Genomic DNA, 204,807 nt, shown 5'->3' with positions numbered 1-204,807 from the left:
TTATTCTTAAACGCTTAAACCGAGTCTTTGTGAGTGTATATTACATACAGATTTAATAACATAATATTCAGATTCTCACACCTGTAAATTTGCCTAAAAGCCTTTCGACCGTTTTAAATAAAAGGGAGGTTCAGTTGATGAACCTGCTAAAATATGTTTGCCTTGTTAAGCTTGATTTATGCTGATTAGAATTAATTAATATTTTTAATACTTAAGCCTAAGAATGCATTTATATGCACTTCCATTTTTTTTATTTAAATAAAATCTCAATAGAATAGTCATGACAACTTTATAAAGTAGCTTAAATGTTGACTTGTGAATGGTTATTTAATGTATATATTGAGACAGGTTTCAATTTGTAGAACATACAACTTTAAAATGTTTTTATTTAAATAAAAATAAATATTAAATAATATAAATAAATAAATAAACCATGACAAGCAGACAGTCTGATATTAATTCTAGACTTCACATATGACGTTCGATGTATCTTCTTATATGTCAAATAAATATTACCTTTCAAGAAACGAGTATTGAGTCATTATCGGAAGCGTGTATTTACAACTTTCCTATCAGGAAAAACGATTGTGAAAATTCAATGAAAAAACGTGAGAACTATTATAGCTTTTCTATCATAATGAGCTTATGTAAATCGTTTAGAAACCGGTTCACGTTTCGATACTCGGCGATTAAATTCTGTTCAATCATCTGTTATTTGTATTGTGTAATAGCTAATCATTTTTTCATAATGTAAAACTTGATAATACAAGAAGAATTAATGTCACTTTTTTGATAAAATGAGCTTTAACATAAATATTATATACTCGGCAAATATAAATAAAGTTCATGTATATTTTTTTATATTTTATTTAGTTGCTCTCATAATGTATATTAATATACTATATTCAATACCCGTTATAAAATGAACAAAGCATTTCATTAACACTTTTATTTTTAAAAGACAGAAAAATAATCACCGAAGGATGTATCTTCTTCAGTGAAAATTTGATCAACTGAAATCTGACTCAAATTTCTTTTATTAAAAAACAATATTCATTTTCTAATTGAACAAATCTATTCATTTATAAATAATAATGTGTGATAATGATAATCAGCGATGGGTAATGATACGTAATTGGCATTGGGGTGACCTATGACCGATTTATGATTGCTAAGAATGCGCGTGTTTCATCAGATTGTGTCTGTATATAAATGTCAATGCGTTTTATTTTATGAAGCTCTCTTAATTGGTTAAACGGTGTGGTTGTAAAGTCGCAAGAGGTGGTATTATACATTGGCCAGATTGCTTTGACCCTGAAATTGGCGACCCCGACCTATTCGACAAGCAAATACAGTGCGAAGATAACCTCTATGCAAACAGCAATTTTGTATTATGGTTGTTAAAATATATGTTAAGTAATACAAAATTAGCATATACGTTTATATAAGGTTTACACAAAATAGGTGTAAATTTAAATCATTACATTTTCCCTTAAAAATCAAAAATAAAAAATCATTATTTTTTCCATACATTTTTGTATTATCAAAATATTTGTCAATTAAATTTTAATGATTGTTTATAGTATATTATGATATATTACACATTTTTAATTAATTATATATTTAGAGACTGTAAAATATCGTTGCGATAAAAAGCTTGCTAGCAAGTTTTCGTTTTAGTTGATTTTATGTATTATTTCGCATGGATTACAGTTTTTTTTGCTACAAAGATTTTTTCATGTTATTTATATGTGAGTTATACACTGATTTCACATATGTGATTAGTTTTTTGTAGCACTCGTTTAAATGTTTCCTACGAATTTATTAGATTCAGCGATATAAATAATAAAATACACACTAAAGAAAAAAATATGGTTTGAAATCAGTGCATAATTTTACATATAAATTTTATTGCAAAAAATATAAAATCAACTGTGATCTAAGCAAAATAATATATATTGCAACTTAGATGTAAAAAAATATAGAAAATAGCAACTAGAATAAAAAATTGTGTAATTAACATTTATTTATTTTTTACTTGAAAAAAATATTTAAAACATCATTGTGTAGTAAAATAATCATAAATATCTCGGTATTTTAATTTTTTTTTAATATTCAGAAAAATATGTAAATTACTTATAATTTTTTTTAATATTAAATTATAACCAGCGTCTTTTAGCATTTTTTCCAATACAAAAATACCTGTATTGTTTCATTGAAAATACTATTATTTCGTAATTAATAACTTTCAATGTAGTACAAAAATATTACGATAAATTTGCTATATTAATTTTACAACTGTGCTGTAAATAAGTACGACAAAGTGTCATAAAAACATACACTAAGTAAACGGCTACGTGAAACATTTTTAAGATTAGGATTCTATCGTCAATCAAGGAAAAATATATGTTTTGTAGAAAATGTGTTGTGTATTGTTTCATAATGTAAGTAGCAAATGCGATTTATTAACTCTTATATCCGTTCTGTTATTAAGAACAATAATGTGTCATACAAACATACAATAAGTAAACAGCTGCGTAAAATATTTATAGGATTATAAATTAATCGTCCATTGAGGAGTATTGTGTATTGTTTTATGTAAGTAGCAAATGCAAAATTATGTTTATTTTATTTTTATTATCAGCGCTTAGTAACAATTAGTTCAAAAAACAGTATTACAGACATTTTTTAAATATGAAAATACCGACATTATTTAAATAAAAATACCGGTACATAGCTAATAATAATTTACCTGATCTACTTTCAATGTAGTACAAAAATAGAACGAGCAATATGCTGTAATAATTCTTAAAACTGTACTGTTATTTAGTACAAAAAAGTTTCATGCAAACATTTAATAAGTAAACAGCTGCGTGAAACATTTATAGGATTAAGATTTTACCATAAATTGTAAAAAAAATGTTTTTAGGTAATGCGTTGTTTTTTAATGTGAGTAGCAAATGAAATATTAGGTGTTTATATTGCAGTGTTACACTTAAAAAACAGTATTAAAAACATTTTATAAATATAAAAATTTTGTTAATAAAAACTAATCTAATATACGTTCAATGTAGTACGTAAATATAACGAGCAATTATAACCGCTGTGTTATTAAGAACGACAGAATCTCATACAAACACATAATAAGTAAACAGCTGCTTAGAACATTTTAAGGATTAGAATTTCATCGACAATTGCTTAAAAATATATCTTTTGTAGACAATATGGTGTGTGTTGTTTTATAATATGACTAAGAAATGCGATAATAAATGTTTATATTGTAGTGATAATTTATTATTATTATTATTAGAAATAATATTTCAATGATTTTTTTTAATACAAAATAATAATATTGTTGTTTTGAATGAACAATATTTTGTTAATAATAACTTAGCTGATCTACTTACAATGTATAATAGTACAAAAATCATACAAGAAATGTGTTTTATCAACTCTTATAGTTGTGCTGTCATTAAGTAGGACAGTCTCATAAAAATATCTAATAAGAAAACAGCTGCTCTAAACATGTCTAGGATTAGGATTTTATCGTCATTTGATGATAAACGTATGTTTTGTTAATAATGCATTGTATGTTGTTTTATAGTGTAAATAGCAAATAAAAAACCGATATGGTTTCAGTGAAAATACCGGTATTTCGTTATTAATAACTTATCTAATCTACTTTCAATGTGGTACTTTTTTTAAAATTAATTTTATAATTGTGCTGCTATTAAGTATAACTATGTATTATAATAAAAATCTAATAGGTAAACAGCTGTGTGAATATATCGTCAACTAATAAGTACCTATATATATTGTTCCAAGCAGCTGTTTACTTATTACACGTTTATATGAGATTCTATCGTTCTTAAAAAAACAACAGTTATAATTGATCGTAATATTTACGTACTACATTGAACGTATATTAAGTTAGTTTTATTAACAAAATTTTGATATTTGAAAATGTCTTTAATACTGTTTTTAAACGTATCCTTATAAACCACTGCAATATAAACACCTAATATTTCATTTGTTACTCACATTAAAAAAGCCGCATTGCCTAAAATCATTTTAAATTTATCTTAATCCTATAAATGTTTCACGCACCTGTTTACTTATTAAATGTTTGCATGAAACTTTTTTGTACTAAATAGTACAGTTTTAAGAATTTATAAAGCATATTGCTCGTTCTATTATTGTACTACATTGAAAGTAGATCAGGTAAATTATTATTATCAATATACCGGTATTTTTATTAAAATAATATCGGTATTTTCATATATAAAAAATGACTGTAATACTGTTTTTTAAACTTATTGTTACTAAGCGCTGATAATAAAAATAAAATAAACATATAATTTTGCATTTGCTACTTACATAAAACAATACACAATACTCCTCAATTGACGATTAATTTCTAATCCTAGAAATATTTTACGCAGCTGTTTACTTATTGTATGTTTGTATGACACATTATTGTCCTTAATAACAGAACGGGTATAAGAGTTATTAAATTGCATTTGCTACTTACATTATGCAACAATACACAACATATTTTCTACAAAACATATACTTCTCCTTGATTGACGATAGAATCCTAATCTTAAAAGTGTTTCACGCACGTCATTAATAATATACCTTATTTATTTTCAATAAATATTATGATCAATTTTAATTATTAACTCCTATAACTATGCTGTAATTAAGTACGACAAAGTTTTATACAAACATGTAATAGGTAAACAGCTGCGTGAAATATTTTTAGGATTAAGATTCTATTTTCAGTTGAGAATAAATATATGTTTTGTAGATAATGAGTTGCGTGTTGTCTTATAATGTAGAAAATACGATATTACGTGATTATATTATAGTGATATTATATTATTATCAGCGCTTAATAATTATAGTTTTAAAAACCGATATTCCAGCAATTCAAGCCATATTTTAATATAAATATACCGATATTATTACGATAGACAAAGTGGTATTTTTTTATTAATAGTTTAGCTAATCTACTGCATTTCCCCTTCGACACTCATCCAGAAAAGATGATAAACATTTGTTCTTTAAAATATTTGTTTTATCAGGGATGTTACAAATAAATCAGAACAGAGCAGTTATGCATTTTTGGGTTGATAACCGTTAATAATACCGAAGCAGTTTGTACTAAACCGTTGGATCTTACTTTAACAAATTTTATGTGAAAATTTATGATATTGTTACATGAGCCTATGTTTGGCCGTGCTTACTGCCGATCTGCGCAGGAGTTCCGATGAAGGCGCGAGAGCCCGCGCATGCGCATCTCAATATTCACCCCTCAGATTGCAACAATATCTTGAAGTAATTTACATTAAGTAATTTTATAAATATAAAAGTATTGTAATAGTTTCAAAATATTTTTTTAAATTTCAGACGAGCAATGAACTAGTTAAAGTGGTGGATCAAAAAGAAATTGTTCAAGTCGTGCAAGTTGATGGATTATTTGGTGTGAAAGCAGCTAATTGCCAGATATGTGCAATTTAATGTGTAGTACGTCTGTTTGGACGTGTTATTAAAAAGCAGTCATGTAGAGAGCTCCTGGAAGGAAATTGGTGTACGCCATATTGCTTGGCTTGTCGCTCACGGGCCTGCATGAGATGATTTATGGAAACACTACATAAGTGTATACCTCTAGTTCAAATTGTTCAAATGGCTTATTATACAACTGTGCGTATTACATGCAACATGTAAAATTAACAATTAAATCAATTATTGAAAAATATAAATCAAGATGGATGGTTTGGTTATCTTGGGTTATCTTTCTAATCATTTATTTTTTTTAGTATCAAAGGTCAATCTGACGTGAAACACTTATGTTTTGATATATGTTCTCGCGAGTATTGTATGTAATTGAGGTGTTATCGGGTTGTTCGCGTGAAGATAGCTGGTGTGAGTTTATGTAATACGTTTTTATTAAATTTATCCATTTATATTATAATAATTATGGCACCATTACCAGTCTTAAATATTTCTAATAGATACAGAACTGTTTTTAGTGTTTTTGTTTCAATTAAATTTGCCGAGGAATGTGCACTTTTTAAGTCGAGCGACGTTGTTGATGCTTATATACAAATATTCGATATTCTCGGTGACTTTGTCAAAACATTTTAGGATTCAATCCTAACTTTCATGCACTGTTGACCGCGCACACGCGCATGAAAGTATGCACATTGGAAATTTAGTCGCAATGGATCACTTCCCGGGGGAACACTGTGCATTCTGCGTTAAACAGTTTTACAAATACAATGAATTTTAGGTGATTGTTCGGCACGTGTTTCGTGCTCACTACTGATTGCACAATGTGAATCAATTTCCTAGTGGTAATTTTATTAAATCGTGGTTTAGGAAGTTTGAAGAGACCTGTTTAACGCAAAATAAGAAGAAAATCACAGAAGAAAGAATATAAAGTCTGTACGAGAAGATCCGAGCCTGTCGACTCGCAAGCGTTCTGCTGCTATAGTGATACCAAGTTTAAGTTTGCTTTGAATTTTGAAACTGGACTTGAAATTACACCCATGTAAGATTCAATTGCTGCAAGATTAAGCAATCTGCCATACATTCAATGTGACTATACCGATGGTGAAGGAAATGTTTTCTAACAAAATGCCATCACATGTTTATCTCGCAGCCCAGATACATTGACAACTCTTGATTTTTTTATGAAGTGATCTGAAAAGTCGTGTTTGCTTGAATAAATTATCCACAATAATCCAAACAGATAGCCAACGTTCCACACAATTTGTGTTTTAAAAACCGTGTTTCAAAATTCAAGGAATGCCAGTGGCAGGATGTTGGACATTTAGATGACATTATTTTAAAGACACGTTTATCCCATTTGTGCTCTTTCAGAGAAATAAACATTCATTATCATACGACGTGTAGTTTTTTTTATTGAATTTTCAAAGTGCAAAAACTACTAATCCTAAAAAATGTATACAAATTATGTAAACTAATTATTTATTATAAACATTTTAATAATAGACGCGTTTCTCAAATTAATCATTACAACAAATCGTTGCAATCTATTTAGAACGTTCATATTAAAATTCGACATTTTAACTCAATGTCGTTTTTCTTTACACAACGTTAATTTAATTACTTGCAACTCTATTGAAAATTAGATTTCATTGTTTGTTTTTAAGTACATTGCCATTAAATCACCTGATACTTAATCTAGACCAATTAAAACGTGACTTCAGGAACTTGCAATTTCCGAAAGTTGTAAATTTAAAAACGTCATAAAACTGGCGACTTTCCCTCAACGCAGCTCAATTATAATCGCATTTGAAATTATTAAAATCCATCAAAGAACAAACATATTAATTGGACATAATAATGTAAAAGTCGACTTTATAATTTGGAGCTATTTAACATACACAAAAGTGCATCAACGATGTACATACACATATACATAACACATACATATATACTCGTAAAAGGCAATTTGTGTACGAACAAGCGTTTTATTAGATTGCGCAAACTAGCAGCGCATTGTGGCAAGTGACTTTATCGAGAATACTGGATTCTACTACCATTTGGAAAAATATCGGACGAACGTCTTGTTTTGTGAAATGTTTTAAGTTATTAGAATATGTGGACAAAATATAAAAATTTATACACTTTAAAGCAGTTGTAGTATTTTAGATGCGACTACAAAAAAAATCTGTACGTGGTAGAATTTAGTAGAATTCAATTTGAAACGCAACATCTATTTATTAATTTATTGCTATTTTTCAATAATTCTTTCGGTTGAGAAAATAGACATATTATCTGCAAATCGAGGAAGTTCTTCTTGAGGGACCTGACTCTTAAAAAAATCATAGCAAGAATATATTCATAAAAAAATAAAAACCGACCTCAAATAATAAATCTGAACTAAGCTACAGTCGTTTGAGATGTATGTACTGATGTATTTCAGGTTCCTTCAGCCTTTTTTTATATAAACAATAAATAAAAGGAGCAGAACATTGCCTTCAAAAGCACACTTTCTAGGTAGTACTTTCACAATAAACATTATTATTCAAAGGGACGTGGCTCCGTTTGTGTTAATATTTGTTTGCAGATTTGCTTTTAGAACCCTTCAAAAATATTAGACATGAGACGAAATATTCAATGAACGTAAATTAGTAGAAGTAAATTTAGGTATTTATTAATACTTAATGAAGAAAAATCAATAAAGAAATAACGAAAACTCAACAACAATAACAGCTAAATTAAATAAATATAATGATTTTATAGATTGTATTATCAGTAATTTGACAACTGCAGCAAAAAATATTATATTCAGTTTCATGTGATTATTCCTAAAAGAAAATCTATAAATTTAATGATTTTGTAGACTGTATTATCAGTAATTTGATAACTAGATTTAATGCAGCAAAAAATCATAATACATTCAGTTTAATGTATAATTATTTCGTGTTATCCGAAAAATGCAAATATTGAAATTAAAATTATTTTACCCATACATTTGCTAAATAAAATAAAACAATTTATTCTTAAAGCAAAATTTCCCAATGTTGTTATTGGCTTAAGATTATTTTGTACAATACAATACCAGCAGAGACGTCATTTGAGGGTTAAGTGGAGACATTTGCCCTCTCCTTAAATTTAGCCAGAAAAATGCATAACATTTAATTAAATAGTATGTATCTTATTGAAATAAAAATAATAAAAATAGTTAAGGTAACGTCTCTGATTCTAAACCATAAAATATAAAAAAACAGTCTCGAATCTATTCAGAAAATATTTTTTAAATATGTCATTTCAATATAATCATATCAAAATACATTTTCACCAGTAAATATAATTTATCTGGCATATGCTAGTAAAATTATATGATTTTTAATATTCAATACGTAGTAATATAATATATACGTACATTTAAACACTCATCATTATTTATTTACATTGGATATAAAAATGTCACATTGAATGTGTATTTTTCAGTAAAGTTATATTTTTACTAGTGAAGTCTAAATACATTTTCACCCGTAGATAAATATTTATATTAGCCAAAATTTAATTTATATATTAGGCAGTAGTGAAATTATACGCTGCTCTAAAATGTCAGTTGCGAAACGTACATTTGCTGTTTAAACCCAAACCTAACCTAATGAAAGCTCTAATTCTTCTTTAGGCTAAGTTCAAAATATTTCTCTCAGTGGAAAATAAGCTGAAGAAAAAGCACAGACAGACGTCACAACTCGCATATCGCTCCATAGTTTGTCTGCACTTCGATATTACACTATTTTAAAAAATGTTAATTATCCTTACCAATATTACTACAAATGATATAAGAGTTTTAGTCAAAATATATTCAAACCAAATTTTGGTCAATATGAGGGCGCAAAAACAATTATCACTTCTCAGAAGTCAAAAATTCACGTCAAAAGCAATAAAATCGTGTCGGCGCCGTTGCAGTGGGAACGCTCGGTAACGAGCGTTCCCACTGCGACGGTGACGGCACGATTTTATTGCTTTTGACGTGGATTTTTGACTTCTGAGAAGTGATAATTGTTTTTTGCGCTCTCCTATTGGTCAAAATTCGGTTTAGATATGCAACTTAATGTTATAAAATGTCTTAATATAAGCGCTCGATAATCAAGTGTTTTCAACTCTTAATTTATTTCTGTTTATATTATTGAAATTCATTTTTCTAAAAATAAAAGGCAGTTTTGAAAAGTAGACAGATTGATATGTGAGAATAAAGAAATAATTTCTCTAAGAATGCACACTACATTATCACTCAATTTAAATTTAGAACCCAAATATGTATAATTATAAGTTTATTGGGCAAAAAATCACGTCTGTTAAATAAATAATAATATTTTAAAATAATTTTTAATGTTTTAAATTTAGTCGCCGAGCATATGTCCGTTTGAGGAGTATCGCCGTACATGTACGGCGGTTGATCTTTCACTGTTTTGAGGTACGCCAGATAGTTATATAATTAAATAAATAATTAATAAATATTATTATATTTATAAAATATTTTATTTTATTTAAATTTAAACAATAAGAATAAAAGTAAAAATATTTTATTTTAATTTTATAAGAAATATTGATATAAAAAAATTTCACAAAAGCCGAATAATATGTAATAAATATGTAAAATAAATAAAAGCAATTGATTATTAGAAAAGTGTTAAAATAAATTAGTAAGACATACATAAATGAAAGCAATAAAACGTTGAGAATCATTGATTTTTTTCCTATAATTTACTATAAATTCAATGTAAAATAATTGTGAAAAAATACGTAAAATTAACACACTTTAAAATTATAAATGTGTATAAATTAATTCACTACTCAAAGGGTTAAGTTTTAGAAAAGAAATAATAAGCAAATCAATAGAGAACTTTATTATAAAAAATGTTACGTGCAGTAAATAAAATAAATTCACTCAATGGCAACACTGAGTAGCAAAAAAATACGGCTAATAAACAGTTAAATATTATAAATAGATATTTTTAATAATTTTTAATTCCTAATTGTAATATTTCGCATAAAATATAATTTCAGACAAGACTTCGCAACGGTAGCTAATTTTTACATTTATTTGTAGCATAGAAAGGGTTAACTCGTACATATTTATTCATATTTATTAAAGAAATTATATTGCGATGATAAAAAATATACAAAATTTAACAGCAGAGCAAATTATTTTATAAGACTTTCTTTAGCTTCACCATCTGCAATCCAAACTTTTTTGGGTTTAACTAAATTTGGGTTTTCGCAAAGCGCGCTATGTTAACTTATAACACATGCAAAATAGTCCGGAGTTTATTTGGTTAAAATAAAGATAGTTATTATTCTATATATTGCTCTAGATTCCGGACCTCTCGGTTGCTGTTCAAGTTGGAGGGCTCTAATATGGAAGTTCATGTATAGAAGTGTCTCAGACGAAGTGTCAGAGAGGAAGTCTTCTGAGATAAAGTGATTTCTGGTTGTCAAGGTTTGAGTATTAATATTCATAATGCTAGATTTTTTATACATATATGAAAAATCTACATTCTCTATAACATATACATAAATTTTAAGAGCAATATCGTACTTTTTTCTTGTATATCCCATGTTAAAAATAAACACTTAAATTTCCAAAAATTTAACAAATCAAGTTTTAAAATGGTCTTTAAAAGCAAATCAACATTAAAAAACAATTAAAACATGCACATCTGTTAATAAGTTTACTTTGACTAATTTTGTAATGTTTCTCATTAAGGTTTTGACTATGTTTTTAGAGTTTTTCGCCTCTGTGCGCCGCTATTTCGAAATTTGTCAGTTTGTTTCGTAACGGCGAGTAATCGATGCAAGCACTCATTATTTGGTCCATTGTCCGACTTATTATATTATGCACATTCAATGCGCTAAATAAACGTAAAAACGACAGTTTACAATGTTGACATGCACCAATTTGGTTCGTGCCATAAACTAGACGCTCTCGCATAGTTTGCGAAATTTTATTAGCGAATCTCTAAACACGACAATGGAGTATTTATTCACGATTTGTTTAAAGTAAATTTTAATTTTTAATATATATTTTATGGCTTTAGCTCTTATGTATAATTGTTCTAACCCGCTTCCGCTTCCGGAAGTGCTCGATTTAAAATGAAACATGCTACGTTCAATTTTATACTCGGTAAATCGTATCACTTTATATGAACGGTCATTTGTTCTATCATTCCTTCTGAAAAATAATTAAAAACAATAAGACCTTTTTCAAAAGTTAAATAATAAGCACATTATAATTAAAAAAAAACGCTGTGATGATAACGTATTTTACTGTTTATTAAATTGCACTAAACTGTGTACCGGTGCGCGCTTGACAGATGACAGAAGAGTTGTCATATATATGAAAATTTGACAGTTAAGGAAAATCTCGATTTTGGCGCACTTAAGAAGGAATTTCTCAATAGATTTTATCGTTTCAAATTGTAAAACACTTATGTAGAAAATATGTAGAAAAATCATAAAATTCTAAAAAAATATTTTTATCACTTAAGAAAAAAATGTTTAATTTATAAGGTATTTTAAATATAATATAAATAAAGTAAATTTGTATTAGCTTTTTTCTGTTGAGGGTCCGGTATTCGTACACTTGTTAGCTTCGGTACCTCACGACAATGAGGTACCGACAGCTATTATAAATAAAAATAATATATTAAACTGAATACGATCCGCAACCACTATTTAATATTTTGTAAATATTATTATCAAATTCAGAATGATTTATTTTGATAGTTTTTGCAACATCTTATAACCATCATTGTGATTTAAATCACAACATATTGTAAAAAGGGCTTAGCGAATACAAATACGACAGAGTGGACATTTACATTTTTGTGTCTGCACGCTTTGTCAAATCCAAGAATTAGACTATCCATTACCAATGGTCACGATTGGTATTTTGCAAAATTCATGCTCGAAGTCTTTGCGAATATATGTCAAATTGATCATCGAGCGACTGAGATTAATTTTCTCAAATACTGCAAGAGTCACACATATGTTTTATACGCAATTATGTTACAGGGTTGCCGTTTAATTTCATTATGTTTTAAAGGGGAGAAGGCGTTTTCGCGCTTCGTGAACAATGACCCACATTTTCATCGGCCTTCTGTTTGAAAAATATGCATCTTGTAACCCTAAAGAGCGATGTTTATCTTGAAAAATCAGCGCAATAAACAATGTATCATTAAACAACGACGGGCTGTTATTAATCGAATAAATCAACGGCAAAAAGTACGACTTTCACGCTCGGGTCGCCTTGGTTTTGTCCGTCTCTGTGAGAATTTCTGTCGTGCATAAAAAATGTGTATATGCTAAATCGATACGAACAAGTAATATTTTGCAGCACGCGGTTATGTATTATCTATCACAATCGCCATATTTGAAATAAGGAAAAAAACAACGCTTCAAGGCGATATCAACGAGGCATTCTTGGTATGCAGGTTAAGCCACAGCATCCAAATTGACTTTCACAACTTTCATCTTCATTCGGATTAAGAAAAGTAACACAACCCGTGTATTATGCGGTGTGACGCATAGATGTGTGCAAGTATATTAATTTACATATATATATAAACATAGTATGTATATTAATTTATGGGCTATAAGTTAAAATATAAAAATAATAATTATACTATAATACGCCAACTTTAAATCACTTAAATATACAATAAAAGATTAACAGTTGTATATATTGCTATTTACAGAGGCTTTTGGCTATAAAATATTTTCTGGAATAAAATCACACATTTTCATAAACAGTAACTCTCTAATTTGTTTTGATTGCTTTTGCATATTTCCGCTTCTCTTTTATCCATTTAAAACGAACAATTACACATTATTTAGGCGTTAATTAAAAGGCTGCATTTTTCCCATTAAAAACAAATATTTTTATTACGATTTGCTCCGAAATTTATGTCTGTATCGTATGGGCAAAATTACTTTCTTTGTTTGCATACACTTGCCCAAGGACGCCTTTGAATACCGCCCATTCTTGCGTAACAAAAATAAATACGTATTTCTAACAATAATTGCATTGAAAAATACTTTAGCGTTATATGAATATGGTTTATGATCTCCTATGTGTATCCTCTTAGCGGCTCGTATTAAATGCCGTTATATAATGCCTATTGTCTATTTTTTGCGTCCCATTATTTGCATAATATTAAGACTGTAAATGAGCAATACGTGATGGTTCATTTAATATCCTAATATTAAAAATAGATAAATTTATTTGTAATAATAAGTCAGTAAAGACATTAAAAACGATTAGCTTTTGAGATTCGTCTTGAATTTTTACCTCAAATCTTTCATTACTAAATGTTTCAAGAACTATCATTATGTTTATATAAATAATTATATTAAAAAAACGGACTTAATTAATAGTTTCTCCAAATTTAGAATGTCATGACTTAAATCAGTCGCAACGCTATTATTTTCACTATGTACGAGAAAATGTTTTCCATTAAACAAATAATCTAATACATTCTAATATATATATATATATATATATATATATATATATATATATATATATATATATATATATATATATATATATATATATATATATATATATAAATATAGCTTGCCATTAATAATGATGTTTCAGTAACATTTTATTGAATTTATAGAATAAAGTATATTTGTTTGAATTACTGTTTTAATTCCCTATTATAAAAAAAACATTTAATTATAGTGTTCCTGTAATTTGTAATTATAGGCATAATTCAATGAATATTAATTATTTACACTATACACTTAAAACTATAAAAAATAGACACAAAACAATCACCAAAGTTTTATAGCAGCTTTTGAAACAAGCCAGTGATAGAATGCATTTTGAGAATCAAACGCTATTTAAAGGCGACCTTGGGCAAGTGTATCGACACAAAAAAAAGAAATTCGGCCCAAACGGGGACCGTTTCAAGGCAAATTTCAAAAACTTTTATTTGTAATGAAAAAACGAGTTTCATTACAACAAAATTATTTTATGACTTTTGTCTAAACATACAGATGTAATATTTGAGGTCGATTTTTACTTTTTTTATTAATATATTCTTGCTATGATTTTTTTCAGAATTGGCCCTCTCAAGGAGAACGTGCCCCGGGAATTTGTCTATAATAATACTATTAAGTTATGATACTTAGAGTTGTTATAAAATATAAATTAAATATTTAACAAATTTTTAATCGCCCTGTTTTAGTAGGATGCCCCTCGCTTGGTCATGCATAATTAGCAGGTGCGCGTGTGGATGAAGAGTCTATTTGGTCTCATCAAAGAATATTACCGATATGATAGTTCAGCGACTTGAATTCATAATCTGTGGCGGACCACACATAGTACTCGTTTGTAAAGAACATTTCTCAAAACTCGCGTAATTACTGCGACTAAAAGTGATTATTTAACAACAGTGGATTTACACAACAGATCTGAAGCAAAGGTTCCCTCATAAATAACACCCAAGGATTCTCTGGTGCATTGAATGAATATTTCTTTCACGGTCATGGTCACAGGAAACAATATAGTAGCGTAAGGATACAACATTCAACGCAATTTTTCGATCTCGGAGATAGAAATCAAGTAAATGTCACTTTCTAAAGGCGTATACTTATTTCGTTTTTTAAAAAGCGAGAGCAGCTGGATGATCCCCGCACTATTGTGATTAGTGGGAAAGCTTTGCAGCCCTGAATACATGAGAGCAGTCACAAGCAGTCACTTGGCAGACTCTGGCAGACACTTGAAGAGATAAGCAGACACCGCCCGCCCGCGGACAACATTCTGTCATGGGCGCTCACATCATGAAAGGATTTACATCATTCGAGCGTCGCAGCAGCGAGGGATCTTACGCTATATTTTTGTTGCCACGCCACTTGGCCGTCAAAAGTTGGGTGTCCGCCCATATGAGTTGGATTCGTAGGGCCCTAGTACTGGTAACGGCAGTGGTGCATGCAAAGGATAACACGTTGCTGCCACGCGACTTACAATACATCATTTTCACCACAGCTTAGAGAAAATATCTCGCCATTTATAGTCTGTCGTAATATATAATTTAATCTAATAAAATTCTGCCTCTTACTGGCTGTGAAGCCACCCCTTTTAAGGTTTCTAAACCTTAAAAATCATTAGTCCCCTCATGGCACATATTTCTCATCTGTTTTTAATCATGCTTGTGTTATACAACGGTAGTTTTAACCATGTTAAAACTTTTATTAAAAATATAATAAAAAAACATCTAGTATTTTATATAAATATATCATAGACAATGACATGTTTTTACTTAATTTTTCCTACCATAAGGGTAATAAGAAATAATTTTATTAATAAATTAAAGCACTATTGCCGAAATGTTTTTTTAGCTTTCGTAATCCATTATATCGGTGTTTCGCATTTACACAAAAACATGTCTTCAGACTAATAGTGAGTTTTCCAGATTTTATCAACTGTGACCTCACAGAGAATAGAGTATTATTATATGTGCAAATAACTTATGATACTCGAGAACCCGATCCAAAAAAATGATATTACTAAGTTAAAGTATGTTATTTTTTACGAGCAGAGAAACTCTACTTTAAAATGCTAATTATGGCGTTCAAATAGCGTCCCACTTTGTCCACAAAAGACCATAATTAATTATTCCCCATACGTTGCGAGCCGCCTGAGTGGCGCTGTGGGCCAAAACCAACAATTAAAACTAGACCACGAGGCGGCGGAAGTGACGGAAGTAGCCGCGGGAGAAAAAGATTAAAATATTAGGAAGAAGGGGTAACGTGGAAGGGAAACTCAGCATTGCTCGTTCGTGTGAGGAAGCAGGAAATATACGTCCGTTTCGCTTTCGTTCTCCGACGGAGAAAGCAGCCGAAGCGTTGAGAATGAGATAATATATTTTTTTGCAAAAATCACATTATAAATCGGATAGACAGATTGAGCTTCGGATCGATCTAGACAAATCGCTCATTGTGGCAAAATCGCGCGTCGTCAGTTAAACGGCGCAATAATTCAATGCGGACGTCTGAAATATAAATCTTTAATTGGCTGCGCTAATTAACGATTTCCAATCAATTATTTATTGGTGTAATATAATACAAATGAATAAAATAAATAAATAAAATGGTTGACGAGTTTCGAGTTGGACATTTGTAGTCATTTGACGTTTAGGTCATAAAAGAGCGATTGGCATTGACATGACGTTGATATGATGATGTTTTATTTACAACGGTTGTAAATTGTGTTGGCTTTCGATTTAAAATAACATTTAAATAATACGCAGATTTGCTTATATAATTGGAATAGATGCTATTAAAAAGAAATAAAGATATTCGTAGATTAAGTGGAGTTAAAATGGCAGGTCATGGAAGTCAGATAGTCGTAGCTGGCGTATCGAGTTAAACGCCGATATGATTCGCTATGGCGAATCGTGGATTAGGATGTTTGCGGGTCAATTGCAACGCAACACACAAAATGCATTCACGCCTTAAAAGCAAAACAGTTAAGACGTACAAAAAATAGTGTTAAACGCAGTGTAGAGCGTATAGTATATTTCTTATCCTTTCCAAATAAAGAGTAGTTTTTCGGTGATATTTACTTATGAGTACTTAATGTCTCGGGACTGATGTGTTATACCACAATTATTAACGCAAGTGTGTAGCTAGACTTTCGAGCCTTTGCTCCTATTGGTTCGAAATGTTCGTTAAAATGATCCTCTAAATTTAATAAAATTGTGCAGGTGGTTGGAACCCTATAGAACATATTTTTTTTATTTATTAAAATTATGACCATCTTGATCTTACAGGTTAACCTAATGCGTCACGATTGCCAAAAGTATAAAATATATATACATATATACGTATACATACCTACAAATTCATATACGGCCACACACACACATATAAGATAAAATAACAGATACAAATCACCTCAACAGGTGTGCATTGTCCCACACTAATTAAACCAAGACCCCATATGTGCACGAGAAAATGTAAATATCTCTATGCACAGTATTGAGCAGACGAACGGCCTTTGTCAGAGAAGAATTGGCAAGTGCTCCAGTTCTAGACTTTATAGGCAAGAACAGTGGACATGAGCGAGAACTATAACCTGTCTACAACGCCTTTGAGCAGTTTCCAAAAGTATTTAATTATATATACATTTTTGCACGTTGACAAAGAAACGTATTCCAGTGCTCCTAGAATAAAAGCACTGGGAAACAAGAACGGATAATACCCGTATTCTTTCAAGTATAAATATCGAAGGAATTTACGCCGTACTTTACGATATTACGTTATTAAGCTAATTTAATAAGTGCTATATTATATGTAGTGATCAATTTAAATCTATGAATAATACTTGTTAACAATATAAACAAAATATTAGATCGCGCCAATTCTATTTTAAAACGGATTTTAAAACAAGCCGCCGAGAGAATGCACTTAAGAGATCATAAACCATTAAATTGCTTTTCTGAATAATTTTGTTTCACAAAATCGTGTCCTTGGATCAGTTTATTCACACAAAGAAAAGAATTCGGCCTTAACAAAGACCATCATCTAGTTAATAGTTGCAAAAAAATCATTATAATTATTTGATTTTATTCAACGTAGGTATTTTATTTAAATACTTTTAATAATATAAAAGTATTTTACCAAAATATATCTATATTTACATCAAATGTATCTGTTTATTTTAGGAGTCACAGACCAAAACAAGTAATAATCAACAAACAAAAATACAGTAAACAATACCAACAAAAAATTAATGACACATCTCCGCAAAAAAATATTTTCAGGTAGAGTTTTTTAAATGTTTGCTTATTCATTATATTTGTACATACAATGATTATATTATTTATTAGATTAAAAGATTTCACATAGAATAAATTTATCATTGATTTTTGGAGCGGTATTACAAAGGTAAAGCCAAAACTTAATTTACTATTTAAAAATTAGATACCTTTTCCATTATCGGTATTTTCTATTACTTGTATTAAATTCTAAATGGAATGGGATTTTATTTTACTTATTTGTAATAAATCGTCTAATTAGTAAAAAGCGCTATTTAATAAATAGCATATAATACGGAAACTGTTATTACCTTTAAAAAATTTCCTCACTGATCGCATAGATTGAATTCTTTACAAAAGAAATCAAAAAGTATTAATTTATCTTGTTATTCAGCAATATTATGCTGAAAACCTTAAAAATAAAACAATATTCGTGTTTATTTAAAAGATATTAAAATTAAATATCAGCTGCTGAGAAAGTCCACAGCTGCATAATTTTATCTCTGAAGTATGAGTAATTACTGGAATTTCTGCAGTTAAAATATTATATTTTTGGATTGTTGACTATTAGTTTTTATGCTCATTGCTGTTATAAATAACATAGAGATAGGAATAATTATTATGTATAAAAAAAATTATATTTATTTAAAAGAGATAACAATTAAATATCAGCCATTAAAAAACTATGAGTAATTTTTGGAAAGTTTATATTAAGACTTTTTATAACAATATTACGTGTGATAATGAAATAAAGCACATCTAAACCAAATTTGGCCCAATAGGAGAGCGCAAAAAACAATTATCCCTTCTCAGAAGTCAAAAATCCACGTCAAAAGCAATAAAATCGTGCCATCACCGTCGCAGTGGGAACGCTCGTTACCGAGCGTTCCCACTGCAACGGCGCCGTCACGATTTTATTGCTTTTGACGTGAATTTTTGCCTTCTGAGAAGTGATAATTGTTTATGCGCTATCCTATTGACCAAAATTCGGTTTGATTATACTTTAATCAGCCCTCTTATATTAAAAGTCCATAGTAATATCAATAAGGATAGCTATCATATTTTCAAATCATAGTGTAATATCAAAATTCAGATAAACTATGGATCAATATGTGAGATGCAATGTCTGTCTGTACATTTTCTGCACGTATTTTTCCCTTAGAGATGGGTTAGTTTAGTTTGTATTTTGGACTTTACTTGAAAACTGTAATTAGTTTTAGAACTTTTGTTAGATTAGGTTTGGGTTTGAACAGCAAATGAACGTTTCGCAACTGTCAAATTGAGTTTCATTGACATTTTACAGCAGCATTAATATTTAAATTATATTTTTGCTTGCAGAAATATGTATCTATTGGTGAAAATGTATTTGGACTTTACTAGTGAAAATACACATTCCCTGTAACATTGGATGTAAATAAATAATGATAAGTATGTAAATATATATATATATATATATATATATATATATATATATATATATATATATATATATATATATATATATATATATTACTACATATAGAAGAGTTGCAATCATATAATTGTACTAGGACCTGCCAGATAATTTATATTTTCACTCCTAAAAATATATATTTACTAGTGAAAATTAATTCCGATATGATTTTACTGAAATTACATTTTTTAAGAAATATTTTCGGGATAGATTCGAGACTGTTTTTTCTAGATTTTCTTTTAGGAATAAGCACATAAAACTAAATGTATTATTTATTTATTTTGATGTATTAAATCTATTTGTCAAATTACTGATAATACAATTTAAAAAAACATGAAATTTATGTGCTGCTGTTGATGATGTATTCTATCTGAAATTTCAGTTCGAATACCTAAATTTATTGCTATTAATTCACATTTATTAAATATTATTAATCATGTCTAATATTATATATTTAAATATAATAATATCTAATAAAAAAAATGCATCAAACAAGTGTTTCGAAAGGTGTTTAACTACTGATTATTATTTAAAAAAGTGAAAAAATTAAAGCTGTTCTTTATGAAACGGTTATCGAAAGATTTATTAGCAGAAAAAGAGAGCAGGTGTGAGAATTCTATAACGTTGTATTGAAGGGACTGGTTCTGATAACGCTGGCTAAGTGATTATATTTATATAAATATGTTTGAGTAGAGTTTTACAGATTTTTCAACTTCGAATAGACCACAGTCCCCAAAAGTTTGGATATATGTATATACAGATAATGAACATTAAGTTACGAATTCCAATATTCAGATTTCATCGAAAACTATGTACAAACTTGTCAAAAATAAAAATTATATATACATATATTGAAGATGCACTTGAAATAAAACGAAAGTTCAACTCAACAGCTCAAAAGTGTCGACTTCAACTACAGAGATCACACTCCCACTTTCATCGAGAGCATCGCTCACTTTCCCCGCTCGACATTGACCTTCCTCACACATTTCGTTTTCGATCATCGCCCGAAAATCGGCCACTTTTTTACTCTTCTCGGTCAAACGCTTACTCACAACTACAACAGCACGTACCTGTGTACATCATCATTTTCGCCGGCCTGCCGAAAATTTCACGCCGCGGAGAGAGTTTTTCGAGATTGTCGGCGACGGGTTTCAGTCAGGACCGATTGTCAGCGCGGACCGGGCGTGCACGAGAACGTAGCACTCGGGCTCCCACCTCCGCGGAGTGCCGCGAAAAAAAACTACCTCCACCACTGTCAACATTATCTGCGTTGAGCGTGCTAGCGAGCGCGCGACAAATGTGGGAAAAATCATTGTGTCTTTATTATTGCTGTAATTAATTTTATAAATAATTGAAGAACCGTGCATATTATACCTAAGTGATTTTGGCGAATGTGAATTATTATTGTAATTTGTGTGATGCTGATGGGATATCGTGATTCAAAACCGAGAAGGAAATGGTGAGCGTACTTTTTATTATCGTTGTAAAAGTAATCATTATGATCGTAAATAATTGTTCAATAATGCTATAGTAAAATTTAAAACAGATGAATAGTATATATTAGTATATATTTGAAAACAAATTTGTTCGTATTTATTAACGGTATATATTTAATTTAAAAAATATAAAACTAAGCCTGTTTTAATATTTTCTGCAAATAGAACAATAAATTCGGTATATACAGTGTGTTTAAAATATAATTAGAGAACTGAATAATGAACTTCATGACAAAAATCAGACCTTTTTTCTATTTTAGTTGTATTTTGATGCATTTTTAGCAGTAAATAAATATTTCTCTTTGAAAAAAATCATTTATATTATATTTTTCAATAATTTCAATAAATTGGATAAGGACAGAATTTATTCAATCCTTAATATATGTTTATATTTCTTGGATTACTTGGATTGGATTGTAGTTTTTTAAAGTAGCTCTATGTGTGTTAAAATTTGTTTGCAAATTATTGCTAACTATATTGCTTTTTGAGTGTTTAAAAAATATTAGACATGGCAGGAAATATTCAACGAATGTAAATTTACTGCTACTAATTTACATTCGTTAAATATTTCCTCTTATGTCTAACATTTTTAAACGTCTAAAAAGTAATAAAGTTAACAATAATTTAACTGTTCCTTAGAATAATAATGTTTATTGTGACATACTACCTAGATAGTGGTTGCTTTTGAAGGCAATGTTCCGCTCCTTTTATTTTTTGTATATATAAAGAGTGCTGATGGAATTTATACATGAAAAACCTCAGTATACACATCTCAAACAACTGTAGTTTAGTTTGATTCATTACTTGAGGTTTATTTTTACTTTTTTTATAAATATATTCTTGCTAAGATTGTAGTTTTTTGACGCGGCTTCATTTGTGTTAAAATTTGTTTGCAAATTATGATTAACTTTATTGCTTTTTGAACGCTTAAAAAATATTATAAATGAGCGTAAATATTTATGGAGTATAAAGTTAGGTATTAAATCTGAATTTTAGTATAAAGTTAGGTATTAAATCTGAACATAGAAAAAACTCTCGAATGTATCCTAAAAATATTTTTTTAAATATGTCATTTCAGTAAAATCATATTGGAATACATTTTCATCAGTAGACATATATTTCTACCAGTGAAAATATAAATTATCTGGCAGGTGCTAGTATAATTATATAATTTCAAATTTTCTGTATGTAGTACTTTATATATTTACATACTTATCATTATTTATTTACATTCAATGTTACAGTGAATCTGTATTTTTTGGTAAAGTTATATTTTCACTATTAAACTCCAAATATATTTTCATTAGATATATACTTCTAATACCGAAAATATAATTTAAATGATAAGCGCTAATATTCTGCTCTAAAATTTTTTTGAAGCTCTTTTTGATAGTTGCGAAACGTCCATTTGCTGTTCAAACCCAAACCTAACCTAATGATAATTCTAAAACTGTACAAAATATAAACTTGGCCAACTCATCTTTCAGGGAAAAAAAATTAAAAAAAAATAAGTACAGACAGACATCGCATCTCATATATTATTCCATATAACAATATATTTTTAAAATATGATAGCTATCTCACCGATATTACTATAGAATTCTTATATAAGAGGGCTGATTTAAGTATATATTTAAACCGAATTTTGGTCAATCGAAGAATGCAAAAACAATTATCACTTCTCAGAAGGCAAAAATTCACGTCAAAAGCAATAAAATCGTGTCGGCGCCGTCGCAGTGGGAACGCTCGGCAACGAGCGTTTCCACTGCGACGGCGTCGGCACGATTTTATTGCTTTTGACGTGGATTTTTGACTTCTGAGAAGGGATAATTGTTTTTTGCGCTCTCCTATTGGTCAAAATTCGGTTTAGATGTACTTTATCATTAAAATGCTTTCTTTTGTCCATAGTAGTTATTTATTTTGATTTGTTCAATGATATGTATTTGTATATAAACCATTTAATAAATGGGTTAATAATTAAAAATTTAGCTAAAAACTTACCTAACCACATACTTTGTAGCTTTAAAGTTAAAACACCGAACCATATTTATTATCATTAGTTACGATAGTACCAAATTAAATATAACGTTTAATATTTTTTAACGTTTTGTTTTTAATTGCCATTTTTATTATATACTTTGCTCTAACATCTTCAGAATTATATCTGATAATATGTAACAATCAAATATTTATGTTTTTAATTTGACTCACGATACAATAATACATATTTCAGTATCAAAGCTCATATTTTTAAAATTTATTTATCATTATAGTAACATGATAGTCGTTAGCCTAATGCGTTACAATAGGGTAAACACAAGTAATAGTTACAATTAAGCATTGAGACACCAGATTTAAATCAGTAAATTAGTAACATATATTTTATTAATTATAAACTATTACTGGCACCCCGACAAAGCCGCGCAGGACAATCAAACCGCGCAAAGTCAAAACAAAATTCATTTTATAACATGGTTTTTATTTATTTATAATTACAAATATATATATATAGAAAGAGGGAGGCGTCTCGCTACCGCTCGCGCCGACTTTCACTGTAGAACCAAACAACCTAACCTTTTTTTAATGATATTGTATTGATTTATTTTCATTTCGGTATATTTTGTAACTGTCCAGCATCATCCAATCTATGACTAACTGTTCAAAAAGCGAATCACTAGTGATAGAGCTGTCTACAAAACAAAATAATTAGAATTAAAAAAATCATTTTCTTTTATTTTATTCAATTTTATAATTTTGATTTGCGCGGCAATGTCTGCGCGGCTTTATTGTAGCGGCAATGTCGGGATTGTCTTTCGCGGCTATGTCGGGGCGGCTTAGTCGGCGCGGAATTGTCCGGCGCGGCTTTGTCGGGTCCACACTATTACTACAACATAATAATAATATATGTCACTATGCATGACCTATCACGATTGTATTTTAATCATTTATCATTATATATATATACATATATATAATGAGATTAGATACATCTAGGAAAACTTATTTTGTAATGATCGATTTTAGTGAACCTGATCTGCTATCTTGATTCAAAATATCGGCCATTCCAAAACTCCATTAAAAAGTTTTACAACAAAAATTAAAAACGGCAAAAACTTAATGCATAACTTGCAATATATGCAGTTTTTAAGGTAATACAATAAAAATAAAATGCTGCTAAAAAAATTAAACAAAGCCTCAATCCTAAAAATAGATATTTTGTGTATAAGCTTTTAACGCTTTAAATAGAGCTTTTAATTTTTAAAATAATATTTGTAAATTAACATTTACATATTCGATTAATACAACTCTTAGGAATCTAAATTTAAAATCCAATGTGCAATACAATTACAATGCCTCGTATACAATTCTAATGACATAAGACATATTTCGTATCACTGTCACCATAAAATACTCGTTTTTTTTTCTATAAGAGATTAATACGTAAAATTTCACAAAATCACAGTTTCTAAAATGAGCATCACTCAGCGTTTTTTTGACCGTTTTTACAAGAATTGATTACAAATATTCAATAAATAGCCTCATTCTTTTACAGCCTCTCAATAAAATTGAGCAATCGATTCAAACATTGTTGGAAAAGTTTCACAATTGATATAATCACGATTTTTTTATAATAAATTATATACGCACACAAATACACAACTAAGTGTGTTATTGTTATCGAACATAATAAACATTGTATGTTTACACAAGTCTTCCAAGTTTACATTTTGTTTTACTTTATTGCCGTTATATATTTTATTTCGTATCAAAACGAATCGAGAGAATCTCCCGAGGTCTTTGCACAATTGTTTAATTATATTTGTTAATTCTTATATCCATTGTTATTGCCTTTGGTGGATGTGGATGGTTGAGGCCATTGTGTTTTGTTTACAAACAAGGTTCCATTCATCTCTTGCGTGAGGATTGATGTTTATTATTTATTCAACATATATTTAATCGACAATAAGCAATATAATAATATCAATTTAATTTTATATTATTATATATTTTTTTTTTTATTTTTTCAAGATTTTTTACCAGAGCTACGATTTTTTAAATTTTTAAATAGTCATTATGATTAAAATGATTATTTAACTTAGTCGATATATTAACAAAATTTATATAAGAAACTATTTTTATCTTGATCTTTCAATATCTTTTATAAAATTATTTTAAACTATTATTGGTATAATTTTGTGTAGAAATCATTTACAAAAATTTAAATTTAAAAAAATATTATATGAAAAGAATGTTTTTTATTTATTATTTATTCAGTTATGTATGTAAATATATTACAACTATATTATTTGTAAATATATAAATAGCTGGAATACCTCAAAACAGTGAAAGATCAACCGTCGTACATGTACGGCGATACTCATCAAAAATAGATCTTATTAATATCTCTGCTAAGTTCATTAGTCAGCCAAATCCGCCATATTGTTTCAACATTGCAGCCATTCATAAAATTAAAAAATCGTAGCACCGTTAAAAAAATAAATTAAATAAAAAATATATTTTTTATTTTAACGATACGAAACTAATTTATATAAATCTTAAAATATCTCAGCTGAATTTATTGATCCGCCATTAAGTTTTAAAATATCAGCTATTCAATATAAACCTTAAAGAATAATAGATAAAAAATATTTCAAAAATTAAAAAAAAAAATTTAATTTTTAATAATTTATGAGAGTTTTTGAGGATATGATAATTATCGTCATTTTAATAATATCGACATGAAACTGATTTACATATAATATCACGGCTTAGTTTGTTATCTAGTGTGATCCATCATCTGATTTCAAAACAGTAGCTATTTAAAGCATAAAAATATTGCTACTACGTTAATCAAAATGTATATAAAAAAAAAAAAATTATTTAAAAATTTTTTTTTTTAGTAAATTCTGTGTGATTTAACCAAATTTAAAGACATGATCACTGTCGTTGTTTTAATCACATCGGCATTAATTAGTCTTAAAAATATATTTTGTTAATATTTTGGCTAAGTTCGTTTTTTTGTTTCAAAATAGCAGATATTCAAAAATTTAACTCCATAAAAAAAAATTTAGGAAAAAAGTAAATACGTAATAAAACTTTTATAAAAATATATATATAATTATTAAAAAAATTTTAAGCTCCGTCTAAAAATTTTTTGATACAAAGTAAAGAAATCGAAAATATTTTCTAATAAATATAAAAATCACAAAAAATAAAAAAATAAATTTTTTAACCTCATTCTTGCTGTCTATTCCGGACGGAATTTTTTTAAATTTTTTTATTGTTTTACTATATCTCACTCTATATTTTTACTAAATAAAATAAGATTTATAGCAATATTTTGTCCAAACAAATAATAGTATGAGGTACTATTCCTATATGTTTAATTATTAGGAAATAGCTTAAGCTTTTAAATAGTTAAAAATAATAACAAGTGTACTTTTACGTAAGCACATAATTATCATAAATTATTTGTATTGTATCAAACACGCACGTGTACGTTGCGTCAGCAGTAATGCGCACGCACCTCAACAACACGTTCCGTTATATCTTCCTTCCAAATTCATTCAATCCAACGATCACAATCGTTTCTTTTGTTATCGAGGATTGTTCGAAGTCACGTCTCTTCGCAGAGATGCATCGTTTCGCTGCATTTTCGTCACGAAATTCGTCACGGTCGCAATTATTATCAAAGCGGACCGTTTTGCAATTCGCAATCACCGACCAATGTTTCTACGTTTTTCTACAAATGTTGGCAAAATCGGGAGAACATAACCATCGTTCATTTGCATAGGACCTCGTGTTCAATGCGTTGGCCCGCATGCTCCTTTGTATTTATATCTCCTATCACAATTATTTAGAGATAACGCCATTGAATGCAACACGAAGCTAGAAGGCATATAATAGATAATATGTGTTTTAAATATTGCATGTAAATAATAAGCTACTAGCTAGGTGCAAAATATTAAATGTTATTATCTGAATATAATATTTTCATGTCATGAATAATTCAAGTGTTTTGGTATAAGCAAATTCTTTAGAAGCATAATAAAACTACCACTAATAACCAGTAGTTTCTTGCGATATCAATACACAGTTTTAGAATCATCTGATCCATAATTTGTTAGACAATTTTCGTTCAAAATTATATAATATATATTTTATACTCATAATATGCATATTAACATCTCGATTTTTGATAAAGTCATTATTCAACGATTACCGAACGCTCTTTTACAAGTCATTGCCTTTACATCGTCACAGCTTTTGAGGCATTCGAAAGCGCTTTTGATTATTTCGTCATAGGCAATCAAACCGAGCGACTTCCGTGCCACAAAAGAGAATTTAAAAAAAAATATAGTGCTAACCCTTTTGTTGTCAGAGTTGAGCATTTTGAGGAGACTTTATCATACACGCCGATCGGAGATTAAGCGCTTTTGGGAAACACCGATCACGAGTTGCAATAAATAACCGGCTCGTTGTTTGTGTGGCATTTGAGAAAATGTATCATTGAGTTATTGCTATGAATTATTGCTCTATTGCCGTGGATCTGTTTGTGGGAAAAATTGCTATAGTACGTTATCCGATTTAAGAATTTAATTTGCTCTAAAAACCTATTTAAAATTATTATTGAATTGCTTTATAATATAGAAAATAAATATATTATTAATAAGTAAATCGGAAATAATCTTTAAAAGTTGGCAAATTATATTTTTTTAATAAAAAAATATTATATTAACCATCAATTATATATTAAAGTATTGTAACTTTTTTTCATATGCATTGTTTTATATATTTTAATAAATGCTTTTTTTATAGTAAATATTCTCTTTATGTGGGTTAAAAGCGGGAGACAAGGACAAAACATTTTTTGTACATTATGTTGGAATTTCGAATAAATATTTAGAACAGGATATACTTTACGACTTCAACATAAACACCAATTTTCCTTAAAGTAAAACAAAATCTTATTATAAAATAACCATTTTTATTATTAAAAGGTTCTAAATTCATCCCTAAATGTTTGGCTACCAAAGCTATCAAAGCCACATAAAATCTGACAATTATTTTATGACAAAATGTAAATAAATCTAATTTCGGTTCCGAAATTGTGACCGATTTGGAATTAGACTATTAATTAGATTACTATGTTATTTATTTATTTTAATTTTAAATATATAGATTAAATTTTTTGCCAAAAATACTGTTGTTAACAACTTGTTTGAATATCTTTGATCTAAATTTTTGTTAATTGAAATTTTCGCTGTGCGCAATTTTCGTTTGCGCAATAATAACCGAAGCAGAATTAGCAATAAATTCAGCATCCAAACGATAAGAATGTGTTAAAAAACGTTAGTAACATGATCTATATATTTATATTTAACTCTACTTCTGTATCGAAAATTGTTCTTGACTAAAAAAAAAATTTTGTTTTATAAATATGTAAAAGAATCAGCATAACTATTTTATATTAAATCTTATTCTACTGAAAAATAGGATAAAAACATTTTAGCTATTTATCTTAACCTTACATAGTATTTTTTTTAATTAGGAAAAAATGCACTTCCTAAATGTTTATTGTTATTGGTATTAATAAATTAGATTTATTTTACTTCTGAAGTTACAAAATTATTTATTTTTTAAATAATCGCCATTTAAAAAAATGCTGTTCATTTGTAAAAGGTTGTCCAAGTAACTCAGATATTATATTTTCAAGAGTATTTTTGAAACACGTTTTAAAAGTATATTTTAAATATTTTTTATTTAAAACAATATTTTTTTTGTTTAATTTATTTTTTATCTAGATTTTTTAAGAAATTATAAACATTTTTATTTTTTTAAATAGTCGCCATTTTGATCCAAAATCATGTTGGCTAAGTACATTTCATAAGAAATCTACTTGCGTTTTGGTTGACGCACATTGTATGTCCTATCATAACAGATTGCGTCAAAGCCACCGCATTTTCTAGCTACTTGTGTTAAAAATATATTACTCTTAATAATTACATCTTTCAGTAAAATACCATAAATCACTTATATTTTCATTACATTATTATTATGAATATTGTGAAAAAAAAATATTATTACAAAGAATTTTCGTTACATTAAATAAAAAAATATTTCTCCTTTATTATAGATCATTTTTGACCTGTTATATTTTTTCCATGATTTTTTAACAGATAAAAAAATTACGGTAGTTGCCGTGTCCTCAAATTTAACATTAAATATGTTTTTAATAGCCATAGTTATTGACCATCTAGCCAATATAATGTTTTGTGGAAAAACCAGACTCTTTGTTATTGTCTAATACTTTATACGAATTGGATACTGTACATGTCTGGACTTCGTACCTATTTTGGTAAACTGATTCCATCCTCACTCACGTATTATATGCAAGCGTTTTTGAAACTGTTAATGTATACCGAGTAATGTATGTTTGCTCAGTCATTTAATAATAAATTAAAAGGACACAAATATTTTTTTAATTTAGAAAATATCATTTTAGTAAGTCTTGTACTGCTAATATTGTCGCAACGATTGCGGATGATCCCGACATTTTTGCAAGTTAATTTAATTACCGTCTTTTGAATGTTTTATAAATTGACACACATTGTTCAATAACGGTTAAAATTAAGATGACCAGATTTTTGTTCAAACGAAAATTCTAAAAATAGGTGATTGTTTGATTGTCAAATATATTTTACTTTTAATTCCAACTGCTAAATATTTTTTCTATTTTCAAGTAAAAAATTGTGTAATTACAGTAAATTTAATTCCAATTTAATTGTAAAATATTTTTAAAATAAAATCATGTTAACACAAATCAATTTGCTATTTTTGCGGACTTTTAAATATATATATTTTCATGCTTTAACAAAATGTGACTATTTTTCACGCTGCCATAATAATTATAAATGTATATATGGCAATCTCTTCATATATCTAAATTTTGTCATCTCTTTGATTCGTTCGCACGATATTTTTACTTTTGATTGAATTACATTAAGCTTAACCCTCGAAAGCTTGTGAACAGACTAACCGCGAAGTTTCTTTATCACGCGAAAACGCGTGAACGGACCCTAATATGTATTTTTTTAAATATTTTGTATTCGGATTCAAATTGTTTTTAAGTAAATTAAGACTTCTGTACTTCTTATTGTATCCTCATTAAACACTCAAAAATATACTAAAAATATCCGGTTACAAAATTTCAGCTATTCAAAAATTCAACTTTGTTAAAAAATCATAGAGAAAAATTGTTTTAATATATAATAAAATAATATTAAAATAATTATTATTATTCAGAAATCTTATTCATTTTTGCCAAATGCATTTTTATATATAAATCTTATTTTTTTTTGTTGATGTAAGAGTTAATAATGACTTTACTGGCATAGTAGACAAATTTTTATATTCTAATAAAAAATATTTCGAGCTGTATCATTTTGCAACTGAAGCATCAGTGCTATATTTATTAATTAAAAATGCAATAAAAAATTGCTCAGCCATTTTTTATATAAGAAATACATTTTAATTTAACTGTAACGAAAGATCTTTGTGATTGTAATAGGTTCACCTTTTCAATGCTCACAATAAGCCTTTTAGACACTATCTACAATCTATATTCTTTCTCGTGTATTGTGTTTCTTATCTCAATAATAAATTATACATTTAATAATTACAGGTATTAATATGTATGTATATACAATTTATTTAATTAAAATAATTAACCAATTACAAATATAATTTGTGCGACGATCGCTAATTTGCATGCTTCTGATTTTTAAGCATCATTTATAACAATAAAAAATGAAAAAGAAAACACAGTATATTTGCGAAAGACTTTCACCGCCACTGCAATTATTGCGATACATCTTTTAAATTAATTAACGCCATTTTCCACATACTCGAAAGTGATTCCTTTAAAAAAGTTTATCAATTTTTGACGTGTCATATACGGTTATGCGATCGCAATAATTTCAACACGTTCCGGTTTCGATATAAATCAATTAATAATCGCCAGATGATAATGATAATCGTATATTATATTGTATATAATGTGATTAAAAAAACACATACACACCGAGCGATAAAGGTTAAGAAACAACGCTAGTGCGATATTATTGCGAGTTCGGTGTTAAAATTTTGAAAATGTCAAACGTAACTTTGGTTAAATTTATGATGGGTTTTCTTTCGATAGGAATGTTGGCGCCTGCTAAATAATTCTACAGGGTGATTAATAAATCACGTACGAAACGATACACTGTTGCATAACTTTGTTTGCGAGAGCGAGCTTGAAGCGCGTTGTTTGGATACTTTGCAAATTTAACCTTTGACACTAATAAGTCTCGTTAAATTGTATCGGGTGATTATATTTTTAATTATTAACACACACCTGAAGCGTTTCTTTATATTGAATTTTATCTCACAACACAAAAATAAGCTTTAATATCCACTAGATATTTTTTTAAGTGTTGATAAAATATCCGACTAATTAAAGTGTCATAGAGTACACAAATAACTAATAAACGCGTTCCTAATAAAAAAATCGATTAAATCGATAAAAATTGATTAAAAAAATATTTATTATAGAAACTTTTTTATCATCTTTTTACTATTATTAATTTCTCAAAGCATATAGTTTTGATATTTAGATATTTTGCTGTAATTAAATTTAATTTAATAAAGAATGCTATAAATAAATGTATATGCAAAATTAAGGTTCAAGCATTAGTCATTATTTTTCGAAGCAATTAACCAATATTATAAAATTAACCCAATATTCTAAAATTTGTCACTAAAATCACCCATTTCTTCATATACATACATATGAATGAGTTGATTAAATAATTGTTAAAAAAAACACACGTAGCTGTAAATTGATATAGACGAAAAAAAAACTGTCAATTCAAGCAAAAAATTAATTATATTTAAAGACTTTCTATATCACCACTAAAAAAAAAAATTTTGTATTATAATATTACGCTAAAAATTATAGTAACAATTTTGATAAAGAAAATTTTACTTTTTATTTTTTTATAAAGTTTTTTTAATTTTACTTTTTATTTTAAGTCATTGATTTTCGAGTCATTGGTTTTTCATTATTTCTTTATTTTTAAAAATCTGGAATTTTTAAACTCCAATCGGAATATTCGAATATTTAAATACCAAATATATCCACCGGTTTTTAAACTATTTATTTTTCGAATATTTACCCAAATTTTTGTTTATATTTGGTGTTTTCAACCAAATCTAAAAATACATTGTATATTGTTTCTTAAGTTATTATATATTATATCAACGCACGTAGTCATTTTTTTCTTTGATGTAACACTGCATTATCTATAGCTCAATCTTATGTTAGTTATAATGGCCATAAAAATTAATAGCCAAACAACAATATAATTAAAATAAAACTCTTTTTATTGCTGAAATTCCAGAAATAATTCATATTTTATAGAAAATAAATAATGTGCTGGTATTATTTTTTTTTTAAATCAATACAAAAAATGTTTAATTTCAACTTATTTATTACGGATTTTTTTTTGAATAGATATAATTAAAATTATACTTTGTTTTTATTTAATGTTTAAAGCAACAATTTATTTATTAATTTTTAAATTATAATATATAGTCGTAAGACTTCTTACTGATTTTTTTATATTTGAGTGTTCGAATATTTTATTGTTTACTATTTGATAGAAAATAACAAAACTAGCAGAGAATAAAAACACTTTTTGTGATTGCCGAAATTACAGAAATAATTCATATTTTAGAGTGAATAAAGTGTTGGTATTTATAGGTATTAGAATATTGAAGCAATAATTGCCTTATTATTTTTTAAATTAAAATAAATAGTTGTAAATGTTTTTTTATTTATTTATTTTATATTTAAATTTTATTTTTTGGTGATTTAAATTTAATTTATATATTTAAGTGTTAAAATATTTTATTGCTTACCAACAAAAATTTTGAGACTCAAATTGTATATTTTCTTCTGCGTTTCAACTGGTTAAACATAACCAATAACTACTAAGTTAGTAAAAAGAGACACTAGACAGAAAAGTCTGTAAATCACTGACTGTTATTACAGTTTACAATTAATATATGTCATTATCCACGACTTAGCTTCACTTTATTCATCCGTAAAATATGGATCAATAAAATTATTCTGATTTTCAAGTCGTTTAAACCCAGATCTTTCATGTATTAGTCACTAACTTATACCACTGGTCAATGTATAATATCAAGATGATAAAAGCAAAGTGGTATTATTAACCCTTTGGTTGTCGAAATCTAATACATTTTTTCACTATTTTGCTTAGAATTGACGCATATGATGTCATCATTAAAAAAGGAACGAATGAATCTTATATGTGCTATATTAGGATATTTACTTTAAAAGAGTAAATAACATTTTTTACGAACATATTTCATCAATGTTTAGATAGTACTTAATCCTAAAAGGCTAGACAATCAAATGATTAAGTAATTTTCATCTAAAATTGAAGTTATCTTCACAATTTAAGTAATCAAAATGTATGCTTATTAATTATTTAATACATATAAGCAATATCCGATTATATATATTGAATATTTTTTACGCATTAAAAAAAATCAATAATCTACTATATTACCTGATTATTAAAATTAACTAAAAATAATATGATAAAAAAATTAGTGATTTTTAACAAAGTCTGTTCGTCTGAAAAGTCTGTGTTAAGACAGATTATACATATGTATGTCTATCCATATATCAAACTGCACAATCACAAACATAATTAAAATAATGATTATTATTTAATTATTGTTTTTAATAAATGCTTCCACAAATAATAATTTATTATAGATGTCACTAATTCATATAATATAAATATTATTTTGACATATATTATACAAAATTGCATTAATGGTGACTAACATAAAAAAAACATTCGGTCCGCAGAGGATTCGAACCTCTATCCGACAGTCTAATAATTGATAGTCTGTTGCTCTGACCAATTGAGCTAGCGGACCTGGATGCAAATACAAATATTTTGCTCTATATATACAGTATAATATAATGGAATTTAATTAAAAATATATTTAGTGCATATGCATATATATAACACACTGAATCAATAACTGCTGTAGTTAGAGAGCATTTAGTATTGCCACATTTCTGTTAGGTCGAAAGAAACGTAGTATTTTGAATCAAATTCCGAATGATCTGAAGTGCAGCAGTTGATTTTTATGCATCGTGTGTCACAAATTTAAGTATTCTGGGATTACTGGAATCGAGTTATGACATGATTACGACAGTATATTGTGTATTTTTTAACGATGACGTCATGCGTTGTTGTCTTGTTATTATTAAAATTGTAATTGTGCACGTACAATTCCATTACATGTGTTAAAATCACGTAATTTCCAAGTCCAAACTCAGCATCAAGATCGCAACGGCACACAAAAATGATACTTTGAGACGAGTATTATTATTTTATGGTTATGTCTTATTCGAATCGTGATTTTTAAGGTTGATTTACTTAAAAAACAAAATCGGTTTGTAATTTTACAAATTTATGCAAAAATACGGTTTTTGGAACCGGGTCCTAAAAATCGTTCCTAAAGTCAATTCTTATATTTTTTACTAATATATGTTTTTTTATAGTCATTTTCGTTACTTATGACTAAGTATATTATTTCAATATGCAATCAAACATATCAGTGTTCTTTGAACATTAAATTAGAATGTATTATTGCATCTTACAAACATTTATATAAAGCTTAGAATATTAAGTGCACTGATTTTCTTTTTTTAATTAAATTCTTCATTCCATTTTTGCAATATCCTTATTGATATACCATTTTTTACTTATATTATTACCACAATTGTACCAAACAGGCAATAGTTTCGATATAATGTAAACTAAAATATTGGAATTTACTAGTTAATAAATCAACATATACAGAAATTAAAAAAAATATTTTGTATTTTTGCCAAAAAAAATACAAAATTTTAAAAACTTTATTGTTGCTACATTTTATATAGATTGCTATCCAGGGAGGAGGGCAAAACTTGAGCAGTCAGTATTTTTTTTAATATTTAGATTTTATTGATATTAATAGTAATTTATTAAAAAATATACATTTTTCTGGCCAAATTCAATGAGGGGGGGGAGGAACAAATGCAACTGTTGCTATCGTAAATTAATTTAGTCAGGACCACCCATTATCGTTGCTTTGATAAACATATTATAAAAGCAATTGATTTGTGTCCCTTGATTTAAAAAAAAATACGAATCACTTTTCATAAAAACCACATTATTGATTTTTAATCCACTACATTATATAATATATGCAGAAAAATATTTTATTTAGTTTTTTATACATATCTGACCATTATGATTTTACATGTTTTTATTTGGGACAGTATACAAATAATAATTCCAGTAGACCCCCCAATAACACGGTAAATTGAAGACATGCTATCTGGGTATCCGTTACTTTATGTGTGAGCGAGCCAAAAGGAGGATATCTCGTCACATAGTACGCTTGACTCGTACATACGTATTGCAAAAAAATATTTTTAATCCCCCAACTACACGCACCCAAATAGCACGTTCTCAATTTTCTTGTTACTAGAGGGTCAACTGTATATCATAACATATTTTTAAAAATATTAACACAATCTTACATATTTTTTAATCACCGAAAACATCTTTGTGCTTAGCAAGCTCGTTAAATAGCTAGGTGCCTTGTGGAAAAAAAGCGTTTTCAAGTATTGGCGTACTATCTGCGACGAGTAAGAATTATGGACGCGATCGCAACTTTCTAGAGTATTTTAAAACTTGCAGCTCAAAGTCGCAAAACATTTAAGAACTGTCAAAACCACCCTTAAACAACTACAAAAATATTATAATTTAGTAGACGCTACACCAATGATTTGTATCTTAACGTTCCTAGAAAAAATAAACAAGGATACAAATATAGATTCGATCGGTACTTCTTTTGATAAATATTCTCCAATAATTTAATTTGCTTCACTTAGATTCACTTTTACAAAGTAATTAACCCTTTTGCATAATAATTGTTTTCATTTTTTGCAAAGTAATTTGCTTCACTTGAATTCCAGAAAATAGAGCAATACTCAAGGACGATACGAAATGCGTGTCACCAGTATATTATTAAAGTGACACGCGCTTCGCATAATGAAGCCGAGCATTTTTGGCGCAATATGCGAATAAAATTTTTAACGCTGCTCGTACGTCACTCCCAAATATTTTCGCCTAAACAATGAAAGAATTCTACCGGGAATAGGGATTTGGAAAATGTGACAATTTGGCAATGTTAAAAGGTAGTTTGTTGTTGATCGACCACCTTCACAGTGACTTCAGGTATTTTTTTATAAAAATAGCAATTTTGTGCGAATATTCTGAAACACTTTCAGTCATCAGCATGCAATAAATATACCAAATTTTAATTGTCGCATGAATGTCATTAAAAAAGAGGACCCAGATTGCTTCTCTGTGGTACTCCAGAATGATCATAATATTCTTGTGATAAATGATTACCATACCTCACGTACTAACTCAAGTAACTCGAAAAAAAGTTAGCAAGACTGTCTGAGAAACTAAAATAGCTTAACTTTCAAAGAAGTAGCTCATAATAAACTGTCGAATGCTTTTTGAAAGTTGGTAAAGACTACATTGACCTGGATGAAATTTTAACTATTCAGCTTTATTATTAAAATAAAAATATCTCATCTAATAGTTCTAAAATTTATTTAATTGTACTTCAAGAATTTCTTACAATATATCACTAGATATTGCATGCATTAGGAAGTAAGCATTTAAACGACTCAGTATTTTTGTGTATTAGGAAAACTGCTTCTGATCTTTGTCTATAATTTTAGAAAAAATAGCTCTCTAGAACTAATCACAAGATTAATCTTATTTCCGCTAGTTAATAAGTATATAAAAAAATAAAATCATTGTGAAATGTTGGTATTAAATATTTGTATATACCTGAAAGTTATAATATAAAAAAATATTTTTAATTGTATTTAATACATTGTACCTAAAATGTGATGAAATATAAGGTTTTACGATATTTCTGTCTTTGCATAATATAAACAATAATATTGTTATTTCATTTAATTAAGCCCAAGACCAAAAGGTTATTTCACTAAAATAATAGAATTAAATGGATTTATGATTACCGCCCGTTGAGATTTTACGGCACACGACAAGGTCGAGCAACATTTTTATATTAATTGGTCAGATTAGATCTGAGAAGCAAATACATCTTGCATCATGTAGCAGAACAATAATTACTCCAAACTCCAGATCCGCTCCAAAGATCACCCAGATGATGTCAGCTCTGCCACGTTTTGCAAATATTCCGATTTGTTCCAGCAACAACCTTGCTCGTTTCCGATCCGGGGAGATCACTTTTAAAGACTAATTCGCAATTCTGAAACCCTCAGACCGTAACAAACCTTGCGAAGCTCCTTACATCATCATCGGTCGACTCGAGGTCTTCCTATCTCTTGTTCGTCTTCGGATTGTCTTGGGCAACGGTGCGTGGACGGTTTTAGCAGCTCTTTTGGATAATATTCGCAGCGGAAAGGAAAAAAATAGCAGCACTCATGCTTCTGGTCTCCTTTCGCAACTGTCTCGATTTATTATAACAACCACCGAAGGAAGTTGGCCAACAGAGAGTCGCTGGTTCCTTTGTCTTCTTGAATAAAGAGACACGAGACTTGGGCAACGAGGAGACAATTAAAAAGCGTGTTTGTTGTGGTTTTAGCGTTTCGATTCACAATGGAAATTAGGTAAAGTACGAGTCATTGCCGCCTTCTTGATTAGTTTTCTGTACAACTACTTACGTATTTATTTTCTGCGGTGAGGCCATTTAAAACATTTATATAGATGGAAATAATTAATAGATAATGTGTTATTCGAAACCTCTACTATTATATAATACAATTATTTGTATTAACCGGAAATAAATTGAAAACACATGTTATTTTTCTTTATACAATAATGAGAAGCCTTTCTCTGTATTAAAACCAACTTATTAAATTGAAAAATTATACTCTTCGTTAAGAAGTTATTAAAAAGTATAAACAAACATTCTTTCTTGTTAACCGGTTATTTGTACAGCACAAAATTCACTGTATGAAAAAATCCGTTCCTAAAATATATTAAAACAGTTGGGAACCACTGGCCAGCTACCGGTGTTTCGACTGGTTCCGCCTGAGCATAAAAAGTGTGATAATTCATTTTTGGTAGCCGATTTAAACGGTGACTAATGAGCGTGTGGCACAGTAGCCATTGCGTGGTAGCCGTTTGCGGGTTCGAGTTCGGAAAAACCCGAAATACAAGTTGGAAATTATGTTTTTCAGCCTGGCTACTTTCACGACTTTACATAAAACCGAGAAGAGCCACTTGAATTTCATATTGAATTTTACTTCACTGACCTTAAAATATATTTACTATAAATTAATATTCTTTATTCTTATAAGAATAGTAACCCATAGCTACTCCTGGGTTTTATGAAATAGATCATCTTTAATTCTTCTGAATTGATGAACTGTAGCATTTCTTACTAAAATATATCAGTCACTTTTCTCTGTGATTCACGTCAAAAATTTAGAGAATTATATTTATGAATATTATGGTGCTTTTGAGTTTTAATGCTGAAGATATATATATTAAAAATACAGCTACTAGGCGGTGAATGGTAGGTCTGTAAATCAGAGTCTTCCCTGGCGTGTCAAGTTGTATTATTATCGGCTGTGTTTTCGTGTCCGCTAGCTAATCTTAGTTCAAGACAACTCTGACGAATCGCAGATGAGGATGTTTGCAAGCCAATTGCATCACACAAAATGTGTTTACGCCTTAAAAGACAAAGAGTCCAGATGGCCATTCCGGCGATCGTTAATTAAAAGCATTTTTTTCACACTTTAGAGGTACTTATGAATGATTGATGTTTCAAAACGGATGTGCTATTAATAGCCCATGAAATATTTAGTGCAGACACTTTGTCATTTTCTAGTAGAATGCGTCTATGTTTAATTTCATTCTCTCGCCTTAAGATTAAAGTTGTCTAAGACCATATTAGAATATCTAAACTTAATGTATTGATAAATAATTGTACAACAATGATTTTTATCACAAAGATAAAATAACTAAATTTAAAAAAATATATTTTGATCAGCTGTTAATACTTCCAATAAAAACTATTTTTTTAGATACAATCAAGTATGTATTTAAAACAATTTAAATTCAAATGATCGATAACTATTGTAGTTTTTATCAGATAGCTATAAAACTTCTGGAATAACAGAGATTTTTTTTTCAGAAAAAATGGTAGGTTAGGTTAATTGATAAGAGCAAAAATGTAATAAAATAGAATAAAATATAATTTTTTTTTTAAATATGTACTGTTTAGAATATAACGGTTTTAACATTGTTTCTTCCGTAGTTTTAATCAAATCTCTGGAAAATTATATTTCTGTAGTGAATTGCGAATAAACTAGTGTCAACAGTACATCGTTTGAACTTTTTTCTCTTATGCAATAGAACGTTTATCTGAGCATAAACGAGTACGTTGCCCGTATAACATAACAGTTTTTTTATTACATGCATGCATATAGCACAAATCTGTTATTTACGTAATTTTCATATTAACAGTATTCTCAACCGTTTAAGAGATAATTTGCTGTATGATTTTGCGATAAAGATGGATTACTACTAAATTAAAAATGTTACCTGCTAAATTGCGTTAATGTTAATAAGTACTTATAAATCAATGACTCAGTGTATACAAAAAGCATAATCAGGACATACTACATAAAAAATAAAAATCGAGAAATACTGATGAAAAATCCGATTAAAAATCTATTGTCGCTCGAATATCAAGAAATTAATTTTAAATTTTTATGATGACAAAAATAAAGAGATCTGACTATTGATGAATAGACAAGCTTGAGAAATAGAAAATACTTCAAAATTGTCTTTCACAGTGAAGAAAATATTTTCAATTTAGAACTAGTCTTTATATCAGGAAGATGTGATTTTTCTGAAATCCGAAGAATTGTTTAAGAGTCGCTTGAAAAAAATCAGAATTGTGTTTAAAACTGAAATTGTGGCAACAACGACTGATGGTCGAAAATCAACTATGCATAAATCATCCAAAAGAGAATGAATGTCAAACAGATAAAAATTCTGATGAAGAGGACGACAACAACAATGAAATAAACTATGTGTTGTAAATAAAAGTTAAATTTTTATTGAAATATAAAATTTAACTTTTATATATTGAGAAAATCAAAAAATAGTTTATTTTGCTTTAAAATCTCGCTAACCACTTTGATGCAAACTTTCACAATGTTTAATTAGAAAAGAAATAAGTTATTAAACCGCATTCTCTTATGTTTATACAAGGAAGTATCTTGAGCGCCAAAGATGTCCATGCATGCCTCTGATGAATTTAAAATATTTCTTAATGGCGCGCCAAGTACGAAGCAATCCTTGTTGGATAATAATACTAATCGATGATGGTTACTGAATAGTTACATATGCTTATTACAGGGCTATGCAATTAAAAGTAGTACTAAATTAAATTAAATTAAATTTTCCTGAATTAATACACAGTTTGTGGTTGCCTCCTAACGAGCGAATGATACGCATTAAACAACCCTAAAAGTAGTGTAAAACAATTTTGAAATATTTTTTAAAAATGTCGAGAATGTCCTCATAAGTTTGAGGTATTTTATTTTTATGATGCGATTGTATCCTGTCTTTTGCGCTCCGGACAAAAGCGCCCGACATAATTTCGCAGTGTCATATGCGCGCCGACATAATCGCGCGGTGTCATTTGCGCGAATTAAAAAAAATAAAAACAGAATTTGTATAAAATAGGATATACCTACTAATTAGAGGGCTAATGATGGAGACATGTTGAGCGGAATCCCAACTATATATTTGTTTTAAAATCTCATTAAATATTTTCAAATCATTATTAAGTCAAATCCGGGTGCTTTATTTGAATTAATATTAGTTATTGTTTCTATATGTTACATATTTTATTTCTTCATTTTCTTGGTCCTTTGTATTTAAATTCATTGGATTTGAAGACTTCCTCAAGATGGTTAGCAAAAGCGTTGGCTTTTTGTTTGTTATCTCTTTCTAAATCCCCATTCATCGTTTTGATTGGCGGCATATGAGTTATATGTTTTTTAATCTTTTCGTTGCATTTCATAGAGAATATTCCGAATCTTTATATGCTGTTAAATTATTCAGGTAATTATTTATTGAACCTTTATTTAGTTTCTGATTTTTTTTATTAAAATTGTTGTGCTTTAATATTTAGAATATTTTTATCATTGAATTTCTGGTTTGATGCCATATTCTCCTTGACCTTTTTTTCATTCAATAGATTTCTTATCATTATTGTATAGTTATTGCTTATTGCCTTAAGGTTTAGTTTTTTTAATTTGTTCCAAACTGCTTTTTGTATATCCTTAAAGTAGTATTCAACTGCTTCCTTGAGTTGCTGTTTTATTTTTAATTGTACATTCCACTTAATGTTTTTGTGTTCTTGTGCTTTCGCAATCTCTTGTTTTGTTGGTGAGACTTGGTCTAATTTATATCTTAATTATTCCTTCACTAAAGGTCAGAATCACTGCTAAATGATCAGAACTTAACTCAAGGCTCTCTTCAATATCTGTTTGCCACCTTTCTGGAAATAAAGAAGTCAAGGACGTTAGGTATTTTTTAGGATCAGTGGGCCAATAGGTTGATTTACCAGTTGTATGAAAGTCACATTTTAATTCCCTTATAGCATTTCCAAGTTCTTTGCATTTTGTAGTAGTTAAACTTGATCCACAGTCTGTGGACTTAGTAATAAAATACATTAACATATCTATAATTCTGATTTAAATTTATTTAATTTAAATTAACAGGTTACCCCAATGCGTCGCGATGGTCGATAACTATAATTGTATTATTTCAATACATAGCATAACATGTTTTTTAACAAAAAAAAACAAATTATTAAATCTCATTATTTGTGCGATGATAAAATAGTGTAGTAAAAGTAATTATCTCATGAAGATGCCGAAGGACATCTTCGGCGAAATATCGATACAAAAATTAAAACGAAATAATCTCCAAATTCAATATTTTACAAATCAAATTTGACCGTCAGAAAAGTTTTTTTTTATGGATTCTGGAATTTAAATATCTGTAAATAATTATTAGTTAGGTTCCATATATAAAAATAGATTTACTAGTTGAAGAAGTTTGATTGCTAGATTGGAATGGATAAATATTCAAGAAATATTGTAGTATTTAGTATTTTATAAGAAATAAAAATACTTCAAACAGAGAAAAATTACGGATAGTTAGGTATAAGAAAACGAGTACGGCTAGGGGAATTATGTACGGATGTGTGAAATTGTATAATAATATTCTTAGGACAATCCGCAGAAATTAAACTGTAACGTGCTTCCCAAATGGAATAAAAAAAAGCACCTTTGTGCATTGAGAAATAAATTATAATATTGCGGCTTTTTTATTTTCTGTTTATATATATATTTAGTTAAAATTTGATTGATGTAAAAATTAGCTATTAAACTAAATAAATTAATAAAATAAAATAAATAATAAATACAAAAATTTTTCACAAACTAAAATTTTGCTTCATATTATATTAATTTAAAACAGTATGACACGAAATAATTAATGCACTCATTTTTTCTGATTTCTTGACTTAGACCATTTTCATAATTATGGGCTCATTTGGCAACACTGAGCAGCAAAAAAACACGATTAATCATCAGATAAATATTATGAGTAAATATGTTTAATAATTAATAATCAAGTTAATGTCTGGCATTTTTCATATTTAATAACCCATGACAGACTTTGTCAAAGGCTTGTTCAAAATCAAATAATTTAAACTATCCGGTAATATTTAATGACGTGACAGGTGAAGTGAAGCTCCCCATCCAAATGAACAAATTGCGCTCCGGTTACAATCCTCTTTTATCCAAAATAAGAGCAAACATGTCGAGATGCTATCGGTTACAATTCTGCACAGTTATAAATCTCGCGTGCGCGCAACAAATCAATTTCGCGATACCACTACGGCACGGGTGTCTGAGCAAGCGGGTCATTGTTGCGGCAATGGCGAGTGGGTCGAAGGGTCACCTGGCCACTGGCTGTTATTAATACACAAACTGCATTTTGCAACCCGGCGCTCTTTTTCATCTCAAGAACGATCACATTGTACATTTATAGTGTCGCATGACATTTGTATGCGATATACCCACAGCAACGAGGTCGAGGTGCAAAATCGCCATGATTAACCGTGCAACCCGACTTTGCCTGGGGCCGACTTATTCGTTAAAATAAGTGTATCGAAGACCCTAAAATATATTTTTAATAAACATATATTCCATACCTTATCAACTTGCCAAAGTTGTACATTCGGTTTATAGAACAATTATTTTATATATTACTCATTTCAATTATTATCATTTTATTTATATTTAAGTTAATGCAGTCGAATGTGTCTAGTCTGATCTTTGCCGCGTTATATTCACCGTGGTGTGCGTAAGCCATATCCCCACCATGTACGTTGGAAGGGGTCGTAATAATGCCAGCGTACCTTTCAATGGCTGCTAGATCTATGGACACCACTCGCGGGATTTCAGACGCGCGTGTGTCGTGTTGTCTATGTACAAGGCGCTACAAAGTAATGCTTTTTATGAGAGTAGAATATTATTTAAGTAAAAACTGTACTTCAATCATCAATTTTATATTGTAAAATACAATCTTATTTTGAATAAGGATACATTATAACTTCACAATTTTTTTTAAGTTAGTCACTTATTTTTATATTATATTATATATAATCAATCAATAAATTTATTTAATAATTTATTAAATTAACCTTATGAAATATAATTTTTAATTATACTTTTAATCATATTCGCTTTAGAAATATTTAATGGATGCATGATATTGATGTTAAATTTCAAAAATTGCATTTAACAGTTAAATTGTTGACATTGTAGCCTAAATTATGTCCCATAAAATGAGATATTACTAAATTTCAACAGCAACTAATTATAAAGGCTATAAAATAATTTTCCTGGACTTGAATTGCGTCACTTTTTCATCACATAATTTACGTCTTACATTTAAACCGATAGACTTTTACCGTAATTTTACAATAATTTCATAACGCTTTACAAAATTTTCACAGCTGTCAACATTGACAGAGAATACAGCGACTAGTTTTATCGTTGTAAAACTATTAAATATAATTGAACTTGTAATCGGATTTACTTCACGAAAAGACACCGAAGGCATATCGTAAAATTCAAGATATAAAAAATAGCTCAATTTAATGTTGAGAGCCGAGACATGCAGCATCCGTGGCGACTCTCGGTCTGCATATTGCGCAATCTGTTGCGCAATCTTATATGAGGAATTCAGCATTTTTTTCCTTCACATTTATCTACATACATAATGTACGTTAAAAATGCAGATAATAATAAACATTGACATTATGCATATTACAAGCAATAATATTAATAAATCTCTTGATGTTTTTTTCGCAGAGAAACTGTGACAGTTCTCACAGCGGGTTGTGCGGATAATCGATTAACTGTGTAATAATGAGACGTTTATGATGTCTGCTGGAGGAAAAAAATATTAAACAGCGATGAAAAGATATAATAAAACGATAGGCAAATAAAAATGCGATAGATCATCAATCAAAACTGTCGTTTGCTCAATGCTATGTGTTTATAATCTATGCTATCTATTTATATTATATTATCAAGATGGCTGACGATTTCCTGTTTTACTTAATTAAAAGAAATGTAACAGTTACCCATTGCCTTTTTATATTAGTTAAATTATTATTTCAAAAGAAACCGAGTCTTTTTAATTGTTATATAAACATATATTATTAGGGGTGTCCTAAATTAATTAATATAAAAATAAACATCAAATTTTTTACATTATTACAAAATATTCAGAAATATATATTTATTATATAAAAATATGTATGTTTTTGGAAATGTTAAAGCAGAATATAAAATAAAGAATACATTTAAATGTATTATACTTATAATAGATAATTATATAAACTTAGATTTTGTACATATTGAATACAATGTGCACAAATTTGCTCGTTTCATCATATTTTTATACTCTTTATGAGTTTATCGGTTTCATCTTCTATTCATAATTAAAGGTATTGCTCTTTCTTATGCTATCAAATTACAAAAAAGGACAGTTCAACTTGTGATAAATCATTATTAAAATGGGACACCACCGTGAAACACCTTTTAGTAGCTAAAGTCATAAGGTACGTGCTATAAATCAGAAAGGATTAAAATAATATTTGTCACTTTCAGAAAAAAAAATGTATCGAGCCGCTTCTAAGCCTAAGCTTAACTCGCTTATTACAAAAAATGCTTGTTCCACTAAAAATGTACAGACAAAAAAAATTCCATGCAAGGGGCAATGTATATAAATACGGAAAAACTAGCAACCAATAATAATTTTCTCTCAGGCACTTTGTCTGAAGACTTCCTCTCAAGGAACATCCACTTCGGAGTTTAAGAGTTCTTTAACTTGGATTGCAATCAAGAGAAGACCGGCCAAAGTTCAGATCAGTGAAAAACGTTTCTCTCTTCACATCCACTGGTCCAACTCATAGTTTCAATCATAGTTTAACCCGCACTGTAAATGCCTGGAGCCTACGGACGCACCCATGGACAACAAATCTCTATTGTGGAGCAACATATTTAATATTAAACAACTTTTTCTTAATAAAAATAAACACCCTTGAGTTTTGTTAAAACAGCTTAAGACAAACTGAAGTAGTTCTAGCTCGATTTAAACTAATTCTTGAGATCAATAAAATCTAGAAAAAAATAGTCTGTGATGATCGATCGGAATTACACAATATTTATATCAAAATTATTAATTCTAATCTAATACACAAAGGTTCATGTAGTCTTTCGGATATTAGTACCTAGTGTTTTCTCTTGAAACACCGTATTAATAGAATGTTGATGACCGTGGATTGCGTAGGACGAAAACCATGTTGATGGTCTATAAAGATCTGCTGACCAATCTTGGTAGATCGATGATTACTGATTAAAAAATCTACTTTCGAACACCGGATGTAAATACGTATAACATGAGACTTAAGTATGATGTTCGAATCGGTTATCTACATTATACTACATGATTATGATTGGCGATGGTTATCGTCGTGCGAACACAATATCTAGAAGTGAAAGCTGAGACGGCGCCTGAAAAGCGGGCAGGTCCGACCCCAGTAGGGTCCACAGACAGCTTTTTTATACCGACCGGCGGAACCGGAAATTGGCCCAAGGTGTCATCGTTGAATTGAAACGGTAATATGTAACGTCCTGTTTAAGGCTAATGGGATTATGCCATTGGTTTCGATCGTTATCTTCGACTGTATGTTGTCGAACTAATTAATGATGGACAGTGGAACGGTTTTACTTTGATTTGAATAATGACTGTTAATTCAAATGCAAGTGATTCGAATCGTTTTAACGTTTTTAAAGAGTATAAAAAGGTAATGGATTCATCGTTATATTTTAATCAATAACAATGACAGTTAAATTTTACTGACGCATTTATAATACAGAAAATCTTTTTCTATAACGATTTTTTTGATAAAATCACAACTCGATAATTCTTATCTAAGGTTAAACAAATTTAAATTTAACAAATACTATTTGTTTCAATAATTTTTTAATGCTTTGGCATTAAAAAATTATTGAAACATAGTATTTGTTAAATTAAAATTTTTAATAGCAAAATCCATATAAAAATGCAGTTTTATTATTTACTTTTTTAAATTTGTATATCAGAGAATAATAATAAATATTTGAATATATAATATAACAAATGAAAAAAAATAACAAAATACTACTAATATAAATCAATACATTTTTAGTAACAAAAATCTTTTTATCTAAAGTGTACGTATCTTAGTTGTTTAATATAATTTTGGTTTTAAATTTGGCTGAACTGTTGACTAAATTATTAAGGTAATTTTTTGCTGTTATGTTTTAAAAATAAAAGTAAATTCTTTCGTAAATTCTAAATATAGATGATTGTTTGATTGTCAAATATATTCTTCTGTTAATTTTCATTGCTTTACATTCTTCTCTATTTTTAAGTAAAAATTCGTTTACAATTAGAAAATTTAAGTGTATTATACCAATGTAAATTACTAATATAATTGTAAAATATTTTTTATATATATTGACGTATTCATAAATATATATACATATATGTGTATATTGATCATCTATGATTGGAATTTTCGCTGTGCGTAATTTTCTATATAACAATAAATATATTGTTTTATAACATAAAACAATAATTTCCCACAAATATTATTATTTCAATTTGGTGGATATTGAAGTATAAATTAAAATACATCGATATTGTAAGAAAGCCGTGATAATTAGGGGTTAGATTTTTATTTTATGAATGTAATTGTGTATTATAAATAAATTATATATTGCATAGCTTATAAATACATACAATTTCTATTAAATTTATCACATAATGCTAATGGTATCAAACATATATATAGTTTAAACAGATTAAAACTTAATAAATATTACATAAAATAGTATTAAAATATATTTTAAAAATATTTTCTTAAAAAAAATGTGGAAAACCCCGAATTTCGCAGAAATTTTTCAATAGCAAAATAAATATTAAAAATCATAATCTTATAATATTAATGTATAACAATATTTTTTTAATGAACAAAACCTTTCTGAGTGAATTTACAGTAAAATAATATACATATTTTGGCTTTTGAAGAATAATTAAAAAAGTCATTGATTTTTTCTGGATTCTATATTTTCTAAATATTTATATATTGACATTAATGTCTGGATTCTTCGATTATTTAATTTCTCTTTGATTGTCCTCTTAAAATAAATATTTTCTGATTGTTTTAACAAAAATTGAAGGAAAAACTTTGGCTGTCAATAATAATCGTAAGACAATTGTCATATTTATAAAAATAATACAAATTTAACCATTTTGGTTTATCGATTCCCATGCATAACTTCTTCTTATCGAAGCGGGTTCTTGGATCACCAAAGCAAAACTAAAACCGCCGGCCGGTTAGATTTAGGACATTCATATACTTAGGATCTTTCTGAAAAGTATATACATATTCAAACATCTGACACGTACACCTTCAGAAATGTTTATTTTATTACTTGAGCAAAATTAAGGCGAGATCTTGTCTTTACCAGACACCTATTAAAACCTTCCAAAAAGTATGCATATTAGTTTTTTACATGCTTTACTTATGTAGCGTTATAAAAATGTCAGTGATTGTAAACCTTTTCAAAATATTTCTACAAATTTAATTTTATGTAATAAAAAATGCCGTATAAAATTTCTCGCTTAGTCAGAAAATTCTCGATTTGTTATTTTTCTCAAAAAGAAGCACTATATATATGTATATGTTATTACTTCAAATATTTTATAACATTTTATAGTACTTTTATTTAATATTTCAAAAATTGTACATGTGAATGATAAATATATAAAAAGTATATTTAGATCTTAAATAAAATAATATTTATGTTATTTGCACGAATCATGTTTGGAAAATAAATATTCTTATTTACAATAATTTAATTCATAAATGAACTTTTTTTTCTGACTAGTAATATAAATATTTAGTATATTTTTTTACTTTTCTTTGAATTTTTTACGAAAAAAATTTTGATATATAAAATATTACATGTTTTTAGTATCGTATAGAACTACTGAGCACCTCTATACATTCTGTATGAAAAAAAAATATATTTTTTTTTACAAAATGGTGGCCAACGTAAAAGTTAAAAGTGTCATAACTTTGCGAAATCAAATCCTACTGAAAAATGTTGTATCGAAAAAGTGTTCAGAAGCTTAATTTGCATTTAAAAAAAATTAAAACATATTTTTTTTTCTTAAAAACAAGCGACTTGGCATATACAATAGTTAACGCTAGTATTTGGTTCCTTTTATAGATATGGATTTGAATTTTTGATACAAAATAGTGCTTTCGAATACCCTTATATTACTTAATGCAAATAAATTTAAATATTGTGTGATGGTGTTAAAATGGTAGGTCTTCGCTGGAGTGTCGAGTTGAATTATTGCCGGCTGTGATGTGTAACGATCTGCTGATGGGTCCTGTACTGAGACTGAGGCGTTTATCTTGGTGCGTCTCTCACCGCGTCTCTTGCCGAGACTCTGAAGCGTCTTCTTTCATCTGCTTCCTGGTGAGCAATGATAATATTTTTTATAATGCTAGTTTGAGACAGCATAAGCAAGTCGCAGATGTCGCAAATGTTTGTGGTCTATTTTTACAATTAATTTAATTTTAAATTAATTTTACTATTTTGTGGTCTAATATTTACAATTAATAACGCGATTGCTTAGTCACGAGATCTCTCATCTGTTGTAATAAAAAATACGATGTATAACCTAAAGTTCCAGATACTGTTTTTATTTGTTCGAAAATATCATTAGAATGACCTCTTAATTATAAAAATTTGCGTAGGTGTTTATATCTAATCATATTTTAAATATGAGGTATTTTTTTTATATATTTGCTGTAAAGAACTGTTAAATTTGGACTAATCGCGTGGGTAATATTAATATGGCCAGTGATAGCGCATTGTTGTATCGTAATATTATTTGTAATATCTAAATTTATAATGATTTTTCTCTGGTTGTCGAGATTTACAAGAAGCTTACGAAACACTCTATATGCGCATCGGACATATTCATTATTACACAAGACGCATCTCGAAAGACATAATTCGCGTTCGAAACCCAACATAGTGGTTTTTGAAAAATCAGACAGCAGCTCCGTATTCGTACAAACGATATATCCTCGAGTCTCACAAATTTATAAACCTCGTATGAAAAAAACAACTTTGCATATGACGTCACAGAAAGATAAGCCGCTTAGCTCGTTGTTACTTTCTACACATAAAACACTCGTACGTATATATGAGATAAGATTTTTTTGGGTACGCATTGTTACTTAAATTATCGTAACGAAGGACTTTCTCTTAAAAGCTTATCTTTTGTAGTTTATGGTGGAATGTCTTCTTTAAATCTTATGTGACGCATGAGTCCAGATAACATCTCTTGTGGTAATAAGATGGCTGTTATATTTTTAAGATTAACTGAAAATATATTTATTTGTATTCAATTGTAAGAGCTTTGTTCCATTCTGGTGTAATTAAGTATTTTAACCATATATTGAAATATAAGACACCTAAGCCCCTATGCGTATATTGGCACCGTTCATTATGTTACAATGTTACAAAACCATCAATATTTTGCCGTGAATTGTCAGTAGAACGTTTTCGCCGGACGCATTCCGCCCACGTATACCTAATCAAAAGCGCACCTACATTAAACATCATAAAGTGTTCGAACGTGTCCGATTTGCAGCACAATCACTTTGCAATTACCCTGTAGTATATTCAGCCTGGAGCCAGAATTTAAACTTTCTTCGTTTCGCTAATCACCGAGCGATCGGCAGGCTCAGCACGTTCGGATGCCATCATTCCAATAGGCATATTGCACATCTCAGAACCGAGAGACTTATCGCATCAGTCATCGACAGAATCGCTAAATACTGAAAGGGCACGTTTATTCTTAAAGAAAATTGCCTGTATTCATTTTCTTTTTGAGCATTGTGAGCAAACGTCGAGGTCCGTTGTGATGAGTGAATCATATATATTTAAGAAGTTGAATACCAGACGTTTTTCTGTTCCTGATTTGCTTCCCGAATTAAATTAAGCAGTCTAGTTACTTCACTAAAGTGTATTTTTACCGTCTCTGCCGAATCACAGATGCGGATGCTGGTGGGCCAATTGCATCGCTTGATTATTTAATATTTGTTTTGAAAATCATTACTACAAAAGGTAGATGACAATAGCAATTTATATTCAAGATAGACGCATTGTCTATCGCGTATTCTTTACGTATACAAATGCTTACGAGTGGTTAACAAGCGGATCTTTCAATTATTATGTAATTATTTATCATTGAGTAATCTCTTTTTTTAATAGGCCTTTTATCTGATTTGTTAGCTATTTCTTTTTCATAATATTTTTAATGGTCGTTTGAATTACCTTATAGTTAACGATGCAGCTAGTCCTGCTAAGATATTCGAAATAATTATCCATTGATACATCTTCAATCACTTACCAAAACAGTGACAAAATCTTTTGCTGCAAAAATAAAAGAAGACGTTGTATCGTATATTCAGGGTGTGCTAGGTGTGCGGCGCACACCCGTAAAACCATCTAAAATATAAATTTAGAAATTTAGAAAATTTAGGGCATAAAGCGACATCATTTTGCATACAGTAGTATGCAAAATTATAAAATTTTAATATGCAGTGTATAGTATGCATTGGTATTTGTCAGTCGCTCTAAAAGTTTCCGCGCGACCGACACGCTATGTATTACTCATGTGGCGCGCCGACCTTGAGTGCGGCGGCCGACTAAAGTAAATTGTTCCGAGATTTAACGGCTGAAGTCGATCTGTCGGCTGGCAGCGCTCAGTAGTAAAATAGGTCTCGAATTTGGTGCACGTACTTCAAAAACTCTTGCGTCCGTCGCTGCTTTTTTATTACATTATATCACAATAACATGTCACTCATTTTTTATATTTTGGCGTAAAATAGTTTATTATCTTATTTACATATGATCAATACTTAATTTTCTATTCTAGATTATATTTTTTTATTTACCCCAATAATGATGAAGAATACTGTTGAAGATATTTTGAATAATCCATTTTCAAAAAGAAGTTATGAAATTAAATTGAAGATCATCAAAATTGGCAAACCACGTCCACCTCTTCCCAATTTATTTATGAAGCATAAAGACAATAAATGTGAATATACAAGACATTTTTCATTTTCATCATATGAACGAACTGAGTGGTTAACAGGCTGCGAACTTCGATCTAGATTGTTCTGTTGGCCATGTTTATTGTTTTCCAAAGAAAGAAGCGTGTGGAATAAAAGTGGATTTGCTGACCTTAGTCATCTGATAACGGCACTGAAAAAACACAAAAGAGCGCAGTCACACGTTCAATCATTTTTTTCTCTCAAAATGTTTGGAAAACAACGAATTGCAGTCATGATTGACGCTCAACGTAAAGCTAATATAAGTCAACATAATGAACAAGTTAATAAAAATAGAGAAATATTAAAACGAATGATTGACGCAGTAGTATATCTAGGAAAACAAGAACAACCTTTTCGAGGCCACGATGAGTCTTGTAATTCACTAAACAAAGGAAATTACCTTGAATTTTTAAATGCACTTCGAGAATACGATTCTGTTTTGGATACTCATTTAAATACTGCAACGGTGTTTCGTGGTACTTCCCCATCCATACAGAATGACATAATTGAAGCAATTGGTGATGTTATTAAAGATCATATTAAGGAAGAAGTAAATTCAGCAAATTTTGTCGCTATTATTCTTGACGAAACTTCAGATATAATGACGAACTCACAGCTCTCGACAGTTTTGCGTTTTGTTTATGAAGGTAAAGTTTACGAGCGGTTTATTGGCTTTACAGACGTTAGCTCTGATAAAACAGACGATGGCTTATTTTGCCACGTTGTAAATATAATTGAAGAATTTCAAATTCAAGAAAAATTAGTTGGACAGACTTATGATGGGGCGAGTGTAATGAGTGGGCATATTAATGGTTTGCAAGCCAAAGTACTCGAAGTTTATCCATTGGCCATTTTTACACACTATGCTCATATGTTGAATTTAACATTACAACAAGGTCTTTCCAATATAAAAGTGTGCAAATCATTCTTTCAAACTTTAAATGGATTGTCTGCATTCTTTTCGAAATCTTCCAAACGAATAAATGCTTTACAAGAGTTTGTAGCTAGAAGACTTCCTTCTGTTACACCTACAAGATGGAATTACACATCACGGTTAAGTAACACAGTGCAAAAATACAGAAATGAATTTACGGACTTTTTTCGAGACGTCGTGAAAAATTGTGAACTATGGGACCCCAACACTGTAATAAAAGCACGAGGTTTTCTTAGCTTTTTGGAAGATTTTGAAACAAGAAAACTTCTCCACATATTTTCAAACCTTTTTGGAAAAACTGATGTGCTATACAACATTTTACAATCCAAATCTTTTGACATATTATATTGCTGTAAGAAAGTTACCGAAATTTTGCAACAACTCAGACATGAACAGGAAATAATTATGAAACATTATGGGATTTTTATGTAACGGAAGAAAATTATCCAAGACTGAGTAATGATTTGCTTGTTGAAGAAAAGCACGCGTTTAGCCAACTATTTAATACAATAGTTGATAATATATGTAAGCAAATTGAATACCGTTTTTCTTCAATGTCCAAATTGGAATATTTTCACCTTCTGGAGAAAGAAAAATATGAGCAATATAAAGGAAAATTTCCAAATGAATTACTTACCAAACTGCAACAATTCTATGGAACATTATTTGATTATATAAGTTTAAAAAATGAGCTTGCTGTTCTTTATCATTTGCCTGAATTTGCAGAGAAATCTGTTCATGAGCTTGTATAATTTATGAACACAAATAATCTTGAGTCAGGTTTTCAGAAAATAGATAAATTAGGCAAACTAATATTAACTCTTCCAAGCAGTACTGCTTCAGCAGAACGTTCATTTTCTGCTCTGAAACGAATTAATAATTGTTATCGAAGTACCCAAGGCCAAGAAAGGCTATGTGGCCTTAGCTTGATTTCAATAGAAAAAGGGATCCTTATGGATATTAAAAAGAAGAGCACTTTTTATGACAGCGTGATAGAAAAATTTATGATTAAAGAAAGAAGATTAGATTTTATATATAAATAATTATAATTTTATGTTTATTGGAAATTTGATATTTTTTATAATAATGTTTTAGATTAGGTTTGATGTTTATTTATTTATTTATATATGGGAAAAAGCTGTAAGGCAGTTTAGGCATGCCAAAACCTCGGCTAATTAAAATGAAAAAATGTACGTTTTTTTTTATTTTTTATAGCACACCCAATATTAACACCCACCGTACACCACTGTTGTATATACTGATTTTGAGAACGCATTCGATAAGGCTACTAGTAAAAAAATTTTGAAAAATTGATAGTTCATACCATATGGCAGATGATCGTCAATATAATATAATATTTCACCCCTTCGGGGATTCATCAAGGCTCCACTCTAGACTCTCTGCTCTTTAAATTATTTTTAATTATAAAATTATGACAGTTACAAATTTTAAGTCGATGAATTCAAATTGTTTAATTAGAGTCTTTCTCTCTACAGAGTGATATATTGTAGTTTCTCTATAGTGATGAGCTCCCTTTTGCCATTAGGATATTCTTGTGAAACAATGTAACTCATATATCTATAGAAACTTTTATTCAAGATCTCGGCATCATTTTTAAGAGCATGTGGAGATTCTCTCTTCACGTAAATGACCCGTTAATTATTCGTGTCTTCTATGACACTTTAATTCGCAGCATTGTTAAATCGAGATCACATATAAATAAGATAAGGATATAAATAATATGCTTATATATGTATACATACTATTTGGATGTTTAGTTATTATCCGTTTTTGTATCTCAGCGTCTTTGTTTTAAAAGCGTTAGAATACGATTCGCTGAGTTTTCGCAGAACGTTTGTCGCTATTGTTTAAATTTATGTTATCTGAGTGATGCAGATTCTTTATGTACATGTAAATGGGTTTACGTCAACCATCAGTACTTTAGTATAAGAAAGTACCATATTGTGTCATTTAAAGTTTTAGCTAGAGAAACTTTAACTATAGATCTTGGAATTATAGGTTTTAAAAGGTTTTTGATTTTAAATTATTCTTTTAACTTTACTTTAAAAAAGCACGCAATAAATTTCAAAACAAGGCAAATCTGACTTTTTTATGTGAAGAAATTCAAAGGCTTTCACAATAAACATATTTCTGTAGTTTGTAACAATCTGTTTTTACAAACGTGGCTTTTTTAATCATAAACCTAGTAATTTTAATGAAAAGAAATCGTTTAAAAATCAAAAATTCTTAATTTTAATTTTAATTTTTTTTTAAATTTTATAGTTTCTACCATAAGATTTTAATTAATTTTGTCTGTAACGATTTCCTAATTTTTTATTGGATTATTTTGTTAATAGTTAATATTTTTTTCGAATATTAAACTTATATTGAATCTTTATTGCAAGATACTTAATATTTAAATTTATTATTCAAAATGTGAAATTGTAATAAAAGACACGTTTTTTTATTTTAACTTAAATTATCTAAGCATAGTTTAGTTAGTTAAATTATATTTGCAGTTTATGAGTAATTGCCTTCTCTTTTATAATACTTAAATTTACAATAGATATTTTATTTAAGAACGGAATAGCGTAGTCCGTAACGTCGCAGACTAGTAACTCTGAGGTCACAATTTATAATTATTAATATAGATATCACCAATTCCCAGACTTTCAGTCTGGTGATTTATACTTACTTGTAGCTATTCATTATATCTGATTGATTTACTCAGTTGGTACACATTTACCCCGATGTAACACATTGGGCTTACGTCTGTCAGGTTACAATGTATGATTTAGGAAAAATAAATAAAAAAATATAAATTATTTTGCTGGTAATATTTATTTTTAGCGAAATCATATTTTTTTATATTGTATTAATATATTATATTTATACAAATACGATATATTATTTAAGAATCGCTTAAAAACAATTTTACAAAAAAATCTTCTTATTTTGAAGATTTTCGACTTAAAAATCCTTAATGATCGAATATTTTTTATTAAAAAAATTTTTACTTACCATTAAACTTTGTATTATTGTTTTTAAATGAATAAATTATAAGACATTATTTTTAGTTAATTTAATGGTTTTCTTTGAAATTTCGTCAGATTTCTATAGAAGCATAATAATTGATTTTTTATAATTTATTTAGAAGCCATTGCCACATTTATTAATTTTTGCAATATATTCAATATTGTAATTTTTTCTGAACAAGAATTTATACATATATTTTAAAAATCGACTTTTAGAACTTGTGAGATTACTTTAATTTTTTGCTTATTTTTTAACACTTGAAAATCTTCACAAATTTCAGACATTTAGCTTAAGACTAAATACATAATAATTATTAGTATTTATAAATCCATTCAATATACTAACATTACAGGTGAATCTTAAATTCTCTAAAACATTATCTGCTTCTTAACAGATTACGAAATTTTTCAATTCCTTTTCTATACAACAAGAATATAGCAAAGTTAATTCGACATGTTTAATTAATGTGAAAAAAATATTTTAATGCGAGTGCTCCTATGATTAATTATAAAAGACTAATTAAATTAATTATATTTACATAATACTTCTAGCATATAAAACGGTTTTAATTTTATTTATCAAAACAAAAAACGGGTTTTAAAAACCTTCATACTTAAATGTTTGAGTTTAATTATTATATATGCATTATTTTACTATTATACATAACCAGAAAAAAACAATGTTCCTTTGAACTTGAAATTAATTAATGTATTATTGTAACTTACATATATATTAATAAAAAGCCAGTATTTTAAGTACACTGATTTAGTTTTTACAATTAAATTCTAAAACCCTACTTTTTTACATTAAATTGTATTATATTAGAATTACACCTATTACGTTAAATTACTTTAAAAAGTAATTCTCTTACGAACACGCGACATTATAGTCTAATATTTATTTAATATAAGTATTAGCGTTAATAATCGTACTTATGATTTCGTCGTCCCACTTTCGAAATATCTTAATAGATAATACCATTATTTTACTTATTGTACCAAAAATGCATTAGTTTTTATATAATGTAAACGAAAATATTTTTACTGTAAATATATTTAAATTAACCAGTTAATTTATCAACATTATATAAATGAAAAAAGTGAAAGTTGACATGTGATATAAAAATTAAAAAACATACTTTGTATTTTTCTAAAAAAAATACAAAACTTTTGTACAGTGAAATATTTTTTTCGATACCCTTTAGAGCTTTATAAATTTAAACTGACAGGATAACTTAATAATTGTGATTTATCACAAAATTTATAAATTATTATATTCTTACTTATCTTATATTTAAGATTTTTTTACTTATGCTATATTTAAAATATATTGCAATCCAGGAACATCATTTCAGATTTTTTGGGATGGATGCAAAATTTGAACAGTTAGTGGGTATTTTTTTTAATCTTTCGATTTGATTAAGATTCATAGTATTTCATTAAATCACATGCATTTTCTGTTAAAATTTAAGCAGGGAGAAAATCTTAAATTAATTTGGATAAATCTGTCAGGATTATCCATGATCGTTGCTTCGCTAAAAATGTTATATAAATAATTGATTTGCGTCCCTCGATTTTTTAAAAAGTTTTTTCGTCATTATTTACGAATCATAAAAACCGTATATTTTACATTAAAAGACGGTATTTTGTGTCTGGTTATCCCTGTATCGTCAACATCGTCAAGAAACTATACTTTCTTTTAATTCTCAAGTATATCAATAAAACTACCTTACAGAATAACTTACTTCCGCCACTTTATCTAGAACTAATTCATAAGAGTTTTATTAAAACTTTTAAACTGCGGTGAAAACATACATTTTACAGCCAAAACTGTGTGATTAAAAAATATTTAATTAAAAACTAATACATGCTCAAAATTTCCTTTTTGCTTAATTATTTATAAGCAAATCAAGCAATTATTAACATATTAGACCGTTGTACAATATTCATATATATAAATAATATTCTCACTGATATCATGCTTATATTTTACACAATGGTTATTGGATTACATATGGTTGCATCACAATACATCTGAGAGTCATCTATGCGATCCCGCTGATGGACGGTGAAATTCTCGGGTCATCTCGGTATTATTTTATTACCAAAGAGAAGATGATCGATTGAGCAATATAACTCTTCCGATGGATCGTCCGCGAAAATCAAGAACAATCGGACGGACATTGTTTAGCGATTGCGGAGGAGAATGATGATGGGTTGCAAAACTTTTGCTTGAAAGTTGGGTGCCAAGCGCTGGCAGACAACTGTTAGATGACCCTGCGAACCGGTCAGGTGAAAATGATTAAGATGAATCCTAGAAGTTTCATAAAAGCCTTAACTGATTTCATTTAAATTCCCATTAAACATCATTAGTTAAAACTTTAAGCTCATATATACGTTATTAAGCTATAAGGATGTTCTTTAGGTTTTAATAATCGCGGGTATTTTAATAAAATTAGTTATAACTGAGAAAGCACAATAATATATTTTATTTTAATTGACTTATGTTAAAATAGGTCGCTTATAGTTTATTCATATTTATTTTTGTATCATACGGTCCATCAAGACATTAATAATATCGATATTTACTTGAATAGCAGTAGCAATTATTTAAATTCGTTATCTAATTATCTAACTATATGTGTTTTTTATTACATATAGAAATACATAAAATAAGTGTAACACTGCAGCATAACGCAACAGTAAACAAATTACAGCTCAGAACGTCTTTAAGTGCAATTTGGTATTTGATATCGATTAAAATCCAAGGCGAACGCTTCAAATCGATGCTTTCAGTATATATACAAGTAATATCAAATCGCGTGATTGAATTTCACGATTTAATTCCAACTCGCAGGAGAACGGGACATTTTCGGATTCGAACCGAACGCAATTTATACACACATAATAACACAGTTAAGGTACAACGTGTGCCAAAAGTGTAACAGAAACGACATGTAAATTGTCGCAATACCGTGTGTGATATATTTGAATAATATAAATAAAACACATCGTACGTTTCAATACAAATGCTTAAATTGCTAAGAGTTTTATTGTTTGGTAGAATTGTTGCAAAATCGAAATTGATTTTGCAACGGATAGAAGTGAGAAATTGTTTGACCTTACAATTTGGTGAGTCTCGATTATTCGACTTCCATAAATTTCCCATAGTTTTGTATACTTCAGATCAAAGATTTAAGCGAAATAAATATTTTTTGTTAAAGAAAGGCCTTGACACAAAACTTATAGATACAATGAAGGAAGTGAATTCATAATAAAATATTTTAAGTAATATTTTATTAATAAAAAATATGATTGTTTATTTCATTAACAGGTTTAGAATTCAGTAAGCCGATTAAAATTAATATCACTGTGTATTGAAATAGTCAATTGCAAAATATATGTACGTTGAAATGTTAAAATCATCATCATCATAATAATCATAATCATCAACGTTGGAAAATGAAATTCTTTATACGTGTATTGCGATCGATCAAATACATTTTCATGTGCCGATCTTAATACCAATAAGTTACACTATTTTACTTGAAACATATGCAGAAAAAAATCTTTCAATCAATGATTTATATCATTTAATTTTCTACTTAATTATGGTCTGATTGATCAAAGATCGATTGATCAAAGTGGAAGCTGCTGCTTCCATTAAACGTTTGATGGTCGTCCTTGTCGATTAGTGTGAGTTTGTAAATTATATAAAATCTGAAGCAAAGTGTTCTGGCTTATACCTTTGAGAATTTAATTCCATTTTAACATCCCTTGATCTTCTGACCAATGATGATGATTAAGGGAGGAACCAGACTTTTTGCTATTATCACAGATGAGTGCAGAACTGCGTAACGTTTGATTTAAAATTTATAATATTGACAACTTCGGCATTCTATAAAATGCCGAAGTCATTTGGGTACCTGTCAAGCAACGTATTTATTTGCAATTGGCACCAAAATTTGACTTATTAACATACGTTAGTTCAGTAGACTTGTTATGTGAAGATGTTTTAATGCTTTGAAACTGTTGATATATTTTGTTTGATGTTTATTAACCTTTTGAGTAGTGATACACATTTTTTAATTTGTTAATTTTTCCATAATTATTGCTTTAATTTATTTCACTACTTTTTTGTATTAGTATTTTTTAATAATTTATTTTAACACTTTTCTAATAATAAATTTCGTTAATTTATTTTAGCTATTTATTTTATATTATGTGGTTTTTGTAGGTTTTATTTAGTCAACACAGAAGCTTTCAATATTTTTTATAAAATTAATATAAAATATTTTTGTTATGTTTAATTTATTTCGTACTCTCTAATTATTAACTATTATTTTCTAAAGAAAATATTTACATTAATTTAATTTAAAAAAAATATAAAATTATAATATTTTCTAATTATTATATATATGTAAATATATAATATTACTAGCTAGGGTACCTCTAAACAGTGAAAGATCGACCACCGTACATGTACGGCGATACTCCTTAACCCTTTGAGTAGTGAGGTAATTTATACACATTTTTAATTTGTTAGCATAAACCTGGAAGTGAGTTAATTTTACGTATTTTTAAATGATTTTTTATGTTGGTATGTGTTAATAATTTATACAAACACTTTCTATTATTAAATTTCGTTAATTTATTTTACATATTTTTTGTATATTATTGAGCTTTTGTGTATTTTTTTATACCAATTCAATGGTTCTCAATATATTTTTACAAAATTAATATAAAATATTTGTTTTCATGATACTGTTTATTGGTATTATTTTCTATAAAAATAATTTACATTTAATTCAATTTTAATTTTTTTTTATATAAATATAATGTTTTTTTTATTTATTACATCTTTAGTTATATATGTGAATATATAACTATCTGGAAAACCTTAAAACACTAAAAGAACGACCGCCGTACATGTACGGCGATACCGCTCAAAGGGTTAAAAGGTTAAGTAGTCCCTTTTAGCGAGTCTTTCGCGACTACTTGTAGCAATAATGAGTGGTTCTGACACATTAATAAATATAAGCAACATGGCATTGTTTTACTAAAAAGCTCATAACTTCTTATATATAAAACTTACTCTTATATTTTTGGCAAAATTTAAAATGTTTTACCGGTATTTTAAACACGGTTTAAACTAGTTTTTAGTACAAAAAACATTCTTCAAGTTTAGTCTAGGATCTGCATACAACATTGACTATAGTTGTTCGTCATTAATGCGAATAAGACGTTCAGATCAGTGTTCCTCTTTTAACCTGATAAATTTCCTGAGCAAAACTTGTTGAACCAAATTCGAAACATTGGAGTTTTCAACACATTTTCACGTGTATTTTTAGTCGCGGTAGTTGCATTACTTCCTCTTTTAATTACATATAACATGCAATATCAGATAGTAATTTTATTCTTGGCCATTAATATTATTGTAATTGGAATTATCACACTGATCAAAAGTATCCTTTTCAAAAGCAATGACAAAAAATATGTTTTTAATTGCAGACAACCATTTAACACAATCTGCAAATAAGTACTGTTTTAATGGCTACCACTTTCGCATTAACAATACTGTTTGTTATACTACATATTTTGTTAATAAATTAAATATTTAATAACAAAAATACTGGTTCATGATTATGATTAAAAATAAATAACATTTTTTTAATCATAATTTTACATGTTTATATAAAATCATTGAATATTCTTGTAAAAAATGGTAGAAGAAATCAAAATTTTACCCAGATTTAATATTTTATATAATTTGGATGTATCTAGTTTAAAATTTATGTAAAACTTTATTTATTTTATTAAAAGGGAAAGTATACAAAAAATATTTATGATATTATTTTTTCATTGTTACAGATCAAAGCGTCCGGATCCATATTTTAACCCATCAAGTGCGCGTTGCATAATATATTTAATTATTATTCAAAATAATCATTACGCTGGTTTCTATTATAATATGTCAAGTGCTAACAAGAGTGAAGTGAAGTGAACACACATACACATAGATAAAAAGCGTTCAATCAGCCGAGTGTCGAGAAATGAAAAGAAAGAGAAACAGGTGTAACGAGTCGCCATCGGTGAGTAATCTTGTCAATTTTCATAGCAGTATATCAGATAATCAGATTTATATCGGATCATTGTATGTGACCAATCGATGATAAAATTTAAAAAATCATTATGGCACATTTATTTTGACAACGTATATTTAATACAAAAATATTGTACTGAATAGTTGATCATTTCTTGAAAAATATTTTAAAACCACTGGCGATAGATAGATAGATGATTCATAAAAGGCCGATGACACTTTGTGTCATGGTTGATTAATATTATGACAAAAGAAACGGATCTTTTGCTTTGTCAAAGATGTTATGCTAAATCTGTCTGGCTGTCATTTTAATAAGCGAACAGTAAAGCACCGTTAAATTGAAACTTTAAAATTAAAATTTTAATGGTAATATTTCCCACTATGCTGGCGTTTATTGCAACCCGAATATGTTATTTGTTATATTTGACAGCTCTTTTTTATGGTCGCAAAACATTTTTTTATCTATGAGTACAATTAAAAGTCGCAGAATCACATATCGTTAATATGATTCAAAATGTATAATTGTATAATTGACTATGCTGTATGTAAGGACCTATGCTAGACTATAAAAAAACGGATAAAATCTAAATACTAGTCGTTTTCTTCATATTGTCTCATTCAAACTGCAAGGCATTACTCTTCATTGATCATACAACCGAGTGATAAGAATTTGTAGTGAAATATCATAAAATAAACCTTGAAATTTAATTGAACTTGACGTACTTTTTTTTAGATGTTACTATTCAGTGCATCGTTGATACGATTAGATGCCATGAACGTTAGCGACAGCCTTAAAAAAATCTTGGCAATTGCTTTGCAATGATATTATTGTTATAAATTTAAGAGTATTGAAACAAATTTATCTGCTACTCGTATCACCTTACAATATTTTTGAAGTGATTCTGTGATTATAAAGTACATTGATTTAATTTTTTCACATTTTTCTCAGTAGTTAATATACTAAACCACCCATCTCTGTTGTCATCTTAAACATTTCGCGGTCCTCTTAAGAATATTTTTAATAATAAGAAACCGTTAGTTTCAATATTTAAATCTTACTAAAAGTCTTCTTGAACATTTTCACTACTTTATTTCATTAAAATCAAATTCTTAGTACCATATTTTTTTAAATATAGCAATTTCTGAGGGTAAAGTGTGACTGTAAAACACAAATTGTGCGTTACATGCGTATCTAGTACAAAATATGCATTTTAAAATGCCTAATTGCTAGGGGTAGAGTATTGTGATGACTGATTTTATTTGGCTACGCTGGAGCCACGCAATTGATCGTAGTTATAAACATTTAAAAATTATATAAATTAAATTATCGATAAATCGCCCTCTACCATTTAACAATATATTAGAAATAGAATCTTTTCATCAAACATAGCACAGTGAAATTTTATTTTTAAAGCATGTTTTTAGTATTTAATTATAAAAGTTCGTGACGATCAGATATATATGTTATAAATGGGCCATTGCTGAACGACACTACTATTTTTGGTGTTTGCAAAAATCAAGAGATAAAACTAACCTTTTGTGTGTCGCCATATGGCAAATGTCTAATTTCGAAATAAAAAAATGTTCGAGAGTAACTTTGCGGTTGCACGCCGCAATTTGGAAGTAGCCACAAAGTTTTTGTGACAATTATTTTTTTTGACAAAAAAACAGAGACTATTTTCTATGTGACATCATCGCATTCCAAGTATGTTATTCTATTTAATAATATTTATTAGTTTTGATAGCAAATTCATATTCAATTTCAATGAATTGAAAAATAAAGAAGATTAGATTATATATGTATATATGTGTGTGTTTTATATACAATATTGATAAAAATAATTTAAATCATTGATTCCTACCATAGTATTGTACATTATCTGGTCTTGATGAATCTTATAAATGGCATTAATTGTATTTTTTAATTATAGTCTCAGTATTTATTTATTGATGAACTTATTGACACAATATAAATTCTTTGTTATCCCTACAAACTAGTGTGTCCTGAAGGACCGTATAATACGGAACATTATATAATAATGCTCTCCTTAAAAAATGAGACTTAAAGTGTATAAATTATTTTAATATTTATATTGGAAAATTTGTAAATAGTAATTAATTAGTATTATTAAGCTATGTCACTTTTACATATTGCTTCAATAAATTTATCATTACTTGAAAGTAATGACAATATTATTAAGTGTGTATTTTTTATTACTTACTAATGCTTAACTGTATTATTTAGAAAGCATCCTTAAATTCTGATCATAAACATGTGATAAAATCTAATGAATCATATTTATTTATTAGCAAAAACAAATTGTGTCATCATCATCAGACCATCACAAGATTGTATAACAAAAAAAAACAAACAAACAGAAAGAATCTCGACATAAAGTCACGAACGTTAATCGCCGTTTCGTTCTAACAGCCATTTTTCTAGCTCGGATTCAAAATCGGAGCATTTAGGTCAAGTTCTTCTTACCTCTTTGGGGGTCAGACACGATCAGATTTTATTTATTATGCGGAATATGGTAATGTTTGAACGCTTTCATTTTTTTATCATCATCATAATACACACATATATGAGCATAATGATAATATTACCTCACAATGCCTTTCAGAGCGAAAACTTTCTTCTTCCGCGGCGGAAGATCGTCGTGCGTGACTGAATCGTGTTCTTTTTATTCTAATTTTTATAATAACGTCGCCATTTTTAAAAAATATATAACAAAAGTTTGTGAGTATTGTTTAATGAAGCGTCCCGGTGTTTGTTAGTAAAATCTATTGGGTTATATAACAGTTATTTAAAGGAAAAAAAATAAACGCGAGACGATAATAATTCAATATTTTTACCTTTTTACATTAAGCTGCTTTTTCAAGCGGTACTTCAGTATAATTCAATCGTCTCTAAAATTCAGATTAAACTCTGAATTCTGTAGTTTCTAATGGTTGACGTAAAGAGAGAAGCGGCTGCGCTCTCGATATGGTATAAATGTGTGTAAGAGTGTCTAGATACGCAAATAACTTTGTATTTGTTATTGACTATTTAATTTGTAAATAGTATTACTTCATCATGAATGTGTTTATCACTGACGTAGATCATAATTTTGCTCTTAGAAAGTCTGTATAAAACAATTACTTTTATAGGTTTTTAGCAAGTCATGTCAAAATTTCACTTTAGGGATACAAAATTCTAACGAATTATGAATTGTTTTTATCTAAATACTTGAAGATAATTAATTAAATTCTCATAAAACCGTTTATGCATTATCCTTGCGCGTCAGGCGCGTACGTTGAAAAATGTTCCTTTTCGCTCGCTTGCATGTTAAGTGACAAGAGTGAATGGGAAGAAGTGGGCGTGCGGAACACATATAAAGCACACTCTTATCTCTCAGTCACTCTCATCACGCGAGCGAGCGAAAACAAATGTATTGCACAGTACGTGCCTGCATAAACAAGTTTTTTTGCCACGAAAAAAAGTTTCTAAATCGATTCCGCTGTTAAATTATCCGCCAATAAAATAAATACAACCCATGAAATTGAACACAATGTCTGCATATACAGATACCTTTGTTTAGTATAAGTTTCAAAACTGATTGATTTGTTTGATTATTATATATAAAAATTACCAAAAAATTTAGAACAAAATATAAATTGTTTTTCTATATCTTATATATAGTCTGATTTCGAATCAGCCTTACTTTTGTCAACATAAATGGAATTTTAATTGTGTTAATTCATTTTCAAATAGATTTATTTCATACCTGCCGTAAATTAATTTAAAAGTGATCAAATCGGGTGATCAATCAAACCAAAATAATAGTAAATAGAACAAAATTATAACAATTAATAAAATCTTTAAATTCTAATACAAAAAATATTTCGTGTTTTTCTCCCGTTTTTAATTTATAAAAGTTGAGAAATAAAGTTTCTCGTCTCACGCATATAAAGTATTAAAAAGAGTAGCTACATATTTTTTAAATAAATGGTTAGTAATATTAATAGTAATTCACTTTTTGATAATCGATTAGTACATCTATGACATTTTTTGTATAAAATATTTAACACATACATTGCGTACGGTGTGCACAAATTTGTGCGTTTCAGAAACCTTCCGTTGCGTCGGTGTGCACAAATTTGTGCGTTTCGTCATTTTAACTTCATACGAAAAAAACCCACGTAAACTGCGTATTTACTGTAACGTATTTATTTAGGGATTTACCTACAGATGTTACTAATATCATATTAACTAAAAATAGTTCAAAAAAATAGAAATTCTAAATTCCAGAGGCTCAAAACTCAAGTAAAATAAATTCGTTTCAAGATGTATGTTTACATATATATATACAATTTTTTTCTATGTAATTATCTCACATATTATTTATTAGAAATAGTGAAATCACTCAATACCAAATTGCGAATCACATATCAATAATATATAAATATATTTAATTAATTTTTAACACTTAACGGTCGATTTACGCGGCGATATTCGCAAGACACCCAACCGTCCAATTTCGAACAAATGTAACGTTTCCGTTAGGCTAAGCGCACGCTGTTAAAAAAAAAATGTTAACGAAAAACCCCACCTTATCGGTTTGATTCAGGTAAAGATGTTAATTTTTTAGAGATATGTTTCTTGAAATTCTTATCTACAAAATTACAAAAAACCCAAAATATTCAAAGGTAACCGCATAAAAAAAAGAAATGTTGAGCTAGACCTAATATCTAAGTACATATTATCAACCCGAAGCATTATAACAAAATAATCAGTGATTCTCAACTTTTAATTGCGTTAATTTATTTTACAACTTTTTGCATTATTATATTTTGTTAGGTTTACAATATATTTTTGTAATTTATTTCGTACTCCTTCATTTATTGATACTATTTTCTAAGAAATAAATTACAGTAAATCAAATTCATATTTTTATAATATAAAATATAATGTTTTTTATTTATCATTATTTTCTATATATGTATGTAGAGGTATCGTGGGCATTTAAATGCAGATTCACCAATCCCAAATGTGATATTCTATAATATTTAGACCTGAAATGATCCTGATCTGTTCAAATTAAATAAACTGTTCTCAACATGTTTTCAATTACCAACACATTGAATACCGGGCATTATTCCTAAAAATGGAGCGTGCGGCGGGGATTATTTGCAAAAATAAGGACTTTAATTTGTGTAACTATCCAAGCACATTGGTGGTTCGAGTCTTTATTGGATGCGAAGTATACAGTAAGTGCGCGTTTTTCATTATTTTAACACATTGCGTACCGTGTGGTAAAAATACAAAAAGTGGTAAATATATAATATTAAAGCAATAAAATGTTTAGAATCACTGATAATTTTTAATTATATTAAATATACTATATAAAATAATAATACATAAATTATAACAGAAATATAAAATAATAATACATAAACAATAAAAGACTACATTTAGCCATAGGCAAACGTTACGTTTGTTCGAAATTGGACAGTTGGGTGTCGTGCAAATATCGCTGCGTAGCTTGACCGTCAAGTGTTAAAAATTTTGAATTGATTGTATAGGTCACAAAATTAGATATTTTCGGTTTTTATTATATACAACAGTATTTTATCATCATTTTATTATTATCTTTATTGTTTTTATTCAAAAATATATATATTTGGTTATTCTAAACTAAAAATTATATTTTATTTTATTGGTACGCGATCCACAGTTTGACGTTTACTGATTTTATCATTGCGAATACAAAAAACCGATCATCATAAATCTGTTTTTAAAATTTGACGTTAAAACGTTGACTAATTAAAGAGTTACGATGTTTTAAAAAAAATAAGTTTGTATCCTAATTTTCGCAAATAATCCCCGCCGCACGGCTCCATTTTTAGGAATAATACCCAGTATTCAATGTGTTAAATGAATTACTGATTGCTTAGCAATTGAGAATTTATTTTAGTTACTTAAAAGTGAATCAAAACTACTAAGCATTTTAACTCATTGTTACGATCTACATATAAAAATATTAAAATAATTAATAAACGAATTAAGCCAAATTAAATATATTATCTGATAGAATGTTGATATTATTAGTTAGATATATATAAAATATTAGATCAATATATAATATACATAAATTACAATAACTGTCGGACTCTCACTGGTATGAGGTACCGTAGCTAATGTAAAAATAATAAAATAATTAATGAACATATTGAGTATAACTAAATATTATTATTAAATATAGAAAAAAATCTATATTAATTTATTTATTATTAGATTAAATTTTAATAATGTTAGGTTGTAAATATAATATTAGATCAATATATGTATATAATAAAAATATGTCAGACTCTCACTACTGCGAGGTACCGAAGATCACATATTTTTTTTTAAATAACTAATAAATAATTTAGGTCAAATTCATAATCATTATTAAATATATATTATCTTCAGGCGCGTGTGATGAGATACATTCCCTTTCGCTCGCTTGCGTATTAAATGATGAGAGTGAGTAAGAAGAAGTGGGCGCGCGGAACGCATGTAACGCACGCCCTTATCTCTCACTCACGTTCGTCACTTAACACGCGAGCGAGCGAAAGGTAATGTATCTCAACATACCTGTGTATAACAAAGTACGTTATACTCAACTATATTAATGTAATTAACTATTGATTTTACACAACGATCATAAAATTAGCAAAAAATTAGAAACTGGTAATTTTAATAAATATTTTTTATATATATATTGAAAAAAGCATATTATTTTATTAAAAATATAACATTAGCTTGTTAAATATAAATCAGCGAAAACATTGTTTTATTGCAGAGCTATTTTTATGAGAAAAAAGTAACATATTACATTACAAATATTAAAGTATTTTTTTTGATTTTTTTTATATTTTTTTTAGATATCTTATACTAAAATTCTAATTTATATTTTATAAATTTATATTTAATTTATAAATTATAATTTATTTTTTAATGTTGCATAAAAGTTATTTCTATATTCTTTATTAAAAAAATAATAAATAAAAACACTATTTGCTCAAAATTGCAAATATATGGGAAAATATATTAGATGTGTATAAAAATACTTTATTTTACTTACACATGCATTTTTTTATCATCATAAAGGCAACCATAATAACCATATTTATTTTTTGATATATCTAAAACATCCACTCGTTTTTAAATTCACAAAACTATAGATATAATGAACAGTTTTATAAGAATACAATCAGATTTATTGAAATACTTTCCAAGTAAATATGTATCTGTATTTTGACATAAAAAAACCAATCATATTTTTTACCTATTCTCTTTATACTATTATTGAGAAATCCATATAAAGTCAATATTTACTTACTATTAATTTTCTTATATATATCTTATAAGCAAATATATTTTTACAACAATTTTACTTTGTTTAATGTTAATTAAAATACTATTTTTTAATAATATAAGCTAATAAAAAAACTACCCTTATTTAATAAAATGACAAAAACCTATAATTCATATAATTTCCTGTAACTGTCATTAATCTAAAAACAGCAATTTTCGAACTTTTTTGTAATTAAAAATAATAGATTATTACTATGGTTGTATAGAATAAATTACCTGGAAAAAATACTTCTATTACCTTTAAAGCCGAGAGAAAAACAAAACTTTTACTCGAAAAATTCGTAGGATTATTAAAAAAAAATTTCATAGATATCCATAAAGAAAAATTAATTGAATAATTTAAAACATATTTAAGTGGAAATATATCAAATATTTGTCCATCTTGACCTTTCTATCCCTAAATGGGGTACATTATTTGAACCCTAAAATTTATATTATTTTAATCATTGTTTCAATTATATTAATTATTTTAGTTCACAAAAATATGCAAAAAAATAGTAATTTAATAAACTGTACTTCCATAATACTTAAATTTGATAGGGGATACTTTAAACCCTATATTGGTTCTCAATCGCATTTTTAATATTTTTTTAGATATAAGGGCGAAGTTGTCTCAAAATTTTTTTTTTATATATATAAATTATTTTTTGAATAATAAATTTTATTATTAATTAAATAAGTTATATGCCAATTAACTACGTATATTTATATGCTTCTCAAACGTTCACTTCAATTAAAATTGTACACATTAAATCAAACTGCGTGGGTTTACCAATCGGTGCGTTTAAATCTAAATTAACGTTTAAACTTGAAAGCGAGAGTTATCACCGTTTATACATTGACCATAAGTTTCCACTAAGGAGCCACAATAAATAAAAGTAACTATATACAATGTATGTATATTTTACAAGCACTGATTGAATAACTCGAGTGTCGACAACGCAACGAATGCAAATTGTGCGACGCGTTCTACCAGAAGTATTTTTCATTCACATGAATCAGGAAAAAGACACTGCTATGTTCTTTTATCTATTGTATCATAAATGTATACTTATATAGGTTACAGTAAATGTGCATTGTATTTATATCCACATACTTCATAAATGTGTATTAAGGTATTTGTAAATACAGCTTGGATGCAATTATTAATGAATATTGAATGCATGTTAACATAAAAGGATCGGTAAATGTGCGCTCAGACATTTCATTGCTACATAATTTCCTAATGTGCTAATCTACATTTGAAATATTGATGATATTATTAGAGATTGTTGATATGAATGTAGTGTATATTTAATAGATGTTTAGGCAATGTTCATTATTAATAAATTTAATCGATAAAGATAAAGATATGGATATCAAAAAATGAAGTATTTTTTTATGTTTGTGTATGTGTGCGTCGTGACAAGTGTGTGTTCGAGAATGCGCCAGTCTGAGAGTGAAAGTCGTCCAGCCTCGAGCTGAAAGTAAATCTTGTCAGAGTGGGGATTATGAATCCAGGGGTACACAACTTTATTTCAAAATAAAAATATTACAATTAAAGTAAATAAAAATTATTTAAAAAATCGTGTTTTTTGCTCTAAGCATGACTCATTACAATAAATGGACCATTTGTAAGTCACTAGCCATTACATATTATCTAGCCCTCACTATTCTTACATTGTTAGATATTCAGCATAAACTTGTAAAGAAAGATTCGGAGCAAAGTAGGTGTAACTTTGTCAGTCGATGAGACGCTTTGTAGGTCTGTCTTATATTTGTTAATGGTTGCGAAAAGTAATTAAAATAAATCGAGTGAATAATTATAATGTACGAATGAGAAACAGATTAAGTGATGATATTTGTGTCTGATAAAATGTATGCTTTAGAGCTAATAGTAGGGGCGTAAACCCAAACTTGCCATCTCTTTCTCAATTATGAATAACAATGAAATGTATAGCTCTCGAACTGACTGTGTTAACGCAAATAGGGTATATTCACTTTAAAACAATAAGGGGATCAAAATGTTTCTATACTTAATTATAAACAGTTAACTATTTTATTAGTAACAATTTCCCTAATAATTTAAAACAAATTATTGGGTGAGATTTTAAAATGGTTTATAAAAGCTTTAAAAACAAATAAAAAAATTGATAGTATTATAAATTAATTAGAAACTTTGCATATAAATAGTAGAATTAACTTAATTTTAAAGTAAGATTTTGTTACGATTTATCGCTAAGCTTAAATTGTTTTTTATTATTTATATATTTAGCAATTTTATAGTTTATAGTATGCTTTAATTAAATTCTCCATATATTTAACCCTTTGAGTAGTAAGTTCATTTTACGTATTTTTTCATAATTATTTTTGCTGGTATTTATTTTTTATTATTTATTCATTTATAGAAAAAAAAACAATGTTTATCAAAGTTTAACTGCTTTGATTGATTTTACTATTTTTTTGTATTAGTGTGGTTTAATAATTTATTTTAACATTTTTCGAATATTTAAGTTTATTAATTGATTTTACATATTTTTCGGCTTTTGTGGAATTTTTTTATGTTAATTTAGAGGTTTTAAATATTTTTTAATAAAATTAATATAACATATTTTTTGTTATGTTTATTTATGTACTATTATATATGTATAATGTTTTTTATTTATTATTTCTTCAGTTACATATGTAGATATATACTACCTGGGGTACCTCAACACAGTGAAATATCAATCGCCGTACATGTACGGCGATTGATATTTCAAAGGGTTAATATAAGGCATTTATTAAACTCTAACTTCATTAATTTTATTTTTTATTATATAAAACAGTATTTTTAAACACGCCATTAGACTAATCAATAATTCAATACTATGAAACAACTATATTTATTTTTATCTGTTTGCGTTACAGTAAAACTCAAAGAGTAGCATAGTAAAAATTCGATTTCAAAATACATTACTTAAGTTAAAATAAAACATATTATTCTGTGGCGACCATTGCTATTTCAAATGAGATAGCACCATTTCTCAGAACCATTTATAAACTGAAAAATTGTTGTGAGTCATTCTTTTCTGGTTTGAAATTTTTGAAACCTCTTCTCAGGAGCCAAAAATATTAAGTTTCTGCCGAGAAAATCCACGCACTTTAACTACGTTTTTAGGCCTGACGCCTGGGCTTTCGCCCTTGGCTTGTTGAGCCTTCACTAAAAATCTCATAAATTATAACGCAACGTGTGATCTCCGAAATTACTGTCACTCACCTGTCCTTGATGGTGACTATACTCATGCACTTAGTTGGCCATTAATATTAAACATTTTAGAATCAACTATTATAAAATATATTTTTAACGCTTTAAATCATCAGTTTTATTGTTATTATTACACATAAACTTTTGGGTGTATTAGAATATCTAAAATCCGGCTGTAAAAGACAAAACCATAAAATGACAATAAGTTGCATGGTATTATAACCAATTCAAATATATGAAGATCTTAATAAAATCAGATTGAACTTTTAGGACTCCGGTGATCCTTATCTGGCGGTCTAAACGTGAAGCAGCTGCTTTTCTTGGGTTTCTTGGAATCGTCTTAATCGAGTTAGTTAGTTTTGTCTTCTAGTGCTATTTTGCTAAAAACTGTGACGTTTTTTCCAGATAACATGTTCTTTGCTTGGTGTATTCGTGTTTAGACATATATGATGTTTTTTATTGGACGCCCCTGACCCAGGCGTCCGTGTGATGAAGAGGAAATGGAAGAGCAAGGTAACTTTCTTTCTCAGATGAAGTCATAACATAACCACATAACTTTCTGATGCACATGTTGTTCTTCCATCATCTGCTCGAATTTAATCCAGCAATCAAAAATCTGCAACAATGTACCTACATTATTTACCTCACTTATACACTCAATTACAAAAAAAAAACAATCAAAATCATACCGTACAATAATTAATGTGGATATAATAGCTCAGTTATTGGCCCACTTTTGGGGACCCCCTCGGCGTATTTTTTCTTCCACTTTTTTTTCCTCTCCCCATAATTTCCAGTTTGATCTCTTCCAAGTATCAAGACGGATTGTCCGTGTCGAAAGATTTATCTTCCAAATAGGCTCGCGGGCATCGATTGCCGGTTTGATTCAATTTCTTGTTGTTGTTCAGTGTTTTTTTTCCGTTCGTTCGTTGATTTAGTAATAAAAAAAATGTCGTGTTACAAAAATGTTTGTGTGCGAGGCTGAGAATTCCTTGAATGTTTGTAATTTCTCAATAATTTTTGTTGTTTGGTGGTTATATAATGTGCCAGTTGCCTTCTCGGTATAAAATTATCGTAAATACACACACACCAGCTGACCTAGATGCTTAAAAAACAGTCATAAAATATTCGTATTTGCTTATATCTATACCATAATTTTTAAAATTTTATACAACTCTAGAAATGAATGCTTCTCTCATGGTCAAGTACTCAGCTATATCTTATAACTATAAACAAAACACACGAAGCCGGATACAAAAATTATCAATAAAATAATTATTTTTTTACTTATTATTTTTAAATCTCTTATTTTATTTATTAGACTTTTGCAAAATATAATTTTTAAGGTGTATTAATGAATTAATGAGCTACTCAAATATCCATTAAAATTGTTAGATAGCTTAGATATCTATGAATACTAGTAATAGATTAGAGGTTTTTTTAATGTTATACATATGTAGAAAATGATAAAAAAAAATAATACATATACACTAATCAGTTTATTAAAAAATATTTTTTATTTTCTATCACACCTAGATATGGAGACGTTAAAATTTGTAAGTTAGTTTTTTATAGGTACATAGGGTTGTTAAGTAAATAAATGAATAAGTGCCATCTTGCGGTGGTTTTTTAAAATTATTTTTAGCTATTATATTTTTATATGTAGTAATATGAGCGTTACATCAATATTCATGCATTAAGTTGGAAATAAAAAATCTAATGAGATAATTAATCATTATTGTATCTTTAAAAATAATTAAAATAGTATTTAGTATCAATTTATTCAGATCTAATTTGTAGTGTTACAAAATATATTTTATACATATGTTTATTTTAGAATAAAATTATTTACTTACATTATTAATTTAATAAACACTTTTTTAATAGTGACTTTATATATTTATTTACAGTTTATTTTAAATAAACAAATATTTTAAATAAAATATATTATTTTTATTATTATTATATACATAAATCATTATAGATAATAAAAAACGATATTAAATTACCGTTATTAATTTTTTTTCTGTCAAAGTAAGCAGATTGTGGTTTATCTAATAGGAACTTGATAGGCTGACTCTCGAGGTCGGTCGACGAGAAAATTATTATTTCATCGACTGGTTATCAGTAGTGTATTTTTATATAAGTCCTGATCTAATAATAAATGTGTAGCATACAGTCTGTCAATCGTAGAAGTTATTCTCGCAGCATTTGAGCCCCAGATTAAGTGATTCTATACAATAAATTTAAATTATTATAATTGCGTAATAGTATTATTTTTTTACGATTTTTGGTTTTTAAGCAGTGGTTAATGGTTTTTGCAATTTTGTTTTTTCTGTATATCAAAAGTTTTTGGACCCGAATTTTATAGTAAAATAATTTTGTGCCTAATTGGTAGACAGATTTTATTTTCGTTTTTGTGTGAGAATTATGATCCAATGGCTAGTTTATTTAATTTAAATATACTTTAAGAAAACCAGCAAGATTGCTCACTGACATAGTCAAAAACTATTACTCATAAATTCCTGGTACTGTGTGTTTTTATAATTTTAATCGGAAAATCCAAATTTGATTTTGGTTTAAATAAATTTCCAATGGATCCTACAGAGCAATTTTTATAGATTCTCTAATCTCAGTTGAATGTAAGATGTAAAAATACTTTATAAATATATGTCACTGATTTACAGACTTCGGTTTTAATCTGGTGTCCCAATATTGTGTTTACATGGTGCCGTTTACCAGTGCTATAAAACGTTTTACTGCTAAGCCTGAATCGAGGGTCTAATTGCACGTCAACATCGAGGCAACAAACTCCTCAATATGGATAACTTTAAAATACAGCTAAAGAGGTCTAAGCCTTTTGAACTGGTCTATGTATCATTATTAATTGTGCATTGTAGAACAGAAAACTTTTGGACTACAACGGGGGAACATAGTGTTTAAAACATAAATTTTTAAATATATAGGAAATTAAATGTTGATCATGAAGTTTTAATGTTTAAAATAAAAAAAATTATATATATTCTTCGGATTTCGCTGATAAATATCATGATGAATAATTTAATTCAAGCTTTCAAAATAACTACTTAGCTAATAAAGCTAATAAAAAATATTATGTATATAAATAATAATAAAAAATATTTATTTATAATTACACTCTTTCAGTGAAACTACCTCTTTTGGGTATCACACGTGATTTAGCAGGTGCACGCGTAGACGAAGAGTGAATTTGATACATAAAAATGTTTTATCTGCTTGTTTCAATCGGTTTTTTCACATTAACAAGATAAATTAATTTACAAATAAATGTAGATAAATTAAAATCCTATATAACAGTGTTAAAACTATATTCTTTAGCATATGTGACTTAATATGAAATATATGTCACTGCCGCTACTCCACACCCAGCATGCGTATGTTGTAATAAGTTTGATAGATTATGTATATACTGAAATTTATTTTTTCTGTAGTAAACACTTTGTTTCGATAAAATACTGCTCTAAGGTTCTTAAGGCGATAAGCCCTTTTGCGCAAGCTTCGAAATTAATTTATTAAATTAAGCTTAAAGTTTGGGAGTACGTTATTATATAAAACGCTTGACTTACGTTTAATAATACTTCCTGTTTACTTAGATGACGCCATGGCAAGTTTTACAAATAAAATTTAATGTTTCTTTTTTAATGTAATTGATATACATTAATAAAGCTGTGCCTTTCGGAAGCTATATATAATAGTTATATCTTTTGTAAGTCAAATTCTTATGCCACATCAAATTAAATGATGTTCTATTCTTTTTTATATTAATTCTTGCACAAATATCCTCCAATAAAACATAAAGCTGCTGTAATGTTTTCGTTTCTATGTTGCGCGTTCATTCCTGTAAAAGTTTCAGGTAAAAAATAGTCTTTGTAAGTCGTTTTTTATTAAAAGCCAACATAGATAAAAACGTAAATTTCAATTTCGGAGGACGTAGCATATTATATTTATAAAAGTCGATGATTGCATTACAAAAATTTAATTCCAAACTTCAGAATCACATATAATAAGACACCATACCATTTTGTTTATTGATTGGTTCATTATCGACATACACCAACCAATAATCTATGATCATTTTTTATTTAATTAAATAATAATTAGTAGCAAAATTCAAATGCTTATCATTGAAAATTTCAGTCAATCAGATAAATCATTCAATTCATTAATCTAGAACAAACGCTCCGACCGTTTTGTGCAATTTCAATAATGAATTGCCAAGAAAGACCTTCGCCGCATTCAATCTTTTATCACAAACAACGACCACTGCAAATTATCATTACTGTAGATACCTAATACAATCGCAATAATTGCGAATTTCGCCATTTTTATATACCGCGCCACCGTGACGTCAATCGACGCCGTCGTAAGTGGTGGGGGGCTGCGGCGGTAGTGATGTGCCGATCGTGATCGATTACTATTCGCCCAATTAAACGCTCGCTAAAAGTGAGAGCCGAGGCGCCGCAATTAGCGAGCGTTTTCACTTTTATTCAAATAGCGGGCCGGGCTCTAAATCGTTGCGAGTGTGATAATGGCGTTACGCGTTGCGATAATGATCGTTATTATGTTATTGCATTGTGCGCGTCGTGGACATGACGCTAATTGTATGTTGGGAAACGTTAAAAGGTGTCAAAAAGGGAAACTAGGTTAGGGAGAATTATATTTATTTTTAAACAATGTAGGCACGCGATGTGTGTTATTTGAGGCGTTGAGAATATTATGGGGTAACTCTATAAGAGTGTTATAGATTAAGGGCCGGCTGATCGTATGTGTCTATTCAACGCAACGCCACTATTTAGAAAATAATTTAAATTCATTCGGTATTTTGAAGTTCAATTATGTTAGACGAATATATTTTTATTTGTTTTTTATTACAAATCTAACTATCATGACATAAAAGGTTTTCCCAATGCGTCAAGATAGCTAATATACAACAAGTTTTATTTAGCATTTCATCTACATATATACATTTCATACGCTCATATACATTCATACATACATATTAACACACTCTTTAACATAAATATAATTATTTAAAAAAAATAAACTCCTCAACATAGCTTCGAAAGAGCGATTTCGAGCACTTGCGTCTTAGCCACGACATTAAGAATGAGGGGCGCGATCGCGACTCTTGCAAATCTCACAGCTAAAAATCGCCAAACATTGACGGATTGTCGAAACGATCTCTTAGAAACTTCAAAAAGTACTTTATTAAATTCAATAAATTGCGTTCCAACGCTTCTATAAAAAGGCAATATGATATATACGAATAAGATTCGTACTATTTTTCGTAGATATATCTGACAATAATCGTTCATTTTTTTTAACGACAATGAGTACTTCGCTTATTTGGTATTCCAGACAGGTATAACTGCATAATAATAAGTCCCTACGAGTCCAACCCTTCGGGTGGGCACCCAGCGGAAGCTAAGTGAGCGGTTCCCTACCCTCCGTAGTACTAAGTATCATATGTTATTGGAAATATATTAGTATTTCTCACGAGCATTAAGGAAACGGGCTCTTGCATTGTATGTATTGCGTTTTTATCCTAGTAGTAGCATCACCCTTTTAGGATCTACAAGGGGTGTTTATGCTACCTCAGTCGCAGCCTTTAGCCCCCGGAACCCCCGTAGGGGCCGTTTAGCTTGTTTGCGTTACGTTTCTATGCTTTTTCGTCCTAGATAGGGCCTCGCGCCCTACCCCAGACGACTAGTCCTAGAAGTCCCTTCTCCTCAAGGGTTTGGGATTTACCCCGAGAGGAGTCCGGCTGCTTTCCGACACTATAGATGGCGGGCCTCCAGCGTGTGGTGGACTGGCGCCCAAAAGGTATTCCAGACAATCTAGCCATATTCGAGGACGCTACGAATTAGCGTATCGTACAGAATTCAAATCACCAATAAATGAATAAAGTGACACGCGCTTTGCATAACAAATTCGAGCATCTTCAACGCCTATAAAATCACTCTTAAGTCATTAACGGAATATTTCCGTTTAAAACGTTTCCGCCTAAACTGTAAAAAACTGTTTATTGTTGATACAAATTAGAAAAAGTAAAGAATCCAGATTAGATCTCTGTGGTATTCCAAAATAAGATTGCAATAGCTTATTTATTGATATGCACTATTTTTTTAAAGCGGTAATTTAGTTCCATACGTTTAGTTTTTACGTGTTTATTCCATCGCAACTTCGCGGCTAAAACTATTGCGAGGTGCTTTTCTGCATTGATATACAGTAAATATAGCTTCAGTTGATATCTTTAATAGAATTGTGAAAGTAACTTATTGCTCGACGCTAAATTATATAATCTCATAGTTTAGGTAGAAGTTATAAATTTAAGCTATATGAGTAAATTATATAAATACGCCTTAGTAATGTATAAATTTATTGAAAATAAACAGTTTCTCTAAAATTATGTTCGGAAAATCACATATTTTGTAAATCAAAATTTTGATATCGTTTCGTGTACATGTGACCGCTACAAATTCATTACTATTCTGAATTACATATATGCAATTAAAAGATATATGCCAGTAAAATGTTATATTTACTATGTGGGCTTCCGAAGGCGCCGAAATAAAATGCGTCGCTTAGGCATTTATAAGACGGTTGGAATATGTGAACGCCGATCATGACCGCGCGCTTTTTGTTGTATCTTAACTGCATTCAATTTAAAATATGTTAAAATTAGATGATTTTTAAAATAAAAAAATAGTTTAAATATAAAGGACATTATCATTCAGAAACAATTATGGAGATTAAACAATGCATTCAAAATTAGATGCAAATAATAGAGCAAACATTTTTTTAGATATTTTTTACTTTAAAACTAGATTAATTTGCAATTCAAAATGATTCTAGTAAAAATATATTCATATGAGTTAAATACTTACAATTAAGAGATTTTGTGAATAGGATGCACTTTTTTTATTGAGAAACAATTATGATGAGTTTTTAAATAAGGCATTAAAAATTAGAGGCAAGTTATGGAGAAAAAAATAATTATTAACTAGATTAATTTGTAATTTAAAATAGATTCTAGTAAAAAATATATTTATTAAGCATTAATGTCTAAAATCGTATTATTTATATTATATACATAATTACAATTACTCTTATAACATTCTGATATACATTCTGTAATCAAAAATATAAATATTACAGTAAAGTCTTTGAACGAAAATTTAAGTAACATTGAGAAGTAAAGATGTATGAAATTTATAGTGCAAACTATTTAATTTAAAGTACAATTAATTCACACCATTTAAAATTTGCTTGATCAATTAAAAGGCGTAAGAATAATATTGTTTTATTTTGTAAAATTAGATAGCGTGTTAAAGATGTAACAATCTCAATATTTTTGGTTCTTATTTTTGTTCACGGAACAGATGTAATTAAAAAAAAATACATTTGTTCTATTTTTTCTGATTATTAAATACACATAAATATTTTTTACCGTAAATTATAAAATATTTATTGTTTTAAAATTACACTATTTGCAATTTCTATGTGTTTTTATGTTTCTTAATTTTTAAATACAGAATAATGTCGATCTATAAATTAAATTAAGTTCGCTATTACTACAAAATCATTTTTATCTACTTGATTAAAATCCATAGTATATTTTAAATTGATTAAAAGTAAAGCTTTGAAATTTTAATCGTAATTACGATAAATTCGTAAGTAAACACTTTCACTAAATCTATTTTACAAAATAAACTAGAACTTCGTATTATAGTTTGGCATATTTAATTAAAAATGTTTTTTAAACTAAAATATATAATTAATATATATGTATATATAATACTAAATTATTAAATAAATAGTTTTATTATACATTTAAATAGTATCAAATCAGATTATATTTGCATATTTTAACTCTTTACAGCAAAAGTAATTTATTTTCTACTATACCATCCCAGTTAAATTATATTATTATCATAAATATAATAAGCTCAATATTTAATTTATTGCATGACTGACTCTTTTAGAAACTTATAAAAATAAAAAATAAAAACACAACGCCCACAGTCAAACCGGATCCTGACCTTAAATTATAAATCCTTAATAACCTTTCCTGTCGACCTTGGCTGAATTTTCTCAAAATGCCACAAACACTTTTTTTAACAATCCGATTTAACTTGCAAATTGCCGATTTTTTTTCTCTCCTACTGTCGTCGCCGTCCATTGTTGTCGTATTAAGAAAAGAAATACAGCAACAATGGCTGTTGTGCTTTCACCTTTTCGAGAGAAAGTCTTTCATAAATATTTAAGGGACCTCCGGGGTCACCAATGTCGACGCAATCATTTTCTGACAAGTGTGGGCGTATTAATAAGGCTCTTTCTTTCTTTATTATTAAATTTCGTCTTAATTGCGACCTTTTATGAACATGCTGTTTGGAAACTGAATGTTGGTTAAGCGAAGATAATCTCTTTGACGTTTCGACATACATATGTATATGATGACTGATGGTCAGAGAGATGCGGGATACATTTTCTTTCAGCTTCTACTTCTTGCATAGAAAAGCAGGAAAGGTTGGCTATTATTTTGGACAAGTCGTGAGCTGTCGCTGGGTGGACAATGGTCGAACAGAATTGGACCGTTGCTAATCCTTGACAAGATAGATGGCGTCTTGGTTGTGATATATATTTTTATTCAATAACAAATATGGACTATGCAATTTAAAATATGTATAGAGAGAACTTTGTTTATATATGCTGTTACTACAAAAACTTTTTGAGATTAGAATATAAAATATTACACTACCATCTCTGTGATACTTACAATAGCACTATTTTTATTTTTACCTAGAAAAGGGTTTCAAAGTTGAGAAAGAGTTACGAAGCAATGCTTTACATATGCATCGAAACTAAGTTGAATTTGATTTAATGAGTGCTTTAAAGCTTTATAGGATCATAATATATTCCAATACATATTTTCATCTTGAGCCAACTTTTTTATAGTAGAAATATAATATGGAAAAAAAATACAGTACACCAAAAAGGTATCAAGAATCAATTGATTTATTATTCAAACGTCGTAAAGCACGATGTTGACGTTTCGGAATGCGTTACAAGCGCCTTCGTCAAGGTTCGCACGCGACATCTCACGCACACGATTATATAATTGCATTGGGATGCTGCACGACATCACAATTATTATTATGCAGACAACCAATCCATTGTCGGTCGGTTCAGCGGCGATTAATCGAAGATTTGGGTTGTGGAATTTTATAGGTTAAACGACTGTTAATCTTGAATAGACGTGTCCTTCGGTTAGACATAGTATATTATAATTATCTTCTGCGATTTAATCGAATCTCATGTAAATTGGTGACCCAGATGTTACTACAATGAATCGATGATTAAGCTTAGATCACGATCTATTATATTTGTTTATAATTCATGAAGATCGGGTATTTTTGTGGTCCTTCAAAAACCCAAACTGATATTTATAAAGTTTAAGAAACAAATCACGCTTACTTTGGCGCCGGTGTTTTTTTCTTTATATTATATGAAATCGAATATATAATAACTATATAAATTAATTTGTGAAGCATAATGTCATTTTTTAAATATGTACACAAGAAATAGGTATAAATGTATAATACTTTATTTATTGATAAAAGCTAAGAGCGGATTTTTTAGATCTCGTGGAACAAAACATTTATCCAAAATTTCCATTTTTCACAGATTTTTTGTGCATAAAATATACAAATAATACTTGCGTAAAGAATTTTTAACCAATTTTTTTACTTTTTCCCGCATTATTATCAAACTTATAATGATATTATTTACTATTATTTTATTCTAGTAAAATATAAAAAATCTGTAAGTGCGGGGTAATTGTATTATATTTTTCTAGTTTTTATTGTAATATTTTTACAATAAAAAAATATTCACATATGCATAGTTATTCTAAAATAATAAATATTTTATTATATTCACTTAAAAATCATTAATGGAGTATCTAAAACTAGCCTGAAGATTATGTTTTCATAATAAATAATGTTTTTGGAAAAAATAATTTCCAATAAGAATTCGTTGAAAATATTATTTATAGCATATTTTATTTTTTCCAATGAAAAATTATAATGTATTTATGTAATTTAATAAAATAAAATAACTAATTTAATAAAATAAAAAGTTTTTACTCTAAATTTTTAGTGAAATAAAAATATGTTTATAAGTAATTTTAAATATTTTTCTACGATATTATATTATTATATTTCGATGATATTTTTTTATATAATATTAAACATATTTTTTAAATATGAAATATTTATAGTTATAATTAAATTATTAATTTATTCCTTATTTTTTTTAAGTGAAATAATGTATAATTTTAAGCAATTTTTATTAAAAAATCATTCAAATCCTTTAATTAGTCCATATTTTTCTAGCGAAAAAACATAATTTTATATATAATATATTATACATATATCCAGGGATTTTTATAATAATTTAATAATACATTTTTAAATAGAATAATTAACATTAAAAATAACTAGTGGCATATATCGCTTTTATTTTTTTACATAAATTGATAATTAGAAAAAAAACCTTAAATATTTATTTTTATTAAAAACTATCTATATGTTTTATATTATTTTTTATAATAGTAATATACTTAATTTTTTTATTTTACATATTTATATAATTGATAATTTTATATTTTAAGTTCCTAATGAATTATTGATACAAAATCGTGTTTCGATTGCTTTTAAAATATAATAGTGTATATCTTTAGGCAACTTACATTAAAAAATCATTGGTGGCGCATTTAAAAGTAGTCCTTGAAATATTATAATTTTATATGCATGATATATAATACTACAATCATTCCTGATTTAGAAAAATATAAAAATTATACTATTTTAAATATTTTAAGTATATAATTTTGTAATTTTAATTCAATAACATTTAAAAATCATTCGTGTCACAATTAAAAGTAGACCATTTTTTGATATTTTTCTAGTAAAGAAAAATATTTTGTACTCATTTTATAATAAATATTGATAATATACATAATTAAAATTTGGCATTTAATATTGATTTTCCTTAAAAATTAATAAACTCTTCAATATATTTTTCCCTAAATTCAATAAATCATAAAAAAATATTATTTCTCACAGTTAATTCCTATAATTTTATTATATTTTTATATCAAAAAATTTAGTGTCAGTATTAATTTTTTTAGAATAATAATCTTTTTCATATAATAAGTCATTGGTTATGCAATTTTAGTAATAAAATAATCCTGTAAAAAATATATATTTTTCTAGGATATGAAAATACTTATTTTTTATTTATTATATAAGAGTCACTGCTTAATTTTTGTTTAAAAAATAATATATAATATTTTTCCTATTTCTCTAAAATATTATATCATAATGTTGTATGAAAAAAGTAATTGGCTTAGTTTATTTACATGAAAAAACCAAAAAATAAAATTTTATACATAATGTATTAATTATTGCTGATAAATAAATACGCAACATTAAACCATTTTTTTCACAAAAAATATTTTTCATACTATAGTGATTTATATTTAAAAATCTTTGGTGTTTAATAGAGGTCCTTTTTTATATATTTATATATTTTTTTAGTAAAAATACATTTTTTAATATATTTTTTTGTGTGGCAATATTTTCTAATGAATTAAAACAATTAATTTATTTATAAAAATACCTCTTAAACTATTTTACATTTCATATAATGCAGTTAAATTATTTTAACTAAATTATATTAAAAAATCATTTGTGATACAATTGAAAGTAAACTATTTTTCATGTTATTCTGGTTTCTATATGTTTACATAACAGTAATTTAAATCTTGATTTTTCTATTGTAGTCTTTTCATTTTTTCATCTTTTCCATGTTTTTCTATTTAGCAATATCGTACTTTTTTACAATAATTATTGATGGCACATTTAAAATAACATTTTTTTTAATAACCAATAATCAATTTGTATAAATCTTAAATAAAAAGTCATTAGTGGCTTTAAAAAGTATACTAAAATTTATTTTTGATAATAAATACAATATATATATTTCACTGTATATTATTATTATATTTTTTATTATACTATTGCTTTTTTGACTATTGTGATTCACTGGGGTAACATTTTAGTACACAGTGGTCTTGATTTAATAAATAAATAAATAAGTTTTATAGTAATTGATATGATTTTCTTATTTAATATAATTATACAAAATAAATTTTTGGTCAATTTTAAATAAAAATATACCATAACATAAGTATACTGTAAAACCAATCGAGTTATATTCTTTAAATATTATTCCAAAAATATAATAAAATACTAACAAAAATAGTTAGCTATTTTTATATATTATAATATAAAACCATTTTCTACTAAAGCTTGTTATTTTTTATGTGTTTTGTTTACCATAACTTAAATGTATATAATATGTATTCAATTACTTTATTTCAACACCTTATTAATCTATTTAAATGAGTATATTATACAAAATTTAATAACTTTATTATTTATTTTAATACAAAGATGACATAAAATAGCAATTTAATTCTTTAACTCGCGTTTTACAAAATAAGGTTAAACCAGTAGTCATCAATTAAACATTATACATATAATTAGATTTTATTCAGATAAAATTAGACTTATTCGAACCGAGGACATGCAAACAAGAATTTTCTGCATATTTATAGTATCTGGAATTCATATTACAACTTATGGCATATTCAACAAGTGACATGTTCTTGTATGTATGTATGTATGTGAGTACATTTACTGATGACACGTATTAATATAACTATTTTTTGTTGTTGCTTAAACGTCGAACATTTTTTGTTTTAGTACCTTTGTGAACGTTTGATAAATGCTCGACCTCTCTTCAATGGACTGGCAATTTTCTAGCCCTTAATGGTACCTTAAAATGTGTCATGGTAATATTTTTTCAATCGTTAGCTTCGCCTTTGTCAATGGATTGGAAAAAAATAACTGATAATCTATCAAATTTCACAATGTAGTGCAATTTCAGATTTAAGATCGATTTATAATGACATCACTTAATGGATTTTATATAATTTATATGTACATATATTTTTTGATTAAATATATCTTACATATTAGATTTATGTTTAAAGTGAATAATTTTTTTAGCAACACTTTTAAATCTGAAATTTTGACTACTCTACTTTTTTATACTTTAAATAGATTATTTATGTCAGATAATAGTTTCTTTACATGTAAATCATTTTCGTACAATATTTTTTCCACAGATTATTTTGATTACCAAAAAGTTTCGCACATTGATCATTGACTTATTGAACTTTCTTTTTGTTTACTGAATAGTAAAATTAGCCATCGTTGCTACATATTTTCTGAAATCATATTTTATGCGAAATATAATATATGATGAACCTGATGATTAGTCGTGTCTTCTTTGCTGCTCAGTGTTGCCATATAGTGAATTTATGGTCCATATCAAACGCAATAAAATCATGCTATTAAAAACGCACGATTATCAAGCGTTTGTATTAAATAAAATTATAACAATATTACGAGTAAGAATTGAATAAAGTACATATAAACCGAACTTTGTCCAATAGGAAAGCGCAAAAAACAATTATCACTTCTCAGAAGGCAAAAATTCACGTCAAAAGCAATAAAATCGTGTCGGCGCCGTCGCAGTGGGAACGCTCGTTACCGAGCGTTCCCACTGCGACGGCGCCGACACGATTTTATTGCTTTTGACGTGAATTTTTGCCTTCTGAGAAGTGATAATTGTTTTTTGCGCTTTCCTATTGACTAAAATTCGGTTTGATTGTACTTTAATCAGCCCTCTTATATCAGAAGTTCATAGTAATATCGGTAAGGAGAGCTATCATATTTTTAAAACATAGTGTAATATCGAAATGCAGATAAACTATGGGGCAATATGTGAAATGCGATGTCTGATCTGTATTTATTCTTCCACATATTTTACCCTCAAAGATGGGTTTACTTAATTTATATTTTGGACTCGGCTTAAGTTCTAAAACTATAATTAGTTTTAGAACTTTCATTAGGTTAGGTTTGGGTTTGAACAGCAAATGGACGTTTCGCAACTGTCAAATTGAGTTTCATAGACATTTTAGAGCAGCATATTAGCGCCTAACTACTGGTGAAAATAAATATATATCTACTGGTGAAAATGTATTTGAACTTAACTAGTGAAAATATAACTTATTCGATGTAATATTTATATTTACATTCGATGTAAATAAATAATGACAAGTATGTAAATATATATATATATATATATATATATATATATATATATATATATATATATATATATATATATATATATATATATATATATATATATATATATATATATATATATATATATATATATATATATATATATATATATATATATATATATATATATATTACAATATATAGAAAAGTTAAATCCATATAATTTTACTAGCAATTACTCGTGAAAACATATTTCAATATGCTTTTATTAAAATAAAATATTTTAAAAAATATTTTCGGGATAGATTTCAGACTGTTTTCTTAGATTTTCTTTTAGGGATAACCAGAGAATTTTTAGTTTAGAATCAGGGACATCATTTTAACTTTTTTTAATATTTTTATTTCAATAAGATACATAGTATTTAATTAAATGACATGTACTTTTCTGGCTAAATTCAAGGGATGTGTAAATGCCCTCTCCTACCCTACTGGTATTGTACAAAATAATCTTAAACTAATAACGATTTCAAGATTAAGTTGTTTTATTTTATTTAGCAACTGTATAGGTAAAATATTTGTAATTTAGATTTTTGCATCATATATTGATTTTAAGTGTAATGTTAACAGCTCTCCAAGATCATCGTTATGTTTGTTAATTTCAGACCGAATACCTAAATTTATTGCTACTGCTTTACATTCGTTGCATATTTCCTCCTATGTCAAATATTTTTTAAAGCTTCAAAATTCAATAAAGGCAATAATAATTTGCAAACAAGTTTTAACATAAATGTAACCGTGGCCAAAAAAATACAATCTGTCCCTTTGAATAATAATGTTTATATTCGAAGTACTTCCTAGAAAGTGGGTGCTTTTGAAGGCAATATAATGTATAAAAAAAGACTAAAGGAACTTATACCTGAAATCCATCAGTATATACTTTTTTATGAATATATTCTTGCTATGAATTTTTCCAGAGTCGGGCCCTTCAAGGAGAATGGGCCCATGGAATTTGTCCCCCAAATTTTCAAATTTTGAGTACTAATCAGATATTGCTATACGCACAAAGTAATTTTATATCCACTTCCTTTTTATTTTCCGTCATGCCAAACATAGTCTCTTACTTAATAACTAGTATAAATATTTAACAAAAATATTAAAATAGCAAATATCAATATTGCGTGTAAATTATAAATTTAAACTACGCTGTTTGTAGCTTTATCTTTCTCAATCTTTAAGATATTTATCTTACATTTACAAACGCACGATACATATTGCACTGATCCTTTTTCAGACCAAAAACAATATTGATTGACACTATAACATAAGAGAGCTGTTTTCACGCAATCAAGACATGACACTCATAATTAGAATGACGGCGTGAAATATCTCATAAAACAGACTGTCACAAATGCTATGTAACGATTTCTAAACGAGTTATAACTTGTAACTCTCATAAACATTGCTCCTTTCCAGATATTTATTGTAATAGTCTATTACCAAATTAGCGATACAGTATTCATTTTCGGTGAAGTTAGTTACCTTTAACAAATTAAATAATCAATCAAGTGCCACGTTTTGAGAATGTATAATACAAGCAACCGACGCAGTTCGAATGCAAATCGATTAATATTGGCCATCGATTCTCGGCTGTAATGCCAATCGCGGTCCTATATTTGTATAATCACTGTCCATAATTGATACTCATCTAAGGTCACATGCGACCCCCTGCGTTTATGTTCGCCCAACGCCTTGACACGAAGGCTTTCCGCCGAGCTGTGAGGTCTGACACGTCACTTCTGACAGGAGTCAACGCTTTTTGATAAAATGATAACATCGATAGTAAACGGTGAGTGAACACCTTGTAGTCACATAACAATTTTATCGCAAACTTGGACACGGATCATGATTGAACACTGGCCGTGACGGTCATATATGAATATCACACTTCCTATTCACACGCCCTAGATATCACAGTGAAATATATTTAATGACATTGTCGAGTTCATCAATTGAACCACTCTTCTATTCAGCAATTAGACTAATGAGAATCCAAACATTATGTTATAAATTATAATACTTGATCACAAAGCTAGTTTCTAAGACAAAAAAGGGACGGTTTTGATAAAATGGAACACCACCGTGAGAAAACCTTTTTGCAGATGAAGTCAAAGTATTGTTATGAATCATAATTTTTTAATATATTTATCGCAAATGTTTTGAGAAAAAATAGCACATCATTCAAACGTCCGTTCGAAGTCTGCTCTAGTGGCCAACGAAATTTATTCAAAATTCGGCACAAAAAAATGACTTATTAATTAATAAGTAAATTTTTCTTTCTCAATCTGCATAATTTTATTAAATTAAAATTATTTTAAATTGAATTTACATACATCAATAATTATAATAAAATATGTTTGACAGTAAGCTTTCAGTTTTGTATTTTTCATTAAATTCATAAAGTTATAAAGTCAAAAAAGCGCTCAGTTTTTTTTATATATATATATATGATTTTTATTATTGTTACAATAATTATAATGTTGTAATTTGTTTTTTTGCTTAAATGTCCCATTTTTTTTTAGATCCATTATTTTTAGGTTAAAACTTTTTATATATATTCCAGAAATTTATGTATTTTCGCAATAAGAAAAAAATACTTTTTCATGTAAATTTTTATTTTAATGATTCTAAACATAATTTTCTTTTTAAGATATAACATTCTTTCACCTCTTGGTTATTTTTTAATTGCATTAGCATAAAATTTTAGAGGCTTTGATGCAAAATATTCTAATATTTTTTATTTTTTTTGACTAGGAAGTGCTAAATCTATCAAAATAAATGGTAGTCATAAAGAGCAAAGCTTAGATAAAAAGTTTGGATGAAATAAAAAAATTTAGACAAGCTCTTTGATTTTTTTGAGTGGCAATTTCACCACATTACAACGTGCATTGTCGTGTTGTAGAACAACTCGACTTATGTTGACAAGTGCAGGCAAATGATCCAATTAATCACCATATATTAATATTTAAGTGTTTCATAATACACAATTTCTTTGCAACTCTACCATACACACGAAATAACTAATTTACAGTGAGACCAGGCTTATAGGCCAGGTTATAAAAATTATTGAGAAAAGGCGACTCAGCTAAGATCCAGAAGCTCTTAAGATACGTGGATACTCTCAATTCATATAGAGCCTATACACCTTTTTGCCAAACCTTCCCAATTTTCTTACAATGTCTATGCACTGTTGAATCGGACTGTTATAGTTTCTTGAGTAACTATTGGATATTTTGACTAGAATTTGCTTCCATTTGTGCATCTATGGGCTGTAGGCGTCTCTGAAGTAGGGAGCTCTGGATTTTTGATGTCGAGCTAGACTAGTAGATGAGGCGAGAGAAATGGCGGTATCTGCGATCTTTGCTGGTTCGAAATAGAATCGACCTCCTTTTAGTTGTGGTTCAAATTGAATGTCTCTTGAAGTTTGGGTGTCTTGAACTCCAATGCAAATGTTCAAGTCTGTGTCAGACAAAGTGTCGAAAAAAAAGTTGAAATGCTTCCTTATTGCCAGGGTGCCAATAGTTACACTCCTAGCCTCTCCATGATGGATTATGTGGTCCATTTATTTCCGGCGGGACGACTAATTTCTACAAATATAAATTTCTGTTGGCCGATAAGGCAGATTGGAAACGGCTTTGTAGCACAAATATAATCCGTTAAGTGGTCTCCCACTGTGTTTCTTCTTAACACAGAATCCCATGTTTTATTTAAAGGTAAAATTGCAGTGGAACTGGCTCTGTTTATCATCATATGCGTTAATCATTTTATTCAATAGAGATTAAAAAAAAGTGGTTCAGCTGATAAACATGCTAAAAATTTTGCTATTGTAAATATTAGTGCCCAATTTTTTTTGCCAATCACGACTGACTGTTAAAACTTCAATTTAAAAAAAAATACAGTGATTTCGGAATTACGTGATTTATTGAATTAATAAAATATTTTTTTACAAATCATTATTAGCTAAATTATTTTAAAATGCAAAGTGAAAGAAACTTAACCCTTTAACTGCTAAACTTTTTTTAATTTCTGTCAAATTTATGTATTAATAAATAATATATGTTAGAAAAAGTATTCGCTTCTGAATCAAATAAAATGTAAGAATTTTTCTTTAGTAATGATATTAAATACGGGAATTCATGCGAAAGTAGCAAAATTCAATATAGTCGACTTCGGCAGCTAAACGGTTAAAGTATTAATAAATAAGATATAATGCACAACTTTAAAATAAATAGAAAAATCTATATAACCCGAAAATTAGGCATAAACTAAATATTATGAAGCAAGTTAATTTTAACCTTATGTCACAAAAGTTCTATTTAAAAATAAAATATATCTAATTAAATCACAATGGAAATAGTGCTTAATAAATTTCAAGCATATATGAACTGATTATTTTTGTTCCCATGAACCAGCACTGAATCACAATTTACAATTTCAAGCCTTGGAACCTGTCACATTCTGAAACTTTTCGAAATGCAAGGTCAACAACCAGACCGTTAAATCCGGCCCTGGCTTATTGATGCTTTTTTCAAACTTTTTTCACAAAAGTATGGATGCAAAAGTGTAATAAAAGGTGGGCGGCATTGACAGAAATGCTTCAAGTGACTAACATTGAGCTTATTGTAAACATTTAGTATATTTTTTATAATACATCATTACATCAATGCAGTAAATTAAAAAAAACTATAGACAACGTATTCAATTTATCTGTATAAGCAGATTTGTATTCTTGTTTCTGTCAGAGCTTTTGGGCCTTCAGCTTCACCCACTCGGAGTAAATTTATGCATTTTTCCGTTGAACGACATTGAACCTAGAAATTTCTAAAAATTACTTGTGCAAATTACTCGGTCACGTTCGATTGTCCAAAAGACCTCCGCCTTTGCGTTAAGTCAACGAACTCAAAAATTTTTAAACAAAAATTAATTTGACACTTGTTGTGATAGCAAGGACGTGGCGTTGGTCAGTAAACTGGTCACGTTTTAGACGTGTGCAAGATATTCCGAGAAAAGCGAAATTTTGCATAAGGACAATCGCTGAATCACGATTGCGCTATATATGTACCTACAATAGTACAGCAAGAGTACAACAAATTACTGTAATGTTTAGTTTAAGTGCGAATTTCAGACTAAATATGGCAACAGTTAAGATTTGGAATGTTAATTATGCAATGTAGTATTATACAAGTACGGTGGTTAAATAGTAAACGTACAAGTTACACTGGTTTGAATTAAACATAATCTAATGAAAGGTTTTGCCTTTTTCTTTAATTTTTGTCAAAGAATTTTAATTATTGAATACAAAATAAACTTAAAAACGTCAATTTTTATATTTATGTTATTTGAACTTACGATAATTTAATTAATTAAAAATAACCAAAATTTTTTTTAAATAAAACCAAAACTTTTCTATCATGAATATTCAGGAATATATTCAAAGCGCTGTTATAATTTTGTCATTTATAAATGGCGAGGAATGCGTCTATTTACCCACATTAATATTTTGTCAAATTATATGACGTTTCATTTATTAAGTGTAGGGGGGGGGGTTTGAACTACCTGAGCTAGGTTACCATAATCACCACTTGAACAACGAAATTTTTCACATTACTGAATTATCAACAATCACACAACAAAATAAAAAATATTTTTAAGTATAAATAATGGGCACGGGGAGTGTTTATATATAAAAATATCTTATTAACAATCAAAATAATACAGAAAAAAAATCATTTTAACATTGCCGAAACTACAAAAATTACCTATATTGTGCAGCTGGGGATTTTTTTAATAGCTGGTATTGAATTTTTGTATTTCTTAAATAAATACAAATTATGCTTATTTAATTAAAATTACCAAAAACTCACGTTTTTGGGACGCACCGTTTTAATTGTTCAGTGAAATTTATTTTATTATCTTTGTTATTTATAACAGTTAAGCGACTAACAAAATTTGCCGGAAATATAAAAAAATTCGAGTTTTTATCATGCAGCTGTGGACATTCTCAATAACTGGTATTGGTTGTCTAATCATTTTTAAATCAAAACAATTAATGTTTATTTTTATTATATTATAATAATATTTTTTATATAGTCTTGATACTTATTATTGTTTTTTTACACAACAGAGTTGTGTGTGTATTAACTGTGTTTTCGATACATTATTACTTATATTTAAATATTTCATCGTTACTATTCAATAATTGTATTGTTAAAAATTACGTATTTTGAAACCATAGTTGCAGTATTTTTTTGTACATATTTAGTTATTATAATATTATACAAATAGTGTTTTTTCTCGGAAAAAATTTTCAGAGACATTTTTTTGTTAAAAATTCAATTTGTAGTGTGGGGGTCGTGTCGTCTGGTGCTGGAGCTCGTGCTCACGTCGGGTTGTCACCAGTTTGGGGGTCGTCGTGATGGAGCTCGGTGTCGCAGTGGCGTAGCCCTACGGGTGCGTGACGGCGCCGGGTGCTTCCTGGGCCGCGTGGTCGGTGGCGGCAACTGTCAGCGGCGACGGTGGCTGACGATGGCGGCACATGGTCGGGGCTGCGGCAAGTAATCGGCGGAAGCGGCGAGGGCGTGAGCGGAGCCAGTAGTCGAGTCTCGTAATGTAATCGGGCGACTGTTCTTTGGAGTTTCTGTCCCGTCTATTTATATATCGTACGGGAATTGTAACCTTATTGTTACCTGTCGCCACAGTAGGAATATTTCAAAATGCCTTGCAGTCACTGCGTAAAGTGGTGCATCCGTGCCAGATGTTTGAAGGAATGCATTTTTTTCTTGGAAGTTTTAAATAGAGTTTCGAAAAATTATAATGCTAAAAATATGCTTACGATTGACCCATTACTTTACTACATTAATACTGAGACAAAAAGAATCGGCAGATTTTAAAAATGTATGGGGGGTTTTAATTGAATTATAAATTTTTCTGTCGGTGAAATTAAATCTTGTGTTTTTATTAATTCAAAGAAGTTTTTGTCTGTATTTTATTCAAAATATGAAAAACGTAAAGATGCAGTAGCTGTAATTGTAAATTTTCCGAATAAATCGGGTATAAATACGCAAGCCAAAAATTACTTTTAACTTGATGCTCTGTTATCGATCGAAGTAGAGCAATTTGTTCTGGTTTTTAGTTTATTCGCATCTATTATAACAAATCATTACACTTTTAAATTTATTATGTTAAACGATCATCCAGTTTTTTATTTTAAATAATTTAAAGATATCTAATATAGTGTATAGTAATTATATTAAAATCTCGAGAATTGTTGAGAACTTTTTGGGAAACTTGATGTTTTTCAAAAACATAACATCCATCGTTTTTACCTTATATTTTTACTAGATTTTTACGGTCAATTAATATATTTTTAGCTCTTGTGATAATATTTTTTTAAAAAAGTGAGATTTTATTTAATACATATTAAACATTTTTATTTTGCTTTTTTTATATGTAATATATGATTGTAAAATTTTTTGAATAGATAAAAAGCAATTATATGTTGCTTCAACTTCTTTATTTGTATTATTCATTTAATTATTACCAAATTTTTTTTTTTTTTTTTTGTTATTTGTGTAACGATTTTTTATATACAGAAACAGTCTTTCTGATTTTTAGATTCAAATCTAATAAATCTCACATTTTTATTATAACTACCTTTTCATTGGAGCAAAAGAAAAATAATATTATGGCTATAAAATTATATTATTAACACCAAAACATTCTAACAACTCAAAACTATCTTCCATACATTACTTATTTACAAGTAAAATTATAACACTTTTTCTGACATGTCAGAGTTATTTTTATACATATATTATTCAAAGTTGCTTTTAATAACAATGAAGTTGTCAAAATTTCTCTTTTTTTTAAAAGAAGTACTTGACATTTTAGAGAATTTAGATTTGAATATGTATAAGAATTGTGTAATTAAATAATTTTCATCAAAATTACACTTTAGAATATGGACATTTGAATCGCTTTCCACTTTTCCAAAAATTTTGCATATTGCACGATCTTCTCATTGCATTACGGTTTACGTTTTTGACGTCACGTCCGCCCAAGATCGGAAGGTCAAGCGGCAATATTGAACTTCACTTGGCACAGCCGTTCTTGAAAGTAGCAAATGTGTGTCAGTCAGCGCTCGTGTGTGTGACATTTCTCTCAATCGAAACGGAGAGTGTCAGTCGCTGGCAGTTTTCCGGCCACCTGTTGACCGCTCAGCGGGAGCTTGAGGTCAGCAGGTGGCCGTAGGTAACCACTCTTCCGGAAAATTCTCACCCTGAAGGCCGCAGGAGGCGAAATGTCGACCATTGCCACTATTTTGCACCGATCGATCGATTGGCCGCATTTACCATTTTTTAGACGAAGGTCGATTTTTTCCGAACACTTGATTAATCGTATTGTTAATTCGACAACCGTTTAAATTAGCGCTTGTTTGTTTCGGTTAAAACGTGAAGTTAAAGCGTGTACATTGAGCACTATTGATTTAAGTTCGACATTTACAAATTAACCTTTTCGTTTTTGACATACAAAAAAAGAAACAAATTTATATGTATATTTGGGTTTATTTACTCCATTGTCACCATGTAGCAAAGTTTACTAGGCTTATTTACAGTATCGTTTTGTTTATAGTGTGTGCTTAAAATGGCCGTATCAATTTTTAATCAAACTAAATTCGATAATTGATATACTTATTCAATATAAAATGAACTGCTGCTGATATTAAAAAACAGGAAAAAATTAACAAATTAATCTTAACAGTCGTATGCCCAATGCGTTACAACATGATAATTTTGTATCAATTGGGTAAGTCAATCGGACATAATAAATACAAATATCACTATCTGTAACATCTATATAATTTATTATAAAAAATATATGTATTTTAAATTATGATAAAGAACGTAGATTTTGACCTTTCTAAATACATATATTTATTAAAAAATATATTAGAGTCGTTTAATGATGTTGAGACGTATTTAAAAATATTTAAAAAATACTATCTGGAGCTGAAAATAAGATATGTTTTTTAACTTCAATGAGGCTAGAATCAAAAACCTTAATATTTTTATTAAAAAAAAAATCACCAATTACTGAAGAAGTCCACAGCTACACAATACTAACTCGAAAATATGTATAATTTCTGGAATTTCGGCAATTACAAAGTGTTTTTTGTTCATTATTTTTTCGGTCATTTATGTTTATGGTACAGCCATAAAAAGAAGAAGATACATTTAACTAAGCTAAATAGGGCAAAATAGGGCTCAGAATAAGTTAAAGAAAAATTACGTTATAGCGAAATTTTTGTGGCTAGTCCGTTCATGCGTTTTAGTGGCTTTAAAATAATGTAATACGAGCTTATAAAAATATTTAAAATTTCACTTTTTGTCAAAACATAAAAATATATATGTATATATTTTAAATTATCTTTTAAGTAATGTGTTAAGACTTTAATGACTTAAAACACAAGTGCTTTTTTAAGTTGGCCAGTTTCTAATGAATAGAAATAAAAAAAATAAAAATATTTTACTGGAAATATGATTCAAATTAGGATCTCTACTTTTTATTATTTCCTTATTTCATCGCGATTTTCACTTACTCTTTTTCTATATTTCAGCTACGATGCTCTAGCCAGGTCACAAATTCTCTATATTTGATACATAAATCCGATTATAAAATTGATTTTAAATCTTCTGCTCTTAAAATATTATTTTAAGACACTTTAGGTATAAGCTACACAATAAATTAATAATATCGAAATACCAGCAACTGATAATTCTACTGTAAAAAGCATGAAACATGATTCATCTATCATCCTGATTCTTACCTATAAAACATCAATAAATAAAAGTATTATGTTGTGAGTTATACTAACATCAAATAAACTTTTAAAACACGCGTTAGTTATTGAAAACCGTAACTTAACTTCTATGTTATGAGATTATTTATTGACACATTGTTTTTTGTAAATATCATACCGCGCCATTAAAATACCTGAACGATGGTCACAATTTATTAACTTAAATAAGATATAATTCTTCATAACGTTTCAATAAAATGTTTGAGTAATCTTTAGCACACACGATAGTATTTATATATTTTATTGCTTCTATAAATTCATATAATATATAAAATTATTATCGCTAGTAAGCATAATGCCAATGCAATACACAATACACTGAAGCACCCAATAATTATTTATTAAATCATAAAATATATATTTTATGGTCAAATACATAACGAATGGTTTTTGTAAATAAATTATTAATGTTTTAATGTATTATAAAATTTGTTAATAAATTTTATTATCAACACAATTAGCCTTGTCTTTATGTGTTAATATTTTAAAATATCACTTTTTATTAATGTATGGTTAATTGTGTATATCTATTTTTAAAACATGTGTTAAATATCAATATATTTGTTGATATGATTAAAAATAATAACATTTATATTTAAATCAATATTTTATTAAACAATATAAGCTTATACAAGTCATTCTTCATTATCAGCCTTCAGTATCTTACCCATATTTATAAAATCATACATCATACTTATTTACATATAAATGTAGGTTATATATTTTTTGATCGTCACGCCTTTTAAGAACAAGCGTCCCTGTCCTTTGGTGTCCAATTAATATGTACAACCGGGTGTTTCGTAACAACACACATGACTCAAAATCGATTAACTACATATCGCCCAGTGTGATATTTTCAGGTTCGGTGACCGCCGATGTACGACCTCTGACGAAGGCCGAACGACGAATAGCTGGCAATGGGACACGAGCCATTCTTTACTATAAATGTACATAAATATTGCTCATAACGTTTCCTCGAAAAAATATTTTTAAAGAGGCCTTTGAACGTATGCTTTGACGGAAATTTTCGAAGGATTTTCCTATTAAAAAGTTTGCCCAAAAAAATCGAGTTCATCGCTCTTTGTGATTTATGGAGATTTCTTATTAAATCCTAGTCATATTTATTAATTTCGATGTTTGCCTTCGATTTTTAAGACCTCGTTTTAATAGTTTTATGGCGAAAAGTCGAACGATTCATCCGTGGGCAATTTGTTACGTTCGACTGAAGTAATATTTTAACACGATCGGTTATAATAACCGGAGTTAAGCAAATTTATTTTCGTATTTTAGTTAGCGGAGATAAACGGATGCGTTTAATCACTTCAAGGTTTTATTGTGATCGGTTTTAATTAAATTTAATTAATGTAATAATAAAATTTTCGAACTAATGCATTATTCAAAAACTAGTGCATTCGAAAATAAACGGGTTACTTTTATATATAATAATCAAATATAGAAATAAATTAAAAAATATTTATTATATTTACCTTTAATGTATCATAAATTTTTCACACTCAAATATCCACGACGTTTCGCCAAAAAAATCTTTAAGCATCATCTGGTGATATTGTTCTATTTAAGTAGCTTCTTTATCGTCGCACAATATTTATTCAATCGATGAGCATCGGAAGTTTTGATTTTTGAATACAACATAGTTTTACTCAGATTAGATAATCACGAAACAAATATAATTTTTTTTATAAAGCACTTCTAAATATTTTATTTTATTTTCTGGATTCAAATTTTTTTCATTTTAAGCATAAGACTTTAATTCAAAATATTCCGACAGCCCCCTAATTACATAATTTGCATTTTGATTTTTTTCTATCGAGGAAGTGCTGCATCGATTGAAATAAATGCTAGTCTGAAGGAGCAAGGTCTGAATAATAAGGTGGATATGATAAAATCTATCGAATCGCTATCGTATTGTAGAACTAATAGATTTCTGTTGTCAAGTGCTGACCTATTATTATTTTTTCATGCAAACAATAAATTTGATTTTAATATAATCTTTCTGTTATTTTTTTGCCAGGTTTAAGAGTTTCGTAATGCACAATCCCTTTGCAATCCTACCGTACACATAAAATATTTGTTTACAATAAGCCCGGGCTTCGGGGTATGTTTTGCTACTTGACTTTTATTTTTTTAATGTTATCCGATTATTTTCATATTTTTTTAAAATTATTGTTCATCGCTTAACTTTAAAACATGTTTTATAAAAAAATATTAAAATATACATAAAATATTAGCATAATTTAATATAAAATTTCCCAAAAATCAATACTGTTAATATTTATAAAAATATAAATACATATTTATGTTAGCGCTCATCATCGTTGTGTTGGAAATAATGGTGCGTGTACGCATGCATGCATACATACATAGTTTTCCGCGAATTTGTTTACACCGATAGGAGAACGTTACAAATACTAAATCAGGACTGTTTTAAGGTTAAGGGTAGGATGACCATACGTTGGAAATTGAATTAAAAATTATAATGTGTTATATTTTTATTATAAACTATTGTCATGTTGTGGAATTTTGTAATCAATAAAACAATTCCTGTAATATTCGATTGGTATTTTAAAAAATATTATATTGGACAGATATTCAACCAGGAGAGTGATACCAAAACTGCTTTAATGTTTTTGAGTTAAATATGTATATAAATACACAAAAAAAAGTAAGAAAGTAATATTTTACACTTTCCTCAACAAATTAAATTAAAAAAGTAAAAGATAATTGCAGTTGTAATTTCACATGGTCACCCTATTATATTCTCTCGCCAATACTATGACGATGAGCGTTCATATCTTGGATGGACTGTACTTAAATAAATAATATGGTACAATAATATATTTGTAACGTGAAAAATGGCGCATTTAAAAGTAGCCCGGATGTTGTTTTTTTTTTATAGGAAATTAAAAAGCGATTTAATGCTTTTTCTTTAGTACATATTATTTATTTATTTTAATTGCTGTGTATTTTTAAAATATATTTTTTCTTAAAAATATAATATTTAATATAAAAAATGCAATATTTTTAAATATTATATATTTATCAAATTCTAAGATATTTTTGATATACATTAAAAGATCATAAATACGTATGTACCAGTGGCGTGACATCTATACATGCGGTAGATTCAAAACGTCACCAGCATGCACGGTTGATGGCAAGCGACCGTGCATGCTGGTGACGTTTTGAATCTGCCGCATACATATATGGACGGCACGCCACTGGTATGTACATATTAATATATTTATTAATAAACTATATTGTCATACAATATAAATGTTTAATACATAAAAATGTGCATTTAAATTTTTTTTTTTAATAATAAATTGCAGATGTAGTTCCTGTAATTATCACATGCCGTACCCTCAATTTTTGGCTTACGTATTCCATTTTAAAGATAATTGTTAGAGTACAATAGAATCGCGATCGCGTCCCTTATTCTTGACCATGGCTCATTCTTGAACGAGCCATCCAGCTTCTCAACGAGCTTGCAAAACAATTTTTTTTTAATTTTAGTTTAAATTATAATATATATTCTCAAATATTTATTAATATTGTAAGCGTGTCTTTGTAGGAACGTTGCAATCTAATTTGCGACACCTGCTCGTCAATATATAATAATAAAAATGCACTTGTACTCTTTGGAGCGGCCATGAAAGCATAATGATTAATTGGCCGATCAACGTCAGATTAATGGGCACCCGACAGCCCAATAAAGATTAACCAATTAACTCTCATTCGAAGCATAAAGGATGATTTTACAATAAACGTGTCGACTCACATAAATAAAATGCTCTAGCACCAGGGTCAGTTTGGATTACCATTCAAAGGATAACGATTTGTTTAATGAGAAAAATATTCATAAAAATATAAATACAATTATAAAGAAGCAAGGATAATGTTTTTTATTATTATTCTAAAATAATTGCTTATAGATAGGAAGTATATTATAGTTGTAATTATTATATATACATTGTAAAATTGTTTTGATTATCCCCATTCTGGGTAGGTTTGTAACATATACTAAGAACTTATTAGTTCAATAAATAAACGATGAAATATTAATTGTAATTACCCGAAAAATTTGCTATAAGTAGAAACATATAAAAAAACACGTGAGACTTTTCGCATTATGGTTCATTATTTAAATTTAGCTTGTTGTAATAATATTATTAACATTGTAAATAAATGTCAGGAGCATCATAAAATAAATAAATGTCTTATATGGCAACCATCTGGCCACCAAGATGCATTGCTAAATATTTTAGTTAACTCTTAAACTTTAGATGCATGTCGCAGTTTATTTTTTTAAATTCGCCACAGATTTTTTAATAATATTTATGAGTTTTGATTTTGTTGCGCACCATTGATATTTTGACTAAGCGTTTGATTATCATATTTTTAATATGTTGCAAACTATTATTACATTCCTTAGATTCTAATATAGTTTTATTGATTTACAATATATATTCAAAGTTTGTGAAAAGTAAATAAAACTAAAGCAATATATTTTATTTTATAAAGGCATAGGCTTGTCATATATAGATTAATAATCCTGTAAAATATAATGCAGTTTTTTAACATTTGCCATAAAAATTTATATAAAACAGATTCAGAAGCAGTTTTGCTTATGTTTTTAAGAATAATTAGCTACAAATATTTACGAATAACTAACAAAAAGTATTACATATGTACATATATAAGTAAAAAACTAGAGTTGATGAGAAGGAAAGTACAACCTTTTATTGACGAGTACTGATGCATAAGTTATTAATATAATTATTGTTACAAAACAATATATTTATTAAATATGTACTTATATATTCTATGCGTGTTTCCTTTAATAATTGTTATACAGTTAAAAATTCTGTGCAAAATATTAGTATAATAAAACGATTTACAGTTCTGAATTTCCATGCGAAAGCCTTCCTTGTAAGTGGTTTTTACATTGTATTTACGGAAAGAAACGGTAAACTATTATTATAAATTCATTTATCAAGAATATATTAAACAACTTTTTGTACATAAAAAAATAATTTTATGGTATTACAAGACCTAATATTGCCTACAAAAAATTATATACCTTGAATAATTATTGCTTTGGAATAAATAAGATCATTCTAATAAACCCTATCTATTTTAGTTTAAAGACAATTTTAAATAAAAAGAAAAAAGTTACTTTTCAGATGTCTTTAACCCGTTGATGACTCATACAAATTACCTGCGCTATGTCACATGGCAAAAATATTCTAAAGGACACAATAATTTGTTTTAGTAATAAATCATTGTCAGTTAAATTTTCTCTGTGATAATTTTACACCAGTAACTAATTCATATGTAAAATGTCGCTTTGGGCAAGACCCAACATCATCATAATGCAATTTCTCATCGAATCAATGACTCATTTATATATGTATATATATATAATATAATCAAATCAACATTTTGCAATACGGAATTCTGAATCTGAAATATAGAAATTCGATACAAACGTCAACACATACAATATACAGAATGGCAAAAAAACGAACGTGTTTTTAATAATTAATTAATTTTATCAAAAAAAAACTCTTGATATTGATTTAAATATCAAACTTATACAACAATTCATTTGTGATTTCTCAAAAACTGTTACTGTAACAAAAATTGAATTTTAATGAGCTATGATTTATGATCTGATATTATTTTTATGGCATTAACCGATTTATCAAAAGTCTATTTTGTTTTTATAAAACGACTGGAGTGATTATTAAACATTAAAATCATGTGAGTACATAAAAAAGACTTGAATTAAAAATTCATTCTGTAGATAAGTTTAGATTAAAGTAAAAAATAAAAAGCAATAAATTAATAGATAATTTATTCGTAAAAAGCCAAAAAACAAAAAACAAAATTTTGTTCTATAATATTAAATCAGACTGTTTAATATTCGCCTAAATATAATGCGTGAGAATAATATTGTTGCGTTTTATAAAATCAGATGATTTAATTCTTAAACTTTATTTCATGTTATAAAAGCAGACTTAAATATTTAATAAATTAATTCTTATGCGTGAAAATAATATTGTTACGTTTTATAAAATTAGGCGATGTAATTCTTCATGGACGTAGATTAATTTAAAAAAATAAATCCATTAAGCAAGGGACGTAAAATGTATGTATATTTCTGTATATATATATATATTAAAATCTTTTATTCATAATTTTTGTTCTCCTCACAATTTCATATTTGTATTAAATTGTTTGATTTACGATTGATTTAAATTTTGAATAACCGTCATTTTGAAACATGATTTATGTTTCACAAAATGTGTTATATCTCACATACACACATATAATGACGGAATAGCGTAGTCCGTAACGTCTCAGACTAGTAACTCTGAAGTTGCAGGTTCGAGCCTCGGCAGCGGCACTCAAATTTTTATTAATAAAAATGCGCAATTGTTTAAAAAACGGACACAGCTATAGTGACATCTATTTGTTATAAATTATATTACATATAATAATTTATTATTATTAATTAATATAGATGTCACCGATTCCCATACTTTGGGCTTATACGATTAACATTAAAGCGTTCTATATGAATCTGTACATTATTTTTAAATAATGATGTGATGTGATTTTTTGTCATTCGGTTTTCTAGTCACAATGACGGCAAGATTATTTACAGATAGCATAAAAGAGATTACCAAAATTTTTTTGTGTGTAAGGGTTTCTGTTCATGAAAAGTATAATAATCTCATATCTAGTTTTTTATGATAACAGTTTTTTATCAACACACGTCATCCTTCACGACAACCCCGCACTCGTATTTTCCCCGCAGTTTTTCACCAATCAAAGCCAAAAGCAAAGGACCTTGGCGGTCTTCCTTCCTACTCTCAAGCTCGGCGAGTACAATCAGACACAACGCGACACAACGATCAGTGTTAATCGGATGACCGTCGACGACGGACCGGTCACTGCTCGCCACAGAGTGACCAAATATAGTACCGTGTGATCAATCGAAAAACAATGACAGCCTTCAGCGTCACGTGAATCGCAAAACTACACAAGTCATTTGAAAAAGATACGATAGTACAAAATTCAGTGTTATTGTTGCAAAAGTGTCATCAAAACGTGGTTGCTTCGATAGGTACATCTTAGTTGTTGATAAAAAAATATAATAGTTATCTCTTCGCGTTATTTGGTGTGATAACGTTGATTGAGAGAGTGTGAAGTGTTTGGTAGTGTTGTTTGATTCAATTTGTTCAAGTGAGTATTTTGTTTAATCAATATTTTTGTTTATTGTGTATTTTTAGAATTATTTTTCAGTGACTTTAAATGTTTTTTTGTAAGGTTAATCGTTAGTGTGGTATTTTAAACATTGCAAAATGAAGTAGATTGAGTAATTGGCGACTTTTAAATGAGTCACTCAAATGTGTTTATTTTTTATATAAGATATGAGTAATCGAACTTGAATTTTATTTTAATAATCGTTTCATATCAAAATTATGTAATAAAATGGCATACTAAATCAGTTTTTATTTTTAATAAGTATTCGCCATAAATTTAAGTAGTGGTTATTTTACCTTAAAATTAAAAAATGTGCTTTACTATATCTATATTATTATACAATCTTATTTAAAAATCTGAATTCGAATTATTCTTTATTTTTCTAAAATATTTTACTGCCATTTTAATTTTTTATATTGTATTAAAATTTAATACACGATCTTTTATAGTATAAAATATTCAGTTGGGCTACTTTTATATGCGCAACTAACTTATTTTTTTGTGTAAAATTTAAAAAATATTTATAATAATTTTATTGAATAGATTTTTATTTTTTAAATAATATAATGATAATATCTTTTATTTATTTTTCTCATACGTGCTTTTGTTTCTTAATAATTTGAATTGACTTTAATAATTTATTATATTATATAATAATCCATACTATATATAAAATTAATGCTAAGCTCATTTTCGGCTTCTATATTAAGCTTAGTTTAAAATATAACATATATATAAATTACATCTTTTATTTACAATACATAAAATTTCATGAAAATGTTTAAAAAAGTATGATTCAAGGTTATTTTTATTTCTTAAACACAAAATATTTATCTAAATTAATTTTTTATTAAAATATATAAGGCTACTTTTAGATGCGCCATTAAAGCTATTAAAATGTGAGTAAAATATTTCTTTAATCTCTAAAATATTAATTACATTCATTATTTTTTGCATTCACTATAATTAGTTTTTCTAATGAAAACTAAAAATTTGATTATTAATTATTTTTAATAAACTTCAATGCATCAAAAAAATACTTACACATCTATAATTGTATATATTGAATTAAATAAATCTTTATATAAAAAATAATTGCAAATATTCTATGCTATTATATATAATATTTAAAAAAAATATTATTTTATCAATTTTTTCGGGCTTCTTTTAAATGTGCTAATAAGATCACTACCCTGTGCCTAATTTTACAAAAATAAATTTTATTTAATAAATATAACAAATTTATTAAATAAAAATATTTATTTAATAAGATGAAATACTACAGCGATAATTTAAATAAAAATCCTTTAAGTTTTAATTTATTAGCACTTAGTTAAAACACCAAAAATATATATTACCATATTTTTAACATTGATAACAATATATTAAATTATTTTAAAGCTAATTATTGGTCTTTAAAGTTAAAAAAAACTACTTTACATATTTATAAATAAATGGCTGTTTTATATATATTTAAATATAAAAATTATTATGCAATGTGATTTTTTAATGCTTTAATTATTTTACAAAAAATTAAGTATTATATTGCAAAATTGATACATATATATAAATTTTTGTAAAACACATTTTTATTAAATAATTAAATATTTACACATATTTATTAACTGAATTAATCAAGTTTTTTTTTTAAATATTCATTTTTTATTTTATGTTATATTTAAAAAATATAATTAGACAATAAACTAGTTATTTTGTCGAAAAATAATATAATAAAAAGTTTATCGGGCTACTTTTAAATGCGCCATCAATAGACATTACATATTGCTTCCTTTTAAAATATTAATTAATTTAATAAATATAATAAATTGTATTATAAATAATTTTTGCTTAAATATTGCGATATATTGACCAATTATTTAATCTGTTCTATAAAGTTTTTTTTTTTTTTATTTCTTAAAAACATATTTTTAATAAATTATGATATAATAAATATAACAGTTTATATTCAATTAATTAAAGAAATAGATTTCAATGATAAAATTGCTATAACGATAAAAATTACATCTTTTATAAAACACATTGTACTAATAAGGTCTTTGTCTTAAAATTATTGTACAGCCAAATTATTATAAAATATAATCTATATACTATAATATAAAATTTATATTATAACTATGTCTCTCTAAATATGCACATTATTAATTCTAGCCTAAAAAATTACATATTTCTTCAACAAATCTTACTAAAGATAATAAATAAGCCAATCTTAAAATGTCAACTTAATAGATCAAATAAAAGAAAGTTTTTAAATGCAGATTTATAATCTTGTGAATTATGTGTTAATCTTTTTTTTTTATTTATTATTAGAAAAATATATTTTATATTTAGAAATTATATAAAAATGATAGATTATTTAATTGAATGTTTAGTTAAAAATTTGCACAAATAGCATTCAATAAACACACGATTGATTCATATATCACTTTAATGCTTATTATTTAACGCAGACTATTAAACTATCGCCATTGTTTTTGCACCTCGACCTCAACTTTAAACGAACGCATATACGACAACTTTCGAATGGATGTCCATTAGTAATACAAAAAAATAAGACAATAAATTAACTTTGTTATGGAGGAATTTTATAGCGGCTCTAATAATATATCAATGTCAAAGTAGTCGCTTTTGGATATAACACAAGAATTTAATTTCAGTATTTCACAACGAAAATCGACAATAAATCATATTATTACGCATGACAAATTATATCATAAAATGAAATTGACTACTGAAATTTTGATTTTAATTTGAGATTATTTTTTTGAAGAATCATCAATTTGATTGTTGTGTTATTAATTTTGATTGTTTAATAAGACTGTGATGAATAGACACATTTTCATTTACTGGAGCATATGTATGTAATTAATAGTTGCTATATTGTAATTAAGAATGTAAAACCAAAATTCTTCCGCATTTGTGTTAGTTAGAAAATATAATTGAATTTTTATAATTGTTTTAGGGTAAATTATTTATTTATTATGTAACTATAGTTCATAAAATTATCAACTACAAATAATACAAGATGGTTTATTTAACAATAATGACATTTAGTCATACGCAATTAAAATATAGTATTTATGACCTTCATGCTTAGGAACCATTCCAAATTAGATAATGATTTATTTTTGTATTATTTTATATACATATTATAAACTTTCATTTTTAACGTATTTTTACTTCCTATATATTATTTCATTCAGATTTACAAAAAGTTTTAAAAATAATTTAACCTTAATTAAAGTCACATTTAATTTGGTTTCAATCTATAAATTTATCTACAACTAAAACATATTCATATTGCGTAAAGTGTTAAAAATAAAATTTTACATATATTAAGCATCTTAATTATAATAAAAAGTTGATATCCGTATGTAAATTTTAATTTATAATGAACGTATGATTTAATTTTTAATAACACGGTTCTTAATCCTTAAATCTGAATTTTAATAAGTATATGTGTTATTTAATAGATACATGATTTAATTATATGTTTTATAATTATATTATATTAAAAAGTATACAAATACAGAAAAAAAAATCATGTTATTTGAGTAGAGGTTGCGCGTTTAAACGCATCGATGTCTCTTCGTGCGCGGAACTATTTTTCTCTAAAATATTCGCATTTTTATTAATAGAACCGAAATATTTACAGAATTCCATTCTAAAGCAATAGCTCCGAATACGAATTATGCTAATTTACACTTCCTAGTAGCCACCGTTCAATTTTGTAACCTTGCCGCTTCGAAAAAATTCAATGCCGCATTGGATTGTTATTACGGCCGCTGATGTCATTGCACCAGTTCAAAAACTCAATGATTCTGAACGAAAAGAGCCTAGAAAGTAATGTCACCCTGAACATATAATATATCTGGTCTTAAGAACCGGTTCTCCTACCACTATGGGATTTTACGTCCCGGATCTTCGCCCCGACAGTGTTCGGCGACCGAAACGAAACGATATTAATCAAGTGTTCGTGTGTGTACTTTTTACTAATCAAATATATAAAAGGCTAAGAACATCGTCGATCTTTTAATTGCATCTTTCATCCGGTTATTCTTATTTTAATATATAAACAACAATGGAGATGATTAAGTTTGTCAGAATCGCAACACTCAATTAACGACAAATTAATCATTTTACGCGAAATGTATACAAAGATTATTTAAATCGCATTCTAATCAAATTAAATTGCAAATGTCATGGATTTTTGCATATATAAAGCTTATTATTGATTGGTATTTAATTATGCATATATATATATAATTTTTAATAATATTCAATGCGATAAATCTCTCTTAAATATATAATTGATTGTGTTCAATTGTGTTCTTTATTAATATTAATATTGAAAATTCAAAAGAATATCTGTTTTAAATTAAATACATAACCTTTAAATTATCATAAACTTAAGATTAAAGATAGACTCAATAAAATAAAATATATTCACATAACATTTTGCTTTTTTAAGTTTTTGTTGAAGCGTTTTATTAATATTACAGTTTCAATATTCGCTCTACTTAAAGTCTAAAATTAATTAACATTTATTAAAATAATAATATAAATAAGTTATTATTTTACGGTTTTATTTAATTTTTAATTTAGTCATCTTTGATCCAAAGATATGTAATAAATGGCCATATATTATAGATACAAATAAATATAATTATTCAATTAGTCGTCTATATATTTATGATGCACTTTAGGATTACTTTAACCCAAATATAAATTTTTTATTTGGTTACTTTAATAATTATTATATAAACTTTATTTTATATTTTAAAATATGTATATATATATTTAATAAATAATACACTATTAAATATTCATAGAACTAATGAGACACAATTGAATATACTTGCTTATTTTATAAGTATTTTTAATATTCTTGTGCTACATTTTTTAAATTATTTTTATTCAGCTGAAGTTTGTACGTATATTATTTTTTTAAATACATGTATATATCTTGGATCAAATTGTTCCTTAAATAAAACATTGTAATATAACATTAAATGCCTAAATTATTCCTAGTTTCCTTGCACTAAATATTTTGCTTAAAACTATTTATTTAAAGACAGTTTTATTACTTAAAAAAAAAACACTTTTTGTCGTATATTTTTAGTATTATTGCAATTTACATTTTTTTTTTAGAAAATAATCAGTCAAAAAAAATATTTTATTTAAAATATCACTTAAATACGACTTTTTTATTATTCATAAAATGCAATCTATTTATTTTTACAATGAACAATATTTATTTAATATATATATATATATATATATATATAATATTTCCTTCTTGCTTAAAAAAAAAGTCTGCCACTTGAGGCTTTCTTTAAATAATTAACATTAAATATATAGTATTGTTAATTAAATAAAATTATAATCTTATCTTTATCTTATTATACATATATTTGTTGGTAGTATTTTTGTTGTAGGTTGTCTTGGTATTTCTTGTGTTAATTAAATTAATTTGTTAATTTAACATATTTACACGCTTAACCCTTTAGTCCTTTGTCTAAATGTATTGGACATCGGTTTTTTACTGGCAGCTCCTATGTCTATAACGTTTGAACATTTTTCTCAGTCTATTTTAAATTATATCTTAAAATTAATAATATTATAAATACAATTAATAGGAAAACTAAATAAATGAAACATATTTAAAATATTTCACTTATTACATAATATAATAAAAAAATATGTAAATTTAGAGTTTTATATGATATTAGTACATTTCTTGAACTAATATCAATTACATTTCATTCGATTCTAAGAATTTAATTTCAATAAAAAAAAAATTAATTCTAGTAATAAATAAAAAAATCAAGTTTTTTATGTTTTATTTAATTAGACTTAAACTAATCTAAATTATTTTGTCATTAAATATTATAATATCAAGTTTATTGGGCTACTTTTAAATGCGCTATCAATAGAAATGAATTGTATTGGAAAGTATCAGAATACTTTTATTTAAATATTATGATAATTAAACTTTTTATTTGATTTCTCTTATAAGGTTTTTTATTTATATTTTCTAAAAGTTTTCCTGATCAGTGATCAGGAGTTTTCCTGATCGGTCTTCTGTCGATATAAATTTTAAAAATAGTTTATTTATGGTATTCATTTCTCATCAAGGGATATCTTTGCTTAGCGTAAATGTAGCATAGATTAACTTATTTTTATTAGCTCTTGGACTTTTAAGAGATTATCTTGCAGTCTCTTCAATGCTATTTTTGAGTCAGTAAAATCAGAATGATTCTGTAATATTATGCAAATATCAACATTAAATATCCATATTTCAATCATAATACTAAAAAACTTTTTTTTATTTTTAATGCTATTTTTTAACAACTTGAAAAGAAGCTTTCAATCGTTTATTTTATTTTTATTGTAGTACGATATCTTATTGTTTAACTGAATTTTTTTAAAGTACTTTAAATATTCTGTAAATATTAACTTTTATAATGTTGTTATTTGGGTCAAAGTAACCTTAAAATATAACATTGTATATTTATATTTGGGTCAAAGTAGCGGCATTTTAGTGCATTATACAATATTCTGAATGACTTTGATCACTTAAATCAAAACATTCAGTGTCGTATCTTATTCCTAGTATTCTTGCATTATAAAAAACAAATATACATTTTTTTAACCGCGGAGTTAACTCGGTCAGCAGCCGCGATGATATAACATCGCCATTATGGCATTGTGCGATTGAATGACGGTTTGAGGACAACGGGACAATTATTTTCAGGTTTAATCAGAGTCATTAACTTGTGATTGTGCTCGCTCAAGCCGGCACGATCGTTAATTGCACATCTGCATTTTTCTAACCGATTTATAATAATACAGACGCGTCTCTTATATATGTATGTGACCTTCTGGGAGCTATGCGTGCAATCGCAATTTGAGCTCATGAGGAAGTTGAACGTTAAAAAAATAAAATTTATATAAAAGTGTAATTGAGATGTGTAACTCTTTGATTTACGTGACATTGTCACGTAAATCTGATACATTAAAACGTCGCCAAAGTCACGGTTACATCACCGTTCGTGATTCATCAAAGTGTAATAAGACATTATTGCCGAATACATTATGAATGAACACGTAGACGAGTCACGGATTGAGGATATTTTTTTTATGGTTCAAGTAAATTTTACAGAATATATAAATAATCTTATAAAATATGCAAAAAGTTTATTTATTTGAATATGGATTTATCTTGCAAATCTATGAAAAATATATGAAAAAAAAACAGAACTTGATTATTTATTAAAATATTTTTTTTACTTAGGCACCTTTTTTAATGTCCATACTTGCTTTCCCCCCCCCCCCAAATCACATCTTTATTTAGAATCCACATCAAAATCAATAATATCGTACCATCGCAGTGGTACGATTTTATTGCTTTTGGGACTTTTGATAGATCGAATGAAGCATATCTAAACTGAATTTTGACCAATAGGAGAGCGCAAAAAACAATTATCACTTCTCAGAAGGAAAAAATTCACGTCAAAAGCAATAAAATCGTGTCGGCGCCGTCGCAGTGGGAACGCTCGGTAACGAGCTATTTTTGCGCTCTCCTATTGACCAAAATTCGGTTTGAATACACTTTGACCAATACTCTCATATAAGAATTCTGTTGTTATATTGGTAAGAATAGCTATCATAGTTTTAAAACATCTGTAATATCGAAGTGCAGACAAACAATGGAGCAATATTCGAGATGTGACGTCTGTCTGTACTTCTTCTTCTGAAAGTTAAGTTTATATTTTAGACTTGACCTAATCAAATTTATAAAATAGTAATTGATTTTTAAACTTTCATTATTTCAAGATGGATTCGGTTATTTATTGTAGGTTAGGTTTGGGTTTGAACAACAAATTTTTGTTTCGCAACTGGCAAATTAAATTTCAGAGACATTTAAGAGCAGCATATTAAACTATATTTTCGCTAGTAGAAATATATATTTGGACGTTTCTAGTGAAAATATAGCTTAAAAATATGACCATTTGTAAATAATAATAAATATGTAAATATATGTATATATTACTACGTATGGAAAAGTTTAAAGCAAATAATTTTATTAGCACCTGCCAGATAAAATATATTTTTACTGGTAAAAATATATATCTACCGGTGAAAATATTTTCCGATATACTTTCACTGAAATGACATGTTAATAAAAATATTTTCGGGATAGATTTTTTATATTTTCTTTGAGAGGTTAACCAAATTTTTTTAAATTTATTTAGCTTAATAGCTAATTTTTACATCAAATAAATTTTCACTAAACATATATATATATATATATAATAGTATACGACATAAACAGAAAATAAAAAAAATTAACACCCCTGTACAAAATTCTTCTAGCCATTCTTATTTTCTTATACCTAACTATCATTAATTTTTCTTTATTATTATCCCTAAATTTTATTTATTACAATACAAAACAGATGTATTTTACAGTTTTTTACATTATTAACTATATCATTAACATATAATGTAAATAAAAATGATCCCAATTAAGACCCCTGTAGTAGAAATTTATATTTTATTTATTTAATTTATATGTGTAATCGTCTAGATTAAAGTAGTTTAAGCAGATACGACCTTTAAATATATCCTAAATAATAGGCTAAAAATATCTTTGATTTAATAAGATATATATTTATCTACAAATGTATTAATTTATGAGACATGCTTTTAATTATTCAAGTTTTTTGTGTAATTAATATAAGAGATTATTCTAAATGTAACACTAGTTTTTTATTTTATAGATTTAAGTTTTATAAATAATGTCTTTCTAAATAAAAATATTTTTGCTATTTTTTTATTTTAAAATCAAAATTATTTGCATTTATCAAAAATGTGCTATAATTAAACAAATTTCAATATTTTCTATAAAAAGTTTTTATTGTATTGTATTGTATAATATATAGCAAATTCACAGCTTTCAAATATAATTTACTACACACTTAAAAATGTATTTAACTAGAATAAATTTAAAGTCAATAAAAAATATTTTTTCTATTTTATAAACAGTACTATTTTCATTTATTAAAAATGATTTTTTGTATAAATATATTATTAAAAGCAAAAAAATTCACAGCTCTCCATTATTTTTTGCTGAAAAAGTGTTTACAATTTATTCAACAATAGCTACTTATGCTTTTTTTTAAAAAAACATTTAATAAAAAATACAGCTATTTTCAATTCAATTTAGATTTTTTTAAATAAAGTAATTATTATAAATAGCAAAAATATTTACAGCGGTTAAATATATTTTTTTTAATAAGGACTTAAATTTTCTACTTTTTCTAAAAAAATATTTAATTACGAATACAATTATGGATTACTTTATAAATTATTTTTTGTACTTCAATTTAAGAGATTGTTGATTTTGTTCATTGCTCTTAATTTCAATTTAATGATTTTTCGTTCCCTTTACCATGACGCTACATACAATATGACCAATAAATTTTAATATATTTGTAATTAACGTCCGAATAAGAATTTCCATTGCTATGTAATTCAAAATGCATTATTCACCGCAGAAATACATTGTAGGCTGTCAAATAAATTATCACCTCGGCTGACCCGGTTCGGTTCGGATTTATGTCTGAATACGATCGGATGAACACGAAGATTGGTTTTACGATGTACACAATATGATTTAATGACAACGTCATATTTTAACTTTCCGATATTTAATACCTTCCTATTTACGATTTTATTCAAGGATTATATATAGTATATAATTTATGTGATAATAACAATTCGCAATAATACATTTTAATTCATAGCTGCAATTTGTTTTGGTAGAAAATTTTAATCGACAATAACCACGCAAGCATAATTGATATGCGGTTATTAAATTATACAAATCACACATGTATTTTTTCAAGACATTATCAACATTGCGTACAATATTAATTACAATCCACATTAATTAATAACTATGGTCTTAACGACAAAGTGTTTCACAATGAAATAACCGGTCGTGTTCTCGATCCGGTTAAATATTTTGTCATTTAATTTAAACCATACTGTAGTCAGTAAAACTAACAATATTTTAGATATTTAATTTTTAATAAGCAGAACTAAACATTTTTTTATATTTTTATAAAATTTATCTATTTAAATTAGATATAATTTTTATTGTCAAAAACCACATTATTCTTAAAAAGGCACTAAATGTTTTTAGCTAGCGAAAGGTGTTAATAATCTTCCAATAGACTTATTGTAAAGAGAAAATCATATGATAATAGTGATAATTTTGCGCTTAATAAAAACGCTTGATAAATAATATACTTTATATACTAGATATAGATTTAGGTGTAATTTTATTTTACCATATTTTTCTATAAGTTAATCATCATTAAACTTTACTTGTTTAGTACTTTTTAATATGAAAGAAAGTGACTCTATCATTTAAAAAAAATGCTAACGCTTTTTCATGTTTAAGACATATATTGACATATTAATAGATAAATTGTCTTTTGATTCAGATTCTATGTACACCTTAATTGACGAAAAAAATTATGACATTTTTAATTAGCTGAATGATATTTTCTGAAGTGGAACGTATTTTTTTATTATAATGTATGACATATTAATATTCATTTAGTGATTTTAGATGGCTCATAAGTTAAAAAGTTAATATAATTATTATTATCTTTGATTTATATATTAAAAAAAAAAAATCAGGTTTGTGTCTTTCGTGCGTCGATATCACTCATATGATTTTCTAGTACTTCCGTTTAGAATCAATCAAATTTACATAATTTTGAACGTATATAGAGAATACTAGTTTTATACACTGAGCAATAGTCTCAGATAAATCTTTACTAAATGAACCGAATAAAGTCAAAGGCGTTCAATTGAAAACGTCTCATTTCCATACGGCCTCCGATAGCGCGGCATAATGGAAAAAGCTAGTTAGAGCGATTACGTAAATTTATCTTTTTTGATATTTGTTGCGGATCGAACCTGTAAGGTCGTCATAAAGAAAATAGAACCCCGACCTCGTTCAAAATGTGCAATAAAGGGTTGAGGATTTCGTTCTAAAATGAAGCTACTTAGTAATTATTATACGGCTTACATCTTGTTTGAAATTAAATGTAGCGCCATTACACTAAATTATCGACATTTGTGCATTAAATTAGTGTTAAGTTAAATATAGTGAGTTGAACCACTGAAGCGGATACGAAATAGTCTCAAGGTAGACATACTTGTGCATTTTATTCATCAAGGCGAACCATTTCTTATAAATTAATTTTTCGCTGAAAAGCTGTGGTGCATCTCTGATGTATGCGGAAATGTATGTCGGCATACGTGACGTTGGCAAATTGTCGGCAATTTATTATTATGGGAAAATTATGTTATTCGATCATAGCATATCACGACCTCGACAAGGTCGTGTGTAAAAGAAATTCCGCTCTATGACGTTCTCTATGTATAACATTGTTTATTTATAATTAAAGTTAATAAAAAAATATGTAGTTTTATACATGAAAGAAAAACAATACGGATGTATTGAATTAAGATTGATTATCACTGATTCTTGTTTTCAGGTAATTATACTATATGTTAATCATTTTCGTTTTTCAAGGTAATTTATTTACTAGATCCTGTTTATTATATTTTATTACATATACGCAATAAAAAAATCATTTTTAGTACAGATTTTTTTTATGTTAAAAGAGACAGCATTTTAATTTTTTAATATATCTAGAACAGATTTAGTTATTAATTTAACATATGTATGTAATATGTATATACTAAAACCAGAAAAAAATATATTGGATTGTTTTTGTAATGACATCATTCGATATAAAATCAATTTCAAATATAAAAATAAGTTTTTTAAATAGGATATTTATAGCTATTTTTAAATGTTTAATTTAATCGAATATAGAATTTGGTAAATTAATTCATTATTTATTTATATTATTTATTATAAATTAGTATAGATATTAAACATATATTTATGTTGTCTATATGTAAATAAATTTTAAAAATGTTTTTTTTTAATTTAAGATAAGCTCTTGACATATAAATAGGTTTTTTTATATAAGAATCACATTAAAAATGTATATTTTTTCAGTATTTGACATATAAATATTATTGCTTATTATAATAGCATATTGTGTATATTGTGTTTATTAAAAATAGAGCTATTTTTTATAAACAGTAATTATGAGAAAAAGCAAAAATTTTCACATCATTTAAATTTTTCTAGAAAATTTTTTTGACTACATTTAATACTAAGTCATTTTAAAATATCCAAATTTGCTTGACAATTACTATTTTTGCTATTTTAGCAGCGTTGCTATTTAAATTATATTATTGCATTTATATTAAATTTTAATCTATATTTAAAATTAATATTTGAAAAATAAAAATTTTCACAAGCATATATTTTTTACTAAAACAGTTTTTTTTTTTCAGAGTAAATATTTATCTATTTTAATTTCTATATCAAAAATCTCTAAAAAAAACGGCAAAATTTACTATTTTAAAAGCAATACTATTTTTTTTTTAAAGATAACTATTGTCATTTAAATTTTGCATATTGCAGAAATAGCAACAAAAATTAACAGCGGTCTAATATTTTTTTAAGAGTGTTAAAACTTTACTACATTACATTTTAATTAATTTCAAATTAAAAACATTTAATTAAAAATTGCTATTTTAGAAGCTATGTCATTTGTATTGATTTAAGAAACAGATTTTTTTGATTAAATTTTGACATTTGTTTTAATTGCGTAATAATATAAATCAAAAATGTTCACAGTAGGCAATATTTTTTTCTGAAAAAGTGTTTACTACCACTTCTTTTCAAAAAAATGTATGTGACTACAGTTATTTGCTATATTAAAATTCACGTATTTCAATGGCTTTTTTTGTCATATAACGCAGTGGAACGGCGTTCCGGCTACTTTTTTTTACAAATTTTTAATGTTTAAAAAACATTGAAATTTTGGTAACATTTCATTTTTTTATTTTTACGTAAATATGACATCATTATTATCATTTTACTTATTTTTAAACGTAAAAGTTTAACCATAAGTTTAAAAAAGGAACAAAATAATAACAAAAAAATATAGAAATATTGGTATAATAAAAATCTATGTAAAATATGGATACAAAATATGAAAAGATAATTTAATTTATGATTTTAAATGAGTAAGAATCAAATAAAGAACATCTAAACCGAATTTTGACCAACAGGAGGGCGCAAAAACAATTATCACTTCTCAGAAGTAAAAAATCCACGTCAAAAGCAATAAAATCGTGTCGGCGCCGTCGCAGTGCGACGGCGCCGACACGATTTTATTGCTTTTGACGTGAATTTTTTACTTCTGAGAAGTGATAATTGTTTTTGCGCCCTCCTATTGACCAAAATTCGGTTTGATTACATTTTGATTAATACTCTCGTATCAATAAATTATGTAATAAATAAATCTCTAATACAAATGTTATTCATTTTTTATGTGCTTCGTGATATAAATGATATTTGAATATAATATTGTTTAGCGCAATTCACTCAGCAAATATTTTTGTTAAATATTTAAAAACAAAAATAATATTGTTAGGTGATTTATAAATTGATTTTACAAAATACAACATCAATATTTTACATTGATTTAATTTTGAGTATTTGAAAAACATTTTGTATGAAGTAATAATTACGGTCTAGAAAAAAAATATTTTATGGTTACTTATTTATGTTGACAGTTAATAGTAACCCTCTATTTTAACAACAAAATTTTGTATAAAGATATTTTATTCCTTTATATTATTTATTATTTTTATTTGTGCAGTAAAAAAATGTATTATACTACTAAACCCAGCTATAAAATATAATATTTAAAAAAATAATAATACATTTTTTATGATTATAAATCAATACAATTTTAAGTTTTTCAATCAGACATTTTAACAATTTTATATTCGTGGTTTTTGCCTCCCACTTTTTTTTATTAATTTTGCAATAAACTTTACTAAAAATCTGCACCATCACACATCAATACGCTTCTATAATCTCTATTCCTCATCTCCAAACAAAGGCATTCTCGATACTCAATGCTCAACTCAAGAGTTTTCCGCCTATTATAGGCGTCGATCGCGCACATGTGCTGTACGCGGCGTTTGGCCCGAGGCTTCGTTCGTTTTTGACCTTCTCCTGCTCAAAGGTCTGGGCCTAGGCGATATATAGAAACGCTTCCGACAGACACACGCAATTTCGACATTTTACGCCGGTTACATCATTGAAAATCGAAATATGCACTCGAAAAAATGACGATTCCGCAGTGTCACGCGCAAAAAACAGCTGATCATTCGCGCGCATGCGCATACGAGAAAAAATTAACAAATATAGCAAATACAAGTCTCATACTAAGAATTATGCGACAAAAAACTCATATCATGGGTTGAAAATCTGATATTTTTAAGTAATTAATCCACGTATATTTATTTACAATCATTTCCCTCAAATATTTTTTTTCATAAATTTATGGATTTTAATTAGAATAATTTAGACCATAAATATATACACATATGTGCAAAATACATTTTACTATAATATTATCTAAATTTAAGGACGCTTTGAAAATTGTAATTATGGTCAAACTATTATTGCACAGCATAATCATCTTAATATTATTTTGATTTAATTGAACAACTAACCTACAACTAATTTATTTTTTTTATATTAAAAATCTTAATGTATATTTTTTCTTCTCATTGAAAAAATGTTAACGATCCCTCCATCCTCACAACACGAGACTCATCATCCATTGTTCGAACGAGATCCATTACCAAGTTCGAGCGATGATCGCACACTGCGGCGTATATATTAAGAACGCCTCTGCTCAATCCCGACGACAATTATCGCAACTTCGTGACTGGTTTTCGTTTTTGCGTGATTCGGTATTATTTATGACATATTTCTTATTTTTTATACATACATAAATCTCAGCATAGTTACTTAATCCCGGACGCTCTTCAGTTGCGCATCCGCGATCCTTGTAAATGAATCGAATCATGTAGTTTGATCTTGTGAATCAAGAGTATCCAAATATGGGCATTATTAATACGTTGTTACATTCAAGAGATGTATACACTTATAAATAAGGAAAATGTAGATTACCTTGCAAATGAAATACTTCAAAACTAATTTGTAAAGTAAGATTACAATTTTGTGTAAAGTCTGATTTTTTTATGCATTTTTAAATTATGTGAATTTCAAGTATGAACTTGGAATTTTTTTAATTAAATGTAAAAAAATTAGTAATAAGTATTGAAATAAATTATTAATATATACTAATACAAAACAAATAGGAAAATAAATCAAAACAATCGCTAAAAGTTAATGATTTTTTTTATATAATTTATAATAAATGCATTATACAATAATAATAATTAAATAAAAATATAAAAATGCATACAAATAACTCACTACCAAGTGTATACTAACAAATTAACAAATATGTATATATTAACTCACTATTCAAAGGGTTAAAAGACGCAGTTAATTCGCCAAATACAATCATTTTAATATTAATGTAAAGGTGCATGATTATAAATATTATAATACATTAAATCTGAATATTATAATACATTGAATCTAAATATATTTGCCTGTTTTATAATTCTTTGATATTCGAACATTTATCTGAATATTCGTTTATATTAAATTTGCACAAATTCTAAGAAACTAAAACCGTATATGTAACATAAGTCTTAAATAAGGCTAAAAATAAGATTTTAATAACACATTTTCTTAGCGTCATTTTTTTCGCAAAAATGATATTTTGATTTGATTGTTATTTTTAATAGTCATTTTTAAATGAAAAATTATAATATAATAAACACTTGATACCTGCCGAAATTCCAGAAATTACTCTTATTTCCGAATTAATATTACGCAGCTATGAACTCAATGGCTAATTTTTTTTTTCATTTCTTTCAATCTATACAAATTAAGTTTAATTTTAAATGATTTATTACGGTAGTGTATTTTAACAACGCAGGTAGTCATTTTTTTTATATAGTGTACCACTGAAGATGGTCTAAAAAAATGAATAAATTACAGTTATTTTTTTGGACTATCACAAAATATCTTCTATCGTTTAAAAATACCTCACGGTGTTGAAGATTAAGAAATGTCAAACATATTATATAATGCTTTATAACACAAAAACCGACCGTACAATTCGTCACGGTGGACAACGCGAGTTTTGCTCATTACCCGCCTCATATAATGAGAAGGTCAGCAGAGTCTTGTGTTTATTAACCATATGATACAAAAGCTTTTTTGTTTTGTTTTGTAGTTACGTTTCCAAAATTCAAGGCAAAATTTATTATATTCTTAGTTCAAGTTAGACCTTGACGCATCATGAACGATTTGTGTTGAATCTTACTAATGTGTTTTTATTTATTTTTCTCAGGGGGTGTAACAGGGCGCAGTCAGAATGCGAGGTTGGTTTGACGCGTTCAGGAGTGAAGGTGGACCAACCCTCTACAGCTTCAACAACAGAACACCTGTGACGGGTGATGTCACTATCATCACCCTGTATGTGGTATTTGCCACTTTATACTTAGCCTTCCTAGTCATCTTCCCTGGAATCAGAAAAGAGGTAAAAAAATTTTAATATTATTGTGACAAATATATTTATTTTATAAAAAAAAAAAAAATCTACATGAAATAAATATATTAATATAATAAACACGCAGATCCGTGTATAACGTATGTAATTAGTTGTGACTATAGCAATAAATATTTAAATTATATTTTTAAGCTCACTGAATTTATTTATAAAATTATTTTATTTTATATTAATAATATCTGATTAAGAAATTATAATAATGTTTTAAGCAACTAATTAATTTTTTATTAGCTTTGCATATAAAAAACTTTGCTTGTTGTAAATATTTTTATATATATATATACATATATACATAAATCAAAATATGGTTCTTCAGAAAAGGTTAACAAATATAACCATCCACTTTTTATAATAAATAAAGAGTATATAATATATTTAATATATGTTTTTCCCTCAGTTATAAAAAAATGATCAGCTGTGAATTATCAATAATACTATTTTTTATAATAACGCTAATGTTGTGATTTAAATAAAAATAAAGTTATAAATCCTAAATATGAGCTTAAGATACACTTAATTTGTGATTATTATTAATCTATTTTTTCGAGTACTAAATTCTCAAGATTTACCTGCTAAAGTTCCACACCTTAATATTTCAACACCTTTACTATTAAAATTAGAATCTAAACTAATGTTTTTAATTAAAAAAAAAAAAAAATTTAAGTTTAAATTATGATACCAAATTGTAAAATAATTATTAACAATAAAATACAAACTTATTAATACAATTTTAACATCCATATTTTTTGCTTATTTGACTAAAAACTATATTTTAATTTATTGCTTAAAATATATTTTATTATTTTTGAGAATTTTTTTTTCTATTTTAAAATTATGAAAAAAACTATTTTTTTACAAAATATAATATTTACAGTTCAAAAATATTGTTGTGTTGTATAAATAGCGTAGTCCGAAACGTCTCAGACGAGGTTGCGGGTTCGAGCCCCGGCAGAGGCACTCGAATTTTTATTAATAAAAAATGCGCTATTATAAAATAAAAGGACTCCAGCTGCAGCTGTCATTTATTGGTTATAAATTGTATTACACATAATAAATCAAAATTATTAATTTAAATGTCACCGATTCCCAGACTTTCAGTCTGTTGGTAAAAACTTACTTATATGTATTCATTATATCTGATTGACTTACTCAGTTGATACATATTTACCCCGTTGTAACGCATTGGGCTTACGCCTGTCAGGTTACAACGGAAGATTTAATAAAAATAAATAAATAAAAACGTCTATCTATTATTATAAAAAATAAAAATTTAATCAGTGTTACTATATTTTACGTCGATTTATTATAAACATTTATGCAATATTTTACAGTTTTACAAAAATATTAAAATAATTTTTATACCTAATGTCTTATTTTTTTATTTTATATTTTTCAGAGGTTCACGACTTTCACCACAGTCACCCTAAGTTTATTCGTAGGAACAGTTATATTAGGTAAGTTCATAGCACTAATTAAACTCATTAACAACCACACAAAAAATATTATTTGGATGTAATACGATTAACATTTTTTTTTGTACGCAAATTTGCATTTTAACGATCGACTTATACTTATATATAATACAAACGATGAAATCGTTTTTGCCTTAATTTACCTCCATAAAAAATATATGAACTGAAACATTTCCGGCGTTGGGTTGTATTATACTAATTGAAGCGGTTTTTTACTTTGTCGTGTTGTAAAAAGAGGCGTATAATATGTTGGGAAGATGACTTGAGCTTAATTCAAAGAGATGAATATGCTTTTAAAATACATACCGTAAAACATAAAGAAAATTCTGTATGAGAGACGTTAAGCGCTTTAAGGAACGTCAATCTTCCGTGTCATGTCAGTTAAACACGATTCCACGAGTTAAAATATTTTGTACTGTATTTCAATTTATCTTCTTTTTTTAATTATACAATTAAACAACTATTATTAAATGTTTATTTTGTATTAATTGTTATAATTTCCGTCGTTGTATTAGATGCAATAAAAATCATTAACTGGAATCAGTTGCACAAAATCAATAATTCTAAACGCGCTAGATCTAACTAACCATATACAGAATCTTCCTACATATTATAATCACGTGTCGTAAATCTCTATAACTGTTTACTGGCACGTGGCTGAGAATGTATAAAATGCTCTAAACGACGTTTAGAATTTATGCTACAACAAAAAATAACCTTGCTGCCGGTTAAACTGTCAGACACATGTAAATTCGTATCCTCGGGCTATATGACACATTCTCGGCTTCTATAGAAATAAAGGAAGTGGAAAATCCATAGAAGTGAATATGTAAACACTTGATAGTAGTTGTATTATTGCTATATTAAAATACTTATTCTTGTGGGAATTAATTTAAAATAATAAATTTATTACAATATATTATTGTGGAAAAGTCATCCCTTAGAGCTCAGGACATTGCTTTTTATAACAAATAGCTTCAACTAAAAATCATTTTTAAATATAATATAAATTACCTACATTATATTATATTATTTGGCACTGTTTAGCATTGAGCGTTTGTATTTAGCATTCAGAATAATGATGTTCTGATAGAAATCTTTCCATTCCTAGAATAGTAAAGAAATATTCAAAATAAAATATATAAAAAAAACATTGAACTTATTCGTCGGTCACGAGCTCAAATCAAAAAAACTAGGCCAAGACTTTGCGCAGTTCGTTTTCTGAATTTTTCTTGAAGTTCAAACATCTAAAACTATCGATAATTTGATCAGGTCTTTTTAAACAAACAATGGAGACTTGACTTAGGTGACCTTAGATACGAGGCGATGATCCTTAATTGGAATGATCGATGGATCGGCGATCTAAGACAATGAACGCTTCGTGATTTGTCCATTCGTCGCATCGCACCAATGAACAAAGGGTCAAATAAATAATATTAATATTTTTTCATTATATATTTATTAGGCCAATCTGTATTTTGTGTTTATATAAAAATATTAAATATTTTATTAACAATAATATGAAGATATTAAAAGCCTTGTTATAGGAGCAGAAAATTATCCGTTAAATAATTTTATTCTTATATAGTTTTTCTTCACACGCCTTTACAAATTAGCAAATAGATTATATGAATTTATTAACATAAAATAAAATAGAAACTCCTGCATTTTTATATAAAATATAAAATATGTCATAATATATAATTTGAGTCACTAATTTCATTATAAGAAAATATTATGAAAATAAACAGTAGGATTCAAATTTTATATATTTTTTTCTTTTGTTTTTTTCAATTGAAACAACGCTTTATGTTTTATCAATTAAATCGATAAAAAATAATGGACATACAAACTAAATGTCATGTATACGTGTGTATTCACGAATAAAAATATTAATATTAAAAATAAAAATGAAACAGATTTTTTGCCACACTTTATTATCTACTAAATAATCTGCTTAATTATTACAATTATATTTTTTTATATTGTATTAAATTAATACATAGGAGTAATTTTTACAATGACGCTAATTTTAGATGCGCCACATGTTAATATATTTTTTAATATTTTAATATATCAATAAAATATTTTTAATAAAAAAAAATATTTATACGCGTTCGATTAAATAAATATCGTGCATCGAATTAAAAAGTACAACTCTTAGAAAAAATCAGTAGATGATGTAAAATTTATTTTTTGTGAAACGTTGATGAGAAAATTAAAAATTAAAAAAAAAGTCATTGCAATCTTCAACATTTTTTTTATATCCTTTATTTTCACAATCCTTTTAAATTATTCCTACATATTTTAAAGACTAATTAACGTAAAGTACAACGATAATAATATAGACCTTAACATAAAAAGGGTAATACATTAAAATATTTATTTCATTATTGGATTAAATAAACAGATAAAAAATCAATGCAATCTTTAAAAAATATTTTAATATGCTTATTTTCTCAATCCTTTTAAAATAATTCCGCATATTTTAAGGAATAATTAGTAATAAAATGCATTTAAATAATAAAAACTGCAAAATATGTCACAATTATTTATTTGACTAATTTCATTATAACAAAATATATATCATTGCAATCTATGACTTTTACTATATAGTATATCTAAATGTTTTTGATCAATCTATGATTTTTACTATATAGTATATTTAAATTTTGGTGACAGTGTAGAATTCTTAAGCACACTGTATATGTTAGCTAGGAAAATCCAATGTGTCAATTTTTTGCACAATGGCGACAAGACCAAAAACTTAAACACTCGTAACTCAGTAGGTTTAAATTTTAACGAAAAGATTTCTATATATAAAACGTTCATAAGGCTAAACTTGATCTAAATAAATATAAAAAAAATAGTTTTTTGCTTCAAAACAAGCGATGTATCAGTTCGATCGGACCCCCATACTAGCCATTTTGAGACTTTCAGAAGAGTTAATGCTCTTAACTGCTTGGTTTTAAAGATTAAATATTAAATTTTTAGTATCGTATAGAACTACTGAGCACCCCCTATACGTTCTATATGAAAAAAAAAATTTTTTTTACAAAATGGCGGCCAATGTAAAAATTTAAAGTGTTATAACCTTTCAAAATGACATCCTACTTTAAAATGTCGTATGCAAAAAGTGTTCTAAAGCTTAATTTTCATTTAAAAAAAATTTTAAATTATTTTTTTTAAAAAAAAAACGAGTCTTATGGTAAATTGACCGGGCCCCATACAAGCTTTTATGCGACTTGGCATATAGTTAACGCTAGTATTTGGTTCCTTTTAAATATATAGACTTGAATTTTTGATACAAAATAGAGCTTTCGAATATACTTATGATATTGTTTAAGAAAATTTAAAATTAAAAAAAAAGTTTTTTCTTCCAAAGCACGTATAGTGTTATGAGTCGATCAACCCACCATACTTGCAATATAGTTAAGGTCAGTGTAAGTTTGTTTATACATATTTAAAGTTTAATTTTGGTGACAGTATAGAATTCTTAAGCATCCTGTATATGTTTGCTAGCAAAATCCAATGTGTCAAGTTTTTGCAAAATGGCGACGAGTATAAAAACTTAAACACTCGTAATTCAGTAGGTTTAAATTTGAACGAAAAGATTGCTACATATGAAACGTTCATAAGCCTAGACTTCATCTAAATAAAATATAAAAAAAATAGTTTTTTGCTTCAAAACAAGCGACGTATTTGATCGATCGGATCCCCGTGCGAGCCATTTTGAGACTTGCAGAAGAGTTAACGCTCTTAACTGCTTGGTTTTGAAGATTTAGAACTCAATTTTTAGTATCGTATAGAACTACTGAGCAACCCCTATACATTATGTAAGAAAAAAAAATTTTTTTTTTACAAAATGGCGGCCAATGTAAAAATTAAAAGTGTCATAACTTTGCGAAATCAAATTCTAGTCTATCAACAAAAATATTAAAATGCATTTAAATAAAAATAAATGTTAAATATGTCACATAAAAGAATTTTTGCAAATTTGGAGATTTATTCCTTATATGCTCTATCTTCTCACATCTTAAGATATTTTCATATATTTAAAGGACTAATTAATATGAAGTGTAGCATTATTAAAATGTATCTGAATAAAAAAAGCATTTTTGGAAAAAAATATATAGATAAAAGAGTTATTACAATATTTCCCATTTCTCTTTACAATCCATCAGAAATTCCCACATATTTAATTGACTTAGTGAAGTGCTTTGGAAAACTTTAAAATCATATAGTAGCTTAATAAGAAGTACAAAATATGTAGCAATTATTATTATTGTATAGGAAAAATATTAAGTAAATAATAAAAAAATACATTTCTTTTTCTCATATGAATTATCATTATAAATTTCGTATTTTCATATATTTATATAAATTGCCAAATTAATGTTAAATGAAACTGTGTTCTACTAAATTTTCCTAAGACTTTAAAAAGTTGCATTGTAAATTTTTTATTGCGTCATAATAATATTATAATTTAAAATTTTAAATCAATTATAATAAATTGTGTCACTAATTTTCGTACAGAAAAAAGATTATATAGATAAGTTGATAAAATATTTGTTATTAAAATTAAAATCTGAACTATTGTAAAGAGTTTGATATACATATGTTATGCAGCAATCTCAATTCATTATTATACAAAGGGCACAGCCTCTCACTATTATTAAAATCACCATTTTTATAGTATTGTGAAGCACAAAATGTGTTTAACACCTAACAACTTAAAAAATCGCCACTTTATGTTAAATACTATAAAATATTATTTACATTGGGAATTAATTTAACTTTTATAGCATTTACGATTCCGTTATAACACAAACACTCAAATTATTGTTGTCACAATAAAAAGTAAATCAGCCTTGTAGAGAAAAACCCTATTTTTGCGAAATCATTTTTATAAAATAATCAATATTTTGGCACTAAAATATATCTTACTATAATTTAAAAAAATTATCACACTCCAAATGACACGTATTATTTAGAAATCTGGACGACCTTTAAATCGTTTTCTAAAACGTCCGTACACAAAAAAGTGCATACACTCGACAATGACTCTGGCTCTTTTTAGATCCTCACGATCTGCATTTGCCATATTTTTTTTTATCGACTCCAAAGAATCAACCTTTAGTAAACTCGTTCCATCCAGTCGAATTCGGAACAAAGGGCCTTCTACGTATTTTTGTTTACAAAATAAATTATTGACATTCGCCTGACCGTGGTTTGGAGTCTAATCCGTAATGATTTTGACATTGATCAAATCTTTTGACATGACCCCGTTGTTGGGTTCGTGAGCAGATTCACAATCGAAAACGTGACAAGTCGACGATATTTTAGTCGCGACGATTAGCTGCGACTGTGACGGCGACACAGACGCCGAAACACGAAACGAATGCAAAATGGAAACTGACGGAAGGAGCGACTAAGCTCCTTGACACCAAATAAATTTAGGATAAACCAGAGATTTTTACAGATAGTAATCATATGCGTTGTGATATTTCTTTTGATTCACAAATACAGTATCTTGTTTTGAATAAAATAAAAAAGAATCATGAAATTATTTTGACTGCAAAATATTTCAATTAACTGAAGAAACACATAAAAAAAACAGACAATAGTAGTAAGCAGAAAAGGTCGTCCGGTCGTCCGTCATATTTCAGAAAAAGATGAAATAAAATAAGATTAAAGCTCCGTGGTAAAAAGTCAAGGATACAAGATTATAATGCAGTAGCAAAGTATCTTGTTTATTAATCCGTGCGTTATTTATAGCTTTAATTATTAAATAATTTATTATTTAATTGAATAAAAACTTAATAAATGCTTATATTAAGTTAATTAAACAAGTTAAACCTATGTAGTTTTAATAATGCAATAAAAGCTTTTAGTTAATTGTTAAAAATGTCACAGTCATTAAAACTAGTATTGCGTAATCTTACATTTTTTTTATTATTTTTACCTGTTTATATTTTTTTTAATTGCAAATGCTAAGAATGAGTAATATAAATACTAACAAACTACTTTTAAAGTATTTACTATTATTTTAAACTTGTTATTACATCATTTGTTATTAAAACAATCAAAATATAGTCTATAATTAATCTTTATAAATTGCTAAAATATTAAAGTAATAATTTACCATGAACTACATATATAAAATATTCCTAATTTGCCATCTAGGCTGTTAATAATAAAATGTGGGTATAGGAACATATCATAATTGTATAAAAAAGCAATTTAATCAAATCAACTTTTGATTTGATTGTTATGTATTGTACATAATTTATAAATATCTATGATTGTTTTTTACTTGTATTACTTCTATATAGTTTATTGTACATTAATTGATCTATTCGTGGAAATATTTCAGTTACTAAAAAATGGAAAGTGAGCAAGAAATAATTCAGAAAAAACCGTGATATTTACTAATCACCTAACCAAAGTATTTAAACCATTTCCTGCATCTTTCTCAGGAAACGAAGATTACTGTATTTCTTAGAAGCTAAAGAAAATCATTAAAAATAACCTCAATGCCTTTAAATTTGTTTTAACAATTAAAACAAGATGCTGTTAATTTTTTTGTAAACTACCAGAAATTTAAAAAAAAACTTTAATATTTATATTATAAATTTTATAAATACTTTGATATGTATATTATAATTATAAATACTTTGATATGCATATTTTATATTATAAATTTTATAAAAAAACATTACATATAAAATAAATTAAAGCTTCAAAAAAATAAATACTGCTCCAAATTTCTAAGACAAATCATTACAATTTAAACTTAAAAAAACACTTCATTGTATTATTTACTTGATATTTTAATAATAACTGAATGACAGATGCTTTTATGTTAAATATCAAGGTAAAAATCTGCTCTTTGCTTAATTAAGTCTGGAGTGCCCTAGAACAGTGCGCTAGGATAAATTGTATACTTGATATAAGTACATATAAAAATATTTAGATACCACATTATATATAAATATTTTTATAATAAAATTTAAACAAAACAACTGTTAATTATTAACGAAGCTTTTATTTTGACCATAAGAACAAAACTTTGTAAAAACGCGTTAAAAGTGTCATAGATCATTGCACTGTATGATCCTTTCTCTATTGTGCTTCTCATCCCGGTCCTATTTCCTTCCGGACGCGCATAACTTAATATGAAACATTATTCGTTTAATTTTCTACTATGTAAATCGTATCGCTTTGTATGAACGGTGTGTAATAATACACATAAACAAAAGAAATATATTTAATTATAATAAATAAAAATAAAAATTGAATTTGCTTCTTGCTTTTCGAAGCACCGGTAATGCATTCTGTTGTTTCGACCAATGAAAAATAGACATTCAAATATAAAACAAGATGGCTGACAGTACCATGACAACAGTTTTAAATAATTGTTATTTAATAATAAAATTTTGCTACGCGACCAAAATTTTCATTAATTCGTCATTTGACCGAATATAAATAATCAGATCGCAAATTAACTAGTTGTGTTATAACTATTAAAATTAAATATATACATAATGTGTTGAGGATTAGAAGAATATATTGATTAAATTAGATAAACAATCATAAAACAATCTTTGTAATGAAATCTTCAAATTTTGCATTCCTGGCGACGGGCTCCGAGGTTGAAAAGTGAGTTTTTCCTTTTATAATACATAAACATTATCATTGCTTCCGATTTAATGCACATATACGTTAGATTTTACTGAACTAGGAACGTTTTAAACGTGAACATGTAATATATACTTAATGTCGATCAAACCATATAAACGTTAATATCTATTGACATTTGGGGATACTATCTTTTACGACGATCGCGTGACAATGATTGTGATGCAGTCGGTTATTTAGTTGAAGAAGCTTAGTTACAGCAAAATAAATTAAAACCATTATTGCAGCAAAAAAATCACCTTTCCGAGTGACGACTCGCAATATACATATGTGTAGTTTCTTTGATGTTATCTAATAGATGACATTTTACAATGATTATAAACATGTGATTGCATACCTGGAATAATCGATAACTAAAATTTAAATATATAAGAGTGGCTTATTTTTAATTCCGATGTAGCAAACTATGTATACGTCATGTTTTTTAATCAATTTTGCTCTGTGCCATCCTTCCTCTTTAGAAATAGCCAAATTCAAGCTATTCAGTTACATCAAACTTATGTAATATGTTCTTTATAAAAAGACAATATTTGCTGACAGTGACTTCAACATGAGAAGATTCACTCTTTGTTTATATATACCAATTCTACGTTGTAGCCATATAGGTCATCAAATTGTTCCATCATTGCTTCTGAAAAATAATTAAAAACAATAAGACCTTATCAATAGTAAACATTTAACACATTATAACTACTAATATAATCCCTAAATTAAATTTAAACGACAACCGAAGAACAAAATTGACGGAAGTTACTGTAGAGGATTAAACACGTAGATTGGCATCTCTTCATCTTCTTCAAAATTGTCGCAATATTTCATATATTAATTGTTTGCCATACGTACATGTTATTAGATCTATCATTGCTTCTGAAAATTAACTATAAACGATACTATATAGTGGGTAAAATGTAACTTTTTATTTACAACAATATGTTTAATTAACTTTGGTAAGTATACCTTTAATTGCCAAATCACCGCTGTTTTTCTTTTAATATTAGATCCTGGAAAGTCAATAGTAATTTTGTTAGAATAACCGTGATTTATTATTCATTTAACCAAACACTTACTGGCACACTCATAAATTATAGTTTTAATTATATGTCTATAATTCCAAATGCTACATCACTTTGAATCATCTTCAATTGACACTTTGTAAGAAAAATGCCGTGATTATAACATTTTTCACTGCTTATTTAATTGCACAGAAATGGGCGCAGCAAGCGCTTGCCAGATAACAGAAGAACTGTCATATGTAAGCAAATTTGAAATGGAAATCCCGGTTTTGGGCGCGCTTGAGAACGAACTACAAAATTGATTTTATCAATTTAAATTCTAAAACACTCATCAAAATATGTATAAAAATCATTAAATTCTAAAAAAAATATTTTTTTAAATATGTTTAGCTTATACGGGATTTGAAATATAATATTAATAATGTGGATTTGTATTAGCTTATCTATACAGAATAAAGATGTACTTAAATTTTGGCGAACCTTGGCAATTTAAAGTTATAGTCTTTAGAGAATTTTTAAGATTTCGCTTAAAAAAATATTTTCAATAAAAAGGGGCAAAGTTTCAAAATAAGTACTATACATTACCAACCAACTACTAAACACATAGTGTTGCAAAAAACCTTCTTACTGACGCCTTTAAAAGTAAACTACAAAAAATTGTATTACACTAATTAAAATATTTTTTAAATTATAAAGCTTCAGAATAAAATTTCAAGATTTATTCAAAATATTTTTTTCAAACTTAAAAATATTTTAAATATTCTTAATTTATTATATATATATATATATATATATATATATATATATATATATATATATATATATATAATAAATTATATATATATATATATATATATATATATATATATATATATATATATATATATATATATATATATATATATATATATATATATATATATATATATAATAAATAGCCATGATGGTTAGATTTACTATAAATAAATATTAGTACATTTATGAATAAAAATTAATATTAAAATATTTTTAGCTAAGTTCAAAACCATTAATTCATTTTCGTGCGTTACTTATGGATCATTGTCTTTATATATAATATAATTAATTATTATTTTTTTCTTTTTTAGTTGCCAGACATGGATCTGGATGGCATGTGGCAACAACGACAATCGAGTCATCGTACAGAGCGTTCTCGACGGAGAAAGTCATAGCAAAAGTTGGGACTTACATCGGACTGGACCATGTTAACGTCACATTATTTGGTATGTAAACACGAAATACCTTTCTGAGACGGATATTGCGCAAATTAACATCACTTACATATTATACATATATGTATAACAAATAAACACAATTCACATTAGTAAACCCTAGATGGCCCTGGATAATTTTTCTTATAACTGAAAGGGTCAAAGTTACGTGCTCTTAATTACATCTCTAGACTTTTTCAAGGCGATGCATTAATATATACATAAAGTGCGTTTATGTCAATCAATCACTTGTGTATTAGTTACTTGAAGCGCGGAAGATATTTTGATTAGCATAATACCGTGGATCATATTTATAGATAAAGTCACTGAAATGTTAATATTTATTTTATTTATTGACTCCGTCAACTTGTTGAGTTAGTTACTGCTACTTATTTGTTTGTTTAACGTTTTATATTTACTCACACATAAATCCGCCAACATTCCTGCAGCTTTTAAAAATTCTTTGTCTACCCAATAGGAAGTTTCGCAAAGCACCGACTATTAAATGTCGAGTGCAAGCTGTCCGAGATATATTAAGTACCAAATCGTGATCGAGGATCGTTAATAAAACCTCGTTTCATTCAGCTTCTGTTCTAAATAATGAAACTGAAATGAAAATACTATATTTGATTGCTTATAATAATTAAAATCATGACACTTATCATAAATATTTGAAAGTGAATTGGTCAAGTCTAGCCTCATTTTAGTTTAATTGTAGCTAAGATATAAATTAATAATAATTAAAATTAAACATAAAGTAGTGGTCAAATACTGAGTACTTATTAATTTGATTAATTTGTGCCAAAATTGCCGCCATCGGTAGGTATATCGTCTAAAACAGGCATGTCAAACTTGCGGCCCGCGGGCCGCATGCGGCCCACAAGCAATTTTTTTGCGGCCCGCGGGTACCCGCGGTATTTTTCATTAATTGTTTGAGTCCACACAAAAGGTATTTTTGGATCAGATTTATTTAAATATATTGATTTTTAGTAATTTGTAATTGAAACTGAGTAAAAGTCTGAAACTGAGTACAATACTTCGTGATTCGCTCGAAAACAGAAGCGACTCAGATAGCTAACCCCAAAAAATATAATGCCCCTTATTTATTTATTCCAGCCTTTTGTATTCAATATGTCAAAACGAAAAATCGGGGATGAGCACCGAAATTTTTAAGGAAAGTGGGAATTAGAATATATTTTTGCTGTGAAGGAAAATATAAAATAATTTTCTCGATATGTAATAATACTATTAATGTGCCAAAGATATATAACATTAAACGGCACTATGAACAACATAAATCAATATATGATAAATACGAAGAATTAATGAGAGAAGAAAAATTGAAAGAGCTCAAATTGGGACTGAAAAAACAGCAATCTATGTTTGCCAAGGTAGTTCAAGAAAATGAAGTAGTGATGCATGCAAGCTATGAACTCAGTCGAATGATCGCCATGAGCGGGAAATCTTACAGTGAAGAAAATTTCGTAAAGCAATACCTTGTAAAAATGGCTGACATTGTGTTCCCACAGAAAGCGAACTTATTTAAGAACATATCATTAACTAGAAATACTGCTGAACGTATTGATGAAATGGCGGATGATCTGAAATAACAATTGAAGGCTGCATCATGGAAATTTCAGCATTTTTCTATTGCCTGTTGACATCACAGGAATCGCACAGCTCGCAATGTTCATCAGGGCCTGTGACACTGAATTCAATGTTTACGAAGAACTCATCGAACTGCTTCCAATGCACGTTACAACGAAAAGCGAAGACATTTTTGAAAAAGTCGAGGGGATTTTGGATGACTATGATTTTGATTTGAGTAAACTTGTGTGCTTATCTACTGATGGTGCAGCGAATATGTCTGACAAGCATAATGGTGTTGTTGCCAAATTGCGAACAAAAATTAAGAACTTGTATCCAGATTCATCATTTGTCCATTTTCACTGTATTATTCATCAACAAAATTTGTGTACAAAGACATTAACATTAGACCGCATGCTTAGTTTGGTTATAAAAATAGTGAACTTTATCAAAGGAAATGCTCTCAACCATCGTCAATTCAGTCAGCTGTTAGAAGATATGGATAATGAGTTCACAGATGTTCCATTCTACATAGAAGTTCGAGGGTTATCGTGTCATAAAGTGTTGAAAAGATTTTATTTGATATAAGACAAGAAATCATTTTATTTTTGCAGATTAAAGGTAAAAACACGGATGAAATAAAGGATGACAGTTGGGTCTATGATCTGGCATTTGCTGTAGATATTACTGCACATTTAAGTGATCTTAATTTGAAATTACAAAGCAAAAACAAACTCATCATTCAGTTGTACGATGATATCAAATGCTTCATTACAAAACTAAGTATGTAAATTAATTAAAAATAATACGAAATGTTACAGTGATTCTTAAGTTTTTGCTGTGGCCCGCCGGCGTACTCAAAATACCTTATGCGGCCCTTGGTGCCTTTTGAGTTTGACACCCCTGGTCTAAAAGATCTAAATAAGGTTTTATTACTTTATGACCCATCGATCACTCAATATTTTTACCGTTGAAAATGTATTTTTTGCCATTTTTTTATCAAAGACAGTGAGACATCATATATTGTAAACTAAATTTCACCTAAAAACACGTAAATCTGGTGTGCGATAAGAATTTGTCCGAGCTCAGACATTTTGCGTCTGTGGTCAAGCCCGGACAAATCCGTCAGATGTCCGACGGGCAGATCCGTACGTGTGTCTTTGGTTAACTTTGGATGCTTCCTAAATTTTTATGCCAGAGACCAGAGCACCACTTGTCAATTTATTCCAATAAAACATATTACACATTACGTCCTATATGTCAGTTACGATTATCCGAAAGAAGTTACGATTACTCATTAATACGTGTCAGATACAATAATGAGAAAGGAGTGTTCAATATCCGACATATTTATATTGCTGATGATTTTGATATGTTTCTAATTAATTTATATTATTTTATTTTATTTATTGCACATTTAATATTAATTTTAGCATATCGCAATAATATATATTTTCCAAAGATTTATCTCTCGTCTCCTTACTATCTTTTACTAATGTTAAAAGTTGTTACAATAATTAAATTTGAGTTATACCTACTGCATAACCCTTTGCCTAACATATGCGACTTTTTTTGAAAAATCATTGCTATGCATTTTTAAGTATATTATGTTATATATGTATGTGTTTTAAAAATTTTAAACTTTATTTGTGTACTCTCAATAATGTGAGGTAATAAAAAAATACTAACTTAAAAAAAGAAAATATAAATTTTATTTCAAAAAATACCGGTCAACACATTTTAATTATTATTTGTTTTAATTAGATCGTATATTACAACCTATTTTTAGTTCGTGACAGAAAAAAATAATATTTCATTATTTTTCATTGAAAAATGTTTTTTTAAGTCATGCATTTCATTAAATATAAATTATTGAAACTTACTTATTGCTAATATTTAACACCAATTTTTAATGAAGTATATTTCGTGGACAATTTGGATAAAAATATGTCTCAATGAAGATAAAAATATACAAATAGTAGAAAGAATTTCGTATATGCAGTACCTGCTTTTGTTTTAACTTCGCCAGCCATCCCTATCATAAAAAAGGCGCGGTCATTTTTCTGTTACGTTACAGAATTATTAAGATCTGCTAGATACCATTAGATTTAAATGGCTCTAGGATAGTTCGCCAAAAGTAATTCGTCGATCGGAAAGCTTAATGACTAAAAATCGTTGAATGGAAAATTCACCTACCCCGCAATTTAAAAATATTTTCGGTACTACCGGTATTTTATTTTGTAGTACCGGTAGTACTTAATGTCAATTTTGTGTTAATGGTATTGCAATCCCTAGTCATCAGCATTACGAATGCTGTTAATTGTCTCACCACCGACATTATTTTTTTTTTGTTCCTGTATTGATTCTTTGAATATGGTTTCAGAGTTTATATTGCAGAATATGAGAAAGAAAAGATTTCTGTCTAACGCCTTTCTCTATTGAAGTATTTGCAGTTTGTTTTTATTCGATGTTACAATACATATTTTTGAGAAAGCTTACATCTCGGGCATGATCGCGTTTTACGCTATTGAATGCTTTCTCAAAATCTACGAAGCAGATGTAAATAGGTTTACGAACTTCCTGACATCTCTGAAGTAGGGTGTGCACGCAAAAGAGTTCTTATTGTGTATCTTTAGACTAAAAAAAAAAGTTAATACTCAAAAAGCTCCAGACGATATTTGTGAGCGTGACTTGCGTCCATCGGAATGCAGACATTAAGCAATATTGTTCTCAACGGTCGAGCACTGAAACAATACCGGAACCGCAGCAACACCCAATTGAGTTATTAACAGTTGAAAGAGGTTTCCACCTCAATGGTTTGTTGCTGCAGTTGAAGCTCGTGACCTGGGTGGGTGCGATTCCAATCGACGGTAAACGCAATTCCTACCGACAATTCCGGTCACGTTTCGAGATGAATTTAATGCTTGTAGTTTTTGACGACAAACTGTAATAAAATGTCTATAAAAATAGAATAGGAGTGATTTGAATATCCCTTATAAAACATCATAAGCATACCTTTGCAGTAATGATTATTGAGCATTCTCAAGTGCTCAAAAAAGTTTCTCACGGTGTCCGCGACTTATGACAGAGAGAATACTCGTTCGCGGATCGCTCTCGTTTTCCTATGCGCAACACATAAATCCGATTAGCCAACTTCCCAAGACCCCGAGACACACCAGATAGTGATCGAAGCACGTTTTGAAACCGAAAGCTATAGTTTCGCCAACAATTAGCTCGAAATGTGCTTGTAAAATACTTTTTGCCTCGACGCCTCACGAAGGGCTTATCGGACACATTGTATTATTTTTCTCTGGGAATTTTAAAAAGTGTTTCAAAAGGGATGTTGTATAATATATAATATGTACATAACGTGTTAATGAGATGATGTATTGTTTCAGCCATACCTTGGTACAACTATACGCCGCCAGCCGATGTTGAGTTCAATGAGAGGTTTTCTTGGCTGGAGCCAGGAGGAATGGCGGCTTCTTATGCGGCTGCTTTGAGAAGAGGTCTTCCTTTTCCCATTTTGACTGTAGCTGAATACCTTTCGCTGGGACAGGAAGGATTTGCTTGGGGTGGACAATATAGAGCGGCTGGATACTATGCTGGAATACTTTTATGGTAAATATTTTTTATTTAAGTAATAACCCATTGATGAATATAAAATTGATATAAATTAACCAAAAGTTTTCTATATTGATTATTCATAGAAAAGATAAGACTCATATGTACATCATTTTTTTTCTAAATATACATGAACTGCTATTGTATCGTACGACAATTAGACATCTATTAATAATAAAATAGATCGACAATCGCAGTGTCACATTAAAATTTTGATTCAAACTATTTTAGGTGTATTAATACCTGAAAAAAATACAAATCAAACTAGTTGAAACTAGCAAAATTACAACAACAAAACCAGTGAAAATCTGTTCATTAGTCTATTTCCACAACCTTAACACACTCTTAGGTCCCTTCGTCCACCTACAGTGTATATCTAGACTCAATCATAGTGCTCTAAGCTTTGTGAAACTATTTTAGTTACACATTGTCAGAGTGTTTGTGCATGTTTTTTTAAACGACAACGGCTTCTCGATGATGTGTTAAACCCAAAATTAACGAGATTATTATTTTTAAATATTTTCACACCAAATTTTGATCACCTGTTTTTGCGATAAGCGTTTAAAGTTAATTAAAGGTGTGTCTTTTAAACAAAATAATTGTTATTAAACTAATTATAGTTTTAAAACTTTCATTAGATCAAATCCAAAATTCAAACTAAGCCAGCTCATCTCTCAGGGATAAATAAGCAAAAGAATAATTTTAGTTAGACGTCGCATCTCACATATTGCTCCATAATTAGTCTGGACTTAGATAGTACACTATGTTTTTAAAATATTATAGCTATCCTTACCAATATTACTATAGATTTTTGATATAAAAAGGCTATTCAAAGTATATTCAAACCGAATTTTGGTCAATAGGAGGGCGCAAAAACAATTATCACTTCTCAGAAGTCAAAAATTCACGTCAAAAGCAATAAAATCGTGTCGGCGCCGTCGCAGTGGGAACGCTCGGTAACGAGCGTTCCCACTGCGACGGTGACGGCACGATTTTATTGCTTTTGACGTGGATTTTTGACTTCTGAGAAGGGATAATTGTTTTTTTGCGTCCTCCTATTGGGCAAAGTTCGGTTTAGATGTACTTCATTCAATTCTCACTCGTTATATTGTTATAAAAAGTCTTAATATAATTAATTATCAGGAACATGTTATGAGTAGATATTTTTAATAATTTTTAACGCTTAATTAAAATATTTCCCATAATAAATTATTTCAGAAAATAAGTCACAACGGTTTCTAATTTTAATATTTATTTGTATTATCACTTCTCAGAAGGCAAAAATTCACGACAAAAGCGTTCCAATTGCGACGGCGACAACACGATTTTATTGCTTTTGACGTGAATTTTTAACTTCTGAGAAGCAATAATTGTTTTTTGCGCTCTCCTATTAATCAAAATTCGTTTTAGATGTGTTTCATTCAATTCACTTATTGTAAATCAAAATATTCTTATAAAAAGTTTTAATATAAACGCTAGATAATCGAGCATTTCTACTGCGACGGCACGATTTTATTGCTTTTGACGTAGATTCTAAACAATGAATTAGGCTAGAAACATACATAAATTAAAAAATGCGACTATGAATCAGAATAAAATAAAAATACAAAAAAAAACGACCAATAAATGGTCATTCTTTAACCCCCCCCCCCCCTTAAAATCACTGTAAAAATCTAAAATTCTGTCCCTGTTAATTGCATCTTGTCATTTAGAATGAAGGCGTAATCAAAGTTGACACATAATTTATGAACCTCCGCTCACCTCAGTCAGTTGGTCCTTTGACCCAACAACGCATAAATCACGATTATTGTGCGTTTTATCTGCGTCTTTTCGTAGCATTGAGATACGATCCTTAAAAAGTAGCATTCTCGCGTCGCCCTTGGCTACGATAATTGAGAATCGCAAAGTCACGCTAAGTGGCGACGATAAAATCTGCAGAAGATCAACGAAGCAGATAAGAGACGTCGTAAATTTTACATTTGCACATTTCCTGCGAGTAATAAGAGGCATGGTGTTGCGTTGAGATGTAAGGATATGAACCAATTTGGCAAATTGACAGCAGTTATCAGGATTCTTAAGACCTTCTTTTGACATTGTTTGATTATTCAATAACATTATCAGATATCTCCATAAGTAAAATTCGTTATCTTCTTGACTTTTTAAACTTACTAAGAGTTGGGCAATCTATCTATGTTACAGTTTCAGACTGTTGATCAAATGCTCAACATTTAAATAAAAATATAATACATTTCAAAAGAAACGGTATTCTGAACAATACACCTTTTTAGAAAGAAGTGTTGCAGGCTTATTAGGCGAAAGCTGTTTATTTGAATGGTTTTGCTGAATACTGACTGCTATTTCTAAATTAAGTATAGATACATATCATTTGTATGTGTATCATAAGTTCAATACCAAGAGACGGTCCGTAATTTTTAAATGAAAATCGTCATAGATTATTATTATTATGCCCATAGATAATCATAAAGTTTAAGCACCCAATCAATTGGCATTATGCAAAATGGCATTTATGCAAATCAGATCGTGATCTCTAAAAGCTGGCACTTGATAATGCGAAGGCGGAGAATTGGCAATGATCTAGGGCGGTCTTTGTTGAATACTGGCCTTTTACGAAATTCAATTAATCTATACATTCCGATCATAGATTTTTATGCAATTCAATCCAACTGACATAGACAGATTTTAGATATTACCGAAGAAGGCACTGCAAGTGTCAGATTATAATGAATAAACCATAAACGCTTATTGCAACACATTCGAACAATCTGATCTAATCAGCCGTTCAAGAATTTTAGTTAAGCGTTCGATTCAATTATATTGCAGCTATATTTATTGCATCCGCTGTATTGAATTTAATATTGATTAATTGCATTCGATTTGTAATTTTCATATTAAATTAATCGTTAAGTATTTTCTTTAAAAGTATGTAAATAATATATCTCAAGATAAAAATAGTAATATATTTAATAGTATAGCTTCTCATGAGTCGTCACTATAATAAGCATTTATATTTTGATAATTTATGAATTTGCTCGGAAAAGAATAATGTGAAAAGTTTTCCGACTTTGAAAGGCGTGAGAATTTTAATTTAATTCGCTTTCATATAAATTACGCTCTATTAATTTTTACTATTTTTTACCTAATAGTTGATAATTCATGTAATTATATGTATGTTCTGTGCTGCCATTTATCTATTGTATTTATTTACTTTACTAAGTTTCAGATAAAAAAAATAGATTTGCGATTTTTTCTGCGTTGTTTTATCTATATCCACGAAGTTTCGTTAAAAATGTCTTTGAGCATCAAATGGTGCTGTAATTTAAGAGGCACTTTTTTCGTACCACAATATTTTTTAATCAGCGCCTATTTAATGGGAAAAACAATGTTTTATTACACCTTGATTTAAACTCGAATCGCGTATATGTATTTATTTAAATTAAGAGCATCATGACAGATTATCCCAATGCTTCACGATGGTCAAAAGATTGCATATATAAGACTCAATTGTTATACAAATATTGTGAGGTACAACTTTTATTATGTTTGTGCGTAAATATTGTAATTTTTTAGATAAATATGAAATAATTCTCATTTATTGCTTTGTTTTTTTAATGTCGTTTTGCTAAAAAAAAATAATAAAGTAGTTGATAAAAAATCATTCTTGTGACGATTCAGTATCAACTATTTAGAACGTGGCTCAAATTCGTTAATCTCCCTAGCGTTCAACGGGGAAAGGTGGGTTTTGGAACTGAAAATCTCTCAGAAATGCACGAGTAATTCAAATTTTCATTGCCAAATTATACTTTTTATTTTTCTTGTAAATCAATTAATTTTAAGTTAGTATTTTACAAAACTATGATTTTTTTTTTTAAAATACTGTTTCATATGATTAAATATATAAAATATGACAAATTTTATTAAACAATTAATAAGCTAAAGCAGCATCGTTCGAAAGATGAATAAAGTAGTATATTCTTGTTCGAAGACTTAAGATATACTATCTGAGGCGTAACTCGTGATCCATTGGTCTCTGTGGCAAAGGAATGGGTTTCTTATAACCGAAAATTATGACAGTTTTAATCTCGTTTCATTATTTTATTTGAGGCTATTTTTTCACAAAATTGTATTCGTTAAATTTATTAAATATGGCTGAATATATTATTAAACGAACAACACAACGCAACAATGGTAAAAAAATTAAGCAGTTGATAAAAATGCTCATCTTTTCTGGTTGAAAATTAAATATCCACTTTCTGCGGCGTGGCTCATATACATTAGTGTCCCTGGCATTTAGTGGAACCGATTTTTTTTAAATGCATGACTGAAATTTCTACTTGCAAATTAAAAAAAAAAGCAGTTCAGTCTGGTTCGGAGAAACGTTATTTTATTTTAAGTTCTTATAAAGTTTTACAAAAAATACTGATAATATAGATTATTTAATATATAAAATATGGCAAAATCGTTGAGCAAATAAACAATCTAGCAATTAAAATTTTAATCATAAATGCCTATCATTCCTGGGTGACGATTCAATATCCACTGTCTGGGACGTGGCTCAAACTATTGCTGGTTTCTCAAAAAAAAGAAAATCTCTTAGAAATATATTACTTATGAATATTATCATTATTGCCTCTCTATAATATAATTTAAAAAACATAATATCTTTGGCTTATTTATCAGTAAAAAAGTTAAAGCAAATATTTCCGTTATCTACTGCCCTTCTCTTTTGAGTGAATTTAGAAATTGAAGATTAATAATATTTGCCATGAAATACAACTATACATAATAAAATAAATTATTAAAATCAATATCGTCTTCAGAGAACATAAAAAGGTCAACACACAATAAACTTCAGGGAACAATACATCTCAAAGATCATCGTACATGTCGGTCAAGTAATCCATTTAGGTGAATCTAGCGACTTAGCATTCTCTCTCGCGTATTTGAGGCCGTTGTCAAGTGAACGTTTCCTAAATGCTTCGATTGTCCAAAACTGCCCCATTTGGGAAATTCTACTGTAACATAAGAGACCTTTCGGTCTTTAACGTCCACTCAACTACATTATACAGCTGTTGGTTTTGAGTAAATTATCATCGACTCCGTTCGCGTAATTGAGCCCCATTAAGGCCTGCTGAATTGTTCCTGGCCCGAAGGCCAGACGATCGGATATCGCATTACCACGATCGCTTACTTTGCCGCTTATTATTTATTATCTCGCGGAGTAATGAGATGTTATCTACTAGATCGCGATCGACTAAATTGACAGTGATTCCAGAAGAGAACCGAAAAACGAGGTCTCTGATGATCCATTAAGACCTTTCGAAGGTCGACCTAACCTTCTTTGGAATTGATGTTCACGATTTAATAATTAATTTGCTTTGATTTGCAGGGTTTCCTTCGCCTCTTGGTTGCTCATGAACCTGCTGGTCGTCGTGGTTCCGAGGTATGGAGGATATCTGATGGCAGGCACTGGGTGCTGGTTGCTCTCTGCTGCTCTCGGATATTGGTCCCTACTGCCGACATGTCCTTTATCTGTGCAATTGGAAGGAGGCAAGCTAGTCTTCACGTTGGGCTGGTGCTTCTGGCTCGTCATCTTAGCAGGTAAATTAATAATATAAAAATACAATTTGAGATGGTTTTAAACACACCTATTAAAGCAGAATTTCATTAAAAAAATAATAAACTAAATCACATTAAAATTAAGTTTTAAACAAACTACAACCTCTGAACAGACAACGTATTTCTGTATGGAGTAATAAACAATTAAAGTCTTCGTCACTTTCATTGCAAATATGTTGAAACAATCTACTATTGAGAGAATTGCCATTAATTTTATTATCTATAGCAGGGTTTCCCAAACTTTTTCAGTGACGGAACACTTGGCAAATCCAAAAATTTTGGCGGAACACTTAGCTTGTTTTTTAGGTTGGGTAATTCATAATAGTATAAATAAAATCAAAAAATGTATAAATAAAAACAAAAAATACAAATAAATAAAACTCCTAATGACTCTCCTAATGATTTTAGGTTCTTAAAATACAAAAAAAAAATTATCAGGCACAATATTGGTCAGTGGTATTCTCATATCTGCCGTGGCATCGAGTCTATTTCTGTATTTTGTTTTTGTTGCAATATATTTAGAAAATACCACTTCGCCTAAATACGTCGTGGAAAACAGAAGTAAACAAACCAGAACTTGTTTTGACGCATTGGGGAACTCTTCTGTCAGACTCGCCCAGAAATCATTTAATGGCTGATTTTTATATTTTTGTTTCAAATCAGAGTCATTAATTAATTAAATTAAATTCTCCTAATCCCTTGCGCTTAAGCTCACTGGTTTTACTGTCACGGAAAATGGATTCTGAACCCAGGAATCGTCCTTACTAGTTTTCGGAAAATATTCCGAAAAAGTTGTTCTCAAGTTATATAAATGTTCTAAAAATACTTGTGAAATTTCTTTATCAACTTGAAAATTCAATTCATTTAAACATTCATCCAAGACAGGAAAACAATAAATATTATTAGATTCAACTGATAAAATCCAAAATTGTATTTTTTTTATCAAAAGATTCAATTTTATCTCTCATATTAAAAATTGTAATACTTTTTCCTTTTAATAATAAGTTAACATCATTGCACTTTGTAAAAATATCCGCCAGATATGCAAGATGTATCAACCAGTAAGGATTTGTTCAAAATTTGATAAAATTTCACGGCTTCATCCATAACATTTTTTAAATTTGTGGAAATTTTTTTAGTCAACAGTGCATGCATATGCAAAATAGAGTGACTGCCAGTAGCTCTTGTAGCTAATTTCAGGATATGTGATACAACATCTTTCATTTTTCCTACCATTGCACGAGCACCATCTGTACAAATATCAATACACTTTTCCCAGCCTATCTCTGTTTTTGTAATGTAATCAGGGCCGGCCCGAGGGGCAGGCAGTACAGGCGACCGCCTGGGGCGCTAGATCTTGTGGGGCGCCGTGATATCAAATAAAGGCGCAGTATTTACTTAAAATTATCAAACAATATCGTTAAAGAATATAATCTGATATTATTTTTTTGTATATACTTCTGTGCACTCTTTAGATTATTTCATGCGTAAAAAATCGCGACGAAAATAAAACTACAAATTCTTAAATACCCACAATCGCAAAAAAAAAATATGGTGTCAAATATAATATTAAATTACTTTAATTTCAATTATATTTTTGTGCTCATGTAATAAGTTAATAAAGTATTAATATGGGGGGGGGGCGCAAATTTAGTTTTTGCCTGGGGCGCACAATAATCTAGGGCCGGCCCTGAATGTAATCATTAATACAGTTGAATATATCTTCTCCTGTAGTTTTGTCCATGTAGATATGCACACGTGAGTAAATCTTCTTCAATACTTTTATCATACGTGTAACGAACAAATACCAATAGCACAGCTAGTCCTGCGACATCTGTAGATTCATCCATTTGCAATGTATGTTCACTGCAAAGTCCAAGTCGACGAATTAACTCTAGTAGAAATATCTTTAATGCGTCGTGAAACATTTCATTTTCAGTTTCAGCCATTGTAATCATTTGAAATTTGGACTTTTCTAGTGAGTCACGTTGTCTCTTAAAATATTGCATGTCTTTTCCTTTGTAATCAGAGTGTGTCGTTTCAAAGTGCCTTCGAAGTTTAGCTGGAGCCAAAGAACTGTTTGCGAGTATTTTTTGACACAAAACACACATTGCATCAGGAGCATCTGAATTGCCAATACACGTAAATCCAAAATTTAAATAACTTTCATCGTACTTTCATTTTGGTCTGTTCATAGATGACACTTGTTTTTTATTCGATTTTGAAGAAATCACAGTTTTTGGATTATTTTCCTCTTCGATGTAGACGTATTAGTAAAAGTATTTGGCCTTTATTTCGTCAAATTTCCTGTTTTCAACCAAAGATCCATGGGTAGTTTTTGAATAATATGTAAATTCTGTAATTTTTTTTTTTTGCAAAATGTAAAAAATCTGTAGCAATCAGACTAAATTAATGTACAAGAAAATCAATTCATTTTTATGCAAACTTTATTTAATTCATTTACATTTCCAAAAGTATACACCCAATCCTGTTTTAACGCAATAAATTAGTATTATCCTAAGATTGAAAAATCTTGTATAAAAATCACGTACAAGTGAATTTGCGTAAATTAATCGTGTAAAAAGTGGCATTCGTGGCACCAAAGAAATTGCATAAAACTGACATCACATAAATACAGTTTTCATAACAAACACTGACTTTTCCCTCCAGAATTTGTACACATCAATGTTGAATATTTAACACATATTTTCAAGTTTTTTTATCAGATTTATAAACAGTTTTTATGTATTAGCAAGACTAATATTATTTTTAATCTACTCCAAATTTTTGTGAAATATCTATTTCGGCTCCGCGGAACACCTATTTCAGCTCCGCGGAACACCAGTGTTCCGCGGAACATAGTTTGGGAAACCATGATCTATAGTAATTACATATTGTAATGAGCAATTATTCAAGTTTTTTGTCACTCAATAACGATGATTTAAACAATTCACAGCAAATTTTTAGTTATTTTCTTATTGCCCACTCTTGTTCCTCAACAGGCTATCGGTAGCACCTAGTTTATGAATTAATGCTATATCAAACTTTTGACTTACACATAAGCACCATATTTCTAGATATATTTTAGAAATTAATTTATAATGATTGTAATATTGTCCACTGTATATTCTATATCCTTGGTCTGTATTTTTAAGTAATTTAATTTAATATTTTCTTTTTATTTTTTATTACAAATCTAAGCATCATGGCTTGACAGATTTCCGCAATGCATTATGATGGTCATTTTACAAACAATATTTATATTATTAAATATATAAGAAATAATTGCAGTGCACACCTAAATCATATGAGCACCATCCCAGATATTTTTTCCAACTTCTCATAGCTATCGCCAAAAACATCATTGTGTTTGGCAAGCTTGTTGAGAATATGTGTAGCTCATTCAAGAGGGGCGTCTTCAAGCGCTGAGATCCTTGACGCGACGGATAAGAATAAGGGACCCGATCGCGGATCTCTAAAGCACCCTGTGCTGGCAGCCAAGCCAGATTGTCGACACCGCCCCTTAGCAACTTCAAAAAGTGTTTCATTAAGTACTTGCATCTCTACGATCCTACCAAAAAGGCACTAATATTAATGAACATCCTGTAAAAACTTATTTTTTTTATTTTTTGGAATTTCGCATATAAGCAATATTTTTTTTAAATACGCAGCAAATTTTTTTTAATAATAAATTTATTGTCTGACGTTTATTTGGCAGCACAGAACGATTTTATTTCATTTTAATGATGACTATAAAATCACGATTTTATTCTTAACCCTTTTCCCGCGGCTAATATTTTTGCGCGCCATTTCGAAATGTATTAATATGTGAGGGAGCACCTATTCATGCTACAAGTTATTAAAATATTATTTTAATAAATTAAAGTGTTTTTCAACCATAAATCATATTACTATGTGCCCAATGCATACTGGCGATTTTCTTGATGACTTCTATAGGTGTCCTCCGCGGTCAAAGGGTTAAGAAATAACAGTTTGAGTGCCGATTCAAAATCTATGGTCCTTATGCGCCTTTATTTTATTTCAAAATGCGAGACAATGAGAGGCTTCTTTTCAATAAAAAAATACTCTTACGCCTTCGAAAACCTTTTATGAATAGGATGTTTATCGGCGGTCTCAACTGTGACCGAAATTCGCAGAACTCGTTCCTTGAACGAAACAAAATGTAGAAGAGGCTCACCCTTTAACGCTTATCCAAAAAACAGGCGTGCGTCACAAAACGGCGCCGACACGATTTTATTGCTTTTGACGTGAATTTTTGACTTATGAGAAATGATAATTATTTTTTGAATAATACTGACCAATACCAAGTACTAGTCTGCAAGATAAATGTTCAATTTAACATCTTAGAAAGATGAGATAGCTTATTTTGTATTTTAGACTTGACCTAAAGAAAGTTATAATACTACAATGTACTTAGTTTTAGAATATTAGATTTTTCTCAAAAATATCCATGTCTTTCAATTAAATACTATAAATCTTAATAAAAATTGAAATATTGAAAAAATTGGAAAAAGTTGAAATGACGTCACTTATTTTAAACCAGGTGTTCTTGGGTTATTTCATAAATAAAATCTAAAAAAGTCTTGAATATATCCCAAAAAGTTATATTTTTACTTGTGAAGTTTAAATATGTTTTCACCAGTAAATCTTTTTGTAACGAATACCCAAATAACGAAATTCCCAGTATAACGAATCTTCAATTTGTCCTCGAAAAACTTTCATCAAAAATGTTTTTATTGTAACAAAGACTGATCTCAGTATAACGAAATATTTTTATCTAAATTTAAGATTCGCGTTACAACTTAACACAACATTTCTTCGAATTCAAAGTGTTTCGCCGACCGTCAATTTTTTTTTTAAAACATTTTTTTTAATAAAATGGATAAAAAACTATCTGTCAATCTTGTAAGAGGTTATTTTGATGCTGTAGTAATATGGTAATTAAAAATATATCTTCCTTACATTCAATATAACGAATTTTCAGTATAACGAAATTTTTTCTTCGGTCCCGAGAGCTTCGCTATACTAAGATTTCACAGTTTAAGTATTTTTATATTTTGTTAATGTTTATATTATGTTTCGGTTACATTTGTTTAATACAAAAGACATTTCCAAATAAAATTATTAAGAACAAACTAATCATTATCTAAATGCATATTTTCAGGATGCGGCTGTTTATTCGTAGGTGTTGTGATCTCAGTTGTCGATTGGATGTACCCTCACAGGTTTTCGACTGTCATAGAAGTCGATTATGACACTCCCTACGACAGGCATGTGATCATCGAAGACAGTCATCACAATAGGTTCAAAAAGCGAGGTAGCAAGGATGAACCAAGCTTAGGGTCTAGAATATTGAGGTAAAGATGTGACGCTTTAAAATAGCTTCTTCTTAAATACATTATGTACTTGTATGGTTTCAGACGTCTATCTTCCAAAACTCGCGACATAGCAACAACGACCACAGTCAACGAAGTGAGCAAAACTAGTCGTGGAGGCATTGACAACAGAGGGTACCAAATGGACGCTCCCAAATCGCCGTGGAGGTTCGCCTTCAGAAAACAACCCTTCATTCCTCCACCGTACGAGAGGAACGATTCCACAAGCAGTATAGCTTCGAGCATAGCATCTCCAATGAAAATCTCTCCCTTAGCTATGGAGCTACAGGGAGTCAAAAAAGACACTCCAATCATTCACAAAGAACCGTCGAGAACGTCTTTCAAGTGAGTATGGTGTACTGCATTAGTTCCTCAATGTCGGTTAAATTAACACAACATCATTTGTGTGCAATAATCAGAATGATTGGATAGCTTAAAACGCTTATTTATTGCTTATTCACATTCATAATTAGACGCTTCATGAGCACCCTGTCACTACCTTCTGCTTCTCAGTAACTAGATTGACTTTTATGCTTCAAAACATTCAAATTCGCTTGCTTAGTTTTTTGTCTCATAATCACTATTTATTACAAATTTTAGGGAAGGTCCATAAATTTCCAATGAAATATAAATTCAATAATCATCATATATTTGGTAAGCGCCGACAGTAGTATCACTCAGGTGCGTACGGTGAGATACGAAAGGGAAAGTATCTCACCGTACGTGCCCGGTATCAATATCTCGAAAAGTCAGTGTATAATTCATAATATAGCGATATAAAATGACACTAAAAAATTGAAGAATATTTGCTATTAAAAATTAAACGAATAAGTTTTATTTCATTACATGTAAGTCTTACTATAAGATTCTTAATAACAAAAATATTGTTACAAATCAAATACTGCGTCACTCGCCCGCAGGCTGAAACGGAGTGGCGTAGTGAAATGCTTTCTTAGAGCTCTGATTAACATGAAGTTTGCCATTCTGATAAAGCTTTTATATTAAAAAATTTATAATCTACCAATATATTTCATTATGACTCTAACTTCCTGATCTCTTTAACGTCACAAGGCACAAGCTATTTTTTTAGATGCATATATAATAATCGAAACAACAGAGATATAGTGGCACATTTAAAAGAAAAACTTAATATGACTAATGATGGTTTTAATGTATTACTAGCACCTTGTATAAAAGGTCGGAAAATTATGGACTCTCCCTCGCATAGCATAGCACCACAAACAATCTTATTATTTACACTTTATTTATTATTGCAGAATACGCCCTCAGCATTCACAAATCGACAATTTGCGTAATAGCAACGCGTGGTAGCACCCTTTGACACGATCGATTTATTTATTTACTATTTTATTAAAATTTTTAACAGCCCCTAAATTTGGCCACCCGTTGGTTTCAGGACTACGACGGATGCGACCCAGTAATGTGAATTATCACAAGGAACAATTATTGTGTGTAATTTATAGCAAATGTGTATAAAAAATCAATTATTATGAATGTGATACGAATTAGTGTGTATTTTGTTTAAATGTGAATCTCATTTCGTGTACGTGTAAAAAAACGCTTAGGATATTTATAACTTATAAAAATGCACATATTATCTATGACACGTGTGTCTCATATGTATAATAGATTTATGACATAATGAATTAATTAGAAACATAGCGTTATACTACGTGAACGTATAATAATCTTAAAAAAGAACGACATTGGCTATGATGTGTATTTTATTTTTGATGAAATAATTACAAAGTATTATTTATTAACGTTTATTAGTTAGAGCATTTTAATTGAAATTTACCAGTTATAATTGTATATTATTTTATTATATGAATCGTGCATGCCATTTTATACTATGCTTAATACGCTGGAGTTCTAGTCTCCTTCCAATTTTAATTTTATTTTTAGACAACATCATGTAAAAGACCGATAGCAAAGATAATTTATAATAAAAAACTGTAATAATGAACAATAAGATCTTTGCCTTACGATTAAGTTTACGAACAATTTAGTTTTACTATGTAAAAGTGACTGTTATAGATGCTTAATGTGTATTAAAAATAATATGAACTGATGTGTTTTTATAAGACCAATAAATGATGAAATTGAAAATGTAGTTCGATTTTAAAACTTTCAGCACACTATGGCTTTTCTGTGATCAAATGCTCCAAGCCCAAGCTATCGACGAACTTCTCAAAATTTATTTTAGTATCTTTCATGTTACACTCTGGTACGGTTTTCTCGGGCTAAAACGTAAAACGTATAATTATAAACACAATTAATTTTAACTGCAACGATCAATTCAATATTAACCATAAAGTTTTGTATCTGTTTGGTTGACTTAGCCGGTACAGGAATTATTGCTTGAGCGGGCTTCAATCTAAAATCTAAGAAATCCATAACGTCATCAATGTACAATTCACTGTCTTCGTTGATCCTTATCCTTTACACAAAAAAAAAAATTAGCACAATAAACATATTATTATAGAAAAACAAGTATACTCACACATCCAATATTTGATCCAAAACATCATTCGGCACAGGAAATCTATTAGCGATCAACGCTTGTCGTACCTGAAGACGTCTCAAAACACCAACGTTGTATTCGTCCAAATACCTCAAATGCTCTAAAAGATGCTTATTATCTTGCCATAGATTCCTCTCTAAATATACGTTAGCCAATGATCTGATATTTTCACGGTTCAGCAATGATTCTGGTATGACGTATTCAAAATAGCGAGACAATGTTATAAATTCGTGTTCTGTCAGCACATCTCCTGCTATTTCTTTCAAAGCAGCACTGCAAATTTTAAATTTTATGTAAATATATTAAATAATACAAAATAAAGATTCTGAATAATTAACAAGATGCACTGCTGGTCCTTGAAGTTAAAAACCAAAATATAATCTGAAGACAATATAATTCTAAATTAGAATTTTGACTTATTTACAACAACAAAAAATAATCCCATCCTTTACTAATACATCCAAATATATCCACTAAATATGCAATATACAATCCTTATAAATCTATAAATGACAATTGTTAGGCTTAAAAAATAAACATTAGAGATTAGCAGAGCACCCAAAACTGCACAATAGCCACGCAGACTTTCGAAAGCCGACTTAAAACATCATTATTATGGTAAGTTTGCCCACTATCCACTCAATGTCCAAACGTTCAAAGTGTGCACGGCGAAGCTTTCGCCATTATAATAAATACACATTTATTGTGCCGAGAAATTTGTATTCACGAAAATGATTCAACGGAAGCCAAATGCATTAAAAACATATGTGAAGCAACGATTCTTACTGGCACATGAACAGGCAAAAGTATCTTCATTTCCAGAATCCCATTTCTTCCTAGTGATTTGCTTAAGAACTTTCGACCAATGACCCGCCATTACATAGCAGTGATTCAGTGTGGGAATTAACTTAAGTGTATGCTTCTCTCGTTGTTAATTTTAGGTCGCAAGGTCATGAGCAGAGCATTCAAAACAAAAGAATATTCAAGCATGACGAGATAAGGGGCGACTTATCGATTTAAAATTTTTTTGCAAAAGATGCATACACTCCATTTTTCACTTTTAGCTACAATAGGCTCTAACCCTACAAAACGCCTATCAACCCTATCGACGAAGATTAGACCTTCAGAGAGACTGCTTACACAGGGAGCCAGCGCCACTTCATCTATGCCACTCCATGTTGCTATTTACAAAATTATGTAAAAGTATGATTAACATTCAATAACCGATGTAACTCACTCAAAGCATTGTATAGGCATAGGCTTCTTATCCACGCAGTGCAAGAAACACATGTTTTTAGCCACAAAGTCTTTGAAAGCGTTTTCTTTAGACAAAAGCTTCTGCTTGATTTTATTCATGATCAACATTACATTAGATTTATCAAACTGAAATAATATAAAAATATATAAATGATCTATTTTAATTAACCTCCGATACAAACAAATAAACTTACATCTTCTGTATTTTGTTCCATGTACTTCAGAGTATACTCATCAGCGTTAATCAATTTAAAGCAGTAATCATTGATCACTAAAATGTTTCCGATCCAAACGTCTTTCGTAGTGTAGCATATCGGAGAATGTGAAACGAATAAATCTTGTCCAGGTATGACTACCAAATTGCGTTTGAAGAACATACCTTCCTGTTAAATAAGATTAGTAGATATAAAATAATAAATATATTGTAGTCCTTACTTTGTTTCATTCTATACCTTAAAACCTGAGTTTCTACATGCAGCTTCAAACACTGAAATTGTATCGTCTTGTAAGTAATAACTAACGATAAACCTTCTCATCATGTACTCGCAAATATCTGTCTCCAAACGTGCTGTGAATCTTAGAATGTGAGACTCTTTTCCAATTCTGAAATAATATAATAATCTGATACATCTCATGCCTTAAGATTTTCACTTATAAAGAATGGGTAGAAACAATAGTATCATATTATCAAAGAATGTATATACCTGTCTTTCTCCAGAAACTTTTTAAAATCACAACCAGCTGGTTTTGGATCTATAGTATCGCAATTTGTAGCTGAATCTTTGTGGCTTCCGTGACCGTTCCAAGGCGGTAGCTGACGAATGTGCTTCATCGCCAATTGCTCAGGTGATGTAGCAGGACGTTGAATAATATTGAAATTTTCTATAAATAAGAATCCATGTAATATATGTATATACCATTCACTTTATTGATAATAGTAAAACAGTGCACACCGATGCCGTATTTAGATCTATAATACTCTTTCGTAAATGGATCACAGTCGGTTAAATATATCATCCTTCCGTAAACACTAATAGCAGTGCCGACCATAAGATCTGATGGACTATATGTATCAAGTGGAGTATTATGCGAGGCAACTAGACACTCAGGTACTTTCTGAAATTTTAATTATATGATCAATGAGCTTAAATTTATTTATTCGTAGTATTAATAAAAATGCTTACTTTTGGTAACGGTCCTCTTCTTACATAGGCGGAATACTTAATGTGACCGGACGGAGTGTGAGTCACCTCTCGAATTTCCATTGTGTCGTCGGCTAGATAATATAGTACTTCAAGATCATGAAATTTGCCATTATCCGACTGTCTATCATCCCAATAACCCATAAATCTTAAAATAAAAGAAATAAGTTAACAACATAATCAAACCATGCTTATAAATGTCAAAATATATACTAAAAAAATAGTGGAAACAGATATCAATCACAGCATCGCAGGATTAAATATTACATAGAATGACAAAGTTGGTGATTGTATTGATTTCAAATCTACCATTTAGCATGCCAAATAGTCTTATAAAATATGTATTAGACAATAACAGTCTGTCAATCATCAACATTGGTCAGGGGATTAAAGAGTGAAATATATGTTGGATTTCCCCCAATTCTTTAAGGTATATAAGCTAGAACACTGCAGTATTAAATCATTTCATTGCTTTGGTTCCGACATTGGCAAAGTTCAGCAAAACTCGCATAAAGCGGAGCTACTCTGAATCAACCGAGATAACCGTTAGAAGCCACGTTCACTTTGGCCGTTTGATTTGGTACCTAGCACTCACCTGAATCCTAAGACTTCGATTTGATAGTCGATATGATTATGTGATACAATATTATAGCGAGAACAGATAGGTATATGAACAAATAATTAACCTATAATAGTAATTTTTCTTAAAAAATCATAATTAAAACCTACTGAGCTTCAAATGAATTCTATATGTAGAAAATCAATGATCAAAATTGATTATAAACTATCATTAAAATTTAAGATATTTTTAAGAAGTAGTAAAAGCAAAAGCTCCGTAGTGAAATTCAACGAGCAATTTCACAAATAGATTAGGTTATAATATATTTATGGCAAAAATACTGATAGCCCATATTCCAGTGGCTTATTAGATTACTTTAGTCATTTCAGAAGTTTACTTTGCTAAAAATTCTCATATGATAATTTGATTTGTATCAAGTACATCTAACGGTAAATTGTATATGTAATTATATCAAAGATTAAACCAAACATTACAATGACTATTTTTAGCTACTTTGACTCAAATAAAACTGTTTTAAATGGAGTCATATTGATAAGTCTCATTTGAATTGAAACAACTTTTATTATAAGCATAAGTATTTTAATGTATTCCTCTTTAGTATGTCTCTAAAAATTTACCAAAGTTACCCCAATTGCTAAAAAGATCTAATTTTATGTCAAATTTATAAAAAGCAAGAATTGATTAAAAAAATTATGTGATACTGTGTAATCATACTATAAAATGTATATATGATTTATTACCTCAAAATCTTCCCATCGTATTTTAAAAACTGCACTGAAAGTTTCTTCTTTTCTTTTTCAAAAACTGACGGTTGTGGTCCATTTGATCTGTTACAATACTAAAACATTAAACATTAATTATTATCAATTCAACGTTAATCATATCTGTATTGGGTTACACTAACTTGTTCTCGTTGTTGTGGAATTGGTATAGGCTCAGGAACTATCAATCCGAGCTTGGTCAAAAACGATCTTGTGAATTTGTCACAATCTATAAGCTAATAAAAGTAATAGTGTTATGATATGTACCTACAATATACAATACATCTATGATATTATATAGATACCAAGAAGTTCTTTTTATATACTTCAATTTCTTTTCCAATGTTCAGATCGATGACTTCATAATAATTGTTATTGTGATTCGGTAACGGAATCCTATGACGTGCCACAATAGTGCCTTAAAATATGCAATCTTAAATTAGTTATTCAATTTTTAAATTATAATGATATAAATAAATTTAAAACCTTGATATAAACCACTGTTTGTGGTCTTTGGTTCAATGACTTTCATAGTGTTATCTTCCAAATAAAACATTATTTTCACCATGCGTGTGTAAGGATTTCCAATATCTTGGAACACTGCATCAAATGATAAAGCCTGATGAAATAACATTACATTAACATTGAACGATTAAATCATTTTAATTTAATTCACTTAAAATCTATAACCTTTTTATCAAATAACAACCAAGCCGGTGTTTCCGGAGAGAAGCAGCTCGAATATAAAGCCTGAGGTCTGTAGAATATTTGCGAGCTTTCTGCCATACGACAAATTTTACGGTCGTCTACTGTAAAATGTTGCTTTCTTCCAAAGTATTGTTTACCGATCTGAAATATATATTGTTTTTATTAAAGCTTACTTTTAAATAAGTATGATTTATATATAATACGTACGTTTGGATCTGTAGAAAATCCAGGAAGAAGAGGTAGAGTTGATTGTCTCAAATTCATGTTTAGCTAAGTTATTTTTGTAAGTATGTATATAATCCGGAGAATTTTCTTTTGTCTTTGATGTCTGATGACGTATAAACAATTTTGTTGTCAAGACAACAATAAAATGTGATCTATTCAATTAAGTTATTGATAAAACAAAGTTTTGTTCTTTCACTTTACAGATATATGTTTGATATATACAAATTAATAAAAATATTATTGCTTTTATACAATTTTAACTCAATAATTGAAATGTTTTATTGATAAAGAATAGTATAATAACAATTGATATCAAGTATTGATCAAACATAACAAATCTTAAAGCAAATTAACTTAACGTCTAGAACCAATATCAGACATGTCACATTTTCTTTGCTTACTATCCATATGGTTGTGAAAAAATAATAATATTATATAATCTATATGCAGTGGTGTAGTTCTTAAAAAAGAAAGAATGCTATCCCCTCTTGGGCGATCAATAAGATTTTAGTTTATGTGAACCCAGAGACGATTACCTTGGTTATTTTAGTTGTTGCGCTATATATGGGTTTTATGAACCTCCTGATAACAATTTGTTATTATTTTATTTGATATTATCAAATTTTATGGTTTCTACCCCTAAGAGGTGTAACTTCAAGGTCAGAAATAGACGCAGAAAGCTGATTACAATTGATTTCATATTACGTATATTGCAACAAACTATTGTGGGAGAGCTTTTTTTCGAGCGCTGGTGGAAAAGCTGGCGGATACATGATGTCCTCAATATCTGTCTGTCTGTCTGATATCTCAAGTTGTCTTTCGACGTCTGTCGAATGTTCCTCGATCTTTGGCTGATGTTCTTTGGTGTCTCTCAACTTCTGCCTCTGTCTGATCGTCTCTTGGAGACCGGCTTTATGTATCGTAGGTTGAGTATCTCTCCGACGAATCATAACAGTGCAGATCTCATTCACAAACAAACTAGCGAGTGAAATTTGCTTGATGGACATTTTTAAAGGTCAAATCATGCAACCGTTATGCACCAAAAAAAAAATTTTCTCTGCTTTTCTAGGGTATTTACGGCGCATCGTTTATCAACTAAAACTCCATCTAAACACCAAAAAACTCCATTGCCAACATACGCCTTAAGCGATTTAGATCATCTGACATACCTGTCAAATAATAAATTAAAAATAGTAAATATAGTAAATTAACATAAACAAATTAATTAGTTTTATATCAAATAAATTAGATTTTGTATAAATAAATATGGAGAGGCATCCAATGGGATGTTTTCTTTACATGCCAATATCGTAAAAAAAATACTTTTTGTTGCATGTATAAGCAGATTGTAAATAATCAAATATCCACATATAAAGGTATATCATGAACCTTTTCGCTAAAGAGGCAGTATTTGATTACTCGGGGATTCCAAATAATAGATTCTGATGAAAGGATATTGCGAATAAGTGGCATTAATAACTAATGGATTTTCAAAGGAAGACACATTCCTCATAAGAGAACTGAGGATCTTGAAAGATTTTTCGCAGATGTTTACCTGTAGAAAAAACCTTCACTTGCTCTCAAAGCTAATTCCAGGATCAAACTTTTTTAGCTAGAACGTTACCACTGAGATCTTTGATATATTTTGATAGTAAATGAATTTGAGAAAATTATATAATATCATTTTCTATCACTAAAGGACAGACGGTTGACAAAAGCTCATCTCCGCAACAGACTAAAACAAGAAAGTGACGCTTTTACAACAACTGTGAAAGCGTTTCTTCTTTGTTGTTGTTTCATAAAAAAACTGTATTTAAAAAATGAAGACTTCTATGATATTTAAATATTTTTATTAAAAATAATATATCAAATAAATTACAATATATTTAAGAGAGTATCAAAGATTACCTCCAATTATTTTTAATATATTGTACAATCTGATGAATCCCGTCTTTACCAGCAGAACCGTTCAAGTATCCCAACTCAAGAAGCAAAGCTTCGCCTTCCTTTCTGACGCATAGAGCACCAGTTAAAATATATCCTTGAGAACTAGATTCGCCTAATTCATTATTCGAACTACTTTGCTCTATTTCTTTATTGTACATATTTTCTTTCATGCAGTTTTTATTGTTGGCATCGATAAAACTATCAACTTTTTGTCGTTTACTATTAAAAGAATTATGGTCTATTTTTTCCTTTCGCTTTTTTTGACGCTGGTGCGACCAAGTATTTTTAATAGCTCTAATTTCCATTAACACAATCGATTCGATCTGTTGTGCCACTATTGATTCTATATTAAGATTTTTAAACATTTCAGTCAATTTATTAGCTATATCTTTCACATTATACTCCATTCCAATAATAGGCGGTACAATGAAACTCAGCGGTTTATTTCCTTTGTTCTTCTTCGGTAACAATTCTAAAAATATAAAATATACATTTATAAAATATATAAAATTTGATAACAGCAAAATAACTTACGTTTAGATAAATTAGTCGATTCAATAAAAGACCATGCCAATCCCCATCTGGTCGTTTTGCCTTGAACGAAAGTAGTGAATGTAAATTGAGATATTCCGTAAGCCTCTATCAAATCTATCAAAGGTTTTAATGAAGATTTATGACCTAACATAGTAGTATATATCCTAAAAAATATATATAATTATTATTAACATAAAAATCATATATTTATTTTTATAAATACCTTATTTTATCTCTTAAAACAACACTTTCTTCGATTAATTTCTTGATAAAACCTTCTTCTCCACCATCAGTAATAATTTCATTAGAAGTTCCTGAACGAGCGTTTCTAGGTGGATGTCTTGATTCACTTCTAGCGCAATCGATTTCATCGATTGACGAATAAAACGGTGGATTGCACATACAAAAATCTATGATCTCTGGTATTCCATTGACAAAATTCATTAATAAACCACCATCTAAAGGTATTTCTTTAACTAAAATACATAAATAAATGATAAAAACTCTATAAAAAGCAATTTGTTTTAATAAATTTCATACTTACTATTAATTAAACTATCTAAATTATTTTGTGAAACATTTTTATTTGCTATTTCTATACTCTTCTTATCAATTTCAGTTGCAATCATTTTCCAGTTGAACTTCTTAGCCGCTAATAAAGCATATATGCATGAAGCTCCAGTTCCTGTTGACATTTTATATAATTAAACAATCGGTAAATTGTTAAATAAAACAATTCAACATACAACTTACCTATATCTATACCAATTACGTCAGTTTTTCTTTTAATACTGTTTAAAACATCTTCGAGCCATAGTAAATAATTCAATCTCAAGGGCACTGTAGGAATCAACCGATCTACGGGAATTTCGACATCTAATTCGAAATCACAATGTAATAAGCACTTTGTTAATACTCTTAGCGCATTGGCATCTTTAAAATCTATCCGAACTACGCCATTCAAGTCCTGTAAAAATATACATAAAACTGTGTTTAAACTTCGTAAAACTTTAATAGACATAAAATAAAACGTACGATTGTTGATATTTTTAAGAACTCCGGATATTTAACGGCCAATGTGCAAAAATCTGGCGGCGTTTTGTATATATTCCTTGGATGCATTTCGAAACGTCAAATACGCAATTTGAACTGACATTGACATAACCTGAAATTAAGGTCTTAACACTAAATAATTCGGCGTTATAAAATAAAATAAAAAATACTAAAATACTGTATTTTATTGCTTTAATACCTAGTTTGTAATTTTTATTTATAAATTATTAAACCGTTTTTGTGCTAGACCTTTTTCATAATATGTACTAAAATTGCGTGATAAAAAACAGGGGGAAAAAATGAAAAATTGGGATGCTAAAAAAAATCATAACTTATTCAAATATTGAGATATTTTATTATTATTTTTTTTATTTGTTTAAGAAACTTAGCATTATGATATAAAAATATACATAAGCACAAAATAAAAACAAAACCAAGAAAAAAATACAATCAAATGTTGAAAAAATAAAATTACTCCCGTCCACAAATATGTTTGTCGAAGCAAGCCCCGTGCAAACCCTTCTTGCAACCCGCACAAATCAAAGAAAAACGCTTTAGTCCGCTGCCGCCTTTATTGCTGCACACGACGCAGCAGCGCAATTTAGTCCCCGGAAGTTTTTCAAGACCAAAAATTTTTGTTGAAGTGAAAAAGGCCATCAATTATCAATAGAACACGACAATGCGTGACTACATACTTCTAAAGTGACGATGGATAAGATAAAGGATTTAGGCTGGCAAGTAAAACTTCACCCGTCATTTTCTGCTAATATTGTTCCTTCCGATTATCACTTTTTCCGATCCATGCAACACTATTTGGATGAAAAAAAATAATAATGTAAGTGAATCAAAAAATTGTGGACTATTTTGATTCCAAAACCATAATTTTTACAAAGAATATATAAAAAAAACATTGAAGGAGAGGTTGCTTAAAGTATTATTTTTTTTGTAATTCATCAAAAATAAAAAAATCACTTTGTTGTTTCATTTTCAAGATGACATTAATTTCCAAATAACTTATATTTTTACAACGAAAGCTGACGGTCGACTAGCTAGGTTTATTCAAAAAGAAAATAAACACGTGAAATTACGGATTTTAATATAAATTCCTATGATAAAGAAGTAATGGTTTTCTTGTATATACATATATACATATTATATTTAATAATTCTTTATTATTATGATTTTTTCATTTTCATACACTTTTTTAGATTTCAATATAATAAAAGAATTTATTGCTTTTTTAAAAATATATTTTAATTTTAATTCAACAATGGTCGAAAATTGCGATGTTTATATCTGAAATAACGTATCTATAATTGAAAGTTTACCGCCATTCCACCACTGGTGCGCCACCATTGCTCTCTTCTGTCAGTTTCGGTAGTTTTATGTCAATAATTGACATCTAGTTTAAAAAAACACAGCATATTTATATTCAGGTATGTATAAATATTCAATATACACAAACTTCCAACAATATTTGTTCCATTATTTGCATTTTGTGTTTTTATTGTACAAAACTATGGTTATGTCATTAGTCATTAGTGTTTACATACAAACAACCAATTTCGTTTATTTTCTTCAACATATTATTTAATTTAACAGGACACTTACAGGTGTGGTGTTTTTTATGAATTGTTTATTTATATTGCTCAAAACTAATTCCTCAGATCATAACCTCAAAATGGATTCAACCAAAAAGAAATTGTGGTCGGACATGGACGATGACGATGACATGAATATTGGTATGTATGTTGTATTATAAGCGTTTTCAATTTTAATACATTACAAAAATTATGTATATGAATAAAAAAATTTTAGCCCATATTTTCTTAAAATATTGACCATAAAATGACTTGGAAATTATAATAAATTCACTAACATTTATGTTGTTAATTCTTAAAATAACAACGATGATTAATGTAAAACCACTGACTAAACTAGGGTGCGTTACAGCTTCTCCGATAGATCAGAAATGGTTTTAATTTGTAATCATTAACAGCATTATCATACACAAGTTATTAAGGTTTGCTTAGAAATCTTTTTCCAGAAACAATACTGTATCCTCGATCTTCTTTTTTCAATAGCACTCTTGGCTTCGTCACATATGGAATTTTGACTAATGTGTCAATTTTCTATCACACCATATTTTTAATTTAGTGCTCATTTCAAAAACATGTCCATGACGTTTTTTAACACTTAATCAGCGAGTCGATTGCGCACTAGCGCTGTTTGATAAAAGCTGGCTATTCTTCGTACATATAAAAAATTTAACAGTAATTCGCTAAAATATTTCCTTTTAATTTTCATCAGATTTAAATTATATTTTTTTATTTAAACTCATATTTTTATTATAATTTATTACACACTTTGCTGAGAAAAAAAATTACTAGGATATAAATATGGTATTTAACCACTTCATTCCTCAAATATTTTTTAAAAGTTGTTCAAAAAACCGATATTACTTTCTTTTCTGTTTTATGATAAGTAATAAATATTCGACAAAAAATATTTTATTTAGAAAAAACACTTTTTAATATAATAATAATAAATTTGAACGTTAGAAATAATACATAATTCCATCTTTGACCCGTTCTTTAGCGTTTAATAGTTCACTAATAAATGGTACTTTTTAAAACAGCTACCTCTGTGGAGGAGAACGACATAGGATGCACAGATGTATTGGGTTTCGTTGTGTATTTTTATATGCTGGCGAGTGATCCGTTTATAAAATAATCTGTGACTCGTAGAATTTTATTTTAATTTTTTCGCATGGAACATTTCGGAACCTACAAATGACTTGAAATGAGAGCATTTTTCACTTCTGCAAGAATTCGCTATTCGTGATTGATTGCATTCTCACTGAATTTGAGCAATTTAATTTTTATAGCCACATTGCAAGCTTGTAAATTTATTTTTAATAAAAGATACATGGCATAAGTGTAAGAAACAACGTAAATTATAAGATTACCTTATTCATTTATTTTTTAATTTCATTACGAGTTTGATTTTGTGAAACTGATAAATGAACAAATTATTTGATGTTTCTATGCATACTAAATAAATTCTATGTTTTTGTCTATATTTATAGATACGACTACGAATGATAAATTACTCGAACTAATTTTAATTTTAATATCCAAGTGTATTTTTGCTAATTTGAGGTACAAAGAATATAACATTGTGCAAATTGCAATAACAAACACGGGTATTAAATTAAAAAAGAAATAAGATCAAATTTCTTTTATATGTTTATTTATTGTTAATAAAATAATATTTAAAAAATAGTAATGCATTCAAGGTTATGCGTTTCAATTTATTTCTAGTTTTTATTACAAAATTACTTGACATAGAAAATTTTCTTTCGTTAAAAGTTGTTGTCAGTTAGATCAATTTTAGAGAATTGAATATTTTTTTTAATTCAGCAGTAGGATTTGTAGAAGAATCCAATTTTTACTGACTTAAATGAGTTTTTGGATTGGAGTCATGGTATTTTATGAGTCATAAAAGATCAACCGAAACTGACTCCTTTTTATAATTTTCTTGAAATCTAGATTTACAGCACCCATCAAATTGACTAGTTTCTGATTTGATTTGTGTCAGACAGTATTTTTTCTAGAGTTTTTACGACTATATTTGAACAATGCGAATATGTTAACACTTTTTATTTTTTTAAATCTAGTCACTGATCTACTTTTATTGATGTCAAATTGATGGGCTTATACCCGTAAACCTAATGTTAATGTGTTTAGTGTTTATTTTCTACGCTTAAAATAATGAAATCTAATTTAAGAGCTACTATAAACGCCGACTTATTAAAAGCAATTATTTTTTTAAGATCTAATTCAGTTAAAATCACTTATAGAAAAGATTAAATTTAGATTTAGTATTATTAAAGATTTAATAATAGATTTAGTCAACCTGCCAAAATAAAACCAATGATACAAGCAACAAGTTTAGTTATTAAATTTATTTATATATGTGACTAATAAGTCTGAAAATATTTTTTGTTTAATGATTTGTAAAATCCTTTTATTTGTAATAAATAATCCAATTAAAATTCTTAAAATCGAAGTCAGTAAAATTTTAAACGGGTTCACAGCCCTGGCCAAATCTAAATTATCCATATTTTGACGTCATTGTCTTCCTTATATCCATACAAGCGATTCCATAATTCTTTGGCAAACTGTTTTATTGCACTTTTGCTCGAATATGAGAAAAAATCGTTGACTTTCGGATAAACTCCATTTTGTAGAAAATACAAAAGTGAAATTGCATTTTTGCTTCATTACTCTTCTATCCATATTTTAATTTTTCCAACATTTCAAGTAAGAGTGCCGTATTAAAATCACTTAAATTCTTACATATATAATACATATACACAAATATTCCATTTGATATTAATATATTAGAATTATTTTCACTCATTTTTGTACACCACAATACAAAAATAATTTTAATTTTACTTAAAAATAAAGTGTTCATATATCATATGTATATACCTGGCCATTCACACTGAATTTTTTTACAGCAATATAAACCCATTATTGTGATTTATATTTTATATCCTTACATCCGTACATACGACACTTCAAGAGCGATTTAATCAGCGGCAATGAATCTCTCACAAGATCATAGAAAAGTTAATAAATTAATTATTAAAATATATTACAGTAATGAGAAAAGAACCAGAGAGACCGCAATCAAGTAAACGATCGATTGAGGTTATCATTGAAGACGATGAAGATGAATACAAAAGCGAATTGGTAGAAAAACGCAAATCGGATAGTACAAGCGAAGAAAGTGAAGAAGAAGAAAAACGATTTCGACCCAAATCGAATACCCGTCACAGATACGGCAAACATGGTAGCAGTTTGATGAATTTGCAATCGAATTCTCCAATTAAGAAAGATAAGAAAAGGTTATTTTTTATATTTGTATAATTTTATTGTAAATGAAAATGTTAAGTTGTAACTTGTATTGAAAAATTCCGTATAAAAATGGTATCTTTATTTTCCAATCTTAGATTTAGACTTATGTAACTAGAAGTAAAATATTTGTGTGGCATGCCTGATTCATACTGCCACACTTACAATTATATGTAGCTCTGTTGTCATTTACAGGCCAATTCGAATTGCATTTTTAATGTTTTCATTTGACTCAACCTCGTATATTTTTATTGTTGTAATTGTATGCTTGTATAGTTATAATCGACTATATTTCTTATTTTATTAGTATGCCAAAATCATTTGACAAAATGCCGTTGCATATAAAGCGTGATTTAGAGACTGACCCGATCACATTACAAAGACGACAAAAACAAATTGACTACGGAAAGAATACATTATGTTACGATAACTACTTGAACCAAGTCCCAAAGTGAGTTTTACTTGTCGATTTATATATAATAGTCAGTGCACAAAAATATTTTCCAACGAGTGATCATCATATGCCCTTAAATTTCTGCCTTGTGATCGGTCGGTCGCCCTAGGGGGCGATACCGGTATGTGTTCAAACACAGGACAGTATTAAACTTTCGCCCTTATTTTTTAATTTTATTTCTTTATGTTTTAATAATTTAAAAAAAATATTTTATTGATTCTAATTTAGCCCTGTTCTTAACGATCACGTAAAATTTGCGTATAATTGTTTTTGTGCATTGACTTTTGATAAAAGAGTATTTACTTAAAATAATGACGATCTTATTCATATTTTTTTTTAGAAATAAAAGAGATGCCACACATCCTAAAACACCGAATAAAAACTTAAAATACAGCCGCCGATCTTGGGATACTCTTATCGCTAATTGGCGAATACAGCTCCATAAATTCGACTAAACAATTAATATGTACATGTAATTTTATTTTAGGTTTAAATTTATTCGTTATAAGTGTGATTTATTAGTATAACTGTTATTTTTCAAGTAAACGATAAACCAAATATTGACAGTAGAGTGAAATCACTATTTATTTATTTTTTAATTACTAAATGAGTAGACGTGTGTTTTATCAACATATAAATGCTAAAATTTACTCTTAATGCGATCCATCGACAATACGGATGCATTGTAGTGATGACTTAAATTGTAACTATATTTTAAACCAGCTGAAATAATGTTGTAAACCATATTTTGATGAAAATTGAAAAATGATCGTCAGACAATCTATAATTATTTTTTTTATGTAAATTTAACATTTATAAAATCCAAATTGACCATTTTATATGGGACCTTATGGGATAATAATTAATTTTTTAAGCAATGAAAATTACATTATTGTGATTTATGGCGTTATTGTAGATGCAATGAATGATTTTATAATCGGTCTCTGTATAAATAAATTTTGTAATACCTGCCATTCGATTATTATAAACCAATAAATATTTTGACTGAATCATCGTCTGTTGAATTTATTTATATTAAATATTATTTTCTTATTTCACTGCGGTTCAATTTATTTAATCAAAAAAATAAGATTTCTTACTTATTATTCATGCATTATTAATTTAGGATATATCTTGTACCAGTACCGGATGTTGAGACTACTACCTGGCAAAAACACCCAATATTTAGACATGTAATAATTTAAAATCAAGTCATAATCAATTATTGTGTAAAATACCTTTATTACAAAAGTATTGCTTTGATCTTTACTTTTCAGATAATACTGCAATATTAACAATAGCTTAATCTAATAAAACATTTTCAACTTCATGGTTTCATATTAATAGATTTTCACTGTTTAAATATAAATACTACTTAAATACTTGAATTCAATTCCATTATTTTTTTCGGGAATATTCTCACTTATACACCCATACCTCGCTATACTGCCGCTCTTTATACGGCCTTTCGCTATAACGGCCCTCTTCAATTAAGGCACGTTCTCGATTTACAGCCTAAAATGTTTCGCTATAACGGCAAAAAAACTTTTTCGATGTCGATTTTTTAATAAATTTAAAAATAGATTTAATTGCATAATTTTAAAATGAAAGGTGAAGCAGCTAGCGCCGATGAGGCCGCATCTAAGGAATATCCCAACATTTTAAAGGGAATTATTGAAAGAGGTGGTCATAAACCTGAACAAGTGTTTAACGTAGACGAAACAGGGCTTTATTGGAAGCGAATGCCTGATTGCACGTACATTTCAAAAACCGAAAAATCTGCGCCTGGTGTCTAAAGAACGATTAACTTTGCTTCTTGGTGCAAATGCCGCAGGTGATTTTAAGCTAAAACCACATTTAATTTATGTGTCCGAAAATCCAAGGCCTCTTAAAGGACTAAATAAAAATCAATTACCCGTCATATGGAGATCCAACAAGAAAGCTTGGATGACTAAAGCTACTTTAGAGGATTGGTTCAAAAATCACTTTTGCACAGAAGTGAAAAAATATTTGCGAGACAATAACTTAAGCAACAAGGCTTTGCTAATTTTGGATAATGCACCAGGGCATCCTACTAATTTATTCGAACTATCTGAAGATGTCATGATTGAGTACCTTCCGAAAAATACAACACCTCTGATCCAACCAATGGATCAGGGTGCAATAGCCACTTTTAAGGCATATTACCTACGCCAAACTTTCCGACAACTTATAAGGGAATCCGATGGTAAATCTTCAATTAAAACATTTTGGAAAAACTATAACATCAAGGATGCTGTTGACAGCATCAGTGAATCATGGAAGGAATTAAAATTAACAACAATGAACCATGTTTGGAAAAAAATATGGCCAGAATGTGTAAAAAGTACTGATGCAGAAGTTAATTGCCTTCCTGAGATTAGGCAAAACATTTTGGATCTAGCACATGATCTCGGCTTTGAAGGTTTGAACGAACGTGATGTGCTTGATCTACTTGAAGCTGATAGGGAACTCCTTTCATATAAGGAACTCATTCAGTTGCAAGCAGAACCGGCATTTGATGAAGAGACAGAGCCTGTTGTATTCAAACAGCTAACATCAAAAAATTTGTCAAAAGCTTTTTCCTATTTCGAACAAGGAATAAACATCTTCCTTGAAAACGATCCTGACATCGAACGTAGCGCTAAAGTTTCTCGAGGAATTATCTCAGCCATTAGCTGTTATAAATCACTGAAGAACGAAATAGACAAGAAGGCAAGACAAACAACGTTGGACAATTTTTTTAAGCCAGGCCCATTCTTACCAGCGAAAAATGATGACGACAGTGATCTGCAGGCTACCATTTCTTCATCGTCTTCAGATTAAAGCCATTTTAAAAAATATTATGTATGTATACATACACATATTTTATGTAACATGAAGTTGTTTCATTTTTGTTTATGGATTATTGTTGGTTTTTGGAGTCTGTTATTATTTCATGTACAAATGTATGTACTTGTTATGTATGTATTTTTGATTTAAATGAAATAAAAAGATAAAATGCATTTTAAATGATAAACCATGTTACATATTTAACAAATTTGGAACCGATCCCATTGAATTTGTATTAAAATAATTGATTCGTTATATGGCTTTTCGCTTTGCGGCCAAGTTTCGTGGAACGTATCTAGGCCGTAAAGCGAGGTATGGGTGTATTATTAAACTGAGAACTTCCTTTCGCCCTTGCTATTCCAATTAACTCTTGCTTACTTTTATTCGAAACCTGTTTTTCAATTATAATAATCGATGAACCTTTCATTATAAAATGTATGCTGTTGAAAAACTGCATACATTGTTGTAACTGATGTATTTTTCAAATTTAAAATGCAACTGCTCAGATTATTTCTACGTCTTGAACATTTTTTCTTCCTTTTTTTTGAGTAATGTAATAAATTTGTATATCCTCGATATGTAAAAAACGAATTTTTTTTATATAAAATAAATATATGTATACACGTACTAGATAAAATCTGTTTTGTGTATGTATGTGATGCATTTGCTCTTGTGTTTTTGCGGCGTTTTTGTAATATAAGCTGCTCAATCCTGTGTAAAAAAAAAGAGTCACTAATGGTCGACAGTTTTTATAGTTATACATACATATATCGTGACATTTTATTTTCTTCTTAATTCCACTCTTGGGTCTGTGACCATCTCGCATTTAACAAAAACGAGGAATATGAAAAATTTTATACGAAATTATTTATATTCACACGAAATGTAAGTAAAAATATTTTATTGATTATTTTAACCTTTTTAAATTTTAAGGAAGAAGACATACATATAATTTATACATGCATTGTTTAGTCAGTTGGATGCGGAGAACCACCAATGTTTAGGATATTGGTAGTTCTTCATACAATAAGTTTGAACATTGATTGTTTTTCCAACGGTGATTTTACGATTTTTTCCTTAACAGAGCTTGTAGAGAATGCCCAGCACTATCCATTTTGACAATAAAAAAGTGAACATTGGCACTTTTTTTATATAAAGTCTTTCAATTGATTTCTGACATTTTTAATATTTTATAGCTGTGTTTTTTCTTTTTATTTTTGATTTCTGTTTATTATTAATATTATAGATATTTCTACATAATTTTAGCCATAAATAGATATATTTATTTAATGTTAAATATTTTTTGTGCATTAAATAATTATAACTATTAATTAATATTTATTAAAGAAATTAAATTACAATGTTTAAAAATATATAAAATACTTTTTTGTCATGGGGACCAGGCTCGCTCAGTTTAAGAACTGCTGGATTAGAGGTATATATTTTAATAAATAAGACAAAAGTATTATTATATTTCTATATTTAACAACCTACACTTTAAAAAATATATTCAATTATAATATAACCTGCACTTTTGCCTAATTCACTTTGTCCTTTGGGTGGTCCCTCTGTTTTTTAACATATTTATTATAAACCAACTCCAACAGCGGCCAATTTTCATACGCCCATGCCCCCAACACAAAAACTAAAACTATTGCTCCGCATAATACATGCAACAATTGCGAATGTGGCGACACTCTCACTTCGGACACTTTACACACTATTCCGGCGACAATTAAGGCTATGACAAACATTTTACCGACAAGAAGCCCTTCGAGGGGTTTATAAACCGTTTCTTTATATTTATCCTTGATAAAATATACACTATGCAATATTCTCGCTAGCATATTGATGCAGTTGGATAAAATAAACCCGACCGGACCCCACAGATTAGTCAAGAAGTAAGATAATCCTAAGAATGTAATGGAAAAGAACACCATGAGATAATTGTACTTATCCAATTGTTTACTGGTCATCGTAGCGAAGCAATAGCATTCGGTGACACCGTTGATGGCCAACAAAATGACGGCGATGCAATGGCAACGCATGAGTAAAACGGGCAGACCGGTTCCTACGAATCCTTCACCTCCATACAGCAATAACAACGTGCGAGAATAACTTTGGCCAAACACCAACACGACGAGACCTATGGAAGTCACCACTCGGCACAGATGACACAGTACGGTGCACGACTCTGATACTTTACTCTTATCTTGGCCCTTGATCTCGTCGTTTCTGTCGATCATTTGAGTGAAGTAAAAATAACCGCTCTCTTCGATCGGACGGAAGATGAAACGTGCGGCCAAGCTACCTAAATTGTTGACCACGTCATACACGGCCTGTTCGCTGAACGACAAAACGGGACTGATGGACATTACGTATTTTTCGCCTTCGGTCAACAGTTGTTTGACGCATCCTTGTTTGGCGAAACTGATCGTTAACGTGCATAATTGTGGATCTAGATCGTTCTTGCTCGGTAAGAATTCTTTAATGGACTCAAACGGAAAATCGTCCATATTCTGAAAGGATTTCGATCGCTTATCGTTATCTAACTTCTTATACTCCCTCATTTTATTGATGTACCAGTAAAAGAATATGTAATAAGAAGCCGATATAGTGATGGAGCTGACGACTTGTGCGACTGAAAAGGCAATCAATGCCATATCGGTGTTGTTAATCAAAATAGCTAAAAACGTAACCGTCCGAACTAAAATATACAAAGTGTCCAAAGCTACTCTGAGTTTCACGAAGCAGAATATTTGTGCCACTAAAATGACATTCGCCGATAACGATTCAATCACGCACGATACTGCAACACTCCAACAGCCAATTTTGTATTGTACATCATATTCGGGGTGTCCCAAAGACATGACGTTCAGCCAAATGTACATAAACAAAGCCGAGAGGACCACGCTCACTGGTACCGTGAGCCACATTTGATTGATCACCTGGGGCCATGTCGGTCCGTTTTTATGGCCGAGACACGCCCGCAAGAACGGCTCTCTGCTCAAAAACAATATTGTACTCTCCAAAAGCAACAGTCTGACGTTCATTATGCCGATGACGGCGTGCCCCACGTGTCTCAGGACCCAAGCGTTGATCACAAAAGTCAGGCATCTGAAGAGCACTTGGAATATGATGCTGAACGAAGCGTTCTCAACGCTGCTCTTCAGTAAATTGCGCGTCATCTTAAGATATATAAATTTACTCTTATGTGAAAATAAGTTAAACGTTTATTGCAATGCTATCGTTGCGATCCATGGAATTGTTCAGCAATTTCTTGACAACGTGTATCTTCCTATTTGACATGCAGATTATGAAGCAATGATCATCGTAGGTTATAGTTATTTTCTTGAAGCCTTCGTTTCCAGGTATTGCAACTTGATCGACTCTGAAAAAATAAATAAGAAGAGATACAGTGCAAAATTAAAACCATCATATCGAATCCTTCGGATATCATGGAACATATTACCAATGAGGGTGTATTTCGTAAAGTAGGAAGAAGAGATAAGGTCAGAAGAAAGAACTTCTTGTGCTTAAAAAATATTAGAAACAGGACAGAGATCAACCAAATCGATCAGAAAAGACCAAACAAATCATGCAAAAAACATAGTGGTACTTTGAATGATTTTCAGTCGTGGCCCCCAAGGGGGGGGGGCAGGGCGCTAGCCCTGGGGCCCGGAGTCGTGAATGGGCATAATAGCGATCGTTTTTAAAATTATTTTTTTACTATTTGTTACAAGATTGATTAGTTTTATTTGTTCGTCTTCGAGCTTGTCGGTGGTACATTCTATGATCGAAGTTCATAGAATTCTCTGGCTCGCTTGGTAATGGCTTTAGAAAATAGAAAATATATTGGGCGCGATATAGATACCTTTGGACTGTAATGGTAAAACCATTTTGCACATGACATACACGCCTTTGGACTTCTAAGAGCAAAATCTAAGTATGCATCATGACAAATTTAATTCACGGTAAGTAAATTTTACTTGTTTTAAACAAATATAACAAACATATATTGAGAATATAAATCATATGTAGGCAGTTCAATTCTCGCACTGAAGTCGTTACGGCACACAATTATTATTATATCCACAGTAGCGGATTAAACTAAAGGTGCAATAAATGCGCACTTACTGTCCATCATCGCGGGTCGTTATGAGTTGATTAATTAATTAATTTAAATTAAAAATTTCACAAATGTTTAATATATGAGATCATCAACTTTCGAAAATTCCTAAATATTTATAAGGATTTACCAAAACAAACAAATTGTACAGTTTCAAGATTTTATAATGGCCCAAATATACGTGCAAAATAAATAGTTTTGAGTATCAAATTTTAGAGAAGAACTAAAATGCTCTATTTTCTCCCTATGGTGCACATATTTTAAATCCGAGTAGGAGTGAATGCCGCAAAAATTAACCAAGATGTGATAACATATTTTGGACATTTAGAAAGCTTCTATTATTTAATTCTCACAGCCCCGCAGTTCGGGAAGTGTTGAGAAAATACATATTACAATCATTTCAAAGTTTATCAAATATTATACAAAGAGGAGTGAAATAATCCAAGTTGTGCGACCAATTATTGAACATTATCCCGGAGTACTTGACATGTTAGATTTTATTCCTTGGAGAGATGGCAATAAAATTAACTTTATCGGCTGTGAATACAACAAAAGCTCTTGAACAATATTTCAGGTCTTACAAAGATTAATTTAAAAGAATCATAAAACAGTTTTCGCCATTGAAAAAAATCTGTTAAAATTTTTGAGAAAAAATTGCAGTTGTATTTTTGTAAATATTTGTTAATCAAATTGTATCAGAAAATTACTTAGTAAAAAGAAAATTAATATCACAAACACAAAAGTGAAAAAGAAAATATAAATGACACTTATATGGTAATGCAAAACGATGCAAGGTTCGAGTATCAGAGTATAATAAAGTGAGCCAGGCCAAAACCTGCCAAAGGTTTAAGATACCAGGAAGAAGAAGAAGACCATAGATCTAGAATAATTAAATCTGATTCGTTTCTAATATCGTAATATTTAACTGACGCTGCCTGTTTTGATAAGTTCACTATCATAAAGGAAGATGAGACTTTCATTAATAGTTTTCTATTTTAGTTTGTCATTGTCTTTCTAACTGGAAACTACTGTTAGATGTCTCTGCGTTTTAAGTTTGTTTTTAGTACCAAATGCAATTTGATAGGATTAAAGATTTTCCTATAGATCTTGTGCAACAGATATTTATTAATTTAGCTACCTTGTTTTGCATTTAATCTAAATGAATAGAGGCCAAAAAAGAAAAACGTCAATAAATTTCGGTATTTTTGCTTTTAAGCCGTTCATACGCGTGTATTGAAAACATCATTGCCAATGATGGAACTGTGCCAAGAATCAATTAAAATTTGTCACAGACGAAAGGCATATATGTATACAGAATTAGAACATTCGACATGTAAAATTGATGTTTTTTAATTATTTGTCTATTTATATACATATATTTTTGATTAAAAAATGAATGTTCTAGGCCACGTATATGAATAACCATAGCAGACTGATATTCGATACACGGTTTTTGAGATAAGAGATCAAACATATCAGCTATACCTATGAGCGAGAGTAACGAGACCGATGACTCCGCTGGCGAGACGTTCGTCGTTCTCGAGTTCGCCAGAAGACTCGAGCACGGCGCCCTCCTCCGTCAGAAGTAACGAACCAACCTCCATACTACTAGCTAGTGACAGCTCTCAATGACATCGCCACATAGCCGTGTTGCCATAGCAAAAATACAATTTCACAAATTTTCATTTTTGAGGATTCCTAAATGAACAAATAATTCCGTAGCGACACTTTTGCGCTCCTGCAGCATCTCTAAATAAACAAAAAAATATATTGTCTTTCTTAAATATTTTTAAAATCTGGTCATCTAAGTATACATATTGTGGGGACCTATTTATATATTTATTTATTCATTATTGCCAAAACTTGGCCGCACTCTAGTAGCACTCGTGTGACGGACTCTCTCGACTGGCAAACTTTGACGGTCACATACTGTTGCGGGCTTATTTTGTAAACACTATATAACTATAAATCGTCATTAAAAGATACTACTGCAGTGGCTCAATCTGTGTCTAACTCAGCACCTCCCGTCGCCAAAAAACTATACATATAACCTTTAATAAAATAATACTGCAGCATCCCAATCTGTGTCTAATTGCCACCCGTTAGCATCCGTCCGCCTGCACTTTAAAAAACACAAAGACTTGATTTCTATCAGGAAGAAGAATCTAATTAAAGGCGAATAAATTATTCGTTTTAAATACTAAGTTAACATGAATAGTTATTAAAGATTATTAAAAGTTTACAAGGATGATTATTTTTTATAAATATAACGCTGTATCTTACATTGCCTACTTTAAGTGACAGTTAGAGAGAATTGGAAAAATTAAGGCCATCTTTACTCAAACGGAAAGTTTAAAGAATATTCAGGAAAAAAGACACAAAGTGAGCAAGAACGATAGAGATTTTATTACTTAGTTTTAAACAATACCATTCTCGCTAGGGTATACAAAAATAAAATTATTAATATTGAATTTTTAGCAATTAAAATTTATTCATTTATACAGAATAATTAAGATGTCTATTGCATTTACTCGTTTTCAGCGCTTTAATTACAATAATTTTACGATTTGGTAAATTGTTTTGACTTTGACTATTTACACAATGATTAATAGTTATTATGTACATGTTTTCATTAGTTTATACATATGCACCGAGTTTACATCACCGGATCACTCGTATTTTATTAATGTCTAAAATGCGCATTATCTGGTAATTTATGTTTAGCGTCGATTTTAGCCACTTATGCGTGACGGATGGTGACATGTGGGAATTAGACATAGATTGTGCCGCTAAATAAATAAAAAAATCTCTGATGACCTTTTTTTATGCGTCCCGCATTCCAACCTAACAAATCTGATTACTTTATTCATTTTGTATTGTATGTTTTAAGTGATCAGCGGACGAGGCATTGCTGTACATCAAACTCCCGTCAAGTTCCGCCAAAGAATGCGTTGCCCTCCGCCGCCGTCACGCCAGTGCTACCAGAGTATTGCTCAGCGTTACCAGAGTGTCACAACTCTATTGTTGATTACTTTTACTTTTTAATCATTTTTGAAATTATAAATAAGCTTGGCTCAAATCATTTCTAAAAGTGATTTTAAAAATATATAAGAACTTTTAAGTGCTAAAAATATATGTCAATAAAGTATAATAATTTTCCAATACACTTCACAGCAAAATAAAGTAAGAGCCAGTTCATTTTCTAGGAGTGTCTAAAAAAAGTGTTATAGATATGGAATAAATATATTGTCATTGTATGAAATACCCGCTGTGCTGAATTAAAATTTCTATAAGCAGAACAATTAGTTTAATGTTTTACTTTTAAATGGCTGTAAGCATTGTTTTTCAAAATATTTTTAATTGTCTAAAATTAGTATTACATTTGTCTACATTAAAACAAAATATGTTTAAACAATTTTGTATATCCTTAATAAAATATCTTATAATCAATACTGCTGTTTTATTTTTCAGAAAAAATAACATTAATTCTGAGAATTTGCCAATATATTTAACATATAGGGTTATTAAGATTAAAACTACTCTTTAAGTACAAATATATGGTTTTAAATGCGAAGCTTTTGATTTTGATACTTCTAATTAGTGTATTAAAGGTTTATTCCTACCGTCAAATCAGTCTAGCAAACTTTTGCCCTATAACATAGCTTTAATTCAACTGATTTCTTATTAATCAATTGTCTAATATATTTTTTTATAAGAATGATATCAAATAAAATTGAAATTAGTATTGACCAAATTAAAACGCTGATTTTAAAAATTTACTTATATGTAAATGCTTTATACATAAATATATAAAATACTTGTTATGCACGATATTCGTTCCTTTACGACCTATACTATATGTGACACGAGCTGTCAAAGAGGCGATACTTGTAAAAACTCTTGTTTTATTTGTATAAAAAACTGATAATTGGCAATAAATTAATGTATTGTGAAAATTTTGAATATTTCGAGTGTAAATAGTAACGTTTTCTATTAATCCTAACATAAGGTTAAAAGAAACCAGCTCATTATCAGTGTTTGTTATAGTAAACAATGATTAAAAATGAGTGCGTACTTAGTAAGTTCTTTATATTTAATACCACTCTGGGTACAAAAGAAGGACAGGTAATTCTCGTCACTAAACGGACAGTTTTGTAAACATATTTTTAATCATATTTACTTTTCATCCCAAAGGAAAATGAAAAAGTACTGTTCTTCTACCCGTCAGAGATTAACGTGGAAAAGCGTAAGATGAGCATTGGTTTATGTGAAGCGATCATTAAATTTATGACGTATGATATAATATGAATTTTCTTTAGAATTTTTTTGTTGTATATCAATAATAATAATTATATTTTTGATAGAACATTTTCACCGGACAACTGTGAGGCTTTGCACACTCAAAAAACTAAACAAATATTTTATCAACCGGAAAAGAACTATTGGATGGTGATGGTAAGTTTTCATTTTTTTCATAATTAATAAAGCTGTTGATTTATTTCAAATATTTTTTTAGACAGTCAATGTTCCGTTTATACAAAAAACTGCGTCTGATGGAACAAAATATTATGAGTATCACGGAGAACAGGTAAAATTATATGTTTATTGACTTTATTTGTAAATTTTATAACCTTGAATATTATTTAGGTACAATCAAAAGTTTTGGAATCAGTTTTGGCTACAGCGCATCAGATGTTTAGATTTTTTATGGGCTCATTTAGTGGTACTCCACTCGATTTGTTAAAAGTCAAACTTGAAAGTTTCTTTCAACCGGTAATGTATACACATATAGCAGCATGCAAAAAAACTCATTATCTTCGAAATCATAATTTTTAAAACTGAAGATGTCATATTTTTATAATGAATTATAATTTTTTCATACTCTTTAAATGCTATTTGAAATATTACACATAAAAATAGCAAAGCAAAAGTCCATTATAAACAAAGAAATTAAAATAGTTGATAAAACAGTAAAATTTTGTCAGTAATTTAAAAATACATTGAAATTATTTTTTTAAATTCTAAAACATCACACGGTATAATTTTTTTAAATTATATCTTATCACTAATAAACAATATTTATGTAAAATCTTATTATTATGTTCTACCCCCTCTAGCCTTTGGTGCTGCTTAAACATAAAAAAGCATGTAATTAATTAACGATTCAATGAGTTTTAGGTATAATTCGTTGTGGCAAACTCATTCGATCACTTTTATCTTTTTTTGTTAGCTCATTGAATTGTGCACTAATTTTTTTTAATTATAGACCCAAAATATTATATTATTCCAGTTCTTTATATTCTGAAATATTTCGTAGTAATAATTTTATTATTTTTTAATTTTATAATTACTGCATTGATCAAATCGATAAATAAAATACGTTACAAAGAGAAGAAAAAATTCCAAGGCTATTTTATAACACATTGCTTTTACCGTGCTCTTATTGAGGTGGATCCCTTCCATTTCGAAATAAAACAAGCACCCCCCAGGTCATTTGCCTCCCTTGATTTCGCACAGTTACATGGAGACATTTTTCGCTGTATCTTTCACCACTCTGTCGACACCCCATCTGACCCTAATCAATTTATTTTACTCTCATCAGAGAGCATCACTCTTCTTCAATCTAAAACAGTCCAAATTTTGTGTTAATTGGCCCATTTCAGACATGTTAAGATGCATTTCTATGGTCAATAACGTTTTTTGGCAGGTATACAACTGCCTACACATACATCCTACATAAATATGTTTCGCAAATACTCACCGATACTCACTAGTTCTGAGAAATCCAACCAAGGATTCTAGACGAATCTTAAATTCTTTATGATTTCAAAAAGTGATGGGTTTTTGTTGTACGCTACTGTATTTTCAAATTATTTTAATATGTATTTATGTATAATAATTATTATAACATGATTTCAGTATATTCAACAATTAAATATTCCTCACTGCGATGTCTTGGATATATTTCAAGGGGTCCAATATTTACCGTTGGATCGTCTTTCGTTTTTGAAAGTACAATGCTTAATAAATCTAATTGAAGCTCATTTTCCTAGTATAAAACAATCAGTATTTCTGTATAACGATCAACTTATTTGGTATTGTATTATAAACTATATATGTTTACGAATCAATTGAGCGTTTTAAATTTAAATTGTGTTGAATTCTAGGAATGGTATATCACCAAACGATATGCAAATCGTTTATAAATATTTGGTAGGCACATTACTACCAGAGCATGTCGAAAAAGAATTACAAGGAGGTCCGAGAATTTCCGCTCAACACTACGGATGTTTTGTCAGTCCACCGGGAGGCTTTCAAAATAATAGTGATTTAAATAAAGTTACTCGAGTACACTTGAAAAACGAAACTGAACCTGAAATTATGTATTTGGTGGTATATAGAGCATTAGCAGCCACCATATGTTTTTTCATTGAGGGTAAATAAACACATGCATAATTTAATTATGTACAGAGAGAAATATAATCATGTTTTACAGGAAATATGAAGCTTACATTGGATTTTATGCATAAAATCGATACATTTGTCAGTCCACAACTTTCGACTCTTGCATCAGAAATCGGAGAACAGTGTGGAAAAGATTCTCCGATTAATAATCAAATAGATCCTTCTGTGCCGAAATATATATACTTTAATCAATTGAATGTGGCATATAAAAGCACAGTATGTATTATTTTAAATGAAATTCTAACAAATATCATTAATATCAATCTACATGTTTATTTAGGTACACTATGATAATCGAAACAATGGCAATATATCAATTGATCGCGAAGTGTTAAAATTAATCGCTGATATTAGTTGCGATAGAAAAAGGTATTGTCTTATAATTGACAAAAATAAATATCAAAATTAATCGAAATATTATTTTCAGCCTTGAGAAATATGGCGAAATTACAATAAAAACATTAGATGACTATTGGGTTATTGGAAAGGTTTCCAATCTAAGAGAGTTTTATGTCATCATTCAAAACAAGAATGCTAATTTAAAGAAAATTCAAGGTAAACCAAAATATATTACTTATCTCTTAATCATTATTATAAAAAAAAATTCTTACAGAGGAAGTGAAGAAGATTTTGGAAACAAAGTTGAAGTCAATATTCTTTTATCCAATGTAACTCTATTTATAAGTTTACATAGCAAATTTATTTATTTTTACAATAAAAGTATTTTTTTAATATTGTTTAAATGAATCATGAGATTAACATATGTACTAAATATGTTCATAACATAGTAATGTTTTAATTTATAAACAAATCCATTTATGTTATATTACTTATTATTATAAATATAATTAATTAATAAAATATATTATTAAATTATTTTTTTATTTGTAACAAATTTATGCGTCAATTAAATGTTGTACTTTCATTGCTTATCGTGTTCTTCCATTATGTTAATAATTTTAGAACTAAACACAAAACGGTATACACATTAAGAATTTCTTCATTATATTGTGTATGGTTATTTAAATTTGTTATAGAATCTGACACTGGAAATTGAGTTCTTTTTATCTGCGTTGACTTTTAACACATTTATTTACAATCAATTCAATTTTATAAAGAATTACTGTAACGTGTTTATTTAGTCATTCAGTAAAATGTCACTAAAATCATATTATTTAAAATAGTTTAAAAAATCAATATCCTCCTCTCCACTCTTGTGTCTCTAGGTGATAATCGTACTTTGAGCTCTTTTTTATTATAATACTTACTTCCCATCTATCGGCCTTCATATGCACATTTATCTTAAATGTATTTTGAAGTTTAACCGCTCAAATTAGACTTAAGTAATACTCATTCGTAATTATGTATGTATAGCATTTTGGCGGATGGGTGACAATTATACACAGATTGCTTCGCTGCAGTAGAATTTTATTGAATTTATGTAAAAATTAATTACATGTTGTTGAGTTGAATGATACAATGGCTGGTGGGCGAGGCCTCGCCGGTCGTCGTACTCCCGTCGTGGTCCACCAAAGAATGTTGCCTTCGCCGCCATCACATCAGTGTCACCATAGTGCTTTGTAATTTAAATAAAAAAATAAACCCGCTTGCCAGGCACGTTATTTTGAGCTGAAAAATTATAAACGAAAATCACTGCCAAACAAGAATATATTCTTGCTAATTTATGATTTGGCAAAACAGCCAGTAAGAATGCGTCAATGAAGATTATATATCGAGACTTTGCCTTCGCCTCAGATGACTACAATATCCAGAATTGAAATGATGAGAAAAGAGATGTGAATAAAAGGAGCACAATAAATAAGTGGTGAAGTTTTATAATTAAAGAAAATTCTAACTGCGCAAATGAAATTATAGGCTTCGATAATCTTTGTTGATAGTATATTTTTTCTAGATACGCTACTGCATGCCTGATATATTTATCACTATACGATTTAGCATATTAATAATTTGATGGAGATACGAAAATGTACTTTTTTATCAACATATATTAATCAGATTAAACAGTACAAATATTCAGTTCAGTGCTCATTTGGCATTAGTGTAAAAAACTGAATTAAATCGAACAAACATAATCATGTCGCTTTCGGAAGACGAATCAATTTTTAAAATGATAAATAATATTATCATCGGAGTTGAAATTGCCACAAAAAATTATTCACGTTCAATTGATCAAAGAGGGTCCACCGATATGAATAGTATTGATAATACTGAAGAATCAGTAGCTCGTTTTGAAGATCGGAATAGCATTGAAAATTACAACCACCGAAATATAAATTCTGCAACTTCTGACGTAAGTGTTATTATATCTCTTATAATTTCTAAAGACAAAAAAATAAGAGAATACTTATTTAGGGATCAAAATTGGTGGAGAACACAATGGAAGCTGTAAATGAGATTGCTATTCCACTAGTCGTAGCTTTTCAAAGTTTAGCAAAAAAAGCAAATGAAGACTATAACCATGGAACATCAAGAAGTACGGCAACTGCAGCAGCGTCTACTGCTGGTGCTTATGCCGGTGGATCTGGTGGTATGTATTTTATATTTAAATATGAAACATAATTGAATATTTAATTCAATAAATGTATACAATACATATTAATTACAGGAGCTAGGATTGGATCAGCTATAGGCAAGTCAATATCTCCAGGTATCGGTACTCTTACTGGCGCTGTAGTTTTTGGAGTTATTGGTAGCTTATTAGGTGCTCAAGGTGCAGAAGATGTCGTATCCTACATCGGGGACCAAAATGAATGGGATGTAGAAACTATTAGTTGTAGAGATTGTTGCACATTGTACAAATGTCGCATATATACTAACCAGTCTCGCATATACTGCAAAGATTGTGAATAAAACATATCACAGAAACCTAAAAAATAAAATATTATTCATAATAAATTCTTCACTATTCATTTACCTAATATTTATTTTTGGCAATGACACCAAAAAGATTATTTATGATGGTGCCTATTTATATATATTACAGGGGCGGGCGGTGAGATACTTTCCCACTCGAGAGTGAATGGGATATAAGGGCACTTGCTTGGGGGCGGCATATTCGCGATGGAATCGTCTAGTGTGGTTTTTATCCCTAAATAAATTAAAATTTATGTAAATCTACGAATAGGAAAAGCTTAACAATAATAAATTTATTATTTTAAGAAATGCTAATTTTATGACCCTGCAAAAATATGGGGGGGTGGCAATTTTAAGGATTGCCCCGGGTGGCACATACCCTAGCTACGTCACTGATGGCAACAACGTTGATTTCAATTTTTTTAATTTTTATTGCATTTTGGCAGACATTATTCCATTCGTTGGCAGTCATGCTATTTATTTTTTCTTCCACCAGTTTTTTTACTGAATCTATTGTCATCTCGACATTCCTAGGGCCCACATAACCTTTATTAGAAGACGAATTTTTTCTATGGGGTTGAAATCGCAGTGATATGATGGCAGCCTTAATACATCGTGGCCAAATTCGTGAAAATGGCATCTATTACAAATTCTTTAAATTTGGACTTATGAATATATACCAATTTATATAATTCGACCCTCAACATATGTTGTGAAAAGGGTATACCTGCTCTCGAAAGCCACTCCATCATTTCAGCTTTTTTTTAGTTTGATATTGGAGATGGGTTTATCTGCTTATTGTGATATGACGCATTATCAATTATCACCACCGATCTGGGTTCTAGATTTAGAATTAGCATCTTGGCTAACCATTTTTTATAATAAAAAAACAGAAATTCAAAAAAATGAGAACTGAATGAAAAGGTCCTCACGAACTTATTCTATGCACTTCAGTTCTCTTACATTTATATATTTTTCACAAAAAATGTTCACTGCATAAATGAAATTCATAAATATTAACAGGCTTCGGTGGACTTTATCGATCTATTTTATCTAGATACGTCACTGCATGCCTGGCATGTTTATCATGACATGTTTAGCATCATAAGATGCGCAGTTGTAATTTTTTTATCAGCAGATAATATCCAGTCTAAACAATATATATACTTGGTTGAGTGCTTATTTGGCATTAGTGTAAAAATTGAATCGAGTCGATAAAACATAATTATGTCGCTCCCGAATGACGATTCGTTTTGGAAAACGATCAATAATATTATAATTGGTATTGAAATGGCGACGAAAGATTATTCAATTTTAATTGATCCAAGAGAATCCACTGCTGTGAATATAGTTGACAATACTAGAGGCAAAATTTGGGATGGATCAGTTGTTCGTGTTGATCGTCCACATGAAAATGTGAATTACAACCACCTCAATATAAACCCTAAAATATCTGGCGTACCTGATCCTCATACGCCAATATCATCGAAAACTCTTAATGTAAGTATTGATATACCATTTATAATTTGTTGAGAAACAAAGACCAAAATATATAGAATGCGACACGGTAACCGTGATGCATGCCATAACAATCTTGCAATCATATCGAGACACTTTTTTCTATTAATTTATTATATGGGGGGGGGGCTATTTATCTATTTATTTATTCATTAATTATTGTATATAATTATAATAATATAATTAAGGTGACGGCGACAAAGGGCAGCACATTCTGTTAATGGATCTCAATGGGAAGATGCCTCGGCCGGTGATGCCTCATCCACCGTTCACTCGCATATATTTCAATAATAAACATGTAAACTCTATATATTTTTAATAAAAATACCACTGCAACGGCTCAATCTGTGTACAATAGCCACCTGTTATCACCCGTCAAAATTACGAATCTGACTAAAATTTTTAAGCATTTTATAATTTGTGAATATCTAAATATCTCAAACCGACGCTTATGACAGTTGCCAAAAGAATATTTTACCTCTTCTGGAGTTCCTCAAAGATCCGATCTTGACCATCTGTGCTTCTCGTTATTTATTACTATTTACAGTTTTACATTCCAGTTTTCTTTTGAATTCTTAAAATTGCTTTGCTGCATTTGATCTGTTGCAAACGCTTTCTCTCCACAGTGATTTAGAGTATCTGTTTTCGTAAACCGTCTGCCGTTTATTGTCCAAAATGACATATTATGTTATTTTCTCAAGTTCATTCACCATTAGAGTATTCCTATGATCTCAATGAGAACGTTTTAGCGCAATAAGTTCTTTTTAAAAATGCTCGGCTTTGTTAGAACATGTTTTAACACGTTTCACTTTTACGATCCGTCAGTTATGCATGTCCTCTATGACACTAGTATGCAGCATTCACGAATCGGGAGTTATAATTTAAATTCCTCAATTAATTAAATACTCCCTCTTAATCGAAAAGCTTAGAAAATGTTAAGATACCTTTATTTGAGTATATTTGATTATCATACTTTTTTGTATTCCAGCGCCTTTCTTTTAGGAGTGTTGGGATACTATTTGCGGAATTCTTGCAGATAATTTTTTTTTCAAATTACTAACGGGTGCTGTTGTCAATCCATTTTAATCTCTAGAAATTCCAGTTTTGGGGTTTGAAACGTCTTCGAGAGTTATGATCGCATCCTCTTTTGATGCTTGTTAGAGACAGGATATCTGCACAGCTGACTCGTCTATGGCTATCCAGCTCCCTAATTTGGCTAGCATTGCAGATTAAACTATTTCTTATCAGCTATGAGGAGCTAGTCCGTTTCGTAATATTTCATTTTATTATTACAATTATTTTTTTAACATCGTTAAAAAATAAGATCCAATACGATACAGGATTTTCTCATTTTAATTAAATTTCGCAATTAATTTGCCACGTAACAAGAAATTATAAAACTATGTTTTAGGTACTAAGATCGGGGGCTATAGCATCAAAAGCCGCATATAATACAGCTATTCCATTAGCTAGAACATGTCAAGGTTATGAACTAGGAAAAAAAGCAAAGGAAGATTTTAATCATGGAACAACAAGAAGCACAATAACTGCAGCAGCGAATACCGCTGGTGCATATGCTGGTGGATCTAGTGGTACGTATTTTATATTTAAACATTGCATACTTAAGTCAACAATAATTTTATACAAAATAAATTTATTACAGGAGCTAAGCTTGGATCAGCAATAGGTGAAAAAATACTTCCAGGTGTCGGTACTATTGTTGGTTCTTTAGTTTTTGGAGTTATCGGTAGCTTATTAGGTGCTCAATGTGCAGAAGAAGCCGTATCGTACGTTGGGGATCAAAATGAATGGGATATAGAAAGTATTCAATGTACAGAGTGTCACACAATGTTCAGATGTCGCAAATATACTGACCAGTCTCGCAGACTCTGCAATAACTGTGAGCAAAACAGACCATAACAAAACAAACTTATTATATTTCTTTTAAAATTACAATTATTCCTATATTAATATGTAAATTTATTGTGAAAAATATTGTTTAATAAAAAATAAAAACTTTTTTGCTTTTGTATTGTATTTTTTTAAAAGAAAAATCAGATATTTGTAGGGGTGCGTACGATTAGAGAGCAATGATATATTTTTAGTCTCAACGTCAAGATGGAAAATACTATCGGATAACTTAACATATTTTACTTCTTTGTGAAACGTTTTGTTCTTTTTTTTTATTAGATATATTTTTAAATTGTTATTTCAAAAATAACAAAAATTGTAATTGTTGTTATTTTTGGCCCGCGAGACCTGGCAACCCAAGCCTCAGAAGCCACGCCGCCGAGAAAAGAGAAAGTTTAATTATGTCGCTCCCGAATGACGATTCGTTTTGGAAAACGATGAATAATATTATAATTGGTATTGAAATGGGGACGAAAAATTATTCAATGTTAATTGATTCAAGAGAATCCACTGCTGTGAACATAGTTGACAATACTAGGGGCAGTACTTGGGATGGGTCAATAGTTCGTGCTGATCGTCCTCATGGAAATGTGAATTTCAACCACCTCAATATAAATCCTGATATATCTGGCGTACCCGATCCTCATACGCCAATCTCACCGACAGCTCTTAATGTAAGATACTTTTTTAAATAATTTATTACAAATCATTATCCCAAATATCTCAAACTTGTTCCGAGACAATAAAATTATTCTGTATGCTCATGATTTAAACTATTTTAAAAAGGTTTAGAAAAATAACTTTTCTTCAAATTACTAAAGGGTGAATTATGATCTAGAAATTAATCTATTTAATATCAATTATGAGAATATTACTGTATTATTTTTTAAATTAATAAATACTATCTGACAATTATTTTGTTTCGTTTTGCTGAATTTTCAGACATTATAGCCATATACATATACGAGAATGCTATGGATATGGACTAACGTATCGTTAATTAATTGTTTGTACATACCTTTGGCGCTATAAATACAAAATTAAAACATTTCCATCCAAACTATACCATTCATCTTGAATGATAAGAAAAGGATGTCGTAATGAAAAATAAGAACAACACTTATTTGATTTAGTGAAAGTTAATAACAACTGATTTTATTTATCGTGTTATTTTGCATTTTAATTTGCCACGTAACAAGAAATTATAAGACTATTTTTTTAGGTACTAAGATCGGTGGCTATAGCATCAAAAGCCGCATATAATACAGCTATTCCATTAGCTAGAACATTTCAAGACCATGAACTAGAAGAAAAAGCAAAGGAAGATTTTAATCATGGAACAACAAGAAGCACAGCAACTGCAGCAGCGAATACCGCTGGTGCATATGCTGGTGGATATAGTGGTACGTATTTTATATTTAAACATTGCATATTTAATTCAACATTAAATTTATACAACATATTTTTTTACAGGAGCTGAGTTTGGATTGAAATTAGGTGAAAAAGTATATCCAGGTATTGGCGGTCTTGTTGGTTCTATAGTTTGTGGAGTTATCGGTAGCTTATCAGGTGCTCAACATGCAGAAGAAGCCGTATCATACGTTGGGGATAAATATGAATGGGATATAGAAACTATTCGTTGTAGTGATTGTCGCACATTGTACAAATGTCGCAAATATACTGACCAGTCTCGCAGACTCTGCAAGAACTGCGAGCAAAACAGACGACCATAACAAAACAAACTTATTATATTTCTGTATTTTTCTATATTTTTAAATATATTATTTAAAGAAAAATATTTAATAGGATTTAATTTAACTCATATTAATTATATAATTAAGGATTTAATTTAAGTCATATTAATTATTTAGTAATTAATATTAATTATATATCAAATTTACTGATAGTTTTTCTGTTGCTAACAATTTTTAATCAAAAATTCAAAGTTTTATGAAAATTAAAACACTACATGCATTGATATTTTAAGAATATTACTTATTTGCGTAGTGAGAGCAGTGTATAAAAAAGGGACATAACGAAAGTATTGTTTTATAATGTAAGTTTTATGACGCATTTCGTTTCGGCATCTACAAATATGAAAAGGGCAAATTCTGCATGTACAATGATGAGGTTTATGATGGTTTCAAGTTTACAATCCGTGAGAGTTGAAAATGGTCAGCACTTCATAGTTTCTATTAATCCTTTGAATCATAATAGAAACACATTTTTGCTGTCAATAATGTATTAGGATAGTTAGGACGTTTTACGTATTTTTACGATAAGCAAATTCATATATTACAATTATTAAATGCTCACAGTCAATCATCCATAATAGATTTGTAAAAATCAGTATTTTTAGCCGTCGCTGTAATTAATTTTTAAGTACTAATTTAAATCAAAATTTTAATTTGCCGATTAAAATTTAGGAACACCTTGTCTTCTTACTTATATTTTTTATAAAACCGCTTTTTGTTTCCCAAATGCAATTATAAATGTATCTGTATTATGTTAATAAAATTAATTTAAATCTAGAAGCAAGAAATAATATATAATTATACATATTATTTCACAATATTTTTTTTTTCGTTATCAATATTCATATAAAATTATTGTAAACAATTCGGGATTCAATTTCTACGATGAGCTTTTCTGTGTGGAAGCCATTTTGTGTGAATGATTTATAAGTCGCCTCTAAAGTCGCTCCTCGTGTGAATGCACTCATCTAAACCCATGCTCTTATAGGGTGCGGCAACAGGCAAGTTGCCTGTGCATCACCTCTGCGCAGGAGCGCGCCAGACGCTCGGGTGACTCGGCGCCTGCGTGCGTATGCACCCATTTAAAACCATATAAAACACAGTCGCCGGAATAATATATGAATTTGCTTGAAAATTGGAAGAATATATTGGGTTTATCCAATTAATGAACTAAGAAGGAATAGAGGCAAATTTCATGGTCTAGTACAAGAACTATAGAGCCATGAAGACAGATTCCCTTTTTTATTTTAGAATTACCAAAACACAATTTGAAAAAATACATGTGGATTTTCGGCGACCGATAGGGACAAGAGATATACTTGTTCTATGTTTAAGATAAGTTTTTATTAATTGAATCAGGAATTCTTGAAACACATTTTATCCACACAACCTAATTATTCAGGAGAGCGCTGATTTCTGGAAAAAAAATAAGACAACTTTGTCTCATTTTTAATTAAAAGTTGGTTAGCTGATTCTAAATATGCATAATTTTATGTATAGTTTAAGAGTTACAAACTTCAGGACGGTAGTGGGGGTTGCGACGCCGATCGTAATCGAGGAACACAGTCCACAGTAATGTGCATCTACCCAGGCCTGCCAAGAGTAGGGCGGGGCGGGGGGTTTCTTGGGGCCCGACAAAAAATCATATCAAGAATATATTCATAAAAAAACTAAAAACTGACATGAAATAGCGAATCGGAACTAAACTAGTTGTTTGCGATGTATGCATTTCAGGTATAAGTTTCTTTTTACTTTTTTATGCATACTAAAAGGAGTGGAACATTGCCTTCAAAAGCACCCACTTTCTAGGAAGTACTTTCACAATAAGCATTAATAATCAAAGGAACAAAGTATATTTTTTTGATGCAGTTCCGTTTGTCTTAAATTTTTTTGTTATTTATTATTGTTGATTTTATTTCTTTCTGAACCTTATAAAATATAAGACTCAGTTGGGAGAAAATATTCAACGAATGTAAGTGGATAGCAGTAAATTTAGGTATTTAATCTAAGTTTTCAGATCGATGAAAAAGAAAGAAGCCAAGAAATAACAAAGAATCAACAACAGCAACAGCTGACAACTAAATTTGATGCAGTAAAATAAATAATGTATACAGTTTCATGTGGTTATTTCGCGACATGAATGATGATGAGATATGGGAAAAGGCAAAAAAATAACGATACAAATATAACGATGATCTTGGTGAAATGTTGTCTGAAGAAATATTACACTTAAAATCAATATATGATGCAGATATTAAAATAAAATATATTTTAACCAAACATTTGCTAAATAAAATAAAAGAACTATCAATTATTATTTTTATTGGTTTAAGATTATTTTAGGGGCAGGCAGGAACATTTCCTCCCCCCCATTGAATTTAGCCAAAAAAATGCATGTCACTCAATAAAATACTATGAATCGGTTTGAAATCGAAATATTAAAAAACGACCACTGATTGGCCTACTTTTGTCCTACCTTAGAAAATACTGAAATGCTGTCCATAATTCCAAACCAGAAATCTCGAGTTGTCCCTCAAAGAAAATTTAAGAAAAACAGTCTTAAATCTATCCCAAAAATATTTTTTAAAATACTATTTCAGTGAAATCATAAAGAAATATATTTTCACCAGTAGATACATATCAGGCGCAGGGGGTGGGATACTTTCCCTCTCGATCGCTCGGGTGTTGAGTATTGAGAGTGAGTGAGAGATAAGAGCATGCGTCCGCATGTCATCACCGCCCGGGACTGATACATAGATACATTTACCAGTGAAAATATAATTTATCTGGCAGGTGAAAGTAAAATTATATCATTTTATATACATACATACATACATACTTATCAATATTTATTTACATGCGATGTACAAATTTTACAGTAAATGTATATTTTTCAGTGAAGTTATATTTTCACTGGTAATTCCAAATACATTTTCATCAGTGGATATATATTTTAACTGGTGTTATTATAAGCTGCACTAAAATGTCTATGATACTTAATTTGACAGTTGCGAAACGTCCACTTGCTGTTTAAACCCAAACTAATTATAAAACACACATTATTTTGGAAAATTCCGTTTTGAAAACACTATTTTTAATAAAATATGTGATTATACAATATTTTGATCTAACGTAAAATGATAATCAATCACTGTTTATTAGACCACATAAGTTGTATTTGATTTATTTTTAATAGTAGGTCTGAATTTTTAATAGTTAAATAAATTAAAACTAAACGTCATAGATGTAACAAAAAAATGTTGGGTTATGGCCAAAACATGTTATGAAAGTACACTTCAACTGTCAGCTGACGCCGGTGAGGATGACTTGCGCTCCCTGTTTCTGACTAGTCAAAAACTGAATATAATTAGTCTCATAAGCATTTTCAATGTTAAATTAATAATCTGCGCACTCAAACAACACAGTAAGTCGACCTAAAACCGATTATGCAACTTTCTTTCTGGATTATTCGCTAATTGCGATTCGAGGTTCGATTCACCATTAATTCATTATTGAAATTACAACACAGGTTACTTTAAATAATGTAAATTAGGCAATTTGAATAAATTATCATTAAGCCGTCTACCCCCATTCTACTACTTTTGTTTATATTTTAATTGATCACTATCATTACTATAATATATTAAAAGTATAATTAAAATAAATACACAATTTTGTTATTCAATCACATCTATCGTAATAACCTGTGGATAAGTATATTATTTTACGTGTCTTATCTCAATGTAATTGATATCAGCTTTCAATTTATGTTTCCTTGTAATTTAATTGATAACTTGAACCGAATTACATAATAGGTCACATATAAAAAATATAAATATTTTTTTATTAAATTATTTTGCTTCATTTTTTATTTATTATATAAATAGTATGTCACACATGAGCTTTTCATATCAAAGAGGATTTCATATCAAATAAGTTACGATTGCTGTTTATCCATGAGATTAGGAAAATTCAATCTAAAGTAACTGATCAATACTAATCGTATACTTTGATCTTTCAGAACCGATAATTTAAGATTTCAACTAAATACCTTCAATTTATAAGTAATGGCTCTCATTACTGCATAATGTTTTTATAGTTATAACTGTTGAGATCTGGTAATTACCACTTACTGAACAATGAGACTTTGATGACAACAAAAATCATATTGCGGATTCTTTAAATTTTTAATTCTCGATTGCAAACCGTTATATTTGCCGGCCATATTAGCGGCATTATCATAAGTTTGACAGTGACAATATTTTTAAGACTTGTTCACACTGATTTTCAATCCCCTTGAACGTTAATATTTCCTAAAATAAGTGCTAATTGGTCTGTATGGCTTATATCCAGCGAATTTAATTAATGAATTTGCCGTAAGTTGAGTGAGATAAATAATTTACATAACCAGATCTGATATTATTATATTTTTTTGGTCATGTCTCCGAAATGCCAAACTCAAACTAGCAAATAATTTTACTGTGCTACGATTCTTATTAAAACATTTCGCCAATATTTTTGTTCCATATTATACATTAATTTGTCGGATCAATTTATAATCAACGCGCCCTACTGCTAATAATATTTTTTTTAAAGTCAACATTGAGAAAAAATGATCTTTTGAATGCTGATGTTCCTTTCATGCCAGATTTAAATTTTTTCCAGTCGTTATACTGTCATAAATTGAGTATTATTGCGTAAAAGGAATTTACACACATAACAATAAACACATTTACTATTATAGTTTCTGAAAAAATTAACCGTTAGCAAAATTCTTTAGTACCGTTAACCTTTAAACAATAAAAATTATTCATTGAAATATTTCTGAAGTATGTCTTATTTCTAACTTTATATTTTACTTTCAGTCACGTTATATCTCCAATATTGCACGGTTTATTGATTAAAAATACTCTACTATTTTATCAGATACGACCTTTGGCCATAAAACGATATAAAAAATCCAATCGTATTTCATTGTTGCCTTCTTGTTGCTTTTAAATTTATTCTATTTGTTTGCATTCTGACAGTTGTTCTTCTTTATTTTTTCTTTCTCTTAAATCTTTGTTATTTTTCACGCATTGTTCAATATTTATTTTTCAAAAAAATGTATTCGTAGCGAGATTTCCTCAATTTTCACCCAATTTTTTCCTTTTTCGGCTCCAGATCCATAGGTTCACTTCGCAGCTTAAGATATTGAAATTATATACCGATCGCCCGTATCTGAATGATTAATCCGTCTGTGATGTGTAGTAATTGAAATATTTCGGCACTTACTCATTCTCAAAAATATGTATGCAAATGCACACGTAAAATCGCCATTGTCTATTATTATCGTCTGCATTATTTAAAGGAAACAATAAATCAAATTAAGCTCAAGGCTACAAATATGGAGCTTCTCGAAAATGTGTTGAATTTAGTAAATTAACGAACGCTTTTTTGCAAAGAACGCTTTTTTTCAAAAAATGCTAGGATACCTTCGGGGGCCCTGAGGCGAGCGCCTCCCCCGCCTGTGCGTAAATCTGCCACTGAACACATAACTATTATATAATGTTTTCAATTGAAAGAGCTAATTTTTTTGATACAAATGACGTTTGATTTTGATATTTAAATTGTTTTATCAGATATATTTATATCATTATAGAGAATTATTTTTTCTCGAAAAATATTTCTTAAGAAGAATCATCACTCACAATTAGGGATTCCAATCCCGGGATCCCGAATCCCGGGATCCCGAACGATTTTCAATACCCGATGAGTCCCGGGATTATAAAACATAATCCCGAATTTTTCGGATTGGTTGATTTATCAAGCACAATCGAATTATTATTGACAACATCGTTATATTTCGTGTACAAACTTGCGCGAGTTGCACGTGTCATCTGTGAATCTTTGAGGCTGTGAGTCTAAACGTGCTTTTTCAGCAGCAGGCTGCTTAGGAACCAAAATCAGATCAAGGCTAAATGATAAAACACTTGATGCTTTGATGTTACTTCGTGAGTTTTATTCAAAATAATGTATTCAATTAATTGTCTATGAATGTACATAGGTATGTACATACATTGTCAAAAGTTCATTTTTTTCTTCTCAAATAAATATATAAGACCTTCCCTTTTTTATTTTTATTATATTATTTTTTATTTTAAGTCCAAGACTAAAATTATACGTACTTTATACATTGTACGTTATAAAAAACAGATGTAAAAATATAATGTATTATTCATTTTAAATTATTTTTATCGATAAAATAACATGAAAATTATCCCGGGACTGGTCCCGGGATCCCGGGATCGACTAATTGCAATACCGAAATCCCGGGATCAAAATTTTGGCCCGGGGTTGGAATCCCTACTCACAATGTTACAGGGCTATAAGAACACTAAAAATATCAAACAGTTTCTGCGTTTAGTACACAGAACAGGGAATTAACTAGAACGGCCGTTCCGTACAAATACGTATATAAAAATTGAAGCCGTTTGCAGCGCTAATTTGATTTAGGCGTCGAAAGCCTGAACTATTACCTGACAGGACCGTACTCGTGTCATCATATACATATAAGAGAAAATATTTTAAATATGAGTTTTCATTATCTAATTTATTTTTAAATTAAAATAAACAAATGTAACTACATAATATGTAATATTGAACTCCATAAACAAAATATAATTATATATTATTGTAGATTTATTCAAACGCGTTCGTTTCTGATGCACTATCGTATTTCGTTTGAGAACATCAAGAAGGTTTATTCTATTTAAATAAAAGAATAAAATGCACTCAAATTTATTTATTTCCACTATATTATTATATATTAAGTTCTATTAATATTGACAGAAAGAACTGCAAAGAAAACTGCCAAATTTCTTTAAATATAATATCTTAATAAATATACAATATACCGTCGATGTACTGACAAACGTCACTAATTGCAAAAACTCATTACTGAGATATAACAATTTTAAAAACGATTTTGTTAAATATCTGTATAAGTGATTTTTGAAAAGCAAGCTACTGGTATGTATTAGATAAAGACTATTGTCTGACAACAATTATATTTTTTTGTAGGTGTCAGTTTTATAAAAGCTAGTTAGTGATTTTTGTCAGTAAAGATACGATTTATACACTATATAAAATAATTATTTTTTCAAAATTATTGACCTTTAAAATGGATTACTTTATTATAATAATTACGTTTGCTTTCGATGTTTATGAGTTTTTGTTATAAAATGTATTCTAACATCTAAATATTTTTCAGAAATTACTTTAATTAATTATATTAAATTGCTTTCCATTGGATATTGGCCAAACATATGGTCATATATGATGATCTAGAAAGATTTTAATACTGTATTGATAAAATGGTTTTTATTTAATTTTGACACCAAATTAACTATAGTTAAACTTATAATACATCACAGCAATACTTATTTTTACAAATTAATACATCACAGCAAGTTTCACATTCTTTTATTTTAATTATTGATTTTACAATGTAGTCTGCTATATATTTATTTAACTATATGTTGACTGAAGCTAGATAAACTGGTAGGGTCCAAGTCAAAATCAATTTCTACGCTATTTTTATATATATTTTCACTGCGAACGCTGCTTCTATATATTCTTTATTCTGTGGTTTAGTATTTATATTCAGTAGATGTCGTGAGTTTGTAACCTAATTTTTTTTGCCTTTTTTCAAAAAAAAATTGTAAAATTGTAGAAATAACTATAAAAGTTACTAATTTAATTTGCATCACATAGTATATGCTTCAAATTAACTATGTTTTTTTACAGATCATGCTGTACTGCCCGCCTGGCGTGACCCTAAATGAAATATGGGTGGACCACGGAATCTCGCAATGCTTCATGGAGACCGTCAGCGGTTCCATCATAGGCGGTTTACTATTAATATTTGGCATTATACAAGTCATCATGTACCATAAGTATGCTCTAAATAACGTTCATTACAGAGGTGAAACTTCATATTTTAAGCTCCCCACAAAAATAAATATCTTAGACCCATGTCATTAAAAAACTATAAATTGAAATGAGTCAGTAAGTAAGCTATAAATCGAGACAGAAATAAAACGAATATAATTACTGATACGAAAACAATGTGAGCTCCTTTTCTGGTCTCTAAAAACCAGCAGCATAAAATTATTACAGCTGCTGTCGTACAAAATTTCGCTGCTTAATAATGATAATTTAAAACTCATTAAGAGGCGCCACCATCTTGCGCTTTAAAAAAGGCCGTGGGGGTCTTGCACCATGTAGTTTCGCAACTGATATTTATTATTTTTATGGCTTTATATTTCATGTGATTCCTTTTTTAGGTATGCGACAGACGTGTCCATCATCAGACACTCTCGTTTGTATACGTTACAGTTGATATTTACTTTTCTGATACCGCTCTTGGCAATTGTGCGATTTTTTCTGCAAATTTTCGTTTATAAAGATGGGCAATTGTTCGGCTATATGGTAAGTTATATTTTCCTTATGTTTATAATTCTAGGAATATTAAAAACAAAAAAAAGATATATTAAAATCTCTTTTACTCAAAAGTTTTGTTGAAATCAATTACATTATTTTTAAAAGAATGTTTTTATAAGCTTTCTGCATATAAAATTTAGCGATAACGTTAAGACAGTATTTTAATGGATCATTATATTAAAAAGTTTCATTCTTTTTAATTAAAATAATAACATATTATTTCAATCAAATGTATTTAACTTTCAGATACTCTCTTTGTTGATAAACGTATTCGTGTTTCCATTTTCTCTTTATCTGATGCGACTCGAAAGATTTTATCTTTTGCCGTCCGTACCTCCAAAAGGTCACGGATTTGTTCTTTTATTATTTTGGACTCTTATATTTGTGTCTGAGAACTTGTCCTTCATAAACATCAAAAAAGAAGGCTGGTGGTGGCATCTACGGAAGTAAGTTAATTATAAATTAACCATAGCAGATCGATAAAATAAAAACAATCTTTTTTCACAGCTTAGACGACAATCTGGAAATGACCTTATTCATATCTCGCTACATTTCATGTATGGGTATGTTCTTTCTGGGTCTGAAGGCGCCGGGAATTCCTCAGCAATACGATGACTATTTAATAACGCCCAACACATCTACTTCACCATTCGTATGCTATTTTTTTATTGAGTTTTGTATCTGACGCACAAATTGCAAAATAACTTTTTTTATAAATTTCAGTTCATACCAGACGAGAACAGATCTACGTTTTACAACGCCTACTCCAAAATGCGGAAACTCTTGCCATTCATGTGGCCCAAGACCGATTGGAAGCTTCAGATTCGAGTCTTGATTTGCGTATTGACCTTGGTAGCAGGCAGAGTGATAAACCTTTACGTTCCCATCTATAACAAAAAAATAGGTGACTACTACTATATCGTATTTCTAAAGCAGATAAAATTATCACATGCAATTTATTTGTGATAAAATGTATATTGAGGCCTTGGAAATTTAATATTCACACACGTTTACTATAGCGATAATGGATGATTACATCATTGTTGATTCATTTAGTTGAGAATGATGTATGAAAATATTACATCAAGTATTATTCAACAATAGGTTTCCAGAAAAAAATGTTGAAAATACATTTTTAAAATATTACAAGGCATAAAACACACACAGATGCCTCGGCTCATTTTTACATGCAAAATTGGTATTCAACTTATTGTCAGTTGATCAGATCAATTAAACATTGTACACCCATACCTTGCTTTACGGCCTAGATACGTTTCACGAAACTTGGCCGCAAAGCGAAAAGCCAAATTCAATGGGATCGGTTCCAAATTTGTTAAATATGTAACATGGTTTATCATTTAAAATGCATTTTATCTTTTTATTTCATTTAAATCAAAAATACATACATAACAAGTACATACATTTGTACATGAAATAATAACAGACTCCAAAAACCAACAATAATCCATAAACAAAAATGAAACAACTTCATGTTACATAAAATATGTGTATGTATACATACATAATGTTTTTTAAAATGGCTTTAATCTGAAGACGATGAAGAAATGGTAACCTGCAGATCACTGTCGTCATCATTTTTCGCTGGTAAGAATGGGCCTGGCTTAAAAAAATTGTCCAACGTTGTTTGTCTTGCCTTCTTGTCTATTTCGTTCTTCAATGATTTATAACAGCTAATGGCTGAGTTAATTCCTCGAGAAAATTTAGCGCTACGTTCAACGTCAGGATCGTTTTCAAGGAAGATGTTTATTCCTTGTTCGAAATAGGAAAAAGCTTTTGACAATTTTTTTGATGTTAGCTGTTTGAATACAACAGGCTCTGTCTCTTCATCAAATGCCGGTTCTGCTTGCAACTGAATGAGTTCCTTATATGAAAGGAGTTCCCTATCAGCTTCAAGTAGATCAAGCACATCACGTTCGTTCAAACCTTCAAAGCCGAGATCATGTGCTAGATCCAAAATGTTTTGCCTAATTTCAGGAAGACAATTAACTTCTGCATCAGTACTTTTTACACATTCTGGCCATATTTTTTTCCAAACATGGTTCATTGTTGTTAATTTCAATTCCTTCCATGATTCACTGATGCTGTCAACAGCATCCTTGATGTTATAGTTTTTCCAAAATGTTTTAATTGAAGATTTACCATCGGTTTCCCTTATAAGTTGTCGGAAAGTTCGGCGTAGGTAATATGCCTTAAAAGTGGCTATTGCACCCTGATCCATTGGTTGAATCAGAGGTGTTGTATTTTTCGGAAGGTACTCAATCATGACATCTTCAGATAGTTCGGATAAATTAGTAGGATGCCCTGGTGCATTATCCAAAATTAGCAAAGCCTTGTTGCTTAAGTTATTGTCTCGCAAATATTTTTTCACTTCTGTGCAAAAGTGATTTTTGAACCAATCCTCTAAAGTAGCTTTAGTCATCCAAGCTTTCTTGTTGGATCTCCATATGACGGGTAATTGATTTTTATTTAGTCCTTTAAGAGGCCTTGGATTTTCGGACAAATATATTAAAAGTGGTTTTAGCTTAAAATCACCCGCGGCATTAGCACCAAGTAGCAAAGTTAATCGTTCTTTAGACACCTTATAACCAGGCGCAGATTTTTCGGTTTTTGAAATGTACGTGCAATCAGACATTCGCTTCTAATAAAGCCCTGTTTCGTCTACGCTAAACACTTGTTCAGGTTTATGACCACCTCTTTCAATAATTCCCTTTAAAATGTTGGGATATTCCTTAGATGCGGCCTCATCGGCGCTAGCTGCTTCACCTTTCATTTTAAAATTATGCAAATTAAATCTATTTTTAAATTTTTTAAAAACTCGACATCGAAAAATAGTTTTTTTGCCATTATATATAGCGAAACATTTTTGGCTGTAAATCGAAAACGTGCCTTAATTGAAGAGGGCCGTTATAGCGAAAGGCCGTATAAAGAGCGGCCATATAGCGAGGTATGGGTGTATATGCTTTTTGCTAATAATTTATATCAGAATCTACATTATTTTGATTAATATGACGCTGGAGCAATTTCATCTTTTCCCCTATAAAACATGGCAAAGAAAAACATGACCAATCATGTTTTTCTTTGCCATGTTTTAGCTGAAGCAAAGTATTATTTGGTGGAATATTCTCAAAATAAAATTTATTCTATCACGCGACATTAGTAAAGATGCATTAATAGCGTGACTAGGTTTGACAGGCGTGTCGGTCTCCACGGTACTCCCCCCTAGCAATTTCATATTACGAAATTCGACTAGGAGGAAAGATTAAGTTGTCTCTCGGTGTTGCGTAGTCCAGCATAGCTCCAACCTTGATTACCACACCTGTACAAACAGTACACTCCCCCTTCCTATTAACTTAATATTGCTGAAAAGAGACAAGTGGCAATGAAAGACTTACTCCATTGGCGATGTGACAGAACACGTTTTTCTTCAGATCGTACATTGCAAAATTCAGACAGGATATTGAGTAATAGTTTTAATTTTTATGGTTGATCATGATTTTCTTTGCCAAGTTTTGGCTAAAGCGTATTTATTTAATGGAATATTCTCAAAATAAAATTGAATCTATCACGCACTATTAATAACGTGGCTCCAGATTTGACAAACGTATAGGTCCTCACAGTACTCCCCCCCCCCCAGCAATTGACTATTGCGAAATTCGACTAGGAAGAATGATCAAAGTCCCTCTCGGTGTCGCCAATAAAATTGAATCCATCATGCGACATTAGTATTCCTGATATTAATTTTCAAAGATAGATAATATTTACAGCTCAACATAACACGTGCTATAGGTTTTAAGTACTTTTTGTGTTTCAAAATATTATTTTCTTTAGTAAATCAATAGGGAATAAGCATAAAAAATGTCAATGGAGTCGTTACATTTGCTAGTATATTGGAACACAATTTTCTATGAGAGTAATTGTTTCCTGATATTCCTTCACAATAAAAAATATCCCTTTTTGTATACTATAAGACTAACAGAATCTCAATTTTCTTACAGTATCCTGTCTGAATTATAAGATTAAGGTTTACTATCTCCCTTTACCCCATTTTTATATCATTTGTTATTAGATATAGTAGACTCACAACTGAAAGTATTTAATCTAAATACAAGTCCACATAAATGATTTTGAACTCAAATGTCTTTTTTCTTTTATCTGTGTCAAAAGAAAAAATCTGAGTTAGTATTTAAAATACAACATAAATAGAAGACATCCTTCTGTCGCCAATAGAGTAAGTTCTTCTCGTCGATGTTAGTGTAGCTCCGGGTTTGTTAACCGTATCATCCCTCACAGCCAAAAACATCATACAGTTTATTAAAAATATATCTATTCTGCATTTTACTTTATTGACTATGTATTTTTGTTTACAGTTGACAGCATATCAACTCCACCGTTGGATTTCAGATGGGACCTCATTTTAATATACGTAGCTTTTAAATTCTTACAAGGCGGGGGCACAGGCGGCATGGGTTTTCTCAACAATCTGAGATCATTTTTATGGATCAGAATACAGCAGTATACGACGAGAGAGCTTCAAGTATGATTTACATATACAGTAGACCCCCCAATAACACGGTAAATTGGGGACATGCATTTGGGTGCATGTAGTTGAGGGACTAGAAAATACTCATACAATTTTTCGCAATGCGTACATATGAATCAGGCGTGTGTGGTGAGATATCCTCCTTTTGGCTCACACATAAAGTAACGAGCACCCAAATAGCACATTCCCAATTTACTGTGTTATTGGGGGGGTCTACTGTAAGTGTGTTTTTATAATATCATTTGATCACATAACATTTTTTTTAAACGCCAAGGTCGAATTGTTCAGACATCTACATAATTTACCGATGCGGTGGCATCTAGGGAGAAAAACTGGCGAAGTATTACGGGTTATGGACAGAGGAACAGACTCGATCAACAATCTACTGTCTTACATATTGTTCTCCATCGTTCCTACGTTGGTCGATATCATCATTGCAGTTGTATTTTTCATATCGGCTTTCAATTGGTGGTTCGGCTTGATCGTCTTCAGTACAATGGCTCTTTACATATGTATGCTATTAACATATATAAAAAAATATTTGTTTCTTAAATATGATAAATAATAATTCGCATGATTGTAGTCTTCACCATCGCTATTACCGAGTGGAGGACCAAATTCCAAAGGAGGATGAACTTGGCTGATAACGCTCAAAAAGCACGTTCAGTCGATTCTTTGCTGAATTTCGAGACTGTAAAGTATTACAGTGCCGAAAATTATGAAGTGAGGAAATACAGGGAAGCCATTCAAGACTATCAGGTAATTGATTCCGATTTAACACTTTTCTCCCGAATTTTTTTGCATTTTTTGCATCCTGTGTCGGTCTACTCCACAGAGGTATCTATCTTAAGAAGTACCATTCATTGGTGAACTATTAAAAACCATATTTATGTCCTTGTATTTTTTTTAATAAGGTGTGTAAAAATATAATATAAATATAAGTACAAAATATTCAGAAATTAAACTACATTCGAACATTTTTAAATACATAAAACAGTTTATTAAGCCAATAGAGCAAGTTTTTTTATATAGAAAATTATAGATAAGATGTAGAGTAATGATTTTACTTTTTACAATTGACTGTATTTTTTTTCGGCAGATTTTCACTGAAGCAAAATATATTTTTAAAAGATAATAATTTAATCTATTTCCTGACATTGCTAAAGATAAAGATGAATCCTTGAACTTAATTTTCAAAGATCAATTTTATATGCAGATCAAATTTTTACTTTGAAACTGAAATCATTGTAAAATGTGTTCTAGATGTAGCCAATATCACAGGAGAATATGGCAAAGTTTTGTCAAAACTTGTTCAAAACTCTAGTCATTGATCATTTTGCTAAAGCAACAAAAGAAGTTGTCACTCTTGCGTAACAGCTCAATTTTGATATTTATCTTGAAGATATCATGAAGCTATTGAAGATTATGAGATTATAGAGATTCATAAGCAAAAAGCTGTAAAAAATGACAGACTGATTTAGCTGTACTTAAGTTTCTGAGAGAAATGTATTCAAATGAAGATCGAGTAGCAACTGCTAGGCAAAATAATAATGAGTTAAGATTTTACTGCTAGATTATTAGGGATTTTCAGATTTCACTGCTAGATTATTAGGGATTAAACTTGATTACAATTTTTTGCTACAAATATGTTATTATTTTTTTTTTGTGTAAATTCCAGGTTGAAGAATTCAAGAATATTATCACGTTGAACATATTGAACACAATACAGAACATAATAGTTTGCGGAGGTTTACTGGGAGGCTCGATGTTATGTTTGAAAATGGTAGTTTATGATCATGCTTTAACAGTTGGCGATTACGTTCTCTTTTCAAGTTACATTATACAACTATATGTGCCTTTGAATTGGTTCGGAACGTTCTACAGGTAAATTCAATAAATTTGTACTACACAAGCTGTCGGGTTGTGGCGCTAATTGAACATTATTATCTCTGCAGAGGTATCCAAAAGAATTTTGTAGACATGGAAAATATGTTTGCGTTGTTCCGTGAGACTACAGAAGTCAAAGATGCCATTGGAGCGCCTGCGCTTTTGGCGAGAAAGGGTAGCATCGAATTCCGCAACGTGTCATTCAGCTACGTTCCCGAGAGAATTATTCTGAAGAATATTTCGTTCACTGTGCAATCTGGAAAGACCGTCGCATTAGTGGGACCGACCGGTTCCGGCAAATCCACCATCATCAGATTGATTTTCCGGTTCTACGATGTAGACTCTGGGTCAGTAGCTATTGACGGACAGGATGTCAAGACAGTAACTCAGCATTCCCTTAGGACAGCCATCGGAGTAGTTCCTCAAGATACGGTTCTCTTCAATAACTCCGTCAAGTATGTAGTATGATACATTTTCAGAACTACAAATTGTGAAAATAATCTATTTAATTATTTAGATACAATATTCAGTATGGAAAACATGACTGTCCTGCTATTGATGTAATATCAGCAGCCAAGAATGCGGATATTCATGAAAAAATACTTACCTTCCCAGATGCGTATGAAACACAGGTTTGTTTTTAAATAGATTGCTATTAATAGTGTTTAGAAACACTTTCAAATATTAATTAATTCTGAATAATGTGGTTAGGTTGGCGAAAGAGGCTTGCGTCTCAGCGGAGGAGAAAAACAACGTATAGCAATCGCTCGTACGATACTCAAATCTCCAATTATCGTACTCCTCGACGAAGCAACTTCAGCTTTGGATACAAAAACTGAGAGGAATATTCAAGTATGTACTTAAGTAGTGATTTTGCCGATGTCTATAATAAGCTCTTGATAATCCTTGTTATTAATTCCAGTCTGCTTTAAACCGAGTCTGCGCAGATCGTACGACTTTAATAGTAGCCCATCGGTTATCGACAATCATTCATGCTGATGAAATTTTGGTGTTGAAAGATGGTCAAATCGTAGAAAGGGGAAGGTATGTTCGCGATTATTTCTATCATCTCGATTATTGCTGGAATCTAATCATATATTACGTTTTAGACATGAAGATCTACTCGAAACAAACGGCATATACCACGAAATGTGGAACCAACAGTTGGAAAAGGCAAATAGTTCAGTGGAAAATACGTCGGAAGATAACGATTCCGATGTGGCAGCAGCGAAAGAAACGGATGCGCCAACTCATCCCAGTCACTATCACTAGTTTTTATCACAACTGAACGAATCATTCCAATTCAATGTTCATAATTAAAAAGTTTTTCTAGGAGTGTCTTAGATTCCTTTAGTTATGAATTTCTTAATCGGTTTACTTGATTAATTATACATTTTATATGCTAAAATTTTAACAATATTGCCTATAAATAATAGTAAATTCTTATATATTTTTTTAAAAAGCTATCTATTTTATCGCAATCTTTTCCTTAGTGTATTTATCGAATGTATACTTTTACAAAATAAGATTTGTATAAGATAACGTTTTGATTGTACAAGTTGTGTATACTTTCATATCTGTAATATTTAATTGAAGAAATAAAAATTGTACTTTGTGATTATTATTTGATTGTATGTATTTATAAGTTTTTATAATAAAATGTGATACTTAAAACTGATGTCAATATCCTTTTGTATATTTTATGTAATTTGTATTTGAATAATTTTAACTATTTGTTGAAATAGTATTATAAACAATAAAGTAAGTTTTGATTATTATGTATTTTTATTATATGTTATACATGGGGACACCGTTAATACCAGGATTTTCAATACTCGGAATGTTTTCTTTGAAGATATTGAATAAGATTTAGTAACTATTGTGGTCTTCATATTATTTGTTTAGAAATAAAACAATTTAATAAACAAGCAGGGTAAATTTCGACTTAAATTATACGTCTTACTATGAATATTTCGTGTTTTAGGCGATAAAAATCGTTTAGACAATCTTCCTTACATTCAGGTACTTCTAAAAATACTTTATACGAGGATCCTGTATTATGTTATCTACGAGTACTAATAAAAATCAATAAGACGACTGTACAAAAACATTTTTGTCACATTTATTTCTTCACTTTCATTCATTTACTATATTGTCTATAAAATATTTTTGAAAATACAGGTGGCAAATCTTTCTTCTTTTGGAATAATTAGCCTAGAAAACCATCATCTTTGATTGACTACTTCTGGATGTCTCCTAAATTTTTATACCAGAGACCAGAGCATCACTCGTCAATTTATTCAAATAAAATATATTCCTATATTACTCATTATTTTTTCAGCTATGATCTTCAGAAAGAACCTTATGAGATAGGAGCGCATAGAAAATATAATATGTTTGCTTAAAATGTGACATCTTTTTTTCTAAGAACAGATTTATGTAGTTTATTTATATAATGTTATTTTAATTATTGAACATTTATTTTCGAAAGATATACATACTTATCTCTTGTATACTTACATATTTCTTTTCATGTTAAAAATAATATAAATTAAATTTTAGCTATATATGTGTATGTAAATATTATATAATATGTTAATACATAAATACTGCATAATACATTTTTACATTGATATCCTACGCTGATAACACTACTTAGGTTGATTTACTACAATGACCATTATTTTATTCTCTGGTTCTGCTTTCGAACAATATACGAATCGTTGTTCTTGTAGTTCTAAACCATAAAGATATCGTTTTCAGCAAATAAATGTATTAGGAGAAAAATTTTTTTTGTTACTACCTGTATTTCATTTTCTACCGGTTGAACCGAAGGTTGATTATCGGTATCGGTACTACCGTTATTGCAATCCCTAGTTTTATTAGAAATAAAAGGTAATTAATATATACAGTTAGTAGCTATGTTATATTTTTTTATGAAGAATTTTGATCATAAGGAAATGTCACCAAAACAAGTCTTCACCTTTGGGTGCTGTTAGCGTACCGCGTAGATACAGAGTAACCAACTAAATCGTCCTCTACACCGTCAAACGTATTTATGTTTAGCGTTATTTAGTTATATTTCAATATTTCATAAAGAATACATTTTTAAAAATGCGGCCCTTGCAAATCGATAAAAGTATTAACATGAACAGCAAAGTTTGAAAAAATTGAAGAAAATAAAGTCAAGAAAAGTTGTAAATAATATGGTAAACAAACTAATACAGTAGCAAACTTAATATAGCGTTTGCACCGGTGGCGCTCCTTTCGTGTAGAGACAAAACAGCTTCGTGGCTTATGATTACAAAAAAAAAATCAATTGAAAATTTTACCCTGCACGATTCACTGCAAAAATCGATTAA

At 28.8% G+C, this 204,807-nt stretch overlaps 10 protein-coding genes and 1 non-coding gene across 17 annotated transcripts; 6 read left to right on the top strand and 5 right to left on the bottom strand.

Annotated features, from left to right (window-relative positions):
- Positions 1-20,897: 20,897 nt before the first annotated feature.
- Positions 20,898-150,951, top strand: mol (dual oxidase maturation factor 1 mol). Of its 6 annotated transcripts, none has more exons than XM_088193480.1 (10): positions 20,898-21,241; positions 62,130-62,350; positions 120,944-121,132; positions 122,559-122,616; positions 132,455-132,589; positions 137,563-137,785; positions 143,196-143,407; positions 148,611-148,803; positions 148,867-149,166; positions 150,099-150,951. In XM_088193480.1, exons 3-10 carry the CDS (start codon positions 120,968-120,970, stop codon positions 150,151-150,153), a joined length of 1,341 nt encoding a protein of 446 aa, XP_088049606.1. In that variant the 5' UTR covers positions 20,898-21,241; positions 62,130-62,350; positions 120,944-120,967; the 3' UTR covers positions 150,154-150,951. The 6 variants fall into 6 exon arrangements, with proteins under 6 accessions (XP_088049606.1, XP_088049609.1, XP_088049608.1 ...); XM_088193483.1 differs by having other exon boundaries at positions 20,916-21,241; positions 150,239-150,951; XM_088193482.1 differs by lacking the exon at positions 62,130-62,350 and having other exon boundaries at positions 20,916-21,241.
- Positions 34,215-34,295, bottom strand: TRNAD-AUC (transfer RNA aspartic acid (anticodon AUC)). The gene has a single exon. It is a non-coding gene; the product is annotated as a tRNA-Asp (tRNA).
- LOC148232526 (EF-hand domain-containing family member C2-like) lies at positions 150,598-156,233 on the bottom strand. Its single transcript, XM_088193477.1, has 15 exons — positions 156,082-156,233; positions 155,857-156,015; positions 155,653-155,785; positions 155,472-155,584; positions 155,310-155,402; positions 155,146-155,243; positions 153,808-153,973; positions 153,577-153,739; positions 153,328-153,505; positions 153,076-153,226; positions 152,818-153,006; positions 152,604-152,749; positions 151,346-151,639; positions 151,153-151,282; positions 150,598-151,085 (listed from the first exon to the last, which is right to left on the bottom strand). The coding sequence occupies exons 1-15, from the start codon at positions 156,136-156,138 to the stop codon at positions 150,981-150,983; spliced, it is 2,175 nt and encodes a 724-aa protein (XP_088049603.1). The 5' UTR covers positions 156,139-156,233; the 3' UTR covers positions 150,598-150,980.
- A 1,712-nt stretch (positions 156,234-157,945) lies between these two features.
- Positions 157,946-159,759, bottom strand: LOC148232525 (U6 small nuclear RNA (adenine-(43)-N(6))-methyltransferase). Its single transcript, XM_088193479.1, has 6 exons — positions 159,616-159,759; positions 159,334-159,547; positions 159,125-159,265; positions 158,804-159,056; positions 158,581-158,744; positions 157,946-158,518 (listed from the first exon to the last, which is right to left on the bottom strand). The coding sequence occupies exons 1-6, from the start codon at positions 159,700-159,702 to the stop codon at positions 158,004-158,006; spliced, it is 1,374 nt and encodes a 457-aa protein (XP_088049605.1). The 5' UTR covers positions 159,703-159,759; the 3' UTR covers positions 157,946-158,003.
- A 1,170-nt stretch (positions 159,760-160,929) lies between these two features.
- Slbp (Stem-loop binding protein) lies at positions 160,930-166,022 on the top strand. Of its 2 annotated transcripts, none has more exons than XM_088193487.1 (5): positions 160,930-161,069; positions 161,301-161,375; positions 164,305-164,551; positions 164,866-165,009; positions 165,353-166,022. In XM_088193487.1, the coding sequence occupies exons 2-5, from the start codon at positions 161,315-161,317 to the stop codon at positions 165,465-165,467; spliced, it is 567 nt and encodes a 188-aa protein (XP_088049613.1). In that variant the 5' UTR covers positions 160,930-161,069; positions 161,301-161,314; the 3' UTR covers positions 165,468-166,022. The 2 variants fall into 2 exon arrangements, with proteins under 2 accessions (XP_088049613.1, XP_088049614.1); XM_088193488.1 differs by having other exon boundaries at positions 160,966-161,069; positions 164,162-164,551.
- Positions 166,023-169,327: 3,305 nt separating this feature from the next.
- LOC148232523 (man(5)GlcNAc(2)-PP-dolichol translocation protein RFT1) lies at positions 169,328-171,050 on the bottom strand. The gene has a single exon (XM_088193478.1). It carries the CDS (start codon positions 171,048-171,050, stop codon positions 169,401-169,403), a length of 1,650 nt encoding a protein of 549 aa, XP_088049604.1. The 3' UTR covers positions 169,328-169,400.
- On the bottom strand, positions 169,328-173,638 carry Lamtor4 (Late endosomal/lysosomal adaptor, MAPK and MTOR activator 4). Its single transcript, XM_088193489.1, has 2 exons — positions 173,477-173,638; positions 169,328-171,253 (listed from the first exon to the last, which is right to left on the bottom strand). The coding sequence occupies exons 1-2, from the start codon at positions 173,593-173,595 to the stop codon at positions 171,088-171,090; spliced, it is 285 nt and encodes a 94-aa protein (XP_088049615.1). The 5' UTR covers positions 173,596-173,638; the 3' UTR covers positions 169,328-171,087.
- A 2,189-nt stretch (positions 173,639-175,827) lies between these two features.
- On the top strand, positions 175,828-179,329 carry Ccz1 (vacuolar fusion protein CCZ1). The gene is made up of 11 exons (XM_088191848.1): positions 175,828-176,116; positions 176,186-176,283; positions 176,356-176,446; positions 176,508-176,579; positions 176,639-176,764; positions 177,911-178,086; positions 178,159-178,427; positions 178,488-178,672; positions 178,737-178,825; positions 178,884-179,011; positions 179,070-179,329. The coding sequence occupies exons 1-11, from the start codon at positions 176,045-176,047 to the stop codon at positions 179,126-179,128; spliced, it is 1,365 nt and encodes a 454-aa protein (XP_088047974.1). The 5' UTR covers positions 175,828-176,044; the 3' UTR covers positions 179,129-179,329.
- Positions 179,330-179,917: 588 nt separating this feature from the next.
- LOC148232520 (uncharacterized) lies at positions 179,918-182,032 on the top strand. The gene is made up of 3 exons (XM_088193174.1): positions 179,918-180,767; positions 180,830-181,004; positions 181,083-182,032. The coding sequence occupies exons 1-3, from the start codon at positions 180,552-180,554 to the stop codon at positions 181,325-181,327; spliced, it is 636 nt and encodes a 211-aa protein (XP_088049300.1). The 5' UTR covers positions 179,918-180,551; the 3' UTR covers positions 181,328-182,032.
- Positions 182,033-182,518: 486 nt separating this feature from the next.
- Positions 182,519-186,562, top strand: LOC148232519 (uncharacterized protein C13G5.2-like). Its single transcript, XM_088193173.1, has 5 exons — positions 182,519-182,830; positions 184,260-184,440; positions 184,512-185,433; positions 185,982-186,162; positions 186,233-186,562. Exons 3-5 carry the CDS (start codon positions 185,161-185,163, stop codon positions 186,490-186,492), a joined length of 714 nt encoding a protein of 237 aa, XP_088049299.1. The 5' UTR covers positions 182,519-182,830; positions 184,260-184,440; positions 184,512-185,160; the 3' UTR covers positions 186,493-186,562.
- Positions 186,563-189,804: 3,242 nt separating this feature from the next.
- On the top strand, positions 189,805-203,220 carry Hmt-1 (ABC transporter ATP-binding protein/permease Hmt-1). Its single transcript, XM_088192912.1, has 15 exons — positions 189,805-189,937; positions 194,302-194,450; positions 194,841-194,985; positions 195,244-195,443; positions 195,505-195,649; positions 195,721-195,901; positions 199,386-199,552; positions 199,833-200,070; positions 200,142-200,317; positions 201,237-201,442; positions 201,514-201,900; positions 201,963-202,077; positions 202,157-202,297; positions 202,368-202,489; positions 202,555-203,220. Exons 2-15 carry the CDS (start codon positions 194,305-194,307, stop codon positions 202,715-202,717), a joined length of 2,532 nt encoding a protein of 843 aa, XP_088049038.1. The 5' UTR covers positions 189,805-189,937; positions 194,302-194,304; the 3' UTR covers positions 202,718-203,220.
- Positions 203,221-204,807: the final 1,587 nt, after the last annotated feature.

This window comes from Plectrocnemia conspersa, unplaced genomic scaffold, assembly GCF_051122295.1.
Source record: "Plectrocnemia conspersa isolate PC_06_02 unplaced genomic scaffold, ASM5112229v1 ptg000009l, whole genome shotgun sequence".
Lineage (NCBI taxonomy): Eukaryota > Metazoa > Arthropoda > Insecta > Trichoptera > Polycentropodidae > Plectrocnemia > Plectrocnemia conspersa.
This window is presented reverse-complemented; position numbering and strand designations above follow the sequence as displayed.

Coding starts and splice junctions, on each gene's coding strand:
- mol (XM_088193480.1), top strand. CDS start 120,968: ATGCGAGGTTGGTTTGACGCGTTCAGGAGTGAAGGTGGACCAACCCTC. Junction 143,408..148,610: donor CTGGCTCGTCATCTTAGCAG/GTAAATTAATAA, acceptor GCATATTTTCAG/GATGCGGCTGTTTATTCGTA. Junction 149,167..150,098: donor CCGTCGAGAACGTCTTTCAA/GTGAGTATGGTG, acceptor TTATTATTGCAG/AATACGCCCTCAGCATTCAC.
- LOC148232526 (XM_088193477.1), bottom strand. CDS start 156,138: ATGAATTTGAGACAATCAACTCTACCTCTTCTTCCTGGATTTTCTACA. Junction 153,506..153,576: donor TAGATCTAAATACGGCATCG/GTGTGCACTGTT, acceptor TCTTATTTATAG/AAAATTTCAATATTATTCAA. Junction 151,086..151,152: donor AACAGATACAAAACTTTATG/GTTAATATTGAA, acceptor TTTACGTTTTAG/CCCGAGAAAACCGTACCAGA.
- LOC148232525 (XM_088193479.1), bottom strand. CDS start 159,702: ATGCATCCAAGGAATATATACAAAACGCCGCCAGATTTTTGCACATTG. Junction 159,057..159,124: donor TTTAGATAGTTTAATTAATA/GTAAGTATGAAA, acceptor TATGTATTTTAG/TTAAAGAAATACCTTTAGAT. Junction 158,519..158,580: donor ATCGACTAATTTATCTAAAC/GTAAGTTATTTT, acceptor TTATATTTTTAG/AATTGTTACCGAAGAAGAAC.
- Slbp (XM_088193487.1), top strand. CDS start 161,315: ATGGATTCAACCAAAAAGAAATTGTGGTCGGACATGGACGATGACGAT. Junction 164,552..164,865: donor ATTAAGAAAGATAAGAAAAG/GTTATTTTTTAT, acceptor TTATTTTATTAG/TATGCCAAAATCATTTGACA. Junction 165,010..165,352: donor TACTTGAACCAAGTCCCAAA/GTGAGTTTTACT, acceptor ATTTTTTTTTAG/AAATAAAAGAGATGCCACAC.
- LOC148232523 (XM_088193478.1), bottom strand. CDS start 171,050: ATGACGCGCAATTTACTGAAGAGCAGCGTTGAGAACGCTTCGTTCAGC.
- Lamtor4 (XM_088193489.1), bottom strand. CDS start 173,595: ATGGAGGTTGGTTCGTTACTTCTGACGGAGGAGGGCGCCGTGCTCGAG. Junction 171,254..173,476: donor CTCGTTACTCTCGCTCATAG/GTATAGCTGATA, acceptor TTATTTTTTCAG/AGTCGATCAAGTTGCAATAC.
- Ccz1 (XM_088191848.1), top strand. CDS start 176,045: ATGATTAAAAATGAGTGCGTACTTAGTAAGTTCTTTATATTTAATACC. Junction 178,087..178,158: donor TATAACGATCAACTTATTTG/GTATTGTATTAT, acceptor GTTGAATTCTAG/GAATGGTATATCACCAAACG. Junction 178,428..178,487: donor CATATGTTTTTTCATTGAGG/GTAAATAAACAC, acceptor CATGTTTTACAG/GAAATATGAAGCTTACATTG.
- LOC148232520 (XM_088193174.1), top strand. CDS start 180,552: ATGTCGCTTTCGGAAGACGAATCAATTTTTAAAATGATAAATAATATT. Junction 180,768..180,829: donor TAAATTCTGCAACTTCTGAC/GTAAGTGTTATT, acceptor ATACTTATTTAG/GGATCAAAATTGGTGGAGAA. Junction 181,005..181,082: donor TTATGCCGGTGGATCTGGTG/GTATGTATTTTA, acceptor TATTAATTACAG/GAGCTAGGATTGGATCAGCT.
- LOC148232519 (XM_088193173.1), top strand. CDS start 185,161: ATGTCGCTCCCGAATGACGATTCGTTTTGGAAAACGATGAATAATATT. Junction 185,434..185,981: donor TCTCACCGACAGCTCTTAAT/GTAAGATACTTT, acceptor CTATTTTTTTAG/GTACTAAGATCGGTGGCTAT. Junction 186,163..186,232: donor ATATGCTGGTGGATATAGTG/GTACGTATTTTA, acceptor ATTTTTTTACAG/GAGCTGAGTTTGGATTGAAA.
- Hmt-1 (XM_088192912.1), top strand. CDS start 194,305: ATGCTGTACTGCCCGCCTGGCGTGACCCTAAATGAAATATGGGTGGAC. Junction 194,986..195,243: donor GGCAATTGTTCGGCTATATG/GTAAGTTATATT, acceptor TTTAACTTTCAG/ATACTCTCTTTGTTGATAAA. Junction 200,071..200,141: donor TACAATGGCTCTTTACATAT/GTATGCTATTAA, acceptor GCATGATTGTAG/TCTTCACCATCGCTATTACC.